The 212,500-nt window shown below is 32.5% G+C and overlaps 5 protein-coding genes across 6 annotated transcripts in view; 2 read left to right on the top strand and 3 right to left on the bottom strand.

Annotated features, from left to right (window-relative positions):
- Positions 1 to 50,161: 50,161 nt before the first annotated feature.
- LOC140449714 (lipase 3-like) lies at positions 50,162 to 159,644 on the bottom strand. Of its 2 annotated transcripts, XM_072543034.1 has the most exons (7): positions 159,485 to 159,644; positions 150,460 to 150,773; positions 137,053 to 137,296; positions 130,094 to 130,258; positions 101,851 to 101,935; positions 73,427 to 73,569; positions 50,162 to 50,368 (listed from the first exon to the last, which is right to left on the bottom strand). In XM_072543034.1, the coding sequence occupies exons 1-7, from the start codon at positions 159,584 to 159,586 to the stop codon at positions 50,201 to 50,203; spliced, it is 1,221 nt and encodes a 406-aa protein (XP_072399135.1). In that variant the 5' UTR covers positions 159,587 to 159,644; the 3' UTR covers positions 50,162 to 50,200. The 2 variants fall into 2 exon arrangements, with proteins under 2 accessions (XP_072399135.1, XP_072399136.1); XM_072543035.1 differs by lacking the exons at positions 73,427 to 73,569; positions 101,851 to 101,935.
- LOC140449934 (uncharacterized) lies at positions 69,844 to 71,748 on the top strand. The gene is made up of 2 exons (XM_072543350.1): positions 69,844 to 70,231; positions 70,433 to 71,748. Exons 1-2 carry the CDS (start codon positions 69,844 to 69,846, stop codon positions 71,746 to 71,748), a joined length of 1,704 nt encoding a protein of 567 aa, XP_072399451.1.
- A 32,437-nt stretch (positions 159,645 to 192,081) lies between the features above and the next one.
- On the top strand, positions 192,082 to 193,326 carry LOC140451189 (uncharacterized). The gene has a single exon (XM_072544923.1). It carries the CDS (start codon positions 192,082 to 192,084, stop codon positions 193,324 to 193,326), a length of 1,245 nt encoding a protein of 414 aa, XP_072401024.1.
- Positions 193,327 to 195,844: 2,518 nt separating this feature from the next.
- LOC140451188 (uncharacterized) lies at positions 195,845 to 203,490 on the bottom strand. The gene is made up of 2 exons (XM_072544922.1): positions 203,140 to 203,490; positions 195,845 to 199,561 (listed from the first exon to the last, which is right to left on the bottom strand). The coding sequence occupies exons 1-2, from the start codon at positions 203,488 to 203,490 to the stop codon at positions 195,845 to 195,847; spliced, it is 4,068 nt and encodes a 1,355-aa protein (XP_072401023.1).
- Positions 203,491 to 210,378: 6,888 nt separating this feature from the next.
- Positions 210,379 to 212,500, bottom strand: part of LOC140450184 (lipase 3-like) — a 78,017-nt gene continuing 75,895 nt past the window's right edge. The window contains exon 7 of the mRNA XM_072543642.1: positions 210,379 to 210,534. Within this exon, the coding sequence (XP_072399743.1) occupies positions 210,379 to 210,534 (156 nt within the window). The remainder of the gene's footprint in view (positions 210,535 to 212,500) is intronic.

Genomic DNA, 212,500 nt, shown 5'->3' with positions numbered 1-212,500 from the left:
CTATTTGCTGTTTAGGTCTTCTGTGTACCGTCCTGGTATTTGCGTTGTAGTTAGTCGCTCTCTTAACATGCTACTTGGGTGGTTGTTTAGTCCGTTGAATAGTTCGTATGCCTTTTTATCCATTGTGTGAAGGATCCTTGTTTGTCCTGAGTCTCTGTATAAATTTCTCAGAGGTACATATCTCGGTAAGTTCAGGGCATCTCTTATTAGTTGATTTTGTGCTGTTTGTATTTTTTTCCTGTTTGTTTTACAGGTGTGTCCCCATGCAGCAGAGGCATACGAAAGGACTGGCAGGATAATACTATTCGCCAGTATAGATTTAAAACCAAAATCAGGAGATTTTGGTTTTAAACCTTAGCTTACTTCTTCGACCAATAAGCGTTGAGAGCTGATTTTTCAGCGCCGGCTCTATACGTTTGCTGATTTATGTGCTGCGTAAATGTGAGTTTTAGTCTAGTAACACTCCTAGGTATTTGGCCTCGTTTGTCCATTCTACTGGGGTGTTCCCAATCATTAGTTCTCGGTTTGGTACACTTCTTCTGTGACTAAACATTACAGCCTGTGTGTTATCTGGGTTAAAGGCTTTTTTCTTTTTGATGCACCATCTTTCGAATCTATTAAGTGCTCTCTGCAGATGATTAGCTGCATGATTTGGATCTCTCCAGCTAACAGCTATTGCTGTGTCGTCGGCGTAAAGACTCAACAGGGATCCTGGTTCTTTTGGCGTGTCGGCCGTATAGATGGTATACAGTTAGGCGACAAAACAGCTTCCTGAGGCACACCTGCCTCTAGGGTCTCGACTTCGGACAGGGTTGCCCCCGTCCGAACTCTGAACCTTCTGTTGGCTAGGTATGATCCAAGGAGGCATGTCATCGCCTCGCTGTATCCCATAGAGTTCATTTTGTAAATGAGTCCATCATGCCAGACCCTGTCAAATGCTTTACTGACGTCCAGAAATGCTGTTGCCGTGTACATTTTTTCGTTAAATCCTTTTGTAGTAAATTCAGTGAAACGTAGAACTTGTAGTTCGCATGAATGTTCGCTTCTGAATCCAAATTCAGCTTCTGGTATGATGCCTAGTGCTTCCGATTCGTCGTTGAGTCTTTTTAATATAACTCTTTCCGCTATCTTGCTTATTGATGATAATAGGCTGATAGGTCTGTAATTTTGCGAAAAAGTACCATCCTTCCCTGATTTTTTTATCATGATTATTTGTGCCTCCTTCCATCTATCTGGAAAATATCTTAGTTTGAGCATGTTGTTTACAATGTTCGTTATGTAGACAATAGCTTTATTGGGTAGATTTTTTAGTGCCCTGTTTGTGATGTTGTCTGGTCCTGGGGCTTTTTTGGCGTTTGTTAGCTTTATTAGCTCTTTTATTTCTTCGGGAAATATATGTGTTATTCCTACTCTGCCCTTTCTTCTCTTGAGTCTTCTGGATGTTCTTTCTACCTCTTCTTCGAAGTCTATGTCATCATTGGGATTTTCGTTATTTTCGAAGTCTATGTCATCATTGGGATTTTCGTTATTTCTACATGCCCTTTCTAGTTCGTCCTTTAGGACTTCAGCTTTGTCTATTTCCGTGTGGACAATCCCGTTTTCTCCATGTAAGGGAGGTATGAGTTTCTTGTCTTGTCGGAGAATTTTCGATAATTTCTAGAAGGCGGATTTGTTAGGGTCTAATTCTTGGATATAGTTGTCCCAGCTTTCGTTTCTATGATTTCGTAGTTGTCTTTTAACTTCCCTGTCTAGCTCATTTGCAATCCTTTTATCTTCTAATGTTCTAGTACGATAGGCTCTTCTTCTTTTTCTGTTTTTTTCTTTAATTAAGTCTTGTAGCTCGTGACTTATATCTCCGAATCTTCCTTTTTGTCTTGTGATTGTTTCGGTTTTGGAGCTGGCATCGATAGCATTAATTATAGTTTCTTCTAGTTTGGTTACGCTGTCTTCTAGTTCTGTGATGTTGTTTATTGTTGGGATGTTATCGATGTATTCGCTCAAAACTCTTCTGAAGTTTGGCCAGCTTGTTATCTTTCTTTTGTGGGGCTGCAAATAGTTTAGTTCTATTGCGCCCAGGGTCAGAACGATTAGATTGTGCGTTGAATCGCCTTCATTTAGAGAGTGTATCTCGTATTGTTGACCCACGTTGTGTAGGATTGCAATGTCTAGATGTGTAGGGAGTTGTCCGTGAAAACAGGTCGGTTCTGTTGGTCCGATCACGTAGGTGTTTGGTCTATTTTCGAGATGGCCTCAAAGTCGTCTCCCGTTGTTGTTAGTCGCTCTGTCGAACCAGTTGGGAGATCTCGCATTAAGGTCTCCTATGATTACCGTGGGCTCTTCTGTATCTAGGATTAGGCTCAAATCTTCATCGAATATCAAATCGTTAGGTCTGACATAAGCTGACACTATTTTTAGTGTTTCGTTGTTGGCCTTTAGTCTTACTAGCGTGGCTTCCATTGTGACCAGTCCATCTGGTGTTGGGATGTGTTCATGTTCTATGCATTTTTTAACTAGTATGGCTGTTCCTCCTGATCTTGCTCTATGGTCAGTTCTATAGATATCGTAGCCTGGAAATTTGGTTTTCTTCCTTTCCACTAATTTGGTTTCTTGAAGGGCTACGATATCGAGCTCTAATCTATTTATCATCTCGTCCAAAAGGTTGAGTTTTTGGAAAATTCCACCGGAATTCCAGGACCCTATGCGTAGATCTTCCGTATGGTTTGCTAACATTGTCGATTTATTTCTCCGAATGCAGTCATCATTTTTGTGGCTCTATCTATCACGGACATCATCTCCATCATTTTCTTATTATATTCCGTGTGGAATGTGGCAATGAGTGCGGCTGCGTCTTGCATCGTTGGGGCCGCTTGTTCTGGGGTTTTCTTAGCTGCTTGTGCGTAGCTGAAACCCGTGGAAGTTGTTGTTGGGTTGAGTTGTCTGCCCGCCGGTTTTACGGGGCAGGGGTTTTCTTTTTTGGAGCTTTTGAGCATCCTCTGTAATTGGCCGTATGCGCCTGTTCGCAGTTGGCGCATTTTGGGGCCGTTTCTTTGCTTTTTTCGCACTCATTGCTGATGGTTTTCGCCACACTTCACACATCTGGAGTCGCAGTGGCAAGCCTTTGAACTGTGTTAATAACCCTGACACTTAAAGCACTGTAGGGTGTCTTTTGTGATCTTGAATTCGTCTTCGAAACGAATCCTCATGTAGCACAAGTTTGTTATTTTGCGTATTTTTCGTATGTCATCCTCGTTGAGGGTGATCATAAAGAAAGGCAGTATTTGTTTTCCCTCTTTTTTTGAGTACATGTTGCTGACTCTAGTTACGTCAACGTCTTTATTTCTTAATTCATTGAGAATTAATTCGGTGCTTGTGCTCGCCGCTAGCCCTTTTAGGATTACCCTCTTTAGTTTGTCGCTGTCTATTGGGTAGGCAATGTACTCTACCTTCGGGGTATTTTCTTCGAGTATTTTTACGACTCCTAGGTAATCTTCCCTAGTTTTAGTGTTGATGACGATAGATCTGCCAGATCTGGCAAACTTATTGTCAGAAAAGATACCTTTTTTTGCTGCTTTTTGCAGGATCACTTGATGTTCTGCGACCGTCTTTAAGATGATCGCAGGAGGTTTAGGTCTCTTGACGTTAACCTCTGCAGGTATCTGAAAGTCAACGACGTTTTCTCTATCAACTTGGGGTTCTTTCGGTACCTCCAAGTTTTTCTGGGCTTTTTTATTCTGCTCACTTCTTTTTTGAGTTTCTTTGGCAGCTTTTGTGAGCGCTTCGTCATTTCTTTCGTGAATTTTCTGAATTTGTTTCTCGACAATACACAGTGCTTTTTTTGGTTTCTCGCTACTGTTGGCTGATTTCTCAGTAGCGGTGCCTTTTTTTGTTTTTTCCTTTTTTTGGACTTTTGTCCATCCTGCTTCGCTTTTTTCTTTTTCTTGTGTTACCTTCAGTTCTTTTGGCTTTCCTCCGCATCCAGACGTAGAATGAGTGGCGATTTCCATACAGGGTGGACTTCCTGGCCTGGTTTTTTCCCACATGGCTTCGTCACTTTTCTTTTCTTCTAGCTCTTTTCTTTCGGTCAGAGCCATTATATGGCTGACCAGCTTCTTAATTTTCTCGTCCTTTGCTTAATTTTCTTTCCTTAACTCAGTCATCTGAGTTAGGAGGTCTTTTATTTGGGCATTTGCCTGTTCTTCCCTTTGACGGCTCTCTTTTTGGAGCTGTCTGATCTGTTCGGTCAGTAAATCTACCGACTTATAGAGCCCACTTTCATCTTTTTCTTTAGTTCTTTTTCTTGCTTACTTTTCTTTTGAGAAGTCAGCGGTTGGCCTTTGCCGTTTTTGCTTTCTGCCTACCTCTGGCTCGGCATTTGTTACGGTGGAGATGATATCCACTATGGGGGCTATTACATCGTTTGTTGGGGGCGGGGCTTCAATCGACTCGGTGACCGGGCTCAGCTCTTCGTCGGGAACTTCCATGGTGGTCGAGATGCTGTCGTCTGTTTCTACCTCGCTTTTTTCGTCTTCTTTGTCCGGGATGAACGATTCGTCATCAGAGGTCTCTACGATTAACGCGGATTCGGGTTTTAAGTTAGAAGTAAAATCATTGTATAATTTAATTGCAGATGCAACTGACGGGGTGGGTGACTCGGAATTGTCACCGTCTTCTTTTTCTTGTGATGTCACCTGCGTGACATCACTTTTTTGGGGGGAGGGATCACTCATAATGCCGTAAGGCAGTGAACATAAGTGTTCAAGAGACTGTATGGAGTTTGCTACTCAGAAGACTCTGTTTTTGTCTTTCCGCCAAGCCGCTGCCTGACGGTTTTCCTGGGTGTCGTCCCAGCAACCTCTCGGTAGTTTTTTCCCTGATTTCTCAGGGAGGGATCCTCTTCAAGTTTCACTCACCTCAGAGGCAGGGGCCGTTTCTGTCCGACCTAGATTTCAAAACTAGGCCTTACAGTGTCATACCTGTCGACCCACTGAGGTGAACCCGTATTTTTCGCTGACACGAAGCTATTAAAAGCCTCCGCGAGGAGCCTATAAAGGCAACCCCTCGGCGGTTTAACTTAAAAATAGCCCCGCATCCGCTTTTCGCTTTGTATGATGACAAAAGCCTGTGCAAAACTCGGGGTCTTACTCACCGGGAGCTAAAAAGCTCCGTTGCGTTCAGGTCGATCGCCCACACCAAAGCACTCTTCGCTGCTCGTCGCTCTTCGCTGCGCGTCTGCACTGTTCGACTGCTGGAGTCGAACTCTAAATCGATATCACTTTCATCGCTATCGTTTAAATCTATAACTGCTCTATTTATAATGTTTTGGAACTATAAGTATTTTTCTTCTAGTTTTTCAACATGCTCTATACATTTGTTCCAATTATCTCCTGTAATATTATTACATTCGGTCTTAATTAAATCTACAACAGTCGAAAATGATTTAGGAGAATTATTATTTTTCCTCACATTACTTTTTAATTGAGATTCCAATTCTATTGGATTCAGTACACAATAGTAAGGAAATAATCTTAATACTTTATGGTCATAATTCTCAGCTAGCCTATCAATAACATAATTTTTTTCACATTTAACTAATTTTAATAGTTCTAAAGTTATTTTTTTTTGTGTAAGAATCCATAAGATATATTTCATGTTTTGATAAAATTTCTTGAATTTCAGATTTGTTTGAATTAGTGTTTGGAATTTTACTCTTTAGTCTGTAATGATACGGAGCATTATCCAAAATAATAACCCTATTTCTTTTTAATTTAGGTAGTAATTTCTGCTCAAACCACTTTTCAAACAAATTACTGTCCATATCTTGATGATAATCAAAGCGACAATCACTTACACTCTTAACAGAGAGCAATAAAGCATCTTCTACACATCCTGATTCTCCTCCACAAAGTAAAATATAAATTTTCTTTTCTCTAGAGGGAGGAACATTGGTGACGCAATTTTTATTACCATCGGTCTAAAATTTTTTAACTATATCGTGGGTGTCGAACCACGTTTCACACAAATAATACAAGCTCTTCCCTTCACTCCTAAAAGACCTTAGACTCTCCAAATAATCGAACCTCCACCTGGATTCAATAATTGCCTGCCGTTTATTCACTGTTTTAAACACAAAACCATTAGATTTTAAAAATCTCAAAAAAGTAGTTTTATGACACTCGGGGATTATTTCTTTGCTTCGTAATGTACTCAAAAGTTTATTTAAAGTTAGCAAGTTATTTAGTGAATACATAAAATATTATATATTGTTTCCCGTATAGCTGCTAAATGAAAATTCGGTAATACTTGATACTCTAGCTTTTTTTTTTTCGCAACACTGGACCGTCTTTTATAAGTTCGTACACAGTGGATAGTAGATAGTAGCACTTGTCTCAAAAAATCCGTCTTCGCTTCTGAGTTAACCATCGTCGAAAGAAGACCTAAGAAAAATATATAATTTTACTTTTTAAGGAATTCTGCTTGAAATTCTGTGTTTTTTATGAATTAATTAATCGGTAAATATGATTAACCTTCCTAATACCGGGTGGGGTGAATTCGCCCCAGGTCTAAGGTTTTTATTAATATATGTAATTAAGTTTAATTAATCGCTTTGATGGTTTAGGATATTGGTAGTTGATGTATTAAGAGCACAAAGAAGTAGTAAAACCCAAAATAACGGGAACAGAAAATTAAATTTTCTCGTCGGCTTTCGCGGAAATGTGTGTGGGGCGAGAATTCGCCCCACGTAGTAGGAGTGTTGTCACGTTCTACAAATCTGATTTTATCAGCTTAGACAAAAGTTGTGGAAAATGGTTATTAATGACTGTACTTGCCATAATGTGCAATCGCATTTTCTACATATTATCATTTGATTGTAATGTGTTTCCTTTATCTTTGAAATTACATTCTTGCTATTAACAGTGGGAACTTTTATAATGCCCCTATTAGCATATTTTTGTTTAGATTCTTCAAAACATTACTTTTTAGTAGGGATTGTCTCTCTAAGAATTTGTAAAGTGCAATTAGCCCTAAGTGCGTCTGATATTTAATAACTGCTAAAATTACCTGTTTATTTGGTGACTTTCTGAATGTCTTCTGTCTTTGATTTTTAATCTGTTAAATTGGTACTAAACAAAGTATAGAGATAATAACCAGTTAAAAAATGGTAAGATTACTGAGATACATAGAATTCTTGCTCTTAAAGGTAAACCAAACTACTGAGGCGAGATGTCGCCACATCTGGTAATGGTGGTATTTACTTCAAAATTCACCCTGTATCAGAAAGTTTAACTAAAGAGTATTTTTAACGAGTACTTACGGTTGCAAACGTTAAGCACGATTTGCTTTGCATCGTGGATGAGATGAATATAACCAGAATGTTTTTCGTGTTCACTTTCTGAAATAGTGGCCGGAATGTACAGGACATCGTCAGTAATCATTTCTATATCACTCATATTCATAGTTATTACACTGACTTCTGTTCCATATGAACGACAAAAAAAGGTCTTTTCAAAAATTCCAAGAAATTTTATAATATGTTATAAACACGGGCTTCACGTACCGAAAAATTTGTAATTCTGAATTCCATATACAAATGCAATTAACTGATTACATTTAAATAAGTACACAAAATTATGCTTAAAATTTTATTTACCAATCGTTAAGAACTCAAAATTGAAATGCGTACCTGGCTACACCTACTTTGTATCAATTAGTAAAGCACCTTTAAACTTTGGATATAATACGATTGAACCCAATGTAACAAAAGACTAAGGGTGACTATTCGATACAGCATTAAGGGAGTACAGTCATTTTGTGCTTGATATCGGCCCAGTCTTGTAATCTGAGAAATTCCATCCGAATTATCTTGCAACGATTAGAGCCCATTCTCACTATGACGGACCGTCTGTTTTCTCGGCCTGTCTGAAGAGACGGATATGCCAGTGACAATACAATTGACACTGTTCACATTCAGATGGTTCCGAGAAAAAGGACGGAACCGAGTTTTTAGACGGGCGTTTTGCCACTGCGAAGAGCCGTCTAAATGCCCGGATTCGATGTAATGTGAACGGGTCTGCCGTTCAGACGGCACCGATGTACTTCCCTTCTTATCCCGCGGTCCCCTTGAATTACCTTGCAAATATCATTTCGGCTACTACGCTCGTGAAAATGGTGTTAGATACGTCTGTATTGATATCGCTTATCGAAAATAAAACTGTCTTGTGGGACAAAACGTCAGAAGGATATAAAGATAAAAACTTAAAATTAGCAGCATGGCGCGAAATATGTACAATATTAAATCCTGAGTTTGAGCAACTTGAAGAAAAAAAAAGAAAAGAATTTGGTGAGTTTGTTTAAATTTTTATTTACTACTTTTTATTTACTAAGTAGGTAGGTAAACGATGAAAGCACATTCTTCTTGACATGAATATAGGTACTTATTTTATTTTTTTTAGAAATTTGTGAGCTATAAGTTATTCAATGTATAGAAATATTTTTGTTTGAAGTGACATAAAGGTTATTTTTTCTTTTACTCGATATAAAAAACTACCTGTATTTGGACTTCTGTCAAAACTTTTATTTTGCCAAGTTATAGGGATGTACAAATTTTCGTTAGAACACCGTATAAGTATATAAATAATATCTAGATAAAAACATATTTATACAGCTGCTTCCTGCCAAGGTATTAAACCAATATCAGATACGAAGTAATCGGCAAATGCTGTTCGAATCACATTCGCATTAGGACCACATCTACTTTGTATATTGGGATGTATTATTTCATCTTTTTCCGTAGAAATTGGGTTTTGGCTATGGTCTAAATTAATGCCGTCTTTATCTCTAACAAAGTTATGTAAAAGTGTACAAGCTTTTATGACGTCGATCACCGTTTTTATTTGAAGATCTATCGGCCGATGCAGTATTCTCCATTTTGTTGGCTAGAATACGAAAAGCACATTCAACATATCTTATAGCGCGACTGAATCGATAGTTAAAAATTTTTTTCTTACGATCTAAATGAGGTCCTTTATGAGGTCTTAAAAAATTTGGTGTCAAACCAAAGCCTTCGTCGCCAATAAGTACGAACGGTATTTCATCATATGTATTTTCTTGTACAGGTCTAGGTTTTGGTATATTTAATGAACCATCATTTAACTTTTGCCAAAACGTACTTATTGATGACAAGATGGCTAAATATCTGGACTCTATGAAGTCAAGAAGGCAAAAAAAATACTAACAAACACCGGTGCAAGCCAACAAAAAAATTACCAAAAACCGCAAAACCTGGGCACGTAGGGCCCAACCTCTTGAGCACCAAGTCGCCGAACTAAGCCTGACTCAGAGCGGAGGCCGAAGTAAGCAATTTTAGTTCGCGGATAAGCCACATTAAGATAACACGATTATAGCGACAATGCGCTGTCCTGAGTTTTGCATTCGGTTAGGAAACCATGTTGGGGTTCTATTTCCCAGGACCTCTACATGAAGAGCATTTGGCTGATAGTTGTGCCCTTATCGCGCATCAGAGTACTATAGGGGGAAAGGGATGGTCTGGAGCATTGGAGCGCGGTGGGGTGACTCCTGTTTTTACTCGAGTTAACACACCTCGCACCAATGAATTGTTACACAAGAACGTAATTCTTAGGGGTGAACATTTCTCACAGGCTGGGTTTAATCAAATTGCTTGCTTGCTTGCAGAGAGCTACCACAGTGCTGCAACAGTGTACCATTAGCCACTAAGGACACCAAAATTGCTGCGGCGACAGCTCTGTGTGTTGTAAGGTTTACAAAATTATCTTAACGTTTAAAGACAAAAGAAATTCATCGCAATAGAACGTCGTAACTAAATAGTACTACAAATTCCTTTATGTGCATAAATGTGAATAAAGGATTAGTTATCGAAGTCTACACTACTTATTCAAGGTGTCTACACCAGCCAGTTCGTCAATTATTCCTGAAGTATGCAAAGCTATCAACTCTTTACTAAAGAACCAAATAAAGGTAAATTCACACCAGTAGTTTCAAATTATGTTTAATCAAATTGGTAAAATAATACAGTAACAAATTAAACTTAAAAACAAACTAAACGTAAAAAATTAAATGATATTTATATTTGGGTAGCGTTGAAATATGCTGTTTCAATTAGAGTCATTTGGTTTTGAGGTTCACTATTTATTTCCTGGGTACTAGACTGTTGTGATGATTCTGATGGTTGCATGACATAAGCATGTTGTTGAGATTGTTGAGCCTGTGGAAAGGCATGCACTGAAGAGTGTGTTGAAGTTTGGTATTGGTAATCTGAATATGGTGAAACTGATGACGATGGATTACGTGAGCAGGCTTTTTATGGTAGATCAACCGGATTTTGCAAAAGTAAACCATCTATTTGGTATATAATTCTTGCTCGCATTGACTCGGGATATTTTTCTTTTGGCTAAAAGTTTTGCATAGATATCGCACTCGTCTTAATCTTGTTCTTTATTTCTTTTATCTTTTACCACTTGGTTCAAATTGTCTAAAGTCTGTGATATTTTAGTTTGTGTTTCAGCTATTTTGTGTTTCTTTTTTCCTTTATTTTGCCTGGTATTTTGTGGTGGTGGCAATGCAACTGGCTGCTGGCTGTGGTTGCAAAGTGACTGGCTGTGATGTCAAAGTGACTGGCTGTGATGAGAAAGTGACTAGTTCTGATGCAGTAGGCATTTCGTCATCTAGTTGAGATTGTATTGGTGCATCTTTACTGTGTACTTTCTGAAAAAATAAATTACTTTTTTTTATTTCAGTTACGACAAACACCAGCAGAATGGTTAACTATAGAAAAGGGATTTAAAAATAAGTTTCCACGGTGTGTCGGAGTTATAGATAGGAAGCATATTGTAATTAATTGCCCAGCACACAGTGGCTCGCTATCTTATAATTTTAAGCAAACATATAGCATTGTTTTAATGGCTTTAGTTGATGGTGAACACCGGTTTATTTTTGCTGATATTGGTGGCCAGGGACGCATAAGTGATGGAGAAATTTTTTAAAACTGTTTACTTTGGCAAAAAATTGATACAGGCACTATTAATTTGCAACCAGACGGAAGCCAAATAAATGTACCCTATGTATTTCTTGGTGATGAAGCTTTTGCTTTACATAAACATAGAATGAAACCATTTTGAGGTTTCAAAATGGTTTAAAGGTCAATTGAGATTGACATACATAATATACCAACGGTAACTATGACCTGTATTTTGTTACACAATTATTTAATAAACAGTGAACAGTCTCGTAACATTTATTTTCCCCCGGGAACTTTTGATTCCGTAGTTGACGGAGTACACGTTGATGGCTCTTGGAGACAAAATCAAACCAACTCAGAGACTTCAGGTATTACGCCAATATCATATATACCCAGAAATGTTTGTGAAATTCGAACTGAATTTGCAAATTATTTTCATAATTTAAATACAGAAAAAAATAATTAAATAATAATATGTAATTAATCATGTAATAAACATGATTATTTAGAAAACAGTAGTGTTTTAATATTTGAATGAAATTATCCTCTTTTCTGTGTTTATCGTCTCCTGAACGTCATACACCGTGCCCAAAAATCTTTCGATAATTTCAAATGCAAACCATATTGGCTGGAACATATCGTAAGCACCTGCTCCGGACCTTATGGATGCTTTCTTTTTTTTAAGCGGTCGAAATGTAGCCGTAAGGTATTTCTTTTTTAATTTTAATTCTTCTATCGGAGTATTATCCAAATTGTTACTGATGCGAATCGACGCATCATATACTTTATATTTTAGTTTATGATTAGTATTACATGGATTCCATATTACTCGTTCAGTTTCGTATAGCACCAAAAATTTAATTATATAATCATTACTCCAATCAGTTGACGCCGGTAGCGTACGCAGTGCCATCATAAGTAAATTCGAATATTTATTATAAATTAAATAAGAAAAAGTAAGTAAGTAGTTACCCTAGAAACGACGAAACACAACACGTCCTTTCACACTGAAACACCTGCGGCAAGTGAGTGAGAGTAGCTGAATGTGAACACGCACTCGCGCTCGCGCTGCCTATCCTTTGACTTCCGTTCCGGACCAAAAAACCGACAATTGAGGGAAAGTCGTGCAATGGCAGCGACATGAGCAGTTGGAGCAGAGGAGTGAGCATGAGCGGCCTTTTTACACACTCATGCTGCCCACTTCCCTGCTCAATTCCTTGTTCAATTGGACTGAGTATAAATGCGGTATTAAAATCAAATGAGGTAGAAAAAAACCGTCGATATCTGAAAAAAAAACTGACTTGTGAGGAATATTTTAACTTTTGCAGAATATCATGCTTAGATTTTAAATTTTTGCTTCAGAAAATTGAGCCCATGATAAAAAACAGACTTAAGTTACAATTCCAATACCACTAAAAATACGCTTGGCAATAACGTTATGATATTTGACCTCTGGAAACAGTTACCAAGGTTTGCATTATTTACTTAAAGTATCATCACCAGCAATTTCGCTGATTGTTTTGGAAGTTTGTAAAGCAATTAATATCGTTTTAAAGGACCAAATTTAAATTTAAAGGACAAATCGCATCGGGTACATTGTGCTTGTTTTATAGTCTTGATGTGAATAATTACACAACAATCTCTCAATAGCAGATTAGAGCTCTAAAAACTTCAGCACTTGGTCATGGCTCCACTCAACCATAGTTTACGAAAAATTTACCAACCAATAAACAAATAAGTCCGTGCACCGACAAGACAGCGAGCAGCATGTAAACAGTCACTGTCACTCGCACTCATCGAGCAAAAAGACAAAAGAGGGAATGTAATCTTATGAAAAGGAGACCAAAAAAGTGGCCTTTGATGGCGGACATATCCAGAAATGCGAATGCGCCAAATTTAAATTTTCTGACACTTATTAACAGTAGCTATAAAATATTTTTCGAATGTGTCTTAGACGAGAAATTTTTAATTAAATATTAACGATAATAGTCTAAAATGCGACACAATTGTTAAAAAACTTCAATATAAATAAGATTTCATGTGACAGTTGGGACAAACAATAACATAACCCAACTAAATTTGATGTCTCAAACAAGGAAAGGGACTCTCTCTCCTTGTTTAATGTGGCCTCTCAAGATGGCACTTCCTGTCTAACAATATTTTTGCCCCCACTACCTTTACATTCCCTCTTTTGTCTTTTTGCTCGATGCTCGTAATGCAAGTCCTTTGATTTCCGTTATATTATACAGGGTATCCCATAATTAATTGGACATTAGCTAATGGGTGATAACTGACACCAAAATAAAGCATCTGAGCTCAAATTAATTACACAAAATGTTGCTAGTTTTCGTTCTACAGGGTGATTCATTAATATTTTTTTATAATATTTTTAGGGATACATTAAAAAATATTCAACTAATTTAAGTGAAATTTGGTTTATTGCTATTATTTAGTATGCTTAATATGAAAATGATATAAGTTTTATCATTGACACTAGGTGGCGCCACCTACTATAACATTGGTTCATTAATGTGGCCATAATTTTTTTGTCCGTTCTGTATAATCATTTTAGGAAAAAAAACATATTAGAATTAAAAACATACACAAAAAAGGTATTCTTGTTTCAAATAAAAACGTATACCATTTTCGAAATAAACGTATTTTTTAGAGACGTCAATAAAATGAAAAAAAAATACAACTTATGTAAATTTAAACAATATTCAAAAGGTCTTAAATACCAGTAAATATTAAATGTATTACTGGTAGATCATTTTTGCAAACAAAATGCATATTATTATTATGAAACAATTATTTTTATTTAACCTTTTACACAGTAATAAATTTTTAAAAAAATAAAATAAATTAAACAATGAAGTGAATATAAAACAATTGACAAAGTGAATAATTCAAAACCAAACGAAAAAAAAATTACAATAAGTGTTCAAAATGTTCACTATCCACTACTAATAAATTTAATATATACTGGTATTTAAAACCTTTTGAATAATGTTTAAATTTACATAAATTTTTGTAAAATTTTTTCTTTTTATGCACGTCTCTAAAAAATACATCCACTGCCACGGAAGTGAGCTGCATGTAAACGTGGTATTTCGAAAGTAATATTCACATTGCAATACGGCAACATTATTGAAACTCGTCTTCAAATAGTAAGAAAATATATATTAAAATCAGGTGGTCAGAAGAATTTCATCAGCGCACGCCACCATTGAACTACACTCATCTTTCGTTTCGGACCCCTTCATAGTCAATCATTTTAAAGCGATACCCTGGCAGTTTTATTGAATCAGAGTACATACCTCCTTAGTAAGGTAAGTGCTGTAGTAAAAGTGAGGAGATAGTTTCTAGCGCCAAATACTCCTGGAATCGGAACAAAAACATTTTATAATACAGTATATAGTATATTCTTAAATTTTAGGTGGCTAATTCAAAATGTTTCCAATTTTTATTCTATCATATAAAAATAAATCGCAAAATGTGTTGGTAAGTGCATAACTCAACAACGCGTGGACCAATCTTAACAATTATTTTTTTAAAATATTCCTCGAAGTCTAAGGATGGTTTTTACGGCAAGAAAAATTCGAATAATTTCCAGGAAAACCCTGAAACAGCCCTTTTCTTTTTCCCATACAAATATTTTCATTGAACTTTATTGTTATTCAATAAAGTTTATATGAAATTACAAGCACTCACTGTTGTCTAAACAACTTAGGTGTGTTCCTTTTAATAAATTCCACAGGAGGTTGCAAAATAAGACGAAAAAACAACTTTATTTTAACACTCCATAATATATGGGTAAAACATTGACATTTCCCAGAAAACATTAATACAGTTATTACTTAGAAATAGATCTGCAATGATCTTTTTTCCATAAATAAATAAAATCTTTTATAAATAAATAAATAAATAAATAAATAAATAAATAAAAATAAAATTTTTCCATAAATCTTTTTCCCATACAAATATTTTCTAACTAAATGTAGAGTCAATTTGAACTTTATTGTAAAAAAATTATTGAACAACGTGATAGAAGCAACTATACTGAAAGGAAAGTATAAAGAAGAAGACGTTTTGATACCACACATCACAATGATTCCGACTGATGTTCCGACTCAGGGGCAATCATTAGGTGTTTGTGGTATTAATCTAGAACACCCATGTTTCTCACATGGTCAATTGTACATATGCTGCCTGTATATCCACCAGGTAATCAAACAAAAAACATTGGATATCATAAAGGTTTGAACCTTAAGTTCCCCTCTTAGTTTAAAGCCCTCTGGCAGATATCCCAGTCCGGGTTTTTAGCGGGTCCAAAAGGGTGGCCAAAATTCTGGAAGCGAAGATACTTAGGTCACCCGAGCTGATCCTCACACACCGCCCTATCATCATGGTGACGGTTCTGTTCAGGAGAATTAAAGAAGTAAATTGTCATATTTCAAATCTATTTCACAGAACGAAGTCTGTCGGGTCCACTAGTTAAAAATAAATATATCTAGTCATAAAATAAGAATTAAAAACTTATTAGATGCCAAAAAATAAATTCTCTCTTTCCGAAAATGTAGTAGTGTACAGTTATGCAATTTTATATACCACAGATGTATAATATATCAGATAGAGAGACATTTATGTTCTGGCACAGCATAAGTTTTATTTATTATTTTATGATCTGTTTTCCATTGCATTAAAACACCAAAATAAAAAACAGATATTCTTAAAAATTTATTTATTTCTGTAATTTATAAAATTTCACGAATCACAGAGGTTTAATATGATATACAGCATGATGCAAATACATTGAATAAATTCATTATTTCAGAAACAGACGACTTTTAAAAAAATCTTAAAACACGGCAATTTTAATTTTTGAATGGCCATTAACTGATATATTTTTGTGTGTTTGACATTACGTCATCAGTGTCGGCGTAATGACGTAACCGAGATCACGCGACAGCTCATTTGAAAGTTCTTCTTATCGCCTTTGCAACGATATAAGTATTTAAATTTTTATTTCTACAGGGTTAACCAAAACTGTTGGTTTATTAATACAATTAACCTACAATAAATATTAACTTAAGTACAATTAAATTACAAAAAATGTTCAAATTGACAACCTTCAGAAATAATACAATGTGAAAGATGGGCATAAATTCTTTCCTAACATTTTCGCTGACTTCAGGTTTTATTTGTGCAATTTCCATTCTAATGCGCTCCTTTAACTCTTTTACATTATTCAGTCGATTTTGATACACTCTGGTCTTTAAATATCCCCATAAAAAAAGTCTAATGGAGTCAAATCTGGAGACCTTGGTGGACATCCACCTACTTAAAAAACGTTATTAAGGTAATTTCGTACCTCAACGCTGTAATGTGGGGAGTCCCATCATGTTGGTACCACAAATCATTTCTATTTGGAAACAGCTGATTCAGCTGTGGCAACAGATAATACTGAAGAAATTCTAGATAACGAGAAGCAGTTAAGTTTTCCTCAAAAAAATATTGCCCTACAAGTTGATTGTTTATAATGTCGGCTCAAACATTCACCTTCTCGGGATATTGTATCCTATACTCTTCCATCTAATGTGGATTTTCATGCTCTGGCTCCTGGACCAGATGTACTTTGTATGGACGCCAATTCTCCTTTTTTAGCACTCTTACTACAGTTGATTGGTGAAAATTATTATCTACTGCGACCTGCCTAGAACTGGTATGGGGATTTTCTTGAAATGCCAGTACAAGGTCCAGTTTCTTGGCTTCGGATATTGATTTTCTACAACTTTTGGGAAGATCTTTAACATGGCCCATTTCTCTAATTTTCTTTTTCAATTTTACTTATTGTTGATTAAGTAATTGATTCGCGATTGGGGTATTTAGCATTAAATAAATTACGAACTTCTGCTTGTGTCCTCACTCTATCTTCATAACCAATCATGATTAAAATTTCAAGTAGCTTTGATTCTGTTAGTTTCATTTTTATAAATGCTCTTATTAATGTCGGCAAAAATCTCGAAGAGTAAAAATTTGACGTCTATTATTTGACAAATTTACAGACCATTGACAAATAAAGACGAGTCAATGACAATATTGATTTAAATACTTTAGAAAAATAACTTGGAATACTTACTATAATGATTAATTTCCGATTATAATGTAGCATTGTTTGTTATCAATGTATTTTTTTTGGAACCAGGAAAAACACTATTTTGTCTTATTTTCAGTGGCGTTCCTTAGGGTATTTTAGTTCATGGAATGAATAGTTATTGTAATTGCATGTTACTTAACAAAGTTCATAATTTTGGTGAACCCTGTAGAAATAAATATTCAAGTGATTACATCGTTGCAAAGACGATAAGGAGACCTTTCAAATGAGCCGTCACGTGACCTCAGTTTGTATTTAAAAAAATCGTCGATTACGTCATTACGCCGACATTGATGATGTAATGTCCAACACATATACAGGGTGATCCTTAAGTAATTGTACAAAAAGAAACAGTAGATTCTACACTTTAATATATTACAATTTAAGCCAAATTGCTTTAATAAAATGTTGATATTAAGGAAGATTACATATATATATATATATATATATATATATATATATATATATATATATATATATATATATATATATATATATATATATATATATATATTGAAAAAGTTGTATTTTATTTTTTTTATTTTTATTTATAATAAATGTTGTAATTTTTAAAATATGTGGTTCGTTGTTTAATTTAATATATACCTCAGCTAGCTCAATTATGTGTTCTAAGCAATCTGTCACTGTGTGACGTCAACTCTGTAGTCTCCTGGTAGAGTTCAAAAAGAAATTAAACCAAAATTTACTTTAGACTTTTGATAAATTAACCCAAATGAAGCACGTTATGTATTAATATTGAACAAATTTAATATAAACAATAAAATTCATCTGCAACTCGGGTTGCCTTTAAAAAATTACAAAAATAGGAATCGTATAAATCTTAATGTGGTTTAGTGTCGTGACAATAAAAATTTATTACAAAATGTGGAGACTCTCTACAAGTACCTAAAAACTAAATAAATATTGCAACTTTATAAAGTGTTTAAATGAACTATAAAGAAAAAGAAAATGAACACTTTATTCCGCTTACTTTTAACTTGCATTCAAATATAATCAAAATTTCAAATGATCCCCAAAATTATTATCCAACCTCACTTTAAAACAGTTCTGATTTATTTAAAGAAAACTAACTACTCGCCAAATAATCGGTGAAACTGGAATATCAATCCTCTCTTCGGAAGTTAAGGTACGTACTATTCTATTTTTAATTTAATGATCATTAATATTTTCAATTTTTTTAAGGCCTATTGCAATTATGTTAATTCATGAATTTTAATTTTCTCCATTTAAATGACATTTCTGTACTCCAATAATAATTTATAAGTCAAATTGTTTCTTTTACTCTCTGGAACAAATTCTGGATATCTCTGCTGTGTAAACTGTGGAAAAACTAAAATTCTAATTAGACGAGTTAAAAAACACTCCCGACCTATTCCACAGTTTCGGGGCTCCCCTTCGTCGAAAAATCCTCGTCGGCCTCCCCAAAAAAACCTATTATCCGTTGCTAACAGCAACCAACGTTCTTTTTTCTTTTCGTCTTCTATTTTTTTTAAACCATAAAACTGTTCTGTTCTGACACATTTGTCAATCCACATTAATTTCTCATAATCACTTTAATCACATCTAATTTGGGAATTTATAAAAAAAAATGTTCAGATATAAAACTTATTCTATTACAATGCTAATACAATTTATTCTTTTCATCTCCACATCATTGTAATTTCTTATCTAACAAAACCCCTATTAACTTAGCTCCCACAGACTTGCTTGACAGTTTATTTTCTGACGTTTTTTAAAATTTCTATGTTTAAATATTTTTTAAGAATTCTTCTTTTTTTTTGTTCTTTTTAAGGTTAAGACGATTCACCTATACACTAGGCAACTATACTATTCAGAAATTATTAACACTATACCAGGTAAGTCAAAATTAATTTATTTAACAATTTACTAATCTTTTTCTCTCTTTTATTTCAGAGTCGAACCCACATTGTGATGGCTTCATGAAATTCATGAACAACAAACTCATATAAAAATCCATTTAAGTTGTATCCTTTTTACCATATTGAAATCATTTCAATATATATATATATATTGTGACAATTAGGGTTTATAGAAAATAATTTATAAGTTATATACTACATAATATTAGATATTTGGTTGTTTTAAATAAGTTATATACTAGAGAATTTAATAAAAATATATTTATGTGAGGGTATTTTTAATAAATTAGCATATAATAAGTGTAAAAAGTTGTATTTTAGTAATTATAATGTGGTAGATAGATTTAAGTGAGCCATGTGCCTAGGCAACCAAAAATACTCTCGAAATTTGACAGATATTTATACTCTGAAGTGACGTTTAAGAACATAATACGAATATAAGTGGGGTTATTATAATAATATATTGTTTGAAATGTGTATTTTATTAAATTAGAGTGTTAGTTACTAATTTAATTATATATTCTGATCTGAAAAGCCTAAATGTAAACAAAATTATTAATAGAAAAGAATGGAATTCTCTGGATCTCCGGAGATGGCCATGTTTGCGAAATGGTTTGTTCCAGAAAATTCAGACAAGTAGTTAATAGAACAAAATAGAACATGATATCTTACGAGATGGTTCTAGAAATCGAAAAAACATATAAATACCCGTGATTTGGATTCAAGATGGCAGTTTATGGCAGTTTTTGAAAGTTTTTAGTCAGAAAAGTTTTAGATAGTGCAGTCAGAAGAGTTTTAAGAAGTTTTTGAGTTTTTTAGTCAGAAGTCAGACCAGTTTATTATGAAAGTTAGTACCTAGACACATTTAGTTAGTAAATTGTTCAGAATTTTCAAGAAGTCAGTCAGAAAAGTTTAAGAAGAAATATGAAAGTTAGTTGGAGTCAGTGAATCACTTACAAATAGTCAAAATGTTTAATATAATAAAAAAGGTATATTGGAAGAAATTAAATTATATTATGGTTGGAGATTAGTATAAATCAACTTATAATAATTGGATATTGGTATATTGAAAAGAAGAATAAATATAAATGCTGTTTGCTGGTTTGGTTGGTGGTGTATACATGCTGGTGAAGAAAACTATATCTTAAATTGGTAGAAGCTGATAATTGGAAAAAGAAATTTCATAAAAACAAGGATAACCGAAGTACGAAGACATTCAGTGGTGATTAGAATATATATAGTGGAAAACAGTTCATTTAGGCATTCAGTGAAAGAAAGGTACAAAATTTTGTTAATATAATTTAGTTAGTGTCATAACAATTTCAATTTTGAAGATAGTTTGTTTAAATTTTAGATTGTCTATAGAATTTAATTCGTTTTGTAAGAATATCAGTTTAAAGATAGTTTATTTTAAATTTACATTGACTAGGTTAGATATATATGTGTGTTTCATAATAGTTATAATAAAGATAATTTAAAAAAGTACTTACAAGCTAATTCTTTGAGAACCGCGATAAAAACCCTATATATTATAATATTAAAATTACTCATTGCTCATCATTCAAAACAAAAAAAACACATCATAACAATATATATATATATATATATATATATATATATATATATATATATATATATTGAAATGATATTATTTAAAAAATTAATTTATAAGTTACACATTAGATAATATTAGATATTTGGTTATTTTAATAAGTTATATACTAAAGAATTTAATAAAAATTATTTATGTGAGGGCATTTTTAAGAAATTAGCATATAATAATTGTAAAAAGTTGTATTTTAATGTTGTAAATATATTTAAGTGAGCCATGTGCATATGTAACCAACTATACAGTAAGTGACTGACAGAAATTAAGAATTTTTAGGAATATAAAGTGGGGTTATAATAATAATGTTAGTTTAAAATGTTTAATTTATATATATTTAATGATTTAAATGTTTATTCTGATCTGAAAAGCCTAAATGTAAACAAAATTATCAATAGAACATTAAAGAATTCTCCAGAATGCAGAATTTGACCTTTGTTGACGGTCGAACATTCTGGAAATAATGGTGATGTCTGTGGATCCAACATATATTTTTTTTCGAGAACATCCATATAGAAGAAATAGAAATAAATCGAACATGATCTCTTACCAGATGGTTCTGGAACATCCAAAAAGATATAAAAACCCGTGATTTGGATTCAAGATGGCAGTTTTTAGTCAGAAGTCAAGAGTTTTATTATGAAAGTTAGTAGAAGATAAACTCATTTAGTTAGTGAAGTCAATTGTTCAGAATTTTCAAGACAGTCAATCAGTTACAAATAGTCCAATTGTTTAATATAGTGAGTTAAATGAAGATTAAAAATTATGCACATTTATAATTATACACAAATAATTATTGAAGATTAAAAAAGTATATTAGAAAAATATTGGAAGGAATTAAAATTATATTATGATTGGAGATTAGTATAAATCAACTTATAATAATTGGATATTGGTATATGGAAAAGAAGAATAAATATAAATGCTGTTTTGCTGGTTTGCTTGGTGGTTTATAAATGCTGGTGAAGAAAAATATATCTTAAATTGGTAGAAGCTGATAATTGCAAAAAGTAATTTCACAAAAACAAGGATAACCGAAGCACGAAGACATTCAGTGGTGATTAGAATCTATATAGTGGAAAACAGTTCATTTAGGCATTCAGTAAAAGAAAGGTACAAAATTTTGTTAATATAATTTAGTTAGTGTCATAACAGTTTCAATTTTGAAGATAGTTTGTTTAAATTTTACATTGTCTATAGAATTTAATTAGTTTTATAAGAATATCAATTTAAAGATAGTTTATTTTAAATTTACATTGGCTAGGTTAGATATATATGTGTGTTTCATAATAGTTATAATAAAGATAATTTAAAAAAGTACTTACAAACTAATTCTTTGAGAACGGCGATAAAAACCCTATATTATTAAAATACTCATTACTCATCATTCAAACAAACAATACATCATAACAATTTGGCACCCAACGCGGTGGCTCTCTATTTAAAAGAATTAGTTTGGGAAGATAAGTGCTCTCATATAATTAAATTAATTATCAGTAGAAAAAAAAAATTATAGATTTATTTTTAATTATATTTGAACAAGTAAAGTCTCAAAATGTCTCAAGGAAAGAAAGGTACAAGAAGCAAAAAGAAGGAAGAAGATGTGGAAGTAGAAACACAACCTACACAAGAGGAGAGTTTAGTTCAAGTTCCACAAGATACTGCAGAAATGAATCCAGAAAGAGAGGAAAATGTCAATATGGCAGCTTTGATGTCATTAATGATGCAGATGAACAAGACAATAGAAGAGAATACGAAAAAAATGGAAGATAATTCAAAAGAAGTCAAAGAAGACATGAAAAAAATAGAACAAAAAATGGAACAGAATTCAAAAGAAGTCAAAGAAGACATGAAAAAAATGGAACAGAAATTGGAAGAAAATCATAGAAAATTAGAAAAGAAAATAGAAGATAATAATAATAAAATTGTAAAACAAATGGAAAAACAAATGGATAAAAAACTTGAAGCTGCAGAGAAAAAAGTAGCAAATGAAATAAAAAGTATACGGAATGACTACAAGAAAAGGATAGACAACGAGAGGACAGAAGTAAAGAGGATTATTCAAGATAATAAGATAGATATAGAACAGAAAATAGAGTTGCAGAAATGTTACTTAGAAGTAAAAATCAACGAAGACAGGAGAAACGCAGAAGAAAAATTAGACGATATACAACAAAATATCCAAATAAATAGTAATCAAATAAGAAATGTGGAACAGAAAATAGATGATATTTCACAAATGAGAGACATAGGGAGACCTTACTTAAATTTAACAAATGAGACTGGGATTAAATTCTCTGGTAATATAAAAAATTTGCATCCTAGAGTATACATAAATAGTTTAAAACATAAATTAAGATTTGTGAATAATATTAATGATATTAAAGATTATATTAGAATGACATTAAATGACAATGCAGCAACTTGGTTTGCTAGTATTGAAAATGATTTAGATAATTTTCAAACATTTAAAAATAAATTTTTAAATTATTATTGGGGTGAACTAGAGCTAGCCAAGTTTAGAGAAATTCTATATTTTGGAAAGTATAATCACAATTTAAAATCAAATATGGTAGATTATGCATTGAAACTGATAACAGTTGCAAAATATTTAGAACCATCACTTAGAGAGGAAGAAACAGTCTTAAATGTATCTAGACATTTTGATGCTGATGTTGTCCAAACAGTAACTGTACAAAATATTCAAACAATAGATAGTTTTATTAATTTTATTCAAAGAATACAAAGAGGCAATATGACAAGTAATAATAACACAAGAAAAAACAATAATAACTTTCAATATAATAAAAATGATAATCAACAATATAGACAATCATATAATAATTATAGATATGGTAATAATTCAGAAAATTTTAATAATAATAACAGTAATTATAATAGACAACATTTTAATAACAGTACTAATAATAATAGACAAGATTTTAACAATAGAAGAAATACAGAGCGACCTAACTATAACAGACAGGTAAACTGTGTACGAAGGAATAGAAGCTGCGAAGACAGGGAACGAAGTAGTACAAGGCAGGAAAATATGAGTAGAAGTCATAGTAGGGAAAGACATAGGACATCAGACCCAAGTGGTCAGATACAATCTGAGAATTCTAATAATCAAAATTTTGTTCAGTAAACTTTCTGAATTACAAGTTAGGCCATTGCTATTATGAAAAACCTTCTGAATTTATTTCTTTAAATGAAGATAAAATTATTGAATCTATTAATTTAATTTATATAAATGCTTTGGCCAAAAATAAAATGATTAAGATTATGATAGATACTGGTTCAGAAAGTACTTTAGTCTCGGAGAATTTTATTGGTAATACATTAAAACTATCAGATATAATAAAGATTCCAAAAATTAAAATTGTTGGTGCAAATAATAAGAAGTTGTGTTAAATTAATAAACTAGCCAATTTTAAAATTAATATTCTTAATAAAGAAATTAATATGCAAGGATTTATTGTCAAGGATTTATGTGTTGATATATTAATGGGAAATGATGAATTGGAAAAGAAGAAAGTAAAGATAGATTTTGAAGAAAAAATGGTAACTTTGGAAGGGCAAATAATTAAATTTATGCAGAAATATGAGGTGGAAGAAGGAATAAGAGTTGATAGGATATTATTAAAAGAAAATAATGATGTTTATGAAGAAGAAATGTATTTTGATGATAGGGAAATGTCCCAAAAGAATGTAGAGAATAATTATTGTAGTGAATATTTAAGGAATGGAAATTTTAAGCAGATGGATGCCTACGAGGTGGAGTGCGTAAAATTGGAAGCAAGGAATAATGAGTACATAATGAAGAATAATGTTATTTGTAAAGAAGAAGATATGATAAAAGTTTTAAATTGCCCTGAAGAATATAAATCAATAGTCATTTCCATATTGCAGCAACACAAGGGACTTGTCAATAAAGAAAATAGAATTGCACAAAATTATATCCATAGTAAAAAAGTTAAAGAAGAAAAAGATTTTAAAACAAAATCATACCCAATACCATATAAATACAAAGAAGAAGTAAACAAAACAATTAATAATATGTTAGAAGATGGAATACTAGGAAGAATTACAGAAATGTCATTTTTCACTATAATCGATTTACAGCATAGTTTTTGGTTAATACCTCTAGAAAGAAAAAGTAGACAGTATACAGGATTTCAGATAGATGGAGTAGTATATCAATTCAAAGTAGTACCATTTGGACTTCAATCATCTTGCAGTGCCCTATGTAGATGTCTTCATGATATTTTGGATCAATATGAACATTTTGTAATTCACTACATTGATGATATATTAATTTTTTCTAAAACGGCTGAAGATCATGAGAAACACCTAAAAATTATAATAAATAGATTAGACAAAGTTGGACTAAAAATAAATCAAGAAAAATGTACAATTTTTCAAAAAGTAGTGATATATCTAGGTTATAAACTTAACACTAACAGCTTACTGATATATCCATTTTATTCAATAGACTTGATTTGTTAAATAGATGGTAGATTTCATTATTTTGAATCAATTTGACATCATATTTATTGTCTGATACATATGGAAATTATTTTGTACCCTAAAAATCATAATTTGGGGTTAGATACAAAATTGATTCTATAAATAAATGTCTTTCTAATATAATAAAGTATAAAACTTACCAATTCATATGGATGAAAGCCTGTTGAATTGAAGGAATTCCTAGATTTTGTCTATAAATAAACTTAAAACAATATGGACACTTAGATTATCTTTATTCATTGTTATTGTAAAATATAAACACAGAAACTTCTATTTGACATGACACTTTGACATAGACAGCGAACAGGGATGTATTTGATAGAACAATTAAAATAGGAAATTAAATTATTTCATTTATTATAATTACTAAGGTATGTGGATAAGAAAATTATTATTTAAAAAAATAATAAGTAAATTATTTATTTTAAATTTAATTTTGGGGTGTTGAAATGATATTATTTAAAAAATTAATTTATAAGTTACACATTAGATAATATTAGATATTTGGTTATTTTAATAAGTTATATACTAGAGAATTTAATAAAAATTATTTATGTGAGGGCATTTTTAAGAAATTAGCATGTAATAATTGTAAAAAGTTGTATTTTAATGTTGTAAATATATTTAAGTGAGCCATGTGCATAGGCAACCAACTATACATTAAGTGACTGACAGAAATTAAGAATTTTTAGGAATATAAAGTGGGGTTATAATAATAATGTTAGTTTAAAATGTTTAATTTATATATATTTAATGATTTAAATGTTTATTCTGATCTGAAAAGCCTAAATGTAAACAAAATTATCAATAGAACAATAAAGAATTCTCCAGAATGCAGAATTTGACCTTTGTTGACGGTCGAACATTCTGGAAATAATGGTGATGTCTGTGGATCCAACATATATTTTTTTTTCGAGAACATCCATATAGAAGAAATAGAAATAAATCGAACATGATCTCTTACCAGATGGTTCTGGAACATCCAAAAAGATATAAATACCTGTGATTTGGATTCAAGATGGCAGTTTTTAGTCAGAAGTCAAGAGTTTTATTATGAAAGTTAGTAGAAGATAAACTCATTTAGTTAGTGAAGTCAATTGTTCAGAATTTTCAAGACAGTCAATCAGTTACAAATAGTCCAATTGTTTAATATAGTGAGTTAAATGAAGATTAAAAATTATGCACATTTATAATTATACACAAATAATTATTGAAGATTAAAAAAGTATATTAGAAGAATATTGGAAGGAATTAAAATTATATTATGATTGGAGATAAGTATAAATCAACTTATAATAATTGGATATTGGTATATGGAAAAGAAGAATAAATATAAATGCTGTTTTGCTGGTTTGCTTGGTGGTTTATAAATGCTGGTGAAGAAAAATATATCTTAAATTGGTAGAAGCTGATAATTGGAAAAAGTAATTTCAGAAAAACAAGGATAACCGAAGTACGAAGACATTCAGTGGTGATTAGAATCTATATAGTGGAAAACAGTTCATTTAGGCATTCAGTGAAAGAAAGGTACAAAATTTTGTTAATATAATTTAGTTAGTGTCATAACAGTTTCAATTTTGAAGATAGTTTGTTTAAATTTTACATTGTCTATAGAATTTAATTAGTTTTATAAGAATATCAATTTAAAGATAGTTTATTTTAAATTCACATTGGCTAGGTTAGATATATATGTGTGTTTCATAATAGTTATAATAAATATAATTTAAAAAAGTACTTACAAACTAATTCTTTGAGAACCGCGATAAAAACCCTATATTATTAAAATACTCATTGCTCATCATTCAAACAAACAATACATCATAACAATATATATATATATATATATATATATATATATATATATATATATATATATATATACATATATATATATATATATATATATATATATATATATATATATATATATATATATATATATATATATATATATATATATATATATATATCTACGGCATAAAGTGAACTCCGCCCATGTTAAAATTCAGGTTCAATTGAGCTCCGTGGTCAAGTGGATACCGATATACGGAGCTCACTTGACAATTCCGTAATATTGGTTCAGTCGATTCATCCACATGTAGAGTTTAATAATTTATAAAAATTTTTTGGAGCCCGTAAATACCCCTGTATCATAAATGTATATCGCTTAGTTCACGTGGATATATTATAGGGGTCGTTCAGATCTTCTTCATTGTATATTTGAACCATACGTTTATCGGTTTAAGTAAGCTCTGAGAGTTTGTCAACTGTGCGATTATACCGTATATTTTCAACATATACCCGGAACGATTTATATGGGCTCCTTATTTTTATCTACTGTTTGTAGACAGTGGAATGTCATACGCATTACACTGTGTAACAGAGGATATCATATTACCTGGTATAACTAAGTACTAAAATGTAACTGGTTCTTTAAAAAACAGGTATGTAGATACAAAAGGATTTTGAGCTTATTATTTAATGGAATGTTCGCTTGCATAGAAAATTTTATTTTTTCTGTATTTGTAAAGATGTTGTTTTTTTATTTAATATAATTTTATTAGTTCAATGCCGAACTTGATGTTTTTTTTAATTACAGAAATTTCGTAATATATTTTGTTTACGTGAGTATGTCTTTGTACATTTTATGTAAGCATCTGATTAATAAAAACTACTTTTATTTTATCCAATCTTCTGCGATATATTGTATAAAGCTTTTTTAATATTTTAGTTCTGGTCTTATTTGTGTACTACATATGATATCTCGATAGAAGGCTATCTCAAAATAAATATGGTTAAGTGCTACAATAGATATTTTTGTATTAAAATGGGTAGTAGTGTGCACAAAAAGAAAGAATGGTTAATTTGTCTAACAAGGTATATTCGGCAGCAGAAGCATATAGTACAAGCGTCTATGTTTTAAGGGCGGAAGGACGTGCGCCTCACTTTTAGCTGACAAGCTTGCGAAGAATATTATTTCTGGTCCTCAATTTACCTTTTAGTTTTAAACAATAATCTGTGACTGACCCGGTGTGATGCAAACTATTTTCAAGGAATTTATAGGAAGTCTACAGTTCAATGATTTTATGACAAGATTGGATGTACAGTTTTGTGAAAACGTCTATGTTGAGGAAATTGAAGGAACACCCACGAGTTTTTCAGGGGTTTTGGCTGAAAATTGATTCATAGTTTATTTTTATTGTGCAATATTAGGTGTCTCGTCTATATAATAGAAGTCCTAGTATCTACCGGTATGGATCGTTTGTTTGTGTAAATGTTATACAGTGTAGGTGCCTTTATGCTACCCCGTTCTTCATCTGCTATTCTTACCAGTGAGTGATACAAAAAATATTCTCTTATGTTGGCATACGCAGACAATGTAAGTGAGCTTGTTATATAAGGGGATATCATATAGTTTTTGGAGAAATATTCTGTAAATTAAGGTGTCGTAAGCGGCATTTAGATTGAAAAATACCACCCCTGATACCGGATATTTTTCGTACCCGGTCTTTTTTTTGCCAGGTTTAAGCAAGGTAACAACTTTGGCTTGTCTCTAAATTTTGGGTATCTCCATAATTTGAATACAGTTGTTCATCATCCGGATAAGCCATTGTAGAGTGTTTTTGGTCCAGGTTTCGTAATAAGCTTTGTGCTCAAATCCTCAATGTCGGTAGTTGTATTATTTTTTATTAAATATGTAGATGGTGGATCCAAGCTCAACATCGTTAAAAGGTTCTCTCGGCTGACTAGTTTTGTCTTTTCTTACTTTAAGTTATTCTTTGCTTCTTTTCCGACAGAAATAGCATGTCTATATCTATGATGTGATTTTCAGCGATCAGCTATATACCAAATACCCTAGGTTAGGCCCTATATGTGTTTCCTGCACTAGAAGTAAGTTACATTCGTGTTTAGCTCATATGTCTAATAAGTTTAACTAAAGTAAAGTTTCTTGATCTCTAGATATACCCTTAACAGTTATAGACATATGTTATTAGAATAGTTGGTCCTAAAAAGGACCAATTTGACAAAATCATATTAAAGGGGTGACTGAAGAATTAGCCGATTAATTAATTCATCATTACCCGGGGTATGTTTGATTGCGGTGATCTTATTAGTACTTCAATCTTCCTTAACGCTCGTTCGTTGAATCCCAAAGGTAATGCCTAATCTTTTACTTTTTATTAAAAATTTAAATTTTACATGCCGTGTATTACTTTTTGACGATATTTCGAATCAGATTTGTATAGTAATAATTTTAGGTATTAAAGAGCCTCTTTATGAAAATTAAATAAGTTTGTGATATCGGTCGCAACTCATATTTAGATAATAACAAAATAAACAGTTAAAATAAGTGTAAACAATTTCAACTACATATATCGGCGCCACTGTTCAGGTGATGGGTTTATCACAGATTATCAAAGATTACATTTTAATTCAATGTTCTATTTATGTATTTTCAATATTAAAAAAGTAGGAAAAGACATGTTTATGCTTTTATTTTTTTAAATCTATTCTATTTTCTTTTTAGAGTTCCATCTTTTTTGAACGACCTGTGCTCTTTTTTTAATTGGGCACTTGTCCAAAGCTATGACAAATACTCTGTCCTCTACTATTCTACATTAATATGACTGATTCATTATTTTCTCTAAACACTCTGTCCTCTGCTATTCTACATTAATATGACTGATTTATTTTATCTTTCTTGCAGCAATTTTAATGTTTATCCCGTGTCTTCTTCTTCTTCTTTTTATATAGACATGACTGTCATTTTTCAATGTGTCTCCAGTAAGTTGCCGTTCCATCGTTTTCGTGATCTTCCTACTGATCGTCTTCCTACGGGTTAACCGTCTCTTGCCGTCTTTACTACTCTATTTGTTGTCATTCGGCTTATATGATCGTTCCATTCTACTCTTCTATTTATTAACCAGTTCTTGATGTTCTCCACCTTGCATCTACGTCGTATATCTGTACTTCTAGCTCTGTCCCATAGTGTCTTACCATCAATTTTTCTAAGTGTTTTCATCTCTGATGTTTCTAATATCCTTTTTGTCCTCTCTGTGTCAGGTCTTGTTTCTGCCGCGTATGTCATTGGTCTGATGACTGTTTTGTAAATTCTGCCTTTCGTTTCTTTCCCGATAGTTTTATTGCTTCATATTGTTTTATTTAGGCAGCCTGCGGCTCTGTTTGCTCTATTCACTGGATCTTCCACTTCAGTTTCGAGCTTTCCGTAGCTAAATAATGTGATGGCTAGATATTTAAACTCCATCACTTGTTCTATTATCTGACCTTTCAGCTCCAATTAACATCTTAGTAAATTTGCTGTTGTAACCATAAATTTTGTCTCTTTTAGGGAAATTAACATGTTAAATTTTCTGGCAGTTATATGAAATTGGTGCAGCATACGTTGTAAATCATCTTCATTTTGAAAGAGCAGTATTGCGTCGTTTGCACAGCAGATTATTTTAATTTGTTTTTCTTACATTTGGTATCTTTTTTTAGTTCTTACTTTTTTATTATTTCATCCATAATCAGGTTGAACAATAAAGGACTCAGGAAATATCCCTGTCTTATCCCATTATCAGCTTTATTAGGGTCGGTTGGTTCTTCTTCTACTTTTACTTTTATTGTGTTATTTTGGTATATATTTTCGGTCGTTTTGATTTTTCCTAGAGGTATCTCTCTTGCGTACAATAAGTGGATAACGTTTTTTAATTTGTGTTTCTTCTGCATATAATTATTTCTTCTGTGTATTAAAAGTTAAATTTTTGGAGCTTTTGGAAGTTTTTGATTTTATTATTGAATGCGACGATTTTCAAAGTGATGATATCTCGATCCGTGAAGCAATCGGTTTGAAAACTTTATTAAATGATTATTCTTTTAACATACTTTTAAATGTTTTTAAAAAAGTGTTTACCCAAACCGATTTGATATTCAATGTTGTTCAAAATCAGTTAACTGACATTATTCATTCCAAAAATAGAATAACAAGACTGGTGCAAAATCTCAGAGATTTTCGTAATGATAGTAATAGTAAAAAAAGTTTTGGACTCGCTTGATATTTCCGAACCCCCAAAAAAAAGACAAAGGCATGACACAGAAACAGATATCGAAAAACGAGTATATTTTGAAATTTTGGATACTATTATTATGCAAATAGATATTGGTTTTTCGAATTTTGAAGATTTGCAAATTTTTGACCTCTTTGACGATTCAAAATTTAAAAGTTACGCCAAAGAATTTCCAAGATATTTATTAGACAGGTTAATTAAAAATTATCCATCATTCTTTAATAAAATAAAATTCGAAAATGAATTAAAAGTTTTATATGCTGATCCAAATATTTTCGGAAGATGGGATAAGTTACAAGATATGTATAATTTAATATACTGCAATTCATTACAACAAACTGTTACCGAAATTAATAAATAATTATTATCATTAATTCTCTCATTACCACCAACGTCTGCCTCAAATGAACGAGATTTCTCTTGCCTCAAAAGAATCAAAACTTATTGTCGAAATACCATGAAACAAGAGAGAATGTCAAGCTTGTCTCAAATGTCAATAGAAAAACATTTTAAAATCTCTCCAAAACTCTAATAAATTTTACGATGACGTTATAACCCATTTCGCTACTTCCAAACAACGTAGACTTGAGTTAATTTATAAACATGTTTAGGTTCTAAATTTATAGGAAAAAAAAACAAAAAACAAGAAAACAAAAAATCTCCTATGATGATTTACTTAAGTCTTAATTAGACGGTATACCTATCTGAGGAGACAAAAAATACCTTGCCGACCTTGTCTCTCAAGCCACGAGCCGCCACTGAATAAGAGGCATGAATGTAGCAGTTTTAATAGTTTGGTGACTGCTTGCTGAAATCGGGGAGTAGAGATATCAGTACCAAGTTAATGACTATAGGAAGTGTTGCTTGATCGGCAAAATATTAAATACCAGAAGGTATAATGGTAGCAGTCTCACTGCGACCTCGATGGAGAAAGCAAAGTGAATCCACTTTATTATTATTAAACAACATTATATTTTCTAGTAAAATAATCATGATTTTACAGCAGGACAAATTTTCTACTGTTGGTAATTAAAACATCATGTACGTACCACCAGGTTCCCTATGTCGGTATCCAGCAAAATCCTTGTAGTAACGATACAGGAAACAAAACATCAGACATATAAAATAAATAAACCAGAGATCTAATAAAATACAAATTCTCGATTCAAATAGTTAAAAAATTAACGAACAGCTTACCAAAATAGATATAACGTCCATTTAACATGTAATCCGTTAACGGTCCAATGTACAAAGCAGCTCCTAACATAATGCTGATGATATCGACTTCATAAGAAACTAAAACATCAACGAAGTGAAAACCAAATACAAGCAAATACACAGAAGACACCAATTAAATAAATCTAGATAAAACAAAAAAGTCTACAACTGCAATTTCGAAAGTATGGAACACTTTTAAATATTAATGGATCAATAATCACAGTTAATAATACCGTCACTGAAGGAATAACGAGCATAATACAAACTTCAGACCTATTTTAATATATTGATGCAAATTAGGAAGAATGAATAAAACAAATAAGGCCTTATTAGTATAATGCTACAAATCCGTATAGATTAAGAACAGATACTGCATGAAGAAAGCTCTTATAATGATATTCGGATATCTCAAAAAGTTAATATTTCATTTGATTGCAGATATGTAGAAGACCGATCAATGTGGAGAAAAGTTGTAGTTAAAAGAAAGGAGAAACAGTGACAAAAGCAACAAAAATGGGCCAATGGTTCAGAGCTGCTCGAAAATCTTGATTGGAAAGAATTAATATTGAAAATATAAGAAATACAATGGAATTAACATACACTATATACGCTATAATAACTAGAAAACTTATATGATACGGATATAAACAGAAAAAGTTTAATGAAACAATAAACTACCCAATATGTGTTATGAGTGAGAACGATATGAATAAATAAAATGACGAAAGTCATAGCAAAAAGAGTAGTGAATAAAAAATGAAGAAGTACCTTGTGGATAACATGTGCTTAGATAGGAACGAATGGAAATGAAGATTCAGAAGACGACAAAGAAATAGGTAAAGAAAAAGTAGTTTTACTTGCTGTTGAATTATTTCATATTATGTCGCGATTTGAACCTTTGAATTGAACGTTATTTTACTGTCGTTTTGAAATTATAAACTTTCTAGTGGGTATCTTTATGTCTTTTTTACAAATTGTTATTAACATGCGTTTATGAATCATCATATATATCATTATTATATTATATGTATATCTTTTTATAGTTTTACCTTTATAACGTTGTGTATTATAAAAGTATTCTATTTCTTTTTATCGTAGTAAGTCATTACTGAGACAAAATATTTTGGTGTCTAATGGTAACTTGATTCTGTAATAAAATTCATGGCAGACGACAAGCGGTTTCATAACCACTAAATATATCTATTTCTTTATTGTTTCCGTATATATTATGTTTTACAGTTATGATATTATGTTCGGTCTAATTATTTTAAAAATTTTGTCGCTTGTATAAGCTTTAACTGTAATAATAATTTTATAGACCTTAATCATTTAGAAGTAAATGTATATATAATTTTTTTTCTATCACTTGGTTTAAATATAGTTCTTATTATATTATATATATGTATGTGCAGAAAATAACACTTATTTCAGTTCGTACGATTTGCGGTAATTTATTTAATGTTAATTCTGGAATTTCACGTTTATACTCAGTTTCTGTTGTTCCGCTTATTTATCTGAGAGATGTTACTTTTTTTCTTGTTATTATTTCTCTTTATAAGCAATTTTACTTGTTCATTGGCGGAATAATACCTCTATGGAAGGTTATCACTTCATCTTTTGCGCGATCGTCCGATACTTATTCTGCCGATTCGTGACTTATCTCTTGCAATTTTGACGTCACGGGTCTCCTCCATTCTGCTTGTGTGATTATTCCATTCTTTTTTTCTATTTTGTGTCAATTCATTTATACACTTTACGTTACATTTTCTTCTAATGTCTTCACTTCTCTTTTGATTTCTCAGCGTATTTCCTATAATTGTTCTCAGTACTCCCATCTCTGCCTTTTCCATTATTCTTTGCGTTGTGGCTGTGTCGAGTCTTGTTTTTGAGGCATATGTCATTATATGTCTTACACTGGCTTTTTAAATTGATATCATCTCAGTGTTAATGTGTCTGTTTAGCCATATAGTGTTATTAAGGCATCCTGCCAGTCTATTTGCTTTTAGTACTTGATCTCTCACTTCTTTGTCCAGGTCTCCGTAGCTAGACAGTGTAATTCCCAGGTATTTTATTTCCATTATTTGTTCAATACTGATGCCATCAATTTCTATTTTACATCTAGTTGGTTCTTTGCTGACTACTATTGTTTTAGTTTTCTGAGATGAAATTGTCATAATAAATTCATAATGCCAGGTATTTTATTTTCATTACCTATGTGGTTATTCCATTATTCCATTCTTTTTTTCTATTTTGTATCCATTCATTTATACACTATACCTTACATTTTCTTTTCGATTTCTCAGAGTATTTCCTGTAATTCTTCTCAGTACTCTCATCTCTGCCGCGTCCATTATTCTTTGCGTTGTGGCTATGTCGGGTCTTGTTTCTGCTAATGCCATCAATTTCTATTTTACATCTGTGGTCCTTTGCTGACTACTATTGTTTTAGTTTTCTGAGATGAGATTGTCATATTAAATTCTTTTGCTCTCATGTTAAATTTGTGGACCAGTCTTTGCAAACTATCTTCATCTTGGGCTATTAATATTGCGTCATCTGCGTAACGGAGTATTTTAATTTCTTTGTTTCCCATTCTGTATCCTCTTCGTTTGTTAACGCTTTTGATGATTTGATCCATGATCAAATTGAAGATCATGGGGCTCAATCTCAACGAATCCCCTTGTCTTATTCTGCTGCCTATTTCTATAGATTCTGTAAGTTGTCCCTATATTCTGACTTCAATTTTGTTGTTTTGGTCGATGTTTTCGATAGTTTTTATAATATTTAGAGGAGCTTCTCTATTATACAGAAGATGGATTACATCTTCCAGTCTTACTCTGTAAAACGCTTTCTTTAGGTCAATCAGACACAGGAATGCTGGTCTATTATACTTCAGTGATTTCTCAGTAATTTGCTTTATCACGAATTTTGCATCTGTACATGATCTACCACTAAAAAAACCTGGTTGTTCATCTGCTAAACTTATATTGTGATTAATTAGCACTTGTAAAATTTTAGTTGTAAGTTTTAGCGTAGTATTTAACAAGTTTATACATCTGTAGCTTTTTGTCTGTTTTTATCTCCTTTTTTAAATAGTAGAGTTAGTTCGCTCCTTCTCCATTCTTCCGGCATTTTATTGTGTTTTATAATTTTATTAATTAATGTTGTTAATTTTTCTGTCATTGCTGCTCCACAATATTTCAGTATTCGTTTGGTATCCCGTCTTTACCTGCTGCTTTTCTGTTCCTCAGGTTTTCAAGTATTTTCCGAACTTCCTGTACATTTTTATTAAGTTCTTTATATGTATGTTGTAATTTCTGATGTTTCCGGTTCTAGCGTCGTTTGTTTTTCTCCTGTATATAGGTTCTTTAGGTAGTCAATCCACGTATCATTTTCTATGTATTTTAGTTCTATTAGTTACTTTACCTCCGTTCTTTGACGTCTGATGAAGCGCTATATTTCCTTTTGCAGACGAGAAAAATTATGTTCCATTTCTTTCGAAAAATGTTCCCGGTGACCATTTTTTATTTTTCTTATAAGTGCATGTGTTTCGTTTCTAATTGTCTTGTAATTATGTTATGCCTCTTGTGTTTTGGTTGACATGTATTTCAGGTAAGCTTTTTTGTTTTCTTTACATTTTTCCTTCACTTTATTTATATTTCTTTTACCAAGAACTTTCTTGGCTGAGGCTAAGATATTAGACTTAACTTTTGCCCAGCTTTCTTCGACTCCATCACTTTCTGTGATATATGTTTTTCTGTTTTTTTCGGTTCTTCTTTTCTGGAATAGGTATCTTGTTGAGTCATCCTGTAAGCTTTCGACTTTTATCTTTGTGGTGTATTTCGGTGTTTTGTTATCACATATACGTGTTTTCATTCAGCACAATACCAATTTGTGATCGCTTTCTATTTCTGCTGATGTTAGTGCTCTCTATTCAACAGAATATAGTCTATAATAGATCTTTGTCCTCTACTGTTTTCAAAAATGTATTTGTATTGTTCTTTGTGAGGGAAAAATGTATTATTATTACGTATCTGGTTTTTGCTGCAGAGGTCCGTTAAAAGGTTTCCGTTTTCATTTCTGATATTTTCGTTATATCGCTGTTTTATCCCTGGAACCAAATCATTGCCAACACGGCCGTTAAAATCACCCATAATGATTATATATTTATCATTTGGGGTCTCGTTTATCACAGTCTGAAGGTGTTCGTAGAAGATTTCCCTTGTGGTGGTATCTTTGTTGTTCTCTGGTGCATGAATTGCTATCACATTCAGAGGTTTGACATCCAGTTTAATTTTTACACGTACTATTTTTATACTTGGTGTAAAAAATTTTTGTGTACTAATAGAGCGACTCCTTTGGCTCTGGTTTCTTTGGCAACACCACTGTAAATCATGAGATGGTCATCTATAATAATTTGACCCTTTTCCGTTTTTCTTTGTATCTTTTAGCGCACACATGTCTATATTTTTTTCTACAAGCTCGTTTGTAATTTTCTGCTTTACGTTCAAAGCACCGATGCGAAGTGTATTTCTCGTTTACCACAAATTCGTTGTCCTCTTTCTCCCGTTAGTCGTCGTAATGAAATCATTCCTGTCCCGAGGCATAATTCTGTTTATATGAGCTGTATGGTTTTAAAGTCTATCAGTAGAGTGCTAAACGGGCTATAGACACCCTCCTCTTTTATTTGGGCTTGGGACCGGCAACAGTTCTGTCGAGCTACTCGATCTACCCAACAAAACTGCAGGCGGATTTGAGATATGTTACTTAAGGATGTACTTAATCTGTATTAATTCTTTGATCTGTTTTTTGTTCTCTTTCAGATCTGTTTTATATTAGGTAAATTCTCATTTCATTCCTTAGGTAAATTCTTATTTCAAACCCTCCGGCGCACTTTCAGGTCTACATATTATATAAGTGTTTTATTTTTCTTAATAGATAGATACGTAATAATAATACATTTTTCCCTCACAAAGAACAATACAAATACATTTTTGAAAACAGTAGAGGACAAAGATCTATTATAGACTATATTCTGTTGAATAGAGAGCACTAACATCAGCAGAAATAGAAAGCGATCACAAATTGGTATTGTGCCGAATGAAAACACGTATATGTGATAACAAAACACCGAAATACACCACAAAGATAAAAGTCGAAAGCTTACAGGATGACTCAACAAGATACCTATTCCAGAAAAGAAGAATCGAAAAAAACAGAAAAACATATATCACAGAAAGTGATGGAGTCGAAGAAAGCTGGGCAAAAGTTAAGTCTAATATCTTAGCCTCGGCCAAGAAAGTTCTTGGTAAAAGAAATATAAATAAAGTGAAGGAAAAATGTAAAGAAAACAAAAAAGCTTACCTGAAATACATGTCAACCAAAACACAAGAGGCATAACATAATTACAAGACAATTAGAGACGAAACACATGCACTTATAAGAAAAATAAAAAATGGTCACCGGGAACGTTTTTCGAAAGAAATGGAACATAATTTTTCTCGTCTGCAAAAGGAAATATAGCGCTTCATCAGACGTCAAAGAACGGAGGTAAAGTAACTAATAGAACTAAAATACATAGAAAATGATACATGGATTGACTACCTAAAGAAGCTATATACAGGAGAAAAACAAACGACGCTAGAACCGGAAACATCAGAAATTACAACATACATATAAAGAACTTAATATAAATGTACAGGAAGTTCGGAAAATACTTGAAAACCTGAGGAACAGAAAAGCAGCAGGTAAAGACGGGATACCAAACGAATACTGAAATATTGTGGAGCAGCAATGACAGAAAAATTAACAACATTAATTAATAAAATTACAAAACACAATAAAATGCCGGAAGGATGGAGAAGGAGCGAACTAACTCTACTATTTAAAAAGGAGATAAAAACAGACAAAAAGCTACAGAGGTATAAACTTGTTAAATACTACGCTAAAACTTACAACTAAAATTTTACAAGTGCTAATTAATCACAATATAAGTTTAGCAGATGAACAACCGGGTTTTTTTAGTGGTAGATCATGTACAGATGCAAAATTCGTGATAAAGCAAATTACTGAGAAATCACTGAAGTATAATAGACCAGCATTCCTGTGTCTGATTGACCTAAAGAAAGCGTTTTACAGAGTAAGACTGGAAGATGTAATCCATCTTCTGTATAATAGAGAAGCTCCCCTAAATATTATAAAAACTATCGAAAACATCGACCAAAACAACAAAATTGAAGTCAGAATATAGGGACAACTTACAGAATCTATAGAAATAGGCAGCAGAATAAGACAAGGGGATTCGTTGAGATTGAGCCCCATGATCTTCAATTTGATCATGGATCAAATCATCAAAAGCGTTAACAAACGAAGAGGATACAGAATGGGAAACAAAGAAATTAAAATACTCCGTTACGCAGATGACGCAATATTAATAGCCCAAGATGAAGATAGTTTGCAAAGACTGGTCCACAAATTTAACATGAGAGCAAAAGAATTTAATATGACAATCTCATCTCAGAAAACTAAAACAATAGTAGTCAGCAAAGGACCACAGATGTAAAATAGAAATTGATGGCATTAGCAGAAACAAGACCCGACACAGCCACAACGCAAAGAATAATGGACGCGGCAGAGATGAGAGTACTGAGAAGAATTATAGGAAATACTCTGAGAAATCGAAAAGAAAATGTAAGGTATAGTGTATAAATGAATGGATACAAAATAGAAAAAAAGAATGGAATAATGGAATAACCACATAGGTAATGAAAATAAAATACCTGGCATTATGAATTTATTATGACAATTTCATCTCAGAAAACTAAAACAATAGTAGTCAGCAAAGAACCAACTAGATGTAAAATAGAAATTGATGGCATCAGTATTGAACAAATAATGGAAATAAAATACCTGGAATTACACTGTCTAGCTACGGAGACCTGGACAAAGAAGTGAGAGATCAAGTACTAAAAGCAAATAGACTGGCAGGATGCCTTAATAACACTATATGGCTAAACAGACACATTAACACTGAGATGATATCAATTTATAAAGCCAGTGTAAGACATATAATGACATATGCCTCAAAAACAAGACTCGACACAGCCACAACGCAAAGAATAATGGAAAAGGCAGAGATGAGAGTACTGAGAACAATTATAGGAAATACGCTGAGAAATCAAAAGAGAAGTGAAACATTAGAAGAAAACGTAACGTAAAGTGTATAAATGAATTGACACAAAATAGAAAAAAAGAATGGAATATTCACACAAGCAGAATGAAGGAGACCAGTGACGTCAAAATTGCAAGAGATAAGTCACGAATCGGCAGAATAAGTATCGGACGATCGCGCAAAAGATGAAGTGATAACCTTCCATAGAGGTATTATTCCGCCAATGAACAAGTAAAATTGCTTATAAAGAGAAATAATAACAAGAAAAAAAGTAACATCTCTCAGATAAATAAGCGGAACAACAGAAACTGAGTATAAACGTGAAATTCCAGAATTAACATTAAATAAATTACCGCAAATCGTACGAACTGAAATAAGTGTTATTTTCTGCACATACATATATATAATATAATAAGAACTATATTTAAACCAAGTGACAGAAAAAAAATTATATATACATTTACATCTAAATGATTAAGGTCTATAAAATTATTATTACAGTTAAAGCTTATACAAGCGACAAAATTTTTAAAACAATTAGACCGAACATAATATTATAACTGTAAAACATAATATATACGGAAACAATAAAGAAATAGATATGTTTAGTGGTTATGAAACCGCTTGTCGTCTGCCATGAATTTTATTACAGAATCAAGTTACCATTAGACACCAAAATATTTTGTCTCAGTAATGACTTACTACGATAAAAAGAAATAGAATACTTTTATAATACACAACGTTATAAAGGTAAAACTATAAAAAGATATACATATAATATAATAATGATATATATGATGATTCATAAACGCACGTTAATAACAATTTGTAATAAAGACATAAAGATACCCACTAGAAAGTTTATAATTTCAAAACGACAGTAAAATAACGTTCAATTCAAAGGTTCAAATCGCGACATAATATGAAATAATTCAACAGCAAGTAAAACTACTTTTTCTTTACCTATTTCTTTGTCGTCTTCTGAATCTTCATTTCCATTCGTTCCTATCTAAGCACATGTTATCCACAAGGTACTTCTTTATTTTTTATTCACTACTCTTTTTGCTATGACTTTCGTCATTTTATTTATTCATATCGTTCTCACTCATAACACATATTGGGTAGTTTATTGTTTCATTAAACTTTTTCTGTTTATATCCGTATCATATAAGTTTTCTAGTTATTATAGCGTATATAGTGTATGTTAATTCCATTGTATTTCTTATATTTTCAATATTAATTCTTTCCAATCAAGATTTTCGAGCAGCTCTGAACCATTGGCCCATTTTTGTTGCTTTTTTCACTGTTTCTCCTTTCTTTTAACTACAACTTTTCTCCACGTTAATCGGTCTTCTACATATCTGCAATCAAATGAAATATTAACTTTTTGAGATATCCGAATATCATTATAAGAGCTTTCTTCATGCAGTATCTGTTCTTAATCTATACGGATTTGTAGCATTATACTAATAAGGCCTTATTTGTTTTATTCATTCTTCCTAATTTGCATCAATATATTAAAATAGGTCTGAAGTTTGTATTATGCTCGTTATTCCTTCAGTGACGGTATTATTAACTGTGATTATTGATCCAATAATATTTAAAAGTGTTCCATACTTTCGAAATTGCAGTTGTAGACTTTTTTGTTTTATCTAGATTTATTTAATTGGTGTCTTCTGTGTATTTGCTTGTATTTGGTTTTCACTTCGTTGATGTTTTAGTTTCTTATGAAGTCGATATCATCAGCATTATGTTAGGAGCTGCTTTGTACATTGGACCGTTAACGGATTACATGTTAAATGGACGTTATATCTATTTTGGTAAGCTGTTCGTTAATTTTTTAACTATTTGAATCGAGAATTTGTATTTTATTAGATCTCTGGTTTATTTATTTTATATGTCTGATGTTTTGTTTCCTGTATCGTTACTACAAGGATTTTGCTGGATACCGACATAGGGAACCTGGTGGTACGTACATGATGTTTTAATTACCAACAGTAGAAAATTTGTCCTGCTGTAAAATCATGATTATTTTACTAGAAAATATAATGTTGTTTAATAATAATAAAGTTGTTTCACTTTGCTTTCTCCATCGAGGTCGCAGTGAGACTGCTACCATTATACCTTCTGGTATTTAATATTTTGCCGATCAAGCAACACTTCCTATAGTCATTAACTTGGTACTGATATCTCTACTCCCCGATTTCAGCAAGCAGTCACCAAACTATTAAAACTGCTACATTCATGCCTCCTATTCAGTGGCGGCTCGTGGCTTGAGAGACAAGGTCGGCAAGGTATTTTTTGTCTTCTCAGATAGGTATACCGTCTAATTAAGACTTAAGTAAATCATCATAGGAGATTTTTTGTTTTCTTGTTTTTTGTTTTTTTTTCCTATAATTTAGAACCTAAACATGTTTATAAATTAACTCAAGTCTACGTTGTTTGGAAGTAGCAAAATGGGTTATAACGTCATCGTAAAATTTATTAGAGTTTTGGAGAGATTTTAAAATGTTTTTCTATTGACATTTGAGACAAGCTTGACATTCTCTCTTGTTTCATGGTATTTTGACAATAAGTTTTGATTCTTTTGAGGCAAGAGAAATCTCGTTCATTTGAGGCAGACGTTGGTGGTAATGAGAGAATTAATGATAATAATTTATTAATTTCGGTAACAGTTTGTTGTAATGAATTGCAGTATATAAAATTATACATATCTTGTAACTTATCTCATCTTCCGAAAATATTTGGATCAGCATATAAAACTTTTAATTCATTTTCTAATTTTATTTTATTAAAGAATGATGGATAATTTTTAATTAACCTGTCTAATAAATATCTTGGAAATTCTTTGGCGTAACTTTTAAATTTTGAATCGTCAAAGAGGTCAAAAATTTGCAAATCTTCAAAATTCGAAAAACCAATATCTATTTGCATAATAATAGTATCCAAAATTTCAAAATATACTCGTTTTTCGATATCTGTTTCTGTGTCATGCCTTTGTCTTTTTTTTGGGGGTTCGGAAATATCAAGCGAGTCCAAAACTTCTCTGCGTATATACTGGAAATTACTATCATTACGAAAATCTCTGAGATTTTGCACCAGTCTTGTTATTCTATTTTTGGAATGAATAATGTCAGTTAACTGATTTTGAACAACATTGAATATCAAATCGGTTTGGGTTAACACTTTTTTAAAAACATTTAAAAGTATGTTAAAAGAATAATCATTTAATAAAGTTTTCAAACCGATTGCTTCACGGATCGAGATATCATCACTTTGAAAATCGTCGCATTCAATAATAAAATCAAAAACTTCCAAAAGCTCCAAAAATTTAACTTTTAATACACAGAAGAAATAATTATATGCAGAAGAAACACAAATTAAAAAACGTTATCCACTTATTGTACGCAAGAGAGATACCTCTAGGAAAAATCAAAACGACCGAAAATATATACCAAAATAACACAATAAAAGTAAAAGTAGAAGAAGAACCAACCGACCCTAATAAAGCTGATAATGGGATAAGACAGGGATATTTCCTGAGTCCTTTATTGTTCAACCTGATTATGGATGAAATAATAAAAAAGTAAGAACTAAAAAAAGATACCAAATGTAAGAAAAACAAATTAAAATAATCTGCTGTGCAAACGACGCAATACTACTCTTTCAAAATGAAGATGATTTACAACGTATGCTGCACCAATTTCATATAACTGCCAGAAAATTTAACATGTTAATTTCCCTAAAAGAGACAAAATTTATGGTTACAACAGCAAATTTACTAAGATGTTAATTGGAGCTGAAAGGTCAGATAATAGAACAAGTGATGGAGTTTAAATATCTAGCCATCACATTATTTAGCTACGGAAAGCTCGAAACTGAAGTGGAAGATCCAGTGAATAGAGCAAACAGAGCCGCAGGCTGCCTAAATAAAACAATATGAAGCAATAAAACTATCGGGAAAGAAACGAAAGGCAGAATTTACAAAACAGTCATCAGACCAATGACATACGCGGCAGAAACAAGACCTGACACAGAGAGGACAAAAAGGATATTAGAAACATCAGAGATGAAAACACTTAGAAAAATTGATGGTAAGACACTATGGGACAGAGCTAGAAGTACAGATATACGACGTAGATGCAAGGTGGAGAACATCAAGAACTGGTTAATAAATAGAAGAGTAGAATGGAACGATCATATAAGCCGAATGACAACAAATAGAGTAGTAAAGACGGCAAGAGACGGTTAACCCGTAGGAAGACGATCAGTAGGAAGATCACGAAAACGATGGAACGGCAACTTACTGGAGACACATTGAAAAATGACAGTCATGTCTATATAAAAAGAAGAAGAAGAAGACACGGGATAAACATTAAAATTGCTGCAAGAAAGATAAAATAAATCAGTCATATTAATGTAGAATAGCAGAGGACAGAGTGTTTAGAGAAAATAATGAATCAGTCATATTAATGTAGAATAGTAGAGGACAGAGTATTTGTCATAGCTTTGGACAAGTGCCCAATTAAAAAAAGAGCACAGGTCGTTCAAAAAAGATGGAACTCTAAAAAGAAAATAGAATAGATTTAAAAAAATAAAAGCATAAACATGTCTTTTCCTACTTTTTTAATATTGAAAATACATAAATAGAACATTGAATTAAAATGTAATCTTTGATAATCTGTGATAAACCCATCACCTGAACAGTGGCGCCGATATATGTAGTTGAAATTGTTTACACTTATTTTAACTGTTTATTTTGTTATTATCTAAATATGAGTTGCGACCGATATCACAAACTTATTTAATTTTCATAAAGAGGCTCTTTAATACCTAAAATTATTACTATACAAATCTGATTCGAAATATCGTCAAAAAGTAATACACGGCATGTAAAATTTAAATTTTTAATAAAAAGTAAAAGATTAGGCATTACCTTTGGGATTCAACGAACGAGCGTTAAGGAAGATTGAAGTACTAATAAGATCACCGCAATCGGACATACCCCGGGTAATGATGAATTAATTAATCGGCTAATTCTTCAGTCACCCCTTTAATATGATTTTGTCAAATTGGTCCTTTTTAGGACCAACTATTCTAATAACATATGTCTATAACTGTTAAGGGTATATCTAGAGATCAAGAAACTTTACTTTACTTAAACTTATCAGACATATGAGCTAAACACGAATGTAACTTACTTCTAGTGCAGGAAACACATATAGGGCCTAACCTAGGGTATTTGGTATATAGCTGATCGCTGAAAATCACATCATAGATATAGACATGCTATTTCTGTCGGAAAAGAAGCAAAGAATAACTTAAAGTAAGAAAAGACAAAACTAGTCAGCCGAGAGAACCTTTTAACGATGTTGAGCTTGGATCCACCATCTACATATTTAATAAAAAATAATACAACTACCGACATTGAGGATTTGAGCACAAAGCTTATTACGAAACCTGGACCAAAAACACTCTACAATGGCTTATCCGGATGATGAACAACTGTATTCAAATTATGGAGATACCCAAAATTTAGAGACAAGCCAAAGTTGTTACCTTGCTTAAACCTGGCAAAAAAAAGACCGGGTACGAAAAATATCCGGTATCAGGGGTGGTTTTTTTCAATCTAAATGCCGCTTACGACACCTTAATTTACAGAATATTTCTCCAAAAACTATATGATATCCCCTTAGATAACAAGCTCACTTACATTGTCTGCGTATGCCAACATAAGAGAATATTTTTTGTATCACTTACTGGTAAGAATAGCAGATGAAGAACGGGGTAGCATAAAGGCACCTACACTGTATAACATTTACACAAACAAACGATCCATACCGGTAGATACTAGGACTTCTATTATATAGACGAGACACCTAATATTGCACAATAAAAATAAACTATGAATCAATTTTCAGCCAAAACCCCTGAAAAACTCGTGGGTGTTCCCCACGAGTTTTCCATTATTCAAACAAACAAATACATCATAACAATATATATATATATATATATATATATATATATATATATATATATATATATATATATATATATATATACTGTTATGATGTATTGTTTGTTTGTGAATGATGAGCAATGAGTATTTTTAATAATATAGGGTTTTTATCGCGGTTCTCAAAGAATTAGCTTGTAAGTACTTTTTTAAATTATCTTTATTATAACTATTATGAAACACACATATATATCTAACCTAGCCAATGTAAATTTAAAATAAACTATCTTTAAATTGATATTCTTATAAAACTAATTAAATTCTATAGACAATGTAAAATTTAAACAAACTATCTTCAAAATTGAAATTGTTATGACACTAACTAAATTATATTAACAAAATTTTGTACCTTTCTTTCACTGAATGCCTAAATGAACTGTTTTCCACTATATAGATTCTAATCATCACTGAATGTCTTCGTACTTCGGTTATCCTTGTTTTTGTGAAATTACTTTTTCCAATTATCAGCTTCTACCAATTTAAGATATATTTTTCTTCACCAGCATTTATACACCACCAAGCAAACCAGCAAACACCATTTATATTTATTCTTCTTTTCAATATACCAATATCCAATTATTATAAGTTGATTTATACTAATCTCCAATCATAATATAATTTAATTCCTTCCAATGTCCATCCAATATTCTTCTAATATACTTTTATAATCTTCAATAATTATTTGTGTATAATTATAAATGTGCATTAAATATAGGCATAAATTTTAATCTTCATTTAACTCACTATATTAAACAATTTGACTATTTGTAACTGATTCACTGACTTCAACTAACTTTCATATTTCTTACTAAACTTTTCTGACTGACTTCTTGAAAATTCTGAACAATTTACTTCACTAACTAAATGTGTCTACTAACTTTCATAATAAACTGGCCTGACTTCTGACTAAAAACTGCTATCTTGAATCCAAATCACGGGTATTTATATGTTTTTGGATATTCTAGAATCATCTGGTAAGAGATCATGTTCCAATTCCTTCTATATAGATGTTCTCGAAAAAAATATCTGTTCCATCCACCGACATAATCATTATTCCAGAATGTTCGACCGTAAACAATGGTCACACTCTGCACTCTGGAGAATTCGTTAATGTTCCATTGATAATTTTGTTGACATTTAGGCTTTTCAGATCAGAATAAACATTCAAATTAGTAACTAACACTCTAATTTAATAAAATACACATTTTAAACAACTATAACCCCACTTTATATTCGTAAATATTCTTAAACGTCACTTCAGAGTATGTATATCTGTCTATCACTCACTGTATAGTTGGTTGCCTATGCACATGGCTTACTTAAATATATTTACAACATTAAAATACAACTTTTTACAATTATTATATGCTAATTTATTAAAAATGCCCTCACATAAATATATTTTTATAAAATTCTCTAGTATATAACTTATTTAAAATAATCAAATACTTTTTTATATCTAATATTATGTAGTATATAACTTATAAATTATTTTCTATAAACCCCAATTGTCACAATACATATATATTACACATATTTATTTAAGGACACTGCTACTCTTACTAATTCTAATTTACTATTAAATAATAATGCTTCTGATTCATATTTTTGGTTAACATAATTATGTAACAACTCCTCTACTAGCAATATTTGCGTCGTTTCAGTTTTTATGGAAACAGGAATAATTCCTCATGTCATAACTATGCTGTCCTTTAAAGTTTGTTTCTTGTAAACAAATAATTGATGACGAGATTATTGAACATAAATTATTAAGTATTTCTGAGCGGATATAGAACCCCTTAACATTCCACTGAAGAATTGGATCGACGATTTTAGTTTTATTTCTTGAGATGAAGTTGTTTATGTTTGTAGTAAGTTGAGGGGATCAGACGAGCTAGAATAATTAAGAAAAAAGTCAAGAGTTTGTTTATATGTTAAGTTAAAATTATTTGACATGTTGTGAAATATTGTTTTTGTTGGTGGATAAATTTCTGTAAGAAATGTATCCAAGTGTTGCTACGCCAATGGTAGCAATTAACTTACCCGTCTTAAATTCTACCTATATAAATTCTCTAGCAAACTCTCATGAAAGCCGAAAATGTATTTAAAAGATATTTTTACCCACAGATTAACTTTCTCCGACCAATTCCCAAAATTTCCTTGTCAAAAATTATTCAAAAGGTGAGTTTTACCTACTTCTGTATAGAAATATCGAAGTTGTCCCCCGGCCCCCGCAAATCCCTTGCAATAGTCAGGCATTGCAATAGGAATTTTAAGTATTTAAGTATAAAATAGTACCACAGCTGAGCTGGTCGTTTCCTGTTTATAGTTTAACTCTCTCATTTTAGGTATTGTTACATAGCTTATAGTTAAAAGCTAAACGCTTTTTATTAATCAATTATATTCATATTAAAGAAAACGTCCTTAGTTAAAGTGATAATTATTAGTAACATTTGAATCTGTATCAGTGCTAGTGTAGTGTGTCGCGGACTAGTGTATGGACAGTGATCGGCAGTTTCAATAAATGAACTTGCGCTATAACTTTGGCTAGATATTAACTTAGTTGTAGTAAAATTCAATTATTAAATTACGTATTGTTTAAACTGCTTGTTTTCTTATTTCCCACGCCTGTGGGTGGTCCTTTGATTTGGAAGTAATTACATGACTAAGTACGCTCTAAATAGTAGGAAGATTGCCATCCTAATTTGTTGAATAAATTTTGTTTAATTCTACCATTTTTGTCATCATCCTTTCCTGAATTGACATGGTCATTTCAGGATGCTTTGTTTTGTTTCTTTTTTGTTTGTTTTAAATTCTTTATTTAATTCTTTAGTGGGAGATAGAGTAGTATTGATTTCCGAAATTGTTCTCTTGCTTGTTGATGACTGATCCTTAAATATACATTTGAATCTGTATCAGTGCTAGTGTAGTGTGTCGGGGACTAGTGTCTTGACAGTGATCGGCGGTTTCAATTAATGAACTTGCGCTATAACTTTGGCTAGATACTAACTTAGTTGTAGTAACATTCAATTATTAAATTACGTATTGTTTAAACTGCTTGTTTTCTTATTTCTCACGCCAATGGGTGGTCCTTCGATTTGGAAGTAATTACATTACTAAGTACGCTCTAAATAGTCGAAAGATTGCCATCCTAATTTGTTGAATAAGTGTCTGTTTAATTCTACCATTTTTGTCATCATCCTTTCCTGAATTGACATGGTCATTTCAGGATGCTTTGTTTTGTTTCTTTTTTGTTTGTTTTAAATTCTTTATTTAATTCTTCAGTGGGAGATAGAGTAGTATTAATTTCCGAAATTGTTCTCTTGCTTGTTGATGACTGATCCTTAGATATACAATTAGTTTCTATAAGTACGGGAGGTATTAAATTCGTATCTGTTTCTTGGCTAAATGTAGGTTCGGCACTAGAATTACTGACGGGATCTGGTTCCATTTCTAAGGATGATTTGTTAGACTGGGAGGATTATTGTGGTTGTTGTTGTATTGGCTGTTGTGGTTGGTGGATGATAAGAGTGGAATCATTTTGTGGATTATGACTTGAACAATTTGCTGAAATGTAATCTGTTTGCTTACAAATAAAACATGAGGGTTTATCTAAACCTAAAAATATGCGATACGAAGTTTGTTCATACGTAATTAAGAAGGATGAAGGTAGGTCTATATCTACAAGTGGTTGAATATAATGTTTGTCTTCTAAAACTGAAGACGTGTTGAAATTCTGGGAGCTGACTACCTCTTCTAAGGAAGGTTCAAGGTGACATTAATTTAAGACCCAGTTTTATTTACTTATTTTCTATTACAGTGTGTGGAATAGTAGGGCAAACATTAGATAGTAACAGTATTTCGTTCGGGGTCATTAGTCTTCGTGCTTTTAGATTTTTGCCTTTTACTATTATTGCTGCTGAATTGGATATAAAATTTTCAACCAAAGATTCGCTGGAGAGATAGATTCATATTCTGTTATTTGATAGTCTTGATGAAAATAAAATATTCCGTGGATGAACAACTTTACCAAGAGCTATTAAGTAGTCTTCTATTTTAGTATTAGGTAGCGCATTCAATAAAATGCCTTAATTCTTATAAGGAAACTAAATTGACGTATTATTAAGCTCAGCAGAGTTGTTTTGAGATTGTTGATCGTCAGTCATGACTGCTGACAAATTTTTAAGGTCGGATCTGATATCATTTGATAAACTCATTTGTACTTAATTAAACCTGTTATAGAACCAGAAATGACTCTGATAACAGGCCTTTCGGCCGCCACTTAACCTTACAAACGGTATGCTTTGAAATGTTTTTGATATATAAAATAAGGATAACTCACTGTTGTATTCCGTAGCGTAGCTGCACTGTATGCGATCACTTATTGCTTTTGTTTAAGTTTATTCCGATATATATTATTTTAAAAAAGACAATTTTTTGGGACTGACATGTAAACACAATTTTTATTACCATATTCAGGGGCCGGTCATGAAATCGGTCGCTTTATTTGTATCGGGTAATAGTTTAGAAATATCACATCTATGTATTAAGTCTTTTTATTTTTTAAATATTTCATAAACAATTGGTAAACTGGTTCATTGATGTATTGTGTAGTAATGCTACTAAAAACGAAGTCCCCATGGTTAAAGGAGTCTATCGGAATTTCATTTATGGAGTCAACATTTGGTAACATGGTGCTAAGATCCCGTACTCCCTGAAATATACAAAATTTTGGTTATAAATTAAACTAAAGATAATGCTTAAAATTATATTTCTATTATTAGTCTATTTGTAAATCACCTGGTTTAAAATATTTATATTTATATTAAGTCCAAAAATTAGAATCGGGAGAGGAAAAGCAAGATTCCATATCTAGGCGTTTACAATCAACTAATCTGAAATCAAGTCAGCAAGAGATATTTAACCATGTATTATGCAAAGCACTGTTAAGCTTAAATAAACTTTTGTCCAAATTATCAAGCATAAATTTGGGCATGTTTCTTGGAAACTACTGCAAATGGAATATTTCAAGTGAAAGAAGCTTAAGAAGAAACGAGGTCAATGCTGTATATTCTGCGCTACTGAGTAAAATAAAATTAGATGTAGGAGGCAAATATTTTTTTTTTCAAACGTCAAATAATGATGACATTACTTATCGAACTTGATCCTGTCAAAGTTTGATGTCTCCGCCGGCAGCATTTTTTTTCCTATTTCTTTACGGCGGAGGGAAAAATGTTGTCATGGCAACAACAATTAAACATCATTTTTATTTATAGTAATATTAAAAGTACAATTAGTTAATGAGGCATTTTCAAAATTGAAACCGTGCAAAAATGTTCCCGACTCTTGATACGCATTGGTAATTGTTGATGATACTGATGGTCGAGAACAACTTTCAGCAATCATTTCCGATGTTGGCGAATCATGAGGGTTTAAAATTTTTTGAGCATTATCGTTCTTATTTCTTATTTCGTTTAGGTTTTCCATTTTCGCACTAAATTTGCGCTTGCGGTTGCAACAACAATAAGCTGTCTGTAATAATTGCAAACAACTGTCAAACAACTGTAACCAGGGAGACGCAAATTCCACCGACGACTTAATTATTTTAATTTCTAACGACATCTAGACGACTTTGATAGTTGTCACAGTTAATTTCGAGTAAGAATAGCGTATGAATTGTACTATTTATGGTTGAAAATTGCTACGTTTGAAGAAAAAATAGTATACTTTATTCGGCAAAATAGAGACTTTTCTTGACTTGCCCTCTATTACGCGCCTCACTTCGTTCGGCGCGTAATATCGGGCGCGTCAAGAAAAGTCATGCTTCTCCGCCTCATAAAGTAATATACTATTATGTATGTGTTCACGCCTCTATCTAATTCAAGTTTATTTTATACATTTTTACAACCCGGCAACATAGTAGCGTAGGAAGATATATTATGCCAGATGTGAAGATAAGGCGAGTCCCTTAAGTCACCCCAAAGACCACAGCACTCAAATACGAGACGAGATCGGTGATACAGCATTTAGCGCGAGCGGACATAATACTTATTAGCATTCATATTATATGTATTGTGTAATTCAAAATAAAGTCAGTTTTTGTTTTCGCACGGAGTTTGATTATTAACCAGCGGCACAAGCGAAGTGCATATCAAGCAAATCCATGGTCCATTCAAATGGTCATCAAATTAGCGGGCGAAATAGTGCATTCATAGTGGCCCGAGCGCGTTATAGACTGTCGAACGTTATTCTTAAGACAGTTACATAATTGGATAGCTGTGGGTTTAAAATCTGTGAAGACCTATTATACGAGTTGAGGCCAAGATCCTTGGCGCCAGGAGGCTAGAGCTGTTAGAATAAACACAAATATTTTGGTGAGCATATCCATTTCACATTTCCTTTTATTTATCAGTCTTTGTACCTTTATTCTGCACATGTGATAATTCTGAGAACGTCAGGGTCGGATATCAAGCGATTTATAATCTGTTTCTGTTTATTGTATAATTCATTATAAAATTATGGAGAATTTAAAGCGAAAAAGGGGCGGTTTTAAATGCAAACTAACAATATTAGCGTTAAATGATAAAATAACTAAGGGTGAAACGATTTCAGATTTAGAAGTATTACAGGCTATTGAAATGGTAAATAATATAGACCATTTACAGGGCGAATTCGATGAGGTTCAGGGGCAAATAGAAAATACGGTTCAATTTGAATTATTAGAGGATGAATATACGGAGCGCGAAGAATTCTATAACAAATATTATTCACAATTAGCGGTAGCGCGAAATCAACAAGTAGCTTGTATAGAAAGCGATAAAGCAAGTGAGCGCTCTAAGAATTCATATACAGGGCATTGTATTGAGCTTAAACCTATCGAGGTACCAAAATTTGATGGTAATTATAATAATTGGTTAGATTTTGCAGATCTTTTTGAATCTTTAGTTAACAGAAATGAGTACTTAGACAATATAAGGCGTTTTCATTATTTACGAAGTTCATTACAGGGCGGTGCGGCGCAGGTCATACGAACATTAGAGTTTACCGCCGAAAACTATGCAGTTGCGTGGAAATTAATTAGGGAAAGGTACGATAATAAGAGATTATTAATTTCCAATCATGTTAATGCCTTATTTAATATAGAGCCAATACATAAAGAGTCATCTAATAGATTGCGGCAATTAGTTGACATTTTTTCGAAGCATTTATACGCGTTAAAGCAGCTAGGGCTACCTACTGATTCGTGGGACATACTCCTTATTCATATTATTTCTTGTAAGTTCGATACATCGACTTTACGCGCATGGGAGAATAGCAAAACACATAATGAAATTCCTAGTTTTGTTGATTTTAAAACGTTTTTAAAATCAAGGGCGGACCTCTTAGAATCTCTTGAGGTAAATCAAGCTGAAAAACAAAATACACGGAATATTTCTCAGGCGGGCGCTTATTCACGGAATACGAAATATTCACATAACATTCGCGGTCTATATTCATCACAGGGAACTTTAAATAAACCGGATAATACACACTGTTGCCCTATTTGCAAAAGGGAACACACCATTTATCAATGCGGCGAATTTTCAAAACTTTCATTTAGGGACAGGTTTGATAAAGTAAGACAGATCAATCTTTGCACGAATTGTCTTAAACCTGGACATTTCTATAAGCGGTGTAGACAATCAACATGCAAGAAATGCGCGTCAAAACACCATACGTTATTGCATCTAGATAGATCAAGCGAACAGAACGCAGCTTTAGTTCATCAACCGGTAGAAAACGCGAGCGATATACGATCTGCAGATAATATACAACGTAGTTTAAACACTACCAATTTGTCAGTTTCGCCAGTTAGCGCTGCAGATCAAACTATACTGTCCACAGTATTAGTTAATATTTTTGACGGCCAAGGTAAGGCATACATAGTGCGAGCTTTGTTGGATTGCGGTTCACAAAGCTCATTCATAACCGAAAATTTATGCGATAAACTTAGATTAAAAACGACAAGCGCGAACATATCAGTCATGGGCATAAATAATACTGCATCTCCCGTTCTATTCAAATGCGAAATAAATATACAGTCGCGTAGCGATATAACTTTTCATAAAACTTTAAATTGTTTCGTAATACCAGAAATTACGGGGTGCGTGCCGGCATCTGAATTAAACATTAGCGATTTGCACATACCTAAACATTTAAAATTAGCGGATAATCATTTTCATAAACCACAAAAGGTCGAATTGTTGATAGGAAGTGATCTATTTTGGCAAATACTGGGCACAAACAGAATTAGTTTAGGTAAAAATAAACCATTCATGCAAGAAACAATGTTTGGCTGGATCATAGCAGGGCCGTATATCAGCCAAAACAAAGCATCAGAAAAGCGAATAACTAAGTGTAATTTCACAAACACAATCGAAGTTACAGAACAGCTAAGTAAGTTCTGGGAACTTGAAGAGGTTTTCAATGGAAAACCTGCACTCTCGGGCGAAGAAATTGCATGCGAAAAACATTTCGAAGATACGGTGAAACGCGACGCGACAGGCAAATTCATAGTATCATTGCCATTCAAAGAACCGATAAGTTCACTCGGTGATTCATTTCGTCAAGCAAAAAATAGATTTTTAAATCTCGAGCGTAAGTTGAATAAAGATGCCAATCTTAAAACTCTTTATAGCGAATTCATCCAGGAATATAAAGAATTAGGACATATGAAAGGTTTATGCAGAATTACGGAAGCGGCAACAGACTTTAGGGTAAATACTACATTTTATTTTATGCCACATCATCCAGTTTTAAAAGAAAATTCTTTGACGACACGTTTGCGCGTTGTGTTCGATTGTAGTGCGCCAACTACAAACGGCATTTCCTTAAATAGTATTCAAATGGCCGGACCAACCTTACAAAATGATTTACTCTCCATTTTATTGCGTTTTAGAACACGCTTATATGTAGTTAGTGCGGATATAGAAAAAATGTACCGTCAGGTATTGGTTGCAGATGATCAAAAATCCTTACAATGTATCTTATGGCGAAATAATCCGGAAGAACCGATTGAAATATTTCAGTTACAAACAGTTACATACGGTATGAAATGCTCTTCTTACTTAGCGATTAAATGTCTAATGACATTGGCAGAGGAGCAAGAAGCTAAAACTCCTAACATTGCTAGCATTATTAAATCCGATTTTTATGTGGACGACCTTTTGACAGGTTTTGATTCAAAACAGAAAGCGCGCGAAGCATGTAAACAACTTTTTGAGGTCCTCAAAGGCGGAGGATTTACATTGCGTAAATTCTATTCAAATGATCCTGAAATATTAAGAGATATACCGGATAATTCAACTACGGGTTCCGTTATTCAATTCGGTGAAAACGAGAAGGCGAAAACTTTGGGATTATTGTACTCACCGCAATCAGATACTCTGTTTTTGGCATAAGTTCATCTCTAGGCCATATAATCACAAAGCGAACTTTATTATCGGACATAGCTCAAATTTTTGATCCCTTGGGTCTATTAAGTGCGTGTACCATCATAGCGAAAATTATGTTACAACAACTATGGCTCGAGCGTCTTTCATGGGATGATCCCATACCGGAGCATTTAGCAAATAATTATTTACAGTTTAGGAATAAATTAGGAAGCTTAAACAATTTAAAAATACCTCGGCATGTTATATGTTCTAGTAAGGTCAAACTAGAACTTCATGGATTTTGCGACTCCTCAGAAAAGGCGTACGGTGCTTGCATATTCATTAAATCTACCGATTCGTTAGGCAGGTCGTATTCATTCTTATTATGTGCAAAAAGCAAGGTTGCGCCCTTAAAGCCAGTTACTTTGCCGCGTTTAGAGCTCTGTGGAGCAGTCATTTTATCGCGTTTGATCAATAAGGTCAAAAATTCATTAAATGTGCAATTTGATACGTGTTACCTCTGGACAGATTCATCGATAGTACTTAGTTGGTTGAAAACAGCAGCCAATGCATTGAAGACGTTTGTTAGTAACCGCGTAGCAGAGATCCAGGAAACCACTTCGTTTGCGCAGTGGCGTCATGTGCCAGGCAAGGATAATCCTGCAGATCTAGTGTCCAGAGGCGTGGAACCAGATAAAATAATGGAGTGCAACTTATGGTGGCATGGACCGGAGTGGATCATGCAAGATTCAGATAAATGGCCAAATTTACAAGTTGTCCCTACTGAAACAAGCGAAACAAGGAAAAACATAAAGGTTTTTACGAATAAACTTGATGAAACACAGAATACGGAAGTATTTTCATTTGAGCGCTTCTCTAATATTTTACGTTTAAAAAGAACCGCTGCATATGTGTTCAGATTCATCCGCATGTGCAAAAATAAGGAAAGAACTTCTGAACCCCTTTCTTTGGATGAAATACATTCTGCATTTAATCGTATTCTAAAACTGTGTCAATCACAGTCATTTTCTAATGAAATAAAGCATTTAAACCAAAAGGGATCTTTAGATAAAAACAGCAAACTCATAAATTTATCTCCATTTCTTGATGATCAGGGCATCATGAGAGTAGGCGGGCGTTTAAAGCATTCCGAGTTTACGTATGACAAAAAACATCCCATCATTTTAGCGGCAGATCATATAGTAACGTCGTTAATATTTAATCATTTTCACAAGGATCTTATGCATGCTGGTCCTCAGCTTTTACTTGCAACTATAAGAGAAACTTTCTGGCCGTTATCAGGAAGAAATTTAGCGCGACGTACCGTGCACAAATGTGTAAAATGTTTTAGATTAAAATCTAAATCCATTCAGCCAATAATGGGTGACCTACCTGCCCAGCGTCTCGCAGGTGGCCCACCGTTTATTGTAACAGGTGTAGATTATGCGGGCACTTTCTTAATTCGCGATAGAAAGGGTCGAGGTTGTAAACTAATAAAGAGTTACATGTGTCTTTTTATTTGCTTTTGTACGAAGGCCATACATTTAGAATTAGTTACAGAACTGTCTAAGGAATCATTTCTGTTGGCCTTTAAAAGATTTATTGCGCGAAGAGGCAAGCCTCAAAAGATGGTCTCCGACAATGGAACCAATTTTATAGCAGCTAGTTCGGAGTTAAAATTGTGTAGAAAATTTTTAGAGCAGCACACTCCCGCGATAAGAGAATCCTTGCTAAAGAATAATATTTCGTGGTCCTTCATACCTCCCTATTCTCCACATTTCGGCGGACTGTGGGAAAGCGGAGTAAGAACAGTTAAGCATCATTTGCATAGGGTTTTGGGAAACGCGCACTTAACGTTCGAGGAATTTTATTCGTTGCTTGTGCAGATTGAAGCTATAATAAATTCCCGACCGATTCATCCTTTATCCTGTGATCTAAAATGATCTCTCCCCATTAACTCCTACACATTTTCTCATCGGAAGACCACTTATTACCAATCCAGGTCCAGATTTGCGTCATGTTCCAGTTAATCGGCTCTCAAAATTCCAGCATATTCAGCAGCTTTCTCAGCATATATGGGAACGATGGAACAAAGAATACATCTCCGAACTACAAAAACGCACGAAATGGACTACTACTAACGGTGAAGTTGCGGAAAACACGTTAGTGCTCATAAAAGAGGACAATTTACCTCCATTAAGGTGGAAGTTAGGTCGCGTGATCGAACTTTTACGCGGCAGTGATGGTGTAGCCAAAGTTTTTAGGATAAAGACAGACAATGGTATCATAACTCGTTCTTTTTCCAAGGTGTATCCGCTACCCGTTTCGGACTAAGTGTAGTTTGAACATTTGAACATTTAGCATTAGCAGACGATTTTGTTGGCAGTGTTTGCCAAGGCGGGGGCCATGTTCACGCCTCTATCTAATTCAAGTTTATTTTATACATTTTTACAACCCGGCAACATAGTAGCGTAGGAAGATATATTATGCCATATGTGAAGATAAGGCGAGTCCCTTAAGTCACCCCAAAGACCACAGCACTCAAATACGAGACGAGATCGGTGATACAGCATTTAGCGCGAGCGGACATAATACTTATTAGCATTCATATTATATGTATTGTGTAATTCAAAATAAAGTCAGTTTTTGTTTTCGCACGGAGTTTGATTATTAACCAGCGGCACAAGCGAAGTGCATATCAAGCAAATCCAGTATGTGTGCATGACACAATTAATTATTGTGGCCATTACATTGCACATTTATTAACCAATTTGATAAATTATTAAAATTAATTTATTAATTTATTCATGAGCACTAACAGTTTTAGGATTTTTTTGCAAAACAGTTTAGCAACATTTTTTCTTCCTTTAGCTGTTCGCAACGAACAATGTTTTCTTTTTTTTTTCAGATGTTGCACCTTACATGGTTAAAATAGGAAAAAATTTTTATCCACGTTCAATACATACAACTTGCTTAGCACATGGTTTAAATATGATCACAGAAGAAATTAAAAAGAAATTTCGTCGTAATTTTTGTAGTTATTAATTTAGTTTCAAATATGAAAAAATATTTCTTAAAAAATCTATAAAAACCAAGTGTTTTGTAAAGAACATTTGCCGAATCTTCTTCTTTTACCACAATCTATTGTTAATAGGGATGGGGAACTTGGTTAAAGGCTGTAATGTTTTATGCAAAAAATTTTGCACAATTTAGGCCAGTAATAATGGAATTAGTTGACGATTTCTGAGAACCATTCAGACATTCCAAAGAATTGTTTAAAAATTAAATAGTAAAACAAGAATTTTATACCTTAAATCAAACTATGATTTTACTCCATGTTGTATCCTTCAGCTACAGGATAGAAGTTTATCTTTAATTGACGCAGTTAAACTAATAAAAAAAATTCATCTACCTTGCAAAATTGTTGAGGGTCAAATAGGCGAAGACATTTAAAAGAAACCTAATTCAGTCATTTATGAAAATGCCACTTTTATTTATTATCTAATTTGCAAATGTTTTAAGTGGGGTGTTTGATCTTCTTCTTCTTTTTCCTTCTTGTACGTAGGCTTTAAAGTCTGTTTCTTCTTCAATATTAGCCTCCTTAATTGTTTAAACTATCGCACCATCTTTTTCTTGATCTGCCAATTCTTCTTCGTCCATTTTTTGACTTATCTCGTGCTATTCGTACTATCCTATCCTCTGCCATTCTACTAATGTGTTTGTTTCACTCCTGTTTTCGTTTTGTCACCCTTTTATTTATGTCTTCTATATTGCATGCTCTTCTTATGTTTTCGCTTCTCTCCCTATCCAACAGAGTTTTTCCTGATATTCGTCGGAGTCTTTTCATCTCAGTTGTTTCTAGTAGTCGTCTCGTTTTAGATGTGTCAGGTCTTGTCTCCGCCTTATATGCTAATATACGTCTAATTGCTGCTTTAGAGATTTTTGTTTTTGTGTCTTGTCTTAGGTGTTTGTTCTTCCAGATTGTGTCCTTAAGAGATCTTTCCGCTTTACTTGCTTTTAAGCTTTGTTGTCGGACTTCTTCTTTAACATCTCCATAACTGGTTATATCTATTCCCAGATATCTAAACCTTCCTACTTTATTTTTTTCTCATCAATTTCGATTTTACATTGTAGTGGGTATTTACATGTTGTCATAAATTTGGTTTTTTCTGCTGATATTCATCATCACCAACCTGTATGTGTCCACTGCTAGACATAGGTCTCCCTCAACTCTTTCCATATGTCTCTGGCTTGTGCGGCTTGCATCCACTTAGTACTAACATGCTTCAGGTTGTCAGTTTATCTAGTTGGTGGGCGTCCTCTGCTCCGTATTGCTTCTTGCCTTGGCTTCTCACTCTAAAATACGTTTTGTCCATCGGTTGTCTGATTATCTGGCGACGTGTCCTGTCCAATTCCATTTTAACGACGCGATTTTTTCGATAGAGTTTGTTATTTTTGTTCTACGATATATTTCTTCGTTTGGGATTCGGTCTCTCAGTGAAATACCTAACATCTGGCGCTCCATAAGTGAGTACAGGTAACATACATTGGTCAAAGATTCTTCTTTTAAGGCATATAGGTAGATCCAATTTAAATAAATAGTTTAATTTACTAAACGCTGCCCAGGCTAATCCTATGCTACGTGGGAGCTTACAAGTCTGATTATCTCTGCTCAACCGAATTTCATGTTCTAGGTACTAATACGATGTAGTCTGAACAATATCCCCTTCATCAACAGCAATATTTCGATTTAGCACCAGATTAGTCAATATTTGCATATTGTTCATATATTAATCTTTAGTCCGACCTCAAAGGAAGCGTGATATAATTTTTCAAACATTATTATGGCATCACTTATACAATCGGCTATAAGAAAGATGTCATCTGCAAATCTAAAATGACTGATCTCCATTTATGTTGAAACCAGGTTCGTTTAGACGTGCCTTCTTACAAGTATGTTCTAAAAGCGTCGTGAATAGCTTTGGAGAGATTGTGTCTCCTTGCCGTAGTCCTCGCTGTATACAGAATTTATTTATTTTTTGTTCAGATAATCTTACGCTAGCTGTGGTATTTTGGTAGATATATTTAATTATATTAGTGTAGCGATGGTCTATTCGGCATTATGTCAATGCTTTTAACATTTTCTGATAGCTTATGGTATCGAATTCTTTCTCATAGTCGACAAATATCAGTGCGAATGGTTTGTTCTATTCTGCAGACTACTCTATCAGGTTTTTTATCACTAGTAAATGGTCGCTAGTGCTGTATCCTGATCTAAATCTAGCTTGTTCTCTAGGCTGATAGAAGTCTAATGTAGCATCAAGTCTTTTTTTGATAATTTTTATGAAAATATTATATATGTGTAAAAGCAAACTGATACGACGGTAGTTTTTTAAATCTGTTTTATCTCCTTGCTTGTGTAATAAAGTAATGACTGCATTATTCCACTGAGAAATTGCTGATTTTTTTATATTGTATTTCTTGGCTGCTGTATTGAAGATATGTGTTAATCTTTGGAGATCGTCTTCTGTCTCGGCGATTAATGCGGCGTCGTCTGCATAACATAATATTTGGATTTCTTTGTTCCCCATTCTGTAACCATGACCTTTACGTACTGCTTGTATCATTTCATCCATTATTATATTGAAGAGAAGTGGGCTTAACGAGTCACCCTGTCTCACTCCGCTTTGCACTGGTATATACTGTGTTAGTTTTCCATTTATCTTTGCCCGTATTCGATTATGTAAGTAGATGTTTTCGATGGTTTGTATAATATTGATTGGTACGTTTCTTTTATACAGTAGGTGAAAAAGATGTCTTCGACTTGGATGTAATCGAAAGCATTTGTCAGGTCTATAAAACATAGATATGCTAGTTTATTGCACTCGATGGCATTTTCTGTGATTTGTCTTAGTACAAATACGGCATCTACGCAGGATCTTCCTTATCTGAATCCTTGTTGTTCATCTGATAAAGTTGTTAGTTTAGTTATTTTGTTGGTTAGGACTTTTGTGGTAAGCTTAAGTGCGGTGTTCAGTAGATTTATACCACTATAATTGTTGGGGTCTTCTTTATCTCCTTTATTGAATATTGATATCATTATGCTGTTTGTCCATGCGTCTAGTACCTTTCAGTGCAATATTAGTTTTTATATAAGTTTTGTCATCTCCAGGGTTATACTTTCTTCTCCGTGTTTTAGAAGCTCGTTGGTTATTCTGTCTGGTCCTGGTGACTTTCTATTTTTGAGTGAGTTTATACTTATCTCTACTTTCTGAGAAAACTGATTTCTATTTCGTGTCTTAATTCAGATACGTTATTGTCATATGACTAAATAGCTCATGAATGTAAAGTCCTGACAGGGCTATGACATGGGAAATGGGGTACATGGTCTCATGACTGACATAGAGGTTAAGCACTTTTAGATTAGGTTATGATGACCCTCTATTACTGAAAGTAATAATAATAAAGATGTGCAACACTCCATATTAAACATTATTACATGGCGCAGTCTTGTGGTTAATGAAGCCTGCTGTTTCCAAAATAAATGAAAACAAGAAGTTGTTAGAATTAGAACAATATGGAATTTAAAATACCTCAACCATTATCATTTGAAGGTAACGTGGCTGAAAACTTTCGGCAATTCAAACAGTCATTTTAAAATTTCCCTCTTGGCCAGTGACAAGGCCGAAAAGGAAGACACAGTAAAGGAACTTGATGTGTTTAACACCTTAAAGTTAACAGATGCACAGAGAAAATCGTATGATACAGTATTGGCTGAATTAGAGAATTACTTCACCCCTAAAAAGAATGTGATCTATGAAAGATTTTTATTCTACAATATAAAACAGAAGGAAGGAGAGCTATTTGATACTTACCTAACTGACTTGCGTGAATTGGCAAAAAATTGTGAATTTAAAGATGTTCTAGACTCAATGATCAGGGATAGACTAGTTTTAGAAACAACCAATAAAGATCTACAAGAAAAAGAGTTGCAGAATCATGAGTTAACCTTACAAAAGGCAATAGACATGTGTAGAGCATATGAAATTTCAGAAATACAGTTTAAAGAAGTTCAGTCAAGTCAAGCACTTAATGTTTATTCTGTAAAAGGGGGAAATGGTAATCAAACAGCAAGGGGAAAAGCTTCGAATAACAACTTTAATACTGGAAGAAGCAAAAGATGGGAACATGAGGAAAACTCAAGAAAAAGTGGTCAGTGCAGAAAATGTGGTCGTGCTCATGAGTTTCGAAGGTGTCTCGCATTTGGTAAAATGTGCAATAAATATTTGTATGACAATCATTTCGAGAAAATGTGTAACAACAGATAATAAGAGAAGTTCAGGAGATTCAAGAAGTAGATATGGACAGTAAACAGGAAGAAATTATGGTATCATCAATTGAGGTAAATGAAATAAAAGAAAATAAGGAATGGGCTGAAAGGTTAGTAATTGAGCAATATGGAATAGATTTTAAAATAGATACAGGTTCTCAGGTTAACATTATATCAATCTACTTTTTGAATAAAATTAATAAAAATCATGAAATACATCAGTGCAGAATAAGGTTAGAAGCTTATGGGGGATTTAAAATAAAACCTGTGGGTATTATTACACTAAAATGTTTATTTAAAGGGAACATATTTCAACTAGAATTTATTATAGTTAAAGATAGCCTTATGCCAATTTTAGGTTTAAAATCATGTTTAGATTTGGATTTGATACAAAGAGTAGATAACATAGATTTAAATATAACAAAAAATGACTTTATTAAACAAAATATTGGTGTATTCAATGGATTAGGTAAATGTCCTCAAAAATGTAAACTAAAACTCAAAGAGAATTGTGTTCCGGTGGCTAAGCCCCCACGAAGGATCCCTTTAGCCATTAAAGAGAGATTAAAAAATCAACTGTTAGATTTAGAAAAACGTGGCATTATATCTAAATGTGAGGGTCCCACAGAGTGGTTGAGCAATTTGGTTATAGTTGAAAAACCTGATAAAACATTAAGAATTTGTTTGGATCCTAGAGATTTAAACAAAGCACTTAAAAAGGAATATTGTTTAATACGTACTATTGAAGAGATATGCAGTAAGTTAAAAAACAAATGTTATTTATCTATTTTGGACTTTAAAGACGGATTCTAATAAGTTCAATGTGGTGAGAGGTAGAGTTTGTGCATTTGGAGCTCCTTTTGGAATTTGGAAATTTGATAGACTTCCATTCGGACCAAATATTGCTCCTGAATTTTTTCAAAAAATTAACTTGGAAAACTTTGGTGATATTGAGGGATGTCTCATCTATTTTGATGATCTTTAAATATTTGCAAATAGTCTTAAAGAACATGATAGAATCCTTAATAAAATATTAGAATGTGCTAGTATTGGTGTAAAATTTAAATAGGATCGGATAATCTAGCTCTATCGGTGAGTCCGATAACTAAAGATTTCTTTTGAGACAAGGGATGCTGAGAGTTGAAATTCAGATATCTCGACGACCAGGTTATTTTGGTGTACCATGAAGTAGTTATAGTGCTGTTTTTTCTATGTAAAGTCAGGTTCAGAAAACTAATTTGAAATTTTTTTCAACTTTTAATGTAAAATTTAGTTTTTGGTGAAAGTTATCTTGTTCGTCACTCGGAATTTCTACATTTGTTAAATTTTCTAACCAAGTATCCTGCAATTTATTGTTATGATTTTAATTATCTGATTTTATTGAGAGCATATTAATTTTTTTGATATTGCTACCGCGAATTGTACAAAAAATACGTTCATTATATTTAATGGATGTTTCTTTAAATGTATTAAAAGTAGCAACTGGTAATAATTCGATTAATTTTGTTTCTAGTTTTTCTAGTTCCGAGTCTAAAGTTTTTAATGAGATAGTGGTATCTGCTGTGAGTAAATTCAAGATTTGTTTTGTAATTACAATAAAAACGTTACCAAATTTACGTGCAAGGTTTACAGAATTAACATTAATGTGTTCTATATTTAACTTCAAAAAGTTTGGTACTAAATTTTCTGTTTTACATCTAAGTAAAAAAGTTCGTCGATTTCTTTGATTTGTCCTTTTAGACAATACTTTTTTGTAGAGTTTCATCTGTTGGACGGTTTTCCTTAAAAAATTGGTTATATATATATATATATATATATATATATATATATATATATATATATATATATATATACATATATATATATATATATATATATATATATATATATATATATATATATATATATATATATATATATATATATATATATATATATATATATATATATATATACAAAACCACCAGTTTATTAGGGCTGCAGTCAGAGGGTTGGCCGAGATGTTAGAGAAACACTCTTTGGACTTTTTGTCAAGCTTTCGGAATTGTTTTATTCCTTTTTCAAGACACTGTAATATAGATAAAAAAAATGTGTCAATGTTACAAAATATCACAATTTGTCAGTGCAACTTACTATACAGGGTGGTCCTTAAGTAATTATACAAACAGAAACCGTAGATTTTGCACTTTAAAATATTACGATTTAAGCCAACTTGCTTTAATAAAATATTGATATTAAGAAAAATACAGGGTGTTAAAGTGGAAATTTAAAAGTTTATTTTTCGCTATAACTTTAACGTTTGTAAATATTTTTGGACAAAAATTTATAATTGGATGTTTTTAAGTAGGATAAATTATAATTTTATACATACTTTAATGTAACTGATAGAGGGTGCCACATATGCTACATGCGTGGCATAGATTTGCGCTTACCTTTTTTGCTCTTTAAGTTAGATCTAGTTTTATTAAACATTATTAAAGACACATTATTTTTACAAAGAAAAGGTATACTTGTTAGTAACCTTAAAATTTAACCGTTTTCGATATAATCGCATTTTATAAGTCAGCTGCATAATAATTCTTAGTTGTGATATTTGTGCGGTAAAGTACATAATACCTGTAGATAGGCATAATTCATAGTTTATTCTTATTAAAATAACTCATACATGATAATGTAACATTACAAAATTTTTGTTATGGCTGCTAAATGTCTTATTGGAGAAAATATTCTTCATCTTCTTCTTTAGGTGCCATCTCTATTGTAAAATGCTGGAAACCCAAAATATGTGGTTTATATAAGATAGTACATCACCAATTTCTAGAGAAAAGGCAGTGAGAACATACTTAAATATAACTTTTCTGAACGTTGGATTGGTCGTGGCAGTCATATTCCTTGGCAAGGTGGTGAGATATTGATATAATTATTTAATTTAGGAAAAAGCCCAAAATAATACTTATTATTCATCACGTAAATTGTTTACCCTTTTTTTATTAGGACAATTAGAAACTAAAGCACAGGTATTCAATAACACATATGTGTCTTGTATCATAATACTTTTGCTACAAATCTAACCTTAAAAACTCTGTAAAACATTTTTACAGAAACATCATCGTTGGCCTAATAACCGATATTGTTATAAATATAATAAACACACAGGCAATTTAGTTCAGCATAATATTAGTTCGTTAGTTAATCATACTATTCCGTTTGTTCTAGATGTAATTATAGTTACTCGTAAACTGTAACGTAATCATATAAATAAGTAATGTCATCGATATGTTATTCCGTGTGTATATAAGTAACCAATGAATGAGATACATCACAGTCTAATACATTATTTAATCTCTGTGAGAAATAAGATGCAGTTCCATAATATACCATAAGATTTGGATAAGTATCCAAAAGAATATATTCATCCATTATACATTATAGCCACCATGTAGCCCAGAATTTATTCCGCTAGATTTTGGTGTATGAGGCGTATTAAAATAACGTGCCTAAAACAATCCCATAAACATTTACAACCCACTATGGGAAGAAATAAATACTGCAGCAGTTTCTTTAGAACCGATGATGCTATTTAATATGAGACGATCTTTTATGGAATATATTGACAAATGAATTAAAGAAAATGGCGGACATATCGAACACTTACTTTGACAAAAAGTTATGTTATTTAGTTTAACTGTTTCTTAATTTGGTTTGTAAACAAAATGTTTTAATTATGACTTTAATTTAACATAAAACGTAAAATGTTTGATGAAAAATCCTATTATTCTGTTTTTTGTCAAATCCTATTATTACTTATCCTGCTGATATATTTATTTTATTTAATATTTCGTTAACTATTAACTTTAGTTAGAGGTATTTTATACCAAAATTTAGATTTATTAATGTTTTTGTCTATTTTTCCTTCTTTTCCTGGAGTAATTGCCTTAAATCAGAATTATGCAGTTGATTTGTAAAATGCGATTATCTCGAAAACTTTTGAGTTTTGAAGTTATTAACAGGTATACCTTTCTTTTGGTAAAATCATGTATCTTTAATATTTTTAATCACAAATACAGATAACTCAAAGAGCAAAAAAATTAAGTGCACATTTATGCCGCATATGTGGCATATGTGGCGCCCTCTATCAGCTACATCAAAGTTTGCATCAAATTATAATTTCTCATGTTTAAAAGTATACAGTTGTAAATTTTTATGCATAAATGTTTACAAATGTGAAAGTTATAGCGAAAAATAAAATTTTAAATTAGCACTTTAACACCCTGTATCTTTCTTAATATCAACATTTTATTAAAGCAATTTGGCTTAAATCGTAATATAATAAAGTGTAGAATCTACTGTTTCTTTTTGTACAATTACTTAAGGACCACCCTGTATAGTCGTTGAGATTATTTAAAATAAACTTTGGCACTCGACATTAACAACACAAATATAAAATATAATAATGGACAATACATTCTAAAAATTTTGGCCAGGATAGTAAAATTAAGTTTTTTTCATGACATCTTTTGATAGTGTGTTTTAACTCTGATACATAGAAAACAGAAAGAAAAAACAATGTGATTAAAATGTAATTAGCTGTTCTTTATTGTATTTATTTTCAAAAAACAAGTGGCCCATATTGGGTAGTTTTTATTTTTAATTATTAAACCTGTCTTAATGGTATGCAACCAGTTATGCATAGAAGAATATGTATAGGTAAAATATTTATTTTATTTTTGATGTTTTTCTAGTAGATAACAATAAATGTTACTAAATTTATCTATGTCAGACTTTTTATTTATGCAAGACATAGATTATGACGTATTTCGCAGCGTTTAGTACGCTACACCACACGGGGTCAGCGTAGGTTACCACTGACTGAAAAACTCCATTCAACACCTTTCTTTTGGTGCTACCTGGGCCTCCAATGTTTGGCATCAGCCGTATCAATGCCTCCAGATTTCGGTTCGCATTCTCTACCGTCTTTTGAATGTCTACTCCGAACCTTAGTCCTTCCGACAAACAGACTCCCAGATACTTAATTGATTTAACCGGTGCAACCTCCACACCTTCCACTATAAAGCAAAGAGAGGATTTTTTCCGGCTTCCTTTGAAAACTAACACCTCCGTTTCCTGAGGCGCTAGCTGTAGATCGTTCTCTCTGATCCACCTACTAATGCGACGCAGTGCTGTGTTAGTTCACAGTTCGAAATCATCGGCATAAGCTACAAAATTGCATTCACTTGGCATGTGTAGCCTCAACACCCCGTCGTACAGGACATTCCACAGGATGGGGCCTAGTACGAAACCCTGTGAAACACCCTGCGACAAACTGATGCTGGTATCTTTTTCTCTTATGGAACTGTCAGTAAAGTATTTGTCAATTACATTGACCAGTTACTCACGAACGCCCAATTCTCTCAGCTTGGACATGATTTTTTCCCATGACACCGTATTAAAGGCATTCTTGTCGTCAAGCAGGATGGGAGCCACCTATCTCTTTAAAGTCTGCTTAACTAAAGAGGTTACTTCTGTGACCGCATCTATGGTAGACATTTTGGTCCTAAAACCATATTGGCAGTCGCTCAGCGCAAGCTTTTCTTCTAGCTCTCGCTCAAGGCGGCCTTTTACAAGTTGTTCGTATAATTCAGCTATCGAAGACAAATTGGCCAAAATCGTACCTCTTCCTATTCACCTCTACCTTTCAGGATAAGGACAACCTTAGCCTCTTTCAACATTGTTGGGAACTGCTGTTGTTCAAGAAGTTTGTTTAGCAATCTCAGGAAAACCTGCGGGTATCTTAGTGCGGCGAGTCTTACTGTCTCCGGCATGACTCCATCTATGCCAGGTGCCCTTCAGATCTTCATCCATCCAACAGCCTCTCCGAGTTCCAACTCAGTAAAAGGTTTCGCATCTACGAAACCAATAACCCTTTCATATTGATGATTCAATATATATTTTTCAATATGCTAGATGTAGCTGCCTTAGCAGCTTATACAATTTATTCTGAAAATAATCTCACAACGCGTAAATCAACGCACAGTCTGCAAATTCTTATTTTAGATCTAGTTAAAACAACTATATATATGCCTAAAGTTAAAATGCGCTCAAAATCATGTAAGTTTTTAAAACATTTTGCTACTAGATCTAGAATAGAGGCTTTTCTAGGGCATCAAATCGCCTTTTCTAGACCGCCATCGACACAGCTACTACCAAAGAACGCTAATGGAAGCACAACATATGTATGTAGCTGTTGTTTCTTTGCAAAGAATGATATAAAAGTGTTGTGAATTTTGTAAACGACCTATCTGTAACGAGCATTCTGTACAAATATTAAACTGTTGCCATTGTAATTGTGAGTCGATTTATACAGTGCTAGTCAAAATTCCGTTCCCCCCTCGTATCTTTTGAAATGTTATACTTATAATAGTGAAATTTGGAGGGAGATAATAAACAGACGTAGGCTTCCTAACTAGTCATAACAAGTGACATAATAGTCACAGATGACCTTACAGCGCCACTGTGTCAGATAATTTTAAATAGGACCTTATAGCAAGTGGTACCTCTCTTGAAAGACATTGAAAATACCTATTCAACCATACTAATTTTATTTGAGTTTAAGCTCATTTTGATTAATAAATTAAATAAATACTAAAATTATAATTTCGCATTTAGTTAATAAATATTAAAACCTCCGCCTCTGGTTACTTGTCAAAAAGTTAACGTTTTTTAATTCTCTAATTGTTTTTACGTCAACGTCAACTTTTTTGACGATAAATCAAAGGCGAACGGTAAAATATTTATTAATTAAATACGTAGCTACAATTATTTTAATATACCTATTCAATAATACTAATTTTGTTTGGATTTACGATGATTTTGGCGAATAAATTAAATAAATACTAGAATTGAAGGGGTGGCTGCAATAACCAGGCAGCTCCACTTTTTTACGAAAATGAGATTTTCAGTGACTTACTCTTAACAAAAATCGGCCGATCGTTCCCTGCAACAAACGGGTATCTCTTAATAACGGCACATAACTGGCAACGATATTTGGAGCTACCTTGCTTTCGGTTTGTAGCAAGAACCGGGCAGCTCCTGGAGCTGCCTGGTTCTTGCACTTAACTGTTGACAAAATAATATAATAGAAAAGATATAAAAATATGCATGGAATATAAAAAATAAGTTTGATTCCTTCATGTATTTGTTTAGTTTCTATTGAATTTTATGTAATAATACAATAATTTTAATATTATTCTATTTCTAAACAGTTTGTAATACGGTCCTGTTCATTTTCCCATGCGCCGCCGTGAACTAGTTACTTACTCGTTTAGTCGGGCAAGCGCAGGTGCTCGTTGTGTTTTAGTTTAGTTCAGATCGACGTGTTGTTATACATAGATACACACTTTTCTTACGATTCGTAGTGAATAAAATTTAGTATTATTTATATTTGAAATGGCAAGTGAACTCAGTTCAAGTGAAAGTGAACCGTTTCAAGATTCGTTATCGGATTTCATTCCTGATTCCGAATCAAGTGAGGAGAATGCTGTAAACGAAGTTGCTGCAAGCAATGTTGCCACTACGTCTGGACTGGTTGAAAATAAAAAATCGAAAAAGAGGAGCAGGGAGCCGAATATGTGGAAGCGAAACCAGAGAAAATTAAGAAGATCTAAAGGTGAAGAGTACATTAATGTTAAAGGAAACATAGTGGAAAGACGAAGTAGAGGAGGTCCATGCCAGTGCCGGTTCAAATGTTTTGAAGGCATAAGCGAAGAAACTCTTGATAAAATTTTCACGTCTTTTTATGAAATAGGTGATAAAGAGCAACAAGATATCTATTTAGGTAAGGATAAAATTATTGGCGCCTGAAAGCACGTATTAGTTATATATCGTTTCATAGGTTCTTGGGTATGCAGATTTCGGTTCCGAGGTTTATTTGATATTTAAACAAATAAATGACGATTCCAATAGCCTTCCATACCTGTTGGTACGGACGGCAAATAATGATTTTTACGAAATATTGATTTTCTGTTCTTTTTTTCAGGTGGTTTAATACAGACGAGAAACGTTGACAGAAGGCGACCGAAAGGAGGTGGTGGAGTTCCAAGAGGCCAAACGTTTTTATATAAAATAAAGAGAGGCATATTTGAGAAAAAAGTGTGTAAAACGGCATTTATGAACATTCACGCAATAACGAAAAGCAGGGTGGAGAGAATAGCGACTCATATGGCTTCACAGATAGTAGGTCCGAAAGACATGCGAGGGCGCCATGAAACTAGACCAAATAAAATCCCAGATCAAATTATCAAGTCCATTGAGGATCATATAAATAGCTTTCCAAGAAGAAAAAGCCATTATAGCAGAAATGATAACCTAAACAGAAGATATCTTTCATCCGAACTGAATTTAAGGCTTATGCACAGATTGTATTTAAAAAAATATGAACCAGAACAGCATAATCTATTAGACACACCAGAGTTTAAGCCAAAAGTTTCATACACATATTATCGGCGTGTATTTGTGGAAAATTTTAATTTAACCTTTGGCCACCCTAGAACAGATACTTGCAAAACTTGCGACATCCTTGACAATAAAATAAAATGTGCCAAAGATGATGAAACTCAAAACACATTGAAGGTGGAAAAAAAAGTGCACCTGACTAAAGCTGATACTTTCTATAAAGATTTAACAGAGAAAACTGCTTTGGCTAAGGAAGATCCCAGAGTTGAAGTCATGTCATTTGATTTTGAACAAAACATGCCCCTGCCACATGTTCCTTCTGGTGACGTGTTCTACAAGCGCCAGTTGTGGTTTTATCCATTTTGTATCCATAAGGGCAGCGTTTCGAAGAGTTACTTTTATGTTTTCGATGAAATAACGGGTCGGAAATCTCCAAATGAAGTGATAAGTTGCTTACACGATTTTATTAATAACTACATTGATCCTCAGGTAACAACCCTTTACGTTTATAGTGACAACTGCGCTGCGCAGAACAAGAACTCCGTTCTTGTTCACTTTTGGCAATCTCTTCTATTGCATGGAAGATTCAAGAGAATAAGACATCGTTATCCCGAACCTGGGCATAGTTTTTTGCCCTGCGACAGGTCGTTTGCTCTGGTGGAAAAAGAAAAAAGAAAGAAAGAAAGAGTTTATCTGCCAGAGGAATGGAGTCGCATGATAGCAAATACCAGTAAGAAGTTTATTGTGAAAACTGTTAAACAAGATATGATTCTAAACTATAAAGAAGTTCTTGAGCCATTTTTTAAGAAAAGCAATATTAAAAATAGTTTTGGTGCAAAATTTACCATATCGAAATATAAAGTTCTCAGTCACAAAACCAGCGAATGGTTTTGTGACTGAGGATTTCGTTCTTTTAAAGAAATCTTGTGTACCGATTTTTCCACAAGTACACAATAAGGTTTATAATGCACCGTTGCCTTTGAAAAGGGATAAGCTATTAAATGTCATGGAATTGGCCAGACAGTATGTTGGCGAGGCTGAAATGTGGTACTACCAACAACTTGTTCCTGTAGAGCCAGAAGAATGCCAAACTTCCGAAACTGAAGATGAACACTAGTAACCTAAGAAGAATATTACCTGTTTTTTATGTTTTCATATTCCACTGATTAGTTTGTATTTTGATATTAATGTAATAAGGACATTTTATTTAGTTTCTTTACTTTTTGTATCCAAATAACATATAAATAAACCTAAAACTATTTTTTTTGTATATTTTTGGCAAAGCAGCTCCAATTTTTTTTTATTTTATTAAAATATGATATTTACAATATTTACAAAAACTACGTAAAAACTTTTTCTTTACATGCTTTCACCACAGGAAAAAAAATAATAAAAAATAAACTAATTTTGAATTTTTGGGAGGTTTTTTTCGATTTCCCACAAATTTTAAAATACGGAGCTACCTGGTTATTGCAGCCACCCCTTCAATTATAGTTTTGCATTTAATTATTAAAAATTCCAACGTACGCCTTTGGTTATTTGTTAAAAAAGTTGACATTTGTGAATTCCCTATTTCTGTGAATTTCTGTTTCTGCTTAGGTTAGTCAATTCCCTAGTTATTTTTAATTTGCAAACGCGTTTATACCTGAATATTTAGTTTCTGTTTCTGCTTAGTTTAGTCAATTCAAGTTTAGTCAAGTTGTTTTTAGTTAATATTTAGTTTAATTATTGGTTATCGAGCCGTTTAAATTTTTACAAAGGCAGAATGGTACGTACTGTAGCCGAAAAATTATATGTTAATGTTAATAATTGGTGAATGTGAAAATAATTTCCATGCAGCGGAACGTCTTTTTAATAAGAGGTATCCCGATCGCCCTACATCGAGAGCCTATTTGAGGAAGCTTCTTCGAAAGTTTAAACAAACAGGTAGTGTTCAAGATGTCAAACGATCTGGTCGACCAACAATTAGTGATGATAAAAAAATTGACATAATTTTAGAAATGATGGTGAACCCTACTTCTTCTACAGCCTAACTTGCATCTATTTATGGAATCAGTCAAAAGATAGTACACCGAGTGTTGGCTGAAAACAAATTTCATTCATAAAAATTAAAAATTCTGCACCAACTTTCAAATGATGACCCCGATCGAAGACTAGAATATCGTGATAGATGGATTCGACGACGATGTACGATAGACTAGCCAGCTCGATCACTGGATCTCACATAATTAGATTTTTTTCTGTGGGGATACTTAAAATCTAAAGTTTACGCCACAGCACCCGACAATATTGACATTTTGAAACAACGAATTGTTGAAAAATGTAAGGCAATTTTGCCGATACATTTAACCAACGCAATAAAAGTAAAAAAAAAGAAAAAAAGCTGTGTAGTTTAATTTTCGATGTACTTAGAGTTGCGCACAGGTCTACTTAACTAATCATACCTTCCTTTAGTTAACTTAGTTCCATTGACATTACAAACGATTTATACAAGCTTTGTTAAATTTTAGTATTTTAAAATGGTAATGAACATTTACTGAAAGCTTTTCCTATATAATTTATACTCAAAAATACTTACGTCCAAGGGAACTAAATTATCTCCGTTTGCTACAAATAAACTTACAGGAGCCAATACATTAGAAAGATTATACAACGGTGGTGTGTGAATTCCATATTTCTTCATATTTCCTTTAGGTCCGTAATCAAATTTGGCAAATGAACCTAAAAATCTTGAAAATATAAGTTTTTTGTCTAGAGTATTGTGTAACAGTACAGTGAAATTTATGTTTGAATTATAACTGTTGGAAAAAAACTCTAAATTTTAAATTTTTATAAAGAAAAGAATATTCACAATGTAATAAACGTGTGGTGATAGTGTACTCATGATCCACAATAAAAAAATAATACGTAGTCTACTGTAGTAGAGTGGAACAGAAAATTATTGATAGGTCCAGATAAGCACATTTAAGAGAAATTTAAAACAGCGATGCCTAACGTAATAATTTATAGAACTGTTAAAAGAAATTATTACGCCGGATTCTCGTTCGAACCTCCGAACAGTAAACATATCAGCAATTAGCGGTAATTGATATATAATATGAGCTTGTTAGTTTGAACCAAATAAGGAATTTCTTGTTTCAAATGTAGAATTTCATTTATATCTAAAATTTTAACAAAGGTGCAGTGTAAAAGTATTACTTCTTCTGGACTGAAAACTGTAAGTTTGATTTTCCTATTTCATCTATAACAAATCAAAGGTAAACAACTATTTCGCCGATTTGGCGTGAATTTAATTACCAGTCCTTCCGGTAATGATCCATTATAAGTACCAGAGCCGTATTCAGGTTACTTAGCTTAAGCATGGAAATGGATTCAGTAGCGGAAACTTCCACCATGAAAAGTTCTGGCAATTTACTTGTAAACCAACGTTAAAAATTATATTCTACAGTTCTTAATCAACCTACAAATTTCCAAACAATTCTACTCTACTTACTCCCAAACTCTAATATTGGAGTTTACTTTAATGCAGTAACTTGTAAAGTGGATCCTGGAAAAATACATTCTATTTCTAAAATTATAAACGATCGTTTTTGTATCTTCTTTACCAGTGAACAGACAGTCGATGAGTGTCTAGCAAACGACAGTGAGATTGTAGTAATTAATCAAGAAAGTATTCAAGCCTGAAGACTAATAACTCCAAATGAACAATTGATTATTTCCAACGTATGTCCAAGTATTCCGCATAGCATTAAAAAAGAACAACTGAAAAACTTGGGTATACATCTAATAACTCCAATTGACTTTCTCAGGATAGCGACTTCAAATCCAGCATTCAAGCATATCTTGAGTTTCCGACTATACACTTTTAAAGCGCCAACTAACTTAGACAAATTACCCGATTATATGTTAATTAACCATAAGAATAACAACTATCGAATTTTCTTTTCCATCAAAAGTAGCTACGACATTTTGCATCTCAGTGTCCCAATATAAATAATCAGACTCCTTCAAACAATACCCAAAATACTGTTCATCTAAACTCTCTACTGGACATATACCAATCAGCTCTCCTTTCAACAATTTCTTCTACACAATCCTCTCCTACTGAGACTGAAACTGCAGTACAACAGTCAGCTCCTTTGTCGATAAATTCCTCTACACAATCCTCTTTTACCGAGGTTGAAACGTCGGGAAAAATCATTACCTCTTAATCGAATAAGCATACTCCGATAAACTGCGACCTTCCCAATGAGACTTAAATGGATACCTTAGATCGAGATACATCCGAGATCATCCCAGCACTCTAAATAAAACTTATCAGAAATAATATCCCCCCCATAAAAGATAACGAAAATGCTTTCGCTGAACCAAAGCCACGAAGCAAAAAACCAAAAACTCAACAAGAAAACAACAGAAACCTAGTAGAAGATCTTACCAAAAGCACCAGTCAATTCTTTAAAGAAACCTCCAACAATCAATACTTAATACAGGAAGAACTTATTGACTTCTTTGAAAATGCGCATGGTTCTTCAGATCCTCTCAGTGTCGCCACTTACGCGGAGGATATTAAAGGATTGATAGACTTTTTAAAGAAAATACATCCTATGTTAAGTCCAAGATATCTTAAATCCCCTTGTTCTAGAATTATAAACAAAATTACAGAACAAATTTTAAGTAACATTTCTACTGATGATCCTGCGATTCCTCTTCGGAGACTTATTAATTATAAACTGTTTTCAATTTTATTATTCAATGGAACCTAAATTGGTACTGTACCCATTTAGAAGCTCTTAAAATTCTTATAAATAAATTTCATCCATCCATCCTATGTTTGCAAGAAACACATTTCAAAGAAAATTTCTGTCACAATCTTAAAAACTTCATCTTCAGACTACGATTAGGACACACCAAGATCACACATGATTTCCTACTACAGAAGCAACCCAAACCTTTGTGTTACGCATGTGATAGTGATCTAACAGTAGATCACTTATTAGTGGAGTGTCCGTTGTACGTATTTGAAAGACAACATGAAGATCGGTAAGATAGTTTCGAAACAAATTCAGATTTCTGCTTTAATCTGGAGCCTTCTAAAAATTGCAAGGCATAGCCAGACGTTGATAAAGATGTTAATAGAGACATGGGGAATCTAAAATTTGCATTCCACGACTGTCTTTTTCATTTTTTCATTTCACAACATGTAGAGTTACCTAAAACAATAAAAGACATTCTAAGTGATTATAGTGACCACAATCTTACCATACTTTTGTTGATTTTCTCAGGACAAATTAACAAAATCTAATAGTATTCTTTGTTGTCTTATATTTATGTTATCTGTAAAATCGACCATTGCTAATAACCCTTGTGGTTGAAGCAGTTTCAAATAAAAAAAAAAAAAAATATTAAGCCCAAAAAAAAATTCGATCCTAATTTATAACCGTGAAAAATATGATCCAATAGACAATTACAAAAATGCATGTTTCTTTTTAATAATGCAATACAGTGCTTTGTCTGTCAAAAGATTCCGCACAAACCTTATGGAAACCGCCCGAAACTTGCCATATTGTGGCAGTCAATATGTCGAACAAAAGTCTCAATGGGCGCAGGATCCCAAAACCCAAATTTAAGGGCGCTGGAGGTCGTCAAAGTTGTTATTTACTGCAAGAATTTAATGGCGTTAGCTCGTTCAAGATGTGATCACCCTCTCGTATTTAACTGCACGTTGAGAATGTGCAGTCAGTGGAGATATTTACTCTGTCCTTGAGATTTGAACTTTGAAGGTCATTTAAAGGTCAAAATTGCTTCTTGGTAAACATGAGCATTTTTTTCTTCTTTATAACAGGTCTACATTTTTTAAAAGATGTATTACAAGATTTGGTAGACATAAAAGGATTTTTGGGGTCGCTGTTTCCATATTAGTGGCCATTTAACATCTGTCAAATCGAGTTTAAAGACATCTTAAGGTCTATCTAAAGTAATCCGAAAGTTGTCTCAAAGTTAGACACTTAATAGCAATAAATAAAATCGGAAAATGTATACGTTATTATAACACGTTTACGTTGGTATTGCAATTGAAACGACTGGGAATACCTTCCAAGTGTCGGCTTGTCTCTATCCTTAACTTCGGGATGTGATCTGTAGCTTTGTACTAGCTTCCATGTGTCCCTGCAATAAGACATCATATGGCAGAGTAGGTTTGCGTGCATGTGTGTGTGTTTTTTTTTTGGTTGGAAATACATTTACATATCATCAGGACTCGATGTACTGCCGGAATGTCGGACTCGTATATTACAATACAACACCGACTAAAACCCATCCCCTATGACTCTTCCCACAATCTTGCTGATTTCTGGAAGTAGGCTTATTGGCCTGTAGTTTTGCGGTAACGTACTCTCTTTTCCTAGCTTTGGGATCATGATGATATGAGCCCCCTTCCATTGATTAGGTAATTGGCTGTAACTCAGCATTGCGTTGATTATGTTCGTTAGGAATACTAACGGCTCTCCCCGGTAAGTATTTCAGAGCCCTGTTTATTATTTGATCTGGTCAAGGTGCTTTCTTCCACTAACTGATTTAAATTAGTTCGTTTATCTGCTTCGGTAATGTTGGAGGAATAACTTCGTTCGGATCTTCGGGCCTTTCTCTTTGTTCTTCAACTTCTTCAATGAAGTCGATGTCTTCATCTGGGTGGTAATTTAATGTACACTCTTTCTCGAAAGTCATTCTCCTAACTTCGGCTGTTTCCTCAATAAAGTAAACAATTTCATTTTCTTCATATATCGAAGGATTATTTTTCTGTCCTTTCTGAGAATTGTTTGAAGCTTCCAAATACTTTGCATTTGGGTCTTGTTCCTCTATATATTAGACATAGTTTTCCCAGTTTTGACTACGGTGTTGTAGTAATGCTATTTTGACCTCTCTGTCGGTTTGTCCTGTAATTTTTCATTGGGTTTTTTGTCTTTCTGGCTGGCTGTTTAGCGTTGTCCTTTTCCCTTATCATGTCCTTTATCTCCTGGGGTATGTTTTTAAACCTTCCCATGTGTATTTCTACTTCTTCTTTTCTAGTGCTATTTCTGAGTTCTTATTGTATAATGTTTTCAAACTGTAGAACCCTATCCTCTATACGTTGTGGGTTTTTTTATTATTGGACGTTGTTTATTCCATGTGTGATACATGGATTCAAGGTCGCTTGAAGTTGGTCCAGTTTGTTTTCCTTTTAATCCGTTGAGTGGTACTTTCTTGATTCCATGTTCCTAATTCCAATAATATGAGGTGGTCCGATGTTTCCTCATTTAATGCCTGAATTTTTGTTTGGAGTCCTAGGCTTTTAGCAACTATTATATCGAAGTCCGTTTCCTAGGTAGTAAGCTGGTTCGATGGGGCCCATTGCCATGGTGTGGTCATTGTTTTCAATATACAGCGTGTTTCAAAAAGGTATGTCATAAATAAAATCACGCATTTCGGGGACAAAAATAAATTGATTGAATCCAACTTAGCTTAGTACAAAAGTGTACACAAAAAAAGTAACAGCCCTTTAAAGTTACAAAATAAAAATGTTTTTTTTTTGCATTACCTCCTAAACTACTTGAGACATTTTGTAATAAAAATGGACACGTTACTTTCTTGTTCTGAAAGCATTTTTCATACAAAAGAAACAACAAAATCTAAGCGCACAGAAAAATTTTAAAAGGGGGTGTGCAGCCTTAAATCCCCCCAAACTTTTGAGTACGTTCAAATCAAATAAATTTTGTGGCAGTATTAGTTTAACACATTATTTTTAAAACTCATTTGCGTGGTATCACTTTTTCGAAAAACTAGTTTTTTCCTAGTTGGCCATAAAATTACAATTAGTTTCTATGGATCGAATAATTACAAAAAGTTCCATCAATAATAGTCAATAATTTGAAGCTATTATTTATTGTGTGAATAAGATTAATATTAAAAATTTTGATATTACAATGGCCTACACATTTCAGGAAATGGCAGATGTGCATTTAACTTAGGGTAAGTTGGATCAGATTAAATTATGACTTCAATAAATTATCGGGAATATCGTAGGTGAATGTCAAGGAAATAGTGCAGCAGCCGCAAAGCGTTATGCAGTAAAATACCCCAATCGAAATACACCCGCTTAACGATTATTTTTGACCACTGATCGTCGTTTACGGGAAACGGGTACATTCCAACCGCAAGTTGCTAGCAATAGTAGTCGTCCAATAATGGATACAACTGATGAAGATATTTTCGAAATCATTGAAGAAGTCCCTGAAACAAGTCCAAGGGTAATAGCTGCTTGACTAAATGTTCCTCACGTTAGGGTTTGAAGACGTGTGAAAATGCATCTGCTTAAACACCATTACTTAACAACGGTTCAAGAGTTTTTGGTTGAAGATTATCCTAAAAGGATTGGATTTTGCGATTGGTTGTTAATGGAAAACACTCGAAATGTTAATTTTATTAGAAATAATTTGTTTACCGACGAGGTTACCTTCAGTAGAAATGGAATAACAAACCATCATAACGAGCACATTTGAAAATCCTCACGCCAAAAAAACGACTCATCGCCAAAGGACTTTCAAAGTTAATGTTTGGGCAGGAATTGTGGATAACAATCTAATAAGCCCAGTATTGCTTCTTAACAATTTTAATGGTGATAATTATTTGCAGTTCTTGGCAAACGATTTACAAGAGTATTTGGAAGAAGTGAATATTGCAATAAGGCAAAATATGTGGTTTGTGGTCCTCACTATCGGATTATCTTGGATGATAACTATATGATTATTTAAAACACGGCTGCTTATTCTTCACTCAAAACAATGTAGGCCACTTAGCCCTTAGAAACGCTGTTATTAGATCCCTTGACACGGAATACAGCAACACACCGGTGATTATCTCACGTTACAAAGACTACCAACTAGCATTTTGAGCTTGAATTACCTTGTTCTTATTAAAACTCATGGAATTAAATAAAAATCTGCCGGTTTTTAAAACTCACCGAGAACGATGTTTTCTCATTCAGACCCTAAGCTATTCTTATTGACTGCTATACTAATGAATTCCCGATAAACAAAATTCGTCATGACTTCAACAATAAAATCGACTGCTCTCGCTTTCGATCTATCGAGGAGTGATATTATTCTCCAAAATTAGCATAAACATAAGCAGGAAGATTCCTGTTTATTTTCTGCGTAATATCTAGGCGGAACAAAGATCAAAAGAAAGGTCAATTTGTGTTATTATAAACAGACTAAAAAGTTTATATTATCAGTCTCAGAGATGCAAAAAGAATCTTTTTCGGTGTTTTATTATATACGGGGTAAAACAAAAATGCTACAATATAGGCCCAGATGGTTGTATACATAATTCTACCAGCACAGTAGATGGTAATGGAATTTAAATATGGGTAGAAAGACGCAGACAATATAAACTTGCAACATATACATATATTGGAAAAATCCTACGCTTTTACACAGTCACACACTTTCCATAAAAACATTGTAATGCACACATGCATTTAGATGAAAACGCAAACACAAAAAAGCGTAATTAAACCCGCATATGCTTATATAAACGGGCTCTAACATGCACAAATTTAGGACACACTTACACGCATGCACCCATACACACAGGCTTTCACTATCATATCCAATTCCAAATCCACGTACATTCCGCACTCACTTGCATTTGTACTTAAGCGCACTTACACACTACTCAAAATATAAAGCGGCCCCTATATTACTCGTAAAGTTGATCAAAGTTCAGCGAGTACGAGAGTGTAGACAGGTACGACTTCGCTTCGCCTCGTTCTACTTCCGTTCTGGGCTCGGAAGGGCCCGAAGTTCGAATACGAAGTGTCACACTACATTACTCGACTTCATTTTACTCGATATCATTGCTAGTGCTGCCTACCAACACCGACTAAGTTTTTTCGGTAACTCAACGAGTATCTAGAGAGTCACCTCGCCTCGATTAACTACACTTCGACACTTCGTCTGAAGAACTTCGATCGGGAGCATCGAGTTAGAATCTATGGAGAGGGTATCACGTGACTTAAAACGACCTCACTTCGACCATATTGTTATGATCGTTTTGACAGATCGTGTATGATTGTTTACGTTTGTTGTTATTCGAATATTTTCAGTTTTATAATACTTTTATAAAAACTGTAATATTATATTGTGCACAACAATGGTTTCTTGTTCTCAACGTAGTTGCAGTAGCAGAAGCAATATTAATACAAAAATCTTCAGGAATAACGTTCCACAGGTTAGTATACAAATATGTAAACAAAGTAATGGCCCGTACTTCAGAAAATAAATTAATAGTATTTATAAAAAATCTCATAAGTGAGGTAGATCGAGTTGTTCTTAAGAATACTCAAATATCTTTATCCTAAATATCTTAAAATTTCTTAGTAACTACTGCAACATAATTATTTTTATTTCTACACGGTATTTCCATTGTTATATTCGGTAGATATTCAATTTTGTTTTTGAAGTTATACTTCTATACGTGCGTTCGACGTTGGAAATTTTTACGGGAGTGAATCGGAAAAATCATTACATATGTAAGATATAGGTAAGAGAGAGACAAAAGATATATTTTCTCTCTCTTTCTCTCTCGAAAATGTGTAACCAAGAACTGTCAATTTTGAAATACATTACTGTTATGTCTAATTGGCAAATTTTTGCGTGTTTTGTTCATACTCTGGTATATGTGAGTTCGAATCCCAATACAAATTTCCATTTTTATTTTTGAAATATTTAAAAGCCCCATGTTAATCTTATTAAATATATGTAATATACGCAAAAATTCGAAATTTTAAAATAAAATGAAAATTTACAACAAAATCCGAGTTGTTGGTTTCTTATTTTTATCTTCCACAAACATTTTTTGAAGTTATACTTCTATACGAGCGTTCGACGTTGGAAATTTATACGGAAGTGAATCGGCAAAATCATTACACATGTAAGATATAGGTAAGAGAGAGACAGAAGATATATTTTCTCTCTCTTTCTCTCTCGAGAATAAAAATGTTCCTTTGGTAAATATATTTAATATTTATTAATATTATTATTTTAATTAATTCGGTAGATATATTTATTTGGCCGAAGTCTTTTACAAATAAATATTCTTCCTGGAACTTTCCATTTTTGAAAACAAGAACTAAATAAACACAAACAGAAAACACTGACATCTTAAAAATAATATTCTTGTCAAATAATGACATTGATTAGCAACCTTATTATTTAAGGTTACTGGTCGAATAAGTTGAAGCGCGGTATTTAGAACCAGAAGTCGCGAGTTCGATCCCAATGAGGGAATACATTTTTCTATTATGTTCTGATTTTTGTCACTTTGGTTTTAAAAATCAAAGAATGGAAAAATCATAATATCTTTTTTAATATTGTTTCGATAATTTTATACATTTATAATTTTCCAAACTATTCTATTTATCTTTGAATATTTAGTACATATAGTAGTCATGGGCGTAGAGATGAAAGGGACAAATATTTATAATGATTGTTATTTTAAATTTCTTTTATGTATATGTTTATATGTATGGAGATAAATCTCAAAAAAGGTCGATTTTATTTTTAAATTAAGATTGGCCTATATATGATACTAGTGACGTTATCTATCTGGGAAGAAAGAGTTTTTCTTTCACCGAAAGTTAATTTAATAAGATTTTCACAATTTAGTGGGGATTTTGAAACAGTGCCACAAAGAATCAAAAAAATCCAGGGACCTAATGATTTATACAAGTGCTTTCAAATAATATATTAATTTTTCCATGATAACATTTAAAAGTATTTTACAAAATGGCGCCAAGATGCTATCAATAAAACTGAGGCTTAGTTCAGTTTCCTAAAAATTTAGTAATTCAAGTTTTAAGGTTCAGAAAAGAGTTGTTTGAGTGGGACTTATTTCGTTCTTTTTTCCACGTTATCATTTTAAATAAATTCATTCATTTTCGCTAAAAAATTATGTTGAATATGTTAATTATCTCCACAATTAATAAGAACAAACCATATACTAAAATTTTTGACCCTTTTAATATTTATTATTAAGGACTCGATAGTTATTGTCTGTCTGTTTTTCTGCCTTTATGTGCTAAAACTGTAAAGGAAAAATCCTAAAAGCTTGATATTTGATACACAGCTTGGTCCAAGGTCGAACCCTATTGAATTTCTTCTTCTTGTTCTTATTCTTTATAAGCAATTCTGCTTGTTCATTGGCGAATTAATACATCTATGGAAGGTTGTCAATCCGTCTTTTGCCCGGTCGTCCGATACTTCTGGTGACTTACCTCTTGCTATTTTGACGACACGGGTCTCCCCCATTCTGCTTATGGGGTTATTCCGTTTTAATTTTTTCTATTTATTGTCTATTCGCTTCTACACTGTATGGTACATTTTCTTCCAATATCTTCGCTTCTCTTTCGATCTCTCAGCGTATTTCCTGTAACTCTTCTCAGTACTCTCACTCTTATCTCTGCCGTTTCCAGTACCCTTTGTGCTGTGGCTGTGTCGGGTCTTGTTTCTGAGACATATGTCATTATTGGTCTTAGACTGACTTTATAAATTCTCGACTTCATCTCAGTGTTAATGTGTCTGTTTCGCCATATAGTGTTATTAATTCATCCTGTCAGTCTATTTGCTTTTTGTACTTGATTTCTCACTCCTTTGTCCAAGACTCCATAGCTGCACAATGTAGCTGCGCATTAGTAATAATGGTATTTTATTTTCATTACTGGTTCAATATTTTTCTAAAATGAGATTGTCATATTTTTTTTGCTCTTATGTTAAATCTGTGGACCAGTCTTTTCAGACTATCTTTATCGTGGGCTATCAATATTGCGTCGTCTGCGTAACAGAGTATCTTTACTTCTTCGTTTTCCATTCTTTATCTTCTTTCCTTATTACGCTGCCTATTTCTATAGGTTCTGAACTTGTCCATCTACTCTGACATTCTGACATGTCCATCCATTTTATTGTTTTGGTAGATGTTTTCAATAGTTTTTATGATATTTATGGAAACTTCTCTATTATACAGAAGATAGATTACATCTTTAAGTCTTACTCTGTCAAACGCTTTCTTTAAATCACTCAGACACAGAAATGCTAGTCTATTATGCTCTAGTGATTTCTCACTAATTTGCTTTAAGACGAATATTGCATCTATATATAGATCTTCCAGTACGAAATTTATGTTGTTCATTTGCTAAACTTATCCTCTAATTCATTAGTAGTAGGTAGTATTTAACAAGTTTATACCTCTGTAGTCTTCTGTCTGTTCTTTAGCACCTTTTTTGAATAGTAGAATTAGTTCGCTCGTTATCAATTCTTGTGGTATTTTATTATGTTTTATAATTTTATTGATTAATGCTGTTAATTTTCTATCATTGCTTCTCTACAATATTTCAGTAATTCGTTTGGTATTCTGTCTTTACCTGCTGCTTTTCTGTTCTTCATCTTTTCAAGTATTTTACGAACTCCCTGTATATTTATATTAAGTTTTTCAATTGTGGTAATTTTTGATATTTCCGGTTCTAGCGTAGCTTCTTATTTCTCTGCATATAGCTTTTTTAGGTAGCCAATGCATGTACCCTTTTCTTGTGTTTTGGTTGTATTAGCTCCATTACCTCCATTCTTTGACCTCTTATAAATCGCCATATTTCGTTTTGCAGACCATAAAAATCATGTTCACCTTCTGTTAAAAAGCGTTCCTAGCGATCATTATTTATTTTTTTTTATAAGTGTATGTGTTTCGTTTCTTATTATTTTGTAATTATGGTATGCCTCTTGTGTTTTGGTTGACATGTATTTCAGGTAAACTTTTTGAAACTTACAGAAACTTCTATACGCGCGTTCTACGTTGGAAATTTTTACGGGAGTGAATCGGTAAAATCACTACATATGTAAGATATAGGTAAGAGAGAGACAGAAGATATATTTTATCTCTCTTTCTTTCCCGAGAACAGAAATGTTCCTTTTGTAAATATATTTAATATTTATTAATATTACTATTATTTTTTATTAATATTATTATCATGGTAAATTACACATATGCCTAAGTAAGTTATGTATATTGTCATTTTTAAATATGAATATTGCATTTTAATTTGTATTGTATTATTATATTGAACTATGTTGCAGTGTATTGTATTTTATTTATATATTAATTACAAAATAAACAATGAATTTTACTGCAAAGTATGTGTAAAAAATTTTTTTTGCATTCAACTTCTTTCATACATATATGAAAATAAAAATATACATTTTCATCAAAATATTGATTCAATCCTTCATTTACTATACTTCTATTATAGGTCAATTGTTGTTGATATGCAGCAGACGATGCACCATATACCTATATACCTAATTCTGTTTTTCTTTCTGCTCTCTCTTACCTATAGCATTACATATGTAACGATTGTGCAGATTGACTCCCATATAAATTTGTAACGGCGAACGCGTGTATAGAAGAATAACTTCTACCGGCAATCTAACTGGACTGTCAAACTTGTTTTTTTACTAATAACTTTTCTAACTTTGTTAATTGAACTAAATGTTTAAGTGTTAGTTAATTTGTAGTTATCAAATTATATAAGTTGTAAAACGAACGTATTTCTTTTATTTCATACCGTATATTAATTTTACCCTTTAAAATATTATTTATATTATTATCTCATTCAGATATAACTTGTTACTTGACTGTATTAATTTATTTTTATGTATAATATGTCGTGTTTTTAGTGTTTACCGCGGGATAAATAAATCATAGTTTATTATAAATGTATTGCACTTTTTAAGATTATGATTAAATCTTCTTAATACCTATTCATATTTGTATAGTAGGTTTATTATTATTGAGTCAGGTCCAGATATTACCGCCATATTGGTATGATCGTTAGCCACACCTACTGACGCCGTTTTTAATACACACGTTAATATGCTCATAGCTTCTCCATAGATTCTAACTCGATGATCGAGAGTCTAGACGGCATTTTACCCTCACTTACGCACACCCAAACACACACACACACACACACACACACACACACACACACACACACACACACACACACACACACACCACAAACTCAGTCATATGATCTTTCATTGCAGGGACACATGGAAGCTAGTCCAAAGCTACAGCACTGCACATTCTTAACGTCTAGTTAAATCCGTAAGGGTGATCTTTGTCTTCTGAACGAGCTAATGCCATTAAATTCTTGCAGTAAATACCAACTTTGACGATCTCCAGCGGCCTTAAATTTTGATTTTTGGGTCTTGTGCTTATTGAGACTTGTTTAACATATCGAATACTACAACATGGCAAATTTTTGGCAGATTTAACCGAGGGCATTGCTTCATATGGTTTGTGCAGGGTTATTTTAAAGTATCTCGAAGGAAAAATTAAGCTAATGGAAAATTACATAAATAATTATTTAGGTAACTTACATACATGTTATTGTATGTTAAATATTAATATTTAACAATAGGACCCACTTTCTTTCTTCATTTATATTTACACAAGTAAATTGGAATCAGTTTTATTCCAGCGTGTTATCCGATGTAAGGTGTCATCCAGGTATATTCCGTATATATTTCTCTTTAGCCTTTATTATGGTAAGATTTTTAATGCACTGTTATCACTTAATCTAACAAACCCCATGCCAAAACTTACGTAATTTTTTCAGGTTAATATACTAATTTCACGGCTACGTATACAATGAAAATGTCTTTTTCAAAACAATATTTTTTTTTTGGTCCTATAGTATATCTCAGTTTGTACAACAAACTCCTCATATTTTTAAAAAACTTTCCCGGAGCATTTTTTGGTGGTCCTTTTTTTTGCGGTGGCAAAATACGGTTCTAAAAAAAGTATTTTGAAGATTATCTTATACATTTTTGAGGTCGATATCATCCTCTTCCCACATAGTTTATTTTCTTAGTAAACTGGGCTTTTTTTAATTTATTAGCTCAAAAACGATATGTAATATTTGATGGATTCGACCGTTACTTGATGGAAATTCATTTTATGTAACAATAAAACACTGAAAACTTTGTTTTCAAAACTTCCACAAAATTTATTTTTTCTTGTCACTACAGCTGTTTCGGCTAATTGCCTTTCTCAAGTGATCTGTTTTTGGCATGGGTTTACACTTTATAGTCTCTAATGAAATAGGTTGAGGAGGGGAGAACTGTTTGTCTCAAGCTGGTCATTCGGAATTATATCTGTGTTTTTTAATTTGTTGATTTCCATAGATTCTAACAAAGATAGCTTAAGGCCTTTATTTTGAATGTGTAGAATTTTAAGTTCGTCATTAAAAGAATGATTATGATCTAGAAGGTGAAGTGCGTATGTAGAATCTGTTTTTCTATTATCGAAAGCCCTTTTATATTCTGATATTCGTTTATTAAAATTTCTACCTGTTTGACCAATGTAAGTTTTTGGGCAGTCGCCACATTTAAGTTTGTACACACCACTGTGTAAGTGTTTTTTATGTTGGCTCTTGTTGTTTTTAATATATTTGCCTAGGTTGTTATTTGTTCTGAAAGCTGGTGTTATTCCTTTCTTTTTTATGTGTTTGGCTATTTTTGTTGATATTTTGCCTGTATATATGTAATCGAGCAGAAGGTACTGTTTTGAAGTTTTGAAAACAAAGTTTTCAGTGTTTTATTGTTACATATGTAATATTCGCTATTGATATTTTTTTTTGTTCCAAATCTAATTATTGCATAAAATATTGTGAAAACGGTAGTTTTATAAAATAGAGAAAATTTTAGAAAAAATAGGGACGTAACGACGTATGGGCAAAACCCAAAAGTTCGGTTACCTAACAATAGCGCTAAATAACAGCAGCAATAAATAACAACGATAGGTAGTGTACGCAGTTTCTAAACAATAGTCGATAAAAAAATAGGTGTAATTTAATTAAAGGGCACAAGCAAAAACGAGTACTGAAAGAATTTTATTTTATTGAAGATGGTAAGGAAGCTACAGGCAAAAATTAAAAAGAAAAAATAAAAACTTGTTAAAAAGAGAGATCAAAGAAGAGCTGAATTATATTCAGGAGGAAGAGGATGGAGCTTCAAATTAAATATATTGGAGCTGTAAAATAAATAAAATAAATAAAAATTAAAAAAATAAATGGCAGAACGAAAGGCTTAATCTAGCAATAATATGACAGGAGAAGACATAATTATAGAGGACTTCAGAGCATTTCGCCAGTCTAAAAATTCCATAATAGAAATGTAATAGCTAATAATAAAAGTTAATAGCCTCTGTAATAGCTAAGGAAAATAATAATATTTCGGTTTTAGAATTAAATTTTGACCAAATACTTTGCATTTACCAAAAGTACGAATGAGCCCCAAATTTTCTTCTTCATTTCGGGTATGGTTAGAAAGGATGTTGGATGTTGGAACACCAAGCAGTAACCGCTACTGCTTCTTAAGTTTAGTTAACGGTAGAAGAGGAGTATACATCACTAGATAGTTCGACTCGAGCAGCCGAACAGTACGGACGTGAGAGAGAAGCGTGCTTAGGTGGGGGCGACTGACCTATTGTCAACGGAGCTTTTCAGCTCCCGGTGGGTAAGACACCGAGTGTGGCATAGGCACTTGTCCTACATATTAGCGAAAAGCGGATGCGAGGTTGTTACTAGTTAAACCGTCGAGGAGCTGTTTTTATAGGCTCCTCGCGGAGGCTATAATAGCTTCGCGTTTGCGAAGAATTCGGGATCACCTCAGTGTGTCGTCAGGGATGACACTGTAAGGCCTTGACATTTGACAAGGTCGGACAGAAACGGCCCCTGCTCCTGAGGTGTGAGAAACAGGAAGAGGATCCCTCACTGTGAATACAGGGAGTGAACTACCGCGAGGTACCTGGGACGGCACCCAGTAAGCCGTACTGACAGCGGTCAGTCGGTGGAAAAAAAACAGAGTTGTCTAAGTAGAATTTTCTTATATCTTATGAACTATTTGTTCACTGCTTTACGGCAATATGAGTGATATTCCCCCCCCAGACTCCTATCTGCCCGAGTCGGAGGAAGAAAAAAGCGAAATCGACACCGATGACGATATCAATACGATGGACGCCATCGACGAAGAGCCGAGCCCAGCTGCGGAATCGCGCGAAGCCCCACCCCCAACTGTAGTAGAGACACAACCCGCCGTGGACAACGTCTCCAAAAATGAAGCCGAGCCCGAAATCGGCAAGAAAATGAAAAGGCTAAGGCCCAAAGAAGACTCTTCGGAAGACGAAGAAGTAAAGAAAAAAGCCAGAGAAATGGCGGAAAGGGAAAAGGCCAATGAGCTTTTAAGGTCGGTCAATGTACTGACGGAACAGATCAAATCCCTTAAAGAAGAAAGCCGTATCCGCGAGGAAAAGGCAAATAAACAAATCCAAGACCTTCTCGCTCAGATGACTGAGCTGAGAAACGAAAACAAAGAAAAGGACAAGGAGATACAAAAACTTGTACAACATATAATGGCATTAACAGCAGCCAAGGAGAAAGAAGAGTCAATAATGGAAATCGACCCGTGGAAAGCCTCCCTCGATAATGACGTTGTAAAGCTAGTGGAACTAGGAATCGGTTCACCTCCCCCCGTAAAGCCATCCGGTAGCAAAGGCAAGCCTAAAGAGCCGGAAAGAATCATAACAACCAAAGAACCTGCAGGTTGGACACAAGTCCAAAACAAAAAAGGAAAAAAGACAGGCACCACTACTGAGAAATCAGACAGTAGTGTGAAAACAAAAATAAGCGTCGCCGAAAAGCAGACGCAGATAATAAATCAGCGGAAAGAAATCGAATTTAATAAGGCTGCGAAAGAGGCTCATGAAAGAAGCCAGAAAAAGAAAACTGCCCAAAATAACTTGAGCAAAAATAGCCAAGTTGAAAAAGAAAACGACGTACCAAAAGACTCACCGCAAACAAGCGAGGAGCCTATAGTAAAAGAGCCGAAACCACCGGCGATAATCCTAAAAACTGTAGGAGAACACCAAAAAATCCTGCAGAGAGCAGCCAACCAAGGCATAATATCAGTCAACAAGTTTGCACGATCAGGCAGATCGATAGTTATTAACACAAAAACCAGAAAAGATTACCTAGGAATGGTACACATCCTAGAAGAACACAGTCCAAAAGTAGAGTTCATCGCATATCCCATAGATAGCGATAAACTAAAAAGAGTCATTATAAAAGGGCTATCTGCTACTACTAGCACAGTAGCAATTAAAGACGAACTATACAATAAAGGAATAGAAGCAACAAGGGTGATCAATATGATCTCCAAAAAAGCTGATAAAAAAGTACTGCCACATTTCATCGTCACCCTCAAAGAGGAAGACGTTGCAAAAATTAAAAAAATATCTGATATATGCTACATGCGCATCTATGTGGAGGATGAATTCAAAATCACAAAAGACACCCTACAGTGTTATAACTGTCAAGGGTTCTATCACAGCTCAAAGGCTTGCCATTGCGGATCCAGATGTGTAAAATGCGGAGAAAACCACATCAGTAACGACTGTGAGAAAAGCCGGGAAACCGACCCCAAATGTGCAAACTGTGGTGAAGCGCACACAGCAAATTATAGAGGATGCTCTAAGGCCCCCAAAAAGAAAACACCTGCCCCAACAAGACCGGTAGGAAGACCCATAAACAGCGCTCCAATCAACAAAGGAGTCAGCTACGCACAGGCAGCGAAAAAATCCGCTGAAACCACCTCAGAATCTCCAGCACAACCACAAGAAGTGTCGGTACAGGACGCAGCTACCCTCATCGCAAACTTCCATACAGAGTATAATAACAAAATGATGGAAATGATGTCCATGATGGACAAAGCAACAAAAATGATGACTGCATTTGGAGAAGCCGTCCGAAAATGTTAGCAAACCAAAACGAAGATCTACGCATTGGGTCATGGAATTCCGGCGGAATATTCAAAAAGATCAACCTTCTGGATGAAATAATAAACAGATTAGAGCTCGATATCGTAGCCCTTCAAGAAACTAAACTAGTGGAAAGGAAAAAAACAAAATTTCCAGGCTACGATATCTATAGAACGGATCATAGAGCATTATCAGGAGGAACAGCTATATTAGTCAAAAGGGGACTCGAACACGAGCACATCCCAACACCAGACGGACTGGTGACAATGGAAGCCACAATTATTCGACTTAAGGCCAACAACGAAACACTAAAAATAGTGTCAGCTTACGTTAGACCACATGATCCGATTTTCAACGAAGATTTGAGCCTAATACTGAACTCAGAAGAGCCAACTATAATTATTGGAGACCTAAATGCTAGATCTCCCAATTGGTTTGACAGGACGACCAACCGAAACGGAAGATATGTCTGCAACCATCTCGAGAACAGACCGAACACATATGTCATCGGACCAACAGAACCGACATGTTTCCACGGAGAACTCCCTACGTATCTCGACATTGCAATCCTACACAACGTGGGTCAACAATACGAGATGCACTCTCTAAATGAAGGCGATTCGACACATAACCTAATCGTCCTGACCCTGGGCGCAACAGAATTGAACTATTTGCAGTCCCACAACAGAAAGAAAACAAGTTGGCCAAACTTTAGAAGAATTGTGAGCGAGAACATCGGTAACATCCCAACAATTAATAATATTACAGAACTAGAAGACAGTGTAATAAAACTAGAACAAGCAATAAACAATGCTATCGATGCCAGCTCCAAAACCGAAACAATCACAAGACAAAAGGGAAGATTCAGGGATATAAGTATAGAACTTCAAAACCTAATCAAAGAGAAAAACCGGAAAAGAAGAAGAGCCTACCGCACAAGAATGGTAGAAGACAAAAGGATTGCAAATGAGCTAGACAGGGAAGTGAAAAAACAACTTCAAAATCATAGAAATGAAAGCTGGGACTCCTATATCGATGAGCTAAATCCTAACAAATCCGCCTTCTGGAAGTTATCTAAAATCCTTCGAAAGGAAAAGAAACCCATACCTCCCCTACACGGAGTAAACGGGATTGTCCATACGGAAATCGACAAAGCCGAAGTCATGAAGGACGAACTAGAAAGGGCGTGTAGAAACAACGAAGACCCCGACGATGACATAGACTTTGAAGAAGAGGTAGAAAGAACAGCGAGAAGACTTAGAAGGAAAAAGGGCAGAATAGGTATTACACATACATCTCCCGAAGAAATAAAGGAACTTATAAAAATGACAAATGCCAAAAAAGCCCCAGGACCCGACAACATCACAAATAGGGCGCTGAAAAATCTACCAACAAAAGCTATTGTTTATATCACTAACATAATAAACAACATGCTAAAACTACGATATTTCCCAGATAGGTGGAAAGAGGCACATGTAATAATGATTGCAAAACCTGGTAAAAACGGCACATTTCCGCAAAATTACAGACCTATCAGCTTATTATCATCTATAAGCAAGATAGCGGAAAGAGTTATACTAAAAAGACTCAATGAAGAATCACAAATGCTAGGAACCATACCAGAGGCTCAATTCGGGTTCAGAAGCGAACACTCCTGTGAATTACAGGTACTACGACTTACAGAATTCATCACCAAAGGATTTAATGAAAAAATGTACACAGCTACAGCTTTTCTGGACGTCAGCAAAGCCTTCGACAGAGTCTGGCACCATGGACTCATCTATAAAATGAATGAATTTGGTTACAGTGAGGCGATGACATGCCTTCTTGCGTCATATCTTGCCAACAGAAGGTTCAGAGTTCGAATAGGGGCAACCCTATCCGAAGTCGGGACCCTGGAGGCGGGTGTGCCTCAGGGAGCGGTGCTGTCGCCGTACCTGTACACCATCTATACGGCCGACACGCCAAAAGAGCCAGGCTCTCTGTTGAGTCTTTACGCTGACGACACAGCAATAGCTGTTAGCTGGAGAAACCCGGATCATGCAGCTAATCATCTGCAAAGAGCACTAAACAGATTCCAAAGATGGTGCATAAAATGGAAAATAGCCCTAAATCCAGATAAAACACAGGCTGTAATGTTTAGTCACAGAAGAAGTGTACCAAATCGCGAAATTACAATCGAAAACACCCCAGTAGACTGGACCAACCAGGCTAAATATCTAGGGGTACATCTAGATAAGAAGCTAACGTTCACTGAGCACATCAATCAGCAAATACGCAAAGCCAAAGCGTTGAAAAGTCAGCTCTCAACACTTATTGGAAGGAAAAGTAAACTACGATTTAAAACCAAAATCAGGGTTGCGAATAATATTATCCTGCCAGTCCTAACATATGCATCCGCTGCGTGGGGACACACCTGTAAAACAAACAGGAAAAAGATACAGACTGCTCAAAATAAAATAGTCAGAGATGCCCTTAAGATACCAAGGTACGTACCCTTAAGATATGTATATAGAGACTCAGGACAAACAAGAATCCTACGCACGTTAGACGAGAGAGCATATGAAATTTTTAACGGACTAAGAAACCACCCCAGCAGAATATTAAGAGAGCTGACTAACTACAATGAAAACACAAGGACGGTACACAGAAGACCAAAACAACAGATAGCTCGATATAGGGAGAACCCGAACGAATAAATAAAGAATGAGATGGTTGCAAGAAGAACGAACAAAGAAATGCAGTCAATCAGAAAACACACCAAAAAAAACTCTGGCGAGAGGGTACGCTTTTCTTTTTTAGGTTTTTAGGTAATTATAAGTCCAATATACACCGGGGTGTGTGAGAGCATTATACACTTGGGAATGCACACCCCAATACACGCACACAAATAGGATTAAGGAAAAAAGGAAAGAATTGTTGCCCAGGCATTTTATAGTCCCGACGCCACAAGGAAGTCCACAAAAAAAAAAAAAAAAAAATTGTTTTCTGATTAAATAACGTAAATTCATATTGATACATTCATACTTCTCATTAAACCGTTTAACGTAAATTTACCTTATATAGCAAATATAGAATTCTATATACCGCTCCGCGGACTAGGCCCTTAAGGCAGATCGAAATGAAAGATCTACTCGCGAAATCCGAGCACTGAGGTCATGTGCGGCATGCATGGGCTTGGTGGCCGGACCCCTCTCGGGTGCTCAGCCGGCGAGGAGAACAAAATTTATTTTGCCAAATCGGCGGCTGAGTGACCGAGCACACACTCTTTTCCGGACATAGAGTCATCAGCTCAGGCTGATGGCTCTATGGTCGGAACACACGCTCTTTTTTCTTTTTTTAGGGACTCAAGTTCCGACGTAAAGCTAGAGTAAAATCAATTGAGTCAGTAAAGTAAATAGGGAGAAAAGCCTAGATGTGGCTACCCCTACAGTTAGGTGGCATAACCACATTCACTAAAAACCGAGGATGTCCTATTACCCAGGGCATCTTAAGTAAATTTCAGATCATAAGCCTCCTCACGTAAGTCACACGATGAGGAGGGGTGGTGGAAAAGCCTGGGGGTCAGATAGGTACCACTTCGACTAGCGAGGTGTGACCGGTTTGATCTTCGGACATGTGGATCCCATTCTTACATTGGTATACACATGTTCCTAGGGGCAGGGTTGATCACTGCGTAAAAAAAAAAAAAAAAAAAAATACATCACTAGATACAAAAATTTGAAGTACCACGACTGGCCTTGGTACAGTTTGTGCGAATAATAATCCTTCAAAGTTTTTAAGTTTACCTGGATGGTCGATTTTAAAATTTGTTTTCTAAAGACTATATTAGGCCAAGATCTTTCATTAACGAGGGTACGTCAATGGTAAATTTACTGGCTTCAGTTAGAGGGTGGTTGGTGCCAAAAGAGTTTGCGAGGAATGCCGTAACGTGAGTTACATTGAGTAAAAACGATTTTTGGGCGTCTTCGTAAAAAAGTTTTTGTATGTGAGTTGGAGAGAACTCAAGCGGAGGTATTGGATTCGAAATTCGAGGATGAGTATTAGTGGGTGATAGGAGCTGAGATGAGTCGCGGGTACTATCAGTGGTATATGGCCTTTTTTTACCAATTTTTTTATTAGTAAGCTTATTTTTATATTAATAGGAGAAAAGTGTAGGTGTTTCTACAGAGGATAGATTAGGAATATTTGGAATGGTATTACTATTGTTTAAAATGACAATAGATGGTTGTTTCATATTTGACGAGTTAATTAGAATTGGAAGGAGGTCGTGGGATTGTATATTATTCTGGATATTGAGACATGACTCTTTAGCGTGTCTAACTTGTTTGCAAAGAAAGCATTCTAGTTTATTAGTTGAAATAAATATTCTGTGAATCAAGTTTTCAAAAGAAATGGTAGTCGATGTTCGCAGAGAAAAATCATCACTGTTGGGTAAAATATAAGTGCGAAAACTCAAAAGATAAGCGTTATCATTATCAGGTAATCCACGTTTAATTTAAGAAACAAGAGATATAAGTGTTAATCTTAGATTCTGGAGTGCTTTTTCAATTATAGGTTGAGAAATGGATGGATTTCATTAGAAATTATTATTCTTTTGGTAGGTGAAATAAGTCTGCGTATTGAGTGATGCGTATTGATGAGTGCTTTAAAGATTGTCAACTTATGTTAAAGATGACAAGTAAATACGTTGAAGTATGCATATACGTATACGAACAAGCAACTAGTTAAATTAAAAAAGTTAATGTCAGCTCTGATCACAGTCTGCAACTAAGTGGCAGGCCAATTAAGTTCTTAACCAAATAAGCAAATCAAAATATTATTTACCCAGTTTGTATTTAGCTATTTATCAGTTTATTGTACTGTTTGCTATCACATTTTAATATATGAAAAAAGTTGATATTAAATTTCTATTAACTTATAGAGGTGTACTTGATTAAGACCAACACGAGAATCATAAAATGTAAATTAACCACCACTGTTACACCAAAAAAAAAATTTAAAAAAGAACGTATTAACACAAAACGTGTTAACAGGAATTCAGTGCCAAGAAAATGGAAAAAGACTGCCTCTCACTACCTAAAACAGGGTGAATTTGATAGTATGTAGTTCATTTAACCAAAGTAGTAGTCCCCCAGTAAAACAATACGTGTGGGAAAGGTAGAATTTCTAAGAAGCATTGAGGTAGAAAGACTTTGTCTCTGATTAACCCAAGTATAAACCCTCCTTACAACAAGTCATGAGCATCCGTATGTTTCTCTGGACCTAATCGAGATCGCGGTGTTTTTGGGCTTATAAGTGTATAAGCATTCACTTGTATTCTTATTTGGTATCTCTATGTTTATCCGTTTGTTTTCCTAAACAAAAAATATTTCGGCTGAATTCTTAGGCTTTCTTGTATTCGCACCGTTCATTAGTTTAACTGCCATTTCACTCGGCTCATACCTTACTATGGCCGAAAAAAGACAGGAAAGGGAAAGGTCAATTGAAAAATGGCAAGAAGAATGGAACAATACAGAGGATGTGACACAGTGGACGAAAATGCTGATCCCGAACATAAGAGATTGGGTGGACTGTGACACATACGATGTTAGATTGCAACAGATGAATAGTAGAAAGGAACAGAATGGAAAGAGAAACAGGTGTGAATTTGTTAAAGTGAGAGAAATGATTGAACATAAAGCATGAAATATTGAGCATAAATGTTGGATTAGCGTACAAAACTATATCCGTTCAGTGATCAAGAAAAAAGAAGAGGAAGAAAGACAGCTGGACCAACGACAAAGGTAAGAGGAAAAAATGCGGGAAGTTAAAGCTAGAAAAGTGGTCAGACTGTATGAGTTAAAATGCGTAAGTCAGACTGTGGGGACGGAGGAAATGTCCGTCTGGGAGTGATGCCGTACTAGGACCGATGAGGGTCTTCTACGCGCTACCTGGAACGAGACAGGGAGCCACCTTGCTGATGAATCGAGTGTGGATGTGGATAAACAAAGAATGAATGAAGATAGTGCTTCGAAAGTGATGCCGCCCTTACAGCGGTCATTCCACTTTTGGATCGCTAGATGACAAAGGAGGGTCTGGTTTAGAAGGTAGGCGTTCGGCGTAGACTCTACGAAGAGAGGGCATTTTAAAGAACCTCGGGAACTATCGCCGGGAGTACGAACAACGAATCCTGCACTAAGGTCAGTCAGGCGGCGTCCTGGACTGAGATGTCTTTTGAAGATTTCAGACCCCTTTTCTTCTTTTTCTCTTCAAAACTTAAGCCACATTTTAAAAACTAAGTGCGACGCTTGTTCTACGGCTTTTGATTTATCACTATTTTGGTTCGTACAAGCATTTTTCTTTAAAAGCAGCAATTTTCGTATGTTTACCTAATACTTTCAAAATATAGTTGTTACATATTTGATATAGTTCGATGTGGTCATCTACAAAAATGCTGTACTATTACTGTTTCTAAAACTGTTTTCTTATGGCTTGTTTAAGTTCAATATTCGGTTTAAGGCGGGTTGACATGATCAAAAAATGCTTGAATTACAACAACTTGGACTAAGTGGAATTGTACAAGTGTACTTATACCAGATTGGTTGCCACAGTTAAATGACTTGGATATTAAATAACCATTGTAAAGATGACGCAAGTCATTGTAGAAGGTGTTTTAGTGATTGCTGATATGTTGATACATGAGCCTTAAATCCAGAAAAACGGAATAAAATGAAAAAAATGCATATTTTTATATTTCTTTATCCGTACATTCCATAATGCTTTCTCAGCTTCGTATAACTCCAAGAATCTAACACTCTTCCTTTCAGATGATTTTCTATTTGTGTTTACTTCTCGTTTTCGATTTTTCGACACCGAGACCATTTTAATTTTACAATAGCACACTCCTTGGATGCATGGAAATTGGTCAAAAGGCGAGTTGACACGATCCAAGTGTACTTGGTTAAAGTCTGCTTGGACGTTACGCGCGAAACACTTGGAAGCTACTTTGATCGTGTCACCTATTCATCCAAGTGCACTTGTATCAACAGCTTTTATCCAAGTTTAGTAGGACGCTGACCAACTTCCTTGGATCCTAGTAGTGTGGTATTGTAAAATTAAAATGGCTTCGGTGGCGAAAAATCGAAAACAAGATAAAAAGAAAATGCTCTGAAAAGAAGAGTGTTAGTTTCATGAAGTTATACGAAGCTGAGGAAGTATTATGGAATGTACGGATAAAGGATCTTTTTTTCTTTTTTATTCCTTTTTTCTGGATTTTAAGCTCATAACATATCAGCAACCACTAGAACACTTTTCATAATCACTTCCTCCATCTTTACCATGGTTATTTGACATCCAAGTCATTTAACCATCTCAACCAACTTGGTACAAGTACACTTGTACAAGTCCACTTGGTACACAAGTTAAAATCCAAGCATTCTTGGATCGTGTCAATCCGCCTAAAGTTCTATGTAACCTGTATAAAACCTGTAAATATAAGTGTACTTGTATGAACAGGTGATATGATCAAAAGTAGCTTCCAAGTGTTTCGCGCGTAACGTCCAAGCAGACTTTAACCAAGTATACTTGGATCGTATCAACCCGCCTTTATACGGGATTAGCCACAAGTAATTGTGATGATAATTCCATTTTTAACTAAAAAAATTTGGCGTTTTATATGTATCAGCCATGCCATGCGCTTCATTACGTTATTTTTTAATCTACGTCTTGTCTCCTATGTATGTCATTTTCATTATTTGTAATTAGCTTATAATATGATTCTTAATGTACTTTTTTACGCTATCTTTGGCTTTTATAGATAATTTTAGTATTTTCATATATTTTAGTCTTGTTTCTTGTGTGTTGTTTTAAAGAATATTCCTGGTGTTTTTATTCTATTTTAGTTCCTATTTCTGCATTCCAGATTCTTAGGTCACTATTTTTTCTAATTTTTTTAATTGTCTTAAATGGTGCTTTTTTAATGCGTTATTTTATGTTCAAACATTCTAAATTTATTTTCAGTTATATGTTTTGGAAGTTGTTATTGTAGTCTTTGTTAATACAATTCTCTCGTGAAATCTTTTAGAGAGATATGCTTTAAATATCTCGACACTTGCTTTTCTTATAATTTTATAAGAATTTATCAGAGTTACTGTCCTTCCCTCTGTGAAATCTCACGTCTTACAATAGTGCGATCAGTTTTTTTTTGCAATGACATCTGTTCGAAATATCATTGTAAATAAAAGGCCTCTGAGGTATTCTGAGACCTCTTTCACACCACGTATATTTATGTATATCTATTTTTCCTTTAAAAACTAGTAGTAATTTTTAGGCCGTTCTATGTTGCAAATTATCTCAATTCTTGTTCTTTGTTGTTTGTTGTATTTCCTCCAAATGTGATGTCGGAATTTCCACTTACTGCAAGGCAGTCATTTTTTGGTGTTTTATTTCTTTGGTTCTGTAGCGTTTCGTATATTTTTGAGGTTCGTTCATTTTTCCTTCTTCGAGAACGTATATTATTATTATTGTCATCTAACTTATATATATATTTTAAGTTTTGTTATTAGGTTCTATTCTTTCGTTTATGCAACTGGAATTGTGCATTTTGTTCCTCTATTATTTGTCTAATAGTATTACGACCCAACTTCTACCTGTTGATATTATTTCTAGACTTCTACACATTATATTTAAACATTAATAGAATATTTAGGATATATCCAGGAATACATATTAGTTTGGGTAACCAAAACGTAAACAAATATTTTATTTGTCGTCTGCAATAAACTCAATTTCTGAGAGTTGTATCGGGAAATAACTTATTGAAAATATCCAGTGAACAATATAAGACATTAAGTGAAGGAGAGTGCTAAGAAAAAAACTTTAAAATCGGTGAAATTACATCCGAAAACACCAAGGCCCTATAAAAAGTAAGATCGCTGTAATTGATAAGCCTAATTAACATCAAAGCATAGAAACGAAACTCTGACCTTTGAAATTGCGACGTTGCCGTTGTGAGTAGACTTTCGGGGTAGACACAGAAAAATAACAACGGTTAATAAACATAAAATAAATACGTTAAACGCTGTCTTCTCTGAACTGTTGAGGTGGAAGACAGTGTTTGGCGCCGGAAAATGGAAAAATATATGAAAAATTTAGACAGTGATGATACACTTTCAGAAGGAGGAGCAAAAAGGAAGGACAGATATAAAGACAGCGAGGAAGAAGATAACATCTTCAGAAAGAGCAAGAAGTTCTCGAGAACACCAACAAAAACTCCAGAGAAAAAAAAATGAGGCAACGAAAATTGATCAATTACTCATAATGGTGAGCCACCTCACCGATGATATTAAGGAAATAAAAAGAAATCTAAAAGAAAGCAAGGAAACGATAGAAAAGCTCGTAATGGAAAACAGAGAGCTGAGAAAAGAAAATTCAGAACTAAAACAAGAAAATATAGAGATCAAGGAGGAACTCAGAGAAATAACAAAAAACATGGAAGTTGTGGAAAAACACCGAAGAATAAATAACATAGTTATGTACGGCCAAAAGATAGACACATATGAGCAAGCAGGGTTAAAAGGAACAATCAATAATTTCATCAAACACCATATAGGGGTAGAGGTTAAAATAAGGAATTCTCACAAGTTAGGCGAAAAAAAATGCCTAATTGAATTGGAAAACCAAGAAGAAAAAAGGAAAATAATGCAAAAAAATCACAAGTTAAAAGAAATTAAAGAGTACAAAATATATATCAACGAAGATGCAACCATAAAAAAACGAGAAATACAGAAAACAATTAGAAACATTGCTCGAGAAGAAAGAAATAAAGGAAATGAAGTCAAGACTGGAGTAACAAAAGTATGGGTAAATAACAGCGAATGGAAGTGGAATGACAAAGAAGGCGCAATATGTAAAAAAACATCAAAAAACTAGCAACTAAATGTACTACTGCAATATAGTTGACAAAACAAGCACAGAACAAGGTTAGCGATAATACAAAAAAAGGAAAAAAGAGGAAAAAAATGAAAACCGGACCAAAACACAAGATAACATTACGAAAAGAACACTTACTTTTAGGAACATGGAATGTAAGAGGCACATATGGAGAAGGCAAACTTAAACACTTAGCGAGAGAAATCGAAAAGTTCAATTTTGACATTGTAGCTTTACAGGAGACGAAACAGCTGGGAAATGATATATTAGAAATAGAAGATACAATGTTTTTTAACAGCGGCGGAAAGAATCGAACGTTAGGCACAGGTTTTATAATAAGAAAAGAGCTAAAAGAAGCAATAGTAGAGTTTAAACCAGTATCAGACCGCATATGTAGTATCAGGTTCAAGGGAAAATACCAAAAAATCACCCTCATAAATATTCACGCGACTTCAGAAGAAAAAGATAATGATGTCAAAGAATGTTTCTACAATGAATTAAACAGAACAATCGAAAATATACCCAGATATGATATGAAAATTATTCAAGGCGACGCAAATGCCAAAATAGGGAAGGGATAAGTATTTAGACCGACAATAGCAAAATATAGTAAACACAATGAAACTAATGAGAACGGACAATTCCTGATAGATTTCGCAAGAGAAAAAAATATGATCATAATGAGCACATATTTCGAAAGAAAAGAAATACACAAGGAAACATGGATATCGCCAGATAGAAAGACTAAAAACCAAATAGACCACGTGCTCATCGAAAAAGAATAACAACAATGTATAAAAAAGATAAGAACATACAGAGGACTAGACGCCGACTCAGATCATTACATGGTGGGCATCAAAATTAAGCAACTGATACCAGAGAACAAAAACAAAATAAAAAAAAAGAAATGTATACATAACCCAATTCGATTAGCAACAAAGAAAGAGCAAGAAATATACGAGGAAACAATGGAAAGAGAACTAAAAAAGATACAAATAGAAGAGCAAACTGAGAACAAATGGGAAAACATAAAGCAAATAATGAACAATGCAGCAAAAGAATGTAATAAACAAGAGAATAAAAAGAGGAAAGACTGGTTCGACATAGAGTGCCAAAAAGAAATAGAACTAAGAAAATTTTCAGTATATTAAGAGTAATATTAAAACATAGATTATTTAAACTTACCTGAATATACAATTTGAAAATAATGTACTAATTCCTTCACTGAACATCCGGCAGGAGAAGTCTGCATAATCATTTGAACATTTTTCTTTAAGTTATAAAAAATAAAGAGTAATTAGCATATATATATATATATATATATATATATATATATATATATATATATATATATATATATATATATATATATTAATCAGGTTCCATAATTTTTAAAAATCAAATAGAAAATATTAAGACAAAAATCAAATCACCAACCAAAAGAAATCGCAAACACCCTGTATACTATACTATTTAGCATTAGTTTTAGAAAGTGTTTTTTTTTTTCGGAAAGTGAATTTTATACGTTCAAAGACATTCCCACAAAATAAGAAGACAATATATTGGTTTTTCTAACGGTTTAGTTTTAAATAGACATTTTTGTAAACAGTTCTACCTTTCTATTGTATGGATTACCAAGAATTATACAATAGGGTAGGTTTGTAAATTGTTTGTGAGAGGTAATTTTCTTTCTTTCTCTAGAAATTGAAAATGTTTATTAGATGACCAACGGATTATTGGATAGGAGAAAGTTAGATAAAGTTTTCCAAGAGAAAGGAAGGCATTGTGAATTGAATATCGGGCGAGTATACTATAGTTTTTTTTTTGTGGAGACGACGTTGCTAATTAGCCAAGTTTTTTTAAAAAAAGTCTAGATTGCGAAAAGTTGTATTTGTGTTTGCAGGAAAGAGTTTCAACTGTGGTAGCAGATAGAAGAAATAACTGACAAGCTGTAAGTAATAAGCAGATGTATAGTTTTATACTGGACCAAGTCGATTAGTTGAGATATCCTTGTGTCTGGAGAGGAATAGTTTATTTATTTGGAGCAGAGGAGGTTAGCAGGAGTATTCTGGAGAAACTAAAAGGTACGAGCAAGGTAAACAAGGCACAATCAAAGGAGAGGGAGGTAAAGTCATCAATTTTGGGAACAAAAGGTTAGTTTCGTCATTTTTAGAAACAGAGGCTTTCAATCACGACCACTCATTTAAATTAGAGTTATTCGTTTTTTTGTTGGTTTTTTTGAGAATTATAATACATGATAATTTTTTGGAGTCACTAAAATTAAGAAATTTTAGATTTGCATATAAGCTTAATTAATTTGGATTGATAATTGTGGATGTATGAGATTTTTATTCTAATCATTGTATATGGTATATTTATGTTTATTCACAATTTTTACTTTTATTATTTGATTGATTTTTTTAATATAACATTTGCTTTGTAAGTCATAATTGTGCTTTAATTTTATTTTCCTATTGTCTATCCTTTTTTCCTCAAAGGCAACTAGCAAAAAATACTTTGAAGCCACGTTTTGTTTTTTAATAAGTAAAAGAGCCCTGAAATACCATATTAATTTGTTAAAAAAAGAAATATTATAAACATACAGTTTGAGCAAATCACAACAATATATATATAAATACGTTCGAATTATCGGGTAAAGTGATCTGTAATGAAAATCTTTCTTTTTTCTAAGATACTCAATATTTCGCTATTTATTTAATGGCTTCCTCAGGAGTAAACTAAAACAATTTGAACATTACAAAACATGGCGTACAAATACTTTTTAAAACACTCACAGGAATTAAAAGATTTCGCAAATAAAAACTGACATTGAAGTATTTGAAATATTGAATGTCAATATTTCAAATATTCACATTATTTATGAAATTATTTGCGAAATCTTTTAATTTCTGTGAGTGTTTTAAAAAGTGTTTGTACGCCATTTTTTTGTAATGTTCAAATTGTTTTAGTTTACTCCTGAGGAATCTATTAAATAAATAGCGAAATATTGTGTATCTTAGTAAAAAGAAAGATTTTCATTACAGACCACTTTACCCGATAATTCGAACGTATTTATAAATTATTTTTTAGTCGAAATAATCACTTCTAATATATATATATATATATATATATATATATATATATATATATATATATATATATATATATATATATACTGAAAAAGCGATAAACGCTTGTCATCAACGCTGATCAAATAGAATACAAAACTCAAATATTTGGGTGTGCAGCGGAAGATAGGACAAAGAAGTACTCTTTTTAGTTAACCAAGCTTTCGCGCAATCTTTATTTGCATCATCAGGGTGCTACATTTGTAGGGATCAAATGAGTTGCACATTTCATTTAATAAACATCACGACAACTAACCTCAATTAGTGTAAGATGCAAAATAATTCTTTTCTGTATTTTGTACTAATTTTGTTTATTGTAGCACCCTGATGATGCAAATAAAGATTTGCGAAAGCTTGGTTAACTAAAAAGAGTACTTCTTTGTCCTATCTTCCGCTGCACACCCAAATATTTGAGTTTTGTATATATATATATATATATATATATATATATATATATATATATATATATATATATATACATATATATTGTTATGATGTATTATTTGTGAATGATGAGCAATGAGTGTTTTTTACTAATATACACTCGCGATCATAAAATCCGGGTCACCTTGAAAATCACCGATATTTAATTTTTAACGAGCTTTATCGTAAATAATAATAACACAAATACAAACTAATGCATGTTTCTCAGAATTGTTGCGGTTTCCTTTGTAACAAAGAATTCCAATAGTGCCGATTTCGCGGTAAAGTGCACACTTCCCAAAATGAACGCTACCTGTAACTCCGCTTGTTTTAAATGTCTCGTTTGTACTTCGACTTTCTGTTCAAATGCAACGGACAAACGTTTATTATTGCCACCATTAGTGTTTATTAGTGCCATTATTAGTGTTTATTTTTTGACAAAAATGCCTTTGACTGTTGTTGAAACGGCACAAATTGTTGCACTTGTGGAAGACGGTCACACTCAACGGCAAGTCGCAAGAACTGTTCTTAAAGAAAGGCGTAAGCCTTTCTACGGTTCAACGAGTGCTTCAACGCTTTCAGGAGGCAAATTTGCTAACCAGGCGACCTGGCTCTGGACGAAGAAGAACGACCAAGGCACTAGATGACCATTTCCTTGTGTTTCAGGCTTTACGAAACCGGACCTCAATTGCGGTTATGCATCAAAATCGTCTAGAGGAAGTACGAAATCGCAATTTTAGTGTTGCAACAGTCAGAAGAAGACTTCGTTCTTCTTGACTATCTTCTTGGGTAATGGCTAGAGGACCGCCACTTCGCCGGGTGCCTCGAGTTGCACGACTAGCTTTTGCTCGACAATACGCGCATTGGGGAATTAACGATTGTAGCATAGTGTTATTCTCAGATGAATGCCGTTTCTGCCTAACTGGATCCGATGGACGTGTAAGAGTTTGGAGGAGAACCGGTGAACGATTTTCACAAGTTTGCATTGCTCCAAGAATGCCATTTGGTGGAGGCTCGGTCATGGCTTGGGGAGGTATATCTTCCGACTTCCACACAAAATTACCCTTCATCGAAAATGGGTCCCTAACTGCACGAAGGTATATTACGGAGATTCCGGAAGAACATGTTATGCCCAACATGGCAGGGCTTGGAAAAAACGCCGTTTTTATGCAGGACCACGTGCGACCGCACGTTGCCAAGATCAGTATGTAATACTTGGACGAAGTTGGAATTACGAGGGTACCCTGGCCAGCTAGGTCTCAGGACCTGAATCCTATCGAACATCTCTGGGACGATTTGAAAAAACGTATTCAAACCCATACACCTCCTCCTAACAACGCACAGGAGCTTAAGGATCTGTTAGTGAGAGAGTGGAATAACATACCAAAACATGTAATCCGGAGAAAAATTGAGAGTATGCCCCGTCGTCTGCAAGAGGTTATTAGAGCAAGGGAAGGCAATACACGATATTGGTCATTGAAATTTCACTGATTTTTTATCACGTTCTGTATTTTCCATTTTTTTCGTATGTCTGTTTTATCAACAATTTGATTTGTTTTCTGTTTTTTTCAATAAAAACAATAAAAAACCATTTTTTTTCTTTCAAAACAAACATTGATGACAAATAAAAAATACATTAGCCAAAAAAAAAACATAACTGCACCAGAGGCAAAAATATTTAAGAAACTTGAAATTTTCAAGATGACCCGGATTTTATGATCGCGAGTGTATATATGTATAGGGTTTTTATCGCGGTTCTCAAAGAATTAGTTTGTAAGTAATTTTTTAAATTATCTTTATTATATCTATTATGAAACACACATATATATCTAACCTAGCCAATGTAAATTTAAAATAAACTATATTTAAATTGAAATTCTTATGAAACTAATTAAATTCTATAGACAATGTAAAATTTAAACAAACTATCTTCAAAATTGAAATTGTTATGACACTAACTAAATTATATTAACAAAATTTTGTACCTTTCTGTCACTGAATGCCTAAATGAACTGTTTTCCACTATATAGATTCTAATCACCACTCAATGTCTTCGTGCTTCGGTTATCCTTGTTTTTGTGAAATTACTTTTTCCAATTATCAGCTTCCACCAATTTAAAATATATTTCTTCTTAAGCATTTATAAACCACCAAGCAAACCAGCAAACAGCATTTATATTTATTCTTATTTTCAATATACCAATATCCAATCACCATATAATTATCATAAGTTGATTTATACTAATCTCCAATCATAATATAATTTTTAATTTCTTCCAATATCCAACCAATATTCTTCTAATACACTTTCCAATATTATCAAATTTTAATACTAAATCACCGATTATTACATACTTTATACTTTCTTCCTAATTCTGACTAAACTGTAACTGATCTGAATTCTTCTTACTAACTGAATGAACTCTAACTAACTTTCATACTAAACTGGATTCATAGTAACTGTAACTCATAACTGATGCCTTGAATCCAAATCACCGGGTATTTATATCTTTTTCCATGTTCCAGAATCATCTAGCAAGAAATCATGTTCGATTTTGTTCCATCTCCTACATGTCTGAATTTTCTGGAACAGTCCATTTCGCAAACAAAGCCATCTCCGGTGATCTAGAGAATTCCTTACTTTTCTATCGAGAATTTTGTTAACATTTAGGCTTTTCAGATCAGAATATACACTTAAATTAGTAACTAACACTCTAATTTAATAAACTACACATTTTAAACAACATATTATTATAACCACACTTTATATTCGCAACCAATACTTAAATGTCACTTCATTGTATAGTTGGTTGCCTATGCACATGGCTCACTTAAATATATCTACAATATTATAATTATTAAAATACAACTTTTTACAATTATTATATGCTAATTTCTTAAAACTGCCCTCACATAAATATATTTTTATAAAATTCTCTAGTATATAACTTATTAAATATTTTCTATAAACACCAATCATATCAATACCCCAAAATAATATTTAAAATAAATAATTTACTTATTATTTTTTTAAATATTAACCCTTAACTACAGACATCCGGTATTTTTTACCGGTGGGTGGTCCCAAAACGGGGATTTCGTGGAAACCCCACCACTTGCAGTTTTGTGCGTCTCAGTACCTCTCGGGCAGTTTGTATAACAGTGCTAGTCAAAGCGGTCGGCTTGTATTGTGAATATTTTTTTTCGTAACGGACATCAAAAATCTTAACCGGTAAAATTTACCCGGGGTCTGTGATTGAGTAAGTATTTTTAAATTAGTCTTATATGGGTACTACAAAATTTATATTTGTAAAATATGAACTGTTTATAATATTTTTGTGTTTTTAGTAAAAAGTAAAGAAATGGACTCTGAAAGTTATCCTGGACCTTCAAAAAGGGTTAAATTTGGTGATAAAAATTTTGAGGAAATTTTGCAAAAATGGAATGAGGAAATTGATTCTGGCACAAGTAGTGATGCTGATTCAGATGAAGAGTATTTACCATCAGACCACGATAGTGAATCAGAAATCGAAGTGGACGATGAAGAATTAGGAAATATCTACCCTGAAGCTGACTTAAGTTCAAATTATATTTATGGTAAAAATCGCTTCAAATGGTCTGTAGATCCTGCAGTACCTAAACATACTCGAACATTGCAACATAACCTAGTTGTTAAATGTCCAGGTCTAAAAAGTCGCACTTCCTACTCTGCTAATCCTGAAGAAGTATGGAGCCTTTTCCTTGACGATAATATTCTAAATTTAATTCTGAACTCAACTAATGCAAAAATTAGTAACATAAGGGAAAAATATAAAAATAGTGCTAATAAATCTGATCTTCGAGACATGGGCATTATCGAATTAAAAGCTATGTTGGGATTATTGATACTGACCTCAGTTTTTAAATCAAACCACGAACAAGTCAGATCTGTTTTTGCCACTGATGGATCTGGTCGAGATATTTTCAGATGTGTCACAAATGCTAACCGATTTCTAATAGTTCTCACCTGCTTAAGGTTTGATAATTCCCAAAACAGAAACGAACGGCTAAAACAAGATCCGTTAGCTGCTATATCAGAAGTGTTTAATGCATTTATTTTTAACTGTCAAACTGTATACACTGTAGGTCTAAATGTGTGTGTAGATGAGATGCTAGTTGCATTTCGAGGCAGATGAAGATTTAAAATGTATATGCCTGCCAAACCTGCTAAGTACGGGATCAAGATTATGGCATTAACAGATGCGAGGACCGGGTACCTCCAAAATGCATATATATACTGTGGAAAAGACTCTGATGGGTATGATCTTAGTGACGACTTAAAAAAATATGCTAAACCTACACAGGCAGTGATAAAGCTTGCACAACCTCTTTTTAATACCAATCGCAACATCACAGCGGATAATTGGTTTTCATCAATACAACTAGTTAATGTCTTGAAAACCAAAAAGCTTACATTTGTGGGAACTTTAAAAAAAAATAAAGCTGAAATTCCACCTTCGTTTTTACCAAATAGGCACAGGCAAATAGACTCGTCTCTTTATGGATTTACTAGTGATATAACATTATTGTCCCATGTTCCAAAAAAGAACAAAGCTGTTTTGCTGGTATCATCAATGCACTATAACCAAATAAATGATGTAAAGACCAACAAGCCAGAAATAATTGCGCATTATAATTTAACAAAAGGAGGTGTAGACAGTTTAGACCAGAAGTGCAGTATCTATTCATCTAGTCGCAGAACTCGTCGTTGGACCATGGCCATTTTCTTCAGACTTTTAGACATAGCATCTGTCAATTCGTTTATCGTTCACCAAGCATATCGAGATAATGAAACAATGGATCGCTATGATTACAACAAACAACTAGGAATGATGCTGGTACAGCAAGAAATGAAACGTAGGTTCCAAAATTCGAATATGCCACGTGACGTCAGATTTTCTATGCACCGTATACTTCAAATGGATACTCCATTTGAAGTCCTACCATTTGATTAAAATAAAAGAACAACGTGCAAAAGATGTCCTGTCAAAAAAGAAAGAAAAACCACCCATATTTGCATAACGTGCAAGATTCCGATATGTTTACAATGCACGGCAAGAGTTTGCAAGGAATGTGCCACTTAATTTTTTTGACAACTTAATCTCTTGCAGTTTTTTTTACATGAATGTATAGATTTTCGTTAATACTATTTTATGTTTCCTTTATGATTATATATTAGGTTTATTTGTTTAAAAAAAATCAAAATTTTTTTTCAAGGCAATTATGGCTGTTTGTTTCAATGGACCAAAAATGTTACCAAAATTATCGCTTATTAGATTATTTTTTACAAATCTTGTATTTTATCACTAAAATAACTCATTTCACCAGTTCTCCTATATCTAGACACTACAGAAAAATACATAATGTATTTTTTTTGTGTTTTTTTATTAACTTTATATTTTGACTCAATTTTATAATGACCGGTAAAAAATACCGGGTCTCTGTTGTTACGTACTAATAATGGTATGTCTGTAGTTAAGGGTTAATTTTCTTGTCCACTAATTTAATTTCTTATTTAAAAATTGCTCTATTAAGTACGCCTATGTTTCCATGTCTACGTCAAACTGTCATGTCAAATGGAAGTTTTTGTGTTTACATTTCACAATGAATAAAGATAAGCTAAGTGTCCATATTGTTAAGTTTCTTTATAGACAAAATCTAGGAATTGCTTCAATTCATTTTCCATATTTCCGTTCAAAATAACTTTCATCAATATGAATTGGTAAGTTTTTCACTTTTTATATTATTTTTAGCAAAACATTTATAGAATCTATTTAGTATCTAACCCCAAATTATGATTTTTAGGGCACAAATAATTTCCATATGTACAAAATCATCAAGTATGATGTCAAATTGATTCATAACAAAGAAATCTACCATCTATCTATTAAATGGATCTATCAGTAAGCTATTAGTGTTGTTATTATTAGTGTTAAAAGTAGAGAAAACATTATTCATTCTCTTCATAATATTTAAATTTATGTCATTGATATGAAAAATTCCTCTAGGTCTATTATCTGTATCTATTAACACATAACTATTTAGTCCATTCTGATTTTCAATTCTGTATGGACCTTCAAACATTGGTTGTAATTTCTTACAACGGTTTTCTTTAACATTACTTTTTCTAAGTGAACGAATTAACACTTTATCTCCTTTTTGAAATGTGATTGGTTTTTTTATTTTTTGATTTTGTCTTCTGATATATTTTTCAGCTTTCCTCCTAATTCGGTTATTCACTTTCTGCATTACTTGTTCTAACATATCCTGATTATATTCATTAATCCATTTTCTGTTTCCTATATGGCCAAACATTAAATATTTTGGTACTTCCTCTGTATTTAAATTATGTGTATTATTTAAAAAATATTCTACTTGTGGTATATGTTGCTGCCACGTTTCATGTTGATTCTGGCATACTATTCTTAAATATTTTATAACTTCTTTAATATATCTTTCTGCAGGATTTGCCTGAGGATGTCTGATACTTGTAAAATGAATGTTGATTCCCTTTTTCTCACAAAATGCCCGAAATTTTTGGTTGTTAAAATATGTAGCATTATCTATTATGCAATTTCTAAATGGTCCTATTTCTTCGAAAAATTGATTAATATATAATTTCAATGTTTTAACATTTGTTCTTGAGCAGGGATATAGTTTAATAAATTTTGTGTATAAATCAACTATCACTAGTATATGCTTTTTTCCTGTTGGACTTGGAACTAAATTTGAGATAAAATCCATGGACACTGTATTTAGTTTTTCATATACAACATTAGATCTATATGTGTTCTGGTTTTTGAAATTCTTTTCTTTGTTTATTTGACATATTTGGCATTGGGTAGTAATTTCTTTTGCTATACTTATGTCATTCTTTGCAAAATAATTGTCCCTAAATAGCATCCATAGCTTTCTTGAACCAATATGCATGTAATTGTTGCCATGTAACATGTTGCATGTATGCCATTTATTATTTTATAATAAACTCCATCTTGCTTAAGGACTTCTTGTTTTTCAGTCAAATTGATCTGATCTCTTATAATTTCTTCTTTAGAATATAATCCAGTACTTTCTACTAATTGATTTAATCCAATTTTTATTGTTCGCTGCCCTTTTTGTGATGTATTTTCTAACCTTGATAGAGCATCTGCCACTATATTGGATTTTCCAGAAATGTATTTGATTTCAAAAGAGTATTCACTCAATATTAGACTCCACCGATGTATTCTACTGTTTCCATATTTGTTATTTAATATACATGTTAAAGCTTGGTGATCTGTTTCTATAGTAAATTCATTTCCCAACAAATAAAATCTTAATTTTGTGACACAGTGTATGATACTTGCTAGTTCTAATTCTGAAACTGAGTAACCCTTTTCATGTAGCTTTGTAATTCTTGAATCTGTGATCTGTTTCTATAGTAAATTCATTACCCAACAAATAAAATCTTAATTTTGTGACACAGTGTATGATACTTGCTAGTTCTAATTCTGAAACTGAGTAACCCTTTTCATGTGGCTTTGTAATTCTTGAAATGAATTGTATTGGGTGTTCGACCCCATCATGTATTTGTAATAATACCCCTGAAAATCTCTCTATGGATGCATCTGTTCTTAATATGAATGTCTGTGTGTAGTCAGGATAGTATATTTTTAAATTTGACAGAAAAATATTTTTAATTTCTTGGAATGCTAGTTCTCTTCTCTGATCCCATCTCCATTTTACACCTTTTTTTAGTAGTTCAAGTAATGGAATTTCTTTTATACTTAGATCTGGTATCATCCTTTTATAATAATTAATTATTCCAATAAATCCTCTTAAAGTTTTTAAATTGTGTGGTGTTTTATATTCCTGAATGACCTGTGTCCGTTCTGGATCCATTTCTATTCCCTTAGTATTAAGTTTATAACCTAGATATATTACTTCTTTTTGAAAAAATGTACATTTTTCTTGATTTATTTTTAGTCCAACTTTGTCTAATCTGTTGATTATAATTTTTAGGTGTTTCTCACGATCTTCAGCAGTTTTAGAAAAAATTAATATATCATCAATGTAGTGAATTACAAAATGTTCATATTTATCTAAAATATCATGAAGACACCTACATAGAGCACTGCAAGATGATTGAAGTCCAAATGGTACTACTTTGAATTGATATACTACTCCATCTATCTGAAATCCTGTATACTGTCTACTTTTTCTTTCTAGAGGTATTAACCAGAAACTATGCTGTAAATCGATTTTAGTGAAAAATGACATTCCTGTAATTCTTCCTAGTATTTCATCTATACTCATTGGTGCTTCAAATTGCTTTTCAGTAATCTTGTTAATATTCCTTGCATCCAAACATAACCTGATTTCACCTGATCTTTTACGTACTACTACTATAGGGTTTATAAAACGTGTATCTGCCTTCTCAAAGATTTCATCTTCTAACATATTATTAATCGTTATGTTTACTTCTTCTCTGTATTTATATGGTATTGGGTATGATTTTGTTTTAAAATCTTTTTCTTCTTTAACTTTTATACTATGGATATAATTTTGTGCAATTCTATTTTCTTTATTGACAAGTCCCTTGTGTTGCTGCAATATGGAAACGACTATTGATTTATATTCTTCAGGGCAATTTAAAACTTTTATCATATCTTCTTCTTTACAAATAAAATTATTCTTCATTTTGTACTCATTATTCCTTGCTTCCAATTTTCCAATTCACTACAATAATTATTCTTTACATTCTTTTGGGACATTTCCCTATCATCAAAATATATTTCTTCTTCATAAACATCATTATTTTCTTTTAATAATATTCTATCAACTCTTATTCCTCCTTCCACCTCATCTTTCTGCATAAATTTAATTATTTGCCCTTCCAAAGTTACCATTTTTTCTTCAAAATCTATCTTTACTTTCTTCTTTTCCAATTCATTATTTCCCATTAATATATCAACACATAAATCCTTGACAATAAATCCTTGCATATTAATTTCTTTATTAAGAATATTAATTTTAAAATTGGCTATCAATTGGATCAATTTCACCCAACTTCTTATTATTTGCACCACCAATTTTAATTTTTGGAATCTTTATTGTATCTGGTAGTTTTAATGTATTAAAAATAAAATTCTGCGAGACTAAAGTAGTTTCTGAACCAGTATATATCATAATCTTAATCATTTTATCTTTGGCCAAAGCATTTATATAAATTAAATTAATAGATTCAATAATTTTATCTTCATCTAGAGAAATAAATTCAGAAGGTTTTTCATAATAGCAATGGCCCAACTTGTAATTCAGCAAGTTTGCTGAACAAAATTTTGATTATTAGAATTGTCAGATTGTATCTGACCACTTGGATCTGATGTCCTATGTCTTTCCCTACTATGACTTCTACTCACATTTTCTTGCCTTGTACGATTTCGTTCCCTGTCTTCGCAGCTCCTATTCCTTCGAACACAATTTACCTGTCTGTTATAGTTAGGTCGCTCTGTATTTCTTCTATTGTTAAAATCTTGTCTATTATTATTAGTACTGTTATTAAAATGTTGTCTATTATAACTAGTATTGTTATTACAATTCTGTCTATTTTGATTACTGTTATTATTATTAAAATTTTGTAAATTATCACCATATCTAGTATTATTGTTATATGATTGTCTATATTGTTGATTATCATTCTTAGTATATTGAAATTTATTATTGTCTTTTCTATTGTTGTTATTATTATTTGTCATATTACCTCTTTGTATTCTTTGAATAAAATTAATAAAACTCTCTATTGTTTGAATATTTTGTACAGTTACTGTTTGCACAACATCAGCATCAAAATGTCTAGATACATTTAAGACCGTCTCATCCTCTCTAAGTGGTGGTTCTAAATATTTTGCAACTGTTATCAGTTTCAATGCATAATCTAACATATTTGATTTTAAATTGTGATTATACTTTTCAAAATATAGAATTTCTCTAAACTTGGCTTGCTCTAATTCACCCCAATAATAATTTAAAAATTTATTTTCAAATGTTTGAAAATTATCTAAATCATTTTCAATACTAGCAAACCAAGTTGCTGCATTGTCATTTAAAGTCATTCATATATAATCTTTAATATCATTAATATTATTCACTAATCTTAATTTATGTTTTAAACTATTTATGTATACTCTAGGATGCAAATTTTTTATATTACCAGAGAATTTAATCCCAGTCTCATTTGTTAAATTTAAGTAAGGTCTCCCTATGTCTCTCATTTGTGAAATATCATCTATTCTCTGTTCCACATTTCTTATTTGATTACTATTTATTTGGATATTTTGTTGTATATCGTCTAATTTTTTTTCTGTGTTTCTCCTGTCTTCGTTAATTTTTACTTCTAAGTTACATTTCTGCAACTCTATTTTCTGTTCTATATCTATCTTATTATCTTGAATAATCCTCTTTACTTCTGTCCTCTCATTTTCTATCCTTTTCTTGTAGTCATTCCGTATATTTTTTATTTCATTTGCTACTTTTTCTCTGCAGCTTTAAGTTTTTTATCTATTTGTTTTACAATTTTATTATTATTATCTTCTATTTTCTTTTCTAATTTTCTATAATTTTCTTCCATTTTTTTCGTGTTCTCTTCCATTTTTTTCGTATTCTCTTTCATTTTCTGTTCCATTTTTTTCATGTCTTCTTTGACTTCTTTTGAATTCTCTTCCATTATCTTGTTCATCTGCAGCATTAATGACATCAAAGCTGCCATATTGACATTTTCCTCTCTTTCTGGATTCATTTCTGCAGTATCTTGTGGAGCTTGAACTAAAATCTCCTCTTGTACAGGTTGTGTTTCTACTTCAACATCTTCTTCATTCTTTTTGCTTCTTGTACCTTTCTTTCCTTAAGACATTTTGAGACTTTACTTGTTCAAATATAATTAAAAATAAAATCTATAATTTTTTCTTTCTACTGATAATTAATTTAATTATATGAGAGCACTTATCTTCCCAAACTAATTCTTTTAAATAGAGAGCCCCGCGGTGGGCGCCAAATTGTTATGATGTATTATTTGTGAATGATGAGCAATGAGTGTTTTTTACTAATATATATATATATATATATATATATATATATATATATATATATATATATATATATATATATATGTATATATATATATATATATATATATATATATATATATATGTATATATATATATCTATATATATATATATATATATATATATATATATATATATATATATATATATATATATATATATATATATATATAGGGTTTTTATCGCGGTTCTCAAAGAATTAGTTTGTAAGTACTTTTTTAAATTATCTTTATTATATCTATTATGAAACACACATATATATCTAACCTAGCCAATGTAAATTTAAAATAAACTAACTTTAAATTGAAATTCTTATGAAACTAATTAAATTCTATAGACAATGTAAAATTTAAACAAACTATCTTCAAAATTGAAATTGTTATGACACTAACTAAATTATATTAACAAAATTTTGTACCTTTCTGTCACTGAATGCCTAAATGAACTGTTTTCCACTATATAGATTCTAATCACCACTCAATGTCTTCGTGCTTCGGTTATCCTTGTTTTTGTGAAATTACTTTTTCCAATTATCAGCTTCCACCAATTTAAAATATATTTCTTCTTAAGCATTTATAAACCACCAAGCAAACCAGCAAACAGCATTCATATTTATTCTTCTTTTCAATATACCAATATCCAATCACCATATAATTATCATAAGTTGATTTATACTAATCTCCAATCATAATATAATTTTTAATTTCTTCCAATATCCAACCAATATTCTTCTAATATACTTTCCAATATTATCAAATTTTAATACTAAATCACCGATTATTACATACTTTATACTTTATTCCTAATTCTGACTAAACTGTAACTGATTTGAATTCTTCTTATTAACTGAATGAACTCTAACTAACTTTCATACTAAACTGGATTCATAGTAACTGTAACTCATAACTGATGCCTTGAATACAAATCACCGGGTATTTATATCTTTTTCCATGTTCCAGAATCATCTAGCAAGAAATCATGTTCGATTTTGTTCCATCTCCTACATGTCTGAATTTTCTGGAACAGTCCATTTCGCAAACAAAGCAATCTCCGGTGATCTAGAGAATTCCTTACTTTTCTATCGAGAATTTTGTTGACATTTAGGCTTTTCAGATCAGAATATACACTTAAATTAGTAACTAACACTCTAATTTAATAAACTTCACGTTTTAAACAACATATTATTATAACCACACTTTATATTCGCAACCATTACTTAAACGTCACTTCATTGTATAGTTGGTTGCCTATGCACATGGCTCACTTAAATATATCTACAGTATTATAATTATTAAAATACAACTTTTTACAATTATTATATGCTAATTTCTTAAAACTGCCCTCACATAAATATATTTTTATAAAATTCTCTAGTATATAACTTATTAAAATAACCAAATACTTTTTATATCTAATATTATCTAGTAGTGTAACTTATAAATTATTTCCTATAAACACCAATTATATCAATATATATATATATATATATATATATATATATATATATATATATATATATATATATATATATATATATATATATATATATATGTATATTGTTATGATTAGTTTTATCTGGAAAGTTGTTGGATGGAAACATTGGTCTGGAAACTCTTGGAGGATGAAGGAATAAATTGGATCACGGCTGTCTTCAATAAAATATACAATACAGGAATCATCCCTGATAAATGGCTAGAATCAGAATTCATAGCGATACCTAAAAAACAGGGGGCTAAAAAGTGCGAAGAATATCGAACAATCAGCCTAATGAGCCACATGTTGAAACTGTTTCTTAGAGTCATCCATGGAAGAATTTATAAGAAGTGCGAGGAACAAATATCAGACAGACAGTTCGGCTTCATTAACGCAGTGGGTACCAGAGAGACACTTTTCGGAGTACAGGTACTGATTCAAAGATGCAGGGACGTTAACTGCGACGTATACGCGTGCTTGATCGACTATGAAAAGGCATTTGACAGAGTTCAACATCAAAAGATGATAAACATTTTAAAAGAAGCAGACCTGGATGACAAAGACCTCAGAATAATTTCAGAACTATACTGGAATCAGACCGCATACATGAAAATTAACGGAGAAGAAACAGATCACATAAAAATACTACGCGGAGTTAGACAGGGATGTATTCTATCGCCGTTGATATTTAATATGTACTCAGAAAAAATTTTTAACGAGGCTCTTTACGGAATAGACGAAGGCATCCTTCTAAATGGTGAAAGAGTAAACAATGTTAGATATGCCGACGACACCATGGTGATAGCAGATAGTTTAGAGGGACTTCAGAGGCTAATGGACAGAATAAACGAGTACAGTCAACAGTACGGACTAAACATTAATACCCACAAAACCAAACAAATGATTGTCAGCAAGGAGAATATAAATGTGGCTCATCTATACAATAATGGGAGAGCGAGTAAAACAGTATTGCTACCTGGGAACTATTATAAACGAACAGTGGAGCAATGTACAGGAAATAAAGTGCCGCATAGGAAAGGCAAGAACGGTCTTTAACAAAATGAGCGCCATCTTCAAAAGTCACAACATATCCCTGGATACAAAAATGAGACATTTGAGATGCTATGTTTTCTCTGTGTTGTTGTACGGGGCGAAGGCATCGACGCTTACAGACACCACTATTAAAAAACTTGAAGCATTTGAGATGTGGCTTTATAGAAGAATGCTGAGAATATCATGGACAGCAAGGATCACGAACAAGGAAGTTCTAGAAAAAATGAAGAAGGAACCAGAGATTGTGTTTACGATCAAACGCATAAAATTGCAATATCTGGGACACGTTATGAGAAATCAGCACCGTTACTCCCTGCTGCAGTCTATATTGCAAGGTAAAGTCAAAGGTAAGCGAGGACCCGGTAGAAGGAGAATATCATGGCTGCGGAATTTAAGAACATGGTTTAAGAAAACCTCAACGGAGCTGTTTCGAGCCGCAGCGAGCAAGGTCATGATTTCCAATATGATTTCCAACATCCGAAACGGATAGGAACCAGAAGAAGAAGAAGGAAAGTTGTTAACCTATGTAAAATTTAAAATAATATTGGTTTGCTTTTAATATATTTCAAAGTACAAAATATAATAATTCAAATAATTCAACTAATAAACTATAAAAGATATTTCGAAGAAATGGAAGTCCATTATCCTGGATTACCTGTAGTAAACAAAATTTAAATAAAATAAATAGAATTGTACGTCGATATAGAGTGAATAAGACAATAAAATATAAATATTTAGAAAATATAATTCTCCGTTAGTTTTTAAGAATTTGTAGAAACCGATTAGCATGTTAATAGTTTTTAGGAAATTTATAATTGTAGGTAAAATTGTTGTTTGTTATCTAAATGGTAGATGGGGATAAGTGTGACGAACTCTGATTGGAGGAGACTGTAAAAAGAGGGATAGGTATGTAGGAATTAGAGCTTAGCTAGATTTTTGAGGGAAAAAAGATAATCAGTTGTTTCCAAGGGTTTAAGGCGAACAGTTGTTGTTCTCTGGTGGTTCCCCAGAGGTAGTAAGCAGTAGAAGTGAATGTTTGTGAGTTTTAGTGGAGTAAGTGTATCTGACGGAAGCTGATCCAGCAAAATGTTGTAAGTTATATTTTCTACTTATATTCCAAGAGTCACTGTTCAGACCAGAACGAAAAATTTAGTTTATCGAAAGGAGAAGAGGCTAGCATCATTTGAACGATACGTGCATTTGAAGTGGATCATTAAAGACGATAGGCTCGCAATAATTTGTTGTAAGATTACTGATTACCTAGGGGACTGCTAAGAATAAATAGTGTAGGCTACAAGGAACAAGGATTTGGACAACTTATCATCAGAGAGATAGTTTTACCATTCGTCAATTTTTTTTATTAACAACACAATTTTTTAACAATTGTTTTAGAAAAGGTAGGAATATTTTGATCAGGAGATTTATAATAACAATTTTGATTTGAAATTTTAATTTATGTTGTATATACCATTAATTTTTTTGAAGGTTGACGTACGTAGAACGAAATTTTGATAATCATTATATGATATATTTTTTATTGAAGATATTTGAGTGTGAATTGTATTTCAATATATAATGTTGTATCATATATGTTTTTTATTATTCTGGTATTCTTTGGACCTTACCTATCATATGTAAAGCATAGATATTGAAGCACGAGCAAAACGCTGAGATAAAAATTAAATAGTGTGATAGAATCATAATTGCATCATTTAAATAAATTTAATTAATTAATTAATTAGCTAATTAATTACTTGGCGCACCTCAGACTTTTAATATCACATTAACATATATATATATATATATATATATATATATATATATATATATATATATATATATATATATATATATATATATATATATATATATATATATATATATATATATATATATATATATATAAAGAAGTAAACGTTAAATAGTGGGTTTGCAGCAATAAAAATGAAATGTGTACTCTTTTAAATTTTTATTCCAAGCTTTCGGACATTGGTTATGTCCTTCATCAGGGAGAAACTTAACGAGGTTGTATCAACAAAGATCTATTATAATATTGATAAAATTTATCATGGTCTCTCATCTATTTTAATATATAAAAACTATTTTTATGTTTAAAATTTTAAAAAAATTATTACTGTAAATACAAAAACACTTAATTATTCTAAATAAATACGTGACATTCATTAATAAGTCTCCCTGTAAATCTTATCTAACTCCGCTATGGGTTGTCTAGGGCGATTAGAATAATTCAACAGAATATTATTGGAAGAAGACCTAAGAGATAAAAGGTCAGAATTGTCAGCATGTGACAAAATATTTTCCACATCTGCTAAGATTCTACTAACAGAGTAATCTCTAAAAGTTGGCTGTAAGCCAAATTTGGGGCGCAAGGATAACAACTTGAGCATGTCCTAAGGAACCTCAATACTAGATACATTTTTAATCCACTTAGGATGAAATAAATTTTTTTTGAATTGGGGAGTGTCTAAGTTATTAAGCTTCTTACGAAGGTGTGCCATGGATTTATGATATACAAAATTAAATTTCTTATGCAGAGATGACTCAAAAGTGTCCAACAAATTGTCAGGAAGGTGATTATCAAGAAAAGAAGTGACATTATTGATTTGAGAAATAATAATTTTAATATCAGTGTGAACCTTAGAAATACGGAAATTAAGTAACCGTGCCTTCACCTGTCTGTTTAATGCTTGGCTTCTGCGGTAAAGGGTGTCATTGGTAGAAACTGATGTTGATGAGAGTATGTTGGAAGTGGTGTCTATGAAATCTCGGGATCTTCTTAGTTCTCCTACACTCCAAAAGGAAAGTTCTTTTAGCTTCTGCTTTTGCTAGTTTCTGGAGTGTAGGAGAACTAAGAAGATCTTATTGATGAGTTGATGAATAAACCTTAATGTTTTTTACTTAAGTTTTTATAATAACTTTTTTATATACATGTATGATTATCACATGTTCTTTTGCTGTGCTAATTTTGTTAATTTGTAAACTATACCTAGTTTCAATTAATTGTTTTTTACAACTTTAACTGTAAATGTCCAGTTTCGTAAGCTTTTTCATATTTTTAACATCATTGACTGCTACATGTCTTTGTAAGGTAACACACATTTTTTAACTTCTCTATGGATGTTTGGTTTCATATTGATCTTTTTAGATGAACTGATGATGCTTTCTGTATATATATATATATATATATATATATATATATATATATATATATATATATATATATATATATATATATATATATATATATATATATATATATATATATATATATACAAGGAATTCCACAGTTTTCACTGTATTCCTTCACTCAACCGTTTTCTCCAATTTTTCCTGTTTAGCCAGTCCCCTTCCTGTAGGTTTCTTCTACTTATTGCTTCGTCTACCTCATCTCTGAAAGATCTTCGGGGTCTGCCTCTCTTTCTTCTTCCTAGCGGGCTCCACTCTGTTATTCTATTTATCCACCGATTTTGGTCTGCTCTTCTGACATGTCCGTACCAGGTTAACCTCTTCTGTTCGATGTAGTCTATTATGTCGGAGTTCATGCCCATTCTCCTCTTAATCTCCATGTTATTTATCCTATCTCTTCTTGTTACTCTGCTGCTTCTCCTTAGAAATTCCATCTCTGTTGCTCTTATTTTGTTTTTGTTTTCTGTACCTTAGTTTATTTTGGATTGACGGTCGTCTGCTTTTCTCGATATATATATATATATATATATATATATATATATATATATATATATATATATATATATATATATATATATATATATATATATATATATATATATATATATATATATATATATATATATATATATATATATATATATATATATATATATATATATATACAGGGTGAGTCATGAGGAACTTTATATACTTCTACCATATGTAGAGTCCCTCAGGGAGCATATCATGTGGCCACTAAAAAATGTCAAATGTCCTCTTCTTTATTAATTAACAGGGTGATTTGTGTAATTGACCATTTATTTCATTTTACTGTAGTGTTTATACGGCTCATTTGATTTTTTTAATTTTTGCATGATACAGTACACTACCATCAAGCATTCGAGTGGTATTAGCTAAACTAAAAAATTCCAGGACTGGCTTTGGAAAAATTAATTTAGGGATTCGTATTAAATATTACACCCTGTATATATTTTTTTTAAAATGCAATAAGTGATTTTCAAACTACATAAATAGCCAATGAAAACGACACATGCGACAATGTTGTCGCACTTTTATTACATTTTTAGTGAATGATCAAATCTTACCAAAAATAGAACAACCATAATGAAGTATCAAATTATAAGGTAATTAATTTAAACAAATGTTATAAATTTCAAACATTTTAATTGAAATAATAAACTGAGTCACTGCACAACAAAAAACAGTAACTACTAACAATAACAAAGAACAATTTAAAAAAAAAACTAAAAATATGTACATAGTTATGATAAACCCATAAATTAGAACTGGAAAAGATACAATAATGGTATCAAAATAAAAATAATTCAAAATAGATTTTCGAAATGGAACCCTGCAGCCTGTACACATTTTTGTTGCTGAATTGTTAATTGACGTATTGAATTACGGATACTCTGGGGATCGTTTCTAATAGTATTACAACAATGTATAATTCTATCAATTAATTGTTGTCGGTTATTAATATTCACTGCGTAAACTAGTTGCTTCAATCGTCCCCAAATATGGTAATCAACGGGATTGAAATCAGGGGATCTTGAAGGCCACGAAATAGGACCTGCACGTCCTATCCACCTGTTGCCATAAACATTATTGAGATGTTGTCTCACTGCCAGTAAAAAGTGTGGGGGTGCCCCATCATGCTGAAATACATCCCTCGGATAGCAACGTTCGCGTTGGCAAGCAAATTCGGCAAAATATTTTGTAAAAAGTTCAAATAGACCTGCCCTGTTAAAGGACCATCAAAAAAGTGAGGACCTACTAATTGGTTATTTATGACACCAATCCACACGTTAACCGAAAACCTTAACTGAGAACGATGTTCTCGAATAGCATGGGGATTTTCTTCTGCCCACACATGTGAATTTCGTGAATTATTTATTCCGTCTCTGGTAAATTGGGCTTCATCTATAAATAGTGTCCTGTATAGCGTTGGTCGATTATTGTTAATCCATCTACAAAATTCCAACCTATCGATCTCATCTCCAGCATGTAGTCGCTGAACCATTTGAATGTGATATGGGTATACAATTTGTAGATTATTTTTTTGTAAGACTACTACTTACTTTTGATTGAGTAACATTGAGTTCTCGACTTACTTGTCTAGTGCTTATTGTAGGGTTCATAGTAACGGCGTCCATAATGTCATCTTTCTGCGCTTCATCTACATGTCGCTCTGTTGTTCCACTAGGAAAAGTGCCATTTTCTCGCAAATAATTAAAAACTGACCCAAATGTTGGATGACTGGGAGTTCGACGATTAGGAAATCTCCTGCGATATTCTCTACTAGCAGCCCTACCATTCCCATTACAGAATCCATAAACAAATATTATGTCTGCATATTCTGTGGTCGAAAACTGATGTGGCATTTTGAACGAAAGTAACAAAAGCTCTACCACAACTAACACAATGTACTTAACGTAGATATGACAGAAGAAATATGTATTCTTGTACACATAAATAACAATTGATAATGACAATAATGACAATGGGTATAAAATATCAAGAAACGTCAAACGGTCAACGCCAACCTTCATTTTAAACTTTTTTAGATTTATTTTTATTTAGTATAGTTGAAGCAATGTATTATTATTTGACATAAAATTTTAATCATTTACAATCAACAAAAACTAACACATACAAGAAGTTTGACTTTTTAATCAATTTAATTTATTATTTATCGAAAATAATGCCCCAATATGATCTATGAGTAAAAATTTAAAATTGAAAAACAATTGATTCTATCGTAGAGATAATACAAAGTGACAGTAAAGATGTTAATTTTCTACGTATTAGATTATGTTGTAGGAACTCATTTTAATTAAAATGTTTGAAATTTATAACATTTGTTTAAATTAATACCTTATAATTTGATACTTCATTATGGTTGTTCTATTTTTGGTAAGATTTGATCGTTCACTAAAAATTTAATAAAAGTGCGACAACATTGTCGCATATGTCGTTTTCATTGGCTATTTATGTAGTTTGAAAATCACTTATTGCATTTTAAAAAAAATTTATACAGGGTGTAATATTTAATACGAATCGCTAAATTAATTTTTCCAAAGCCAGTCCTGGAATTTTTTAGTTTAGCTAATACCAGTCGAATGCTTGATAGTTTTCTAGAGACTTCTTGTATGCCTGTGTAATTGTGTCTCCGCATAATTTTTAATAGTTCCTGTATCAATTATTGCTTTGCAAGTTTTATACCCGATTTTTAATGAGGCAGTCTGTTATTCGTTTAATTGATGCCTTATCAGGCAGTCACTGCTATATACTCCATCTTTGCCGCAACGTGAACAGAATTTTTTCATGGGTTTTTGCAATTTTTACTAATGTGACTTGGCATTTTGCATATAAAGCACGTCCCTTTAGCATAGTACTCTCTTGGGGCTGTACGTTCCTAGTGTCTTTGAAGATTTTGATTTACTTTGGGTTTTTTGTCTTCTACAGCTTTATATTTTTGGGTCAAGTCTTGTAATTAAGTTAAATCTTTAAAGTCTCGGCGGCGACTATAAGGTTTATATTCCGGTAGCATATTTCTATATATTCGTTCCAGTTCTTGATCTTTGGAAAAAGATCCTTTTCGTCTATTTAATGTTTGAACGTCTGTGATATATCTATCCGCTGACTTGTTTTGTTTTTGCATTCTATTTTTGATTTGCTCCTCTAGTTGTAGCAAATATCCTTTATGATAAAGAGCTTCCTTAAAATCTTCGCTGAAGTCTGTCCATGACTTCCAATTTCTGTTATAGTTTCGGTACCATATCAACTTATGGTCCCCTATCAACTCTGGCAATGCTCTTAGAAGAGCTTGTTTATCGATTTTTTAGGCTAAGCTTAATTTGTCTATCCTTTCTATAAGGTCTACTGCGTCCGAATGTTTTTTATTGAAGTGCGTGTTCCACTCTGCTTGCGACATTTGTCTTGGTATTGTTAGGTTTTATAATTGTTTTCTGATCTCCAGCTCATAAAAATGGTACGCCAGGAAAGACACAGAGCCGCATTAAAATACAACAAATTATGGATAAATGGTGAAGCGTTCTCACTGGAGCAACTAGAAGGCATAGATGTAAATTACTGGAAGAAACCTGAAGAGAAGAAGGGTAACGCTAGGACAATAAACGACAGATCTCCCATATCTGATAATATAGATCCAAGAGGAAAATTGATGAATATGGCGTCAAAAACTAACAAAAAATATAACAAAAGACGGTGACAGTATAACGGAGTTGGCAATGAATACTGACATGAAACTGTTTTGTATAAAAAGACGCAAAAACAAAACAAAACAAAATAAAGCAAAAAACGAAAATAGAAAAATAAGAATAGGAACGTGGAATATCAAAACACTTCTAAGACCAGGCAAAATGGAAGAGTTGGCAAAAGAAATGATAAAATACAAGATGGGAATACTAGCGCTACAAGAAATAAGGTGGGCAGGAGAAGGGATGATTTCTAGAAGAAATTACACAATGTACTATGCAGGAGAAAGCAAACAGGGGCGCAATGGAACTGCCTTTCTAGTTAGTAATAGCGTAAGAGACAAGATTATTAACTTTAAGAACCTAAGAACCTAAGAATAGGAACGTGGAATATCAAAACACTTCTAAGACCAGGCAAAATGGAAGAGTTGCCAAAAGAAATGATAAAATACAAGATGGGAATACTAGCGCTACAAGAAATAAGGTGGGCAGGAGAAGGGATAATTGCTAGAAGAAATTAAACAATGTACTATGCAGGTGAAAGCAAACAGGGGCGCAATGGAACTGCCTTTCTAGTTAGTAGTAGCGTAAGAGACAAGATTATTAACTTTAAAGGTAACTATCAGAATGAAAAATAAACAAGAAAATTTAACATTTGTTAACATATATGCCACTACTGAGAATGCTCCTAAAGAAGAAAAGAATGAATTCTATGAGAAACTTGAAGAACTGTACGAAGAAATACCAAAGAACGACATACTAATCCTGTTAGGAGACTTCAACGTAAAGATAGGGAAAGAAGACACGAAAAGATAAATCGCAGGACAAGAAACGACCCATCAAAATACGAATAACAATGGCAGAAGAATATGTAATCTAGCAGCAGCAACCAATACTTTTATTATTAGCACTCAATTCAAGCACAAAAAGAGCACAAAGTAACGTGTCTAATACCTGGAACAACAGATGGAAACCAAATAGACCACATCCTAATCTCAAAAAAAATGGAGAATAATTTTACCAGAATGTAAGGTCTTACAGGGGAGCCAATGCTAATCCGGATCACATTTTGGGAATAGGTGACATGAAATTGAAGATAAAAACGACAGAAAGAAAAGAAAGAGGTGGAATCGGTCGAAACTAAATACAGATAATGCAAACAGAAAATTATGCACTAAATTGGAAGAAAAACTACTAGTCCTAAAACCATCGAACATAGATAAAACATGGCAAGACATAAAAGATAGTATCTTAACAACAGCAGAGGAGACGATAGGACTAATGGAAGACAATAAAAGAAAGGACTGGGACGATGAAGAATGCGAGCAAGCTAGTAAAGACAAGGACAAAGCAAGACACAGGTGGGTGGCCATAGGGAAACAAGAAGATCTCCTACACTACAAAGAGAAGAAAAAAGAATCAGACAAATGCTACAAAACAAAAAAGAAAAAATGGATCGAAGAATTACTGCAGGAACTCGAAGCCAATAGTAATGACAATGCAAGACTATACAAATACATAAAATCACAGAGAAAAAAGAGATACCGGCAAATATTGGAAAAATGGAATGGGAAACACACTATAGAGAACTGTTTAAAAAGAAAGACGATGCTGAAAACGCAGAAAATGAAGAACAAACAGAAAATAGGAATGGAGAACAATCAGAGCCTCCCTCATACAGCGAAGTATTGCCGACCATAAACAGATTAAATACAAGGAAATCAGCAGGACTAGACGACATTATAAATGAGTTCTTCAAGAAAGGTGGAGAGGAACTAGCCCACAGAATCCACAACCTAATAGACGGAATATGGGAAGAAGAACGCATGCCTAACGACTGGAATTGTGGTCTGATAATACCAATCCCTAAAAAAGGCGACAAGACGAAATGCACTAACTACAGGGGAATCACGTTATTAAATACAATGTACAAAATATTAACTAATTTGATCAGACAAAGAATAGAAAAAGAAACTAGAACAAAAATAGGTGAATACCAACATGGATTCAGAGAAGGTAAGTCAACAATAGATGCAATACACATTGTAACGCAAATCGTCGAAAAAAGTTACGAGCAGGGAATAAATCCACATATACTGTTTATTGACTATAAGAAAGCTTTTGACAGTGTAATAAGGGAGGAGCTAATTAAGGATATGAATAAATTAGGCATCCGAAAAAACTAATAAGTCTCACGAAAATGACGATAAAGGAATCCAAGGCACGAACCTTAACAAGAAAAGGCCCGTCAGATAAAGTACAAATAGAGGTAGGTGTCAGACAGGGAGACTCCCTGTCAACAACATTATTTAACATTGCCATAGAGGAGGCAGTAAGAGCAGCCAAAATTATGGGAACGATTATCGAATCTTCAGCCCAACTGATAGCGTATGCAGACGATATTGCACTGGTTACTAGAGATTTAAAAACCATGCAGAACATAATATTAATACAAGATAAAGAAGCAAAGAAGTGGGGGCTAGTAATAAACCAAAGCAATACGAAATACCTTAAGTGTTCAAGAGAGAATACGAACATAGAGAAAGAAATTAAGCTTGCTGCATATACATTTGAAAGAGTACACCGTTTCAAATACCTGGGAGTGATGGTGAATGACAGAAATGATAGAACGGATAAAATAAATGAACGCATCCTACTGGGTAATAAAACCTACTGGAACTACCAAAAATTCCTGAAAGAAAAGCACATTAGTAAGAAAACCAAATTAAAAATTTACAAGACTGCAATCAGGCCAGTGATCACCTATGGTGCAGAGACGATGTGCCTAACACAAAAAGATAAAATGAGGTTGGAAATCTTAGAGAGAAAGATAATTCGACGAATAATGAGACCGGTGAGGATAAGTGTAGGCGAATTTAGAAGATTAACCAATGAAGAAATTAAAGAAGTCATCGAGGGTGAAGACATAATCAAGTTCGTGAAGACGCAAAGTCTCAGGTGGCTGGGACACACAGAAAGAGCTAACCCAGACTCTACGCTAAAGAGAATAACTGGATGGAGACCAACAACAAAGAGACCAAAGGGGAGACCTAAAACAAGATGGACAGATCAAGTCTTAGGAAACATAAAGAAGCTGAGAATCTACAATTGGAAGAAGCGCTGTAAGGACCGGAAAGAATGAAGGAAAATTGTAGACAGGGCCAAGTCACACACGCTGCTATAATAATAAAAAAACAACAGCGGACTGATTCTCTACAATAAATGAATCAGAGAGCCCAAAAGGGCGGCAAACACTCCGCCAGGAGTGAATAAGCCATGACGATGATGATTGTTAGGTTTTATAATTGTTTTCTCATAATTGACATTTCCTGAGTTAGTACATCGGGTTTAGATTCTTTAGAATTATTGACTTTTGGGATCGTACTTGTAGGTTGTCCGCGATCTTTAAAAAGGTCTGTTAGCCTTGATCTTAGATCTTCAGCGGTTCCTTTGGAATCTAAGCCGACCTTTTCGGCCTCACGCTGTAATTTCTTTTTAGACAGACGGTATATCCACGGACGTACCTGTCGTGGTATCTGCTTCTGAGTCTGTGCCTGTCGTTGCTGGACGAGACAGCATATCTACTTTTGCTCGGGCACCAATTTGTGACTGGTAGCTCTTTTAGACAGCAATTTAATTTAAATAAACATATATTCGAAATATAACAAAATAAAATTAGATTCTAGCTAATAACACAATAAAAACTAAATCGTCAATCCTAGCGATGACGGGCATCCACGACGGTATGATTCACTGTTTAATTTCTGCGAAAAATAAAATACAATTTATGATACAAAATCTAAACGGCAGTTGTGCTGTGTAATTACACTTACATACAGGACACAGGGTAGGAAAACGGATGGAAGGAGTAGAGATGGAGCGGGATAATCAACATTCAGCCCGATGAGGAACGGACGGTGTCCAATCAGTACTTGGACACAGGAGAGAATAGGTACGACTCAGATCAATACTTTAAGACCGGGTACGGAACTGTCACTAGATCAATACTCTAGTCTAGCAGAAGCGGTTGGCCTTTAGTCAATACCCTTGGGCCAGTGGAGTTGTGGTCAGATCAATACTCTGACAAAACTCTGGTTTCTCTAGGGCGGCTGCTCTTTTATACTGTCGAAGGCGTTCCATCTCCTCTAGCGCAGATCGATGAAAGAGGGACTTCTGATAGGTATGCGTGAATACGAATTGCTGACATTATCGAGGCGATGCAATTTTATTTAATTTAATTATATTTGAAAGTATGTATGTTTATGTATATTTGTCTCTTGGTTTCACTTGTTTTAAATATACTTTCATATAGTCCTCTTGCTTTTATTTTTCTATAGTAATATACACATCCAATGCGAAAGGGAGATACCAGCGAGTTATACATTGACATAGACATTTTCCTCTCTATATATAGAGCTTTATGTGTTATATAAAGGTCATTATATGTGCAGAAAATAACAAGTAGTTTTATAAAATTGAATAAAATAAACGAAAGTTAGGTTATAAGTTACAATACAAATGGGTTTTTGTTACATTCTCAATGAGTTAAAAAGAGAAAATACATTCTTTAGTCCTATTGGCCTTAACAATAATTATTAGTTTTGGACCAAACTCAATATTTTACAAAATGTGTATTTATTAAGTTTTCGAATGTTCCGAATATGTCGATCGAATCCACTAGTAGTAATCACTGAGAAAGTATATTTCTATGGATTGTTTAAACATAAATTGTTATTTTCCCGAAACACTAATTAAAAGTTTTAATAAATTTGTACTCACCGGTTCTATCAAATTAGATTTGGAATAGTCTCCAAAATAAAGAACCATATAGCATATATCCACGAATATTGTCATCTCTGCACATAATGTTCTAATTAGAAAATTCAGGAACATAGTGATTGGTTTTGGAAATAAATAATGGATATCTAATGCTTTCGTAATTTTCTGAAATAAGATTATATATTATTATATACATATATATTGGTATGATTAATTTTATCAGCCAAAGAGAAAAATAAAAATGAATAAATAGACCATTTACATAAATTTTCAAGACATCCTGGTAAACAAAATTTATGTATTAGATTAAGAAAAGATTATATTAACAGAAAGTTTTGCCTGTCAACAACTGATTTTTAAACACTTGTAGGTAAAATCTTTTTATATAGAATTAGAAAGCCCATACTCATTATAATCTCTTCATTGTTTGTATATGACCTAGGATTAAGATATTGTAATTAACCTTTTGTTATAGGAATAAATTATGTATTTGTAACCAAAGGGAAAGCCAGTTTATAAGCAAAAATTTTAGTTTCTCTGAAAACAGTAATGGGATTTTTTTGTAAACAAAATAAAGCTTTTTGATTGGACAGTTTTTTTTTTAATGGGAGAATTGATAGTCGATGTATGAGAGAAAGGGGCAGTTGTCATTTAATCATCGAAAGGAAGGGTCACGTCTCGATAGGGGGTGTGTTCGTGAGTTTCGATACTGGTATTGTGAAAGGAAGTTAGCAGAATTGTGAAAGGAGATTACAAGTCGATGAAAAGATATCCTTGGATCTAAAATGGGCAGTTTCTTAAATACGTAGGAAATAGTTTGGCGGCACCAAAATGACAGAAAGAAGTCCTTGTGTCATTGAGAAGTAGCTGAGTGTTTTGGAGAAAATTAAATTCTTCACATTTAAAATAAAGGCCTTAAGCTATCTTCGTTAGAATTTAAGCTATCTTCGTTAGAACATAAAATGAATTTCCATCAAGTAACGGGAATTCATCAAGTATTACTTTATGTGTTTATTGAAAGAAGTTTTCTATGACTAGAACCTTAACACAATATTCGACATTCGATGTCGAGCATGTGGATTTGATTGATTTTGTACAAATCATATATTCGGCATGTCCATTACAGTTTTCATACCATTTGTTGGTAACATAAAAATTATGACCATTGTTTGAGAAGTGACACAAATAAAGCTTAGAAGGGGCATTTCTTGGATAACTTCGAAAGAGATTTTCTTTCAAAATTTTTAATTTATTTTTCGTGATGGTAGTCTGTACACCACTCATTGGATCTTTCATCTTTTTTTTACTTTTCAGGTTGTGGATTTCGATTTGTGGCTTGAAATTTTGATGGTGAAAGTTATTATTTTGTTTGTTATGCCTAAAGCTCGGATTATAGTCAAAATGCCTTTTTTGCCTATTTTGCCTATTATAATTGTTTTTTGCACTTTTTGCCTTTTTTCGTAAATTCCGCCTATTTGTGCCTTTTTTAAAATTTCATGGTACTACCCATCATATTATTTTATTATTAAACCATTCTATAATAAAATTTTGGATCGCACCTTATTCGGAACTTTCTCTAGAAGGAGATGGAGCATTTTGTAAACCATGCGGCAAATTGGCAAGTTTTATTTTTTCTCTTTTTTTCTCGTCCCACAACATAACTAAATTCTACAGCGGTTTTAGAATTCTAATTATTTTTTTTTAATTCTCAGATTTCAAGTAGAAAAAAGTACTTTATTGACCAGCATTGTGGAACCCCACTTCATAAACAATTTGGAAAAATTAAATTCCTCTAAGTTAGCCCAAATATCTCTGCGGGATAGTTTAAGCAGTTCACAAAAAAAAAGGAGGAAGACGCATTTAAATTTGATTTATGCCAGATGATGATTTCATCCAACATTATTCTATATAAAGTTAATAACCCTAGTTTTAAATGCTTTTTCGAAAAATATCTTAATAAATCCTTACCAGACGAGAGTACATTGAGAAAACATAGTGTGGAAAAATGTTATGTGGAATATATTTCAAGAATTAAGCGGGAGTTAGAGGGCAATTATTTGATTATTATCATGGATGAAACGACAGATGTATGCGACAGGTATATAGCTAATTTAATGATTGGAATTTTGAACGAAAACTTTGCGAGAAAACCTTATTTAGTTGCCGTTAAAGAATTGGAAAAAACAAACAATTTAACAATAAGTCGATTTATACAAGCTAGTTTAACAAACCTCTTTTTACCCAACGCTATACCAGTGAATAAAATAGTTTTAATGCTTTCAGATGCTACGGCATATATGTTAAAAGCTGCTGTTAATTTAAAGATTTTTTTAACCTAACTTAATTCATTGCACATGTGTAGCCCACGGGGTAAATAGAATTGCTGAAGAAATAAGAAATCTGTTTATGTTGGTAAATAATTTTATAAATTTTATGAAAAAAGTTTTTGTAAAGGCTCCGTTGAGGGTGCAAATATATAAAGAAAGACTTCACGGTGTCCCTTTACACCTAAACCAGTAAGTACAAGGTGGGGAACCTGGCTCGAAGCAGTTTTTTTTTAACACTGCAATGAAATAGAATTAGTTATACCAGAATTTAGTGATGATTTTTCCGAAGCCATTCGAGAAGCAAAAAAAAATATTAAAAAATCCCAAATTGAAACAGGAACTCGCTTATATCAATGACAATTATAAATTAATAGTTACCTCAATTACCTTATTAGAAAAACAAGAGATAAATTTATGTGAGTCAGTAAAATTAATAGATAATTTAAAGACAAAAATTAAATCGGCACCTGGAAGTAACGGTCAATTAATTTAAAAATAAATTAAATATGTTTTCGACAAGAATGAAGTTTTTTCGTTTTTATCTAATGTTGCTAAAGTTTTGAATGGGACATTTTCCGAGGATTTTCAAATTATGCCAGATTTATTATCCACTCTGAAATATGCTCCAATTACATCTGTTGATGTCAAACGTTCGTTTTCAATGTACAAATTAATTTTAAGTGATCGAAGACATAGTTTTAAGACTGAAAATATTGAAAAACATTTAGTTGTTTCTATGAATGATAAAATTTTAAGTGGTTACAATGTTTAATTATTAATTTACAGTTATTTAGTTACTAGTTTATTTATACTAATGTTATGATTATAATGTGTAAATATACCTGCCTTAAGTTAATATTACGTTAATTCACTTTGTACAATAAATAACAGTTATATTCCTTTATTGTTGCCTATAAATCCGAGCTTTAGTATTGTCTACAAGAATTAAAATTAGATTGAGGAGTTACATTGGCGCTTGGCTTATCAATACAATTTGTGTTTTAATAAGGGTTGATTCTTAGTAAGTGTGAATTGGTTTGGGGAAAGTTTTGCCTTGGATAAGAGGTAAAGTTGTTCCACTAAACTGATTTTATATTGCCGTATGTAGCCTTAAGTTTTTTATATATAAAAGTTTATGCTATATTATCCTCTCATAAATCTTTTTGTTTTTTCTTATCCAATAATAAAAAGTACATTATTGATCTTAAATTTGATTACAAACGAAAAAAACCGTTTCCGGCCAAAAAAAATTATTTTGTGGGTTACAACCTGATTCGGGGCGGCCATTCGATTATTGATCATGTGTATAGAAATTTTAATGAATTTGTAATTTTAATTATATGGATTAGTGCATATGATATATGATTTTGATTAATTGTAAAATTGCCTTACTTTAATATTTTTTTTTATTCTTTTGTAATAAATTATTTAATAGTTTAGTATCACAATTGTCCATTCTTTCCTCAAAGGCAACTGCTTAAAGAATACTCTGAAGCCACTTATTATAATTAACGATAAAAGGAGCCCTGAGATCAAATTTTAATTAAAATAAATTCATTTGTTCTGCAAAATTTAGCCTAAGGCATATTAAACCAATTAAACATATAAAAGGTGCAAATTTGCAAATCATAATAATTAGCGTCCCAACGTATGTGGCAATCCAAAAAGTATTAGTAGCATTTGAAAACGAAGGCAATTGGAACAGAAATTCACAGGTGGTTGAGAATTTATTGGCCGAGAAAATTTTGATATTTAATTTTTATTGATATTTACAATTTATAACAACATTATTTAACAATGTTATTGACATTAGATAGCAATTTATAAAAAATTTTTTATTTTTTTTTTGACAATTTATATTTTTGTGTGTGGGAAAAATTTATCCGCATGTGCAACAAATCGAGGAAAATTTTTTCTCGAGAAAAAAGTTTTTTTTATCTCGCGGGGAGATTTCATAAAATAAAAGTTTCGTATTTGGCGGGAAGAAGATTTAAAAAATTAAAAACAAAATGTGTGGTACTAGGAATAAAAGCAAAGAAAACCAAAAACAAGAAAAAAAAATTTAGAACAAGAAGAAATTTTAGAAACAACAATTATGGAGACAGAAAGTCAGGAGAAATCGTGTATAGAAAAATTTTTACAACTTATGCAGATACAATTACAAATAATGGAAAAAAATCAACAGGAAACAAAACAAACCATGAAAGAAAATCAACAGGAAACAAAACAAGCAATGGAAAAAAATCAACCGAAGACAAAACAAGCCTTAGAAGCGAACAACAGAAAAATGGAAGAACGTATAGAAAATAATGAAAAGAAAATAAAAGGATGTTTGAAAATGAAGAAAGAGATGAAAGAACAAGAAATCAAAACTAAAGATCAAATGAAAGATAATTTGAAGGAATTAGAAATCAAATTTAAAAACGCGATACAAGAAGACAAGCGAGAGATAGAAGAAAAAGTTAAGCAAAACGAAAAATAAATTGCGGAAATCAAGACTCAACAAAAAGTCGGAGAAAGAAAGGAAATATTCATTCATAGTAAAGGTGACGTAAAAATCCAATTTGACGGAGATTTGAGAAAAACAAACAACGGTTCCATTTATCAAAAATTAAAAATTACAATATGTGGAAAATTTCGAAGCGCGTAAAGAAACTATCAGAAACCATCTCAAAGATGAAGCAAGCCTATGGTTTGACAGTAAAGAAGATGAATTGAATAGCTAGGAAAGTTTTAAAAAAAAATTTTTAAATTATTTTTAGGACAAAATCCAGCAACTGGAAATTAACAAGGAACTGCATAACGGGAGATATAACGACAAAAAAGGAATATCAGAAAAAACCTATGCATTACAGATATACAACAACGCCAAACATTTGGAATATAATTATTTATCAGAACAATTGGTAGAACTAATTGCCAGACATTTCGAGAAAACTTTAGAAGATCATATTACATTGCAAAATTATAAAGATATTGATAGTCTTTGTTAATTCTTAAAAATAAGAGAATCGCGTCTACGAGACAGAAAAGCTAGAAGAACTCAAGTAACGCAGGGTTGCAAAAGGAGGAGACAGAATTATCGTCCAAAATGGCCACAAAGGCATTTTGTTTGTAGCCAAAAATGTGAAAATAGAGAAAGAGCAGAGAGAATTACAAACCAAGAAACAAACAATGGAACAAAGACAGATTCAGGGAAGATCGTAATAGAAATACGTATAAAAATTCTAGAGAAAATAACAATTACAGGAAAAGAAATGAATAAGGTTTTCAGAACAATATATACAACTCATAACGGCCAAGAGAAGTAAGAAGGGAAGTAAATAACAAGCTAGTAGAAGAGTATGTGGAAGAGAGACAATGCAATGACAGCAGAAATATATAAGGACAACATGAGAGTTTTCACAAAGGCGCTCACTAAAAACAAAGAAGCAAACTGGAATTTTTGATCTGAAATATCGCTGGTAAATAAAAAATGAATAGAAGAAGTTAGTTTGACAAATTTAATTTACAAAATACCTAGGGTAAATTTAGTGGGCGCAAACAGACGAATATTGGCAATGATAAATGAAGGCATACGAATTAAGGTACAACTAGGAAACAATTATTTTTCACTATAATGTGTAATCATGCCTAATATGTCGTATGATATGATAGTAGGTGTGGACGAGTTATCGGAAAAACATATAGTGATGAATTTTAAAATAAAACTATGGAAATTAACGAAGAAGTGGTTGAATTGGAGAAAAATTTGAATAAGGACAATGACGATGATAAGAGGAAGACAGATCAAGCGGATAAAGGAAAATCGGTAGAAACGAATGTGGCAACGAAGCAAAGACGAAGAAGCATAAAAAGGCATATTATAAAGAAAAATTTAAAAGAAATTAATGACTGGAATTTCTCAAAAGAGATGTATCCAGAAGAAAAGAAAAGCAAAAGATAGAAGAAGTTATTGCCTGGAATTTCTCAAAAGAGAGGAATCCAGAAGAAGAAGAGAGAAGGATAAAAAACATAGTCACACATCGGATACATGGAACAAGATGAGCATAGCCGGAAATATAGAGTCGAAACAACTATATTTGAAATTGGAATGTATGAAGACGAGGAGACAGAATGCACTATAAATATGTGTAAACAAGATAAAGAGGACGAAAGAGAACTAATTTGCGGACTAAGACAGGAAAAGGAGACGCATTTGGTTTTAAAAAAATATGAAAATTTAACAAACCAGGAAAAACAAACTGGCCAGAAAATACGAGCATACGTTTGAAGTTAAAAATTTGGAAAATTTTCGATATACATATTTTTACATCGTTTTTTAACTATTTATATTACTGAATATGCTACTCCACTTTTCATAGCATGGTGCTAATTTAGTCAGTTTCTGCCAATCTGCTTTCATAATATTAGAAATGCATGTTTTATTTAAGGTTATGTTATGTATTTAATGGGATATTTTTTACGTATCGTATTTTTGTGTAGGTATATATACATTTTATAACGTTACTATGTAAAATTTCTTTATTCCTTTTTGTTTTCACTTTTCATAAATAAAAACTATTTTTGCCATTGATCCAGGTAAACTATTATTTTATTTTATTTAAAGATTTCATTACACTAGATACAAACCTCAATTAAACTTGCATGCTTTCCCAAAAAAGCGACAGGACTCCTAACGTTTCTATATATTACACTTGGCGCAAGATGAACAGCCAATTTAATTTTTTTATTGTACTCTGGTTTCTCTGCAACAAATGCAAAAAAAGAAGTGGTGCCTTGTGAATGTCCGATATAAAATGCTTGAGAGGCGTTGGTAACATTCAAAATATAATCTACTAGAGCTGTTGTATCGTAAATAGCGACTTCGTGCCACCTTAAAAATAAAGTTTATTGATCAAAAATTGAAATAATTTATGTATACTATTATATCTTATGACAGATATTCTCAAAAGTACCAAAAATATATATCTTTTATTATTAGTTTAGAAAGCTGTTAATCAAAGAGTTAAAATTACTGAAACTATATCTGTTCTATTGGTAGAATATTTGAGGTTTTCACATTTTTCTGGAATAAAGTCGGTCTACTTATTTTGATGTGAATAGTTGTGTTAGTGAAGTTTTGATGAGTATTAGGCGCTTAGGCATTTCTTGGCCAAAAGTGTTAGATTGTTGACTGGTCAGGTCAGCGCATCTTCTTCCTTGTTAATTCACAGGATAAGCTGTGTACTGGTTCTTTCCATTATCGTTTATTACCTGTTCTGGTTTTGACTTCACCCCATATTTTTTTGTTTTCTTGTAGTAGTTCTTTTCCAGCTGTTCTCTGATCTTCCTCCCTTTCTTTTTCTCTCTAGTTGGTATTCAAGTGTTGTTTCATTATGTTGCTTTGATTTCTTCTCAAAGTATTTCGAATTCATTTTCATTTATTTCCCTATAGTCAATTTGAAAGTTTGCTTGGTTCTTTCCCATTTATTTTCTGTTGAGCCAGTATATTTTAGAATTTTTCTTAAAGATTTATTTCAAAAGTTTTTTGTTTTTTAGTTGTAGTTTCGTCCTGTTTCCATGTTTTTAATGATATTTATAAGAGTTTTATAAAATCTTCATTGGTATCTCATATAATTTTAGGATTTTTCACATTATTTGTATATAATTTACAAGGTCTAAGCGCCTTTCAGAGTCGATAAAACTTACATATATATCTTTAGTTCATTTATTTATTTGTTTTAGATAATTCTAAGGCTGCAAATTTGGTAATTATTCGTCAGTCAGTATCATGTTTAAACGTTTATGTAACATTTCTATTAATTATTCAGTACCTGCTTTTATTACGTCAATGGGTATTTATGTTAAAAACAAAAATGGAGAACTAATAATCAACTTCTGCACGAATAAATAACAAAGAATAAACAACACATTTTTGACCAAAAAGACCAACACAAATAATATACATTTAATTACATTCGTGTACAAAGATCTATGATAGATTATGTTATAACCAACAGAGATATACAATACATCCATCGAAAATAATCGACATAAGATGGCTTAACTCAGCAGATGTAGATAGCGACCATATCCTAGTATTATGTAAAATAATAATTATCCTTAAAATACTTCCCATCCAAAAGAATATCAGAAAAACTCGCTGGGAATGAAATATTAGAAAACGATAACAACGAGGGAAGCTGTACCTCGTTGTGGAGAAGTGAAGATAAAATGTGAAGAAAAGAAGAAAGACTTTTTATAATAGAGAATACAACAAATACATCAGGCGTACAACCATTATAAACAAATCAGAAATAAAACGAATACTTTAGTTGGACAAATAAAAAAGGAACACTGACAGAGTTTATCAAAACAGATGGAACACGACTTCGACGGAACACAAAAAGAAATATGGAGAGTGATCAAAGGACAAAGAAAAGAGATGAACGAACTAATAAAAACTAAACACTTTCAGAAGGAAACATGGGTAGACTACTTTCGATCCCTATTTGCTAAAGGTGACGATAATGAACCACCAACACCAAAGGTGACGACATACAAAGAAATAAATATTGGGGAGAAAGAGAGGAACAACTATTAAGACTAATCCAAAAAATATTACAACAAAACAGAATTCCTCAAGAATGAAGATCAAGCATCCTAATACCTCTCTTTAAAAAGGGAGACAAATCGGACCTGGAAAATTACAGAGGAATTAATTTATTAAACTCAACACAAAATTTAACAACCAAAGTAATAACAAATAAACTGTATGAAATTATAACACTAGCAGAAGAACAAGGTTTTAGGTCGGAAAGATCATGCACCGATGCTATATTTACAATGAGGCAAGTATAAGAGTAATCATTAAAATACAACAAACCGGCATATCTATGTTTCGTGGACCTAAAGAAGGCATTTGATAGGGTCAAATTAAAAGACGTTATGCACTTACTGTACGCAAGTGAGATACTTATAGAAATAATTAAAACGATCAAAAATATCTACCAAAACAACACAATACAAGTAAAAGTAGAACAAGAACTAACCGACCATATTGAAGCCGGCAATGGGATCAGACAGGGAGATTCTCTGAGTCCTTTATTATTCAACCTGATTATGGATGAAATAATAAAATAAGTAATTTTTAAAAAAGAATAACAAATGGAAGAACAACAACTTAAAGTAATCTGCTATGCAGATGACACAATACTACTCTCTCAACGTGAAAATGATTTACAACGTATGTTGCACCAATTTAATATAACCGCCAGAAAATTTAACATTTCCAAAAAAAGACACTTTGATAAATGCAACCAATGATTATACTGCAGAAATAAACAGGCGAATAGAGATTGCCAGAATTGCATTTATACGAATGAAGCCCTAACGTGCAAAAATCTAAATTTGGAGATCAGACTACGTACGATTCGCTGTTATATATTTTCAATAATAGTACATGGAGCTGAGATTTGGACATTAAAAAATGCAATTTAAAAAGAATCGAGGTTTTCGAACTCTGGTTATACCGCAGAGTATTAAAAATATCGCGGACTGATAGAATTACAAACAAAGAAGTACTGGAGAGGGTTCGTAAAGAAATAGAACTAATCACCACTATACAAACCAGAAAATTGGAATACGTGATAGGCCACGTGATGAGGGGACCAAAACATGAAATTTTGAGACTTATAATACAGGAAAAGATTCAAGGAAGAAAATCTGTTAACCGAAGGCAGAACTCATGTTTGAAGAATCTACGAGATTGCTAACCTCCGTAGGACGTTGGCACTCTAAATTGAAGATGGAAGGTCAGATAATAGAACAAGTGATGGAGTTTAAACATCTAGGCATCACATTATCTAGCTACAGAAAGCTCGAAAGTGAAGTGGAAGATTAAGTGAATAGAGCAAACAGAGCCGCAGGCTGCCTAAATGAAGCAATATGGAGAAATAAAAATATCGGAACAGAAATGACAGGTAGAATTTACAAAACAGTCATCAGACCAATAACGACATACGCGACAGAAACAAGAAGTGACAGAGAGAAGACAAAAAGGATGTTAGAAACAGCAGAGATGAAAACACATGCCAGCTGGAGAACATCAAGAACTGAGTAAGAAATAGAAGTAGAGAAGAGAATGGAACGATCATATAAGAAAAATCACAAGAGACGGTTCCCCAATAGGACGACGATCAGTAGGAAGACCACGAAAACGATAGAACAACAACTTACTGGAGGCACATTGAAAACAGCGACAGAGTCATGTCTGCCGCAAAAATAAAACCTACTAAGTCAGCAGATAACTGTTTACTGAGTTGTTATGATTATTAACATTTTCACATTTTTTCAACAAGTCAAAAATAAGATAATGTTAAAGTTAAGTTAAGTTAAATAGAAAACGGTAAGAGACTTCAATTAAATCGAAACGGAATCGTTTACGTGTACGTCTATTTATTTTGTTATCGTCCGTACTCGACGAAATGAGTACAAAAATGATGGTAATTTATATGAGCAAATTGTTGATGCATAGTGAAACATAAATATTCCCAGCATTGCACCGAATGGCTTGATTAAGCTTGGGTATACAGTTTGCTTTAATTGCTATCGACATTTCACTTCATCTTTCTTCACTAGATGTCGCTAGTAGTATACTCTGGTAATTATTTTTCCTATAATTGCCATAATGGTCGGTGCGTTTTGATTTGGTTTGAGTCTTCTTACAAGTCTCTCTGATGACGGGTAGACCCAGAAACACGTGTTAGAGAATGGTAAGAGACTCAAATTATTTGAATTTGAAACAAGATACAGATAGTGTGGATTTCCTGGACTAGTGCGTTTTTCGAGAAAATGCATCTGATTGAATAAATCGAGAAAAGAGAATCAGTGCAAATGGCGATTTTTATGCTTTCATTTGAAGTAGGACGGATTAAAGTCTTTAATGCTTGGAGTATTCCATATAATTCTGCGGTATAGATACTACAACTTTTAGGCAATCGCACAGAGCTTATTGTCGTCGTCAGTGTGGACACAGCGGAGCCACAACAGTCTTCATTCTTGGACGCATCGGTGTATAAAATTTCATCAAATTGTGTTAAGTTAAGGATGTTTTGGAAGGATTTTCTAAGGATTAGGTTTGGGGTTTCTGTTTTGTCGAATCTGCATAAATCAGTATTGAATATTGGAAGATTGTGCATCCATGGAGCTGCCTTGGGGGTATAAATAGAAGTAGTATTGGAGAGGTTGATGGAATCTAATAAAGGAGATAATATTTGTGGTAATGTGAGAGACTGATTGGAAGCGTTTACTGGGGGAGGTTCTATGGGATTGATTAGATTTATTACCGGGTTACTTGGGTTTGCTGATATTCTTACAAAGTATGAAAGTAGAAGCTGCTGCCTTCTTGGATGGAGTGGTGGCTCTGAAGATTCAACGCACAGACTTTCAGCGGGGCTTGATTTGAAAACACCGAGGCATAGTCGTAGGGATGTATTTTGAATCGTGTTTAGAGACTTTAGTAGGGACCTACTAGATGTCATATAAAGAATACTGCCATAATCTAGCTTAGAACGAATTAACGCTCTGTAGATTTTAAGAAGAGATTCTTCGTCAGCTCCCCAAGAGAAGCTAGCAAGAGATTTAAGTAAATTGATTCTTTGGGTACAGTTTCCTTTAAGTTTCTGAATATGCTGTCTCCAGATAAGCTTTTTATCAAAGGTGATACCAAGAAGTGTCAAATAATTAACTGTTTGTAAACGAAGTCCGTTTAGAGTTATAGAAGGTGAATTAGGTCTATGCTTTTTGGTAAAGTGAATTACTTTGGATTTAGGAGCTGAAAACACAAATCCAGCACGCGTAGACCAGGTGTCTATTTTGTTTATTGTGTTTTGTAGCAAAGTGCTGGTGGTAGCTGTGACTGCCTCGGCAGTATAATATAATATCATCAGCATATATCGAGTACCTGACTGGTGGTTCTATATATGAGGAAAAGTCATTTATGCTAATTAAAAATAAGGTAGTGCTTAAGACTGAGCCCTGAGGCAAACCGTTGTCCAAAGCGTGTGGTTTTGATATTTCTCCATTTGTTAATACTCTAAAATATCGACTTGTTAAAAAAAATTTTAAAAATAAATAAATGTTATCAGTTAAATTATATTCCGTTAATTTTCTTAGAATTAGAGGTCTTTGTACAGTGTCGAAGGCACTTTGGATATCTAAAGTTACTGCTATGACTTCGCTTCTATTCGAAAATGCATTAACAATGTCAGTATGTAGTGTGACCAGGTTATCCATTGTACTTCGATTTGATCTGAAACCTGTTTGGAATGGGTCAAGAATATTATTTCTTTCCAGATACCATTGTAAGCATTTATTGACCATCTTTTCTAACAGTTTACATAGTAAACAAGTGAGAGAAATTGGTCTATATGATTTTAGAAGATTTGGAGATGAGTCATTCTTTTTAATAGGAATTGAAGTCGCTTGTCGCCATAACGTTGGGAACTGGTTTTGAGACCAGATCTTATTATACAACTCTAGCAGTTTGAGATGTGTGTCTGGATGGAGATTTTTTAAGAATATTGATGGGATATCGTCAGGACCGGCTGCTGAGTTTTTCAATGAAGATATGGCTTCGTTTAATTCTAGGAGATTAAAAGGAAGATTCATAGAGCTAGTGTTAGAAAATATTTTGGGGCTGGAAATGTTGGTATCTGAGTTATTGGAAAGATTCGGAATATTTGACTTATCTGAAAAGTGAGAGGCAAAGATATCTGCAATATGTTGATCATCGGTAACTGTATGATCCTGCAGGGAGATGGCGGCTATTTTTCTGGATGTATTATGACCTTTCATACGTCTTATCTTTGACCACATTTGCGCGGGAGAAGTATCTTTTGTGATTGAACTAACGTATTGATTCCATGAGGCTTTCTTACTTTCTTTTAAAATACGCCTAGAATTGGCCCTAAGTTTTTTAAAATTTATTAAATCCGTGGTGGTACGGGTCTTCCGGAATTTATTTAATGCTTTTTTGCATTGTTTGACAGCTATTTTGCACGACTCATTCCACCACGGAACAGGTTTCTTGGAAGGATCAATCGCGCATTTACCAATACATTCCTCAGCAGATTCAGTTAAACAATTATTTAATAGTTTTACATCTGTATCTATATCATTGTTAAAAAGTAATTCATCGGTTTTTCCATTAACAGTGGTTCTGAAAAGATCCCAGTTTGCTTGAGTGATTTTCCATTTTGTTATAATTCTTGAGGACATTTTTGACTGGTCAGAGATAAGAATAGGAAAATGATTACTATCATAGAGACTGTTTAATGTGTACCATGAAAGTAAAGGAAATATTCCGGGATTACAGAAAGATAAATCTATGGAAGAGAAACTACCTGATTGGATGTGAAAGTATGTACTACTTCCTGAATTTAGTAAGTTTATATTTACGTTATTTAGGAAATTTTTGATTGTTTTACCTCTTCCAAATGTGTTTTCGGATCCCCACATAGTATTATGTGCATTAAAGTCACCTACTAAGATAAAAGGTGTAGGAAGCTGAGAAGTTAAATGTTCAAGATCGGAACTTATTAAACAGTAGTTTGAAGGGATGTATATGCAACAAATTGTAATTTTGTAGGGACACCAAGCTGTAACGGCTATAGCTTCGAGGTTTGTGTTTAGCGGAAATTCTTTATGGAAAATATCAGTGGAAACAAAAATTGATGCTCCGCCACTGGCACGAAGTTGGGTAGTTCGAATATAGTGGTAACCTGTAAAATTTTTAAGTTGTCCGGAATATTTATCAGTGAAGTTTGTTTCTTGTAGGCATAGAAAGTCAGGAGAAGACTCAGATATGAGCTGTTCAAGGCGTGGACGACGGGGATAAAATCCGTCACAATTCCATTGTATCAGTGTGAAGGTTGAAATTAATATGTAGAGTGTTTGGATGTTTGCGAGGTTTGTGAACTCTCAGACAGGTATTCTTTATCACAAGCATCCTGGGAATTATCAGGACTGTTTATACTTTCAGAATCATCTGTTGCAGAATGTATTTTAGTTTTAATTTTTTTAATTAAGCGTGTAATTCTGATTTTTGTAGACCTATCTTTAAAATTAGGGTTTATTGATTGCAAAGTTAGAATGAGTGATTTAATATCTGTTGCGAGTTTAAATGCTTCTGAGACAGGGTCACAGCTGCCGTAAGCGTTCTCGATAAAGGCAATTATGTTATCAGGAGGAACTGCAAAAGCTTCTGGGTTTTGTTTATAGGCTTCGTGTATTGCTTGCTTGGAGTCAGTGGATAGACTGGGGTCGAGAGAAGAACTACGTTTTCGTTTCTTTTTTGTGTTGGAGGTGTTAGAGGAACTAGGAACTGTTTGTTTGGGAGGAAACATAGTTTGTTCTGTTGCAGGGTTTTCCCCAGATTGAAGGGTCTTATCGCTTATAGATGATACAGATGAGCGTGGCCTTTTCTGCGAAAGATGAGAACTTAAACATAGTTTATCTGACTTTTCAGATATTGTATCATTTTCGCAATTCTCTGAGGAAGACGACAAATAAAATAGATTTGTTTGGAAGGGAGATGATTCAGAATGAGATGGAAATTGTGTATTCTGTTGCTGTGACGTTGATTCGGTGGGGGGATTTGGGAGGACATGGGAAACAGTAGGATTTTTAGATGATAAGTTGTCAGATGAAGTATTGGGACAATTAGAAGCAACATGTCCTGATTGTTTGCATAAGAAACATTCCATTTTGTCCGTAGACAGAAAAATTCTATTATCATTGCCTTCAAAAGGAATTAACAGGGAGTTGTGAAGCTCAAAATTATCAGAGGGAGGAAAAATATATACTTGACGGCGGAAGCTAAGGATGTGGGAGTATTCATCACCTGGAATGCCCGCTTTGAGAAAGGACACGGGGGAGGCTATTTGGAAACCAAGACTTTTCACTGCATTTTCGGCCAGTTCATGGGGAATGTAAGGAGAGATGTTCGAAATTAATATTCTTTTTGTTGGGGAGACAAGTTTACGAATACTTAAAGTAAGGCGTCCGATTTGAAAGGTTGGATGGAATTTCAGAAGTTGATCAACGAGATTTGAGTTCACTAGATATATGCAGATCCTATTGTTAGATATTCTGGATGCAAAGGAAATATTTTTTGGTCCGATGATGTCACCAATGGCTTTAACGTAGTCTAGAAGTTTAAGGTTTTCTTCTGCGTGAAGAACTATCGCCTGTTCTTTTTTTGGGAAAGATGGTTTCGGTGTATATTTTGCAGCGGTTACGTATGAAAGAGATGTAGTTGCTGGAATGTTGTTTGTAGCAGTTTGAAGGGCCATTGTTAAGGTAGAAACTGTAGGAGTATTGTTTATATTTGTACTGTCCATGTAAATACAGACAGTAACCTCGTTTTATTTCTCTTCTTTAACTAATTTTGCTATCCAAATTTGTATTAAAATCCATTGAATTGGATGGCCAGCAAGAACCAGCAGACTGGTAAAACCAGTCTCTGGTATGCACTTTGTATAAATTAAATATAATTTATATGATTTAATAATATAACAAAAGCAATACGTACAAAACTTGTCCAGAAATCACTTTTCGAAATTACACTATTAAATCTAAATTAAACACTAATTACTACCGATAGGGCAAACTGGATTTTAATTGTACTTGGCACACGTCTTACTCGTTAGAGTGCTAGAACAGGAATGACTGTCAATTTAAACTAGTTATTTTAAAGACAATTTAAACCCACCTATTCTATAGCTACAGAATTAAGAATAAACCATGGATAAATAAGTATAAACCAAAGTTAAGTAATTTAAATGCTATAACTAAATGTAAGTGTAAACATTAATTAATGTATTTAACGTTCCTAATAAACTCTATCTTATCGTTGGATATCCGATATCAATTTGTAAAAACATTTATTATTCCTTACTTCTATACGGAATGGAAACATGGACTCTCGGAATTACAAGTCTGAGGCTTATAGAAGCCTTTGAAATGTGTGTTTTTCGAAGAATGCTGAAGATTTCGTGGACATAGCACGTGACCAATAACGAGGTGTTGAGAAAAATGAGGACTGAGAGAGAACTCCTAAATATTGTAAACAACAGAAAAACGAGTTATCTAGTATATATTTACAGAGAAGGAAAATATAACTTTCTACGACTCATAATGGAAGGGAAAGTAGAATGAAAAAGAGGTCCAAAAAGAAAAAAAAATGCTTCTGACTGAAGAATGTAAGAGACTGGACAGGCATGGACACACATTCGATACTAAGAACAGCTCAAGATAGAGAGCAATTTGCTGTAGTTATAGGCACCCTTCTCTAATGAAGAAGAAACCTTAAGAATAAGTGTAAACAGCGTTTTATTTAAATAGATTTATTCAACAAAAAACATAATATAATTAAGGAATAGGTATTTCTATAATTAGACATAATAGGCTATAAGTGAGTAAAATATTTTTGTACTCGGTATTGAAATTTTTCTCACGAATTGTCAGCAACAGCCGACAACGAGTGGTAAATAAAAGTTCAGTCATTAAAAATACTATAAGAATAAGATAAGTAAATATTACATAATTTTATAAAAATGTATTCTTTTCGCCTATCCGATTTAGCAAATCGCTCTATGATTGCATCAACATCTAGAGCAATTTCAGGATACACATTGATGAGTCCTAAACCAGTTAACCTTTCCGCAGAAGTTCTATTTCTAAGCCAAGTCTTTAGACGCTTAAGCGTAGAACGCTCTGTTGTTGCTGCACTGACTGGCAGTGTAATTAATATTTGCAGAAATATTCTGGTATTTGAATACATGAATATCGCAGTTTTCTAATACTTCTAAAATACAATTAGGAAGTTTTCCATTATTTTGTACGACTCTTTTCCACTTTTGAATCCACAGTAAAAACTCTTGTTCTACTGTGGAATATGCAGTAAGTAGTAGTTGGTCCAATAATATCCTGGAAGGTGTCAACAATTTTTTTTAATGCAACTTTATCTTCTGGTGTGTTATCAATTTTAGGTAAAACAACTCGAAGATTAAATAGATTTATAACGTTCGGTGAAAGTCGTTCTTCTAAATCAGTTAAGATATTGTCTAAAAGGGGTAAATAAATAGATCTTCGGAAATATTCTTCGCGAGAGTTAGCAGATTGGTTTTGACAACATGTTTGACGAGAAACTATATAAGGCATCTTTAGTTCAACGTCTAGTTGTTCAGCTATTTGTTTACTTCAGAGTAAAGTTTGCTAAAAACGGATTCAGCATTTGATCTTTTATTTTGAAGAATGCATTTAGTGTCCTCTATGGTCTCAGTAGCCTACTTAAAAACTAATTTTGGTGACTGAAGAAGACGAATAAGTGATACAGTTGTACCTAAAACATCACTAAGACAAACTGCTGTTCCACAGTTTCACAAATACCTTGGACAGCAGCTCCCAGTTCCTTTATTTGTATTCACTAACGTATCAGACAGAGGTAATGCAACAACAATATTCACTTTGATATTTATTATAGATAAATTATAAAATGTGGCACACAGTCTCAACAATTATAATACATATTCAAATTACAAACAACCAATTCGTAGACAAAACTGAAGATAAGAAATACCTAATAGAAAATAAAAATGTGCGGATTTCGTGCGAAAAGTCGTGTCATGTACATTGAATGAGCAATAATGTGTGGATGGTAATTCTATCTCATCGATAATCGAACGATTCTTTGGCACTCAAATGATAAATTGACAAAATTTGAAAATCGCGTAACTCTGAATTCATGGACGTCTTAGTCGAGGTATTACTGTATTTAGAATTGTTAATTTTTTTAAAGAGCAATTTAAAAAGTCTTCCGTATAATTCTACACTTACCGCTAGAATAAATGAGTTTGAATCATTTTAACTCTTGACTTTCTGCTTATAGGGTTGATGGATTTTAAATTATTTTTTTAGGATTATTTGATTGATATTTAATTTTGTTTTGGGGGTGGTCATGACCCCCGTGACCCCCCCCCTTGGATCCGCCACTGTGTCCGTGCATCTTTTGTTTGACAGGGGGGAACAAGAAAAAGCCATTGGGCGATACATCGGCTGAGTAAGGGCAATTTTTTATTTCTATTGTTCGATTGTAAAAACTTAAAAGGCAACCCTTGTACTAAAAATATTTAGTTTTTTAGATACATCCTTTATTTACAGCTGTTATGGCAGACGAACACCCTTTAGTACCAGCAGTAATGAGAGATGAACAGAGATGAATTTTCACAGGGTATGCTCTTATCACATGTAACTTTTTTTATTGATTATATAACTTCTTAATTTTTTACACTGTCAACTTCTTAGACCTGTTCAGAAGAAGATACTATAGACTACGATTCGGATGATTCAATCAAAGACAGCGATTACATACCAGAACATGAAACCGAGGGTTCTTTAGGTAGTAAAAAACATGATCGAGATAATGAAAAACAGGACACAAAAAAGGCGTAGATGGAATACTGCAAGATCTTCAACGTGAAAAAGAAATATTGAAAAGAAAAAGAGAAATACAGGTCAAACGTACAAAAGTGCCAATGGGAAAATACAGGCGTCCCAGATGTTTCAGCCAGCAGATTGTTCAAAGGGTCTTTACAAGTGTACGACAATATTTTCTGAGGAAGATCGCAAATTATTATGCCAAAGATATTGAAACTTAACATATCAGAGACGAAAAGACTTCATACTTATGCATGTAATATTAAAAGAAGTACAAACTCGTAGACTTAATGCAGTTCAACATAACAATGAAAACTGAGAGTATGCTGGTGTGGACAACGGGGCAAGAAAGCTCCCTCCAATAAAAGTCTAGAAAAAATTATAACTAGAGTGAAGAAACTCATAGAAAGTTTTCCCGTTACTGAAAGTACTGAAAGTACACAAGGAAATTAAGTAAGAGATCGTACTTAGATACGAATTTAAACATTATGAAAATGTATGATTTGTTTCTGGAAAAATGCAGAGAAAATCAGTGGGCAACTGTAAGCCTACTAATGACCTACCGGAGAATATTTTGCACAAAATACAATATGTCATTTTTTAAACCAAAGAAGCATCAAAGTGGTACTTGTAGTGAATACCAGAATGCATCTATGGAGGAAAATATAGCACTAAAGGTAGAGTACAAAGAACATCTTGAAAGAAAATCAATGTCTATGAAAGAAAAAGAAGCAGATAAACAAAAGTCTGTTACTAATGCCAATTTTAAATCTATAACATGTAACATGCAAAGCGTGCTTTAAATTTCTTTTGCTTAAGTTAGTTTATTATACTAGCTGCGTAAATTAAATTTATACAACTTTACTATAAAGACATAAAGGAAGCATTAAAAGTCACAAAGAAAAACGATATCAACATCATAATTGGCGATTTTAATGCCAAAGTTGGTAGGGGTAGGTGTGGTAATGCGTTCGGTGATTTCGGTCTGGGTAACAAAAATGAGCGAGGAGAGTTACTAATTGAATTTTGTTATCACCACGATTTCGTCATATCCAATACGTGGTATCAACTCTCACCAAGAAGATTGTATACATAGCGAGCACCAGGAGATCGTCCAGGTCATATGATACGAAATAAAATTGATTATATCTTGATAAACAAAAGATTCTGCAACTATATAAAAAAAATGGCCGCTTACTCTGGTGCGGACATTTCGTCTGAACACAACCCCCTAGTCGCTAATGTAAGGCTTCGATTGGCAAAGGTTAAAAAACTGTCTAATAAAAAAACATAACCACTAGAACATTATTGAGACATGAAGAGCTTAGATCTACATACAGTAAGCACATCAACGAGAACTTGAGAAATATACGAGGAAATTACATAGAGGAAACCTATGGAAAAATAAAAATAGCTGTAGCCAATATGATGCAGTGAAGGGTTAAGATGATGTTGGGGCATTACCAGTAATGGATTTTAAAAAAGGACTAGAATTTCAAGACGAGGTTACCTTAGTAAAAGTTTTATTGTATTAGTTTTATACGTTTTACAACTTACCCAAAATTCCAAAATTTTCTATCTTTCTCAGGGTCCATTGTCTTATGCTTTTTAGCGTGGAGGTTTCCTCTGGTATTTGTCAACCAGACATCAAATCCTCTATCCGATAAATAGTATCCTATACCATGGTCTATACCAGCTGCGATAAAGTTTTCTGAGCAGCCGCATGTTCCTGGTACCAATATTACTGGATATTTATGAGTTTTTGTGAAATTTTTGCCATGTGGTATTCTGAATATCGTAATAATATAATCGTCTTCGGTAACTACGTGATGGATTTCAACTGGATATCCGTATTTTGTTAAGGTCTGAGTCTAAATACAAAACGTAAAGTATGTGATTGAGTTTTAGGAATAACAAAGTAAAAGATCAATTGGTATCAGTACAAGATTAAAACGAGACAAATAAAAATTTAACAGTAAAATAAGTTAAATAACGTTTTTATTTCTAGAAATTGGAAAAAGGCCAAATTGTCTCAATAAAAGAGATGACAGCATACGGTTACCTTCGACATGGAGACCTCTCATAAAGAAAATATTGTCCGCTCCATCCGCGAATTAAAATTCCACTGTCAGAAATGTTCGCATTAACTCCCGTGCCAATCCCCGCACCAATCTCCGCGTCAATCCCCACCCTAACCCCCACGCCAACCTATACCCAAACCACGTCACCATAGACAGAATAAATAAACCGTCCTCTATCCCCAGCGGCAGTAGTGCATTGATTAGTGATCAGTGTGGTAGTGGAAGCTTGAGAGAGTAAGACTTCTAAAGCCATGAAGAAGACATAAAAGAGGACATCGAAAGCTCGGAGTAATGAGAATTAACGCGGTTTAACCCGAAAGACTGTTGAGTTTATTATTGATTTTTGTAATAGTATAAATCTTAGCTATAGGTTATATATATATATATATATATATATATATATATATATATATATATATATATATATATATATATATATATATATATAAGAAATACTAGATATTATTGAATGTGGATATAAACAAACAACACAGTTTATTAGGGCTGCAGTCAGTAGGTTTGGCCGGGATGTTATAGAAACACTCTTTTGACTTTTGGTCGAGCTTTCGGAATTCTTTTATTCCTTCTTCAAGACACTGTAATTAGAAGAAAGTGTAAATATTTACAACATATCTCAAATTGTCATTACAACTTACTAGTCGTTGAGATTATTGGTGTAAAGCTACGACCCTCAACATTAAAAACACACATATAAAATATAACATGTAAAATAATGGACAAAATACATTTTAAAATTTAGTTGGAAAGTTAAAATTTTGTTAGTGACATCTTTTAATGGTGTGTTTTGACTGATCCATAGAGAACAGAAAAAAAAAACAAAAATAGTGTAATTAAAAGGATTAGGAGTTCTTGCTACTATATTAATGGAAGTAGTATATTAAATCTGTCTTGATAGTATGCCATATATTTTGTATGCAGGTGTATTATGGTGTGTATATGTAAAAGTAAATCTATATTTTATTTTTGATGTTTTGTCAGTAAGTAACAATAAATGTTGCTCAATTTATCTATGTCTGACTTTTTATTTATACAAGACGTATTAGATTTTATGTTGTAGATTAGTTGTAGTGAAGTTTTGGGAGACATTCGTTGGACTTTCCGAGTTTGAATTTGTTATCAGCCCAAAGTGTCTGATGAGGCTGGGCTAGGCCGAAATGATCATAACACTTTATTGATACCGATTCAAGCACGGGAAGTTTAACGAATTTGTCCTCCTAGGCCATATATTTGGCCATTTAATTTAATAAAGCGATAGCGGCTTTCGCTAAAAGATTATATCTTTTACACATTTCGCATAGCGCAGAGGATACAGAAAACGATATTATCATATCGTTCTCGTTCACGGCCGCCAAAGCAGGTGGCGACTTTGTAGCTAACTACTGTTGTAGTGAAGTTTTGGGAGACATTCGTTGGACTTTCCGAGTTTGAATTTGTATCAGCCCAAAGTGTCTGATGAGGCTGGGCTAGGCCGAAATGATCATAACACTTTATTGATACCGATTCGAGCACGGGAAGTTTAACGAATTTGTCCTCCTAGGCCATATATTTGGCCATTTAATTTAATAAAGCGATAGCGGCTTTCGCTAAAAGATTATATCTTTTACACATTTCGCATAGCGCAGAGGATACAGAAAACGATATTATCACATCGTTCTCGTTCACGGCCGCCAAAGCAGGTGGCGCCTTTGTAGCTAACTACTGTTGTAGTGAAGTTTTGGGAGACATTCGTTGGACTTTCCGAGTTTGAATTTGTATCAGTCCAAAGTGTCTGATGAGGCTGGGCTAGGCCGAAATGATCATAACACTTTATTGATACCGATTCGAGCACGGGAAGTTTAATGAATTTGTCTTACTAGGCTATATATTTGGCCATTTAATTTAATAAAGCGATAGCGGCTTTCGCTAAAAGATTATATCTTTTACATATATATATATATATATATATATATATATATATATATATATATATATATATATATATATATATATATATATATATATATATATATATATATATATATATATATATGTATATATATATATATATATATATATATATATATATATATATATATATATATAGTGTTGTGATCTGCTTTATGATGTTTTATTATTAATTAACACTAATTTAATTAATCCAATTATTTAATTAATTAATTCACTAATTTATGCAGAGTCATACAAATCAATTACTATTAAAAAAAAATGACCATATAAAAATATAATTTATTCACAAAAAAGCTCTTTGAAACTTGGAATCTTAGTTCGTATGCTTATATTTGATTTTATCTTTAGAATATCTTAAAATTTTTTTTCATTCAATTTACTTGACTGGCCTTTAATTTTTTACACCAATGATGTCTCCTCTCGATCAAACCACAGTTCCTTCCTTGATTGATTATATCCGGCTACCATCAAATCTTTCCCGTTCTCAGCATCGATCCAAACCGCATACCAGCAAACTACTCCTCCGTAAACACAAGCCCAAGCCTCTTTTGACCGGTACTCTTTATTCACAAATTCTCCTTTCTTTCTCAAATTATATCTCGTGGACTATGCAGACTCAAAAGAGGTATTAATCTTCTCGATTTTGATCTGCTCTCAGCTTCCACCTTTTTCACTAACAAACGAAAACACTGGTACTCAGATTGACTACACGGAAACACGTCTTCTCTTCTGGTCTGCCGGTAACATAATAATTCTTTCAATCTCTCCCAGACAACCTTCTCAACTCTCTCATTTCCACCATTCCTTTTTAACCAATCATAAGCATTCATCTTTCCCACTTATTTTCGATTTAGAAAATTTCCAACATGATATTTAAAACAAATAAACTACTTTCACTCAAATTACTTTTCAGAAACCATTAACAATTTTGCCTTTTTCAACAGAAATAGGTTTCCATATTCTTGTTATCTCATATCTAAATCTAATTCTTATTTACTTTCAAAAAATGCCCACCGCAAAATACAATTACAAGTTTATTCCTAAATCTATAATTATACGGGTTCCATTGTCCTTTCACTATTCACTCAGTTTTTCATCAAAACTCGTCAGGGTCCCGTCACGGAACAATGTTTTCTCTTATTCTAACTATTACAAATAAGTACAGGGTTGTATTTTAACTTATATGCCCGCGGTATATTAAAATAATAAAAAAACTCTTTATTCTATTTCTGATCGATACAATTGATCCATAACAATATATATATATATATATATATATATATATATATATATATATATATATATATATATATATATATATATATATATATAAACGTTGACAGCTTGTAACAGTTATAGTTTAAATTAAGTAGTGTAATATTAAAAAAATACAACGTCACAAAACAAATAAGATTTCGAGAGAATGAAGAAGTTACAACGGCAGATAATCAACAACTTATATTATCCCAGACGTTGAGTATACTTCAAAATTTTCAAAAATCTTAAAATTAAAACGTATGTTTTAATTACGGAAGAATAGGGCATTTGAAAAATAATTGCAGAAGCCAATCCCAGACAAGGACATAAGAATCAAATATTGAGGTTAATAGGTCGCTCAGATCGACGTTTAGAAGTCCGTCACATAGTCCTACTAAAAATACTATTGGACCCGTGAATGAACAAGTTTAAAGTCAGTGTCACCTCGAAGAAAAGTTCTGAGTTACTTATCCGAAAACTACTTTTACAACGTCATGTTTAGCATTATACGCGGAAATAAGGGCATGTACAAAGTAAACAGCCCGAAAATTCACCGGTGGTAAAGCACCACGTAAACGATTGGCAAAAAAACTGCCCGTAAGAATGCACCTGCTAGTGGACGATATAAAAAACCTCATGGTTACAGGTCAGGTACCGTAACCCTTCGTGAAATCAGACGTTGCCAAAAAAGAGATCCTAGTTACTATAAAAGCCCTAGAACACTTTTATACTTTCCTGTATAACAGACATTTTATACTTCAACTGTGTAACTTCGATGTAGTATTTTGAAATTTGAATCTCCATAACAATTCCGATATTCTTGCCAGGCGACCCTATTTGAGACGACCAGCACTACAAAAGACTTGAAGAAAAAGAGAACGTAACCGCAGAAGTAAGTAACCACAGTTATCCCTTAATACAAAAAGGGTAACCCTTAATAATAATACAAAAAGAAGACAATGATTAGACTTCCGTGAAAAAACTTAAAAAGAGCCAAAAGAAAAATAATGACTTAAAAGTTATACGAAATTGGCTTAACAAAAGAGTAAGACCCATTTGACAGGAAATTACTAGATACAGTGAAACAATAAAGCCATATTGGGTTAAATAAGAATTTCTGTATCTTTTCAATAGTTTATTATATCGGAAGTGGGAAACTCCCGATAGAGTACGTACAGTTCAGTAAGTGGTACTGCCAAAATCAGACATTAAAAGTGTGTTACAAGAACTTCATAGCAGCCTTTCTGGGGTACATTTTGGTGTCAAAAGAACACTGGCCAAAGTTCGAGACAAAGTTCACACAATAGATTTCCGGAGGGCTTTTGAATAACTTGCAGTGAATATTCTCGGTCTTTCATCGACAGAGACAGGAAACAAAGTACTTAACCCTCGGTTAGTGTTCTGGCGTATACCACACCCCTGCATACTCCAGGTACTCCTATATGCATACTTTATTTCTATAAAATCGAAAGTAGATGAAATAGCTCCTTCTAGTGCCTAGTAGCTATAGTTTGTACATGTTTTCTCACGATGACCTTGTTACCACATGTACATACAATTTCAGTTTGAATTAGGAGTTGGTCAAAGACGGTTGGGCTGTGTGATACCCCGGTACACTTTAGTTGTAACTTTTAGTTGTTTTGTGTTGTAGAGGTAAATTTACATGATATTTTTTATATTTTTTTAAGATGTACTATGATTTTTATTTTTCTTTCAGCGATACTGAATTATAGAATCATTATGTCTTACGAACAAGAACAGGAAGGGTTAAAACGTTTATGGGCGAAGTTTGGTAGTATTTCTGACGATGATAAATCGTTCATTGATAGTGAACCTGAGGAAGAACAAACAGCATTAGAAAGTCAAGAATCAATCATATTGGAAGAAGGGGCTTAGGGTGAAATAGCATCCGAAAGGGAGGATTCTGAAGAAGTGGAGGCTGAAGAAGAAAGTGAATTTTTAACTGGTTCAGAAAGTGGTAGTGAGAATAATGGTAAGAGATACTTTTTAGATAAAGACAAATCAAAGTGGTTCAAGCTTCCAAAAAAAAACAAGTGAGAATAATTTCAGACAATCTGATTACATATTTACTTGGTGTAAAAGGAATAGCACGAGAAAAGCAGAGTGTTCTTGATGTTTGGTTGTTATTCTTTACAGAAGAAATGTTAGATGACATTGTTGACTATACAAATGTAAAATTAGCGACGAAAGCCCCACGGTACGATGCACGACATCAGTATTTAGTCAAAGAGACTGACAAAATAGAAATCAAAGCTGTTATAGGCCTGCTCTATTTGACGGGACTTTACAAGGTAAAGCGACAAAATATTTCAGATCTTTGGAATACTGATGGCAGCGGTATTGATATCATTCGAACAAAAACGTCACAACAAAGATATTTTATTTTGTAGCAATGTTTGCGATTCGACAATGTGCAAAATAAAGTAGAACGGAAACAGATCGATAAATTGGCAGCAATTAGAGGTATATTTAATCAACTCGTTGTTAACTGTAAGATATACTATATACCAAGTCTTACAGTCATTTCTTCAATACATACCGAATAATCCAAAGTATGACTTAAAAGTATTTGCGCTAGTGGATACCAAAATTTACTACCGTCTAATCATGTAAGTTTACGTCGGCACCCAGCCAGAAGGACCTTTTCGACAAAGTAACAATCCGCAAAACATAGATGAACGTTTGATTGGACCAGTTTCTGGTACTAAACGAAAGATTACTTTCGATAACTGGTTTACCAGTTATCCGCTCATGATCAATCTACTTCAGACTCATCATCTTACATCGGTTGGGACAGTTAGGAAGCACAAAAGGCAAATTCTAACAGAACTTCTGAACACACAAGGAAGAGAAATTTGCAGTTCAAAATTTGCCTTCAAAGAAGATATAACGGCTGTCTCATATGTGCCAAAAAGTAAAAAAATGTAATCCTCTTTTCTACATTGTATAATGATGATACTATAATTGGATAAACTGGTGAAAAGAATTTACCTGAAAATATCGACTTTTACAATTCAACCAAAGGCGGTGTAGACACATTGGATGAGCTATCTGCTAATTACAGCGTATCAAGAAATAGTCGTCGTTGGACTTTGAAACTATTTTTTTCATTTTTGAATACAGCTGAAGTGAATGCTCAAGTTACAAATAAAACAAATACAAAAAACAATTAATTAAAAAGACGAATTTTTTTGAAGGAACTGGGTGTGCAGCAGATTTCTGAGTTTCGAAAACAATGAAGACAAAACCCTTCCTTGCGTCGACTACTACGTGATAATCAGCAACCAGAGGTACATCAGTTGGGACCTAAGCGACGTAGGACAAGCAGTAGATGTTCTGTTTGTCCAAGAAATAAAGATAGGGAGACTTTTTACATATGCATGCGATGTGATACTCCAATTTGTTTGGAACACGCAATAATGACGTGTTAAAATTGAGACAATTTGAACTTAGACACTTACGCTATAAGTTTCTTAAGAGTTGTGTGATTAATAAAATTTTTCATAATATCTGAGTGTATTATTGTTCACTCGTGTTTTTTGTTTAGCATAATTGCAATATGTTGGATAAATCATGTTTACCATTTAAATATAAGACGTTTACAGTACCATATTTAATTTATTTGAATCATAAATAAGTAAAAAACCAAGATTAACCATTTTAAATGATTAAATTTAAAAATTTAAAAATTTTAACTTCCTGCGTTAGTTTAGTTTGGGGTATGATATACCCCGGAACACCTCTCGTGCTAATTTATCTAGGCACACTAACGCAGAGTTAAGGTTGCAATGGATAATTGCTGTTTGCATATTTTCTTTTTCTTCTGCTGAAAATACGAGTATAACAATCGTAGGTTGCTTACTCCTCTTCTTTTGCTTCTTTTCGTTTCTTTATATATTTTCTGTAAAGATCCGCAATAATTAAACCACCGTCTATGTATTGCCTCAAAGAATCACTTCGAAGATAGTTCAATTCGGAATTAAATTTATATGGCTACGAACAGAATCCAAAATTTTGTGACTTATTTTCTTGTTATTCTCGTGCTTCCCATGTTTATCTTCCGATATAATAGTAGTTTTTTTTTCACTTGAAACTGCTTTAATTATAGAGCGAATAGCTCTTTCAGTTATTTCAAAATATTAATGAAAAACGTTTTATATAACCGTTCTTGTTTTCTCTTGCCTATAATGAAAAATGTACAATTTGTATTTCTGGGACTAATTTTTGATGTAGAAATACGTCGGTAGCTCAACTCAAGTGGCTGAATACAAGAAGCTAAAATATCTCGCTGTCTTTGCAAGGACCCTAATGCCCTATACTCTTAAAACCGTGTCTCTCTCAGCTTTTCAGATACCCTATTTGGACATTTCAAACGGCATTTGTCGGTACACACAGGTCCCATTTTCTTGGCAGCTACAGGTTTTCCTGTTCTAGAAGTATATCCTTGTCCAGATTTCTTTAGTCCTTTCCTCTTTTTTTTTAAACCAATTATCCACATTTTTTGTCTTTTTTTCTTCTTGTCTAAGAGAGCATTAATAAGTGTTGGTGTTCCAAATCCAGATGAAAAATGACACAGAATACAGTTATGTCAATGTTTCATCGTATTTGTGATGATGAAACAGAGCAACAATAACATAAAATAATAAAATCTACATAAAATAAGACTACATAAAATCATAAGTGTTATATGGTTGAACTCGTATTGAATAGGAGATTCCAATAGTGACTGAATAAACAGGGTGACGAATTTGAAAAACCAAAGTTACTAATAATATAAGAGAAATGGCAAATCTGGCAACATTGCAAATATCAAATATGGAATCTCCATATCGCAAAATATTTGTACCTCAAATTTTGTATAATTATGACTAGCAATTTACGAGATAATTGGCCGTTTCCAGACTTTTGGGCCACTATATATATATATATATATATATATATATATATATATATATATATATATATATATATATATATATATATATATATATATACTAATACTAATAATTAACATTAAAAAACAAAACAAATGTACAACTAAATTATCCAAAGATTTAAGAAATTTCAGCCAGTTGACGTAAAAAATATAAGAACCCTTCACTGGTAGTAGTAACATTAGGGAGATTAAGCCTAACAAATCAATTAGTTTTATTTATAGCATAAATTGAGTTAATAGTATAACTTGTAAAATATAAAATTGTTTAGTTGTTATTTATGACAAATAGAAATAATGATCAAAAAATACCCATACTTACTATAGACAATCTGCTATCAGGATGAAATTGAAAATCAAAAGCTTCAGCAAATAAAAAGTTTAATTGTAATGTGCTGCAAATAATGATAAAATATTTTAGCATTTTACAATCGACTAATCGCTACACTCAAGTTATCTATGTACTCTGCGACAATATTAGCTTGCAGTAATGCTTTAATAATTAACAGAATAGTATCCTTGCAAAATAACAACTTCATTGATTATACAAGGTGGTCCTTAAGTAATTGTACAAAAAGAAACAGTAAATTCTACACTTTAAAATATTACGGTTAAAGTCAACTTGCTTTAATAAAATGTAGATATTAAGAGATGTAAAAATGTAACAGCCAGTCGGCAGTTGCACTTCGAATAGATCTAATACCGACAATTAAATTAAACCCAATTTTTGAGAAGAAAGATTTTGACAGTCATCCTCATATTAGTATTTCCATTTTCTCTAAAAAGTTTGTAGTTCTTTTGACAGCGGTTGCTCTACATTTGCCGTGGGTGCCTCTAAAATTGAATTTTTTAGGATTCTCAAGAAATTAAATATAATCCCACATCTACTAAATATATCTGCTTGGCAGATTGTTCCAATAAATCAGTTGTTGATACTATTGATCTTCCAATAGAGGCTTATAGTGTTTGTCATACGGTAAATTTTTTTGTCGTACCTTCTGTCCCTAATAACTTTATTTTGAGGAATAATTTTATGCATGAATTCTCAGTGTTATTAAACTTCGAGGATGGGACATAGCATTCTTCCCGAAGGAAGAATAAAACAGAAACTTTGTATTCTGTAAACTTATTGTCTACCGCTGAAAGGAATAATGCAAAGTCAAGTAGAAATGGTTATTGACACAGGTGATGTTAAACTATTTAAGAAAAGGAAATATCCTTTGTCTCCATATATAAATAAAACACTACATAAAGAGTTAGATGAAATATTAAGATTAGGAGTAATCGAACCAGCATAATCACCATGGTCAAGTCCAGTAGTATTAGTAAAAAAGAAGTCAGGAGAATATTAGTTTTGTTTTGATGGTCGTTCATTGAACGAAGAAGAAGCTGTAGAGATGTAATTAAAAAAGAACTAGAGGAAAGAGAAATCCCTCTAGGCCTATGAATAAATAGAGAATAATGGCGGTAAGGAGTCGGAAGGCGTCGGAGAATGCTGTAAACCGATAGTAATAGTAGCAATCATTGAACGAGGTTGCCGTTCATGATATTTATCTTTTGCCCCAGATAGACAGAATTCTTTCATTACTTAGAGGAGCTAAATGCATTAGCTCTACTGATTTGAAAAAAGCATTTTGGTAAATCCCGCTTTATTCTGACTCAAGGAAAAAGACAGCCTTCAATGTTTCCGGTAGAGGTTCTTTTCAGTTCACTTCTGTTCTCCTTTGTTTGTAAAATAGTGTACAGATTTAACAAAGGCTTGTTGATGCTATTTTTGGACCTAAATTCGAGCCCTACATATTTTGTTTTTTGGATGACATTATAGTATTTGCAGCAACATTTTAGAAACACATTGAACTGTTAAAGATCATTAAAGACAAGCTTAAGGAAGAAAACTTGACCACTAACATTGATAAGTGTGACTTTTTTAAGTCGGAGTTAAAGTATCTTAGTTATGTAGTCGGCAATAATTCTTTGAAGGCAGACCCTGAAAAAATCCTTGCTATCGTCAATTATCCGAGACCAACTAATTCTATTGAAATTAAAAGATTTATCGGTATGTGTTCTTGGTACCGTCGTTTTATCAAGGATTTTTCCAGTTTAGTCTCCCCTATAAATAATCTGCTTAAAGGTCATTGCAAAAAGAAACAACCTGTAGTTTGGACAAGTGAAGCTAAACAAGTCTTTTTAAAAATTAAATTTCTGCCAGTATTTTAGCCCAACCAAATTTTAATCTTTCCTTTGTTGTGCAATGTGATGCATCTGACACCGGTCTTAATAGTGTTTTGACACAAACTATAGATGGTGAAGAAAAGGTCATAGCGTATGTTAGTAGACCTCTTTCTAGAGCTGAAAGAAATTACTCAGTTACAGAGTTAGAATGTCTTGCAGTGATCTTTGCTGTCGAAACATTTCGAGGTTACATCGAAAGAGTCAAGTTCTTGGTCATTACTGACCACCATTCACTTTCCTGGTTAAATAAATTTTCCAATCTTACTGGTAAATTGTCCGGATGGGATATGCGCCTAAGACAGTACACTTTTGCTTTAATTCATAGAAAACGAAAATCTCGTTTAATCCCTGATGCTCTATCGCGAGCTCACACCAATGACCCAGCCGAAAATACCCAAGAGATTAGTTACTTAGAGGTCGATGTAGATAGAATAGACCCTTGGTTCGATAATTTAAGATCAAAGATACTTCGATCCCCTCTTGATATTCCACAGTGGAAGGTGGAGAATGACTTTGTTTATAAGTTTGTTCTTACCGTTCGTCTACATAAAAAAGGAGATAGAACGGACCTAGAGAACTATAGACCTATTAGCCCGTTGAACCACATATACAAACTCTTTACTAGGTTAGTGACATCAAGATTGTAGAGAAAATTAGATTTCTACCAACCGAGAGAGCAGGCAGGATTCCGATCAAATTATGCTACCAATGATCACCTCCATACAGTAAAGACGTTCATTGAAAAATCTATAGAATACAACAAACCTCTTGTCCTCACTTTCATAGATTTTCATAAAGCGTTCGACACGATTGAAATAGACAGCCTTATAGAAGCAATGAATGACAGCAGGATCGACCATAGGTATAGTGTATTTACAATATTTACAAAAATGCCACTATGACTGTTAAGATACACGATAAAACCCGACCAATAAAAATAAAACGTGGGATAAGGCAAGGAGATACATTGTCACCGAAATTATTCATAACGGCATTAGAGTACGCCTTTAAGATGGTCAATTGGGACCACAGAGGAGTAACAATAGAAGGCCAAAAACGTAACCATCTCCGTTTCGCAGATGACATTGTTCTTATCACAGATGATTTAGGAGAAGCCACAGATATGGTAAATGAATTGGACTTTATATGTTCGAAAGTGGGCCTCAGAATGAATTTGTCCAAAACTAAGTTTATGACAAAAATATGGTACTCAATAATCATTTAACTATTCAAAACAAAGTGGTAGAACTGGTGGAGAAATATACGTATTTGGCTCACGAAATAAGAATTAGCAGGGATAACCAAACATGCGAAATCCAAAAAAGAAAATTACTTTAGCGTGGGCAGCCTTTGGAAAACTGCGAGACACATTTAGGGCCAACATACCAATTAGCCCCAAAAGAAAAGTATTTGACCAATGCGTATTACCGGTCATGACCTATGGGGCGGAAACTATGACTCTAACCAAGACTACGGCTTCGAAATTGAGAATGGCACAGACACAAACGAAACGGTCTATACTGGGAGTGACGTTGCGGGACCGAATAAGAAACGAAGATCTGAGAAGAAGGACGAGTATTGCTGATGTTGTGGAACGCATAGCGGAACTTAAATGGAATTGGGCAGGCCATGTAGCGAGAATGCATGACTCACGATGGACGAGTAAAATTACACACTTGAGGCCAAGAGCAGACAAACGTAGTAGAGGAAGACCACCTTCACGTTGGGCTGACGACATCAGGCGTATTACGAAAAATTGGCAACAAAGAGCACAAAATCGCAAAGAATGGAGGAGTTTAAGAGTCCTATGTCCAACACTGGACGTGATAAATGAAGGCTAGACGATGATGATGATAATGATAATGAATCTTGTCATGAGCCATCTGCATGTGCTCATTTTGGATATTACAAAACTTTATCCCATATACAAGAAATATATTATTGGCCTAAGATGCGCTGTGTGTTTAAGTTTGTGGTGCTCAGAAGACACCAAATGATGCACTATTAGATAAAATGTGTAAGCAAAAAGAGACAAAGTTTCCTTGGCAAATACTTGCAATAGATCTTATAGGTCCCTTTGTTTTGTTGCAAGTTTATACTTGGTTATTAGTAGTTATTGATTGGTTTAATAAATATACGTTAGTTTATCCTTTGAGAAAGGCCACGGCTAAGAATATTGTTGAGCTTTTGGAAAATGATGTTTTTTTCGTGTTTGGTGTTCCTCAATATAAGATTTGTGATAATACCTCAAATCTGAACAATCCTCTCTTAATTGAGTTCTGTAATAGGTATTACGTTTAGAAAGTATGGTTCAGCCCAGTTTATGTACCACAGTGTAATCTTGTGGAGAGGAACAATAAAACCATTGGTACAGCAATCCGTACATATGTAAAATACCACGTAGATTGAGACAAGAATTTAGCAAACATTAGACAAGCTATTAACACAGCAAAGCATGAAGTGACTGGATATAACCAAGCCCTCCTTAGTTATGGCCGTTATGTTCCCTTAAGTTAAAACTATTATGCTGTTGATCAAAAGGATCAACAGAATCAAAATCTTGAGATAAATCAAGGTGACAACATATGCTTCAGAAGGTAAAGGATTAGATAAAGTTTTTAAAAATGTTAAAGCAATCTTCAGAAAGGATATGAACGTAACGCTAGAAGTTACAATTTATGTAGAAGAGAAGTCAAATTCCAAGTGGGTGATAGAGTTTGGAAAAGAAATAAGGTTTTGCCTTGTTCTATCAATAAGTTTATATCCAAACTAGCACCAAAGTATATTGAAGCAACCATCAAGGAAAAGTTGTCACCAGTGGTATATCGTTTATCAGATTTAAAGGGTTCAGACCTTGGTAAGTGGCATGTTAAAGATTTAAAGCCTTTTGTGTCAGATGAGGACAGTATGTCATCCTCAAGTAAATAGTACATTCTATTTCATGTTTTGTTTTCGAATTTGTATGTTGATTTGATTTCATCTTTTGAAACATAGTTTTACCTGTGATAATTTTGGTACAGGTAACCTATTTTGATTAGAGACACATGTGGAAATCACATTTTGTTGTACGCAGAATTAGTGTCTATATCCTATTTTTTTGTAGAACCGTTGCCGAATTAACGAGGAGTTAACGAGGTGACATGGCTATGCCTGTCCGACTATTCACTTGTGTTACTGTTGTGAGTGTCAGCGAGGTTGGCTTCTCCTAAGCCATAGAAACTCATGTCACCTACAGTTCAGTTAAAGTCAAAAAATTTCAGTCTACTCGACTTTAAAGAGTCTGACGATGGATGCCACGCTAGCACATTCCCTTGTAACTAATATTCTTTTGTTGTTTAATTCCAAACTAGCCATCATCTAAAATATGTTATTAAGAGGTCTCGACTCATTTAAGAGATCATTTGTTGATTTTTTTGTTTTTTTTTTTATCACAAACTGGATAAAATTATCCGAGATTTCTCTTTTAAGAAAGGGCAATTGTACCATGAATAAACTTCTGTAATTTTCAAAGCCAAGCAATGTTAAGGTCCAATTTCCCGTGAAAAGTATCACTGACAAAAATTCCGATTGGCCAGTCCCTTTTACTGATCAGAGTGGTAAGGAGGACCAAGAGTAGGTACGACACAGTGTCAGTTCGAGGTCAAATATAGTTGGAATTGAGATCTTGAAGGGGATAAACCACGGGAGTGTAATCTAAAAAAGCCGGCAAAATTTTTATTGTGGAGAGGTGAATTTAATCACAGGCAATGTGGCAGTTTTGTTAAATTACACCGATTTGTTGTATGTGTTGAATTGTGTCCAATGTGGGAAATTTGAAAACAGCGTTAAAACAATAATTTAAGAGGTCCACATGGTTTTCAAGCAATAACTTGAGAAGCCGAGTTTTTGAAGATTGCAACAAGATAATTCGACGCCTGAATCCAGTGCTCAATTTTAAAGAATCGCCTATTTATTTTCCCCGGTCATTTCAGACCAAATTGCAGCTTGTGAGACGCATTTGTGTTTATTTGCAATGCAGTTAATCGAATTCTAATCCCAAGAATCTCTTAAAGGAAATACATTAGACAGTTGATACAATGTACTTTTTTTAATGACAGTAATCAATTTTACTGTTTCATAAGAATCGTAAAAAATGGCAAAAATCACGCTAATATCATTTTTTTAATAGCTTTATAGACACCAATTTCATTTACAGCAAAATACAAAAATTTATTACAAAAGCTACTCTCTTCGTCTTTAAAGGGCATTTTGATTTTTTTAGATAGGGCACTCTAATCAAAAGATATCGACTTTTTACTGTCGAGTTAATATAAATTTTATTTAAAAAATTTTCACGCGCCTAACTGGCATTCATTATCGCCAGTCGCTTCAAGCGTTGTTTTAGAAAAGACGTTTCATTCTACAGAAAAGTGCTTAATAACATTTTTGTTTAAAATTAACTCAGCTACATTTTTTGTTTATAACATTTTTTTCTACGGCATACTGATTCTTCGTAAATAAACCCTCCCCCTGAGCAAATTTTTATGGGGAAGCCCAGGGGTAAGAGTGATAATAAACTTTTTTTATTTTTTTTTCTACCCCAAAATTGATTGTCTAATGATGATCTCAAATAAAATTGAACAAAACATTTAGCAGCGGTAAGAAATCATGTTGTGGTATTACATAACTATCTTTGAGTTGTTTTTATAAGAATAAACTATTAATTATGCTTATCAACAGGTATTAAGTGATTTGACGCACGAATATCACAATTATAAGAATTATTGAATTTATTGTGCACCTGATCTTAAAATGCAATTATCTCGAAAATTGTTGAGTTTTAAAGTTATTAACACATATATCATTTTGTTTATTAAAATAATGTATCGTAATATTTTTTGACACAAATACCACTAAGTTTAGCAGGAAAAAAGTTAAGAGCAAATTTATGCCACATACGCAGCATATGTGGCACCCTCTATCAGCTATATCAAAGTATGCAACAAATTTTATTTCCTTATAATTAAGAGCCCCTTAGTTATAAATTTTTATACATAAATGTCCATAAACGTATAAGTTATAGCGAAAAATATAATTTTAAATTTCAAATTTAACACCCTGTATCTTTCTTAATATCGAAATTTTTTTAAGCAAGTTGGTGTGAAATATTTTTAAGTGTAGAATCTACTATTTCTTTTTGTACAGTTACTTAAGGACCACCCTGTATAGTAATATAATCATGTGAAAATACGAAATTTTCTTGCATTTCAAATTTAATTACGAAAATGTGTAAAACTACAAGCATTTACCTATTATATACATCATATTACCATTAGTTTGGACATTTATCGTAATTTGGAAGAAACATAACAGTTTTACATGTGTTGTACCTTGCCCCATGACGATCAATTTTGTTTATATTTATAAAAGTAACAATTAAATGTTACATATAATATCTATCGACAATGCTTTACAAAATTAGCATATTTAATAATGATTCTTGTCAACTTGTCTTGAAACTAGCCACTTAATAAGGTGAAATAACCTTTAGATTACGTCATATTAAATGTATTAAAAATAAATATTACTGCGACATCGGGAGTTACGAATTTCAAAGCCGAAAACGGATTTTTAAAAATTTTAACTTCGCAACAAAATTATATATGTATATATATATATATATATATATATATATATATATATATATATATATATATGTATATATATATATATATATATATATATATATATTAATGTAATATCTAGAATTTTATTTTTAAAACTTTACAAAAAATATATATAAAACATTATTAAAATTTTTGATGAATGATTTATATCACTCCTTTCAATTTTGTTATCTCAGGTTTTACTCGTGCTTCAATATCTATACTTTACAGCTGATGGGTTAGGTCCAAAGAATAACGGAATAAAACAACATAATATGATATGAAAATAATGTAATAAAATAAACTGATTAAAATACCTCCAAAAATTATTAGCATACAATGTTTATCAAACAAAATTCGTTCTACGTACGTGAACCTTCAATATTGCATGGATAATATAATACAACTACAATCTAAGATACAGCTTATTATTCTACATAAACAAATCAAATAATATTCAGTGTCCTCCCTAATGTAATTTTGATATATCGATTGTACCAAGAAAAATTTATATGAATTATCCAATTCTCTCCACAGCTCCGTGTCCCCTCTCAGAACAAATTTGATCTCCTTCTACTATCGACACGTATTCACACGTTACTAATATGATATAATATTTTTTAACCCAAAATTCTCAAATTTAATATATTATGAATGTTTCTCCCGTTGAAACGCTTCCTCTGCCTTGAGTTGTCCAATTCCTTGTTCTATGCAAAATGAACTATCAGTTCTCAGCAGCCTCCTATGTAATTGGCAATATTAAACAAGATATTGCAATTAAGTGTCTTCAATGCTCTCCTTCGAATGCCCGTACTTTTCCAATGATGCCAGCCTCTTTTCCTCTCGCCAAACTTAATCTTTCATTCCGAAATAAACAGCGATACGTAGAATACAAGTAGGAAAAGTTTACTTACAACTTTGTACCAGATCAGCTACCGTCGGACACAATTACTTCACCAACTCACAACTTATTCTTTATCGCTTACTACCCTTGAATACCACCTCGAAAACCAACCATTCACTTTAAGAAACTGGAACTAACTGACTCGCTCATCTCCTCTATCCATTCATTCAACCTCTCATTATACACACCCATCACCACTTTCCAAATTCTCGGCCAATCAGAAATTTGTATACCACTCCCACATAAAATCCGAAATACCTACAAACTTTCCTAATTCATATTATTTCTAGAAGGACACTTAATTTCTACTGGGTATTTACATATTCCGAACAATCATTTATTTATTAACTGTTTTTATTGTCCTTTTCATGGCGCAAATCCGGCTTACGGAACACTTTATGGCTTATGGGGAAAACCATCGTTTACTTCTATTCATTGTTATGTTTATACAAAAGATTATTTATGACTAAGATTACCTTTGGTTAATTCCAGGCAGCTCGGAGTATTTGTTTATTTTCTATAATCTCTGAAATATTGGTTTCATCGTACATTTAAAATTTTTACCCTTCTTCAATTTTGAATACCACAACTATATATATATATATATATATATATATATATATATATATATATATATATATATATATATATATGTATATATATATATATATATGTATATATATATATATATATATATATATATATATATATATATATTGTCCAAAAACTTGGACAATATATAATATTCAATTTAAAATAAATTGAATTATTATCTTTTAAATTATATTTTTGTGTCTCTAAAAAAAACTTTTTTAAAATATTTTTAGTTTTTCTAAGGTTAATTGTATTAAGATTAATTGGTGAATAATTTGAACTTTCATTTTGAAAAATATTAATAGAAGGAATACCTGTTGGAAGATTTATATGAGCAAAGTGACTTTTACTATACTGATTCTAATAGTTAGCTTCCATGTATGCCTTTTTCTTGAAATTTATTAATTGGAATGCACAAGGGGCTTCTTCGGTTATAGTTAGTTTTTTACTTCCTTTACATACTGTACTCTTCTGCGACTATTTCTGTGCATATATCTTCCATGTAGATATAGATAAATTCATTAAGTGCAAGGAACGGTTTGTAAGGTAGGGTAGAGTGGGCCACAATGAGACACGGGCCACTATGAGACAGTTAAAGTATTTAAATTTAGGAGGGACTTGACAGGTGCTGCACTCTATGAACAATTCTATAAATTTCTTCTTTACTCATAACTTTACATTGCAAATGGCTGATATCAGTCCACTGCAGATTGTTTGATCTTCGTAGTTTTTCTACACCAGAAGTTTTTTCATCACTCTAGTTCATCACAAAACATTAACCAGGTAAGCAGATATTCTGTTACTTTTTATAAATAACACATGACACCTGTTTATATAGCTCAATTTCGTGATATGTACAGTTTTAGTTTCTATGTATAAATCGGTTATAATAACAAAAGAGTAAAACACTGTGCATTGGGCCACAATGAGACAGATTAATTGGGCCACAATGAGACAGAATTTTTATCTCATTGTGGCTCATTACGAAGTTGCTTTTTAAATACAGTAATTTTAAAAATAAATAATTTTATTTATCAGAAATGAGCTACGTGAAATCAAATAATTAAAAATTTAATTCACTAATAATATTTTCTTAAATAAAATTTTTTTATTTTTTTACTATTTATTTATTTTTTTATTTTAGTCTATTTATTTTTGTATTTCTTTTTTTCAGATTGCAGAATGTCGAGAGGAAGAAAGCGGAAATCCGACAAGGGGCAGTTTTCTACTGAAAGCATGAAGCAGGCAGTGGATGCAGTTCTAGTTGAAATTAGGGGTACACGTCTGTCTGTGCTTCAAGCTGCAGAAGATTTTGGTTTAAAATTTCAAACTTTGCAAAGGTATGTTGTTAAACAGAAAGCTAATCCTGATTAAGATATTTGTATGGCTCCTAACTACAGCTGCTGAAAAAATTTCAATAATGTAGAAGAACTATCTTTATTGGACTATATCACTATTTGTTCCAAGATGTGCTATGGCAAATCAACAAAGAATTTTCGTGAGCTGGCCTTTGAGATGGCCCAAGCCAATAATATACCAGTCCCTGAGAGCTGGACTACAAATAAAAAAGCAGGCATTGACTGGATGCAGAGTTTTTTAAAGCGCCATCCACAGTTGCGGCTACGTTAACCAGAAGCATGTAGTTTGTCAAGGGCTACATCTTTTAATAGACATAACGTTGGTATTTTCTTCCACAACTTAAAGTCTGTGTATGACCGTTCGGACTGTTTTTCTGATGGAATGCGCATCTACAATTTAGATAAGACTGCCACAACAACTGTTCATAAACCAAAGAAAGTACTGGCACCTAAGGGTAGTAAACAGGTAAGCAAATGTACCAGTGGGGAAAGAGGGGTGCTCGTTACGACATGCTGCATAGTAAGCACTTCTGGAAATAGTTTACCCCCGGCAATGATTTTCCCAAGAAAAAATTTCGAAGAGCACATGATCAGTGGTGCTCCTCTAGGGACTTTGAGATTGGCCACTAACAATGGCTGGATGAATGGAGAGGCGTTTGTTAAAGTTATGGAACACTTTATAAAACACAGTGGGTCCACAAAAGAGAATCCTACGTGTCTTATATTTGACAACCATAAAAGTCATTTGACTGTTCCAACATGAAACCTTGTCAAAGAAAATGGAGTGACTATTGTTACATTACCTCACTGCAGTAACAAACAGCAACTACTTGATGTGGCTGTTTATCAGCCATTTAACGCACATTACAATGCTGCTAGTGATTCATGGCTATTTGACTACCCAGGCCCACCATTATCAATTTACCAGGTTGCACAGTGTATATGAGTTGCTCATAAAAAGGCGCTTTACACCGGCTAATATCAAATCTGGTTTTAAAAAATGTGGAATTTTTTCATATGATAGTGACATTTTCACAGAAGATGACTTTCTTATAAGCTACGTAAGTGACAGAGATCCTTATAACAACACACTCAGAATTATTCATAAAGAAGAAGGAGAACTATCAACGTCCACAGGTCCTGTCGTTAGCTGTACACGTTTGTCTGTCGCTATTCAAGACGAAGCTGATGAACCGCAGTTCAACACTCAATATATTCCAAGCCCTATAAGCTGCCAATCAACTCGAAAATTTGTCAGTTCCCACAGTTTGAAAGGTTTTCCAAAGGCAGACGAAAGAAAATATGCGAGGAAGGCACGTTGCAAGCTTTCAAGCAGTATCGTCACTGACACCCCTGAAAAGTCTAAATAGAGGAGAGACTCGAAAAACGTAGTTTTTATAAAAATCGTGGGACAAAGAGACATGTCAAAGCTCTGTTTTTGAAGTGCAAAAAAAGGCAGTCAGACATAGAACACTAAGTTTCAAGTGAGAGCAGCGAGGAATTTAAAATTTCTGCTTGCAGCAATAGTGAGGAGGAGTTTTCAGACACTGACAATGATCACCAAGAAAAAGTTGATCCTTCAAAATTTAAGCCCCTTGATGAAGACCTAAATGTTGAAGATTTTGTCCTTGTTAAGTTTGAGACTAAAGACTTGAGAGATGTTTATTACATAGGCAAAGTAATCTCAACAAAAACCACAAATGGTGATGAAGAAGTAAGTTTTTTAAGGAAAAGTTTAAAAAATTCAGGATATTTTTGTTTTTCTATCATCTCAGATATCTCAATGGTGAGATTTTCTGATATCAAAATGATTTTGCCAAAGCCTTCACCTTTGGGTAACACAGTCAGGCTTCGTTCATTCCACAAATTTTCTATCAACTTAGATTTAATCACAGTAAAGTAGAATATTTTTCTTAGAAAGCTTATTTCTACGTTATCTTCACTGTTGTACAGTATTGCCCAAAATAAACAGTACTGAAACTGAAACGTAGATATCTCTTTGTGCGCGCTGTCATATTCAAATTAACTAGTATAGACCTGTCAAGTAATCCTTAAAAAATTAATTATTAAGGCCTAATTGTTAAAAATGGTGTTAAGTACAGAGAAGAAAGTGTTTCTTGTGAAGCAATATTTTCGCTCATACGGAATCGGCTGACGTAATAGTGCAAGTCTGCAATACGTGTGTGATCAATTCACATAACGTTTTAATAAACGTTCTCCAAGTAATGCTATAATTTTGGAGGTTGTTGAAAGGTTTAGAAATACGGGCAATGTATTGTGCCAACGAAAATTAAACTTAGTGCGTCCCAGGACAGTTAACAACAACAATAACCATGAACGTGTTTTTGAGCGAATCTTGGAAAATCCAAAAGCCAGCCAGACAAGAACAGCGTTGCATCTTGGCTTAAAACGAACTTCCTTGCAAAGAATCCTGAATGAGATGGGTGCATTTTCGTATGTGATTCAGGTACATCAACAATTACATCCCAGGAATTATCACAGTAGAGTGGAATATTCTGCCAGAATTCTTGCATTACAGTAATAAAGTTATGAATTTTTGAAAAATGTATGGTTTTCAAAAGAAGTACATTTTCTTTTGTCAGGCCATGTAAATCGTCGCAAAAATCGATTTCTGGGCTTTGCCAGATCAGATAAAGTTCAAGAAGTTCCTTTACATAGCGCAAAAGTGAGTGTCTGGTGTGCAGTTTCGGGACACGGAATCAGTGGTCCATACTTTATCGAAGAAAATGGTAGGCAAGTCACACTTAATCGACAGAGGTACATACAAATTTTAACATGCTTTATCCCTGATCTACGTCAATTTTGTCGTGCACGTAATTTGGCATTTCGAGACCAATTTTTCCAGGAGGATGGGGCAACTTGCCATACTGCTGTCTTAGTTCGTCAATTTCTTGAGGGACATTTTCCAAACAAATTCATTTCACGATTTAGTGACTTCCCCCATCCTGCACATTCTCCAGACTTAACATCTCCACACGCATACATTTGGGGTATGGCTAAAACTGCCGTTTTCAAAAAGGCACCACAAACCATCAACGAGTTAAAGGATGCCGTTAGAACCTTCTTCGCGGACTTGAGACAACCTTTATTCCATAACATTACGAGAAATTTGGAATATCGGTATGAAGTTTGTCTTGAAAGAGGAGGAGCTCATTTAGAACATGTTATAAAGTGTCAATAATATGTATTTTTTAAAACAATAAAATAATTACAAGTTCAGTACTGTTTATTTTGGGCTATACTGTATTTTCTGTTAGATAAGTATCTATGTAGATGATTTTTTGTAGATGTATAATACGAGTAATTGTAATAATATATATATATATATATATATATATATATATATATATATTGATATGATTGCAGTTTAAAGAAAATAATTTATAAGTTATATACTAGATAATTTTAGATATAACAAGTATTTGGTTATTTTAAGAAGTTATATACTAGAGAATTTAATAAAAATATATTTATGTGAGGGCATTTTTAAGAAATTAGCATATAAAAAGTATTTTTTTAGTAATTATGATGTTGTAGATATACATACTCTGAAGTGACGTTAAAGAATAATTACGAATATAAAGTGGGGTTATAATGATAATATGTTGTTTAAAATGTGTAATTTATTAAATTAAAATGTTTAATTTATATAAGTTACTGATTTAAATGTATACTCTGATCTGAAAAGCCTAAATGCCAACAAAATTCTCGATAGATAAGTAAGGAATTCTCTAGATCACCGGAGATGGCTTTGTTTGCGAAATGGTTTGTTCCAGAAAATTCAGACATGTATTTAATAGAACAAATGGAACATGATTTCTTACCAGATGGTTCTGGAACATCCAAAAAGATATAAATACCCGGTGATTTGGATTTAAATCAGTCAGAAAGTTTAAGTCAAGCAGTCAGAAAGTTTAGTAAGAAAGTCGATTCAATTAGTTATGAGTTTTTTTAGTATGAAAATTAGTTAGAGGCAGTTAATCAGTTACAATTGTTCAATATAGTGAGTTAAATCAATATTAAGAAACAGTATAAAGAAAATAATATTGAAGATTAAAAATTATGTTATGTATAAATGATGATAATGGAAGAAGTATTAATTGAATATTAAAATTAAATGATATTTTGGTGATTGGATATTGATATATTGAAAAGAAGAATAAGAATAAATGCTGTTGCTGGTTTGCTTGGTGGTTTATAAATGCTGTGAAGAAAAATATCTTAAATTGGTGGAAGCTGATAATTGGAAAAAGTAATTTCACAAAAACAGGGATAACCGAAGCTGAGAAGAAGACATTTGAGTGGTGATTATAATCTATATAGTGGAAAACAGTTCATTTAGGCATTCAGGGACAGAAAGGTACAAAATTTTGTTAATATAATTTAGTTAGTGTCATAACAATTTCAATTTTGAAGATATTTTGTTTAAATTTTACATTGTCTATAGAATTTAATTAGTTTCATAAGAATTTCAATTTAAAGATAGTTTATTTTAAATTTACATTGGCTAGGTTAGATATATATGTGTGTTTCATAATAGATATAATAAAGATAATTTAAAAAAGTACTTACAAACTAATTCTTTGAGAACCGCGATAAAAACCCTATATTATTAAAAAATACTTATTGCTCATCATTTAAACAAACAATACATCATAACAATTTTGGCGCCCACCGCGGGGCTCTCTATTTAAAAGAATTAGTTTGAGAAGATAAGTGCTTTCATATAATTAAATTAATTATCAGTGGAAAGAAAAAATTATAGATTTTATTTTTAATTATATTTGAACAAGTAAAGTCTCAAAATGTCTCAAGGAAAAAAAGGTACAAGAAGCAAAAAGAACGAAGAAGATGTGGAAGTAGAAACACAACCTATACAAGAGGAGAGTTTAGTTCAAGTTCCACAAGATACTGCAGAAATGAATCCAGAAAGAGAGGAAAATGTCAATATGGCAGCTTTGATGTCATTAATGATGCAAATGAACAAGACAATGGAAGAAAATTCAAAAGAAATCAAAGAAGACATGAGAAAAATAGAACAAAAAATGGAACAGAATTCAAAAGAAGTCAAAGAAGACATGAAAAAAATGGAACAGAAATTGGAAGAGAATCATAGAAAATTAGAAAAGAAAATAGAAGATAATAATAATAAAATTGTAAAACAAATGGAAAAACAAATGGATAAAAAACTTGAAGGTGCAGAGAAAAAAGTAGCAAATGAAATAAAAAGTATACGGAATGACTACAAGAAAAGGATAGACAATGAGAGGACAGAAGTAAAGAGGATTATTCAAGATAATAAGATAGATATAGAACAGAAAATAGAGTTGCAGAAATGTAACTTAGAAGTAAAAATTAACGAAGACAGGAGAAACAGAACAGACAGAAGAAAAATTAGAGGATATACAACAAAATATCCAAATAAATAGTAATCAAATAAGAAATGTGGAACAGAGAATAGATGATATTTCACAAATGAGAGACATAGGGAGACCTTACTTAAATTTAACAAATGAGACTGGGATTAAATTCTCTGGTAATATAAAAAATTTGCATCCTAGAGTATACATAAATAGTTTAAAACATGAATTAAGATTTGTGAATAATATTAATGATATTAAAGATTATATTAGAATGACATTAAATGACAATGCAGCAACTTGGTTTGCTAGTATTGAAAATGATTTAGATAATTTTCAAACATTTGAAAATAAATTTTTTAAATTATTATTGGGGTGAACTAGAGCAAGCTAAGTTTAGAGAAATTCTATATTTTGGAAAGTATAATCAAAATTTAAAATCAAATATGGTAGATTATGCATTGAAACTGATAACAGTTGCAAAATATTTAGAACCACCGCTTAGAGAGGATGAAACGGTCTTAAATGTATCTAGACATTTTGATGCTGATGTTGTGCAAACAGTAACTGTACAAAATATTCAAACAATAGAGAGTTTTATTAATTTTATTCAAAGAATACAAAGAGGTAATATGACAAGTAATAATAATAACAACAAAAATAACAATAAAAACTTTCAATATAATAAAAATGATAATCAACAATATAGACAATCATATAACAATAATACTAGGTATGGTGATAGTTTACAAAATTTTAATAATAATAACAGTAATCAAAATAGACAGAACTTTAATAACAATACTAGTTATAATAGACAAAATTTTAATAATAATACTAATTATAATAGACAACATTTTAATAACAGTACTAATAATAATAGACAAGATTTTAACAATAGAAGAAATACAGAGCGACCTAACTATAACAGACAGGTAAATTGTGTTCGAAGGAATAGAAGCTGCGAAGACAGGGAACGAAGTAGTACAAGGCAGGAAAATGTGAGTAGAAGTCATAGTAGGGAAAGACATAGGACATCAGATCCAAGTGGTCAGATACAATCTGACAATTCTAATAATCAAAATTTTGTTCAGTAAACTTTCTGAATTACACGTTAGGCCATTGCTATTATGAAAAACCTTCTGAATTTATTTCTCTAGATGAAGATAAAATTATTGAATCTATTAATTTAATTTATATAAATGCTTTGGCCAACAATAAAATGATTAAAATTATGATAGATACTGGTTCAGAAAGTACTTTAGTCTCGGAGAATTTTATTTTTAATACATTAAAACTATCAGATATAATAAAGATTCCAAAAATAAAAATTGTTGGTGCAAATAATAAGAAGTTGGGTGAAATTGATAAACTAGCCAATTTTAAAATTAATATTCTTAATAAAGAAATTAATATGCAAGGATTTATTGTCAAGGATTTATGTGTTGATATATTAATGGGAAATGATGAATTGGAAAAGAAGAAAGTGAAGATAGATTTTGAAGAAAAAATGGTAACTTTGGAAGGGCAAATAATTAAATTTATGCAGAAAGATGAGGTGGAAGAAGGAATAAGAGTTGATAGGATATTATTAAAAGAAAATAATGATGTTTATGAAGAAGAAATGTATTTTGATGATAGGGAAAGATAGATTTTGAAGAAAAAATGGTAACTTTGGAAGGGCAAATAATTAAATTTATGCAGAAAGATGAGGTGGAAGAAGGAATAAGAGTTGATAGGATATAATTAAAAGAAAATAATGATGTTTATGAAGAAGAAATGTATTTTGATGATAGGGAAATGTCCCAAAAGAATGTAAAGAATAATTATTGTAGTGAATATTTAAGGAATGGAAATTTTAAGCAGATGGATGCCTACGAGGTGGAGTGCGTAAAATTGGAAGCAAGGAATAATGAGTACATAATGAAGAATAATTTTATTTGTAAAGAAGAAGATGTGATAAAAGTTAATTGCCCTGAAGAATATAAATCAATAGTCGTTTCCATATTGCAGCAACACAAGGGACTTGTCAATAAAGAAAATAGAATTGGACAAAATTATATCCATAGTATAAAAGTTAAAGAAGAAAAAGATTTTAAAACAAAATCATACCCAATACCATATAAATACAGAGAAGAAGTAAACAGAACGATTAATAATATGTTAGAAGATGGAATCATTGAGAAGGCAGATACACGTTTCATAAACCCAATAGTAGTAGTGACCAGAGTGAACCAGAGATTGTGTTTACGATCAAACGCATAAAATTGCAATATCTGGGACACGTTATGAGAAATCAGCACCGTTACTCCCTGCTGCAGTCTATATTGCAAGGTAAAGTCAAAGGTAAGCGAAAACCCGGTAGAAGGAGAATATCATGGCTGCGGAATTTAAGAACATGGTTTAAGAAAACCTCAACGGAGCTGTTTCGAGCCGCAGCGAGCAAGGTCATGATTGCCAATATGATTTCCAACATCCGAAACGGATAGGAACCAGAAGAAGAAGAAGAATAGTAGTAGTACGTAAAAGATCAGGTGAAATCAGGTTATGTTTGGATCCAAGGAATATTAACAAGATCACTGAAAAGCAATTTGAAGCACCAATGAGTATAGATGGAATACTAGGAAGAATTACAGGAATGTCATTTTTCACTAAAATTGATTTACAGCATAGCTTTTGGTTAATACCTCTAGAAAGAAAATGTAGACAGTATACAGGATTTCAGATAGATGGAGTAGTATATCAATTCAAAGTAGTACCATTTGGACTTCAATCATCTTGCAGTGCTCTATGTAGATGTCTTCATGATATTTTGGATCAATATGAACATTTTGTAATTCACTACATTGATGATATCTTAATTTTTTCTAAAACGGCTGAAGATCATGAGAAACACCTAAAAATTATAATAAATAGATTAGACAAAGTTGGACTAAAAATAAATCAAGAAAAATGTACATTTTTTCAAAAAGAAGTAATATATCTAGGTTATAAACTTAACACTAAGGGAATCGAAATGGATCCAGAACGGACACAAGTCATTCAGGAATATAAAACACCACACAATTTAAGAACTTTAAGAGGATTTATTGGAATAATTAATTATTATAAAAGGATGATACCAGATCTAAGTATAAAAGAAATTCCATTACTTGAACTACTGAGAAAAGGTGTAAAATGGAGATGGGATCAGAGAAGAGAACTAGCATTCCAAGAAATTAAAAACATTTTTCTGTCAAATTTAAAAATATATTATCCTGACTACACACAGCCATTCATATTAAGAACAGATGCATCCATAGAGCGATTATCAGGGGTATTATTACAAATACATGATGGGGTCGAATACCCAATACAATTCATTTCAAGAATTACAAAGCCACATGAAAAGGGTTACTCAGTTTCAGAATTAGAACTAGCAAGTATTATACATTGTGTCACAAAATTAAGATTTTATTTGTTGGGTAATGAATTTACAATAGAAACAGATCACCAAGCTTTAACATCTACATTAAATAACAAATATGGAAACAGTAGAATACATCGGTGGAGTCTAATATTGAGTGAATACTCCTTTGAAATCAAATACATTTCTGGAAAATCCAATATAGTGGCAGATGCTTTATCAAGGTTAGAAAATACATCACAAAAAGGGCAGCGAACAATAAAAATTGGATTAAATCAATTAGTAGAAAGTACAGGATTATATTCTAAAGAAGAAATTATAAGAGATCAGATCAATTTGAGTGAAAAACAAAAAGTCCTTAAGAAAGATGGAGTTTATTATAAAATAATAAATGGCATAGAAGTATATGTAATAACTAGAACTTTAGCAAGGAAAATATTGAAAAATTTACATAATAATTACATGCATATTGGTTCAAGAAAGCTATGGATGCTATTTAGGGACAATTATTTTCAAAGAATGACATAAGTATAGCAAAAGAAATTACTACCCAATGCCAAAAATGTCAAATAAACAAAGAAAAGAATTTCAACACATATAGAACACATATAGATCTAATGTTGTATATGAAAAACTAAATACAGTGTCCATGGATTTTATTTCAAATTTAGTTCCAAATCCAACAGGAAAAAAGCATATACTAGTGATAGTTGATTTATATACAAAATTTATTAAACTATATCCCTGCTCAAGAACAAATGTTAAAACATTGAAATTATATATTAATCAATTTTTCGAAGAAATAGGACCATTTAGAAATTGCATAATAAATAATGCTACATATTTTAACAACCAAAAATTTCGAGCATTTTGTGAGAAAAAGGGAATCAACATTCATTCTACAAGTATCAGACATCCTCAGGCAAATCCTGCAGAAAGATATATTAAAGAAGTTATAAAATATTTAAGAATAGTGTGCCAAGATCAACATGAAACGTGGCAGCAACATATACCACAAGTAGAATATTTTTTAAATAATACACATAATTTAAATACAGAGGAAGTACCAGAATATTTAATGTTTGGCCATATAGGAAACAGAAAATGGATTAGTGAATATAATCAGGATATGTTAGAACAAGTAATGCAGAAAGTGAATAACCGAATTAGGAGGAAAGCTGAAAAATATATCAGAAGACAAAATCGAAAAATAAAAAAACCAATCACATTTCAAAAGGGAGATAAGGTGTTAATTCGTTTACTTAGAAAAAGTAATGTTAAAGAAAATCGTTGTAAGAAATTACAACCAATGTTTGAAGGTCCATACAGAATTGAAAATCAGAATGGACTAAATAGTTATGTGTTAATAGATGCAGAGAACAGACTACGAAGCATGTTCCATATCAACGACATTTTTAAGTATTATGAAGAGAATGAATAATGTTTTCTATACTTTTAACATTAATAACAACTGTTACTGATATATCCATTTTATTCAATAGACTTGATTTGTTAGATAAATGGTAGATTTCATTATTGTGAATCAATTTGACATCATACTTGTAGTCTTGTACATATGGAAATTATTTTGTACCCTAAAAATCATAATTTGGGGTTAGATACAAAATTGATTTTATAAATGTCTTTCTAATATAATAAAGTGTAAAACTTACCAATTTATATGGATGAAAGCCTTTTGAATGGAAATAATTCCTAGATTTGTATCCTAACATCCATGGTAAAATGTAGTAAACACAAAAATATAAACACAAAAACTTCCATTTGACATGACAGTTTGACATAGACAGTGAACAGGGATGTATCTAATAGAACACATTTTTAATAAAAAAAGGAATTATTAATTTACTAAGGTATGTAGATAAGAAAATTAATATTTAAAAAAATAATAAGTAAATTATTTATTTTAAATATTATTTTGGGGTATTGATATGATTGGTGTTTAAAGAAAATAATTTATAAGTTATATACTAGATAATTTTAGATATAACAAGTATTTGGTTATTTTAAGAAGTTATATACTAGAGAATTTAATAAAAATATATTTATGTGAGGGCATTTTTAAGAAATTAGCATATAAAAAGTATTTTTTTAGTAATTATAATGTTGTAGATATATTTAAGTGAGCCATGTGACTAGGCAACTAGATATACATACTCTGAAGTGACGTTAAGAATAATTACGAATATAAAGTGGGGTTATAATGATAATATGTTGTTTAAAATGTGTAATTTATTAAATTAAAATGTTTAATTTATATAAGTTACTGATTTAAATGTATACTCTGATCTGAAAAGCCTAAATGCCAACAAAATTCTCGATAGATAAGTAAGGAATTCTCTAGATCACCGGAGATGGCTTTGTTTGCGAAATGGTTTGTTCCAGAAAATTCAGACATGTATTTAATAGAACAAATGGAACATGATTTCTTACCAGATGGTTCTGGAACATCCAAAAAGATATAAATACCCGGTGATTTGGATTCAAATTAGTCAGAAAGTTTAAGTCAAGCAGTCAGAAAGTTTAGTAAGAAAGTCGATTCAATTAGTTATGAGTTTTTTTAGTATGAAAATTAGTTAGAGGCAGTCAATCAGTTACAATTGTTCAATATAGTGAGTTAAATCAATATTAAGAAACAGTATAAAGAAAATAATATTGAAGATTAAAAATTATGTTATGTATAAATGATGATAATGGAAAAAGTATTAATTGAATATTAAAATTAAATGATATTTTGGTGATTGGATATTGATATATTGAAAAGAAGAATAAAAATAAATGCTGTTGCTGGTTTGCTTGGTGGTTTATAAATGCTGTGAAGAAAAATACCTTAAATTGGTGGAAGCTGATAATTGGAAAAAGTAATTTCACAAAAACAGGGATAACCGAAGCTGAGAAGAAGACATTTGAGTGGTGATTATAATCTATATAGTGGAAAACAGTTCATATAGGCATTCAGGGACAGAAAGGTACAAAATTTTGTTAATATAATTTAGTTAGTGTCATAACAATTTCAATTTTGAAGATATTTTGTTTAAATTTTACATTGTCTATAGAATTTAATTAGTTTCATAAGAATTTCAATTTAAAGATAGTTTATTTTAAATTTACATTGGCTAGGTTAGATATATATGTGTGTTTCATAATAGATATAATAAAGATAATTTAAAAAAGTACTTACAAACTAATTCTTTGAGAACCGCGATAAAAACCCTATATTATTAAAAAATACTCATTGCTCATCATTCAAACAAACAATACATCATAACAATATATATATATATATATATATATATATATATATATATATATATATATATATATATGTATATATATATATATATATAATTGTAGTAATAATACGTAAATTGCTTATAAAACGCTGTGTTTGTGTTTTTGTTACCATGTCTCAGTGTGGCCCATAAAGTGTCTCGTTATGGCCCATGCTTGAACCACAATGAGACTCTTGCAATGGTTTTTAAAAAACTTTATGAAACTGATTAAAATCAATCACAAATAATCAATTTTAATGTAAAACGTACAGAAAACGTTAACTTTTCTAGGATACTATATTTGAAAGGAATCTGTCCACTAACAAAAAAAAAATAAATAAAAAATTGAATTTCGTCTCATAGTGGCCCACCCTCCCCCTCCCCAAAAATGAATAAGATAATTTGAGTTGTTCATAGGAATAGGAATAGGAAATAGTTGGTAATAATCATATATTTCCGATTTAACTAATGAAATCTCTAATACAAATGTAATTATAAAATTTACTGAATAGCTCTTAATATTTATTATTTTCTCATACTGAATTATTTTTCCTAGTGTAGTATCAAAAGGCATCAATTTTGACGTTATCTGAGATTTTGCTTTCTTAAGTTCATTTAAAAGTTCAACTGGATTTACTATAGAATTGTGCAAGGTATTTATTTTGTCAAATGAGACTGCAGTTTCTACTTTTTCAAAAATATCATAAATTGTTTGATAAAGTAAAGTAATTTGATTTATTACTATAAATGACTCAATATGTGTATACATACTTTTTTCAAATAAAGCTAATTTATTCTCTATAGCTTCGCTATTCGCTATAGCTATTCGCTATAGCATTATTAAAAGTATTTATAGAATCTTGCAATAAAGATATTTGTCTTAGGGAATTGACTTTTAGGTTATTTTGATTATCTTTGTGCGTCTTCTTGGTCCATATTTCCTGTAATACATTTTATTATTGTTCCTAGAGGATTTAGAAGTTTTCTTTTTATTCTCTTTTCTTCCTTGTACAAAGGTGGATTAATTTGATATATATATATGTTCTTCTATTTTATTTTGTAACATAATTAAAGGGATAAATGAGTTTTCTAATTCTGGATAATAACTTGTTTGATTTCTGAAATTTGTATGTAGTTTTTGAGCCTAATAGAAATTAAATGCTTTTATCCAAAAGTTGATAATTACAAGCCAAAAGAAATTGCACACCCACAAAATAGTACAAGTACTTCCATTCATTGTCATATAACTGTCCTCTTTCTGTATAAAAATTTTCAATAATTTAACACATATTTCAAATGTAAATAATATAATACATCACTCTTTCTTTCAACAAACAATAACATATACCTTACTCCTATATATCTGTTAACGTCCCTCCCCTCAAGAAACTTCCTCCTTAATTGTCAGATAGTTACAACATTGACCAAAGATCAACCATTGTCAGCAATACGGGATAGTTTGAACTATGTATCACCAATCATTATATAAAAACTCTTGTACCGGAATGAAAGTAGTATTTTGTTTATCTCTAATTTATTACAATTCAACAGATTTTTTCTCTTACCAATTTGTGGGTTGTTACTTTGTCTGCTAAAGCAATTTTATGCATATTAATAAACACAGACATGTAATATTGGCATAATTACTATAATTTTTTTGATCTATATCTTTATAGAACAGCACCCTAATATAGGCATTTTATAACTTCAGCATTTAATTTACTTTGTACCACTGACCTGACGATGCTTTGCAAATTTTAAGAAAGCGAAACTGGTCGTCTTTGGTAGTAAAATTAAATTGATTGTGAGTAAGTCTAATTTATTTGTTTTACCTCTTTTTTTTTAATTATGAAGATTCAGATTCCGATGAGTTTATTGTTGGAAAATTAGAAAATGAAGATGATAATCATAACTCAGAGTCTTAATTCGATTTATCAGACACCGAACTAAACATACAATCATGTATTCCACACGGTGGTTCAAACCAACACCTTTATTACAATACCAAAGATGCAATAAAATGGAATAAGACATGCGGATCACAAAATGTTAGAGCTAGACGAGAAAATATCATCACAAAACTTCCAGGAGTTATTCGTGGAGCGAAAAGTTGCACAATTGAAAAGAAATGCTGGAATCTGTTTTTATTGTCAAAAATATAAAACATATTGTTGAATGTACTAATGAATATATCGACCGTGTGTCCGTGAGATATAAAGACAGTTCTGATGCGAGGCTAACAAAATATATGTGAACTAGAAGCTCTGACTGGCCTGATTTACTTAGCAGCAGTTTACCGTGGAGGTAAAACTTCAATTTTTGAGAATAAAATGGTACGAACATTGACATCGGTTAAGTGCTTACGCCTAGATGATATTTGGGCAAGGGACGAACGGAAACAAGCACACAAACTTGCAGCAGTTAGAGTCGTATTCGAGGATGTAGTTGAAAATTTTTAAAAATATTATACTATTGGCCAATAATTCACTATCGATGAGATGCTTTTAGGCTTTAAAGGTCGCTGTAGTTTTAGAATATACCTTCCAAATAAACCGAACCGATACGGTCTAAAGGTATATTCTTTGGTGGATTCTCGCACTTTCTATACTTATCGATTATTAGGTCCATATTCTATTAGTTCTGCAGCCTACGATGTGGTTGAGCGGCTTTGAAAACCAATCTTCAAATCCAACCGGAATGTCACAATGGACAATTGGTTTAAATTAATTAAAGTCCCACAAAACTTACTGACAAATTATAGTCTAACAATTGTAGGTACCCTACGGAAAAATAAAAGGCATATCCCAACCGAATTTTTATTGAACAATAGATTGCCAAATTAAACTATGTTTGGATTTACCAAAGATATGACGATATTGTCCTATATATCAAAACCAAAAAAACATGTTGTTCTTTTGTCAACCCTACACAATAATGACCAAATCGATCTGACAGCGGGTGACGAAAGTAAACCGTAAGTAATAACGTTCTATAAATCTACGAAAAGTGATGTGGACAGGGTTGATCAACTTTGAGGTTCCTATACTATCGCAAGAAATACAAAACGTTGGCCCATCGTCATCTTTTATGGATTGCTTGATGTTGCTGCAATAAATGCATTTGTGATATAGAGAACTAACAAACTGGATCTAAAAACAAGCAAAAGAAGATTTTTTTTTAAAAGAACTAGGTCTTTAGTTAGAAATGGACAATATAAAAGAAAGAGCTCAATCTCCTCATTTGGCATGAGTAGGGAGGAAATAGCGTAGGAGCAGAGGAGCACGGAGCACCTGCATACAGCTGTCCCTAATTTGCATACACCTGCCCTAATTTGCATACAGCTGTCCCTAATTTGCATACACCTGCCCTAATTTGCATGTGCTCCCTAATTTGCATACACCTGCCCTAATTTGAATGTGCTCCCTAATTTGCATACACCTGTCCCTAATTTGAATGTGCTCCCTAATTTGCATACACCTGCCCTAATTTGAATGTGCTCCCTAATTTGCATACAGCTGTCCCTAATTTGAATGTGCTCCCTAATTTGCACACACCTGTCCATAATTTGCACACAGGTGCTGCTAATTTGCATACAGCTTTGCATGTGCTCGCTAATTTGCGTACACCTCCCACCCTAGATATGTGAACACATGTAAAGGGGTATAAGAAGTCTTGTATTGTGTGTGTTATTTAGTTTTTAACAATGAGTGGTAAAGTGCAGATGTCTAACGTGTTTTTAAGTGAACGTCGATTTTACTTAAACCCATCAAATACCAAATATGTGTCCATCTGTTTAGCCCACGAATTTAACTTTGAACCAAGTGTTATTATCAGTGGATACAAACATGATTGTGTCTTATTCAGTCAAACCGATTGGATCAAATTTTTATCCCATAAAAATGTGATCGATAATTTTATGGCGGGAAATCACCAACAACCAATTAAAGATGGAGATTTTATGCTAGAATTCATGCAGCTTCCATGCATGTTAGTTGTAAAAATTATCAAAGGTGATTCACAGATCATGTTGGGTGCTAATTCAATAACATCAATATGGAAAATACTACCGCTTCTTAATTACCATTTAGAAACCCTAAAGAAGGAAGAATTTACCAACTCCTTAGAAATATTAAAGCTGGGGGTGGATTCCAACAACCCGATTGAATCCGGGCTTAAGATTATGGAGCCCATTAAGAATATAAATAAGACGACTTATGGTATAGCTTTAGAGTTACTCTATAGATACCCTGGACTATTCAATGGTCAAATTTAACGAAAATGTTCGTATTCACTACGTTGAAGCCAATTGTCCATGCAGAACCAGATACTGGGAATTCATGGTTGCTGACAGAATGAGGTTCCGACGTAGGATAGATGAAACTGCTAAAATTATTAATCCTGTACTAGATATAAGACATAGAAATAAAATACAATCATAAAAAGTTTTTTTATTTGTTTCACTAATATTAGGACAAATTTTGATAAGGAACTTTGTAATATATAGAACAAAAATAAAAAACATTTTTAAAAAATATATTTTAATTTATTACATTGTTTTAATTTATTACATTATTTTTGTTAATCCAAGAATTATGAGAACTATTCATTCCCATCCATTTTACATATACCTTGTTGCCTTTCCTCCTCAACACCTTCTCCACTAAATAAATATCAGGAAACCGGGTTTTTTGTAATTCTTCACTGTAAAAAGCACCTTGAATTTCTTCTTTTCGTGAATCTTCCAACAAATAAGTTACTGGATTGGTTTGCTTAACTTTTCTTATTCTAAAAATCTCATTTGTCCAGTTGGGGAAATAACCCTTAGTAAACAAACTCCTGTTTTGAAATTCGGACGTAATCACCAACTTTTAATTTATGTTTCCTGGGATCAATGGTTTTAAGGTAATTATAGGCAGTTATATTCCCAGCATTTTTTTCATTGACTTGGCTAGGTGCGAAACCTGTAGTTAAATGTTTAGTATTATTGTATTTTTTTACAATATCAGAAAGATTGGTTACCCATTTATAAGACCCTTGTAAACTAAACTGCTTCCACAACATTGATTTTATGGTTCTTATTACTCTTTCCGCGATACTTGCCTTTAGATTGGAAAATGTACTATAGTGGTTAATATTGTGTGATTTCATAAGAGAGTTAAAATTGGAATTGTAAAATTCAGTTCCCAAATCTGTTTGAAGGTTTTTTGGAAATGTTTTCATTTTATTCAAAATTTTTTCCATTGCTTTTGTTATCTCAATTCCCGTTTTTCGTTTAACAGGTTCTGCCCACACAAATTTGCTAAATGCATTTATAACAACAAGAATATATTGGTATCCCTTATTCACTTTGGCATAAGGAATCATTACGGCTAAATCTGCTTGAACCAAATCATTTAACCCTTTTATGATTACATGTCTTCTTCTATAATTTTTTCTCGCTGGTCTATGTATCTCTTCAATTACTTGACTTTTAGACATTTTTTTCTAAAGGACATTGGATAGTTATATGCACCAATACGTTGGGATGAGTGCCTAATTGAAATGAAATCTTATCACCTTTCTGAAAAGTTTTACCTATTAATTCTTGGTATTTATTCTGTACAGAATTTAATATTACTGGAGCGTCAAATGCATAATGTTGTATGCTCTCTATTTTTCCATTTACGGAGAAGACATAAGCTGTTCCACCATTTTCAAGAACGTAGTATTCTTTATTCAAATTTAATTTTTTTTCTCCTCTTAGTGTTAAAACGAATTTACTGTAAAATGTAGAAGCGTCGCAAACAAAATATAGTTTACTCGGTCTTGATAAATTTTTACATGATTTTAAAAAATGGTTACCAAATTTACTTACAGGCATTTTGATAATTATATCTACACTTTCGTGTTTATATATCTTTTTCTAAAGGACACTGGAGAATAAAGTCTACAATTATTAAAGGTAAATTAGTTAACTTGAATTGAATTGTATCTCCCTTTTTTATTTGAACACCAACCAATTCATTCAATTTATATGTTTTAGAATTAATTTTAACAAATCCATCGAAATAAAGTACTTTCAAAACGGATTCAATTTTACAACTAAACGGAAATGGAAAAGTGGTCTCCATGTTTTCCAAAATATAATAATTTTTATTAATTTTTAAATTTTCATGTCCTCTTATACGATAAAAACATTTGCTAAAAAAAGTTTCTGGATTAGCTGTAAAATATAAGGGTACCGAAATGTCATCACTACAAGTTTTTGACTCGGATAAAAAGTGAGTTCCGAAACGATTTATTGGCATTATTGTATTATTCCACCTTCTCGAAGTTCTTCAATTATAGATATAATTTCATTCACGTGTCCGTCGTTTCCCGCAGCTTGTGATGCGATTAATAACCTTAATCTATCTATTATTTCATTAAAATTATCAAAGTATTTATACTCTAATGGCTTCCCACTATATTTTCTGAAAAGTGCACCACCCCTTTTTTTATAATGTTTAGCTAAATTTCGGGTAACAGGTCCCTGTGCTAAATTTCCAGGAAGTGAACTTAAACGAACTCTAGATGGTTGTGGTCTCGTTTCCAAAGCTGGTTTAATAATAAAATTATATTTATCCTCTATTTTTGACGGAATACTTTTTATAGGTAAGTCAGGATTATTGTTTCTATATATCGCATTTGTTCTACGTAAAATATCAACATATTCATTAACATCTGTTTTTTTAAACGATACTGGATTCGTTTTAAATAAAAGCTCGTAGAGCCCTGGAGTTCCCTTGTATCTTATATTATTGATAATAAGATCCGCGCCATCAAAATCAATTAGAGAATTTCCAATAGAAAATTTTTCAGTTTCCAAATCATGGTAAACTCCTAAATCATGGTCAAAATTACCTTTTGTGTCTTCAATGTTAGCTTTAATATATTTCTTTGGTAAAGGTGATGTATAATTCTCATAAAATTGATTCATTATATCTGGATTTGTAATCATTTGATTAAATTCTCTAAGCGTATCCTCAAAATACCGATTAATATCCTCATCCGTGGTATTAGTTTGTCCTTCTGACTCAAAAGTTTCTTCTGGTTGTCTTTCCCTTGGAATAATAGATTCATCACCAAAGTTGGTAGGTGTTTTTGATCCCCCAGGGAGTACACTCGTATTTGGAGAAGAAAATGCTAAGCGATAATTGGATTTTCGCATTTTGTAGTCTTTTGGTGTACTCAACTTGATTGGTTTATCAAACGAATATTGTGGTTCTTGTTTAATAGACGGAACAGTTTCCAGTTTATGTAAAAGTTCATTAAGTGGTTGTGTAATAGGTTTATAATTTTTTTCTAAAGCAGATTGAGACTGAGCTATGTCATGTTTTAAACTACGATACTTCTTCTTCAACGCTTGTCGTGATAAAAGCAGTTTTCGCGTAACTTTAGGATCCATTGTGTACTAGGAATGTTAGTTTAAAGCCTTATATACCTATCGAACCCATATCGATATCGACCCATTGATTTGGGAGAGTCTTTGTCAATGACAAGAAATCCATATCTGTCTTTCCAGCAGATTGAGCACAAATCTTTAAATTGTTGGAAAGTCATGTCTATATTAACGTGATCGTCAAAAATATGTTTTAAATTTGTAAAGTCTTGTTGGAAAACTACAAGTAAATTAGAATTATCTCTAATTAATTGTTTTGGAATAGCACTGTATGTTTGACATAAATAAAAGCAATCTATATTTTTATGTCTCCCATAACAAAAATACCTTTGTACAATTTTTTGATCACACGATGGAATATCATCAAAAATAACTATTGAATTTTCTTTAATATCATCAGGAGATGGTACATTATTGGGATCATTATATCCTTCAAAGCCAATTTCTTTTATTGGCTCAACCAAGTTTCGCAAATATACATACTTTGGTTGATACAACGACTTGGAATATAAATATATATTCTCAAATCTTAGACCATTTGGATGCTCAATTAAAGACAATAATACATTCGTCTTGCCACAACCACTTGGTCCAACAACTAAAAACCTTCTGTTGCCACCAAAAAGATAACCATGTTTTACATGTTGTTCCTCTGTAACCTCATCATGGTTAGAAATAGGAAGAGAGAGTTTCTGCTTTTCAATCTTCATTAATAAAATGTTTTTAAAACTTTGGGGTATATATAGCCCATCTACTATATATATAAGTGAGACACCATGAAAAAAAAGATTCAAGGGCATATAAAAAGAAAAGGGCGTGGATTATTAAACAAAATTATAAATAAGCTTCCATTAGAACTCCATCTTCCAGGATATTCATATTGTGGACCAGGAACTCGTTTACAACAAAGATTAGAGCGGGGAGATAAGGGAATTAATAAACTAGACGAGGCTTGTAAACACCACGATATTGCATACTCTACAAGTACTGATTTATCAACCAGACACAAGGCGGATCAGATTTTAGAAAACAAAGCTTGGGATATTGTAAAATCTAAAGACACACCGTTTGGACAGAAGGCAGCTGCTTGGTTTGTTACAACAGCTATGAAAGGAAAACGTAAGTTGGGAATGGGTCTAAGACGCAAAAAAGGTGGTTCTCTTCGTAAAAGAATAAATAAGAAAAAAAGGATCATTAAAACACCAAAGAAAGGTGGATTCCTTCCCCTACTTCTCCCACTAATCGGTGCTTTATCTGCTGTTGGGGGCCTTGGTACTACTATTTACAAGACCATTGGAGATGCGAAAGCTAATCGAATTAGTCTTGAAGAACAAAAACGCCATAATCTAGCCATGGAACAGAAAGGCAAAGGATTATATCTAAGACCTTATAAGGGCTATGGATTATACTTGAAGCCTTATTCAAAAAACTAAATCTTCCTCATCATGCTTTAACAAGTACTGATATAATAAAGCATGGTAAAGCTCTTCCTTTGTTTAGAGGTGTGTATATGAGAAATAATATGCCAAAAAAAATTCATAAAAACGAGTGTGGTGTTATAAATTTAGATTCTAATCGTGGAGTCGGAACCCACTGGGTAGCTTACGCAAAATCTAAGTCTAACGTAATTTACTTTGATTCTTATGGAGACTTACCCCCTCCAAAAAGCGTAATAAAGTATTTTTTAAGTAATGGCGATGTAAAAATATATTACAATTATGATAAAATCCAAAACGACTCATACAGGTGTGGTCATTACTCCTTAGATTTTCTATACAACTACTATAAATAGCAAACATTGATTGTTTACGTTTTAAAACAATGTCTTTCAACTTTACGCTTACTGGGAACGCTTCAAATCTGAGTTATAGTTTTAATCCTCCGATTTACCTTGAAGATGAATTCGATTACGAAATTGGGGTAACTAGTTTTTATAGTTTTAATAGTATTCCAAATATCGATGAAAACAATAACATTTTTCTCTGGAATATACGAAATGTTACTTATACCTATAAATTACCAAAGGGGTCTTATGAATTAGATGATGTTACAAAACTTATAAAAGAAAACATGAAAAAGAGAGATAGTGATGCGACTATAGAAATTACTCCACAGTTATCATCCTCCAAAGTTATAATTAATAGTAATAGAGAAATTTCATTTCTTCCCGCGAATTCTATTGGGAAATTATTTGGATTTAAATCAGGGCTACTAGCAGCAAACCAGATACATATCTCAGACAACCCAGTGGAGATTTGGGGTGCAAACGCATTATGTATTGACTGTAACATAGCATCAGGATCCTATTTAAACGGAAATCCAGTTCACATTATCCATCAGTTCTTCCCAACCGTACCAACTGGGTATAAAATAGTTGAGGTACCCCAAAATATTTTGTATTATCCAGTGAGTATTAAAACAATCTCTAACCTTACAGTAAAAATTATCAACCAAGCAGGTAAACTTGTTGACTTTGGAGGGGAGGAGGTTACTGTAAATCTACATCTTAGAAAACGTATATAATGGTTTTAGTTTTTTCTCGCGAACCAAAAACATATATAAAGAGATTACCTTCTAAAAAAATAACTCTATCTCTACCAAAATCATATAAAAGGAGATTACCTTTTAAACAAATAACCCCATCTAATCGTCGCTTTCTTCAATCGTTAAAATTTAAAGTCTTGGTATAATGGAAATTCTTCACGTTACTGGTCAACCTTTTATTGGTAACACTATTGAAGATTATCAGTTCCACACTTATCAACCCTACATTCCTGGAAAATTGGGATACAATGATGAAATCCGTATTTCAGTACAAGATTTGGATAGTTTGACGTTTCCAGCAAATAGTTTTCTCTATATTGAGGGCAAATTAGCCACACATGACAATAAAACACCAACCAAAATAAAATTTATTAATAATAGTATAGCTTACTTGTTTCGTGAACTACGTTTTAAATTAAATGGGGTAATAATTGACTCAGTACGTGATGTAGGATTAGTATCAAGTATTAAAAACTATCTTAGCCTTAACGAAAATCAAAGCTTGCTATTGGAAAATGCTGGTTGGTTTCCAAAAATGAGTAGAATGGAAAATAATAGTGAAGTCCCTAAAAACAATGTTTTGGTGGATTCAAATGGAAACTTTAATGTGTGTATACCTTTAAGATTATTATCCGGATTCTTTGAAGATTTCAGAAAAATTATTATGAACATGAAACAAGAATTGATACTTATTCGATCAAATGATGATATTGATGCAGTAGTAAGCGAAGATGAGACTGAGCGTCCAAAAATTGACATTACTAAATTATATTGGGAGGTACCACATGTAACTCCTAGTATTCGAGAACAGTTGCGACTAAACAAAATTTCACATACAAACCAAGAACTACCTATTAAATTTCGAAGTTGGCAAATGATTGAATATCCAGCCCTAAATAACTCTACACGTCACACATGGTCAGTGCGGACTAGTACCAAAATAGAAACTCCACGACACATTGTTGTTGCTTTTCAAAATAACAGAAAATCAAAATTAACAAAAGATATGAGTAAATTTGATCATTGCACTTTAAAGAATATTAAAGTGTTTTTAAATCCTGAAAGGTATCCCTATAATGATCTTCAACTAGATTTTAAGACTAATAGGTTTGCCAAACTATATGAAATGTTTGCCAATTTCCAGGAGAGTTATTATCACATGACCTTAAACCAACCCATATTTAATCCAATTGACTTTAAAACAATTGCTCCACTTATACACATTGACTGCTCTCGTCAAAAAGAAGTAATTCAATCCGGATCTGTTGTGCTTCGTATAGAATTTGAGACAGATGAACCAACAACCTCTGATATCTCAGCCTATTGTCTAATACTTCACGAGAAAGAATTCACATATAACCCTCTAACAAAAATTGTGAAACAATTGTAAAATATTTATATCATACAAAACAGGTGAATGCAAATTAGGGAGCACCTGTATGCAAATTAATGAGCACCTGAAAATTAGGGAGTTTATTTTAAATAGGGAGCAGCTGTATGCAAAGAGCAGGTACAGGTGTTGTAAAATTGTATCTAATGAGAGACTTCCCGTATGAGGACTGTATAAGGGTCAGGTGCTAATTATGGCAATATATGCGAAACTCTCACATGCGCATGACTGAAAATTCTTTTAAAAATACAAATTATGCACTACACAAACTCAGTCTGTAATCATGTGCTTAATAGTAGATGTCCAAGGTTTTATTACCGAAAAAAATAAGTTTATCGTGAAAGAGTTTGCAAGTTATGATGGTCAAAAAATTAGTCATTTTTTTTTTAAACCACCATATCCGATACGATTATTGGGTTCTGAATATTATAATCAAGCTGTTTGGTTGATGAATAACCATCATGGATTGAACTGGAATCATGGATTTACACCAGTACACCAGTTCCATAATATTATCCAACATTTGACAAAAGGCGTTAATGCGGTTTATGTTAAGGGGCGAGAAAAGTCACAGTACATCAAAAAGTATAGTCTATCCCCAGTTTTGGAGTTTGATGAACAACCAGCTCTGCAGAAAATGGAGCCAAGATGTCCATATCATTCAAACAGTGGAAGTGTTTGTGCTTTAAGTAATGTATTTCAACTTTATGATACTTTTATAATGAAATAATTTTTTTTTTTACATTTTGTTTTATTAATAAAAAACCTTATTAAAAAAATAGTACTTTATTCAATAACTATTACATGTTACAATTTATATTTTGAAGTGCAAGTTTACACAAATGACAACTGGATTGAGCTGGGGCGAATCCTTCTAACTCTGTTCTCCACTCAGGACGATTGAAATGAACGAAACATGGGAGACGAGTTTGAACTTCAAAATCCTGGCAAAATTTTCTGGGTAGTATAGACCATGAACGGAGAAGTTCAATTGGGTCTACAAATTTTCTTACGTAGGCTAGGCTAAAATATTCCAATTCTGTGGTCGTGAACTTGTACAACGGTTTTTTTGGATGCTCTGCCATTATGCGAGACCGGAGGCAACAATCCATCTTTAGTAAATTGGTTAATGTTCTTAAAGACCAAGTCTATCCACTTTTGCTTTTCGTATCTGGAGAGAAAAAATAGTCTTACGTCTGCTTCTGGTTTTGTTGTGTAAACTTTACCACTACGCAAGCGCATCACTCAAACACACCTTTGAAAACTGTTTAAGCATAAGTTGTTTATCTTCGTATTCACTTTTTAACTGGTTAATACGATTATTTATATGATTGATATATCTATGACTTTTGTAAAATAGAATATCACGTTTTATCCTTTTAATGCGTATACTAAACTGATTAAGCCGTTCACGAAACCTTCTTGAGTCCATACTGTTTAAATTAACGATGGTCCTTCCTTATATCCTTCCTACCCCCATTGACACCGGTTGCAGGTGTGTTGCTCATTACCCCCACTCATAATAATATATTAACACTAGAGTGTACCAAGCAAGGTGTGTAAAACTTTATCAGCTAGCGGGGACTCATTCCTGTTGAAACTTGTTAAGCTAAATCATAAACCAGTTCGTTAGAGTCCCTCACAAAATCTAATTTGTATACTTTTAATTATGTGTTCAAGTATAATAAACGAAGGGAACATACCATATAAATATTGTGATAATCTACTTAGCTATAGGAGTGACGAATGGGAAACATTTTCGAGACTTCCTTTTTATATTGTACGACAAAAGCTTTGTCTCGTTTGTCGTAAAATGTCTGGAACTAGACTTATTCGAAGAAACTTAATATTTAAAGGATGGAAATTGGTATTTGAATTTTGTGCATTTTGTAGTGAGACTAGACCTATGGGACTATCTCATCGTTCTGTAGGTTATCGTGATGGATTATTGGAATCCCCACCACATAAATGGGACTCCCCACGTCCAAAGTTAGATTTACTATAAATAGACGTTAAATTCTAAACAGCTATTATTATGATGGTATCATTAAACTTTATTGTTTTACAAGCAATTGTGGGAAATTTGCTCTTAATTCAAGAACCAATCAATGTTAGAGAAACTTTTGTGTGTTTTGATAGTAATGGTGTACTAAATGACACGTGGCCGTCGAAATGGACAAGAATGAAATCGTATCCGGAAAACAATTTTCTACCAACTTTACAAGCTCAAATAGCTTTGAACAGTACCAAGTATAAATTGCGTTTTAGACATTTTAGTGATAAAATCACTGATTCCGGCTGGTTAGAACTTTATAATGAAAGTCCTAAGGATGAAAAAGGTTTATCTCCAATATTTTATTATATAGCTATATGTTCAACTTTGTCAATAGTTCCTCTGCTAATGGAATTAATTAAAGTTTTAAATAAAAAAATATGTTAATATACAAGTGTTTTATTAATACACAAAAATATACATATGCTTAATTCTTAAATATAATTACAGATAACAAACAATAATTTATAAGTAGGAGTCATAATAAAAAGGTGCAACTTGGAACAATTCCTCATTGGGGATATTATTTAAGTCATATAATGTAGGAGCATCTATCATTTCATTCGCAAAAAATAAAAGGTCATCTATATTACCTTCATGCTGATTAATTAATAAATGGCCCCAAGCCAAAGTAGAGACATCACCAGGAATAGCATATCTTTTATCGTCACGGGATGTTAGTGATACCTTATTTCGCAATTCGGTGTAAACAGTGTGCATTTCTGACCTAAAAAAATATATTTTTCTAAAAATGGTTTCTTTGTTTTGTACAACTCTTACGTAATCATTTAAATGTAGTTGGTTTTTAACAACATGTCTGGAAACACCTTTCGCTTTTTTCACAATTGTATCAGCCACAATACAATAAGCTTTAGCTCCAGTACCATAAAATGCTTTAATGGTGGTGTTTGGAAATTCATTTTTCATCTTTCCAAGAATTGACTTTGTCTTGTCTACCCCATGTTGATTATTTTCTGAATAATTAGATGTATCAAAGTAACGTAGATTTTTGTTCATATCATCATAAAAGTTTGGTGTTTGTACTTCTAGAATGAGCGAATCAGTATCTGTATAGAGAAGATTAGCATTATTGTGGTACTTGTTTTTAATATATCCGTAGAAAAAATCATATATAAATGTCTTAGATACATCTAGAATAGAAAAACCAATATATAAAGGTTTATCGTAAATAATTTTGGTTTTATTTAAATGAATTGCAACTAAATTTTCGCTGAATATTGATAATGAGTTAAATTCTGGTTTGGCAATTAAAGATTTTGCTCCAACCCTTCCCTTGCTATTTTCCCACTGAGAAACAAGACGTATATCCTTTCTTTTATCTATTCCTTCCAGGCTTTTGCCGAATATAGCATTGACAAGAAGCTTAAAAAGATCACGCTCAAATTCATTTTTGGCGTTGTTTCGGAGAAAAGTATTCAGATCAATATATTTTTTTAACCAAAGTGATTGGGAGAATTCCAGTATTCTATGCACTCTTTCTAACTTTAATCCGTACTGTATACATTGTTTTAAATTTCTATAATGTATGACATATTTTTTTTTATCGTATAAATTAGGAATCAGTTTTTTGTATTTACTTTTAGGTGGTACTATTGACTCGGGGCAAAATGGTAAGTCATTATGCTGATCATGCATATTGGGTGGATAATGCAAGTCTACTTCCAACACATACCCCTTTTCACCATCATCATCAATATTAAAAACATTAAATTGGTCAATTTCTTGTTCATTTAACCATCTAAAATTTCCCCAAGGAAGAGGTTGGCTCATGGCAGCGCCGTAGAGATTAGTGGCATCTAGATACATTATGTATGTTTCCGGTTTTGTTGGATCGAAATTATTTAAAAATCTGTTGTTTGCAATACCCATACGTTTTGTACAGGTAGCCACGCCTCCTCTGATCCCTTTTTTGAAAAAGTGTACCATATCAACATCCGTTAAAAGCTGAAGCTCGATATCGGTATATTTTAACATAGCATCCCATGTTAGAGATGGGGCTGTAACATAATGTGCAGGATCCAATTTGTACTCTTTGAGACGTACCTTTCTAAAATTTTCAAATATGTCAGCTAGTAGAAGTACATCTGATTTTAAATACAGCATTCCATAATCCCCCATAGATTGGCAGTTAAAATGATCCCAGACCTCCTGTGCTCTGTTATAATCTTCTGTAGTTATATGTTCTCCCTTTAAATTATCATAAAATTTTTCTTTAGATGGTAGATGTTTCTCTTCTAATTTGATATAACTATCAATATATGTATATGGAAACACACCTTTACGGCGCATTAAACCGAACTCTTTTTCACCTGGGAAATATTTCCTTATTTCATTGCATTGACTAGACTCTAATGTTTGGCTTAATTTATCTAAAGACTTTGCTAAAAATTTAAATGAATCTACAAACCTCAATTTTAAATAAACATTATGTTTTTTTGAATCATCACTATTGTGTACTAGAACAGATTTTGAAAATGTAATATACTTTTCTTTAGTTTGCGCAATAGCTGATAAATACTCCCCATTAGTTGTTAATTCCTTAATAAACATGTGGCAATCGTAATTTGTTAAATTATGAAATAGAATTGGAATAAAATTAGGTACCTTAAAATTTAAGTTGCAGGAATTGTGTGCTGCACCTCTGTATAATCCTGTAAGATGATCATGATCTTGAACTCTTTTGTCGAACGAGGAAAACGATTTCTGGCAAATGGAGCATTTGATGGCATTCTGAAAATTCTTGTTTTCTTCTCTAGTCAAAGACACCATTGGTTTGATATGCTTTAGATGATTCTGGTATAAATTAATAGCTAAAGCATTTAACTTTTGAACAAACACTTTAGCAGCGTCCTCACCCTGATATGTTTCCAATCTTGATAAACTATCATCAAAAAAACACTTGAGGTAGAAACAAAATGAATAAGGCTGGTGTTCTGCAACTTTGATTGTGTAGGATTGTCCATCTGATGGATCACAATGATGTATTGGCTTAAGAATCGACTCAAAGTCAGCATAAATTACAAACGGGTGTTGGCTTGTCTTTTCAATATTGATAAATTTTAGAATATTGGATGGAAGAGTTTCACCACACTTGTTAACTCTCAATTCACTGGTTGGGAGTATTGTAGAGATGTGTAAACAATCATTTTCTTGGTGATTTTTTAGCTTTTCAAGGGTTGAAAAAGTTTGAAGACACCCATCACAGAAATATTGTTTTCCGTCATATTTTGTCTTTTGAGTTTTTACTAAGCGATACAAGTCTGTTATGAGACAATAATGGCTCTGATTATTGTCACTTATTAATAAAAGATTAACATGTATAAGTTTACGTTGTTGAGTATAGTGAAGTGGTCCTACAACTTCATATTGCATCTTGTTTTCTTTAAAATATGATTGAAGACCGTAAACGTTAACTGATATATTGTTTAAAATCTCAAACTTGTTAATGTCCTTTAACTTAACCGGGAACCCGATACCATCAAAATTTAGAAGTGTGTCACAAGGAGGATATGACTCTGGTTTTGTTGGATCACCATTAGCAGGAAATATAGCAGCCATCACACAATAAGCAAAACACATGCTATCTTTGTTTTGAATATTTAAAATTGCACCTTTTCTTTTAATCTGCGATGGAAGATTAATATATGCTGATGCAGAAACAGTACTGAATTTGTTAATGTTGACATCTAGGAATAGAATTTCCTGAAGTGCCCAGTTGGAATCTTTCTCCTGGAACTCTGATGCTTGTGTCATTATCGCTTCAGCAAAGTCATCATACATGTCGGATATGTGACTACTCAAAGTGAAGATTTTATTAGATGTATTCATTGACTTAATATCTGACATCTCATTCTCGGGTTTGTAAAACATCGCAAACAGTTCACAGTTAACTTTAAGAGCCGTGTGTTGAAGAAGATAGTCACTAAGAATTTTTATTACTTTTGGTTTAACCTCATTCATGAAGCCGGAATAGGAAATTTTGTTAGATTTACTCATAAATCGGTATGATGCTATTCTATTTTTAAATGCATGTGTTAGTTTAGTAACACCATTCTCAAGCACTTCAACACCTATTGGTCTTAGTCTCTTTCTCGGAATCGGGCAAGCGGCGTAACACGAACTAACTTCATGACGTTGTAAATTAGAACCTCGTGTGAAAGTCTTTCCACATTTGTTACAGATAAACACACGCGAGTGACTCTTATTACATACAGTCATATGTCTACGAAGGTTATAAGACCGCGAAAAAGTTTTACCGCACGTACACTGATTCATCTTATATGTTTAAACATCTAGAATGATTCACCCAAGCTTAAAAACCCTTTTTTACCCCTACTTCTGCGCTATAGCCTCTATGTGGGTGCGCAGATGTTTTGATTTCCACCTTTCTTTATATAAATAACACAAATGAAAAGCTGCGACTATGTGACCCGTATATTTGCAAATTATATTGTAAGGGCTGATATACGCAGATTGCACCCACAAATTAAAAACAGTTAAATATAAAATAGGCAGCAGTTGTTTAACAGATGTTCTGCTTTCCACATTTCTTTATAAAAATGAGACCCGTATGTATGTAAATTATCATGTGGCGGCAACTGTATGTAAATTACACCTGCAAACTAGTGATGGGTGAATGTAAATCAGGAAGCAGATGTTTGACAGGTAAACGACAGTTGTATGCTAACCCTTTGTGTATGGGGATAGGTTAAAAACACAAGTTCCCCACTTATAATAGATATAGGAGAGGTGCTCCTCGGCTTTATAAAATAAAATAAGACACTTATTCGGTCAGTTAAACTTTTACCATAGCAGACAGAGAAATCATGGAACAAGACGATTTAAGTAGTGAGGCATCAACAATTGATCTTGACGAAATAATTGACAGTGAATTTTTAGAAGTAGATAATTCCGAAATTGACGAAAAAATTGTTAATATTAGTGATATTGATAATAGATGGTTTTTAGTTAATCAACAAAGCTACCCTATATGCGTTACAGAACACTATTACATTTTGGACAATACTCCACTGTGCATATCCTGTTTTTTTAGTGTATTGCAAGGACTACCAAGCGAAGTCCCATCTGCCCATGTGAGCCGCCATGTTAGTGGGAGATATAATGAAATATCTGGACATCATTGCGCTGTGTGTGAAACAAAACTATATTCCGTGGTGTTTATAAACCACTGTCTTCTGTGTAATGCATAGACTATACAATTAAATAGGTACTATACTTGGTTATACAAATATATAAATTTTTAAAAAAGTGTTGTTTCAATTCTTTAAGTTTTATTTAATGAAAATGTCCCATATCTCTGAACCCAAAGCAGTTTTTTATCTTGAAATGTATTGTTTAGTTCCGCAGAGATTTTTTAAAATACTTGCAAAAAATCCAAAAAACTTTGTTTTACTTGTTTTTTTCAAAAAAAAAACTTTACCAGGAACTTGATATTATCTACCTACTAATACTGTAAAAATTTGGGCCTTTTATCTTCTAAGGATCCAGAGATATTTGATATAAAATGTTAAAAAACACTAAAAAATCCAATTTTCGGACTTTAACTATAATATAAATAAGATCCCAATAACATTTCTTTTCATTTCCAAGTTCGAAAACATTTAATTTTTATCTAAAACCTTTTATTTTTAAAAATTATGACAAATTAAAAAATTTCGTTAAAATCCTGGCCTATTTTATTTGAAATAATCCATGAAGTACGGTATGGTACTGCTGGCGCCATCTTTAATTTCAATGGCGAAACTCTCCAAGATTACATTCAAACGTGAAGGAGAGGTTATCGTTTTAATTTATAGATGGAGCTAAATGACTGAAAAGTGTTCAAATAATAAATAAATGTATTACTGGTCATCTCTGTTTTAGCAAAGAATATAGACGCTTAAGTAATGTAACATAAAATGGCGGTTCGTTTGTTGATATATTTGAATAAAATCTGGTGTTTTTTCTGTTTGTTTTCGTAAAAAAATGGTGTGTGTGTGTGTCTGTTTGTGGGTGTTTGTGAAATATCTGGATTATTTAAAATTATGTCAAAAAGTAAGTAATCTACGATTATTATTTCATGGATTTCAAAATGGATTTATAGATAGTACTTTGTAATATAATACAAATATTGTATTTGAAATTTGCTTTAAACTATAAGTCAAAACAAAAATTATTTCATGTGTTGGTTTATTTAAAAATTAACAGTATTTTTTATACTTTATACAAAAACATGATTTCGATTTTCAAATTGGGTCAAAGAATTCATGTAAATTTCATAAAAAGTCATTATTTTTCATTTTTTATCAATTTAGACCATGAAATACCCTAAAGTTTTGTATTTTTTTTTGAAAACAAAGCAATATTTTACCTTTGTTGATGTACTAACAGCTATAACTTCATATAAAAGACAAAAAACTTTTTGTCTTTTATATAAGATTGTAACAGTTAGTACATCAAGGAAGATATGTATTTTTCATGTTTTATCAGTTGAGTTTATCAAACAGATAATTTTTAACCTAGGTACTAAGAAAATAAAAGGCAGATTATTGTGTATATTTTTATTTTTTTAGTGACAAACCCAAACAATTCAAGTTAAAAAGTTTTGTATTCTTTTGAAAACAAAATAATATTTTACCTTTGTTGATATACTAACAGCTATAACTTCATATAAAAGACAAAAAGACTTTTAGGGCTCCTATGTGTTTTTTTATAAAAACACATAGTACCCTTAAAAGTCTTTTTGTCTTTTATATGGAATTATACCAGGTAATACATCAAGGAAGATATGTAGCTTATATTGTCATTAGATAAATATTAAACTATAATAATTAAATTACATTGATTTTTGATTATCGCTTACAAAATAAATCAGTTCAAGTTTAAAAAAGTTTTGTATTCTTTTGAAAACAAAGCAATATTTTATCTTTGTTGATGTACTAACAGCTATACCTTCATATAAAAGACAAAATCACTTTTAGGGCTACTATGTGTTTTTTTATAAAAACACATAGTACCCTTAAAAGTCTTTTTGTCTTTTATATGGAATTATAACAGTTAATACATCAAGGAAGATATGTAGCTTATATTGTCATTAGATAAATATTAAACTATAATAATTAAATTACATTGATTTTTGATTATCGCTTACAAAATAAATCAGTTCAAGTTTAAAAAAGTTTTGTATTCTTTTGAAAACAAAGCAATATTTTATCTTTGTTGATGTACTAACAGCTATAACTTCATATAAAAGACAAAAAGGCTTTTAGGGCTACTATGTGTTTTTTATAAAAACACATAGTAGCCTTAAAAGTCTTTTTGTCTTTTATATAAAATTATAACAGTTAATACATCAAGGAAGATATGTACCTTATATTGTCATTAGATAAATATTAAACTCTATAATAAAAATTACATTGATTGATTAAATTACATTGATTTTTGATTATCACTCACAAAATAAATTTCACTATTAAATTTGAACAAGTCTTGAAATCCTAAGTATTGGTTTTACCTTTTCACTCGCACAATGAATGAATACTTGTTAATAATTTGTTGGATGTAGCAATTTTTTGGTTCAAAATTTGTAAACTTTGCTGAGCCCTCTTTTTTTTCCTGTCATAGCTGGATAGTTTTTTTAAAATAATATCCCTTTGGTTTTTATAGTCACTTAAAAATTTTTCATTTGCACTTACAAATTCTGTTAACACTTTTTTAAAATCATGATCGGAAGTTACTACCGTTTTATCAATACCATCGTAGTCCGTTGTCGCATTAAGCGCACTTCCTTCCTCTATTGACCCGTTTAATTCACTCATTGACACTTTTAAAACTTGTTCATCTTCGGAAGCACTATCTTCAGATATATTATCATATCTTGAATCCATTATTGATTGGCCTGGTGTGGATGAACAGGAAACCTTCTGCTGGAATTCTTTAAATCCTAAGGGACAATGGTTTTCCATATCGCCTTCAACAAACTCTATGCTTGAGTTAACACTATCCTCCAAATGAGGAGATTTTAGAAATTGCGTAATAATTTTCCCCGATTTTTTTCCATTAATAGGAACACTAAACTTGGATACTTTCATTTTGGTTTTTTCACAGAAAACTAAAACTTTTTAACTTAAATTGTTTGGGTTTGTCACTAAAAAATAATCATATAATGGAGCAAGTATTGGTTTTATAGGATGCTAATCCCTCTCACAGTCCTATACCCCTCTCTGAATTGCTATGTAGTGGTGTAACCAATGAAAAATAAACCTTATTTCTTAGACCCAACCCACTCCCTACTTACCTCTTACTAAAGGTAATTTCTACAAACATAATTTTTAATAATTTTCTTTGTGTCTCAATACCTGCTACCCACATCAATTAAATCTTGAAGAACCTCACCTGTGTAGTGCTACCAGCAGTTTATTAACTTAATTTCAGGCCTCTTTCAAGCAGCTACATATGTACCCATATAAAACTACAAAATACTAATTGAAAGTAAAAGGGTATTTCATTTATTGCAGACTGCAAAGTTTATGCATTCAGTACCCCTATCCAACTACACAATACTAATTGAAAGAAAAGGTGTTACTTTATTTATGGCTTGTTGTACAATTTATCTATAAGTACCTCTATATACCTATTTACTTAAAGACAAGATGCTAGTTGCATCTGTGCATATATTACTACAATTAATTCTCTTTGTATCCACATTCATTGCTACCAACATAAGTAGTTAATTTGCTAACTTCTTTATTTATATGTACCCATATAACATACTAATTAAAGAAAAAGGTGCCACTTTAATTATTGCAGGCTGCAAAATTTATACTACCCATATAACAAAATATTACTTAAAAGACAAGATTCATTTATTGGAAGTTGCAACTGTACCAGTACACAATATTAATTGAAAACAAATGTCCCTGCACCTTGAGACCCATCTGAACAAGTACAAAGTGTTTAAAAAATTAACATGTGTTGTTATAGCTATATAGTGACCAAATTCTTTGTTAAAATACAGTAAATATTAGTGGAAAGAATAAAATAAAAAATGTTTTTTTATGAATGCATTTTTTATAAATTAATGATTTTTGGCTGTTTATTCTTGAAACTTTATGAAACAGATATGAGGCTTTTCGGCAATACTATATTTGTGGTCTAAAATTTATGTAGTAAATTAATACAAACAGTATTAATTGTGATTAAAATTTTTTCTAAATTTCTTTGTAAAATCTGTCTCAAAATTAGTGAAAGGAGTAGTATAAATAAAAATGTTTAATGAATGTATTTTATTTTTCTGTTTTATATTTAGTACATGATTAATATTTTAGCGGTTTTTTCTATTCTAAGTCGGAAGCTTACTCGGCCAAAGCAACAAATTCCCAGTACCTGGTTCTACATGGACAATTTTCTTCAACGTAGTGGATACGGACATTTTCGTTAAAGTTGACCATTAAATAGTCCTTGATATCTTTATAACAAAATAGCTGCATACATGGACTTTAAGGATATGAATGTTTTCCTGCTTATCTATAAATTAATTCCAGGGGCTTGGGTTATTTAAGTATTATTTTTGATGCTTTAAGTATATTGAACAAAAAATATTTCTCTGTTTTACTACTAGTAAAAATTAATAATTTTTGAGTGGGTTTCTTGAAACTATATGTCTTATATCTTTAAGGACTTTATCATTTAGTAATCCTGGATATTTATAAACTAGTGTCATTAGGGTACCATAAGTTAATTTTATTATTTTGAAACTTGATTCAATTGGAATTGTTTTACTTTGAGTTGGCTAACTTTTAACACCAGGTTATATTTAGGATGACAAGCTTATGCAAATTAGGGAGCATGACCCCTGGTATGGCAAATTAGGGATAGCTGTATGCAAATTAGGGACAGGTGTATGCAAATTGGGGAGCACATTCAAATTTGGGACAGGTGTATGCAAATTAGGAAGCACATTCAAATTAGGGACAGGTGTATGCAAATTAGGGAGCACATTCAAATTAGGGACAGGTGTATGCAAATTAGGGAGCACATTCAAATTAGGGACAGGTGTATGCAAATTAGGGAGCACATTCAAATTAGGGACAGGTGTATGCAAATTAGGGACAGCTGTATGCAAATTAGGGCAGGTGTATGCAAATTAGGGACAGGTGTATGCAAATTAGGGACAGCTGTATGCAAATTAGGGCAGGTGTATGCAAATTAGGGACAGGTGTATGCAGGTGCTCCGTGCTCCTCTGCTCCTACGCTATTTCCTCCCTACTGGCATGAGATATAAGAGAGCTTGCTGCTAAACTCAGTGGTGTTGGACCAGTACAAGCACCTGTGGAATTGCAAAATAAAAGGGGGCGTTGTGCTTTTTGTAGAGACCATAAAACTCGATAAATGTGTCACTATTTTAAAAAATTTATTTGCTTGGAACATACCGTACCTGCTTGGAACATACCGTACCTGCTTGTCGCATATGCATTAATGAAATGACTGAATAAGTTATATACAAGGTGTTTTTTTAAACAACGGCCGTATCGTAGTACTTAATTTCTTTTATATTTTTAGTTTAATATTATAATAGAACGTCATTTTCTTTTAATGTATGTAAGTTGTCTTTAATAGTAGTTCTAATATATGCAACGCAAACCTGTTGTTATAAAAGTAAACATAAAAAATTCTTAGTTTAATAATTTTTGGGCTTCTTAGACCCATCCCGTTCTTACGTGTATCAAAGTATCACCCGTGTACCGAAGGATTATTGATACCAAAAGCCACCAGTTTAAAAAATAGTATTTCCAAATCTACCACATCATAAGTCACTTCAAGCTCGACAAATAGACATAACATGTAATTATGTTTTGCCACATTTGTGACACAATTGTGCATCAGCTTAAGGTTAAGGAAATTCTACAATAGAAGTTAACAGCGTAATGAGAGATTTGGAGGAAAGTCGTATAGATCGTCGGTACTCTAAACTGATCGCAAATATAAACAGTAATGCAACAATAACGGTAAGACTACACAAAGATACAAAATTTATAAAAGTCAAAAGAGAAAAGAGGAATTGTTCTTATAACAAATAACTTAAAGGAGATTGAAACTATGCTTACTGAGTTAGATGATGCCTGTAATGAAGTTGATTTGAACATAACTTTCGAAAAGACACGACAAATTGTTACGTCCAAATTTAAAGTAGAAAGTCCCACCTTTATTTTATTAAAATTTAAATAATTCTAGACGTGTAAGAGCGGTTACCTATAATATATTATAAGCAATGTGGCGAAAATAAAATTAGTAGTTTTCAAATAGGGGTAATGTCTGGCAAATTGTGCTGAAGTTAAACGTCCTCTTTTTGTGAAGAAACTAATTTAGATCGTCATCTTGGAAGAATTGGGATCATAAAATTTAAATGTTTGAATCTCGGAATTATTCGGTGACCTCCGTGTGTGATGTTGTCAGGTGTTCGGGAAGATTACGGAAAGGAAGTGATTCTAGGTTTGACGGTGTTACTGAAAAGTTCGGACTAAATTAAAAACGGCATTTTGTTTTTTTTGCTGCCGTTCCATGTGGGATCTGGACTAGTACGAACTGTGTAGATTCAAGGGGATTTGCTGCCTTCGTGGAAGGTTTTTTTGAGAATATCCACAATTTCGCGAAAAAAGCGGATCTACAGTACACGTGTCTACCGGGAGTCGCATTAAGATCAAGAAATTAGCCTTAATCACGAATCCAAATAGCCGACTACGTTTCGGTCCAATTTGGGATATTTAAAACCCCTAATCTGGCTAAAAAGGGTAAGTAGAACATTTCGTTTTTAATTAATTAAAAAGTTGTAGTTATTTTTTATCCCATCTCTAAAAAGCTATTTATATTTTATAAGTTGTCAGACATTCCAGTTCAAGACAAGTTTTTTTTGTATTGCTCCATTATCGCCAAAAGGTAGATAAACAAAGTGTTAAAATCAATATATTTATTTCCAAATAATTATTTTAAACACGTATGGTAATTAGTGTTTTCTTGCTTTAGGGTTCTTCTTCTTCGTCTTTTCCTGTCTGGATGTAATTTTCAACTTTTCAACATCGTCACACAAGTCTATGTACATCGGCAATGGTATTTTTGGAGTTCCTCCGAAGTCGCAGTGGATTTTGCGAATGATATTTTTGGATTGAAGACACACTAATTTTTAATTAGAATCCCACACGGTGAAGTATATGAATGTGATTGAAAATTCGAGGTATGGATCGATAATTAATTTTCGACGGAAGATTTAAGCGCCGTCTAATTTGTTTACGGAATACAATAGTTTTTTTTTAAAGATCATTTGCGGTTTGTTTTTATTTTAATATTGACAAATACTTCACAGTTTTTAAAGATTATTTGCGGTTTATTTTATTAATTAAATATTTACACATACCTATTATAATTTTGTAAACTGCGTCTAAGGGGGGTTTAAATATTTGAGAAATATTTTTTTCATATTATTTTCTGCGCACGCACTTTAGCTCTCGTGGTGTCCTATTTAGGTTAATTTTTTTTTTTTTTGGTTGGTATTGAACCACACACCCCTTAGCGTCCGGTACTTATGATACGCCTTACCTTTTATTTTGTACTGTTAAATAGAAATAACTTATGAATTTTTGTTAGGCAAGTAGAAGCCACAATTTTAATATTCTTTTTATTAAGCCTATGGTAAAGTTAAATAATATTGTACATATTATGTATTTGTTTTCAACTATCTTGGGAATCTATTTATTAAAATCTACTAAATCCTAATCTCAAACAATTTTATTTTTTTTTTATTTATTCAGGTGTACTAATATTTTAGTAGCAAACCTATTGGTAAGTTGGTGGTTTATTGAGTAACGTAGGGAAGGCTGTGGGCCAATTTACCTGGCGCCCCTGATATAACTTCGGATTTTTTTTGTTTTGTGGATCGCACGACCATCTCCAGTGTTTTGTCTAACCGCGAGCCCTTCCCAGACTGTCACCGTATAGTACTTTTCTTTCCGGGTGTACGTCTGATTTATATGTGGTACATTTTGTAACTTTTTTTATATAGATTCGGTTTTGTACGCCACAAAATCTTGTACTAAGCGAAAATTCAAAAGTCGACTGCAACAAAATAGGATGAGTTCATGAATATAAATACTAAGGTCATAAAATCCAAATTACTAATAACAACCAAACTGTTGAACGGCAAAGAAGTATTACTCATCATGGGCCCCATATTGAGCTTTATTGAAAATCTTAAAAGCAACATATCACATTATTTAAAAATGAAGTCGTTTAAAAAATCTGTGCTTTCAGTCATAAACTCCAGACTAACGACGCAGAAACACTTTTCTTAACTAAGGAAATCAAACTCAAAATAGCACAAAGACGAATGGAATGCTCGCTACTTGTGTAACCGTTTCAAAAGTTTAAAATTATTTTTCAAAGTTTTAAAAATGTAATATTATAATTTCTAGTAAATATTCAACCTAATGTTGCTCACGCCATCTATTCGCCGATTGCGGAAGCATCTAAATTACATTAAGGATCCAACTGCATTTCAAAATAGTTTCGATTTTGGCCCCAAGCGAGGGTTACCAAACGCTGATAGTCTCCCACAATTAATTTTTTCTTTCTCTCTTTGAACGTCCAGCATACAGGACGAAATCTTGGTTGAATGGTCTCTTGACAAGGTAAGCCGAAAAATTCCTTTTTTCTTTTATATTTCAAATAAATATTTATTCTAGACCCTTAGCGGGAACACTATTGCCAAAACTATGTTTATTGGCCCGATGTTATCTAACTAGATATGGATTTATGGTATGTGTCCTGAAACTAGAATGTATAGTTGGTCGCCGTTACATGACACCCTCAACGATTCGCAGGATTACCGTTATTTGGTATAAGTGCCTTTTGTGGAATATCTCGTTTGCTTTGCCACCCCCATCCTAGTACCTAGTTGGTAAAAACTATATCCTTTCTAGAAGCCACACAAGCATTTGGATAATTAAAATTGTACCAATATTATATTTTTTTATAACAGTAATGTAATTTTTTATTGGTCTTTTAATTACATAAATATGTACATAATATATAAATATCTACTATATAATAGAATTTTTTGTGTGAACGAATTTCGAAATTTGGGATAAAGTATGATTTTATTTTCATATAAGGATTTCTTATTCATAATCTAATGTCAAGATATAAAATGTTTGTTTTCTTACAATATGATTTTAATTTTAGTTTCGTATAAGAGACCGTAGTTTTCGTATAAGTTTATTTGTAACTTAATACCTACACAGAGACCGGGGTCATGTATTTCTCCTAGAATCTTTTAATAACTTTTTGTTGTATACAAAATAATAAACGTTAGCTTTGTTTTAAATTTTTCAGTTTACTTCTTTGTCTGAGATTGTTTCCTTATGAACGTAAACTATTAAAGGATGGTGCCCAATTCATTTAAATTTTAAAGATAATACAAACAGCTTGTATGTGAATTTCGAATCCAACACCCAATCTCTTCCTTACAAGATCAAAAGTCCTAGAATATTTATGCAAGTAATTAGTTTGATTATGTTATACTTGGACTTACTCTCAGAGACAGAGTTAGAAACGAAGAAATAAGACAGACAGGCGTCACAGATGTCATAGAGCGTATATTATGGCTAACGCGGAACTGAGCGGGACATTTAGCCAGAATGAATGAAAATGGTGGACGGTGGCGGTGGACCAAAATAACTTTAGTGTGAAGACCACGAGCTGGCAGAAAAAGCAGAGGTAGACCACCTACACGATTGACAGACTATATCAAAAAATCGCTGGGAATTGGCTGCAGGAATCTCAAGAACCGCAGAATTGGAAGAAATTAGGGGAGACCTATGCTCAACTTTGGACACAGAAGGTTGGATAATAAAGTAGACGAAAGATTAACACCAATGGGAAGTGATTTTGTAATGTAAAAATAAAATAATACAATTTTTGGTATTCGTCTATTTTTTAAATCTTTCCAACAGTTTTAAAATTGGTTTAAACAGAGAGTACTCAATATTTTTATTCAAAATAAAGTCCGCGTGACTGAAACCCCGTAAAGGTACTGTGGAGTAGTAGACTACATTTGGAAGCTGCTTTGCTAGAAGTCGAGTATCCTGAAAAAATAATTTTATATTATTAACATTTAATAAAAGAAGTGCACTAGACTAAGCAGTAAACCTGAACATTTTTGTTTCTAAGAACTGTTTATATTATTTTAAAATGGTTTTATTGTGACTATTTTCCTCTTGATGTATTACCTCTATTATGAATTTTGACTAACTATTCATCGGTAATTCTAATGTTCCACATTGTTGTTCGGAACAGTTAAAGAGAACTACAATTGAAAAATATTTTCTCATATTTTTCAATCAAGAAATTTTGCCACGAATCTTATCGTATATAATATCATAAGAGAGAAAATTTTGCCGGAAATATTTTCTACTGGTATGAAAGTTTGTTGCCTGGCAATTTTTGCGAATTATTTTGACAGTTATATCACGAGACGTCACTCAAGTCTCATCTTTAATCTATACGTGCGTTTCCTAGAGATTCAAGCACAGACCATAATTCGACGGAGTCGAATGTTTTTTTAAAAATCCACGAACGCCAAATGATTTGGAACGTTATACGAAAAGCCACATGGAACGACATTTTGGTATTTAGTTTGTTTTGAAATCATGATATTGGTGATTGGATACCGTTCCTGTTTGATACGTTTGTTTCATGCTATTGTCTCATTTTTAGTTTAATATTCGCTCCAACCGACCCGTGGCCACTTCAGGTATAAAATTCATTTAGTACTGCCCTGTCGGCGCATATGTTTTTGTTATTAGAGAGTATGTAGTCTATTTCGTTTTTAGTTTTTCTTTCTGGAAGACAGGAAGCATAAAAGATAGATAATCCCTTCTTCATTGTAGTCAGAGTGCAGAATATATATTTAATATATTCTATTGTATTGAAATTTATATGCGTTTTCGATATGTGTAGTACCACACTGGAAATATAACAGTGAAGAAGTCTTCTAGTGGTATTTACGCCAAGGGCGATGGTACAACCCGATAAGGAATGGAGAAGGTATGGTAGAGTAGCCGGAGCATGTTACCCTCACCTAGAGTAGATCACTGCAGGTGAGGACAGGGCAAGCCAACTCCGATTGCCAACTATCCTTATCTCCCTGAGCAGTCCTTATCCCGTCTAGTCACTCACGCCACCACAAGAATTAGCGGCCGCGACCAGACAGTTTAGTCACCTTTTGCGACAAAGAAAAAGATTTAATATTGTTTGTGAGTGGCCCGTGCATACAGGAAAAATACTAATACTAAACCCTTGTAATACCAGATATTTTGTTGGGAAACGTATTACGAATGGAGTCAGTGAACCCAAAGCTTCTCGTCAAACAGTGTAATATTTGTAGAAAATTTATATGGAATACACACAAAATTTATAAAAATTTTAAATGAAATTTTACATATATTTATATATATATATATATATATATATATATATATATATATATATATATATATATTTATTTATTTACGGTATTTTTTGTTTCGTTTCTCCCGTTTAGTTTTTAATCTTTAATGTTAAGGTATCGTAGAGTGTTTATAACATCTTTAAAAAAACCCTACAAATTGTTTTTGTAAGTATGAACCCTGTTGGTTTGTTTACTTATATTCTAAAATCTTTTTTATTTGTAGTGAACTGATGATGCTTTTAAAAATAAAAGCGAAACGTATTCAAATAAAGCAATAAAGTAGTTGACGTCTTTTATTTGCCAATTATTGACCGATAAAACCTCTGCTATTCAACCATTGAATATATTCCAAATTTAATCAACGGTCGTATTTTTTACTATATATATATATATATATATATATATATATATATATATATATATATATATATATATATATATATATAGATGGTTGAAGATAACCGGGAACGACCCAATACTAAGGAAGCAATAAAAAACTGGTGCTTCTAATTGAGTGTCTTTTATTAAGAGTCAAGCTTTCGCCACATAATTTTGGGCTTCATCAGAACTTGCTGTAATGGAAAAACATTCTTTATAATATC

This window comes from Diabrotica undecimpunctata, chromosome 9 (genome assembly GCF_040954645.1).
Source record: "Diabrotica undecimpunctata isolate CICGRU chromosome 9, icDiaUnde3, whole genome shotgun sequence".
Lineage (NCBI taxonomy): Eukaryota > Metazoa > Arthropoda > Insecta > Coleoptera > Chrysomelidae > Diabrotica > Diabrotica undecimpunctata.
Note: the sequence above shows the minus strand (reverse complement) of the source record. Positions and strands in the feature narration are given on the sequence as shown.

Excerpts from the sequence above, each read along its gene's own strand:
- LOC140451189 (XM_072544923.1), top strand. The coding sequence starts at position 192,082 with ATGGAAATTCTTCACGTTACTGGTCAACCTTTTATTGGTAACACTATT.
- LOC140449714 (XM_072543034.1), bottom strand. The coding sequence starts at position 159,586 with ATGCTAAAATATTTTATCATTATTTGCAGCACATTACAATTAAACTTT. Across the intron at positions 150,774-159,484 it reads CTGATAGCAGATTGTCTATA|ACTCAGACCTTAACAAAATA; the intron begins GTAAGTATGGGT and ends TTTTGTATTTAG. Across the intron at positions 130,259-137,052 it reads AGCATGCAAGTTTAATTGAG|AAAATTACGAAAGCATTAGA; the intron begins GTTTGTATCTAG and ends ATCTTATTTCAG.
- LOC140451188 (XM_072544922.1), bottom strand. The coding sequence starts at position 203,490 with ATGAAAGTATCCAAGTTTAGTGTTCCTATTAATGGAAAAAAATCGGGG. Across the intron at positions 199,562-203,139 it reads ACGATGGTATTGATAAAACG|ACTTTCACACGAGGTTCTAA; the intron begins GTAGTAACTTCC and ends AAATGTGGAAAG.
- LOC140449934 (XM_072543350.1), top strand. The coding sequence starts at position 69,844 with ATGGCAAGTGAACTCAGTTCAAGTGAAAGTGAACCGTTTCAAGATTCG. Across the intron at positions 70,232-70,432 it reads GCAACAAGATATCTATTTAG|GTGGTTTAATACAGACGAGA; the intron begins GTAAGGATAAAA and ends TCTTTTTTTCAG.